The sequence below is a fragment of the Chlorocebus sabaeus genome, chromosome 11, assembly GCF_047675955.1.
Source record: "Chlorocebus sabaeus isolate Y175 chromosome 11, mChlSab1.0.hap1, whole genome shotgun sequence".
NCBI lineage: Eukaryota > Metazoa > Chordata > Mammalia > Primates > Cercopithecidae > Chlorocebus > Chlorocebus sabaeus.
The window spans coordinates 97,815,203-98,103,560 of NC_132914.1; the positions used below are offsets into that span (position 1 = coordinate 97,815,203).

Below are 288,358 nucleotides of genomic sequence, written 5' to 3' on the forward strand. Positions count from 1 at the left end.
TTGGATAAATATTGTTTCACGAAATCAATCTAGAGGGTCAGGATAAGTGTTTTTAAAAAATGAAAGTAAAATAAAATAGAAAATATCAAAATAGATGACACATAGAAAGTCTAAGTATTTTCTTATAAGCTTTCATTTCAGTTACATGTATACAAATGTGTGTGTCACTGTGCTATGATATGAAAGTTATTACTGTAAGTCATAGTCCAAATTCTTGAAAAACTCTGCTCTGTATGATATGCATCCAGAGAGTGAGGTTGTTAGAAATGTGATTTTTGGGAAAATGACTGACACCAGAACTTATAACCAAAGCAGATGAAATGAATGGTTTAATATTTATTCCAATCTTAGCTATTCAGGAGGCTGAAGTGGGAGGCTCTCTTGAAGCCATGTGTTCTAGGCTACAGTTAGCCATGATCATGGCACTGCACTCCAGCCTGGGTGACAGAGCAAGAACCTATCTCTAAAAAATAAAGTGAATAAAATAAATATTTATTTCAGAAAAGTCAAGATTTCATTATATATATATATTTTATATATATATATATAACATTATTGATGACACACTTGGGATATTTTCTTAAATCAAAGAAACTTTCAGACCATCCCAAGTAACTGTCTCAGTCACTTAAAACCATGGCTAATAGCCACTGTCTCTTTTGCCCTAAAGGGCACTAGCTGCTATTTAATGACAATTTACTATATGTAAGGCCCTGTTCTAAAGGCTTTATATACAGGATCTCTTAGTCCTTATGACAACTTTATGAGGCTAGTATTCATTCCCAGAGTTTAAGATGAAGACACTGGGAAGCAGGAAAGGTGACTGACTTGTCCAGCAGAAGGATTCAAACCTGATTGACATCCACATCCCCAAGTCTAATCTGGAGGGAGGGATAGTGATACCACATCTTCCCTGAGAATCTGTCCCTTTGGTGCTTAGCAACTTAGCTTTATTCTGACAGAGAGATTTTCTCTGGGTCTAATTTAAATTGCTTATGCTGCGTCGAAGCCCTTTCCCTCTTTGTTTCCTTTATGGCGGCCAAGAACAGCTGGTCACTGTCCCACTAACAACGATGCGTCGTCTAGTAGAGGACAGTAATTTTGCTCCTTCAGAACCAACAATCCCAGCTTCTTGAACTGCTTTTCCTTGGCCCTATTTTCTCCCAACCCTTCAATTACTTCTTTGTTTTTCGCCCAGTTCCTTGGGGATAGCTCCACAGCTTCGTTCCTTGTCAGCAATGGATGTGGGGGCAGGATGAGGTTTGGGCACTTCTGGTTTTTATTCCTCTGAATTTCCCTGGCTTCTAAACTCATTCAGCCACTGGGGGCCCTGACAGCCCCTCCTAGACCCTCTGCACACACAGATCTTTCTTGGTTTCCACGCATCCACTTGGAATTGTGCAGGGCGCGGGTGCCTCCAGGGCCCTTCACCTCATGTGTGGATCACTATTGTTAAAATTTGTCAGTCTGCCTAACTCAGCTTCTCCCCCTAGGATGCCCTCCCCAACCCTCCAAATATCCTTGAAATCCCCTACTCAAGTGCTCAGCAATTCCTCATGACCAGGAGCTTGGAATCTTGCCCACCCTTGGCTAGCTACATGCCTTTTCTATTTCCTTCTAAGCTCTTTTTATTTTCTGCCTCAGAATTTTTATGTATGTGTCACATCGTTCTTTTTTATGATCAATTTGTAGTTTAATTTTTAAGACAGGCAAAACTTTCACATGGTATAAAATTAAAAAGGTACAAAAGGCACACACAGCAAGCATTTTTTCCTAATAACTTGTTCCCCAGAGGCACGTGACTAGTGTTACCAGTTTTTTTGTATATCATTCCAGACATATCCCACTTACCTATTTTGTGATTTTACATATACATACACACATTTATATGTGATACATATCCAATTTTTGATAGATATACACATACATATGTACACATACACATATAAATGTTACCCACACATCAGATATCTACTGCACACAGTTTTCTGTGCTTTATTTTCAACTAGAAGTGTAGCTTGGTGAGTATTCCATCATGTTTATAAAGAGCTTCTCCATCTTCTTTATGGCTGTATAATACTCTGTTCCATGGATAAACCCTAATTTATTTCATCAATCCCTCCTGAAGGACTTTGATTTTAGGAACATAGACTTTGGAATCAGACTACCTTGATAGACTTCTGGCTTGATCACATATTAGCTATATGATCTTGGACAACTTACTTTACTTCTCTGTGCCTCAGTTTTCTCACTTGTAAATTGGCAATTACCATTGCACCTCCTCTTAGGGTTGCTGTGAGGATTAAATATGTTAATTAATGTCAAGTACTTAGAACAGTGAATGGCACATAGTAAACTCCAGTAAACATTAGCTATTGATTAGGTTATTTCTCAAGTTTTGCTATTGCGTTTTGTGCTGCAGTAAATAACCTTGAACATAGGAGTGATACCCAAATATTTAACAACTATTATGGCATGGGCACTGATGAATCAGAATGATGCTGGCCATAGTGCTGAAGCAGGGTTCCAGATGAACCATGTGGTCTCAGGCATTTACCTGTTGATTTGCTGGGTTGCAGCAAAGGCTAGGAGTTCTTGGGGAGGGATTGTATGGCAAGACAGCAGCATTTACTCGTCAATAAGTAAGCATTTTTTTTTTTTTTTTTTTTTTTTTGAGACAGAGTCTTTCTTTGTCACCCAAACTGGAGTGCAGTGGCACGATCTTGGTTCACTGCAACCTCCACCTCCCAGGTTCAAGTGATTCTCCTGCCTCGGCCTCCTGAATAGCTGGGATTACAGGTGCGCACCATCATGCCTCGCTAATTTTTGTATTTTTAGTAGAGACGGGGTTTCATCATGTTGTCCAGGCTGGTCTTGAACTCCTGACCTCAGGTGATTCACCCATCTCGGCCTCCCAAAGTGCTGGAATTACAGGCATGGCCCAAGCATTTCAATATTCAAATAACCAGCTCTGGAGCATACCAGAAAAGGTGCAGTTAGTTAGCTATGCGTTCACATATCACTTTATACATATGTGCATATATCTTTTAGGATAAATTCTGGGAAGTGGAATTGCTAAGTCAAAGGTTATGAACACTTGCAATTTGTCCTCCTTGGAGATTGTACCAATTTGCGTCATTTCCAGCAATATGTGTGGGTAGAACTTCTTTTTATCTTTGCCCATCTAATAGGTGAAAAATGATACCTCAGTGTGGTTTGCATTTCTCTTATTGTGATTGAGTTTGAATGTCTTTTAATTGACTTAACAGCCATTTAGGCTGGGCACAGTGGCTCACGCCAGTAGTCCCAGCACTTTGGGAGGCCAAGGCAGATAGATTACCTAAGACTGGGAGTTCCAGATCAGCCTGGCCAACATGGTGAAACCCTCTCTACTAAAAACACAAAAAAAGTTGCCAGGCGTGGTGGTGTGTGCCTGTAGTCCCAACTACTTGAGAGGCTGAGGTATGAGAATCACTTGAATCTGGGAAGCAGAGGTTGCAGTGAGCTGAGATCACACCACTGCACTCCAGCCTGGGCAAAAAAGCAAGACTGTCAAAAAAAAAAAAAAAAGAAAAAGAAAAAGAAAACAAAAAGATTTAATAGCCATTTATACATTTTCTTTTTTGTCTTTTATTACGGTTCATATTATGATTGAGTTTTAATGTCCTTTTATGTGTTTAACAGTCCTTTACACTTCCTTTTCTGTGTACTGCCTTCTCATATGCTTTACCCATTTCACTTTTGTGTTGTTGGCCTTTTTTATATTGATTTGTAAGAGCTCTTTATATATCATATGCCATTTGTTCTTTTACTTAACTGTACAAATTTATCAAGCACCTACAGCAGGCTTGGTGCTGTTCCAGGTCTAGGGATACAGAGATTAAAAAAAAACCAATAACACAGTACTTACCTTCAAGTAACTTCAAGGCTAGTGAAGGAGATAGGTAAAAAAATAAACATTCACAATAAAGAATAAAAAATAATTTGAGAGGGTGAGCATGGGGTGCTTTGAGAGCACAGAGGAGAGAGAAAACTGACATGAACCATGTCTGATTAGGGAATTCTGCAAAGGGTGTTCAAAGCCTTTGAGTGGAAGATGCTTGATAAATACTTGTTCTGTGTGTAAAGACTGATTGGCTCCTTTGGAAAAGTACCTGGTTGGCTCCTCTGTTTCAGACTCATTTCTAAGGAGGCCAGTATTCTTTCTGACTGTCATCATATCTGACTTTGCTCCGTAGTTACAACCTATTCCCAGCCCCTGAAGCACACAAAGAATAGTGTAAACGTGTCATTACAATCACTGCAAAAGCTCTAACTTCACACTTTTCTGATAAGTAGCTTTATCTCTGTTGAAGGAAGATAGTTTACCATTGAGCTATCAGCTAGATTTCACAAATAGATGGGGGCTTTTCCAAATATAAAACAGGCCATATCCCCAAATATGGTAATTTGTTCTACCTATTAATCATTTAGCAACCTTTGGGTTTTCAATGCTTGTTGGACATAATAAAGTACTCAGGCCCAACAGTGACCTTCATCTTTCTATTATATCTTTTATTGAGGACCTGCTGTGAATGTTTCACATCCAATTAACCCATATAGTAGCACATGCTATTAAGTGGGTAATCCTATTTTAAGACTTCTTTTTAATAGTTGAATGCAGTTTGGACAATCTATTCCAGCTGGGACTGAAACAATTGAACACAAGCCTTGGGCAGAACAAAAGTTCTAAACAGCTACAGATTGCCTTGTGTGTGGTCTAGTGCACAGCTGATTCCTTGCAATAGTGTATGTCATAAACCCTCAAAGCAGCTCCTACCTTATCCACCAAGGCTGAGAGTTCTTGCTTCAGCTCTCAGCATTGCCAAATAAATGAATTCCACTTTTCTGTCAGGAAGACGGCATGTTGTCTGAATTAATGGATAAGAATGGCTACATAATTTGTAGGGGCTCAGTGCAAAGTAAAAATATGGTACCTCTGGTTTAAAATTATTAATAATTTCAAATGATGACTGCAGAATATTAAACACAGCTAGGGAGAGGCAGAGGCAGATCGACAATCATAGATGTAATGTGGCTAAAATAACATGGAGAAGGGAGGTGCAGATTGTTTTCCATGCCCTGAAATGTATAATTTCCTCTATTATAAACCATAACTTATGGTATATATTTTTCAGTAGCTAATTTTGTGCGCCTTCCTTCCCCTTCAAATTAGGCCCAGAATCAAAGTCTTTTGGGCCCCAATTCAATGAACTTTTGACTCACCAGTACTTTTCAAACTTTCTAAACTGTGACCTTACAACAGTGTTACCTTGAAATCTAGATCTCATCAACACACACATATACAAGTAAATAAAAGCTCTATTAAAGGATGTTTTTACTCACAATGCAAATATTTGCTCTGCTGTTCTTTTACATACCATTTCACTGAACACAAACAAGTGCCAGTCATGACCCACTACATCGATTTTATGAACCGCTAATGGGACACATTACACAGTTCAACAAATACTGCTTGAATATCTATGTTGCTTATCTGCTGGGAGTGGTAGGTGAAGCCTGAGGGTATTTCACCAAAAACCTCCTCTAGAAAAAGAACCACCAAGGCCCATATGAGCTGCTACTAGGGCAAAAAATAGAAATATTTGAACTCTAATAGGGGAATCTAAATTGGGACAATCTTTCTAAAAGTAGTTTGTTAAGTTTACTGTACAGTCTTAAAAATGTGTTCACTCTGACTCAGTGATTCCACCTTTAAAAATCAGGCCAAGGAAATAATCATTGATGTAGGCAAAGACTTAGCTACCAAGGATGATCAATGCAATATCATTTATATAGTGGAGGAAAATTGGAAATAAATGGTCAACAGTTGAGAATTAAAGGAGGGCCTATATCTATGAACTGGATGTACTGCCATTAAGTCATATATGTAATGAAAGGTTTAGTGATAAAAATATTTATGATATGTTAATTGAGGAAAGCAGATACAAAACAGTATATACTGTCAGTATGAAAAAGATGAGGATTTATATAAATTTATATGCATTTAAGGCCAGCCACGGTGGCTCACACCTGTAATCCCAGCACTTTAGGAGGCCAAGGTGTGTGGATCACTTGAAGTCCGGAATTCGAGACCAGCGTGACCAACATGGTGAAACCCCACCTCTACTAAAAATATAAAAATTAGCTAAGTATGGTGGTGCATGCATGTATTCTCAGCTACTAGGGAGGCTGAGGTAGGATAATCACTTGAACCCAAGAGACAGAGGTTGCAGTGAGCTGAGACTGCACCACTGCTCTCCAGCTTAGGTAACAGAGTAATACTCTGTCTCACAAACAAACAAACAAACAAACTGTATTTAAACATTTAGAAGAAAACATATCAACTATTAACAGTATATTCTCTGAATCTATGGTGTATTAGTTTGCTAGGATGGCCATAACAAAATACCATAGACTGGGTGGTGGCTTAAACAGTAGACATTTATTTCTTACAGTTCTGGAGGCTGGAAGTCCAAGCTCAAGGTGTTGGTAGGTTTGTTTTCTCCTGGGGTTTCTCTCCTTGGCTTGAAGATGGCCACCTTCTTGCTGTGTCCTCAGATGGTCTTTCCTCTGTGCATGCATACTTCTGGTACGTCTTCCTCTTCTTATAAAGACACCAGTCCTGTTGGAGTAGGTCCAGTCCTTATGATCTAATTTAATCATAATTATCTCCTCAAAGGCCCTATCTCCAGTTATGATCACATTCGAGATTAGGGCTTCAACTTGTGAATTTTGAGGAGATTACAATTCAGTCCATAACACATGGGTTGTAAGATTATGGGGGAATTTTATTTTCTTCTTTTTGATTTTCTATATTTTCTACAGAAAACTTACAGACTCTACAGTAAACTTAACAAACACTTTTAGAAAGGTTGTCCCAACCTTTCTACACTGATCATTGTGTAATTTAAATTTAAATGACTTGTTTAATTAAAAAAATTGGCCGGGCATGGTGGCTCACACCTGTAATCCCAGCACTTTGGGAGGCCAAGGTGGGCAGATCACAAGGTCAGGAGATTGAGACCATCTTGGCTAACACAGTGAAACCCTGTCTCCACTAAAAATACAAAAATTAGCCGAGTGTGGTGGCAGGCGCCTGCAGTCCCAGCTATTCGGGAGGCTGTGGCAGGAGAATGGCGTGAAGCGAGAGGCGGAGCTTGCAGTGAGTCGAGATCATGCCACTGCACTCCAGCCTGGGCAACAGAGCGAGACTCTGTCTCCAAAAATAAAAAATAAAAATAAAAATAAATAAAATAACCAATATAGGCCTCCTAAAAAGAAGAGTGGGGCAGGGAAGATAATGAAAGCAACATGCATTTAATGTAGGATAAGTGAAGAAACTCATTTGAGACTGTACAATATAACTACAATATAGTTATATTATCTAACTACAATATAGTTATATTTTATCTCCTGGGTTACATAGTCAATAAAGCAGTTTGTGGATATTTTCTTTTTAAAGGGTTCTAATCATTAGCACTGGCTGTCCAAGCGCTGATGAAGCTTCAGCTTCATTCTTCATCCATCTGTAGAAGAGCTTCTCCACAACATGGACCCAGGGACTTCAGTGAGTCACTTAAAATAGCTTGATTTCAGTTACTTAAAATAGTGCGACGGCTCATGCCTGTAATCTCAGTGCTTTGGGAGCCTGAGGCAGGAAAATCTATTGAGGCCAGGAGTTCAAGACCAGCCTGGACAACAAAAAATTTAAAAATTATCAACAAGGGCCGGGCGTGGTGGCTCACGCCTGTAATCCCAGCACTTTGGGAGGCCAAGGTAGGCAAATCATGAGGTCAGGAGTTCGAGACCAGCCTGACCAACATGGTGAAATCCCATCTCTAATAAAAATACAAAAATTAGTCAGGTGTGGTGGTGCATGCCTGTAATCCCAACTACTCAAGAGGCTAAGGCAGGAGAATCGTTTGACCCTATGAGACGGAGGGAGGTTGCAGTGAGCTGAGATGGTGCCATTGCACTCCAGCCTGGGCGACAGAGGGAGACTCCATCTCAAAAAAAAAAAAAACAAAAAAAAAAACAAAAAAAAAAAACAACCAAAAAAAAAATTTAAAAAATAGCCAGTCATGGTGGCACAGGCCTGTAGTCACAGCTGCTACTTGGGAGGCTGAGGCAGGAGGATTGCTTGAGCCCAGGAGTTTGAGATTACAGTGAGCTATGATCATGCCACTGCACTCCAGCCTAGGTGACAGAGCAACACTGTCTCAAAAAAAAAAAAAAAAAAAAAAACCAGCTGACTGCAGGGGTGGATGGGGCTCCCATGTGGCTGCTAGCTTCTGGAAGATTTCATATCTAGTAGAGTATGCCATTTTCTTCTCTTCAATGTTTTTTACCACACACTTTCATGTGATATTTCAGGTTGATCCTTACAATAACCTTATGACATAGGAATTCATTCCCTACTATTATATATATTTTTTGTATGAAGAAACTAAGGTCCCAGAGATTGACTTGCCGAAGATCACATGATCAGACCCAGAGTTCAGACCCAGGCCCCTGACCCTAACATCCATGCTTTCAGTACCACCCCTACCATGTTGCCTTTAGGTCTTGGAAATTTTGTCTCCTTCTGAGAACTCAGCTGCTGGAGTGCTGTGGTGTCTAATAAGAAAAAAGAAGTGATTGAAGGCTGCAGCCACTAAGCACTTTCCAATAGATTGATTCTGTGTTGGGACAAAGACTCACACTCACAGCCAAGCCTGAGCCAGTGGGGAGAGAGGCCAGTTGGATTATCCATGCTCTTTCTCCTTCCCTTTCCTTGTCCATTTCAGTGTCCCCTTCGTGGCCACCCCTTGTGAAGCTGAATGCCCTGACACTGTACTCTGACTGTAGTACTCACTCAGGCCTCAGAGTCTGGCATAGACCCCTCCCTTGATATACTAATATCCAAGGTTTACCTGTTTTGTTTCCTATTTGTTTCAGAATCTTACAGTTCCTGACCTGTTGTGAACTAATTCACTGAGGGGGAGAGGTGAGGAGTGCAGATGTTTAATTGAAAAGAGAGAATCCTGGAAAGGATAAGGAAGTAAAAATATTAATAATAATAATAATAATTTCTATGGATGCAAATCTTTTTTGGCAGGATGGCCTTTCTGCTATATTTGTAATATTATACCAGAGTTGATCACTAACAATATGTTAATGACTTCTATCTCTATTCTATTCAGCAATTAATTAAAATGTCCCAGTACTGATAAGCATTTCACAGAATAAATATTTTGATCTCACTTTCCCTGGGTTGATAGTGGAGTACAGGATAGGAGAAAGTCTATCAGCTTTGGAGAAAACAAACCTGTATTTAAAGCCCCTGATTTGTCTCTTTTGCATAAGTCTTTGTCTCTTTGCCTGAATCTCTCAGGCTTAGTCTCCTCATTTGTTAAAGGAAGATAATACTGTCTGGCTTCTAACTTGTAAGGACTAAGTGAAAGAAGCTTTCATTCTCCCAGGGCTGCCCTGGAGCCCGCTTACCCTGGTTCATGAGAGTCCGTTGTTAAATTTTCAGGGCGTTCTGAGCTGGTTGTTGTTAAACATAGCCCTTATCAAAAATTAAATTATATAAACTTATAATTAAAGACATTAAAACAAACAAAAGTAACAAATACTCAAAACTGATCATGCCCTAATTATTTTGCTATTTTATGGTCGTCTATGCTCTTGTGGTTATTTATGCCTAGTGCATCTATGTGGTGGCATATAATGCTGTGCCAGTTTATTTTTTTATTTTTATTTTTTTTAAATTTATTTATTATTATTAAACTTCAAGTTGTAGGGTACATGTGCACAACGTGCAGGTTTGCTACATATGTATACTTGTGCCATGTTGGTGTGCTGCACCCATCAACTCGTCATTTACATCAGGTATAACTCCCAATGCAATCCCTCCCCCCTCCCCCCTCCCCATGATAGGCCCCGGTGTGTGATGTTCCCCTTCCCGAGTCCAAGTGATCTCATTGTTCAGTTCCCGCCTATGAGTGAGAACATGCGGTGTTTGGTTTTCTGTTCTTGTGATAGTTTGCTGAGAATGATGGTTTCCAGCTGCATCCATGTCCCTACAAAGGACACAAACTCATCCTTTTTTATGGCTGCATAGTATTCCATGGTGTATATGTGCCACATTTTCTTAATCCAATCTGTCACTGATGGACATTTGGGTTGATTCCAAGTCTTTGCTATTGTGAATAGTGCTGCAATAAACATATGTGTGCATGTGTCTTTATAGCAGCATAATTTATAATCCTTTGGGTATATACCTAGTAATGGGATGGCTGGGTCATATGGTACATCTAGTTCTAGATCCTTGAGGAATCGCCATACTGTTTTCCATAATGGTTGAACTAGTTTACAATCCCACCAACAGTGTAAAAGTGTTCCTATTTCTCCACATCCTCTCCAGCACCTGTTGTTTCCTGACTTTTGAATGATCGCCATTCTAACTGGTGTGAGATGGTATCTCATTGTGGTTTTGATTTGCATTTCTCTGATGGCCAGTGATGATGAGCATTTTTTCATGTGTCTGTTGGCTGTATGAATGTCTTCTTTTGAGAAATGTCTGTTCATATCCTTTGCCCACTTTTGGATGGGGTTGTTTGTTTTTTTCTTGTAAATTTGTTTGAGTTCTTTGTAGGTTCTGGATATTAGCCCTTTGTCAGATGAGTAGATTGCAAAAATTTTCTCCCATTCTGTAGGTTGCCTGTTCACTCTGATGGTAGTTTCTTTTGCTGTGCAGAAGCTCTTTAGTTTGATGAGATCCCATTTGTCAATTTTGGCTTTTGTTGCCGTTGCTTTTGGTGTTTTAGACATGAAGTCTTTGCCCATGCCTATGTCCTGAATGGTATTACCTAGGTTTTCCTCTAGGATTTTTATGGTATTAGGTCTAACATTTAAGTCTCTAATCCATCTTGAATTAATTTTCGTATAAGGAGTAAGGAAAGGATCCAGTTTCAGCTTTCTACTTATGGCTAGCCAATTTTCCCAGCACCATTTATTAAATAGGGAATCCTTTCCCCATTTCTTGTTTCTCTCAGGTTTGTCAAAGATCAGATGGCTGTAGATGTGTGGTATTATTACTGAGGACTCTGTTCTGTTCCATTGGTCTATATCTCTGTTTTGGTACCAGTACCATGCTGTTTTGGTTACTGTAGCCTTGTAGTATAGTTTGAAGTCAGGTAGCGTGATGCCTCCAGCTTTGTTCTTTTGACTTAGGATTGTCTTGGAGATGCGGGCTCTTTTTTGATCCTCCCCAAGTCCGTTGGTAGGTGACATTACATTGGTAGTTTGAAATTGGCCACGATTAGAATATTTGTGACATGAAAAAAATTTACAAATCAAGACCTGATTTATTGTATTGTCGATTTTCTAAGGCAGGCGTGTTCAACTTTGGTACTATTGATATTTGGGGCTGCATAATTCTTGGTTGCAGAGGGAGAAGCTGTGCATTGTAGGATGTTTAGCAGCATTCTGGTCTCTACTTACTAAATAACACTCCCTCCGAGTCGTGACAACCACAACTGTGTCCAGATATTGCCAAATATGCTCTGGGGAGCAGAATTGCTGTTTCTCTCCCTTGAGAGCTACTGGTCTAAGAAGTTGGCAAATTAAGGTCAGTGGGCAAAATTTGGCCCATGGATGTCTATATACAGCCCTCAAGCTAAGAAGTTCTACATTTTTAGAGGATTGTAAAACATAACAGAGACTAGGTGTGGTCTGCAAAGCCTAAGATATTTACTTTTTGGCCCTTTAAAGAAAATGTTTGTTGACCCTTAGTCTTAGTGATAAAGAAACTGTTAACAAAGAGATTAAACTTAAAAGTGCATGATGTTAGTAGCTGTTACATTGTGAAGAACACACACAATAACTGAAGAAATGTTCTCCCAGTATATGAAAACTGTTATTTGATTCAGCAAAGAAGCTACTCACATCACTCACGAACAAGTGAATTTCCAACATACGTAAAGTTGGAACTCAAAGAGGGTTCAGTTTAACAAAAATAATTTGTATGAAAATCATAGTTTAACAGTAGATCACATATAACATTTCAGAATGATGTTTATATTGGGGAAAGGATTAGTGGTCTGGAATGCGATTCCATTTGTCAAACCATGGTTGAAAGGCAACCGTAAGTTGGCTATCAATACAAGAGTTTGGCAAAGCTCAATGAAAACATTCCAGTTGACTCACTGGCTACATGGAATTTACAATATACAGAAATTGTATATTTATTATTATTTGTAAAACATGTATTACTTACCTGTTCTATCAGTAAAATTTAAAATAAATGTTTATATGTATATATTCACGCACCTCTCTGAGAGCTGGTTGTTCATCACTTACCAGCACTCCACTGCTCCCACCTCCTGTTCTACCCCTATTTCTTTGTTCCTCCCCCACATTCTTCCTTGAAAGGCATTATCCTCTTTATTTCATGGGATTCTCCAATCTCCCTCCTGTCTTAGAGCCTTTGCTGCTGTCTTTTCCTTACCCTGAAATGCTCTTTTATCTCCTCCTCAACGCCTTTCACTCCCCACACATCAGAGATCCTTCCATCTTAGCTAAAACATCACTTTCTTAGGGGAAGGCTTTTTAAACCCCTTTGACATGTTGGGGGCTCCCTGCTAAATACAATCACAGAACCCTGTACTTCTCCTTCATAACATGCTGTCACAAGAGAACTTACAAGATTATCTGTGTAGTTTTTATTAATTGTCTGTCTCCCACACCAGGCTGTAAATTGCATCACTGCAGGGACCACATCATTTTGTTCACTGCTGATTCACCAGTGCTTAACTGACTGTTTGGAAAATATTAACTGCTCAGTAAATGCTTATTCCTTTTCCCCTTCTTTCTTTCTGTGCTAGTTAGAATTAATCCCATGAATACAGAGCACATTTTCTGTTTGTTATGATTAATGGAGAGTATTGTATGACACCCTGAACTTTTCCATCTTATCACATAACACAAGTGAATGTTATTCATTCTTTATGGGATTTACTTTATTATTATTATTGCTGTTATTATTTTGCTGAGTCTCCCTCCTTCATGGGATGTTGAGCTTTCAGAGCTTGGGTTTTGGGCCTCTCCTACTCAGCACTAGCACATTGCCTGGGGCATCCAGTTATCAGGGACACAGTGGTGAACAAGATAGGTGTAGTCGTCTATTTATGTTCCATATAGTGAGAGAGACATGAAATATGTCCATGTATGCCAAGTGGTGCTCAGTGCTTAGTGCTACAGGGTAAAATAAAGCAAGGTAAGAATGAGAAGAGAGGCCAGGTGTGGTGGCTCACACCTGTAATACCAGCGCTTTGGGAGGCTGAGATGGGAAGATCGCTTGAGCTTAGGAGTTTGAGACAAGCTCAGGCAACATGGTGAAACCCCATCTCTACTAAATACAAAAAATTAGCTGGGTGTCATGGAACATGCCTGTAGTCTCAGCTACTCGGGGGACTGAGGCAGGAGAATCGCTTGAACCCGAAATGCTGAGGTTGCAGTGAGCCAAGATCACGCCACTGCTCTCCAGCCTAGACGATAGAGCCAGAGCCAGACTCTGTCTCCTAAAAAAAAAAAAAAAAAGAATGAGAGGAGATATCCTGGACTGAGGAGAAAAATGGCATTGTATTTGGTGTGTCCAGGAAAGGCCTCTCTGGTAAGATGAGTAGAAACCTGTAGCATGCAGTGGAAGGTCTCTGGGCAAAAATCAATCCAGGCAATGGAACAGAAAGTACAGGGGCCCTGGGGAGAGAATGTGCTTTATGAGTTCAGAGAACAACAAAGAGGCCTCATGACATGTCACATGTCACTCATGACAGGGTGAGTGATAGAGGAAGTTAGACCTATGGTGGGATGGGGTAGGATTCAGGGTCATTTAGATCCTTGGGATCACTGTAAGAAGTTTGGCCACTACTCTGAGAAAGATGAAAGCCAGTGGGGGTTTTGAGCAACAGAACAACATGATCCTTTGGTTTTGGTAGGATCACTCTGGTTGCAATGCTGGGAACAAATGACAGAGTGCAAGCATGGAAATAAGGAGGCCACTTAGGAGGCCATGGCACAAACCCAGGTGCAAGAAACCTGGCATGGACCAGAGAGATGACAGTGGAGGTGGTGGGAAGGTATCAGATTCAATACATATACTGTGAAGGTAAAACTTAAACATTTGCTAATGGATTGATTGTGTGGTGTAAAGAGAAGAAAAATAATTGTTGAAATTTTTGAATGGGCACTTATGTCATGCCCAGCACTACGTGCTACACCTTTGGAGATCCAAAAGGATGAGAGATACATGCCACCCTCAGGGAGTACCCAGTCCAGTGGGCAAATACGATTGTCAGTGTGAAGGCCCAGAAAAAATAACAACAGTTAACCCCTACACAGCACTTTCTGTGTGTCAGGTACCAGTACTTTGCATAGATTAATTCATTAAATCCTTACAATAACCTCATATGAAATACATAGTAATTATACCTTTATTTTACAGATGGGGAAACTGGGACAGATGTTAAGTAAAAGCCAAAGGTCTGAAGGTCACACAGCTTGTAAGTGGCAGAGCTGGGATTTGAACCCAGGCAGGCCAGTGCCAGAGTCTGTGTCTTCAGTCATTGTCTCCTTCTCTGCTGGAGAGAATGAAATCACAGTACAAACTCTTATCATCCAAGAAGAAATGGGCTTGGTGTCACACAGAAGTCACATAGGAGTCCCTCAGGCAGCCCATAGCTGCAGAGTGCAGTGAGTGTCAGTGCAAACTCTCTTCAAATGAAAATGTACAGGCCTGGGGTGCCCCTCTTCCTTGTGCCAAAGGGACTGGAGGATGCACCATAGTACATTGGGAACCCCCAGAAGTAGGTAGGAAGTGGGAGCCTGTAGGACCTACAAAAAGGCTATTTTATAAGAGAAGCAGAATATAACATTTCTAACAGGTTTGAATATAGATCTTCTACCAGCTGACCTTGTGATGGGAAACAAATGACACACATCACAGATGGGAAATGCACACATCACACACACACACACACACATACACACACACACACATGCATGTGCAGCCATGCTACTTTGCAAAGTTGGTTCTCAGCTCACTCACTGATTAACAGAAAGTTACACAATGCTTTTTCTGTGACAGGCACTGTGCTAAGCCAGGCAGTAGATACAAAGACAAGTCTACTACCATGCCTGGTTTTTGTAAAGGAGATAAAACAAGTAGAAAACTATAATATATAAGGTCAGAGGAGTTAAGGGACAGCAAGGAAACTATAAATGTTTGGTAGGGAGAGTAGGGGCAGGTGAAGAATGGGGCTGGCTTCAGGGAGCACTCTGCTTCTGTTTCATGCCTGGAAGATGTGTGGGTGTGCAAAGAAGGTAGCTGAGGTAGAAGGAAGAGTTTGTGCAAAGGAGTGGAGGCGGGAGAGCTTGGTACAGGTTGGCAGAGATTGGGATGTCTGGAGACAGAATGTGAGAAAATCCTAGAGACATTAGGGCTAGATCTTCAGGGGTGGAAGGGGTTCTAAATGTCATGCATTTTTGTGTTTGTTTGTTAGGCGTAGAGAGTGCATTGGGGATTTTTGATGAGGGGAGCACCTAGCAAGTTGCTGGGTACATAGTAGGCTGACAATCAATCAATGATGGTTCTACTAATGAAGGAAAGAAATAATAATGGCCACAAATTGTTGGGTGATTGCTATCTGCCACACTAGTTTATGAACATTTTAACTGCTCATATAATTCTCATCACAGCCCATGAGATGGTTTCTCCATATCCATTCTACAGATGAGGAAACTGAGACTCAGAGAGGATAAGGGTCTTGCTCAAGGCTGTGACTAAAAAGTTGGCATCTAACCAGAGTCCATGCTTCCACACTGCTGTGCAATTTGGAAAACAGAAGAAGGGGAGAGAAGAAAAAGGGGTTATGGGACCAATGTCATCCAGAAAGGAAGCTATGATAGGCCCAAATTAGGAGAAGAACAACGTGGGTTGGAAATAAGAGACATTCCAAAGATACAATCAACCCAAATCTATTATTGTTTGATATGAGTGGCTGGGCAGAGGGAAGGGTCAAAAAACCTCCCAGCTTTCAGTCCCTGGGAAGTGATAGAGCTATTCAAAGAAGTTGGAGTGAGAGAGAGGGAAGATGACAGTTTGGTTTTAGTTAATGTGCACAGAAATATGGGTGCCCAGGAGACCCCAAAATGGCCAGAGGAGAAGTGCTTTCAAAGGCAAGCTGCAGAGCTCTTGGGTTTGGTCACATTCCTCATTCTGGGACTCTGCGGGTTTGTCTTGGGAATCTCGAGGCTCTCCCAAGGTTCCTTTCTATGTTTACATCATTTAGCAGGGAAAGATTGTTAATGACTAATCTGTGTCCATGAGGCACAGAGCCAAGGAAGAGATGCTGCTGCTAGCCCGGAAGGCCGCCTGTGATCATGCACAGCACACTAGAACTCTCTCCTCCTCCTCACCTCATTGTCTCCCTGACTTATCCTAATGCGAAATTGGATTCTGAGCATTTGTAGCAAAATTGCTGGAATCTGGAGAGGAAGACTCGATTCAGAATCCTCCCAGGGCCTTGAAAGTCCATCTCTGACCCAAAACAATCCAAGTAAGTACCTAATTCCTTTGGGAGTGGGGTGTCTATCTCATGGCAACAGAGAAAAAATAGTCACTTAAAAGTTTCTCTTTGACATCAGTAATTTATGTCAATAAATGAATTCTAAGTTAGTAGAGTTTGATATAAAGTCCTGAAAATTAAAAAAAGAAAGAAACTCAAAAATGAAAAGAAACAGAAGTAGAAGTTAATGAGTCTTAACAGTTGCTTACCTATTGAAAACTTATTTAGAAATATTCTTTTAACATTGTGGTCACCTAAGTAAATCACTGGAGATAGTAAATTTCAGAAATGTTTCTGTTCTGATTCCATAAACAATTGACCTGTATAGCGTGCTATATTTTGGTGATTTATCAACTCTTGAAGTGAGTTTGGGAATATTGCTAATGTCAGATGACTTGCGAACTAAGAATAGGACATTTAACCTATGCTTAATTGAAATGAAATTTTTCCCTAAAAGAAGAGTAGGTGGAAAAATTCTTCTATCTTGACTTCAGTTGTAAATTCTTCTATTGCTTTGCACTTCCAATATTAATATCAAATGGAAATATTTTTAAAAGACAGAAATGTGAGTATAAGGAAGAACTTTAGTAACGAAATTGTCCAAGGACTAAATCTATAGATAAGATATCTCTTTGTCTCCTTACTGACAAAGTGAATGGGGCAACTGTGGAGCCTCACTTACTTCTTTTAATTGGGTTTGTATTTAGAAGGGAGGGGCAGGAGGGAATGACAAGTGACTCACCTTGAATTCTTCCTCTAAGAAACACCTGAGCTTTGAGCTTTAAAGAAATCTGATGCCGTTTCTGGTGCTGTTTTAGAACCACTTCAGGAGTATTGATAAGAGGGGTAGGGACCCTTAGAAATAATATTAGTGATAAATAAGAAGGTAGGAAGAAACTTTTGGAGGTGATGAATAGGTTTATGGTATAGATTGTGATGATGATTTAATGAGTGTATACCTATCCCCAGACTCATCGAAGTGTATACATGGAATACGTAAAGCTTTTATATGTCAGTCACACCTCAATAAAGTGGTTTATATATACATATTTTTTTTTCTGTTCCTAAAAAAAGGGAGAAGAGAGGGAAAGATGTACATGGAGCTACCATTTTGTTTCTAGTTGTGATTTTATAAAATGATAGATGCTTTTATCTTTGTGTTACCTTCCCACCCCCAGTCCTCCAAATTATGGATCTGTGCCATTTGTACCATGGACTTTTCTGTTTTCTGAGGATGTTGCAACAAATACTGATGCAATTGCTGGTTAACTGATGAAGTACTGGCCAGGGACAAAGCTGTCTTGACCCTTCCTCAAGATTTGCAGCAATTTCCCACCATGTACCTCTGCCCTCTCCCCGCAGCTGGAGAGGGAAAGTGATGGAATCCTTGTCCTTCCTCTCGTTTCCACCTCTCCGAGATTGGGCCAGTTGCAATGGAATATCCAGTGGTTGTGAGGCCCTTGTACTCTGTAAGGAAAAGAAAAGAAATGTGTGTATGCATGAGTGTGTGATGGAGCTAACTTTTCTTCAGTGCCTACTAACATGTCCTAGCCTTTACTTCACCTGCCTGTTTCTTTCTTACAACAACCCTGTATGGGACTTTTTTCTTTATTTTTCTTTTTTATTATTATTTTTTGAGACAAAGTCTCGCTCTGTCTCCCAGGCTGGAGTGCAGTGGCGCGATCTCCGCTTACTGCAACCTCTGCCTCCTGGGTTCAAGCGATTCTCCTGCCTCAGCCTCCTGAGTAGCTGGTACTACAGGTGCGCGCCACCATGCTGCTAATTTTTGTATTTTTAGTAGAGACAGGGTTTCACTATGTTAGCCGGGTTGCTCTCGAACTCCTGACCTCAGGTGATCCGCCCACCTCGGCTTCCCAGAGTGCTAGGATTACAGGCTTGAGCCACTGTGCCCAGTCAGGAGTTTTTCTTATACTCATTTTACAGATGAGAAAACAGACTCGAAAAGGACAAGTAACCAGTGCACAGGCAGATGGTTAGGAAGTCGCAGGACCTAAATTTGAGGGTGAGTCTTTCTGACTCCAAAGCCTCTTCCTGGCTACTCCGATATTGGCGGAGGCTGGGAAAACTTGAAATGAGGAATGATAGGGGAGCAGGGGGATCCTAGCCGTTAAGCATTCCAGCCTGACAGAGGTGATTTGTTAAACCCAGGAACAAGTTTGACATTTCCTGAAACCTCCTGCATAGGGCATTTTTGAGTGATTGCACCATGAGTAGGGAAACTGAAAAGTTTCGAGCACTATTTGTTTTCACCCAGAGACCAGTCTAGGATAGCTTTTTGGACATTTCATTTATCAGCATTTTAATTAAAGACCACAATGAACTCTCCATGCTGCTGTGATTAGGGACATCTTAGAGGAGCTCAGAACTGCTGTGGCTTACAGTCTCTGGATTATGAGTGCCATGAGAATGCATACCATGATGTGATAGAGTTTCAAAGGCTCACGTTGTCATTAGGTGGGTGCATAAAGGACAAAAAGTTCTTTTCTTCATAGAAAGAGATTTCCCTTCTCTTTACTCTCAGTCTCATCTTTATCTTAATCTGTAGCAACATAGATTATAAAGGGAAATTAAAAAATATAGGAACAAGCCAGACACAGTGATGCGTGCCTGCGATGCTAGCAGCTCGGGAGGCTGAGGTGGAAGGATTGCTTGAGCTCAGGAGTTCAAGGCTGCAGTGAGCTATGATCATGCCACTGTACTCTAGCCTGGGTAACATAGTGAGACACCACCTCAAATTTTTTTTAAAATAAGAAGTAGGAAAAATTTTCCTCCCATGTATTTTTTATTGTCACAGTCGTTTCTACCAGTGACGATGTAGTTAACAGGCATCACTATACGAGTGTCCTTAGTCACCAAGCTGTATGAGGAGGCAAAAATCATTATTACGTACAAATATCCATCCTTCTCTCTTTTCTCTCCCTTCTCTCACCCTGCTCTGGAATCCCCTAACCCCTTTGCTCTTCACAGTGAATTATTTTCTCCCTCAGTTTGCCCATTTCCAATTTTGGCCATAAAGGAACATCTACTATTCCTACTCTATCTGCTTTGTAAATTTGTGATAAAATGACACTAATATAATGCAACTTGATTGCAAAGTAAAATTGCAAATATTGCACAGGAAAAAAATAAGATTGGTTATTTGTTAGGATTAAGAAATATAACAGGGTTGTGGTGATTAAAATAAATATGTATAAATATAAAATAACTTTTTATTAATTTTCATTTTTTTTAAGATAAAATCCTAACAAAACTTTGAGATTTTGCTTCCCATTTTAAAGAGATTTAGATGTCCTTTTCCAGGTCTCAATGAACCTGAGATAATCTGGGTCTCTTACACTTTAATTAATGTTATGAATGTAAAGAAAAGGAGAAATGGTGTGGCTTTGCATTGTCAAGTCCTGTAGATATATTTAACACAGTTATCTGGAAAACATGGTAAATAATATAGCTGTGCATGGAGAAGACAGTCCTGCTGTGGGATGTTGCTGATTACAGAAAATAAAAACACTGCTCTGGGCTGAGACTGTTTCTAAGCAGAGAGCTATTTGCTGCCATGTCCTCGAGAGCTATGGAAGCTGCCAGTGTAGATGGCGAGTTGATACCAGCCTGGGGCTTAAGGAGCAAAAGCTGGTTGCCATCCAGAATTTGCAGGGCAGAGACGGGACAAAAAATTGTCATTCCAAAGTGGTCATGTAAAAGATTCTTGTTCTCCTGGAGTCCCGACTGAATGTGAGGCTATAATTGGGCTTCAGGGGGGCCAGGGTCACTTGAGACTACATTTAAAAATCTATGCATTTTACAGAGAATTTTCAGGGCAGTGAAATCATTCTACATGATATTACCAATGGTGGGCACGTGTTAGTATACACTTGTCAAAACCCATAGAATACACAACACCAAGACTGAGCCCTAATGTAAACTATAGTCTTTCGCTGATAAAGATGTGTCAGCGTAGGTTCATCGCTTGTAAAAAAAAAATGTGCCACTCTGGTGCTAGTTGTTGAAAGTAGAGGAGGCTGCGCATGTGTGGGGGGTTGGGGGAAAGAGGTATATGGAGGCTGTCCGTACATTTTGTTCAATTTTATAGTGAACATAAAACTTCTCTTAAACATGTATTAATTTAGAAAAATCTCTGTAGTTTGTATATGTCTTTCCTAGAGAGAGGTTTATAATTTTCACTGAAGCTCAAAAATACTGTACAGTCCTAAAATTGTTTTAAGAAAATGAAGCAAACCTTTCTCTTCTAGAGCATCTAAATATATCTGCTTATAGCACCTGATTATATAATTGGCAAAATTGAGGACAGGAAATGATGCCCGAGGAGACTGACATATCTTAATGTAGTCACTGTGTTAAAAGTTACAACATTATAACTAAGTCTAAAATATTTTTTGACCTTCCCCTAGCCCCATTCTCCTCTACTTCACTGTTTCAATGTTAATACAAACCAAAACACTTTAATCTTATTTAACCACTTCCTAATATTTGATACTACAGAGCATTGTTCATTTAGTCATTCAACTGTTGATGGTTTTTTAGGTGGTTGGTTCCCTTTCTGCATTAGAGGCAATGTTACAATGAACATCCTGGTGCACACTGGCAAATATTTCTCTAGGAAAGATACCTAGGAATTAAAATTGCACTTTATTTTAACATACACTGCTAAAGAGCCCTCCAAAAAGACTAAAATCTATGCCCCCACTAGCAATATGTGAGAATACATATTTTCATACACTTCGAATATTATCAAAGTTAAAAATTTTTGATAATCTGATAGGTGAGAATGGTATTTAGTTAGAGTAATTTCCATTTTTCTAATTATTATTAGTTTCAGATATTTTCTGTGTTCACTGGCCACTTGTGTTTCCACTTTGGTGAACTTCCTTTTCGTATCCTTTGCCAGTTTCTCTCTTGGATTGTTTATCCTTTCTGTTTTTATTTATAGGAATCATTTATATATTGTTTGTACTAATATTTTTGCTGTTATTTATGTTGTAAATATTTTCATCCATTTTAATATATTTAGCTTTGTTTATAATGCCTTAATCTCTGTCTTACACTTCAATGTTCTCAAATGTATTCTTTTCCTATTTACTTCTTATTTAATAAAGCCCTTCTCAATCCCCAAATCCACAAAGATCATAAATATATTTTCTCCCAATAATTTTATAATTTTCAAAGTCTTTAATCCATCTGAGATGTATTTTCCAAGAATGATGCATAAGGATATCTTCGTTTTTACCCTCAAAGCAGAGGCAATTTTCTTGCCACGATTTCTTGAATAGTCATCCATCTTCCACTGATTTGAGCTGAGTCCACTAGCTACAGCACAGACAACCATTTAGGGTTGTTCAGAACACAGCATGCTATTTTCCCTTCCTATAGCCATCCTGTTGCATGCCGTTTTCCTAGCCTAATGCCTGTTCCTTCAAGATTAGGTTCAGGAATCAACCCTCCACGCTCAGAAATATTTCCGTCATTCTCCTCCCTATACCCTTGTTTAAAACTCATCAATTACTTCCATTTAGAAGAACATCCAAACTTCTTACCATAGCCCACAGGCCATACAAGAGCTGCCTACTCTCAGACCTCATCTCCTATAGCACCTCCTTGGCTCACTCATTTCCAGCCTCGCTGGGCTTGTGTTGTTCTTCCAACACTCCAAGCCCAGGCCCTTAGCTTTTGCTGATCACTCTGCCTGAACTTATTTTCCCTTTGCATGACTTACTCATTCTTGTCCTTCACATCTCAGTTCGAATGTCCACTTTTCAGAGAGCTCTTCTCTGACTGCCCTCTCTAAAATAGTGTTCAACTACAACACTGTATCCTTCTCTTTTACTTCCTTATTATCCTCATTAGAAATCCTATTATTTGTTGACTTGTGTATTATTCACTTATAACTCTAGAATGTAAGCCCTCTGTCTTACCTACCACCGTATTTCTAAAACCTAGACCAAAACTTGGTATACTGTAGAGAATTAATGAATATTGGATGAATGAATGTCCCTGCTTGGGCTCCTGATGGCACCTGTGCTTAGCTCTGTTGTAGCAATCCTCACACTACTATAATTGGGTTTTTCTTGCCTGACTTTTCTACTAAGCTTTCTGAAAAGTCATTATTTTTTACTATGTCCAGTGCCTGTCAATAAATGTACACTGACTAAATAAATGAGTGAATGAATGGGAAATTGATGTTGAAATGCCATTTTTAAAGAGTAAGTACCTTACCACACATAGCTAAAGAGACCAACAGGCACATCCACCATGCTAGTGGGAAATCTTAGATCTATGAATTTATTAGAAACATTTCTATCTTCCAAGTTACCACAGGAGACAGTTTTACTGATAGTTTCATGATTATAAAAGGATCGCCACCTTCCCACCTCCTATGGGAATTTTCTTACTGCTCTTCCAGTTTCCACTAACGCATCTCCTCACTGCCCTTCTAGCCTCAGATCATCCCCCAATCCCAAAGCCCAGGCTATATATGTTAGGGGTTTTCTTAGACAGCATCTCACTTCTAGGTACTGATTTCTCTACCAGTTATTTGTTTCTTTGTAACAACCATCCCAAAGCTTAGTGGCATAAAACAGGAATGATCCATTAATTCTCATAGTTCTGTGGGGCAGCTGAGCAGCTTCTCTGCTGGTTATACCTGGGTTCACTCATGTTGCTCATTCAGATGTGAGATCAACTGGAATGAAAGGACCGAGATGGCCTCTCTCATGTCTGGGGTCTTGATGTGGCTGTCAGCTGTGACAGTTGGAAGAGCTGAACTTCTTTCTCCATGAGATTTTTAAATCTGGGATATCTGCAAACAGTATGGCAATCTCAGAGCAGCATTCTTAGATGTGAAAAACAGAAGCTGCAAGGTTTCTTAAGGCCTGGCTTGGAAGTCCCACAACCTCACTTCTACCACATTCTGTTGGTCAAGGAAGATATTAGACCAGTTCAGGTCCAAGGACTAGGGAAACAGACTTCGTGCATTGATGAGAGGAGTGGCAAACTCACACTGTAAGAGTGTGTGGAAAGGAAGCAGTTGTGGTGGCCATCTTTGCAAACAATTTACATGAGTAAGAGGCACAATATTTCAGAAGATCCAATGAAGTATTTGAAAAAGATGACAAGTTAGTCACGGAGAAAGCATTAAACAAATAGCTTCTTGACCATTTTGACTAATGTACATACATGAAAAAAGAAAAAACAAACTTTCCTGATTATGAAGAGCCAACATTTAGAAGACAATCACCACAACAAAACTATTCCTGGTAGTTCTAATGGAAGAGAAATTAACAACGGGAAATTTGGGAGATTAATTAAAACTATTCCGGCCCAGCATGGTGGCTCACTCCTGTAATCCCAGCACTTTTGGGAGGCTGAGGTGGGCAGATTGCTTGAGCTAAGGAGTTCTAAACCAGCCTGGGCAACATGGTGAAATCCTGTCTCTACAAAAAATTTAAAAAAATTAGCTGAGGCCAGGCACAGTGGCTCACACCTGTAATCCCAGCACCCGTCTCCACTAAAAATACAAAAAAATTAGCTGGGCATGGTTGAGGGCACCTGTAGTCCCAGCTACTCGGGAGGCTGAGGCAGGAGAATGGTGTGAACCCGGAGACGGAACCCGGGTTGCAGTGAGCCGAGATCACGCCACTGCACTCCAGCCTGGGCGACAGAGTGAGACTCCGTCTCAGAAAAAAAAAAAAAAAATTAGTTGGGCTGGTGGTGCATGCCTGTAGTCCCAGCTACTCGGGAGGTCGAGGCTGCAGTGAGCCAAGATGGCACCACTGCACTCCAGCCCAGGTGAAAGAGAGAGACCCTGTCTCAAAACAAACAAACAAAGAAAAAACAACAAAAACCCTGAAACAAAACAAAACAGTTCCTGGGGTGGTCGACTCATGTATAAAATGGTTCCCATGGGGAGACTGAAAAGCCTATTACTTAAGAGATTTCCAGCAAAAATAGTTACCGTTCACTAATTAGTCTACATTGTGGGGAAGCAGACTTAGTTGTTAGGTTTTTTTATGTGACAAAAAAAAAAAAAAATCCTTCTTCGGCTCTTGTGTGTATTGTGTTGTATGCCTCTATTCACTAATTTCTGTCCTATGGCCCAAACAAGACTGATTCTAAAGGTGGTTATCTAGTAGGGTATATTATTCATTCACTCATTTATGTATCAGTTACTTTATTTATTCATGCAACCATTTGCTCATTTACTCAATTAACAAGAATTTATTGTGCATCTAAGATGTACCTGGTTGGCATTGTGCTAGGCATTGGAGATCCAATGTAATCTCTCCCAGAGCTGCTGGTTTAATGGGAGAAACAGAAAACCAAATCCACAAAAACAAAGGTTGAATTACCGTCGTAACACCACTACAAGGAAGAGGTACCCAGGATTATGAAAGTCTCCTGGAGTTTGTGCTAGTCAAGCAGTTGAGAAGCAGGGCTAGACCTAGAGCTAGGCAAGTGAGGCACTGAGGGTGCAAAATTTAAGAAGACATTCACTTCTGGGTTCCTGGTCCTAGAGGCCTCAACTCCAGGTGCTTCTTCTACATCTAGTTGGAAATAAAGGTCAGCTGTTGTTTAGGCACCATTGTGTAAGCTCCAGAGAGCAGAGAAGCTTCGAAAGCTGTGGATATCTGGTTGATGCAGGTACTTTTATTTATTTATTTTTTTGTTTGCTTGTTTGTTTGAGATACATTCTCACTCTGTCACCAGGCTGGAGTGTAGTGGCACACTCTTGGCCCACTGCAACCTCCGCCTCCCAGGTTCAAGCGATTCTCCTGCCTCAGCCTCCCAAGTAGATGGGACTACAGGCGTGTGCCACCATGCCCGGCTAATTTTTGTATTTTTAGTAGAGATGGGGTTTCACCATGTTGGCCACAATGGTCTTGATCTCTTGACCTCATGATCTGCCTGCCTGGACCTCCCAAAGTGCTGGGATTACAGGCACGAGCCACCGCGCCCGGTCGATGCAGGTATTTTTGATGTATAAACCTGAAGGAAGTATGCCTTTCAATGGAGATTTTAGAAACAGCAAAAGAAGTTTGAGAAGAAACAAAATAATACTGTGGGTAAACCCTGTTCCAACTTACCTGATTGATTTGTGCATGTGAACAGCTAATGCTGAGTGCCTTAGCAGAAGTGACTTTACAGAACTGCCCAGTGACCTTCACTAAGGATTGCAGGTGGCTGGTGGTAGTCTCGGTGGGAGAGCTGCATGACAGCATGGATTGAGAGTTAGACACAGGTTACATCCCCACTTGCTTTTTACTAGTTACATGACCTGGGAAAGATTGCTTAGTCTCTCTAAACCTCAGTTTTCTCATCTGTAAAGTGTTTGTATTAGCCCTTACTTAGCTTATGATGGATTAAATCAGATAACATCACATGGAACCTGCCTACTCATTAAAGTTATTTTAATTTTAATTTTAAAAATTTAATCAAAATGTTAATTTAAATATTAAATTTTATTTTAATCTATCACCAAAAAATCTATGTAGTGGTTACTAAGATAGTAATAAAAATTGTTTGGTCCTTATAGAACACTGTTTTCAGAATGATGTGGTCCATTGGCCATATTGGCTCACAGCCATCCTTGTTGGCCATATATTGCGCTTGACGTGTCTCTGGATTTTTGGAAGTATCTATTTAATGTAAATCTGTATTTCTGTCCTGGAAAGAACTTCAGTTTGAGTGCTGCTTGAAGACCAAATGCTTGGAAAAATAAAATATTTTTTCTTTTCCTAGAGCTCTTTTCTCTTTTTCCTTAAGAACATATTTCCAGGCCAGGTGTGGTGGCTTATGCCTGTAATCCCAGCACTTCAAGAGGTCAAGGAGGACAGATCACTTGAGGTCAGGAGTTCGAGACCAGTCTGGCCAACATGGCGAAACCCTGTCTCTACTAAAAATACGAAAATTAGCTGGATATGGTAGCGCATGCCTGTAATCCCAGCTACTCGGGAGGCTGAGGCAGGAGAATCGATTGAACCCAGGAGATGAAGACTGCAGTGAGCTGAAGTTGCATCACTGCACTCCAGCCTGGGTGACAGAGCAAGACTCTGTCTCAAAAAAAAAAAAAAAAAAAAAAAAAAAGTATTTCCACCCTTTGGGCAGAATCTAAGACTTCCTCTGAGCATAAAAAGATGATGGTTAGAAAACCTTCATGTTTTTTCCTGCCCTTTAAAAATGGATTACATAGATATCCAACAAAGTGTATACTTGGCTATCAACAACTGAGTTCATCTGAGACAATGTCACCATGAATGATGGCTTGATGTGTAGAGTTCATAGTGAACTAATGCATGTAATCGGTTTTTATCTTCATCCTCCAAAAACTAAGATTCCTCTGTCGTCAGAGTCAAAGTTATTTAATTGCAGCAGTGTCTTTCCAAGGTCTCCGATTGCAAGTGGTTTATGCTAAATCAGAGGAGCTCCATACACCCTGAACTTCCCGTGACACACAATATCTAAATAAGTAAATATTGATAACCAGAAAGTGGGAGTCCAAGCTACCAGTAACTATGTGTCTTATCACAATAAAAACAAACAGTGCATACCATTTCTAAAATAATTCCTGAGTCCTTAAACGATGACTTAGGTTACAGCATTTTAGAAATAAACATTTTGTCCCTGCTTTCACCAATACCCAAGGCTGGAACTTTGCATCATCGGGCTGCTGCTTCTCCTTCCTCCTCCTTTTTGTATGGCGTACACAAGTTCCTTCCTTCCCACCTGTACTGACGCCACACAGGTTCCTTCCTTCCCACCTCTACTGACGCCACACAGGTTCCTTCCTTCCCACCTCTACTGAGGCCACACAGGTTCCTTCCTTCCCACCTCTACTGACGCCACACAGCTTCCTTCCTTCCCACCTCTACTGAGGCCACACAGGTTCCTTCCTTCCCACCTCTACTGACGCCACACAGCTTCCTTCCTTCCCACCTCTACTGAGGCCACACAAGTTCCTTCCTTCCCACCTCTACTGACGCCACGCTGCTATGCACTCCGGTCATAACACAACAACTTCCTGAATGTTTCTCCTTCTTTTACTGCTTCCCTCCCCCGCCCACCTTCTCACTAGAGTAATCGTAACTACTGATTTCATTGTGCCACTCAAAATTTCCAGTAGCTCCCCACTGACCACAGTTAGGCTCCCCAAACATTTTATGGGAAGGAATTACTTTTTCCTCAAAGCTTTAAGAATGGTGTGTAGCAAGGGCAAGAATGTGTGAGAAAGAGAGAAGCCCCGTATGAACTTACGTATTTTTACATAGGAAGCTTTCCATATATAATTTCATTCGATCTTTTCATTGTGAAATATTTTCAACATGCAACAAAATAGAGTAATATAATCAAATTCCTTGTATTTATTGCTCAACTTAGAAGGAGAGTATTACAGGTATTATAGATACTCCCCATGTACCTGCCCACTCACATTCTGCAGTTCTATTCCAAATATGAGGCTCATTACTTTCATTCATGTCTTTACAGTTAAGGCAAGGATCACAAGCGTTTTCTACAAAGGATAGACTGAATATCTTAGACTTTGCAGACCATATGGACTGTATTGTAACCACAGTAGTTAACTCTGTCACTGTAGCTTAGAAAGGAGCCATAGACAACAAGTAAACAAAAGGGCAAATCTGGTCTTTGGCAGGCTGGGTTGGGTCTGAGAGTCATAGTTTGCTGACCCCTGCAGTAGAGTAACAGTAGTAATATGTAGCACTGTTTTGCATATCTTTACATCAAAATGTGTGTATTATTCTGCAACCTGATTCTTTTGCTCAATATGATGTTGTCCCATTTATTCATATGAATACATCTAGTTCTAGTTCATTTTATTTTATTTTAGTTTTTAATGTTTTTGAGATGGAGTTTTGCTCTGTTGCCCAGGCTGGAGTGCAGTGGCGCGATCTCGGCTCACTGAAATCTCCGCTTCCTGGGTTCAAGCGATTCACCTGCCTCAGCCTCCCAAGTAGCTGGGATTACAGGTGTGTGTCACCACCCCCGGCTAATATTTTGTATTTGTAGTAGAGATGGGATTTCACCATGTTGACCAGGCTGATCTCAAACTCCTGACCTCAGGTGATCCACCCACCTCGACCTCCCAAAGTGCTGGGATTACAGGCGTGAGCCACTATGCCCAGCTGCTAGTTAATTTTATAGTCATTTATTTTAGTTCAGATTATAATTATTTTAATTGCTGTATAGTATTCAACTGTGAATGTGTAATTTATTTATTGTATCCATTCTCTTTTTGATGGACATTATGCTGTTTCCAATTTCTTACCATTGGAAACAATGTGGTGAACTTTTTTTATACATGTCACTGTATACATATATTTGAAAACCTATGAAAGGTTCACTTTTTAATCTTTACAGCAACCCTATTATTTCAATTTAACCCCCCAATCAGGGGAGCCTCTCGGTGGTAGTGTCGGGAGGAGGTGCTGAGTGAGCAGTTCCAGGTCACGTGTGAAGCTACGGAAGGTCAGAACTGGCACTCCACCCTTAATCTTCTCATGTCTCATCCCCAGTGATATTTATACTAGACCAAAGCTATTATTTCTGCATACGTAAAACATTGCTAGCCATGCAAAGAGAATACAAAATAAATATAAGCAATGCTTCCTCTCTTCTAGAAGTTTACAATCTGGTGATATAGTAAAGACAAAAGAGATGAAGTCAAAGCATTAATTACCGTATGAGGAGGAGGGAGAGAAAAACGACAAGGAAGCATCCATCAACAAACTGGGACATACAGGGGAAAAATTGATAAGACTGAGAGGTATAAGAGCACATTTGAGCAAATGGAGATATGCTGTGCCCTTGAAAGGCAAAATTAAATATCAGAAATGAGCAGATTTTCTCCCTAAATATCTACATTTGGTACCATCTCAAACTCCCAAAGAAACTTTCCTTTTTAAGAGTGTGATACAAGATGTGATAATTTTATCATAGAAAACAAGCGAGAGTATCTTAGGAAATGTTGAAAGAGAATGATCAATAATAGGAAGGGATGATATTGATACAAGAAGTAACTGCACAATCAATGGAAAACTAAAGTCTTAATCAAAGAAGCATTATAAACCAATGGGTAAGGGAAAATGTACTCAAGAAGCAATTCTGAAAAAAAAAATTCCACCTTGTACCATAAACTAAAAATAAGCAGCAATAAAAGTAACCTTTAAAAAATCTGATATATTTAACTACATACAATGCAAAACTTTTTAGGTAAAGGTAATTTAAAGGCATGTAGTAAATATAATAGAATGCTAATACACTCAACATACAAAGAACTCTGCCAAGTCAATAAAAAAAGAGAACACTTCAATAGAAAAATGGCAAAGGAAGTAAACTCAAAATGGAAACTGTCACAGATAGCCAATATAGATGTAAAGACATGTTTTTCAAACTTACTGCTAATCAGAGAAATGTAATTTAATGCAACAAGATAGAATTTGTCACCTAATAAATTAGAAAAAAATTGTTCAAAGTGAGAGTGGGTGATGCTCATAAAGGTATGACAAGAAAGGCACTCTTATTTACTGCTGGTGGGAGTGTAAATGGAAAAAAAATAGAATGCAACTTGACATTTTTTATGCTTTGCTGTATTGCCTCAATTTTCTGCAATGACCCTTTTATTTTAAAAATACTTTAGCTTAAAAAATAAATTTTAATAACTTTTCAGGAAAGCAGTGCATGAAGGAATTCTTCAAGTTGGGGTTTTATTAACCAACTATTAATTGAGACTGATTAAGCTAATAGAGGGGGCAGCTGGCTAATCCATCCTGCAACCACCCTATCCCTCTTCCAGGACAGGGGTGGGGAGTGGGGGAGTCAGGGGGAAGGTAGGCAAGTGAGCATGTTCAAATCAAATCTTTTTCTTTACCCGCTGATTTTTTTGTTTTGTTTTGTTTTTGAGACGGAGTCTTGCTCTGTTGCCCAGGCTGGAGTGCAATGACGCGATCTCGGGTCACTGCAACCTCTGCCTCCCAGGTTCAAGTGATTCTCCTGCCTCAGCCTCCTGAGTAGCTGGGATTACAGCAACCTGCCACCACACCCAGCTAATTTTTGTATTTTTAGAAAAGACGGGGTTTCACCATGTTGACCAGGCTGGTCTCAAACTCCTAACCTCAAGTGATCCACCTGTCTCGGCCTCTCAAAGTGTTGGGATTACAGGCGTGAACCACCACGTCTGGCCTTTCGCTGCATTTCTAAGGAGATTTGCTTCCTCTACTTCATGTGTTCTGCCAACTGTTGACCATGGCTATCACCTGACAGCGTTGTTTTCCTTTCTTTCTTTTCTTTTTGAGATAGAGTCTCACTCTGTTGCCCAGGTTGGAGTGCAGTAGTGCAATCTCGGGTCACTGCAACCTCTGCCTCCCAAGTTCAAGTGATTCTCCTGCCTCAGCCTCTTGAGTAGCTGGGATTACAGGCCTGCGCCACCATGGCCGGTTAATTTTTGTATTTTTTTTATTCTTATGTTGGCCAGGTTGGTCTGGAACTCCCAACCTCAAGTAATCCACCCACCTCAGCCTCCCAAAGTGCTGGGATTGCAAGTGTGAGCCACTGCTCCCGGCCATAATGTTGTTTTCCTTTCTGATCTGGTGTTCTCTCCTCTGCAATAGACTGCTTTCTCTACTTGTGCCTTTTGGCATGGAGAATGAGCTGCCTCATTTGTAGAGACAGTGTAATGGACAAGGCATAATTTTGATTAAATGGGTACTCATAATAGCTAGTCATAAAGTAAATCCTGAAAACTTAAAAGTTTAAAATCTTAAAGTCACTAGAAATGAAAAAAATTCAAGTTTATATACATATTTTAGTGGCAGAAAATATGATAAAATGTCCAATAACAGACTCTCACTGTAGACATATGCTACCTTAGGATAAAATTCTGTCGTGAAGTGAATGGAATGAAATATAAACTTGAGGAAGAACAGAAATGATTAAAAAGTTTCCAGCTGTTAAAGAATAACTTCATCTATTTCTTAAAAGGATAAGGGAGGGTATAAAGTTGCTGTGATATTGAGATTTAATCGAATTATTTAAAAGTAATGCAACAACATGTAAAAATGTCAATTTTTATAATATGTCAGAAATTATATTTCTTGCAACTATTTTATTTTTTAGTGAAAGACATTAGATGTCAACCCAAAAAGTGTGTTGAAGGAGCATATTGTTTTTCAAGGGTCTTTTAAAGGGTAAATGAGCTTATTCTCAACCTATAACATGACTCCTTTTATGGAAGGGAGGATTTGAAGGAAAAAAGAAAGACTTCAGAGCTAAAGTCAAGGGTCTCCTGGGAGTTCTTCTATTGCAGTTCCTTCCCCGACATGAAAGTGAAGAGTATTAGAGAAAGAAGGGCACCGAAGTAACCGTAATTAGACAAATAATGTATATGGAAGCTCTTGGCAAATAGGCTAAAGCTGCTAATCTCAGTAAGAAGCTGTTAAGTGGTAAAGAAAATCTGACTATTATGAGATGTATTTAATTAAGTGGGTTTATATCCCCAAGGTACTCTTTACATTTATTAATAGTTTACCTCTAATACTACTTTGATTGTTTGAATCCCTTCTGTTATTTGTTTAAGACAGGGATTAACATACTTTTTCTGTAAAAGGCTAGATAGTAAATATTTGTGGGTTTCTGAACTGTGCAGTCTTATGTTGCAACTACTGTACTCAACTCTGCTACTGTAGGGAGAAAAGAGCCATAGATATTCCATAAACAAGTGAGTGTGGCTGTGTACCATTAAACTATTTATAGGCACTGAATACGAATTTCATATAATTTCCATGTGTCACGAAATATTCTTCTTTCAGTTTTTTTTAACCATCTGAAAATGTAAAACCATTCTAAGCTCTCAGGCCACACAAAAGCAGGCAGCCGACCGGCTTTAGCCTGCAGGCAATAGTTTACAAACTCTAGTTTTCAATACAGTATTTAAAGGCCCTTTCATACTGAAGAGTGAGAATATTCTGGAAGGATACACAAGGAACTAGCCATTGTAACAGTATTTGGGTAAGGGAAATGGGTGTCTGAGCTGGGAAGACTTTTTTGAGTATACTATTTGAATTGTTTACCATGGTCTTGTGTTACCATTTCAAAAATTAGAGTTTTTTTTTAAAGCCCATTCAGGAATTGCAAACCCAATGAATCTGACCTGAGTGGACCCTGCTATCTGGATTCTAGAGAGTTCCGCTGTTAGCTAATCAGGGGCATTCACATGGTGGGTCTCCAATCAGGGATAATAACTTAAATGATGCAGAATTAGGGGAATTGGACTTTTCATTTGGAGAGCAAGTGATAAATTATGTCCTAAGCTTTTTTGCCAATAGGGCTTATACCATTTCTCCAGGAAGAGCAAGTCAAATGTCATAGAATTTGGCAGAACTAAGCAAGAAAAACAATAAATGCAGGAAATTTAATAGAGCCAACATTTCTTGAGGGCTGACTGTATGCCAGGCACTTGATTTGAAGGTGCCAAGTTTATATATGAATGTATTGAAGAAAATATATCACAGGAATCCAAAATGAAGATGAGTGTGCCTGGAAAATATTAAAAAGCTGTAATGTGCGGTGGAAGTATGGGGGAGCTTGCTGAACATGGCTCAAGGTTAAAAAAGACAGAGACAAGGAGAGCACAGAGGGAAACCTAAAGTCAGAGTCACAGAGCTGTGATATTCTATTTTTAAAGACCAGAGGAAATGGGTCTTAAGTTACAGAGTATAAGCTTGGGTTGAATATTAGGAAAACTTTCTGACCGTTCACATTGTGAGTTCCTGGAAAATATTATTATGGGAAATTGTGGAATTTCCTATTCCCAAAATAGGAGAAGCTCTAGAACAATAATTGCCTAAATTTTGATGCAGAGTGGGAGTGTTTAAGTCCATTTATCATACAATATACAGGCACGTATACACATGTAGTATCATGATTCATATATGTATTTATATATATGTATTTATATATGTATTTACATATATTCATATATGTATTTATATATATTATACAATTGATATGTACATACTGAAATTTGAATTTCCCTAGTCCTCAACTAGCTTGTGAGTATGAATGAGGTCCTGTTAATAACAACAACTCAACATTTTTTTTTTTTTTTTGAGACTTTAGCTCTGTCGTCCAGGCTGGAATGCGTAGCATGATCAGAGTTCACTGCAGCCTCAACCTCCTAGGCTCAAGTGATCCTCCTGCTTCAGCCTCCCAAGTAGTCTAGCTGGGACTACAGGTGTGCATCACCATACCCAGCTAATTTTTAAATTTTTAGTAGAGGTGAGGTTTTGTCATGTTGCTCAGGCTGGCTTCGAACTCTTGGGCTTGAGTGATTCTCCTGCCTTGGCCTTTCAAAGTGATGGGATTACAGGCAGTCGCCACTGTGCCTAGCCAGAAACTCAACTTTTACCGAGTTACTCTTCAGGACTTCCAGCTCCCTATCAGAGCCTCCCTCCCTGACAACTCTCCAGTTATTTCAGGAGTGCCTTGGGGTCTCTTCATGTTTATAACTAGGTCTGCTCTGGCTGCTCCTTCCACTCCATTTTGTGTCCATGGGGCAGAGCAGTGCCTAACCAGTAGTCATGATTCCCCTGCTGGGCACCCCTGTTGCCCAGCCCTCGTGGGTTCAAAGTTTCACTGTGACATATGGCAGAGTTGTTTGAGGATGAGGGTGAGGTTGAAATGAGCTCTCTCTCTTCTGCTTGTTGCATTGGAAGGATATTCCTTATACCTCAATGTTTCCAGACTTCATTTTTATTTACAACCCTTTTCTTCTCACCTCTGGGTGGTAGGAAGGTCTCCTGAATCTAGTCTGGGTTGGTCAAACACAGCTACACTGAAAATTACACATGTCTCTAAGGCTAAGGCTTTCCTTTGGGGTGAAGTTCATGGTCCTTAGCTCCCCATGAGTTTAGAATGGATTTTCTCCCACCAAGCCCCTTATATTAAAGGATAGTAGTTTGGCAGTAGGGCGTGGTGGAATTTGATAGGCTATACCACTGGTTTACCAGAGGGACCCAGATATGCTTGGAACCAACAGTGGACACAGTTTGTGTCTCTTCTCAGGAGACTCTCCCTCATTCTTGCTTCTTCAGCTGGTTCCCTTCTGGTGTTTTCCCATCAATGTAGATTGCTCTAGTATCACCTATCTTTAAAAATTGCCCTTGAAACTGCATCCTCCTTCAGCTACTTCTCTATCTCTTGACTCCCTATCTCTTCACATCCAAACCTCTCTGTTACAGCATCTGTTCATTGCCCTCATAAACAGCTTTCATGACAATATATAATCATCTGTGTATTTGTTTGATTATTTGTTTAATATTTATTCCTAATTAAGCTTGATGTCATGGATCATGAATGTTTATTTTCCTGTTGCCATTTTATCTTCAAATATCTAGCACAGAATTTAGTGCAGAATATATGCTTGCTGAATATTTGTTGCAAGCATGAATAAATGAATGAATGAAGCAAACAGTTTTCTGGTACACTACCTTCCCAGAAGCCAAGTGCATCTGAAACTCACTTCTGTTTGAGCTAGGACATTTGGTGAGTGAGAGAGAAAGAGAGACATGAACAGTGGGGAAATACTAATGAAATACATACATATCAAAAAAACCCACTATATTCTCTTCCTGGGCAGCAAATATAGATAGCTGTTTATTTGTAAATAAAGTCATGTCTTGGTGGAGACAGAAAAAAAAGGTTTGAAAATCATCGTCAGAAAACAGCTTGGGAAAAGAGATTCTGATAGCACACATTATCACTTTTAATTATTTATCCTTTCAAATTACTTCTTTAGGGAGGTAGAAAACATTGTGGAAGGAGTGAAAGAAGAAAAGAAGACCTAGAGACATAGCTCAAAGTGAACACTGCTTCTCTTGGGTTCCTGAATTTCTTCTGGACATTTCCTCAAGATGAAACGTCAGACACTTTGGTGAGATTTACCATTATTTTTCTTTTTACTGTATCTTTTAAAAAAGCCCCAGATCAATACATGACCAAGGTAGATCATGACAGTGAAAATGAAAGCCCCTGAAATGTCCTCTAAAAGGCAGATATAAGGAAGATCTCTGATTTTCTGATCTGCTGACATAATGCCTAGATAGTAAAAAAAATTCCAGTAGGAAGTGGCTTTAAATCACTATTAATGTTTATAAAAATCTATTCTACCTTAGAATAAAGTTTAAGATAATGAATCATGGATTCATCTGATTTTATTTTATTTATTTATTTATTTATTTTTTGAGATGGAGTATCACTCTGTCGCCCAGGCTGGAGTGCAGTGGCGCGATCTCGGTTCACTGCAAGCTCCACCTCCTAGGTTCATGCCATTCTCCTCCCTCAGCCTCCCGAGTAGCTGGGACCGATTCATGTCATTTTAAATCGAGGCCTTTTATATTTGTTTCTTTTTTCTAATAAAGACATAGTCAAAATGTCATCGTATCTTGCCCAAATCTCCCAAGGGCTGAAATTTGAATGAAAGCATATGATGTTTTTTTCAGATAAATTAGAGGGTATCTCTTATGAAAGCACATATCTTGGGCATTTTTAGGTCCAAATGAGGTATAAAAATGATAAATATTGAGAAAAGAGATATACAGAAAGGCTATAGTAAAATGCATTCAAAGGGATCCATTTGTACTCTTGTAAACGATCTCACTCTCTCCTTCCCTAGTTTTCCTAACCAACCTGTACCCACCCCCACAGTCACAAACTCTATGTATTTATTTCCCTTTCAGGAGTTTTTTTTGAAGGCCACCATAAAGAAAGTGCATCTCAACTGAAAAATTTGGATGGGATCAAAAATGAATCTCATTGAACACTCCCATTTGCCTACCACGGATGAATTTTCTTTTTCTGAAAATTTATTTGGTAAGTTGTCAAGTTCATTTGAATGTCACTAAGAACAAACTATGATTTGGGAATACATGAGGAAATGCCTAGATGATGAGTCCAACCCAGGGTCAAGAACATGTTTTTGTTCCTTCTAAGTACTCAATCAATGTTAGCTACTCTGCAAGGTTAGAGGTAGATCGGACCTTGGATTCATAGAACCTAATGGTCTTCATTTTTATAGATGAGGACTGCAAAAGCTTTGTGAATTGCTCAAGGCCGCGAGGCTAGATAATTAACAGAGCAGGGAGTAGAAAGCGATTCTTGCTCTAAGGCTAATTCCAATATTATTATAGCAGGTACTAAACTATGAAATCATGATTCTTATGGCTTAATATGATACCTATTAAAGGCTGAGTTTACTTAGGTTATAGCTGGGCAGATTTCCTTTTGCAGTTCCTCCAGTGCTGGGGGATCTACGGCATAGTGTCAGGATTAGTCATTTAAGCAGGATTGAGGACGACTTGTACTAAGTAGTTTTCAGTAGATCTGTAACTAGATGATACCATAAAATGATATATTGCTCCACTTTATGCATTTATGAAAAACATCTCATTATAAAGAGTTTCAACTGAGAACATTAACAAAGAGTCAGCCAAGGCAATATATTGGGTGGGGCAGGGAGCCTTTCTGCCAGTGTTAAAATAATTCCCTTCTGCATAATGGCCCTGCTGGGAGTCTAGGATGCTCCCAGTTTTCACCCTACGTTAATATATGGGCCATGATATATCATAATAGTGAAAATGCAAACACTAGAAGTTCCTCAAAGTTCAATGTATGAAGGCATGACTGCTTATTTGCTTGCTGATATTCCTAGGACCTGTTAATTAATAATTTGTGCTGTTACCTATTAGTCATTAACACTTTAGTGTGTGATAGTTGATTAGGCCATTTCCAAAAAGGGGTCATTATTTGTAATAATTATTTACATGTCTACCTGCCTCCATACAGTACAAATGCATTTAAGGGCAGTGACCATATTTCATTAATATTTTATTATTCAGTGCATATTTAGTAGGCACTTGATAAATAAGAGTCTAGTAATAAATAATAGAAAGGAAAGGAAAAAGAGGTTTAGGGAAAAAACAGATGTTGATCAGTAACTCTCAGAGAGACCAAAGGCAGCAGTAATTATTTATTAAATGCCAGTTCTCCCAAGTACTTGCTGCATCTTATTTCTTCCAGTTGGCTTATCTTCATCCTGTAGATGCAGTCAAGGGCAGTGGCAGGCCCTGCCTCCATGTCTAGCCACTTCACCATTTGCTTCTGTCCTGCCTCCCCTTCTATGGTTCCTCAGAACAAAATCAATGTATAGACATCTTAATGATTTTTTCTTCTAGCAATCAGAACTCACAGAATAATTAGGACTGTTGGCACATACTACAGATAAAGAAAAATTCCACTTAAGATTTTTTTTCAAATAAAAACTGCCATTTCCTGCTGGAAAATTTTATGACTGTAGGCTGAGATTTCTGAGCTTAGGCCTCATGATTCGTAAACCAATCTATTCAGCTCCAATTTGTACACACACACACACAAAATGTAGGGTTTTCCTTCCAAGCTAGCCCAATTTTTAGCCAGCACACAAGATTTCAGGGTGATTTCTGCAGCCATAAGGTGAAAAAGATGTCAGTAAATACGGAAAAAACCATGAAGATGCCATCAGGTTAGAAGCATCTCAAAATGATTGCTAAGGAAGCACTGTGCCTTCTGCTTTTATGGTGTGGTTCTCTCCTCTCTCTCTTTTGCTGGACCACATTCTTATTCCATTTCTTAACACTGCATTTAAGGTTTCTGAGAATATATAGCATGAGCTGCATGAGCTGCAATGCACAGCTATAATTCTTCGCTGGAGCAGTTTCCTCAACTCTTCATCTGGTCCCCTCTTCTGGTAAGCGAATCTGACCATGTGTGACCATTAGGACTCCTTTTCCTTTTCTCCACTAGGCTGTAGAGCCAAGTTTAACATTATTTTCAAATCTCTTTTCCCTAGGCCCTCAGTCTCACTCCACTTAGCATACCTGAGCTAGGCTGGGTGTGGTGGCTCACAACTGTAATTCCAGAACTTTGGGAGGCCCAGGTGGGCAGATCACAAGGTCAGGAAATCGAGACCATCCTGGCCAACAGGGTGAAACCCCATCTCTACTAAAAATACAAAAATTAGTTGGGCATGGTGGCGCATGCCTATAATCCCAGCTACTTGGGAGGCTGAGGCAGGAGAATCACTTGAACCAGGGAGTCGGAGGTTGCAGTGAGCCGAGATCGCACCACTGCACTCCAGCCTGGTAACAGAGCGAGACTTCATCTCAAGAAAAACAAAAACAAAATCATACCTGAGCTAAAGGTATGCCAAAGGGGAGGATGAAGAAAATTTTGATTCCTTTATTCCTCTTCCTCGTCTTCTTGTGTGTCATGATGACACTGATGGCTTCTATAGCCCCTTCATGTGTTTAGAGTGGAAGGCATCAGGGAAAAGACTGGCCCATGAATGAGTAGCCCACAGGCCTAACTCAGTACTCCTGGGTCTAAGCTATCCCAGGGGTTCAGAAGGGTTAATCCATGGGTTCAACTGCCCAGAAAGCTGGACTGTTTTCCAGTGGTTAACTGTGTATTCAAAACAGCAGTCATGTTGTTACAATAAGGGCAAACAAGGTTAATGGAATAGTCTACAGATAGCTGTCATTTCTTCTCTTCAAATATCGGGCACTGACAATATGCTGGGCTTTGGAATAAAGCAGGGAATAGGACAGGCAAGATCCTAGTACAGAACAAACTCACAATAAACTTGTAAATAAAGCAATAAACAAAATAATATCGTTTTTATATCTTATTTGGACCTAAAGATGCCCAAGGTAGCGATACATGCTATGAAAGCAACAAAATAGAGTGATGCCCTAGTGTCTGGAGGGATAGGCTGCTCTAAGTGGTATAGTCAGGAAAGGCCCCTGAGGAGTCCACAGTTGAGCTCAGCCTGAAGAGAAGGCAATACCAAGGGCAAAGGCCCAAAGTCTGGAATGGACTCAGAAAGGCCTTGTCTTCTACTTGTTTTTATTTAGGGGTAGACAACTGCTTTCCCATTAACCAGCTGTGCAACCTTGAACAACTCACTCAAGTTCAATTGGTAAAGGTAGATTATCAGGCTGAGAATTCTAGGACCCCATCTAGGTTAAACATTTGAGTCTACAAAAATGCTACCGTTGTCCATGTCAGGAAGTGGTGACTCAATGGTACTTACCTGGTACATGGCTCAACAAGTCCTTTTAAGGTGGTCCTGGGCATGGTTCCCTTCACTGCAGGTTATTATAAAGGCCGTAATTCAATGACATCTTTAAGGCATTTAGAAGGTGACCTGAAGACAAATACTGACAAGCACTCACTATTGGGTGCTGGAGACACTAATGACCTTTTCGGTGATAACCTGCAGCTTTTTCTAGAGGTGACCATGGGCCCCTCACTCTTCAAAGGCTTTGCTTAGAGTGAAGGGGAAATGTCTTCACCCCTGTAATGTTTATTCCAAAAAACAGAGCCCACATGAGGACTTGTGTGAAGGCAGTTTATGTGAGAGGTGATGGGGGAGCAGAGGCGAGGGAGTGGGTGATGTGACAGGGAAGGAGGGAAAACAAAAGAGGTCAGTTGTCAAGATCCCTGCTGTGGGTGAGGCCAGCTTGATGCCACTGGGAGTAGCACAGAGAACTGTTAGAAGAGGGGTCAGGGACTGGAGCATATATTAATATTAACTGGCCCCTGACTCCCGTTGGTTGAGCGTCACCCCAGGCGGCATTAACTCCCCGCACTTCTGGACTGTTTTTGAGCTCAGGCCAAGCTGTCTCCTGTGAGATTAGAGAAGTCCTGGGCAGAAAGCAAAGGGATGGGTGGCATGCTCTTGAAATGACAGGCGGTCAGCCTGCGGTCATCATCTGAGCTCGTGTATGATCAGTTGCCACAGATACGGCCCAGATCAGAGATGGGCTGAAGGGATGTGGCAGCACCACCAGAAAAAGAACAAAAGAAACTTGGACAGAATGGAATTAGAGAGACGGGGGTTGGAATCACCTCCGTGAAGTCCTTTAATTTATTCTGTTGCCAGACATCCCTGATAAATCCAGATGGGAATCTAGCCCGTCGGTAACTGAATCCACATAGAGGCCTGGGGGTGGAAGGACACAGTTACCACACAGAGATTCGTCTCTTTTCCTCTGGGAGATCCTGCAAGCCAGGAAGCTTGGTCAAAGATTAATTTAGTGGATAAAAAAGGCGTCTGTTGAATGAATAAGGCAAGGTTTTATGCAACTAGTGCATAATAAAAAGTAATAACGACAAAGTCCACAGCTACCCACCATTTGACAGAGTGAATACGATAGGAGATGGTATATTAACTAAAGTCTATATTTACTTTTAGCAAATTATGGTTTAAAAACTCAAAACTTACAAAAACTTAAAGACTAAATTAAGAGACAAACCATTCCAACAATAAGAGAAGAAGCAAGAGAAAGTACAGTCTTATCCTCCCACAACCAATGCTCCTGGTACAGTGGTTCCTGATTCACGTAGCACAGTGACACTGGGAATGGAAATAAGGAATAAAATAGAGGGAAATGAAATCTCAGAGGCAAGTGAGATTCTCTGAACTTGTTTTCGCTCCTGTAAAATAAGGATAATAATGTCACACTTCACAGGTTGTTGGGAGGAAGGAATGGGCTGTATGGGAAAGTGCTCTATAAGCTGCAAGGCATCCTAAACTGTTACAATTAATCCAGAGTTTGAAATGTAGTTGTTACATTTTAAATTGTTGATAAACACCATTCCACTCATTAAAAGAAGGAAGTACTGCTAATCTCAACATTGTGGAGTGCAAAGAACTTTCAAGGGGCCAGAGAGAATCAACAATATGTAAATAAGGCTGGGCTCTTTGGAAGGCCGAGGCAGGCAGATCACCAGAGGTCGGGAGTTTGAGACCAGCCTAGCTAACATGGTGAAACCCCATCTCTACTAAATATACAAAATGAGCTGGGTGTGTTGGCGCATGCCTATAATCCCAGCTACTTGGGAGGCTGAGGCAGGAGAATCGCTTGAACCCAGGAGGCGGAGGTTGCAATGAGATGGGATTGTGTCACTGCACTCCAGCCTAGGCGACAGAGTAAGACTCAGTCTCAAAAACCAAACAAACAAGCAAACAAAAACAAAACAAAAAAAAGCAAACAATATGTAAATAAATTTCTGGGTACCCTAAGGAGGGAACACATATTCTATCTCACGTTTGCATTATTACATTGTTAATAAGAGCTTTGGAATCCATGTCTTGTATTGCATTTAATATTGTATCTAAGAGTCTTTCCAGAACCCCATTCTGATTGAGGCCTAGCAAGTGTCAGGAGGTAGATCCTATACAATCCCTTTCACTGCTTTTGGCTATTTCTCATTGCCTTATGCTTCACTCAGCTGTGTATGTCCATTTTCTCAGGGTGCGCTTTATTTCTTTATTTTTATTTTTGTAGAGAAAGGGCCTTGCTGTGTCACCCAGGCTGGAGTGCAGTGGCATAATCAGAGCTCACTGCAGCCTTGAACTATTGGGGCCAAGCAATCCTCCCTCCTCAGCCTCCTCATGCTTTCTTTGTATCAGAATACACTCACTTTGAAATCTGCTTCTCTATGACTTATGCTTAAATTAAAAGAATCTTCCAGATGCTACAGAATCAGATGTTTTAAAATGCAATTAAAGGTTTTGAGATGCAGTTTTGTAGAATATTTCTGACATTTGATTTCAGGTATTTTTCCATCTCACTGAGTTCAACTCAAGTGAATGTAGTTCTGACTTCTTGGGTGAATTAAAGTTGAAAGTTTCCAAAAGATGGCGAGATACCATTATCTCAGATAAAATGAAGCTTTGCTTTAGCATACTTGAAATATTTTGTCACTGCTGTTTCTTCTCCACAGCTCTTCCATAGCTGTAAGCAATCTCTAAGGCATTTAATTTACTGTGACTTTGGTTTTTTCTTTCCCAAGGAATCTCAGATCTGGTTCTCTTGTTAGTGGAGTAAAGAAATGGGAGAAGGAAAGAAGTATTGAATGAGCCTTTTCTTATTACAAAATAGATTACTGCTTCTTTCAGTTAGGGCTTGCAGAGTTTGGAAAAGGTGTGCAGTGAGTCAGAGAGTTGGCCAGTTGGTGAGTGATTCCACTGCAGTTTAGGCCTTAGCTCTCAACCTTGCAGGCTAAGAAACAGATTCTTAAGGATGCAAGTTGAAAAGGATTGACTATAAAATCATATTACAAATATATTAACTTACAACAATAAAAATAACTGTAATGATAGCAGCTAGTATTTCTTGAGTGCTTTATAGAAACTCATGTGTCAGATATCAAGCTAAGTACATTTTAGATTTGTTAACAGATTTCCTGGGTTGATTTCAATCTCTGCCATCTACTACCCTGTGGTCTTGGACACATTCCTTAACTTTGTGCAAATTACTTGCCTTATTTAATAGGGTGATAAGAAGAATGCCTGACACATCACAAGTACTCTATTTGCCACTAAAATTCTCTCACAACACACCTATAAGGTAGGCACCATTACTATTCCCCTTTTATGGTGAGAAAAGGAATATTTAGTGATGTTAAATAATGTGCTAAACATTCCATAATTAGTAAATAGGCAACTGAAATATAATCAGGACAAGGAAACAAAATCAAATGTTTAAGTCTCAGGCTTAGAGAATACTTCTATTCACCTTCTCAACTGGGAAAGTCTTTCAATAAGATTATCTTCCTTTAAAGTCTGCTGACCATGTCTGTTCTGAGGGACAGTTCTCAGAAAAAAAGCATTGCCAACATTTACTCTGGGATCTCCCTTTTTTCATGCCTTCATAACTGATGCCCCACTCAGCATGAGGGATACAACATTCACAGTGCTCCCAAATATTGTGCCAAACAGTGCCATCAGATAGAACTTTCTGTGATGAAGGAAATGTTCTAGATCTACTTCATCCAATACAGTAGCCACTATTCACATGTGGTTATTGAACACTTAAAATGTGACTGGTGTGACTGAGGAACTGACTCTAATTTAATTTAATTTAATTTAATTTAATTTAATTTAAATAGCCTGATATGGTTTGGCTTTGTGTCCCCACCCAAATCTCATCTCAAATTATAATCCCCACATGTTGAGGGAGAGACCTGGTGGCAGGTGATTGGATCATGGGGGTGGTTTCCCCATGCTGTTCTCATGATAGTGAGTGAGTTCTCACGAGATCTGGTTGGTTTTTTTTTGTTATTGTTGAGACGGAGTCTCGCTCTGTGACCCAGGCTGGAGTGCAGTGGCCGGATCTCAGCTCACTGCAAGCTCCGCCTGCCGGGTTTACGCCATTCTCCTGCCTCAGCTTCCCAAGTAGCTGGGACTACAGGTGCCTGCCACCTCGCCCGGCTAGTTTTTTGTATTTTTTAGTAGAGACAGGGTTTCACTGCGTTAACCAGGATGGTCTCAATCTCCTGACCTCATGATCCGCCCATCTCGGCCTCCCAAAGTGCTGGGATTACAGGCTTGAGCCACCGTCCGCGGCCGATCTGGTTGTTTTATAAGTGTATGGTGCTTCTCCCTTCCTACTCTCTCTCCTGCCGCCTTTTGAGGACATGTTTTGCTGCCCCTTCACGTTCTGCCATAATTGTAGGTTTCCTGAGGCCTCCCCAGTCATGCAGAACTGAGAGTCAATTAAACCTTTTTTCTTCATAAATTACCCAGTCTTGGATAGTTCTTTATAGCAGTGCGAAAAGAGACTAATAAATAGCCATACATAGCTAGTGGTTACTGTTTCAGACAGCAGAGATATTCAGGAAAAAAATCAATTTTTAGGGAAAAAATAATATAAGGCAGTTGATCATCCCTAAGAGAAATACAAAGGGACCCAATCTGTCTTGTTATGAGAACATTCTGTGTGAATTTCACTTAGCAACAAGGGTTTCCTGGGTCAACTAAATAATCCTGCTCATTTCTTATCTAGTATAGATGTTTCTGAGGGCAACCGACAGGTCCGTTTATTTTGGCCCGTGAAAAACTCAGTGGAGAATTCTTGAAATGGAAAATTCTGATTCATTCGTCTGGCTTCATATCCTTTGGGTAGCTCTTTCACCTATGACCCTCTCAGGGCAAGGATAGCTCTGGGATTGTGAGGAGGGGAGAATGAGGTCAGAAGTAGTAAACTGAGGACTGAAAATGGCTTTGCAGATGGCGACCGTTGATCAAGCAATTCAAACTGAAATATACCTATAGACCACCATTCTTTTCCTCTTTCTTGGTAATTACAGCAAGTGTACCTTAGTTTTTCCACCATGGGATTTTGAGTCAAGACCTGGATTAAAGTCCCAGCTTCATACCTTACTAATGGGATGACTATAGACAAATCACTGAAAGACACTGAGTTTAAAATATATATATTCCTAAATATATATATATTTTATTAATTATATAAATTAAATATATATATTTAATTAGTTATAAATTAAATATATAATATATATTTAGAAATAGGCTTAAAGATAGTGGAAATTAGAAATAATACCTCCATCAAAGGGTGCAAGTGAAGATCTGATGAGATAATGCATATGGAACCATTTTGGAAACTTGTGAAGGCTATAGAAATGTCTTAGCAATGATTATTCCACTTGTATAGCTCACCTTTGCCTTTTAAAACTGCTTTCATATTTACTATCTCATTTTATCTTCAGAACAGGCCTAAGTAGGGCAAGAATTATTATCTGTGTTTTACCATCTATTGATGTGGACAAATGGGGCCCACAGAAGCTGAGAGACTCACGTAAGGTTACACAGTGCATCTGGCTACATTATGCCTGGGCTCCACCCTGGATCAACTGAGTCCCCTTCTAAAGCCCTCATTTTTAAAAAACAACCAGTAGACTTAAGCTTGATGTCCAAAAGTTATGCTGCAGAGTAAAAAATAGAATTATTCCTGTTCAATAAGCAACCCAAGGTACAACATGAGTCCAAAGCTGAGCAATCATAACATCAACATAGTGATGACGGGTAGCCACCTGTTGTGCTAAGCATTTTATAAATACTATTTTAGTTACTAATCACATATAATTCTTTGAGGTTATATAGTTATCAACCTCGTTTTACAACCAAGGAAATCAAGGCAGAAAATGGTTCAGGAATTTGTCCGTTGTCCACAGAGCCAATAAGTGCCAAGACAGCCTGGGTGTATTAGTTTGCTGGGGTTGCTGTAACAAAGTAACATGCACTGGGTAGCTTAAACCACAGGAATTATCTCATAGTTCTGGATGCTGGAAGTCCAAAATCAAATTGTCAGCAGGGTTGGCTCCTCCTGACGGCTGTGGGTGGAGGATCTGCTCCAGGGCTCTCTCCTTGGCCCACAGATGGTCGTCTCCTCTCGATGTGTTCACATCAACTTCGCTTTCTGTGTTTCTGTCTCTGTAACCAAATTTCCAATTTTTATAAGAATACAAGTCATATTGGATCTTAATTTTAATTTGATTTTCTCTTTAATGACCCTATCAACAAATAAGGTCGCATTCTGAGGTACTGGGGTTTAAGGCTTCAACATATATACATCCTCATCTTACAATGGTTCAACCTACTATTTTTAGACTTTACCATGGTGTGAAAGAGACACTTTCAGCATAGTTTTTGGTACATTACATGAGATATCCAGTTCTTTATTGTAAAGAGGCTTTGTGCTAGATAATTTTATCCAACTGTAGGCTAATGTAAGTGTTCTGAGCATATGTAAGGTAGGCTAGGCTAAGCTATGCTGTTTGGTAGGTTTGGTGCATTAAATGCATTTTACTTATGATATTTTCAACTTATGATGGGGTTACTGGGATGTAACTCCATCATAAGTCAAGGAGTATCTGTATTAAATTTGGGGGGTGGGAACAATTCAGGCCCTATAACACTATACAACAGTGGGCCAGGTCATCTGGCCTGCATGCGTCACGCTGTTAAGCATTGTATTAGTCCATTTTCACACTGCTGATGAAAACACACTTGAGGGCCTGGTGCAGTGGCTCATGCCTGTAATCCCAGCACTTTGGGAGGTCTAGGCGGGCGGATCATGAGGTCAGCAGTTCGAGACCATCTCGGCTAACATAGTGACATCCCGTCTCTACGAAAAATGCAGAAAAAATTAGCCGGGCGTGGTGATGGGCGCCTGTAGTCCCAGCTACTCGGGAGGCTGAGACAGGAGAAGGGCATGAACCCAAGAGCCAGAGCTTGCAGTGAGCCGAGATCCGGCCACTGCACTCCAGCCTGGGGGACAGAGTGAGACTCCATCTTAGAAAAAGGTTTAATGGATTCACAGTTCCACATGCCTCGGGAGACCTCACAATCATGGTGGAAGCTGAAAGGCATGTCTTTTTTTTTTTTTTTTGAGACGGAGTCTCGCGCTGTTGCCCAGGCTGGAGTGCAGTGGCCCAATCTCGGCTCACTGCAAGCTCCGCCTCCTGGGTTCACGCCATTCTCCTGCCTCAGCTTCCCGAGTAGCTGGGACTACAGGTGGCATGTCTTACATGGTGTCAGGCAAGAGAGAATGAGAGCCGAGCGAAAGGGGAAACCCCTTATAAAACCATCAGATCTTGTGAGACTTACTACCTGGAGAACAGTGTCGGGGAAACCAACTCCATGATTTGATTACCTCCTACCGGATCCCTCCGACAACACATGAGAATTATGGGAGCTACAATTCAAGATGAGATTTGGGTGGGGACGCAGCCAAATCACATCAAGCATTATGCTTTAAAATGCTTCCATTTTAAATCATACCATTCCATTTTAAATCATACCATTCTGCCACCTTTTGATGGGAACAAATGTCAGGACCTGGAGCATGGCACTTGACCTCCAAATCCAGTTTTAGAGCCACTGAACAGAAACCTACCCTCTAAAAGTTCTTAAACTGGAAAAGTGCTCCCCCAAAATGTTTATCTAAGAGACTGGTTTCCAGCTTACTAGGCAATTTGGCATTGAGGACTTTTCTCATAAACATTTACAAATATTCTGCTCCGTAATGAGGTTAATCAGTAAACCACACAACCTCTGTCCTCTCTCACTCCTTACCTAGTCTCATTTTCAGTTGCTGTGAATAAACTAAGAATGGTAATGCAGTTTCAGGAGTCAGAAAATCCAATTCAAATTAGTCCTCATTGCAGCTGTACACCGTCAGGATTTTTCACGGAAATGATGAGTATGAAGCCCGCAAAAGGTAGGACACTGTTCACAGGTGCTCTCAGGTCGAGCTCTTGCAACTGGACTGAGGAAATCTGGGGACTTTGGTTGGAGATGACAGTAACAGATGTCTGTCAAAGATGGTGGCTCAGTCAGACCCAGAAGACTGGGGTGGGAGTTTGGGTTGGAGTGATTTTTATTGGATTCTAAACAGACGAATATCTTATTGGGATGAAATCTAAGGATGCTTCCCTTAAAATTATTCATAGACTATTATGTCAAATTATCACTATTCTTCCAAACCAAACATTAGACAGTTCTAACATTGATATCAATGGATACTTGAAAAAACATTTTAATACACATTGTTTAATGCAGTGTTCCTAAAATGGCAAGTCTCAGTTCCCAGGAGATCACAAAATCTATTTAGTGTCTTCTGACCAGCATTAAAAACTGGATTAGAACATAATAGAATAGAAATACCAGAGTGTCCCTCAAGGAGTAAAGACAAGTGGTATTTCATAAATTTTGTTTCAGTTACATATGTATAAGTATGTACGGGGGATATGAGATAAAATGTATCTAAAACTGTAGGTCGTGGTAAAAAGAAATGAAGAGTTTGGGAAACACGAATTAATGAAGTAGTTTCACAACAGGTTTCTTCCAGCAGTCCATGAAAAATCAGATAAGCACAGAGTTGAGCTTTAGGCCCAGGCTCTTGGTTTTCTCTGAATTAAAACATAGATTATAATTAAAACAGTATAATGTAAATCATATTTTAATATTTTTAAAACAGAAATTCATCTTTTATATTTCCAGCAAGAAAAAACTCGAATCATTTTTATAAAAATGATCATTGTGAACATGTTTTTGCTCATAGACTTGGTAGCATACCATTTTGTTTAAATATGATGTTTAAAAGTGATCGACACCGTATTTAGAAATGGAAATGAGTTGGAAGGCCAGGGAAGCAAATTTCCCATTTACTTCAATTTAACCAACATTTAATAAACATTTACTCTGTGTCAGGCATTGAGTTAGATGCCAGGAATATAAAGAAGAGAATATAATCTAATATTTTCCATCAAAGAGTTCACAGACTAATCACAACAATCACAAAAGTATGCATGTTTATGTGGTGTCAGGCACTATGCAGTTTATATTCTTTGTCTTAGTTCATCTTTATTATAGCCTCTCATGCAGGCACTACATTATTTCAGCTTTGTAAAGGAAGGAACAGAAGCTTAAAGAAGTTCCATGTCTTTCCCAGGTTCATATACGTACAAGTTGTGGGTGAATTGAATCCAGATTTGTCTGCTCAGAGGGCACTCTTAGGCAGTATCTCATACCATCTCAAGTTCAGCATGGAAGATAAGCCTGTAAACAAAAGAAATGATTGTATATACTTCCAATACGTGCCATAATAGAAGTGTGTACAGAGGTAGGAGAGGTGAATTCCACCTGGGTGAACTGGGGCAGGCCTCCCGGTATAGGTGACCAGAAGTAGGTGATCAGCTGACAAGGCAGGGAGAGGCACTAACATCACAAAGGCCCAATGCCAGGAATAGCAAACAACTTTGCGGTAAAGCCCTGACGTTTAGTGAAGAAACCATGGATTAAGAAATAAAGTAAGGCAGAAAAAGCAACTTTTCTAGGCACTGCAGTTCAACAGAGACATTCATTAAACATTTACTATGGTCAGCATTCTGCCAGGGATGAAAAGCTGGATATAACCTGGACCCTTTCTCAGGAGCATCAGAAACTCACTGTGAGATTATGGGAGAGTGCCATGGTTTTTATGCAAACCTGATTTCCCATTTGAGGGTAGAGTTGTTCTGGTCCCAGACTCCTTAGAGCTGCACTGGCTAATATGCCACATGTGGCTGTTCAACTTTAAATTTTAACTTAGAATTAAATAAAATTTAACATTCAGACTCTAAGTATCACTTGCCACATTCCAAGGGTTCAATATCCCTATGTGGTTAGTGGCTACCGTATTGGTAGGCATAGAACCCTTCTATCACCTCAAAAATTTCCCTCAGATGACACTCCTTTAGAGAAGGTGTTGAAACCTGGAGACTGTCTATCTAGAAAAATTTTACTTTATTTTCAGGGCTTCTCAGACTCCCCTGGAGTCCATCCATGTGTTCTCATTTAAGAACTCTTTCCTAAACTTTCGTGGAGAACCATCACAAAGGAATCCTAATTCTCAACTCTTTGATAGACTAATTCCAAAATAAAAATTCCTAAATGTAAATTTTAATATGTATTTTCCCTTTTAAATTGTATCAAAACAGAAATAAATTTACCTTTTCAGAAAGCATACTCTAAATTAAAGTCAAACTGCCTCTACTCCCTCCACATCCTTATTTTCTGCCAGACAATGTTGTATTTGTTTACTTGTTTACTTATTTTTGTCCCAACCATTGACATCCCCACTTCCCAAAACACACAAACAAGAGAAAGGCTGGGCCTTCATATGTGTCTTTTCACTTTCATATCCTCAGACCCTAACACAGTGACTGCTGAATAGCAAGTGTTTATCACACACACACACACATATACACACATATACACACACACACACACACACAGAGACAGAGAGAGAGAGCATGAGCATATGTTTATAAATATATATTTGTAATGAAAGAACTATCCTAATACTTATATCATCAAGACAGACTGTTATTAATTACTTATTAACTATCAATTAACTATCATTAAAATCAGGATTTTGCTAGATTCTTTAGGAAACATGTCTTTTAATGACACTCGACTTACCAAAACTGGTTCTCAACAACCGTATTTTACACTCAGAACTATCTTCTGAGATAGCAACAGTCCCATTTTTACAGAAGAGATTGAAATAGGAAAAGCTTAGCCAGTTAAGATCTCACGGTCAGTTAATGGTGGAAGTTGTTCTAGTCCAACCATTTTGGAATATGTTGGCCATGCTGGTTCTTTGGTTCCTGTGTAATTACTTCTCTATTTGTGGAGATTTAGGGTGCACACTATGAAATGCTAGAAGTGAAGTGAATGGGCTTTGAGTATAGAAGGTTTTTTGTTGTTGTTGTTGTTGTTGTTTTGTTCCGGTTTTTTTTTTTTTTTGAGATGGAGTCTCACTCTGTCGCCCAGGCTGGAGTGCAATGGCGTGATCTTGGCTCACTGTACCCTCTACCTCCCAGGTTCAATTGATTCTCCTGCCTCAGCCTCCCGAATGGCCGGGTTACACACGCCTGCCACCATGTCTAGCTAATTTTTGTTTCTTTAGTAGAGACGGGGTTTCACCATGTTGGACAGGCTGGTCTCGAACTCCTAACCTCAGGTCATCCACTCACCTTGGCCTCCCAACGTATAGGGATTACAGGCATGAGCCAATGCATCTGGCCAAGAATAGAAGTATTATTTAATATTATTGTGTACTTTTCTCATATTTTTACTGATGTCCTACTGTTTTAGCATATTATCTATATCTTTGTGAAAACTTTCCATTTTGATCTAGATTATTCCAGAGAGTGATATGACAGTGATATCATTATTTGACTTGACTTGGGACTCCTTTATGTTTCTTGATTATGAAAATAATTGTTTTATTGAAATAATGCTTAAAGATTTTAGAATTGTCATATGAGGAGAAAAAAAAACTATACACATTTCCTTGGATGCTACAGAATCCAGATTCTATCAGTTTTTGATCTTGGACAAATTACTTATCCTTACTAGAGCTGTGGCAGAGAGAAACTGGGCTGAGGGAGGAAGGGGAGTTGAGGGAGGAAGGGGAGTTAAGGGAATAAGATAGATTAGAGGAGAAAATCTAAGTGTAAGTGAAACTAAATGCTTTTAATACATTTTAGTTTTTTTCAATTCCGTTCACTCCAGAAATTTTCATCGTATTTGGTGATGAAATAGATCAGGATTTTGCTTATTTTTATCTTTTTTTTGTGTAATAATTCCATATTTTTCCCCTTCCATTTTGTGGTGGTAAGACAAGGCACCATTTCTAAAATATTTTGTCCGTTAGGCATACTCTTTTTTGTTGTTGTTGTTTATTTTGTTTTGTTATTGTTTTTGAGACTGAGTCTTGCTCTGTTGCCAGGCTGGAGTGCAGTGTCATGATCTTGGTTCACTGCAACCTCCACATCCCAGGTTCAAGTGATTCTCCTGCCTCAGCCTCCCAAGTAGCTGGGACTACAGGTGCGCACCACCAAGCCCAGCTAATTTTTTTGTATTTTTAGTAGAGATGGGGTTTCACCATGTTGGCCAGGATGATATCAATCTCTTGACCTTGTGATCCACCCACCTCGGCCTTCCAAAGTGCTGGGATTACAGGCGTGAGCCACCGTACCTGGCCTGTGCTATTTTTATATGGATAAGTCAGACAGAGGGAAAGGAAATTGATTTTTGTACAGATACTGTATACAATGTGCTCTGTCAATCATTTCCTGGGTTAATGCAGAAAGCATTATTTTCAACATGTAATATGTATATTCTGAACTTTGCCAGTGTAGAAAAGCCCTGAATTCTAATGTTCATAAACTATTAGTCATATACTTATGGAGATTTTTAGATATAAAGAAGATTTAGAAGATCATCTAGGGTGGAGTCTTTTCTTTACAGATAAACAGAGGGAGCCCAGGTAGGGTAAGTAACGGTTTTTAAATGCCATATAACTAGATTCAGGAACATGACTCCCAGGGACCTGGAAATCTCTTCTGTTGGGAAAACTTCCCAAGAGAAGCAATACCTACAAGGAATTTAGAGATAAGTGGACATTAATGAGATGAAGCCCTGGGAGGGGTTGGCTGTGTTGAGAACCATTCCAGGCTCAGGAAGCAGCAGGTGGGAGAAATCCTGAGTCTGGAAGCAGCAAGGCACATTCAAGAAACAGAGACATCCAAACATGCAAAATGGCTGGAAAAGAAAGCAAGGGTAGGGTGATGCAGAAACCTGCAGGCCCGTTATATGCAAGCGGAGGCCGAGAAGGGGGTAACAAACGCAAGTAGGAGGATGCAGAGAGGGGCTTTGAATATCATGTTTTTAAGCATCACACACCTGAAATTACCCCCAGAGAGCAGCAATTCAGTGCATGGACTTTGAGATTAGACTCCTAGAGCTCAAATCGCATCTACTTAGGTAGGTAGCAATAAAGTTGCTTGACTTCTACGTGTCTCATGGTACTCATTTGTAAGTGGGGGATAATAATGTTACCTAACTCATAGGGTTTTGTGAGAAATAAATGAGAACATACAAGTGCCTGCCGCTACAAAGAACTCTATAAAAGTTTTCTGCAAAATATAGTGATAGTAATCATAATAATTATAGTAATCGTTTCAACTATCTTTTGAGCACAGCAAAGAGCATTGCCAATTCGAAATCCCCAAAGCCCCCAAAAACCACGTTTTTCTAAAAGTTTGGCACACACTTTTTTGGTGACAGAACTTGACCTGAATGAATGTGAAACTATTTATAGTCTTTACTTATTGCACTGACTGTGAATATTCATATATTTCACTGTGGAAAATATTGCTGTATTTGACTCTGGGTTCTGTTTCAGACTGTGCTGGGAGGGATATATAAATAGCACAGTATTCTGTTCTAAAATCCTGAAAATTCTGACTTCTAAAACACATATGACTGCAAGGGTTTCAGATAAGGAACTGTGAATCTGTATCATCTCATTCATTCCTCAACCTAACCCTTGATATCAATGTTATCATGCTGCCATGAAAACCGATGTTTATCAATAGTTTGAATAATTTGCTCAAAGTCCCACTGTTCATAAGAGATGGAATTGGAATTTGGTCTAAAATTGTCTGACAACATTTGGAAGAGTCAGACACATTTGTAAACTTTCCTATCTCTTATTTATGTCTATTTTTTCAGCATTTGCATAATTTAAATATTTTTATTTTCTGAAGAGCCATAGTTGATGTTTCCAGGAACTATAAGCATTTTCATAACCTGATGGTTTTCTATTACCTAGAGGTTTTGTAAATAAGGGGCTCCTTTAATAATGACGGTGGTAAGAATAATAATTATTTTTCCTATTTTAAGTCAACTATAATTTATCAAGCACTTCCTGTGTGCCAAACATTTAGCAAAGCACTTGGCACACATTATCTCATATAATCTTTATATCAACCCAGTGAGGTAGGTATTATTATTCTCTGTTTTATTAGGAGAAGACTACAACTTAAAGACATTAAGGAATTGCCAGCTGCACACAGATTGTAAGTAACAGAGCAGGAATTTGAATACAGTAGATAGATTGCAGGCACTGTATTCTTTTTTTAAAGCTCCTCCTTTGTTTTATAATGATTAAAATAACACATACGTATACACATGGCAAAAACTACAAACAGTAAAAAGAATTATGCAATCTTCTCTCCCAGAATATAATGTAAAAATATCACCTTTCACAATCACCACCACCTACTTTCTTCTGTATCACACAGAAATTTGCCTTTGCGCGCACGCACCTGCACACATACACACACACACATACACACCCCATTAGTGTTTAATACCCATGTGAATATACATATTGGTCTATAGCTTGCCTTTTTCATATAGCACCTTATTGTAGAAATTTTCCATGACAGCACATAGAAATCTAAATAATTGTTTTACATCTACTTAATATTTCAGTGTATGGATATAACAAATTTATTTAACCAGACTCATATGGATGAATATTTAGATTATTTTCCAATTTATGGCTCTTGCGAATTTGCTGCAAGTGAATATTTTTACAAAACACTTTTTCATAGAGGTTCAAGGATATTTCTAAAATAAATTTTCAAGCAGTGGAAAATTTATGCTGGGTTAAAAGGACATTGAAGTTTAAAAAACTGGAAAATATTCACAAATTTCCCCCAAAAAGTATTTGTTTCCCCAACAGTGTGTATAATCAAACTTTTTAAACTCTCACACATTTGAAGATGAAAACGGTAATGTTTTAGTTTCAATTTAAATTTAATTATTGGCAAAGGTGAGCACATTTTTTCTGTTTACAAAACACTTACGTTTATATTTCTAAAACTATTCCTTTCCTTTATTCCTTTTTCCATAGCTTCTCAAATGTTTTCATATTGGTTTTCAAGAGCTGTTTATACATTAATGAGATGACTCTGTCCTCTATGTTGCAGATATTTTTCTGAATTTTTAATTTGTCATTTAATTATATTATGTATATATACTCTTAAAAAGTTGTAAACTTTTATGTAGTTAAATGTTTCAATCTTTTCTTAGAGCCCACACTCCTAACCATTATGCCAAACTGCCTCTCTAATTTCCAGAATGATGACATTCATTCCAGTTTTGTTGTCACTTTTGTTCAGGTGTTTTAACAGAACAAGTGGCAGGTCCTCTGGGGCAGAACCTGGAAGTGGAACCATACTCTCAATACAGCAATGTTCAGTTTCCCCAAGTTCAACCACAGATTTCCTCATCATCCTATTATTCCAACCTGGGTTTCTACCCCCAGCAGCCTGAAGAGTGGTACTCTCCTGGAATATATGAACTCAGGCGAATGCCAGCTGAGTCTCTCTACCAGGGAGAGACTGAGGTAGCAGAGATGCCCGTAACAAAGAAGCCCCGCATGGGCGCGTCAGCAGGGAGGATCAAAGGGGATGAGCTGTGTGTTGTTTGTGGAGACAGAGCGTCTGGATACCACTATAATGCACTGACCTGTGAGGGGTGCAAAGGTAAGCATCTTTGATTGGCAGTTTTCTCTTTCAGATTTTACTGTATTGGTTGTTGAAATCCCTGAACTAGTTGCTTCCCTTTTCCCAGGCAACTTCCCATTTTCTCCTTCTCTGCTCCTACCTCCTCACCTTTGTTGTGCAGTCACAGATCTGTAGGAAAAGACTATTAGAGTTTTTAGCTTAATGTTTAAGACTGTTAGAGTATCTAGCTTAGTTGGAGTATTTAGCTTTTTTCCTTTTCACAACCTCACACATAGCTAAAGGGAACTTATGATTAAATTGAATTTGTTGTAGGTTTTGTTTGTTTTTGTTGTTTTATGGTATTTGTCTTTCTGTGCTTGGCTTATTTCACTTAATGTAATATCCTCCAGGCTCATCCATGTTATCACAAATGGCAGGATTTCATTCTTTTTTATGGCTGAATAGTATTCCATTATGTATACATACCACATTTTCTTGATCCAGTCATCCATTGATGAACACTTAGGTTGATCCCCTATCTTGGCTATTGTGAATAATGCTGCAATAAACATGGGAGTGCAGATATCTCTTTGACTTACTGATTTAATTTCCTTTGGAGATATACCCTGTGGTGGGATTCCTGGATCACATGGTAGTTACAGTTTTAATTTTGTGAGGAAACATCATACTGTTTTCCATTATGACTACACAGATTTACACTCCTACCAGCAGTAAGGGTTGACTTTTCTCTACATCCTTGCAAAAACTTGTCTTTTGATTTCTTGATAGTGATTCTAAATGGAGTGAGGTGCTACCTATTGTAGTTTTGGTTTACATTTTCCTGATGATTAGTGGTGTTGAGTGCCTTATGCCCATTTTATGGAAGTGGAAGCTGAAGCATAGACGTTAATCTACTTACCCAAGTTTTCATAGCTAATAAGAGCTTCAAAACTGTAGCTTATAATCTAATTCCAGAGCCTGTATGATTGACCACCAGGCTATGATGCCTTTTATTGGTTGTCTACTAAGTGATCATTCTGCTCTTCAGTTGTCTGCTCAAGGGTAATATTGACTAATTCAGTGGCGAGAGGAAGAAAACCAAACAGTCCGTTTAGGTGTTAAGGTATCAGTGTTATCTAAGCCAAGGGAATGAACCCCTGAAGTCACTAACCTTGGATGGCATCTCCTTAGGAGTGAATTTGTCTTTCTGTCTTGTGAACTGTGCTTATGACTAAGTGAAACTTGGTCCACCTGCAAAGAGTTCTGGGGCATGGCAGGGTAAATGGAGTGAGAACAGTGGGCCAAGGACAACCCTAGAAAACACTTACCTTAAAGGTGGTCAGGGGAAGAGAAACCCACAAAGGATATAGAATAGAAGTAATCAAGATAGAAGTCTACAAGGAAGTGCAGGATCACAGAAGAAAAGGAGACGAACAAAGTAGTCAGAAGAGAGCCAACCTTTGGGGAGATTTAGGAAGGAGAAGCTGGATTTGGACATAAGTATATTTTTAACAGCAGAGAAAGACAAAATTTTTCCATTGATTTTTATTTGAGACTTTGCCCCCATGGTGTCAGGAAAAGGACAAGCATGTAAGGGAGAGGAGGGGTTGGAGCCAGGCAGGGCCCATGTTCTATACCAGGAATTGGCACATTTTTTTCTGTAAACATCCAGACAGTAACAAGTTCAGGCTTCACACCACGGCAGCCTCTGTTGCAACTAATCAACTCTGCTACTGGAGTGCAAAGGCAGCCACATAGAAAATTAGCATAGCTATGTTTCAGTAAGCTTTACTTACAACAATAGGCAGGAAAATTAAAAACAAAAAACAAAAAACAAAAACGGCTGGCTGCAGTTTGCTGAACACTGTTCTTGACCAATGACTCTTTTTTTCTTTTGAGACGGACTCTTACTCTGTCACCCAGGCTGGAGTGCAGTGGCAATCTCGGCCCACAGCGACCTCCACCCCCTCAGTTCAAGTGATTCTCCTGCCTCAGCCTCCCAAATAGCTGGAATTACAGGCACCAGCCACCACGCCCAGCTAATTTTTGTATTTTTAGTACAGATAGGGTTTCACCATGTTGGTCAGGGTGGTCTCAAACTCCTGACCTCAAGTGATCCACCTCTCTCGGCCTTCCAAAGTGCTGCGATTGCAGGCATGAGCCACCACGCCTGGCCTTGACCCATGACTCTTAAGGGTTGGAGTACAAATTAACTGGAAACTGTGTAGTGAGTGAGCACAAGACTCAACTCACAGCCCATATGTGAGAGAAATGTAACTTTATTTTTTTTAATTGGATTTAATTCAGTCTCAAGCTCTGGTGGAAACTTTATTTCATTTTATTCAGGATCATTCCTTTCACCCCAGCCAAAATTCTTCTGGGGGTTTATCTAAGCACCAGGATTAAGGTAGGGTTGTGGAGGGATTGGGCAATGGGGAGTGGGGCTCTGGTCTCACAGCTGTGGGACTGGGTGGGGCTTGGTGCCACAGCTGTTAACACAGTCCGAGATCTGTTAGAGTGCTGTTCTATTTGGTCTTCAGACCCCGGTGGGAAAGGTCTCTGTGGCATCATCCTGGGGTCCTGAGTACACTCCTCCATCACGTCTGGCCCTGTCTGTCTCCTTCATTCAGCTCAGGTGGGTGGGTTCTGATGTTGCCTCAGTGCTGTGTTGGGATGCCTGGCTGCCCAGAGAAACCATGCCGCCATTTCATCTGCTCTATGTCATGCAGGGTGCAGAGAACCCTAGGGTTTGTTCCAGTTCTACCCAGGAAAGGGCACAAGAATCCTCGTCTTCTAGGATCCCAAATGACATAGAGTTTCTATCATCTCTCAATCCACCTATCCTAGAATTCTGTCTGGGGACAGGGAGTTGGGAGGGACAGAGCTCAGGACCTTCTCAGGTACCTAACATGTCTTAGCTCTTTGACTTCCTCTTTAGTTTTCTGCTTCCTCCCAACTTGAATAAGTTTTATCTGGACTTTAGGATTTGGGGGCTTAAGCTCTGGTGACTGAAAAGCCAAAAACAGGCTCCTTTATCTTCCTTATGTGTTCTCCTGTGAAAACAAATGAAATTATCCTAGCTTAGTGAATAGACGAATGAGGAAGGGCTGTGAGGAAACCAGAGGAGAAGAACAGAATAGGGTGGAGTGCACATCAGAGGACCAATGCCTCATGCCTGCAGGTCTTGTGAGAGCTGCTCAGTCAACCTGGTTTCCCCACTGACCCCGCCGCCCACTTCCCCCGTGCACATCTCTTGGATATCTGCACTCAGCAGATGCAAAGTGAATTTTACTCTGTAGCTTTCCATCAAAGGGAGCATGGGCTTTGGGGGCTGGCAAGCTCACATTGAATCTAGGCTCTGCACTTTTTGGCTGAATAAACAAGTTACTTAATATTTACTGGTTAGAGTTCAGCGAAGTAAAACAGAAACCAATAATTCAGGCAGAAAGGAATTAATACAGAAGTTGGAAGAGTCAGAGTAACAGGATCTATGCTGAGTTTCCAGGAGATGCTCAGAGCCACACTGCAGAACTGGCCTGCCGGTTGCTCTTCTGCCAAAAGCAAGAAGATGGGGACTCAGGAAGCCACCTCAGGATTGTTGGCTCCAGGAAGACACTGCCTCAGCTGCCATCTAGGGATCAGGAAGTTGCCTTCACTGGCAATCACTAGCTCCAGAGCCGGGGCTTGCCTGCCAAATGTGCAGCTATAAACGATAAATACCCTGCCCCTGCCTTTCAATACCCTCAAAGCTAGCGACTAGTAGCCAGGATGCTGCCACAGCAAAACTCCACCATCCCACTTACCAGTAGAAACAACAGAACAGCTTACTTCTACTTTCCAAATGTCTTACAAGGGCATCTCTGTGGGAGAGCTTAAATCATATCCACCATGTTAGCTGCAAAGGGAGTCTGGGCAAGTTCCTGCCTCTGGTAATAGGATGTGAACTAGACTAGATGGGAGGTGCAGTAGATATAGAGCTAGCTAATCCTTAAAGACTATACAACACTTACTTTCTCTGAGCCACAGATCTGCAAAATGGGGATATTATGTATTTTGCAGGCCATTTTTGTGGATTGTACAAGATTTATATTATATTATATATTAGAATTTACCAGCTCTCTTGCTTTAGGATTTCACTGGAGATTTGTCAGACCTGTGATACTTAAAACAAAGAAAACACAAGAGAATTAAAAAAAAAAAAGAAACCTTAGAAACAAAACAAAGATCAGGGTTAAATTTCCTTATTCCATTGGTCTCTTTATCTGGTTCCACTAAAAATATTTTAATTTGCTTTGGTGTTTTTATTTGTCATAAATATGTATGGCATCAATGAGAGAAATGATGGTTTTCAATTTTTTTAAGTAATAACTTTGGAACACAAGCATCGCGCACAGTGACAATGACTGCCACTTTCCCAACACTAGATTAAATCAAGAGCTTTCTTTTGCCCTTAGTTATCAGTGAGGCATATGGAAATGTGCTAATGTCTGAATGAGTTTTGATTCCAACCTCAAACTTCAACCAACAAAACCGATCAGCATCTGACTGAAAATTTCAAATGGCTGCATTTCCAAATAGGTCAGTGTCTGTCACATTCGTTTCAATGCCAAGAGAGTCTACACACATCAGAAAATGGTAGAATTCCTAAAAGATACTGTCTGAGTAAATGAGTGACCCTACTGCCTTTCTGAATATATTTTTGTATAAGATCATGAACCAGCATTAGACTTAGCTTTGAAGTTTTAAAAAAGCTTCCAAAATTATTGAAACTGTTCCAGTATAGAATAGATGTAGTGTTTCCAAAGGATCTTTTGTTTACGGACATTTGTGAAAGCTGAGGAGTGCTGACCTATATATAAACTTATTGACATTCTATTTAAGATCAAGTGAGGTCTGATTTTAAACAATTTAAAAATGATCCTAATGAATTCTAGAGGTCAAATTATCTTGGAGTATGGTGCAAGATGGGGTTCTAAACTATTTCACTGCATTGGAAGCCTTTTGTAGTAAGTGTTATGAAAATCGTGGGAAGAGTAGGACCCTGAGGGCAAACAACATGGGTCCCTATCCCAGCTGATTGTCTTCCCAGGTGTCCTAAATTACTTAACCTTTCCGAGCTTTAGACTCCTTACCTGTAAGATAAGGACAACAATGAAGATGATGATAAGGATGAGGAGATGATGATGATGATAATGATGATGGTGATGGTGATGATGGTGATGATAATGGTGATGATGGTGGTGATGGTGATGATGATGGTGATGATGGTAATGTTGGTGATGTGGTGATGATGATGATAGTAATAATCACGTTGATAGATAACCTATATCAAGTGATTACTATGTGCAGGAACTGTTCTGGGGGGCTTTATATGTACTAATTCATTTAATCTTCAGGACAGTCTTTTGTAGCAGGTATCTATAGATTGTCATGAGGATTAAATAAATTGATGTGTGTAAAGTACTTAACACAGTTCTTCCCAATGGAAAATCCTCAATCATTGCCTGCTATTATTACTATTATCATTGAGTTGTTGTGAATTTTTAAAAATGGATATTGTTTTTAAAATATCTTGCTCAGTACCTGGCACTCTTTTTAAAAAGTATTTTTTTTTCAATTTCAATAGCTTTTGGGGGCACAGTTGTACAAGTGGTGTTTTGTTACATGAATGAATTGCATAGTGATGAATTCTGAGATTTCGGTGTATGTGTCACCAGAGTAGTATACATTTTATCCAATATGTATTTTTTTTATCCCACACTTCTCTCCCCTCCTCCCTTCTGAGTCTCTGAAGTCTATTATACACTCTGTATACCTTCGCGTACTCATAGCTTATATGGCGTTTGGTTTTCCATTCCTGAGTTACTTCACTTAGAATAATGGCCTTCTGTTCCACCCAAGTTGCTGCAAAAGACATTATTTTATTCCTTTTTATGACTGAATAGTATTCCATGGTGTATATATACCACAGTTTCTTTATCCACTCATTGGTCGATGGGCACTTAGGTTGGTTCCATATCTTTGCAATTGTGAGTTGGGTTGCAATAAACATTTATATGCATGTGTCTTTTTATCTAACTACGTTTTTTCTTTTGGGTACTCACTAATGGGATTGCTGGATCGAATGGTAGGTCTACTTTTAGTTCTTTAAGAAATCTCCATATCATTTTCCATAGAGGTTGTACTGATTTACATTCCCACCAACAGTGAAAAGCATTCCCCTTTCACTACATCCACACCAACTTCTATTATTTTTTGACTTTTTAAAAATGGGCATTCTTGCAGAAGTAAGGTAGTATCTCATTGTCATTTTAATTTGCATTTCCCCGATGATTAGTGATACTGAATATGTTTTCATGTGTTTTTTGGCCATTCGTATGTCTTCGTTTGAGAAATGTCTATTCATGCCATTTGTCCCCTTTTAGATGAGATTACTTGTTTTTTCCTTTGCTGATTTGTTTGAGTTCCTTATAGATTCTGGATACTAGTACTTTGTCAGATGCGTAGTTTGCAAATATTTTCTTCCATTCTCTGGGTTGTCTGTTCACTCTGATAATTATTTCTTTTGCTGTGTAGAATCTTTTTAGTTTAATCAGGTCCCATTTATTTATTTGTTTGTTTTTGTTGCATTTGTTTTTGGGGTTTTGGTCATGATGTACCTGGCACTCTTACGTGCTCAATAATCATTAGATGCTATTTTGTTGATGAATTCTTATTTGGTGTTCCTCTGTTCATCCAGCCTCCCCAGTTGGGGTCATACACTGTTTTCAAAACTCTCCCTATTCCTATTAATTAACCCAATTCTTTATTCAGCAAGTATTATTAAGTACCAATTTGTATGCCAGGCTGTATTCTAAGCATAGGAGATGCCTTGGTGAGCAAACCAGACCAAATTGTTGCCTTCATAGTCACCATTCTAAAGCAAAAGCAGAAAAACAGTCTACATAACTGAGCTAAGGTAGACAAAAAGAGAAAACAGTCAAGCAAACAAAAAGATTAAGAAATATAAAATCAGTAAAAGAGTATCGAAAAGAAGATAGAGAAAAATGCAATGGTAACAAGACAATTTCCAGGGGATATGAACTGATACTCCATATAAACACATAGGTGATGAGGCAAGACAAATTAAGATGATAAAAACTAAATTTAAAAAAGAGAACATGTTTAAAGCAAACGTATAAACAATATGTATGAGTAGTGATTAAAAGAAACGTCCTAAAGCATAAATTACTAAATGAGAAAAGTTACAAATCTACACCCAAGAAAAAGTGGAAATAGGCATTTAAGCAGGAGTTTGGAGGTGAAAGGTTTAACCCCACAGAACAAACGAATTTACTTGGGCTCAGGCAGCTACAAGCAGCATCAGGCACCTCCCAGTGCTGGAATTCACCTATTAGGAACCCAGAACACCCCTAGGAACCCCAGGGAAGATGCTGGGAGCAGGTACTGGTCACTGTGGGCCACCAGCTTCTGGGAGTTTGCCTACCTGGCACTTTAAATAGTCGTTGAAGATATCCAAAACCAAGCGCCAGCAGAGCATCATAACCTCTGTCCTCATCCTCTCAGTAGACATCCAGTAGGTCTGATGGTGTCAGTGGGTTTTTGCTTTCTACTCCTTTAGACTCCTTCATCACTTAATAAGCATTTTGTCAAAGCAATGAGTGCACGTGATTCCAAAGTCAAATGGTAAGAAAGGCATATCATTAGGAAATAGCCCCAGCCCTACCCTCTTCACCTGCTCCTACAGGCAACCCCTAAGAACCACTTCAGTTTTCTTTGCTTTTTGTATTGTTTTTTCTTTCTTTCCTTTCTTTCCTCTTTCTCTTTTCCTTCCTTCCTTCCTTCCTTCTTTCCTTTCCTTCTTTCCTTTCTTTCTTTCTCTTTCCCTCCCTCCCTCCTTTCCTTCCTTCCTTCCTCTTCTTTCTTTCTTTTCTTTCTTTCTTTCTTTTTCTTTCTTTCTCTCTCTCTCTTTCTTTCCTTCCTTCTTTCCTTCTTTTTCCTGCCTTCCTGCCTTCCTGCCTTCTTGCCTCTTGCTTTCTTGCTTTCTTTTTTGACAGAATCTCGCTCTGTCGCCCAGGTTGGAGTGCAATGGCGCAATCTCAGCTCACTGCAAGCTCCGCCTCCCAGGTTCATGCCATTCTCCTGCCTCAGCCTCCTGAGTAGCTGGGGCCACAGGTGCCTGCCACCAAGCCCAGCTAATTTTTTGTACTTTTAGTAGAGACGGGGTTTCACGGCATTAGCCAGGATGGTCTCGATCTCCTGACCTCGTGATCCATCGGCCTCTGCCTCCCAAAGTGCTGGGATTAAGGCGTGAGCCACTGCACCCAGCCGTTGTGTGGATGGTCTTTATTTATTTCTGTAATACCATTTTCCCTCCCAACAAACATTGAAGAAAAAAAGAAGGGACTGGTGGGAAGAAATGCCCTGGAGGACACACCTCTCCAATCTTTGCAGTTTTGAAGAGGGAGTGTTGAGGTGGAAGGCTTGGGGATATGGGGAGGATGGCCAGCCCCTCCTCTTGTCTCCCAGGTGGCTCTTGGCAGCCTTATAAAGCTTAAACTCATCAGTTATTTTGGAGACAATGCTTTTAAAAGAGTTGGAAGTCTGGGATATATGCTTAAATGGAAACTGGTTGAGATATCTCCAAAGCAATTTGCACACCTCCATCTTCCACTGCACTGAGTTCTCTTGGTCCCACCGGGGCTGCATGCACAGCAGCATGCAGTTCTTGTACAGTCTCTGGAGTCTGAAGGAGTTCCATTTGATTTTATCAATGATCTGCACAGCTACCTCTTTCCTAGTTAGGGTGTGTCAGGCCAACTTCATGGTTGCCAAGTTACCCTGGTCGATGGTCTTGATGAGCCAGTAGTTTCCAGGAGGGGTATCCTCAGCAGAGATGCCTGAGAGGTCCTGCAGTATGTTGAATGATAGGGCTTGGAGTCAGGGTGTCCCAAGGTAGGCTCAAATTTGGGAAACGCTGATTAAAAGCTTGTTCCAGATCATCTCAAAAGAAGAAAACTTCCAAAGCCCACCTGATGACCTAATCTTTATAATAGAGTCAAAACACAATGCCAGAGAAAAATAAAAATAAACAAAAACAAATGCTAACACACTAAATTTAAAAAGCAAAATAAGAAAAAGAGATATGAATTTGTAGCTTTCCTTTCTTATAATGTCTTTGTATAGTTTTGGTATTAGGGTAATGCTGGCCTCATAAAATAAGTTAGAAAGTGTTCCCTCTGAATCCTCCCTAACTCATTTTATGAGGCCAACATCATCCTGATACCAAAGCCTGGCAGAGACACAACAAAAAAAGAGAATTTTAGACCAATATCCCTGATGAACATCGATGCAAAAATCCTCAATAAAATACTGGCAAACCGGATTCAGCAGCACATCAAAAAGCTTATCCACCATGATCAAGTGGGCTTCATCCCTGGGATGCAAGGCTGGTTCAACATTCGCAAATCAATAGACATAATCCAGCATATAAACAGAACCAAAGACAAGAACCACATCATTATCTCAATAGATGCAGAAAAGGCTTTTGACAAAATTCAACAGCCCTTCATGCTAAAAACGCTCAATAAATTCGGTATTGATGGAACGTACCTCAAAATCATAAGAGCTATTTATGACAAACCCACAGCCAATATCATACTGAATGGGCAAAAACTGGAAAAATTCCCTTTGAAAACTGGCACAAGACAGGGATGCCCTCTCTCACCACTCCTATTCAACATAGTGTTGGAAGTTCTGGCTAGGGCAATCAGGCAAGAGAAAGAAATCAAGGGGATTCAGTTAGGAAAAGAAGAAGTCAAATTGTCCCTGTTTGCAGACGACATGATTGTATATTTAGAAAACCCCATTGTCTCAGCCCAAAATCTCCTTAAGCTGATAAGCAACTTCAGCAAAGTCTCAGGATACAAAATTAATGTGCAAAAATCACAAGCATTCTTATACACCAGTGACAGTCAAACAGAGAGCCAAATCAGGAATGAACTTCCATTCACAATTGCTTCAAAGAGAATAAAATACCTAGGAATCCAACTTACAAGGGATGTAAAGGACCTCTTCAAGGAGAACTACAAACCACTGCTCAGTGAAATAAAAGAGGACACAAACAAATGGAAGAACATACCATGCTCATGGATAGGAAGAATCAATATCATGAAAATGGCCATACTGCCCAAGGTAATTTATAGATTCAATGCCATCCCCATCAAGCTACCAATGAGCTTCTTCACAGAATTGGAAAAAACTGCTTTAAAGTTCATATGGAACCAAAAAAGAGCCCGCATCTCCAAGACAATCCTAAATCAAAAGAACAAAGCTGGAGGCATCACGCTACCTGACTTCAAACTATACTACAAGGCTACAGTAACCAAAACAGCATGGTACTGGTACCAAAACAGAGATATAGACCAATGGAACAGAACAGAGTCCTCAGTAATAATACCACACATCTACAGCCATCTGATCTTTGACAAACCTGAGAGAAACAAGAAATGGGGAAAGGATTCCCTATTTAATAAATGGTGCTGGGAAAATTGGCTAGCCATAAGTAGAAAGCTGAAACTGGATCCTTTCCTTACTCCTTATACGAAAATTAATTCAAGATGGATTAGAGACTTAAATGTTAGACCTAATACCATAAAAATCCTAGAGGAAAACCTAGGTAGTACCTACCATTCAGGACATAGGCATGGGCAAAGACTTCATGTCTAAAACACCAAAAGCAACGGCAACAAAAGCCAAAATTGACAAATGGGATCTCATCAAACTAAAGAGCTTCTGCACAGCAAAAGAAACTACCATCAGAGTGAGCAGGCAACCTACAGAATGGGAGAAAATTTTTGCAATCTACTCATCTGACAAAGGGCTAATATCCAGAACCTACAAAGAACTCAAACAAATTTACAAGAAAAAAACAAACAACCCCATCCAAAAGTGGGCAAAGGATATGAACAGACATTTCTCAAAAGAAGACATTCATACAGCCAACAGACACATGAAAAAATGCTCATCATCACTGGCCATCAGAGAAATGCAAATCAAAACCACAATGAGATACCATCTCACACCAGTTAGAATGGCGATCATTCAAAAGTCAGGAAACAACAGGTGCTGGAGAGGATGTGGAGAAATAGGAACACTTTTACACTGTTGGTGGGATTGTAAACTAGTTCAACCATTATGGAAAACAGTATGGCGATTCCTCAAGGATCTAGAACTAGATGTACCATATGACCCAGCCATCCCATTACTGGGTATATACCCAAAGGATTATAAATTATGCTGCTATAAGGACACATGCACACGTATGTTTATTGCAGCACTATTCACAATAGCAAAGACTTGGAATCAACCCAAATGTCCATCAGTGACAGATTGGATTAAGAAAATGTGGCACATATACACCATGGAATACTATGCAGCCATAAAAAAGGATGAGTTTGTGTCCTTTGTAGGGACATGGATGCAGCTGGAAACCATCATTCTTAGCAAACTATCACAAGAACAGAAAACCAAACACCGCATGTTCTCACTCGTAGGTGGGAACTGAACAATGAGATCACTTGGACTCGGGAAGGGGAAGATCACACACCGGGGCCTATCATGGGGAGGGGGGAGGGGGGAGGGATTGCATTGGGAGTTATACCTGATGTAAATGACGAGTTGATGGGTGCAGCACACCAACATGGCACAAGTATACATATGTAGCAAACCTGCACGTTGTGCACATGTACCCTACAACTTGAAGTTTAATAATAATAAATAAATTAAAAAAATAAAATAAAATAAAATAAAATAAAATAAAAAAGAAAGTGTTCCCTCTGCTTCTGTTTTCTGGAAGAGATTGTACAGAATGGTATCATTTCTTCTTTAAATTCTTGACATTTAAATGCTTGACAGAATAAACCAGTGAAACCATCTGGGCCTGTTGCTTTATGTTTTAGGTTATTAATTATTGATTCAATTTCTTTAATAGTATAGGCCTATTTTGATGACCAATTTCTCCTTGTTGAGTTTCGGTAGGGTATATGTTTCCAGGAATTTCATCTAAGTTATCAGATTTGCAGGCTTAGAGTTATTCGTATTTCTTTATTTTCCTTTTAATGTCCATGGGATTAGTAATGATGGGCCTCTCCTTCATTTCGGATATTGGTAATTTGTGTCTTCTCTCTCTCTCTTTTCTTGGTTAGCCTTGCTGAGCTTGGTTAGCCTAGCCTTATTAATTTTATAGATCTATTTTATTGAATCTATTAATTTTTATTGATCTGTTTAAAGAACCAACTTTTGGTTTCAGTGATTTTTCTCTATCATTTTCTTACTTTCAATTTCATTGATCTCTGCTCTAAAGTTTACTTTTTTTCTTTTTTTGCTTATTTTGTATTTCATTTGTTCTTTTCTAGCTTCCTAAAGTGAAAGCTTAGATTATTGATTTTAGATCTTAATCAATATATGCATTTTAGTGCTATAAACTTCTCGTAAACACTGCTTTTGCTACATCCCTTAAATTTTGATAAATTGCGTTTTCATTTCCATTTAGTTCATTTTCACTTAGTTCTTTAAGTAGTCACCTCTATGTCTTCTATATGCATTATGTGTAACCTTTTAGAAACGCTTTGTGATGTAAGATGTGTTATATTCCTATATTTCTCTAAATCAAATTTAATCTCTTCTAAGCTCATAACTCTCCCGGCTGATGTGAAATTCATTTGGTCTGTGTTTGAGAATACTCCTTCCTCCAGGATCGTGCACAAACCTCAGGATCATGTTCAAATTTTAATTGGTCCCTTGAATGTGAACAACTCAGCCACAGTCCAGCATGGACATCTTACCTCAGGGTTTTCAAGGCCATGGTTCTTAGTATCTTCCTGTCCTCATCTCAGAACTACATCACTGGAGATCTGTCACTCCTCTAGAAGCTCTTTATTAGTGCTGGTTCAATACTCACAGAACCTCCCAGACTCATCCCATTCCCAATTCTACAAGCAGTGACCTCCACCTTCAACATCTTTGAGATGATCCAATATAACCGTTTCAATGAGAGGTTGAAAACAAAAATCGTATGTGAGAGTTATCTTTATTTAGAGACAGAAACATTGCAGCTTTTGTGCCAGCAAGTGAAGAAGAGTTTCTGCCCTCTTGGGATGGAAAAGAAAATGAAAAAGCAATAGAAGCAAGAACAAAGCCCACATAAATACCTTGATCAGTTATCCGTTCATCTTAATGTTCCTACAATTATTGCAAAACAATCTTTTATGAACTCAAATTGGGGAAGGTAACAAGTTTGTTATGGGCTGGGCACTTGCCATGCTGTGTAAAACTTGGGTAGATTCATGTCTCAAGATAATTTTTAAAAATGTAAACTTCCTACTAAAAGGACAGCATAAGGCAGTGGTTAAGAGCACAGAGTCAGCTGGGCACAGTGGCTCATGCCTGTAATCCCAACACTTTGGGAGGTTGAGGCAGGAGGATTGCTTGAGTCCAGGAGTTTGAGACCAGCCTAGAAAACATAGCTAGACTCAGTCTCTACACAAAATTTAAAAATTATTAATAGCTGGGCATAGTGGGGTGCACCTGTAGTCCCAGCTACTCAGGAGGCTGAAGTGAGAGGATCGCTCGAGCCCAGGAGTTTGAGACTTCAGTGAGCTATGATTGCACTGTGCGCTCCACCCTGGGTGACAGAGCAAGACCTTGTCTAAAAAAATAAAAAATAAAAAGAGTGCAGAGGGTGAGCTTATCAAGGTTCACATCTGAACTCTACCATTTGTTCTCTGCAGGACCTTGAGCAAATTAACCTCTTTGTAACTCAGTCTCCTCTTTGGTAAGAAAGCGATAATAATAGTATCTGCCTCATTGGATTGTTATGAATAGGAAATGAATTGCCATTTACCATTTTAGAACAGTGCCTGGCACAAAATAAGTGCTGTATATGTAGAGACAGATCTAGAAACTGTCTCCATTTAGGTCATCTTGAATGGAAAGATATCTAATTACTCACCTCTGTGTGTTTGCTGCTATTTTAAAAGCTTGTAGACCCTTAAAGTTTTACAACATCAACCAATATTTTATTGCTTGCAAAGTAGTGGGTGGCCTACTACCAGTGGCTACCAGTATCAGTCACTGGAGTCTGGTACGTGCATGTGTATGTACACATATGTGTGTATGACTTGAGAATAGGGTGTGGTTGTGGCTTCCACCAGTATAAAGCAGCACGAGAATTGCTTAAACCCGGGAAGCAGAGGTTGCAGTGAGCTGAGATCATGCCACTGCACTTCAGCCTGGGCCACAGAGCAAGGCTCCATCTCGGAAAAGAAAAAAAAAAAATAGAGGTAGAAAAGCAGTGTGCAATATTCTGCAGAATTGAGGAATCCATATAAAAGTACCATCCTCTAGCTGTTTGCTTGCTACCCCAGGGATCCCACTGGTGCTACACATTCCCCAGATGGCAATGCCAACTCTGTCTACTCATCCTGTATTACTAGCAAGGCTCTGTTCCTCAGTGAATTTCCTTTCCATTCATTTTCAAATGACTTTTCTGATATGAGCATTGTTGAATATGCACAAGAAAGAGCAAGACAGAGGCAGAGTTATGTGTATGGATAGATTTGCATAAGTATAAATACAGTATATGTACCCATATTTAAATGATATAATGATAATATTGTGTTGCTATCTCAGAGTGAAAGCTAATTAATTCAACTATTGAGATGATAATGATTTCTTTTTCAGTTAATACCAGAGTCAAAAAACCCTGCAGAATGATTCCACGCACTGTTCCTTTGGCTCATCTTGGAAGAAAGAGTTTTATTCTGTTAACTATTAAGCTGTCTATCAGTATCTATGTCAGTTTTAAAGGAAATCATTCCTGGGAGGGGCAGAAGATTATTAGTAGGAAGGCTGACTCATGTAGGCTCAAGAGGACATTGAGGTCATGATTTGGTACCAGGAAAGAAAAAGTCCTCTTTTTGCTTTTAGTCTCTTAAAATGCATGCTTTGGTATTTGCACTCTCAATATCAACACTGATCTGCAGCACAAAGTCTTTTTTTAGACTTTGTTTGGTTGGATTTGACATTTAGGAAAATGTTAAGATCTCTCCTACTGAAATTTACACCATCTGAAAAATTCACAAGCAGGTCCGTGACTTTCTTAACCTTGACATCTCTAACTTTTCCTTCAGCCTCTGTTTTCATATTTCACGAGTTACCAAAGCCTGATATTCTCTCTGTTTCCTCTTTTCTATTCTGTCCCACTTTAGTTCAGACATTGGTAGCCTCTCAGTTGTATTATGGCAATAGTCTCCTGTCTCTAGTCTCCAATACCCGTTTCACCTTTCTTTACCTTGCTCCAAGGAGCTTCCCAACATACCGGTTAGGTCATACTCTCCCCTGTCAAAGCCTTTAATGGCTTTCCTCTTTCAACATGGTAAAGACTCAACTCCTTTGCTTGGTATTCAAGGACACTTCATCAGATTCTGTTCCTACTACAACTGCTTACCCGTCTCCCACTAATTCTCTCCATACTCTACCCTACTGCCACCAAGACGGAGTATCCACCCTTTCTTGGAATTTTCATAACACCCTGTTTGTTCATTTTTCTGAATGTCTTTCCTCCCTCATGGTCCATGTTTCTAAAACCTTACTTATTCTTCAAGGCCCAAATCAAATTCTATTTCCTTCACGGACCTCTCCCTGATTCTGGCTACTCTTAATTAATCAGGATCACTCCCAGTCTATACAATGCCTTTTCTTCGAGGCACTTGACTTCTAGCAGTTAGGAAATCGTCATATTATACTTACCTTGTTAGAACAATTTTTAAGTGCCTTCTCCTGGAAAATTGTCATAAGAAATATGCAGCTCTACATGGGTGCAATGTAATTGCTGCCTCTCCTCCTTAAATGTGGCACAATCTTTACAAGCATATGGTGTGGACCTGCGTCTACATTTCAATAATTTATTCCTTGTTTAGCTATCTTATTACTCATATTTTGTATTATGCTGTAAATTTACTTCTGTTTATTCCAACTAAGTATGCAACTCTGAAGACAAGGAATGTCTTATTCATCTTGGTATTTCCCAGGTCAGAGAATGCAACTTTCAGACAGTTTTTACTTAATAGTAAATTATTTTACTCTCTTGTGACCCAAGGGTGGTAATTGCAAGACAGTGGTTAAGAGTACAGGCTTTAGTGCATGACTGCCTGGGTTTGAACCTTCCTAGCCAACTACTAACCATGTGATCATGTGATCATGGCCAAGGTACTTAAACTCTCTGTACCTTTTTTCTTCATCTATGATATGGGGACAAATAATACTATCTTCATCACAAAATTGATATGACAATTAAATCAGTAAATGGAGGTAAAGTTGTTCAAACAATAGCTACTAAGTGCCTAATAAATGTTAGATATTATTCCAACAGTCTGTTAAAATAAGAAGGACTCCTCTCAGTTTTGATAGAGACATGAAGACACTAGATGCTACATTCCAAGGTGAGCCCATCTGGCAGAAATTTCACAGTGGATATTCAAGAACCAGTTAAACATGTCACTTATTTTGAGAGAATGAAGAGATCAGGAGTTGGAAATTACAGAGAGGTTTTGTAAAGATTTTGGAGCATGTGACTAGTGTGCTGTGTGAATCTTACATCCCTACTACAAAGGAGAATGTTGGAAGTGGGAGTGTCTGTCCCTCGGGCCACCACTGGAACATGTAGTAACTTTTTGAGGATTGGAAAATGGTATCCCCTTGTGTCCCCAAAATGTATACTGAAGAGATCCTATTGCTCCAAGCCCAATGAAAGAGTCTTCAAGATGATTACTTGAGTAGGTTGACACGTATCCCCTGAAGCTGATAGACATGGGGACTTTGTGTCTCACTTTCACCTGAGAAGTTGAAAGGCAGGAAGCCGGGTGGCTGACTGCTCCTGGATAAGTGGGAGAGATTTCTCTGCTCCACAGAGATTGCTAGATCAGAGAAAGCCATTATGGGGTTATCTTAGGTCCATGTCAAGAGAACCACAAGGAGTGACCTCAGTGTAAAAATCGTGGAGTGAATCGCCAAATTCCTAGATGTTGAAGGAGACACATACCATGGGCTAGAATAGAGATGTATTTGCCCTCATCAAAAAAGTTCAGATGAGGCTGGGTGTGGTGGCTCATGCCTGTAATCCCAGCACTTTGGGAGGCTGAGGCGGGCAGATCACTTGAGGTCAGGAGTTTGAGACCAGCCTGGCAAACATGGTGAAACCCCATCTCTACTAAAAATACAAAAATTAGTCGGGCGTGTTGGGTGGCACTTTTCATCCCAGCTGCTCCAGAGGGTGAGACAGGAGAATCGCTTGAATCCAGAAGGCAGAGGCTGCATGAGCCGAGATTGTGCCACTGCACTCTAGCCTGGGTGACAGAGTGAGACTCTGTCTCAAAAAAACAAAAAACAAAAAACAAAGTTCAGATGAAAATATCCCGAAGATGAGAAGTCTCTAAAGAACCCAACACAATGGAGAGTCAACTTTGAAAACTTGCTACGCACAAACCGGCTTACAGCCACACTAGTCCAGTAACTGCCTTCCTGTCATTTCTTCTCTTACCTCTCTCACAGTCCTCTCCCTATTCAACACTGCCTCCTTGACTCTGAAAGTGTCAGGAACTATGGTTAGTTAGATGGAGGAGAAAGCAGAAAGTGGGGAAATGGAGCAGCAGAGTTGAAGCCAGTTACCTCCCTTTTTCACTCTAGGCATCTTACCTGTTAATAGGCTGCAGCTGTGCTATGCCTTCTCGGGGGGAGATGTTTGCTTTTAGCTCAAGGTTGGCATTTTTATTATTATGCCACGCTGGCATATAAAGTGCTGAATTGAAACCTTGAATGCCATTTTCTCCCTGAATGCCTGGTTAACAGCAACTCACTTTCCAAAACTTAGCTCAATGCTCACATCCTATCCTGACCTCTTTATCCCAAACTGAGGAGTCTGTGTGTTTGCTCTGCCACCATGCAGTTTTTAGAGCCCAGACAGCATGTAATTCCACTTGTTTTGTTGTTTGTGTGTCTTTGTCCTCAGCCAGCCTTTAAACTCTCAGAGCCCAGCGGTGAATTTTTTGCCTTTGTACCCTCGGCACTTAGTGCTCACTGGCATAGAATTGTCCCCCAATAAAGATCTATGAAAGTAATTTATCTTAGAAAACAAATTCACATTTTTCCTAAGAGAGGCTATGATTCAAACTTGTCTTTATTTCTGAAAGATAAATTAAAAACAACAGCCTTCTCGACAACACAATGTCATATAAAGTATTTGTCACTGGTGTGCTCAAGGGTGGCCTGGGTGCTCTTTAGCAGTTTGTGAGAAAATGTCCTGGCATCTCTCAATCCATACCTGTGTTTTTCCTGAGAAGCTGTAAGAGGACTTTTTACACTTTTCAGTGTTTCTCCCACAGGTTTCTTCAGGAGAAGCATTACCAAAAACGCCGTGTACAAGTGTAAAAACGGGGGCAACTGTGTGATGGATATGTACATGAGAAGAAAGTGTCAAGAGTGTCGACTAAGGAAATGCAAAGAGATGGGAATGTTGGCTGAATGTATGTATACAGGTATTCACTTCAAGCAATTACATTTCACTAAAAATCTCTTGAGGCAGATGTCAGGTAACTCATCACAACAGTGCTACTTCACATATTAAAGAAGGAACCTACTAAGTCATCTAAGTTCTTGAAAAGGTTAATTAACCACTGAAATTGTCCAAACTGTCAACTAAAGAGCATTTTAGTCACCCAAAAGAAATGCGTTTTTTTTTTTGTTGTTGTTGTTGTTCTTTGTCGCAGTGAACTATACATGGAGCCCAGTGGCATTAGCATACCATTCAAGTAACGTGCTTTAATGAGCTACGAATGACAGTCTAAAAGTTTCCTCTAAATTTGATTTTAATATACTTATTATGTATTGCTTAATTAGCATACAAATTCACTATTGTGGAAAAAAATAAGAGTGCTTTATAAGGTATAAGTACCTCTGAATTGTCTAAATAGAGTTTTAAACGAAGTCATTTTATTAAGAATCTGTCTTCTCTTAGTGCAGCTTTGAACCAATTTGTATAGGTTTACACCGGAAATTAACTACTCCCAGTTTTAATATAATTTTGTCCTTCTATCTGATAAGGATACACTGTATGAAACTGCTGGCTTTGTGAGGAACTATAATCTTCATCAAAAATTGGAATGCATGCTAGTATATAACATAATTAATTTTTCATTCTGCAAATTCTACAGACCACTCAGATTCTGCGATATGTCCTGTTTCTCCTCAAAACACAAATAGACAAACAAATGTCACCAAGGGGATGATAGCATTCAGGCAGGGAATGCCACATGAAATAAAAGCCTTCAGAAGGTGACTCCAGTTCTATTGTTACCAAACTGTACAGGCAACTGGGATGGACCCAGGGAAATAATGCATGCAGGTTGGGGGAAAATAGGTCTGTGTAAATAATCCAGCTCTGGGTGGATGAAAGTTTTATAGTAGCTGATCACAATCTCATCTTAGCATACATGAAACGAGAGCCTGCAATAGGGGCTGCTGCTGGAATCCAATCTCACAATGGAAACACTTACTCTGACACTGCGCAGCTCATATTGCTCATCACTTAAATATGAACTTGTTCCAGCTGGAGCTCTGAGGACATTTTGCATGAAGCCACATATAGCAATCTATAATATTTACGAATACAAACTCGTCCAGTAACAGATGCAGATATTTCATGGTTCTATAAAATAAATTCCCTGTACAAAGAAATTCCTGGAACTTTGTTTTATTGGCATTGAGAGAAGAGTAAGGACGTTCAATGGGATGAAGGGAAGATTGTTTTACATTATTTTTAATAGCTCCCTTTAAGTGTAAATCAATGAGGTTGATTGATCATTCAAAGACATTTTTAAAGTCACCTTGTATTATTTTTATTTTTAACTATATTCTCGGGAATTGGCACTGTTCTCAAAATTAACAGGATTTTAAAAATTTCCCTAAAGGATGCTAACATTTGTTTTTCTCAATAAGTTCATATATGTTTAATGTGAAATTCAATATCCTTCTTCTGGTACAATAAGTAAACATGGCTGAAAATAATATTAATGGCATGTTTTAAAACACCAATTTTCATGGTCCCCTAGAGCAGGAACAGGGAGAGTGTCATTCACCTTTTCATTGACTGAATCCCTTGCATTTGTACAATGCTTTCGTATCACAAGTTCTTTATATAAAGCCCATTTTAAAATGATCTGATTCCTTTTAATCTACACAAAACTCTATAAGGTAGATATTATTCCCATTTTACAAATGAGGAAACTGAGATTCACAGAGGTTAAACTACTTGTTCAAGGTTAAGTCTCAAACCTTGGCCTTCCCTTTTTAAAACGCATAAAGGGCTAGCATTAGTTCTGTGTCATTGCATAGGGGATCTTCTGGGCCAGGTACATATCAGTGGTTTCATGACCACACACCCAACAGTACTTTCTGTGATTGGTGAAGTCTCTATGCTTATTTGTTTTAGGCTTGTTAACCGAAATTCAGTGTAAATCTAAGCGACTGAGAAAAAATGTGAAGCAGCATGCAGATCAGACCATGAATGAAGACAGTCAAGGTCGTGACTTGCGACAAGTGACCTCGACAACCAAGTCATGCAGGGTAATAATATGCAATGGTGTCTGCCAAGACTGGCAGGAACTGAGTTTCTAGGTACATAGTGAGCTGGCCAGGAGGCTTTCAAATTAAAGCCACAGGCACAGCTGAATTTCTAGTCCAATTGTTCATTAAAATGGATTCCTAATACATACTTTGATGTAAACATTCAAATAATAGCAGTGCATAAACTAAAAAGTGAAAGTTTTCCTTCTCTCTGACTCCATTCCAGTCCTACTACCTAGTGTTTGCCAGCAGGAATGATTTGGTGTATAAAATGGATTTTTTCCCACTGAGCATTGACCATTTTTTCCCTTTTTTTGAGAAGAAAGGCTCAAACTGGGAAGAATGTGGTCTCAATAGAGGCTATGGATTAATCCTTATAAACGAGTAAAACAGGGTGAATACACATGTGTGGACCCATAGAGAAAAGTTCTACACACTGAGGTCACAAATTTCTCAAGAAATCCATTGAGCAACTCAGGACAAAATAGGGGAACATCATCCAAGATGTTTAGACAAACACATTGTGAGAATGCACAGGACATTTGATGGAATTTTATTTTGCCATTAGCTGAAAAACCAACAAGCTATGATTGTCCAAACCATACCCTTCTCAATATTTATTCATTGTTGACAAAACTTTATCCACATTTAGTTTTATAAATACATAATTTTATATTTATTTAAGAAAAATTATTTTATATGAAAGCATTGTTTTGCCATAGTGCTTTGTCAGTAACACTTTGGTATAAGAAAGCAAAGAGTTGACATAATTATTCACACTCTTCAAAAGATGCTGTAGAGGGAGAAAGAGATGTTTGGGGTCTGAATTGTCCAGATTATTGACTCTCTATTTTAGAGGTTGACAAACTTTTTTCTTTAAAGAGCTTTGCCCACATAGTATCTACAACAACTACTCAACTCTACCATTTTAGTGCAAAAGTAGCATAGACAACACATAAACAAATGAGTGTGGCTGTGTTACAATCCAATGGATTTGGTCCATGGACCACAGTTTGTTGATCCCTCCTCCACATGAATACTCTTAGATGATTTCTCCAAGTGGAATTCATGTTGAATACCATATGAATGTAGTATTCATAGTAGTCATACTATGTGAGAACTTTTCATTAGTTATAATTAAAGCTTGAACTTTCAGTGACCTTCAATATGAATGGGCTGAATAGTCTTCATATCCAGACTACCATTTATTCCTAAGAAATACACAAGTGGAATATTTTGTTATTCATATTTTATAGATGGGAAAATACAGTGAAATGTGATATGGCCTGCCCGAGGACCCAGAGAAAGAAATTATACACTCTATTAGAGCTCATAATTCCTGCTGTATTTATGGCTTTTTTAAAAAAATAATTTCTGCTATTAATTCCCTCCAGATGAATGCACATATAGAAAGAAGGCTTTATACACACCTTCCCTAACACCTTTTATTTTCTTGCCAGTGTAGGAGAAAACTGAACTCACCCCAGATCAACAGAATCTTCTACATTATATTATGGATTCATATAGCAAACAGAAGATGCCTCAGGAAATAACAAATAAAATTGTATGTATAATATCTGAAAATATGTGGGTTTAATGTTAATATTTCCTGGAGATTTTACTGCCTTGAAGGTATAATTTATATGTGAATATGTTACTTTGAAATGATTACAGCTGAGAATTCCAGTTAGACTTTTAAACTCTTAGCAACATTAAACAATTCAAGAGTAAGAAGTCTCCCATCTATCTTGATAATTGCCCTCCAAAGATCTGAGAAACAGTAAGATGGGTTTTCAAATTTTGTCATCTAAATCTAGTTTTTCTTTAGTCTAATGGTTTTATATTATTGTTTTCTTATCTACTTATTAATCTTTTTTTTTTCTTAAAATTTAGTTAAAAGAAGAATTCAGTGCAGAAGAAAATTTTCTCATTTTAACGGAAATGGCAACCAATCATGTACAGGTTCTTGTAGAATTCACAAAAAAGCTACCAGGTATTTTTTAAATAATCAAAGTTAATATTTATTGAGAGTTTAAATATGCGCCCACAGATTAGATTACCTGTTTTACACACGGTGTTTTATTTTTCAAAACATTCCTGTCAGATCAACTCTATTTTCAGTATTACTTTGCCAAGTATTTTCACATGTACTTATTTCACTGCTATTCTCTGCAATAGTCTTGTGACATTGAGAAAGGCAGGTCTGTTCTTTGTAAAATGAAAATCATCTAATATCTGATTTAAACTAACAAGTCTAACTACTATAGACATAAGATATTAGAACTAGAAAGGATATTTAAAATACTGTATAATAACTCTTCGAAATCAGTAGATTAAAAATGGAAACTTTGCAAAGTTGTCATTCACCCATTTATTCCTTCAGGAAGCAGTTGTTGATACCTACTCTATACTAAGTGCCTGACTATTACCTTCAGGGAGAGTGGTCAAAGGTGATAATAATAATAATAATAAATACACATACATACACATACATACAAAGTGCTGTTTGAACAGAGAGGAACTGGTTGCTAATTGTGTCTAGGAAAGATGGAGAGACTTCAGGGAGGATCATATTTGAGTTGAGTCTAAAAGAAAAAGAAGTTTTCCAGTTGGCATGGAGAAGAAGCGGCATTCCAAGATGAGAGATCTGCTTGTTTTTTTGTTTTTGTTTTGTTTTGAGACGGAGTCTCGCTCTGTTGCCCAGGCTGGAGTGCAATGGCATGATCTTGGCTCACCGCAACCCCTGCTTCCCTAGTTGAAGCAATTCTCCTGCCTCAGTCTCCTGAGTAGCTGGGACTACAAGCACATGCCACCACGCCCAGCTAATTTTTGTATTTTTAGTAGAGATGGGATTTCACCATACTGGACAGGCTGGATTCGAACTCCTGACCTCAAGTGACCTGCCTGCCTTGACCAAAGTGCTGGGATTACAGGAGTGAGCCACCGTGCCTGGCCGAGAGATCTGCTTGTTAAAAGGCACTGAGGCATGAACAAGAATAGGATTATTTGAGATGGGAGAGAAAATTCAGTGTGGTAATAGCATAGTGTCTGTGGTGGGCTCCTAGGTTAGACAATAAGGTAAGTTGGTACCAGACTGATGAAGGCCTAACTAAGGAATTTAATCTGTATCCCCTGGATAGTAAAGAGATTTGGGTGGTTTTTGTAACGGAGGCAAATGATGAAGTTTTTGTTATATAGAAATGACTTAATCAGGTTCATGTAAGATGAATTTGAATGGAAACAGCCTGGGGGCAGGGAAGATCAGGTAGTATGCTACTACATAAGTCCAGGCAACAGGGCTTGAAATAAAGCAATAGCAGTGGGGAAGAGAAGAAGAAACAAAAAGAAGACAGATTCAAAAACTGATAGGGCTTGAGGAACAGTTGTATGTGTAAGGTGAGGGAGAGGGACTTAACTTATCCACACTCATTCTGATGGTGGCAGTATAGAAACTAGAATGTTGGAGTCTTCTTATATCCTAGCCTCAAATTCTTTTTGCCACATGATCAATACTATCCAAGCTAATGGATTTTAGTTGTTTCAATGTTTATGAAAATATTGGTGTATCGAAATCCCATGGTCTGGAAGAGTATAATAAATACCTTGTATAGCAGCATAATACTATAATATTAAATTACAGAAGATAACTTCTGATATAGGATGTTAATTAAACATGTTAATTTGCCTTCTTTTTGCCATCATTATGCTATTATTTTATTAAATGTGTCACAGATAGACATAAGCCTACATAAAACTCACAAAGTGTGAGGAGAAATTTCTTACTATCATTGAAACACTAATATGCTGTCATTTCTTTATTAACAATGAAAGAGGAACTTAATTTACTATATGCTAATTAAACGGAAGACAGTATCAATAAAAAACTGGATGACATAAGAGTAAAAACTGTGGGGGAAAGAACTGGACAAGGGAGATGTTTTTGGTTATTTATGGGAAGAGATTTTGTAAGTTCACATGGTCAGTTGGTCTTGAATCAAGAAATAATTAAAGACAAATAAAAACCTTATTCATAAGAAGGTAGCTTATCTGAAAGCAATAGTAACATCTTAGCATCTCTTAATTCCCAGTGCCTAGCCTAATTCCTGAGGGAGTGAGTACAATTAGTGTGTGTTCAATGAGTAAAGCAGAAGGAAAAAATTTAAAATATGGAAGGAAATAAAAGGCAAAAGACCCTTGAGAAGGAAAAAAAATGGACAATAATGACAGAGATAGCATTATTACAAGTAGTAATAGTAGGGATATAGTACCAATACTGAAGGGATATTTTGTGAAAAACTGAACTGAAATACTGGAATGAATATTCAGTATTCATTGAGCACACCCTGTGCCAGGCACTGTCCAGGGTGCTGGAGTCCCTGAAAGCAGTAAGGCACGGCCCCTTTCCTCAAAGAAGCTCTTAGATTCTCTAGGATGGTGGCTCAGTCTTTAGCGTTGTTCTCTTCTCTATACTCCCTTTGCTGTTTAGTTCTTCCTAAGCCATTTAGACCCTGATGGTGTTATCTCCATTCATGTGAGTATATGTGCCAGCATGCACATGAGCTTGTGTTTTGTTTCTCATTCATTCATTCATTCAATCCGTCAATTATCAAACAAATAATTCTTAGGTACCTGTTATGTGCCAGGAAACAGGGATACAAAAGAAAATAAACACAAAGCCTCTACCTCCAAGAAATCTACACTCCAGTAGAGGTGGCAGATAATTAACAAATAAGCAAATCAATCTATAATATCATGTCAGGTGGTGATAAGTTCTATGAACTAAAATAAAGAAGGGAGATACTAGTAGTGGTGGGGAGTGTATTTTAGATTGGGGAATGCTGGAGCAAAGGCTTGACTGCAGGAGGGAGCGGGGCATGGGGCTTGGAGATATCTGGGAAGAACATTCATCTCTGAGGCAAAAAGAGGCTTGTGTGCTCACAGCAGGGCCAGGGGGCCAGTGTGGCTGGAACACAAAAAGTAGGGGGAATAAGGAGTAGAAAATGAGTGCAGAGAAGCTGTTGGGACTGTACCATATAAGCCCGGATAACAACTTTGAATTTTCCAGGCAGTGTTATATTTCATCAGGTTGGCAATTCTTGCCGTATTTTTCTGACTTTTCCCTACCCTGTGTGTTGCAGTACTGAGTTCAGAGCAGATACACCAATTTGACTTTGATTGGCTTCTTTTGGGAAATACTACCCATTCTTTAGCTTCACTAAAGACTCATGAGTTAGCTAAATATTCTGGGTGCATATAAAGTTTTTTTCTGGCTTGTAGATGCTTCCAATCTGCAGAGTTGACCCTGTCACATCAGGTGTGACTAACATAATGGCTCAAAGAAAATCTGCCGGAATCTAGTTTCTGAGGGTTTCTTCATCTGAATCAGTGTATCTATGCCATAATATATGTATCTGCTTGGACTTGACATCTCCCTTTGCCCAGCTTGTTCAATAAATTCTGCTCAATGAAGATAACAGCCTCTATTTTGTTGGCGAGTACAAATGGACTCAACTAGACTACCCAATTGTAAAACAACTACAAAATCACTTGATGAAAATGTTTTATCAATGGCAATGATGGTTATCATAAAATATTGTTACTCCTTGATACTAATTTGATTATCATCATTACCTAGGATTTCAAACTTTGGACCATGAAGACCAGATTGCTTTGCTGAAAGGGTCTGCGGTTGAAGCTATGTTCCTTCGTTCAGCTGAGATTTTCAATAAGAAACTTCCGTCTGGTCATTCTGACCTATTGGAAGAAAGAATTCGAAATAGTGGTAAGTGATTTGGCTAATGGTAAAAGAGTTTGTTTCTATGAGTAAAATTGGTGTGCTCCATGAAGGCGGGGCTCTTGCCCATCTTACGCAATGTTATATGCTTGTTGTGCCTAGCATGAAGAATGACTCTAAAAAGATACATGTTAAATAGATAAGACTTCTAGAGGCTTGGTTCAAATATCTCTGTTGTAATAGCAAAGTAGCAAAACTACCCCTTTACCGCACTAAGATGAAGAGCCAAAGGAAGACTTTTGTAAAGATTGGAAAATTCATCTGATTTTTAAAAACTAGCACAAAGGAGCTGGGGTTCTTCAGCCAAAAAAAAAAAAAAAAAAAAAGATTATTTATTTAAAATCTTCAGGTATGTAAGACTAAGTATCCAGCTATTTTATATCTGTATCAAAATAAAATAAGAAGACATTTTAATAGTAACATTTATATGTCATTTACTAGGTTTCAGACACTTTTCTTTTTCATTCTTTCTCTTTTCTTTTCTTTTTTCTTTTTTTTTTTTTTTGACAGTCTTGCTCTTTGCCCAGGCCGGAGTGTAGTGGTGTGACCTGAGCTCACTGCAGCCTCTGTTTCCCAGGTTCAAGCAATTCTTGTGCCTCAGCCTCCCGAGTAGCTGGGATTATAGGTATGTACCACCACACCCAGCTAATTTTGGTATTTTTAGTAGAGACAGGTTTTCTCCATGTTTCCCAAGTTGGTCTCAAACTCCTGGTCTCAAACGATCAGCCTTACTTGGCCTTCCAAAATGCTGAGATTACAGGTGTGAGCTACCATGCCCGACCAAAGTTTACTTTTTTTTTTTTTTTTTTTCCTGGAGACAGAATCTTGCTCTGTTGCTTAGGCTGGAATGCAGTGGCATGATCTTGGCTCACCACAATTTCCCCTTCCTGGGTTCAAGTGATTTTTTTGTGCCTCAGCTTCCCAAGTAGCTGGGACTACAGGTGCACGCCATCACACCCAGCTAATTTTTGTATTTTTAGTAGAGACAGGGTTTCACCATGTTGGCCAGGCCGGTCTTGGACTCCTGGCCTCAAGTGATCCACCTACCTCAGCCTCCCAAAGTGTTAGGATTAAAGGCATGAGCCACCACACATGGTCGGTTTCAGACACTTTTTTAAATACATATATGATTTCATCTAATCTTCTCAAATATTCTATGAATAAATACTATTATCATTCCCATTTTGCAGATGAAAAAGCTGAGACAGAGAAAGGTTAAATAACTTTCCCAATGACAGAGAGGAAGTCTGACTTCAGAAGCTTTGTGTCAGATGGGCACAGTGGCTCATGCCTATAATCTCAGAACTTTGGGAATCAGAGGTGGGTGGATCACTTGAGATCAGGAGTTCAAGACCAGCCTAGCCAACATAGTGAAACCCCGTCTCTACTAAAAATACAAAAAATTAGCTGGGCGTGGTAGCACTGTAATCCCTGTTACTCAGGAGGCTGAGGCAGGAGAATTGCTTGAACCTGGGAGATGGAGGTTGCAGTGAGTCAAGATCGCACCACCGCACTCCAGCCTGGGCAACAGAGTGAGACTCGGTCTCAAAAAAAGGAAGTTTTGTGTCTTAACCACTATGCTATACTAACTCTCAAGAGTTGAGATAATAGCACAAGTTACTCAGTGTTTAACTTATTGTGGAGTAACACTGTGACAGGGAAGCTCAAGAGACATTGAGATGAATTACCAGGAATTCTGTGCAATTTATCTTAGGAGATCCTTAAGATAGGATGAGTTCTTATTTTCCCGAGAGATTTCATATATGGGTTGGGAGTGGAGAATGAATGAGATGACTTCTCAAGATCATTTCTTTCTAAGGTATTATCGTCTTATTATTAACCAAAGCAAATTTAAAGACTTTTAAAACCAATATTTTAGGATAGAGATTAGAGGGAAAGTTTTCAGGCAGTTCTGCATCTGTAATATAAGTGAAGTAATTTTTTAAATGGAAAATTATTTTTAATTTTAATGACATATTTCCATAGTCATTATGTTTTTTCCTAGTTAAAAACAAAAAGTGTAACTAGCATCATTGGTAGATTTTAAAACCACACACTTTAAAAAGATGCATTATTCTTAATATATTCATTAATTTACTAGTCTATCAAATATTTAAGGGCAAGGCACTACGGTGGCAGTGAAGAGAGAAATCAAGCATGTTCTTTCCCCTAAGAAGCTTACAGTCTAATGGGAAGAGATTAACTGTCCATGATTATGATAAAATATGGACGAGAAAAACAGAGATGATGACTCCTAGTTGACAGAGCTCCTAAAAAGTTTTATTAGCATTTGAGTTGGGACTTGAATGAGATTTGATTTGGATACCCAAGGTGCAGGAGAGAAGGACCAGAAGGAGCAAAGGGAAAGAGGCAAGAAAGCTCAGGGAATGCACACAAAGGAGGGTGAGTAGCTGAGCTGACTGGATTAAGAGTTACATTAAAGGGAAATAGAAAGGAAAAAAAGATAGAATCAGATGATTGAGGGCCTTGGATGCCGGGATAATTATTTTGTCATTTCCCAAGTAATAGGAGACATGGAAGATTTTTGAGCAGAGGAGGGAAAATGTCAAAATCAAGCTTTACAAATTTTCTAGCAGTGTTAGGGTAAGCCAGTGCAGAAGTCACCTCTTAGGAGGCAAGATGTCTCAAAGATGTGACGCTTGCTGTCAGGAGAAATGGAGAGAAGAGAAAGGATCTGGGAGATATATCTTTGCAGCTTATCAACTTTCGAAAGACATTATGTTGTCAAGAAACATGGATTTTGGTCCTGGACTGTTGTGTGTGTGTGTGTCTCTCTCTCTCTCTCTCTCTCTCTCTCTCTCTGTGTGTGTGTGTGTGTGTGTGTGTGTATGTGTGTGTGTGTGTGTCCAGGCTAAGGGGAAAAGGTTGAATCAGGTAACCTGCAAGGCACCATTCAGTTCTACAAGTCTTACTGCTTTTCTTCTCTTAACTAATTCAATTTTCCTGATGGGTGGTTTAGCTAGTCACTAGGCCAGCTACTGAAGTATCCTGATTTTAAAGCCACAATCAGTAACTGACAGTTCAACTTAGGAAAGAATTAAAGAACAGGCTGAATTTTCACATGTATGGATATAATTGTTGTTTTAGACTATTGAACATACACCGGTGGTTCTCTTTATGCAGAAAATTATAGTGGCTTCAACCTGTGATGGGCAAGGCCTCAGCAGCTTAGCTTTGTCATTTATTTGATTCTGGCTTCCATGGACTGTGCCAGTGCTCTCTTTAAGAAAATCCCAGTCAGCCGAGCAGGGTGGCTCACGCCTGTAATCTCAGCACTTTGGGAGGCCAAGGCGGGTGGATCACGAGGTCAGGAGATTGAAACCATCCTGGCTAAAACAGTGAAACCCCATCTCTACTAAAAATACAAAAAATTAGCTGGGCGTGGTGGCGGGCCCTGTAGTCCCAGCTACTCAGGAGGCTGAGGCAGGAGAATGGCGTGAACCTGGGAGGTGGAGCTTACAGTGAGCCGAGATTGCACCATGGTACTCCAGCCTGGGGGACAGAGCAAGACTCCGTCTCAAAAACAAAAAAGAAAAAAGAAAAAAAGAAAAAGAAAAGAAAAGAAAATCCATCAGTAAAATCTAATTCTTACAAAACTAATAAAATAAAAAGGAATGATGACTCATGACAAAATTTATGCATTTTACTGACAGGTCTCTACTCTCTCTACTCTAGCAAATGTGTGTTTGGTTTATTCATCGAGAGAGTGATGATTAAGGATACTGACTATGGAACCTGGATTGAATATGGGCTCCGCTACCTATTAGCTGCATGCCCCATTTTTTTAAAACTGTTGAAATAGACCTCATAACCAATTTGATCTCTTTGAAATCATGTTTAACTTTAATATTTATTCTGCAGTCTTGCCTGAAGTTTGATAATAAAAACTTAATAAGACAGGGTTTTCTTCTTTTTGAGTCAGTATTTTATCCCAGGCACCTAGCACATGCCTGGCTCAGAGTGGGTGCCCAACAGAATTCTGTGGAACAAATGAAAAAAATGAATGAAGGTGTGTTCAGAGCTATAAAACTGGTCTGTTTATTTACTTTCCAGATGGTTGTTTCCCTGAATATCAGAGTTGTTAATGTCCAAAGCTGACAAGTAACCAACAAAAAGTTGGTTAAACATTCTTCTAAACCTTGCCTATTGTAGTTAATTTGGGGAACAGATATCTCTTTTGCATTTGAGTGTAAGAAAAGGAAAAAGACAGTTTGGATATGGAAATTCTGTTGTGTTCTCTCTCCTCCTCCTCCTCAAAGATGAGTCATTTAAAGTTGATTCAGTTGCCAGACAATGAAAAAGAGAGGTGCAATGTCTGCCATATGAATGGAAATGTTTTAATGAGAGGGCATCTGCAGGAGAATTATCCAGTGGTTGTTACTATCTTTCTTTCCCTGTCTCTTTTTCTCTCCTGAATGCTCAGCTTCCTTAAAAAAAAAAAAAAAAAATCTTCGTCTGGCTCCATCAGATCTCCTGGGTCCTGAGCCAAGTCAGATGCTGCCATTTCCATGATGGCTACGGGGTTAGTACCAGATTCCTTCCCCAGCCTGAGGTAGGGAAAATCCCTTCCACTGTGGGTCAGCTAAAAGGGGAAAAATAGTTTTCCAAAAAGTTGACAAGACTACTAAGAGGAAAATTATGCTTATAGAAAGGCATGTATAAGGCTGAGCATGCTGGCTCACACCTATAATCCCAGCACTTCAGGAGGCCAAGGCAGGAAGATTGCTTGAGCTCAGGAATTTGAGACCAGCCTGGGCCACAGAGCGACACCCCAATTTTACAAAAAATTTTAAAAATTAGCTGGGCATGGTGGCACGGGTCTGTAATCCCAGCGAGTTGAGAGGCTGAGGTGGGAGGGTCGCTGGAGCCCAGGAGGTGGAGGTTGCAGTGAGCTGAGATTGTGCCACTGTACTCCAGCCTGGGTGACAGAGTAAGACCTTGTCAAAAAAAAAAAAAAAAAAAAGGCGAAGGGCATATATGCATAATGTTTGGATCTATTAATTATAGCACCAGAAAGGTAACAATTATTCAGCACCTACTGTGTGTCTGGCTGTATTCTCAGTGTTTGTGTGAGCTTTGGGTCCTACAGGAAGCAGATATCAACATGGGACTAAATGTGTCAGAAGTTAATTGGGGGAAATGCCTCTGAAGAATAAAGGGGGAGGAAGCAGGTGGAGTCCAGGAGACTCTACACCACCATGCTGATCTGACAGCTGTGAAGGGGGAGCAGGAAGGCATGATTGGGCATGAAGAGCATCAGATCAGATCACAGCACAGTCCTGAGAAAGTCTCAGCTAGGCCATTGAAGAGGGACCTAGTCTGAGCTGCCCACTGAATGGGCCAGCACTAACACCCCCACTATGCTCAGTCACCAGTTGAGACAAGACTGGTCAAAGTGTGTCCTCAGCACTCACAGGATGGCATCTGAAGGCTATCAGCCAGCCATACTGCTTACTGTGGGCTGTCTTTAAGGGTGATCTGAGTGGGCCATCTCCATGGCTGACATTCTGCTACACGAAAAATATTGTTTGCTCGTTGTAGCACTTTGAGGTAGATATTACCAATTCTATGCCAGACCTAGACCCTGTTAATCCCAGTAACAAAATATCAGTCCCAAGTATCCGTTCCCTCTGATATTACCCTCTAACTTTCCAGCTTGCCACCTTCCGGTACCCTGACGCTAGGGATTCTTTGTTCCAAAACAATGTCCATTGCTGGGTGCGGTGGCTCACACTTGTAATCCCAGCACTTTGGGAGGCTGAGGTGGGTGGATCACGAGGTCAGGAGTTCAAGACCAGCTTGGCCAACATAGTGAAACCCTGTCTCTATTAAAAATACAAAATATTAGCCTGGCGTGGTGGCAGGCGCCTGTAATCCTAGCTACTTGGGAGGCTGAGGCAGGAGAATTGCTTGAACCCAGGAGGTGAAAGCAGCAGTGAGCCAAGATCGTGCCACTGCACTCTAGCCTGGGTGACAGAGTGAGACTCTGTCTCAAAAAACAAACAAACAAACAAAAAATAAAAATCCATTTGTTGACCTTGCATCCACTAACCCTCCAGCCATTGACTCTACTCCCTTTTGCCTGACCACATTTTCCTCAGTACTTGTCTTAGGGTTCGTGGTTCATCAATATGATCATTTCCTTGGATCATTCACCAGATATCCTCAACTCTTTGTCTTTCTTTCACCTAAGAAAACCCTCTGGCTGATGAGTACAACTCTTTACCTACTCTGTGCTTGAGCCTGAGAACTGAAACAGTATGACTGGCTTACCCAAAGTTAGTGATCAAACACTTCAAGTGGACTTCAGTACTTTCCATGTATCCCTTTTCCCTAGTCAATTCACTCTTATTCCTATGGAAAATTGTCTTGTACCTTCTCTCTCTTCAAATTTCCAACACTTCTTCCTACTCGTTCTCGACGATAACTTTGTTGAGAAAATGTATCTTTCAAGAACATGCCATAGGAGTTGGGGCTCAAGGATATGTGGTCAAACCCCAGCTTCAAGGAAATGTGATCAAGCTTAGAGAAAGATGAACTCCCCAAGCTTAGTCAATATGTCAAGACAGGGATTGTCACAAGAAACAAAGCCAGAGCCAAGTTCCTAGAATTAGGTGCACACAGAGCTCCCCAGGGTTTTCTGAGAGTTGACTTCATCCACATGATCCAATGTGACTCCCTACCATTTTGGTAACATTCCAGCAAGTGGGGAGGGCAAAGGGGAAAAAGAGTGGTACACCCTCCCTTTAAAGGAATAATCCTGAAGTGGTATGCACAACTTCACAGAGTTCCTCAAAGTTTTCTGAGTCAGGGCCAGAATTGAACCTGTTGAGGCAAGTGGTGTGGTTCTAGCCATGAAGACACAAAAGCTTCAAAAACCAAAGTCAGGCAGGTTACACCTTGGGGCTCCCATGATTTCTGGCTACCACATATTGCTGGAGCCTCTCTGCCACAAATCAGCTACCTCCGGCAGAAACAATTGTCTTATTCCTCTTTTTATTTTATTTTATTTATTTATTTATTTTGAGACAGAGTCTCACTCTGTCGCCCAGACTGGAGTGCAGTGACTGCGATGTCGGCTCACTGCAAACTCCACCTCCCAGTTTCAAGTGATTCTCCTGCCTCAGCCTCCCGAGTAGCTGGGACTACAGGCCTCCCCACCGCCCACCCACGCCTGGCTAATTTTTTGTATTTTTAGTAGAGACAGGGTTTCACCGTGTTAGCCAGGATGGTCTCGATCTCCTGGCATCGTGATCCGCCTGCCTTGGCCTCCCAAAGTTCTGGGATTACAGGTGTGAGCCACCGAGCCCGGCCCTATTCCTTTTTATTAAATTAAGCACTTTATAAACACTTGTTTTTTGCCTGAAGAATATTTCTGATGGGCCGGGCACGGTGGCTCACACCTGTAATCCCAGCACTTTGGGAAGCTGAGGCGGGCGAATCACGAGGTCAGAAGATCGAGACCATCCTGGCTAACACGGTGAAACCCCATCTCTACTAAAAATACAAAAAAAAAAAAAAAAAAATAGCCAGACGTGGTGGCGGGTGCCTGTAGTCCCAGCTACCTGGGAGGCCGAGGCAGGAGAACCGCGTAAACCCCGGAGGCGGAGCTTGCAGTGAGCCAAGATCGCACCACTGCACTCCAGCCTGGGCGACAGAGTGAGACTCCTTCTGAAAAAAAAGCAAAAAAGATAAAAAGAAAAAAGAAAAGAAAAGAAAAAAAAGAAAAGAAAAAGAACAAAAAACCCTCTGATGATCAATTGTAAAGATGATTTACATCCCCTAAACCTTCAGAACAGGCAAGCCTTTCTGAGTCATGTCATCTCTCATCACAATATCTTCTCATATTTCTCAGTGTGGTGGCTCATTAGCCACCCCCTCTCACTTGATGAGATCCTTAGTCAGCTTTGAATCTTATCATTTTCATTTGACTCTACCACTAGGGCAACTGTCCAGTAGCAATGGAAGATCATTTCTACTAGGACCTGTATCTGTTTACTTATTTTTTTTTTTAACAAGCCTTTACTGAGTACTTCTATGGGATAAGTACACTGGTGGTACAAAGATGAATAAGATGAAGTCATAATCCTCAAGGATTTCATCTTCTAGGGGTAATATATATGAAAAGAATTAATCACAATAGATTTCATGCATAATTTAAGTTAGAGGTTTGGCTGCTGTAACAGAGACAAAAAATAAAGAGGGCTTAAACAACATGGAAATGTATTTTTAATCTTATAATAGTCTGGGCATGAGGAGAATGGGACTGATAGGGAATCTTCATAGTGTCCCTCTGTCATAGTTCTATCCATACAGATGGATGTCATGCTCATCCGTCCACAGAGAGCTGACTTCATCTGCATGGTCCAATATGGCTCCCCACCATTTTCGTAAAAACACATTCCAAGCCAGGCATGGTGGCTCACGCCTGTAATCCCAGCACTTTGGGAGGCCAAGGTGGGTGGATCACGAGGTCACAAAATTGAGACCATCCTGGCTAACACAGCGAAACCTCATCCCTACTAAAAATACAAAAAATTAGCCGGGTGTGGTGGCATGTGCCTGTAGTCCCAGCTACTCCGAAGGCTGAGGCAGGAGAATCGGTTGAACCTGGGAGGCAGAGGTTGTAATGAGCAGAGATAGCGCCACTGCACTCCAGCCTGGGCAACAGAGTGAGACTCCGTCTCAAAAACAAGCAAACAAATAAACAAACAAAAACACATTCCAGCAAGTAGGGAGAGCAAAAGGGAAAAAGAATGGCACACCCTCCCTGTAAGTGAATAATCCTGAAGTGTTACACGTAACTTCTACTGGCATTCCATTGGCAAGAACTCAACTTCTTCATCACACCTCGAGACAAGAGACCTGTAAAGAGAACTACTAATGCAATAACTAGGTAAGACATGATGAGGGTCTTGCTGGTTAGAATACATATAATCAAAAAGAAAAAACCTTGCTTGTAATTTCATAAGTTTCAGAACTTGTGATACTTCAAGTTTCAGAAAAGCTCAAGAATGAAGTTTTCCAGAATATGATCTGTGTAAATAAATATGCATGTTTCTAGTTTATAATAAGATACTTTCTCCAAATATCAACCGTATATTGTGACAATAAAAAGCATCCAAACTCACATGCTGCTGAATATTTTATTATGTATAATGTTTTAATTTATTAATATTTATGAATTTCCTTCTCCCAGTGGATTTTCAGAACATTGCCTCTTCCACACGACACATAAAAACCTGATCTTGCAAGATGACCTTTCAGACTAACTTCTTATTATGCTAATACAATTCATTCTTATTTCTATTGTACATTTAATTCCAAAGTAACATAACGACTCAAAGTTACTCTGTTTATGCCTACGGAACTCTTTAAAGAATATGATGTGAAATTTCTTTTCTTGTTCTTCAAATTCATACTCTTTTGTTTGCTATTATTAAATTCCAATCATATACACAAAGATAACTGTCTCTGAGATGCTTTTAATGAGAGTTAGAGTGTTTATTTATGTTAATTGAGGCTTTAGAACATATCTGATATAATTTGTGCTTGAGTCGTTTCTATACAATTCTAGTGCATCATTGATTTTATTGCTAATGTACCATTACTTACAAACTAGGTGTTTAAGTTGGAATTGTTAATAAAAATAAGAATAATCATAGTATATAAAATATTGTAGGACTGAAATAGGTTTTCTAACACTGAATGAGGTTATATTTTGTTTTGTTTTTTTTTTGAGACAAAATTTTGTTCTTATCGCCCAGGTTGGAGTGCAATGGCACGATCTGGGCTCACTGCAACCGCCGCCTCCTGGGTTCAGGCAATTCTCCAGCCTCAGCCTCCTGAGAAGCTGGGATTACAGGCGACGGCCAACATGTCCGGTTGATTTTTTTGTATTTTTAGTAGAGATGGGTTTCACCATGTTGGCCAGGCTGGTCTTAAACTCCTAAGCTCAGGTGATCTTTCCGCCTCGGCCTACCAAAGTGCTGGGATTACAGGTGTGAGCCACCGCACCTGGGGCAAGTTTACATTTTTAACATTAAGGAAATTAGCAATAACCTCTCAGAAATCAAAGCAATTTGTTCTGTTCACTTCAAATATAAATAACCCCTGACATTTATAGTAGTTTTGGGCCTTTTTCCATCCCCACAAGAGACATAAATAAAATATTCAATTCCGTAAGAATTTACCAGTATGACAATATATCTCATGTTTTGCAATGTTTTGTTTTCACATGCATCATCCTGTTAGTGCTGCTCCCAATGACCCTTACTAGGTGAGTGTTACACTCCTATTTTATAGATGCAGAAATGGGCTTAGAGAGGCAAGATGACCTGCCCAAGGTCATACAACTAATCAAAAGCATGTGAGGAAATGAAGGCGGGTGTTCTAACTCACAGCCCAGCTCTCTTTCTATATGTGGCATCTGTCACTCACCAAGGCCTAATATTTGCCCAGTTTTCTGCTAGCAGGGAACATAAAGTAAAACATGGCTTCTGCCCTTTGGTTGAGGGATAAAGTATAAGTAGCAGTTAGCAATTTCAAATTGCTTTAAGTCAGTGATCAAATGAATAGACAATGAAGTCAGAGAAAGGAGATAATCTTGTTAGAGTGATGAAGTTGTAGCCCTTAGTAGTACCATACTAAAGTATACTGTGCTTATTTTTGTGATATGATTTCACTGCTTTAGCCTTTTCGGCTTACACAAAATGAAAACAGTTACCAGAACTGCATTTTCCAAAGATGCAAATCTAAGCTGATTATCAGTTCAGATACTGTCTTTGAGAAGGGTTGGAAATGTAAAGAAACAAATGATAGAATATTTATAAGAAGGATAAATGCTTAAGTTAAAATTTAGAAATCTTAACACCTCTACTTTTGCTTTTGAAAGTGGTCACATGATAACTTTTGCATGGGCAAATTTAGGACTCAAATTATAGGAAGAAACCTTCCTTGGATTAAGAGGAAACATTAAAGAAATACAAGTGAGGATATTTCCATTGCCCCTGGGCAGAATCCATTGTTCCTCAGCTGTATTTCCCAAGCTTTTTGTACTTGCTCAGTTTTAGATATTATGTATTTATTTATATCAAGTGGCCCCTTGATATCCACGGAGGACTGATTCCAAGATCTCTCTTGGATACCAGTTAATGGCTGCTCAAGTCCCTGATATAAAACCTTTGTATATAACCTATGTACATCCTGTTGTATACTCTAAATCACCTCCAGATTACTTATAATACCAAAAACAATGTAAACGGTATGTAAATAACTGTTTCACTGTATTGTTTAGGGAATAATGACAAGAAAAAAAGTCTGTACATGTTCATTACAGTTGCAATACTTTTCCCAAATATTTTTGATCTGTGGTTGGTTGAATCCATGGATACAGAACCCACAAAGAGCTGACTGTGTCTACTTCTTCCATTAACCTGTTAACTGCCTGAGGACTTCATATTCCCAGATTCCCAGCACTAATATGGTGCCTGACACATAGCAGGAATATAAATATTGGTGAATTTTGTTGAGTTGAATCTGGAACTCGACAGTCCAAACTCTGGTAACTCCTAAGCCCTGGTGAGACCTAATTAGGCTGGATAGTTTTTAGCCACTAGGACTAATGGGAAGTATATCATTTATTATATATTTTAAATTAAATATTTTATGTTTAAAGTAATTCTTTTTTGAATGGCTAGTTTAATGGCAGCTCTTTACTTAGGGCCAAAAGTATGGCACAAATGACTCCCTGGGGGAAAGTTTAGCAGTTGAAATAGAGGACATAGTCCAATCTCTTAGCACCACAAGAATATGTCCATTGTCTTAATGGCATCCCTTGTCCCCATCATATCTCACAACTATGTCACCTTCATCGTAAAGGACTACCAAAACATACTACTGCCTGATTTAATATGCATTTATTAATCTTCTAGTATGTCTTCAGAAGGATGCTAATTATTAGAGATGCAGACATGAATAAGAAATATCTGGCCAGTCACAATTACTCACTCCCATAATCCCAACATTTAAGGAGGCCGAGGTGGGAGGATTGCTTGAGACCAGGAGTTCAAGACCAGACTGGAAAACATAGCAAGTCCCTGTCTCTACAAAAAATAAAATATCTGGATGTGGTGGTGCACACCTGTAGTCCTAGCTACTCGAGACTGAGGCAGGAGAATTGCTTGAGCTACGCAGGAGAATTGCTTGAGCTCCCCAGGAGTCTGAGCCTGCAGTGGGCTATGATTGTGCCACTGCACTCCAGCCTGGTAACAGAGTCAGAGTCTGTCATAAAAAAAACAAAACATCTATGAAGCACCCTTTATGAGTCAGGCAGCATGGCAGGCACTGGAGATATAGTAACTGATTCCCACTCTTATAAAATGTGTATAGTATTTCACACTCCAGTGAAAAGGAGAGATGCGAATTGTGATAAGTTGCAATAGAATTGAAACTAGACAAGAAAGTAACGAGTTCTGCTTCTCTGTGACAGGGAAAGCTCCATAGAGGAAGCAAAATTTGAACTTGGCCTTGAAACATGGATGGGGTGCCTTAGTCTAACAAGGATCCTGCCTTGTATTTCAGGAAAAAGCATGAAGACGTAAAAAGTGTATCTCACTTGTTAGGGGAGCTGTCAGAATGCTCTTGGCTGATAGCTACAGAAAATAAACCCATCATGGCCTAAAAAAGTAAGAAAATGTCTTAACTCAAACAAGAAACCCAGAGAAAGAGTGACAGCAGAATTGGTTAATTTAGGAGCAGAACCCACCATTGGAAACACAGATCCTTCTCATCTTTCTGCTTCACTGTCCTTGGCGTATTGGCCTTCCCCACAGGCTGGTTCTCCTCCTGGTCATCTAACGGCCAAAGCAGTTCCAGGCACTATGTCCAGGCACACCACCAGTCAAAGGAAAAAGAAATGCTCTCTTCCTCAGTATGGAAATCTTTCTTAGGAACTTCCCAGTAGACTCCCCTTTAGCCTCATCGGCCCAAATTTCACTGCTATTCCTAACTACACCAACCTCTGATGTGGGAAATGAGACCAACAGTGGCTGGATCTTGGGCTGGAGCTGGGATTTGCCTCTACCATAGCGTATGGCCATGGGGCAGGGAGGGGGAAGGGAGCCTGTGTAGGCAGCAAGCTGAGTCAGCTTTAGGAGCCTTAGATGAATCTGTGTCATTAGTTCCTAGGGAAACTATTGGGCTGCTGGGAGATTAGTTTGAAAGGAAAGCAGAAGGCAGATGTAGCCTTGTGTGCCATGCCAGCGGTTTATACCTTGACCTCTGTGCTATGGGGTGATGTCATTTCTAGAAAAGTTTCAAGTTGCATGGTTTTAAGGAATTAGTATCATTTTTAACCAGATGCTTAGTCCATCTTGAGGACGTCATCAGAATAAATCATATAGAGGTATTTAAGATGCCAGGATATATGTCTTGTGTAATACGCATACTTGTAAATAACACACACACACACACACACACCCCCACACACACACACCTGCTTAGTTTTTGTTCCCAATTACGACTAGAAAGCTAATTAGGAAATAAAAGACTTTTAACATTTAAAATACCTAAAGCAGTATAGTGTTAATTCTATCATACGGTTATTCTCTCAAAGCATATTTCTGATTATTGAACATAATTTATTAATCACAGACCTCTTTTAACAAAAAGGGAAAACAAATAAGAAACAGGAGCAGAAACATGAAATTATTTTTGCATTTTCAGACTTTTCCATGGCAAAGTCTTTCACGGTTAAGTTAGAAAATAGCCCCACCTTGTGACCAAAAATCAGCTAATTGGTCTTTCAAGCAAAAATGAAGCAAATTTTAAACAGTTCTCCAGGAAGAAGAAGGAAGCAGGAAAACAGGAAAAGGCTGTCCCCTTCAGGATGATGTTAGTGTTACATCTCTCATGTTAGAAATTGCTGGTTTACACGCCCTTTGTTTATGTTGGCATGGTTAACTCTGACTGTTGACTCTAATTCCAAAAGTAGATTTATATTTATCTATCCTGTAGGAAAATTATTTTTTAACTCTCCCATTATTTCTTTTCTACATTTTCTCTATATTCACTCTTGGCTTTTACAACATGCACAAGATGAAATAATCATTTTAAAAGTTTAACCTTATTTTCCCCACATATTATCAATTGTAATTAGATAGCTAATGGAGGCAACATCTCTGGAGGGTGTGTGGGGATTTAGAAAGGCAAATGAAATAGGAAATTTGGTAATCAAAGCAATTTTTAAAAATTTTAATATTTTCAAATCAGCTGTCTTGAATATCATCCCCAAATCTTCATGTACTATTTAATTTAATGGCATAGTCATAGATTACTATTTTAGGTAACCACAACTGATGAGTGTAGCCTCTGAATGCTGAAGAAAGCATAAAGATTGACATTTTTTTGAAGATGATAAAGAACAACCTTACCAAGAAAATAGAGAACTTAGTGTAGCTTTAATACCTGGAAAAATACTGAGGCAAATCACCGATCAGCCAGTTTGTATTTATCCCCAGTAATTTGCAGAATTTGTTGGTTTTTAAAAACCAACATGGCTTTGTAAAGACAAAAGTTCACACGTTTAATCTAAGACTAAGATGAACTGAGATTAAGATGGACTAATGTGTTGATTCAGTTCTCTTGAATAATGATAATAATAGCTACTATTATAATTATCTACTTGACATTTTTTGAGGATTTACTATGAACCTGGCATTGTGCTAAGCACTCTCTATATATCTCATGTAACACTACTGTTATATGGAGTACACATTATATTACATGTGACAACACTTCACAGATGAGAAAATGAAGGCTTAAGGAGTTAAAGTAATGTCCCAAGACCAAGTCGTGGAGTTTGGTTTCAAACTCAGAGCTGGCTTATGACCTCTTAACCACTAGGTTTGCTGGAAGCCAGGACTGGTATTCTCCAGGCTCACATTCTCCAATCCTCTGCACTTTAAGTTGTATCTAGTTGGGTCATGGGTATTTAGTTCATTCTGTAACAGCTGGATAAAGGGCAATGTCCCACATGATGTAATCCCCAAACTGCTCAACAAAGACATTGTTGTTAATAGAGTCCACTGGGGTCAATTAAAGAATCAAAGTCAAAGGGGAGAAGAGGGTGGTGTTTTGACCAGAGAGGAAAAGGGCAAGGATTTAATTTGGGAAGACTGTTTTTTAAAAAATATTTAAACATTTATTGTGCTCAAAAATTAAATAAATCCAAAAAATTAAATAAATCATGTAATTCTCTTTATAGGATGGGCACGGTGGCTCATGCCTGTAATCCCAGCACTTTGAGAGGCTGATGCGGGTGGATCACATGAGGTTGGGAGTTTGAGACCAGCCTGACTAACATGGAGAAACCCTGTCTCTACTAAAAATACAAAATTAGCTGGGCGTGGTGGTGCATGCCTGTAATCCCAACTACTTGGGAGGGTGAGGCAGGAGAATCGCTTGAACCCGGGAGGTGGAGGTTGCAGTGAACTGAGATCACACCATTGCACTCCAGCCTGGGCAACAAGAGCAAAACTCCATCTCAAAAACAAACAAACAAACAAACAAACAAAAACACCTCTCTTTTAAAGTACAAAATAATTCATCACCTTCCTTTATTATTTGCCCGTTATTTCATCTGAATGTTTATAGCTAAGATTTTCTTAAAGTAGGTTACCTATGATTACAGCTGCCTGAGAGACCTGTCTCATGGCATGTATATGTGTTTCATCAAAGGTAGTTTGGGAATGTGTGCGGGATCAAGATTCAGAAAATGTAGACTTGGGTTTTCCATTTATTATGCTAGTAAACTTAGCTTACCTCTCTGAACCTTACTTTCTCAAGTCCGAAATAGGGATAGTAATACTGGCTTATCAGTACTTCCCGCACAGGATTCTTGTACAGAATCAAATTTGTTTACGTATTTGAAAAATATGAAATACTGTATCCACGGAAAGGATGGGTGTAATTATTGAAAAGAAGAAATCCTAGCGTACTTCGGGATCTTTTACTACCATTTGCATCACTGTAAGATAGAGAAAATGAGAGCTGTGTCCATGCATGTTAGAAGTAATTTTTTTTCTTTTTGTATTCATTTTATTTTGATTTATTTTAATTTTACTTTAGATTCAGGAGGTGCATGTGCAGGTTTGTTCCATGGTGCATTAATCTGTTTTGCATTGCTATAAAGGAATACCTGAGACTGGGTAATTTACAAAGGAAAGAGACTTATTTGGTTCATGGTCCTGCAGGCTGTGCAAGCATGACACTAGCATCTGCTCAGCTTCTGGGTAGGCCCCAGGGAACTTTTACTCATGATGGAAGGTGAAAGGGGAGCAGGCATGTCACATGGTGAGACAGGGAGAAAGAGAGATACTAGGCTCTTTTAAACATTCATATTTCACAGTAACTAATAAAGTAAGAACTCATTCATTACCATGCGGAGGGCACTAAACCACTCATGAGGGGTCTGCTCCAGTGATCCAAACACCTTCCACTAGGGCCCCACCTCCAACACTGGGGATTACATTTCAATATGAGATTTAGAGGTGACAAGCATCCAAACTATTTCACATGGATATATTGTGTAACGATGTGATTTGGACTTCTGGTGAATGCATCCATCATCCAAATCGTGAACATTGTACCCAATAGGTAATCTTTCAACCCTCACCTTCCTCTCACCCTCCCGCCTTTTGGAGTTGCCAGTGTCTGTTATTTCCATTTGTATGTCCATGTGTACCCCTTTTTTAGTGAGAACATGTGGTATTTGATTTTCTGTTTCTGAGTTATTTCACTTATGACACTCTTCTAAAAGTGAGAATTTAGGCTTTCTGGTAAGTATACCATTAGATGATAATTGTACTCTTTAGCGTCTGGAATCAAAGTTTATTCTGATTTGCTCAGCCAAAACTCTTTAACTCTGGATCTGGTTTGGAAGAAATGGAGCAGTCTATTCTCATCTGGACCAATCCTGGGAAACATCCTCATCTCAATTAATCCATAAGTCACATCACAGGTTTCTTTGTTTTGTTTTGTTTTTCTGTCACCATGATTCTCCATCCAATGGCTCTTGTGGAATAAAGCAATGCACAGAACAGGCACCAAGGTAATACTTATTGAATGCAGGAAGTGGCACTAATAGTCTTTTTTTTTTTTTTTTTTTTTTTTTTTGAGACAGCATCTTCGGCTGGGTGTGGTGGCTCACACCTGTAATCCCAGCACTTTGGGATGCTGAGGCGGGTAGATCACAAGGTTAGAGGTTAAAGATCAGCCTGGCCAATATAGTGAAACCCTGTCTCTACCAAAAATACAAAAAAAAAAAAAAAAAAAAGCTAGCCGGGCATGGTGGCACACGCCTGTAGTCCCAGCTACTCAGGAGACTGAGGCAGGAGAATCACTTGAACCCAGGGTGCGGAGGTTGCAGTGAGCCAAGATCACGCCACTGCACTCCAGTCTGGGCAACAAGAGCGAGACTCCGTCTCAAAAAAAAAAAAAAAAAGAGACAGCATCTCACTCTGTCACACAGACTGGAGTGTAGTAGCACAATCACAGTTTACTGCAGCCTCAACCTCCAGGCTCAAGTGATCCTCCCACCTCAGCCTCCTGAGTAGCTGGGACCATTGGCATGTGCCACTGCACCCAGCTAACTTTTAGTTTTTGTAGAGACGGGGTTTTGCCATGTTGCCCAGGCAAGTATCAAACTCCTGAGCTCAAGCAATCTTCCAGCCTTGGCCTCCCTAAGTGTTGGGATTATAGGTGTAAGCCACTGCACCTGGTTAGAAGTCTTAACTGACAAAGAGGAGTGAGCTAGATGAAAGAGAAAAGGGATATTTCAAGTAGAGAGCACAACATGTACAAAAACTGGGCAATGTGAATTGTTTAGGGAACTACAAGTGGCTGAGGGTGGCTAGAGGAAATGCAGTGTGATGGAGTGCAGCTTAGTCTTGCCACTGTCAGGACTTTGGAGCCTGCCAGCTTTGGTTTGAATCCTAGTTCCACCTCTCTCAGCCGAGTGTCTTTGGGCTAGTTATATAACCTCTCTGTATCTACCTCATAGGGTTTACAACTATTAAATGAATTATGGTATATTAAATGCTTAAAATATTGTGCAATACATAATGACTACTCCTACTATTAATCTTCTTATTGTGAATAGTGAGATAGGCAGGGTACAGGTCCTAGAGGCTCCTACGTTAAAAGGAAGAAAATTAAAACTATATGTCTAAAGCCATGGGGAGGTTTAGATGGTTTTTGTAAGAAGTAGGGAGAAAGTGTGTGATTTGATTTTTAGAAAGGTCATTCCAGTACCTGGATAGAGGATGGATCAAAGGGAATCAAACTAAAGACAGAAAGGCCAGTGAGGAGGCAACTGCGGTAATCCAGATGAAGAGAGTTGGAAGCTTAAATTAAGTAAATGCCAGGTGCAATAAAGAGGAGAGGGAGCATCAGGTGAGAGTGAGCAGGAGCAGTCACAGGCCTGGGTCCCTGAATCTCAGTTGTCAGGCCTGGGGAGTTGGGTGGTGTGGATACCACTCACCAAGAATGGGAACGCCAGGAAAGAAGTGGATTTGGAGAAACATGGGGGAGCTTAGTTCTGTAGTACATGGTGTCTTTGATTTTGGACATACTGGGTTTGAAGAGAACAGCCAAGTACTGAGGCTTGGTAGGTAATGGCTTGGTGCTTCAGGAAGAGATCAGAACCCTTTGATAAAAGCACTGGCCCATTTAGAAATGAAGCTGTTTATACTTATGGACTGAAGAACCACCATTTTTTGTTAGTTGTTTAAGATGTGATCTCTGCCTTAATTATTGATAGTCATATTCAAAAGATTCACTAAATCCCATCTGGAAAATGATGTTTTTGAAATTCTTTTGGCAATTCAGCAGCATTATCATTGATTATTCAGTAGTGACTGAAACAAAGACACTGCCAAAATTAGACATACACTCATTGCTTTGGCTGTGTTCTGAGAATTTTGTCAACTGATTGTCTTTGCAATGTCCTTCCTTTGGACATATAATAAAAATAATAAATATACAGTCATTATTTGAATGTGTGCATATAGTTGCAAAATTAGCATGTGTTTATATGGATAATGTGTTTCTAGTTTTACACTGTTTCGTCACTCAAAAATTTTATTATGACTGCAACTTTCCCCCATAGGTATCTCTGATGAATATATAACACCTATGTTTAGTTTTTACAAAAGTATTGGGGAACTGAAAATGACTCAAGAAGAGTATGCTCTGCTTACAGCGATTGTTATCCTCTCTCCAGGTAATTTCAATGTTACATTTTAATTTTTATGCCATTTTTTTCAGTATACTAGTAATAACATTTATTGAAAAAAATCTGGAAGACACAGAAATATAAAGAAAAAGTAAAGTGGCCTATAATTCTACCATCCAAATAGAACCATTATTAACCTTTCAGTACACTTCTTCTCAGTCTTTTTTAAAAAATCACACTTAATCATTTAATAAATGTATATTGAACACCTACTGTGTACTAACCATGGTGCTAAACCCTGGGGATGCAATAAAACACAGCTCCCATGCAACCTGCATTCTGGTAGGATGAGAAAGATGATAAATGAAGAAACAATAATATTTTTTCAGAAGGTGGTAAATGCTACAAAAAATGTAATGAGAATATAAAGAAAGAGAGTGGCACAAAAATGGTGTTTTAATTCGTGGTCACGGGAGGCTTTTCTAAGTGGGTGGCATTGGAGCAGGGATCTAAATGAAATTACATACTTTTTAACATAATAGGGAACTTTTTTCTGAGTTTATATTTCTTCAAAAGTCATTTCCCAAGTCATTAAAAATTTACATTGGTAAAGTTGTAATATGTGCTACGTATTCCATTGTATGCATATACAATCATTTACTTAATCTTTACAACATGTTTGTATATTCAGGATATTTCCAGTTTTTTGTTGTTGAAAATATTTTTTTCAGCAGTTTTTTTGTTGTTGAAATGAATACCTCTTTCCATATTTTTTTTCTATATTTTTAGGTTACTTTAATAATTTGGGAGTCGAATGATGCCATGTTCATGATTTGTAAAGCATAAAAACAACGCTAGCCTTAGACCATTTTTATACACTATATTGAGGCAGAAGCTAGTTGTTATTTTGCTTTACCATAAAAATTATGACTTGGGACTAAAAAGCTATTCAGCAGAACCTACTAAAGTGGTGCATGGATATGTCCTATGACCCAGTCATTACACTTCTGAGAATATACTCAACAGAAAGGATGCTGATGTCCACCCTACAGGTTATCTTTAGGGGTTTCGATTGGAAGGGGAATTAGGGAGGCTTCTGGGAAGCATTACGCGTGTTGTATCTTGATCTCATTATAATTATGTGTGTGTGTGCATACAAATTCATCAGGTTGAACACTGAATTTTTACATTTTGTGTACAACATTTAACTTACACTTCGAAATAGTTAACATTGCTATAATTATGCTGAATTAATGCTTTTCCACTTTTTAATTTTGTCATTTTATTTTAAACTTCAAAACAGATAGACAATACATAAAGGATAGAGAGGCAGTAGAGAAGCTTCAGGAGCCACTTCTTGATGTGCTACAAAAGTTGTGTAAGATTCACCAACCTGAAAACCCTCAACACTTTGCCTGTCTCCTGGGTCGCCTGACTGAATTACGGACATTCAATCATCACCATGCTGAGATGCTGATGTCATGGAGAGTAAACGATCACAAGTTTACCCCTCTTCTCTGTGAAATCTGGGACGTGCAGTGATGGGGATCACAGGGGAGGGGTCTAGCTCCTTTTTCTGTCTTATGATAGTAATCTGAAGTATAACTTTCCTTTATTTCCCTTGTACCCAGTTTCACTCAAGAAATCTTGATATTTATGTTGTAATTACATGTATAACTTCCACAACTGTAAATATTGGGCTAGATAGAACGACTTTCTCTACATTGTGTTTTAAAAGGCTCCAGGGAATCCTGCATTCTAACTGGCAAGCCCTGTTTGCCCAATCAAATTGATGGTTACTTCAATTCTATCTGTTGAACTAGGGAAAATCTCATTTTGCTCTTCATCTTACCATATTACTTATATTTTATTAAAGAGTTGTATTCAATTTTGGCAATAAAGCAAACATAATGGCAACAGGCTTTTCTTTGGGAACAAAATTTGATAAATATACAAACTCATTTCTTTAAATGTTGAAAGACATCCTATTGAATCTGAGGGGGTAATTTACAGAAAGATACTGTCTCTCATTACGTCAATGGAACTTTTGTCATCCCTGAAAAAGTCCTGGTGAATTTGTAACAGCCCTCTGATCATTTCCTTTTCTTTGAAGTTCAAAGAGAATAGCAAACAGAAAAGTTAACAATTTTCACATAAAATATTCCCTCGAGTAATCCTTTCTCCCATAGTTAGTCTTGAGGCAGGATCCACAAATTCAGAGTATGCAGCTAACTGCAGTGATGGGACCTTCCCTTTCCTCTCTTAAAAGTGCTCCATTGGCTTCATTGTATCCAATCATCTTTCTGTTTTGTTTTGCTTTTGAAAACATTCCTACAGCTGGGTGCACAGCTGCTGTATACTTCCCCCAAAGCAGGAATTACTTCATTTCCTTCCTTCATTGTTACACTGTTGCATTCTTCTCCCCCATTATCCTTTGGTGAATACAATAAAACACCTTCTATAAGTAATGGGCTTATATCTCCCTTTCTCCTAAAATTAGCCAACGTGGAACATGATTAGCAAGCAGTTTTTTTTGTATCAAAATACTAGGACAACCCCGGAATTCTAAAAATAACCAGTCAGTGGAAAACTGTGTTGAGGCTAGAATCAATTGGATTCTGATACAACGAAAATGTCTTGAGTTCCCAGTAAGTACAAGATTCATTTGCTAAACTCCATGGAGGATACAGAAATGATTAAGACCCAGTAACAAGAGCTGAGCGCAATGGCTCACACCTGTAATCCCAGCACTTTGGCAGCCTGAGGCTGGAGGATTGCTTGAGCCCAGGAGTTTGAGACCAGCTTGGGCAACATAGGGGAAACCCTGTCTCTACAAAAAATAGAATAAAATCAGCCAGGGGCTGTGCTGGTCCCAGCAACTTGGGAGACTGAAGCAAGAGGATTGCTTGAGCCCCGGAGTTGGAGGCTGCATTGAGTCATGATCGCACCATTGCACTCCAGCCTGGGCAACAGAGCGACACCCTGTCTTCAAAAAAAGAAAAAGAACAAAACCCAGTAACTGCCCGGAGGGAGTTACAAAGGCTGCAGCGGAACTTGCCGTAGGCTTACCCTGGAACTTGGGAAAGTTTCGTAGAGGAGATGGTACTTCTGCTGGACTTCAAGGGATAGCCCTGAATCAGTGGGTCCAGGTAGGAGGGAAGGGGTTCAAGGTGAAAGGGGTGGCAGGAGCAAAAGGAGGAAGGTGGTGAGTTGTACAGATGTTAAAAGACCATACGTAATCTGGGAAGGGAGGGAGGATGCACAGTCTCTTTCTAAATTTCAGTTTCACCATTGTGAAATGCAGAGATCAGCACTTACTGCATAAGGGAATTTGGCTTATTAATGAAGAGTAAGTGGGAAGCAGCAGGCCCACCAGGGAGAGGGTTGGTGAGCAAAGGACATTGAAGAAAGAAGTAAATTTCTGAATGCCTGAAAAGGTAGACCTAGTTTGGGGGAGCTGAGTACAGTTTGGTGTCTCTGGATCTCATGCCACCTGTGCAGACAGCAGTGAGAAATGAGGCCGGAACTGGTGGGGCACTGGAGACAGAGCAAGAAGCTTAATCCTATAGGTCTGGATTTATTCAAGTGGTTAAGACCTTGTAACAGTAAACAATAATGCTCATCACATGGAAAACTAATTGTGATGCTATAAGGAATACATACTGTTTTTGTTCCTGGTTTCTGACAGCTTCTAAGAGCCTTGGGATTTCCTGAGTGATAGGGGTAATAGGAGCATCTCCTGGTGAAAATAAAATACAAATTATAAGTGCTATGAAAGAGAAGTATGTCCCTTGCTCTGATATGCACTTTTATGGGTCATTTTCCACACTAGTAGAGTGATTTTTTTTTCAAAATGCAAATCTGGTTACATGTTCCCCATCCCACTTGATGACTTCCCATTGACTTGAGCAGAGACCCAGAGCTCCTTGGGAGAGCAGCTGGCTATGGAGACCTCCCCCCCGCCCCACTATATGAACCTACCGGTTTTGTCTCCTGCCCTACCTATATTCTAGGCTTCCAAATAAAATGCACTCCCCAGAGGTCTATATTCTCTTACACCAAATGAGAAAGAAAGTATAGAGACGGGGGAAAGAAAGGGGTTTGCTTGTTTTCTCCCTTTTCCCTTCCACCCCAGGTCCCAAGTAGGGGTGATTTTGTGTCACAGAGGGACATTTGGCAATGTCTGGAGACACTTTTGGTTTTCATAACTTGCAGGTAGAGGTGCTACTGGCCTCTAGTGGGTAGGAGCTAGTGATGATGCTAAGCTTCCTACAATGCACAGAATAGCCTCCCTCAGCAATTATCTGGCCCAAAATGTTAACAGTGCTGAGGTTTAGAAACCCTGCTCTCTCCCATCCGGTCTTAGTTCATTCAGGCTGCTGTAAAAATATACCATAAACTGGGTAGCTTAGAAACAACAGGAATTGATTCCTTACAGCTCCAGGAAGTCCAAGATGAAGGCACTGGCAGATTCAATGTCTGGTGAGGACTTCCTGGTTCCTAGGTGGCATCTTCTAGATGTGCCCTGAGATGGTGGAAGGCATTAGCTAGCTCTCTTGGGTCTTTTTTATAAGGGCACTAATCCCAGTCATGAGGCTTCACCTTCATGGCCTAATCACCTCTCAAAGGCCCTACCTCCTAATACTATCAATTTAGGGGTTAGGATTTCAACATATGAATTTTGGGGGGACACAAATATTCAGACCATAGCATATCCCAAGAAAATATGACTCCTACAGAGTACTCTCTCTTGACCTGATCTAGCATCTAGCTTCAACATAATTCTCATGGTGGTGGTTTTCTAGTTCATAACAACATTGTGGACAGTCATTTTTTTTAGTGAATCCAAATACTGGATATGAGTAACTGTTTTTGAAATTTTATTTTCTTTGTTTGTTGTTCAGAATGAGAAACTGATTTCACTCATTGATCCTATAGCAGCAGAATTTTACTTTTCTCCAGATTTTTACAAAATTATAATTTATTCTTTTTTCCTTATGTAAAATAATAAATTTAGTACACTATCACATATCACATTTGGGTATTAGCTGACTTATTTTTTGGACACTCAGAATCCACTGCCTTTACTTCTGTAAGAGTACTCTGATTTCCACAGGGGAACCACCCTCTTCCTTCTCTTAGTCCATATGTTGTAAGTGGAGTTGATTCCACCCCCAGCTCCCAAGTTGGAAATGTGACTCAAGCATAGCTAATCAGAATATCACACATCTTAGGTCACAGTCATTGGTTTAGAATTGGGCAGGTGACTTGTTTAAAGAAAATGAGATATATTGCTGGAAGTATTTTTAGGAGGAAGGCAGTGTCAGTTACATGCATGTGTGTGTGTGTGTGTGTGTGTGTCTGTGTGTGTGTGTATTAATTGTTCCAAATTCTTCACTCTCTCCCTGTAGTAGAATTATCTGGTCAGGTTATTTGACTTGTGAATTTGCAGTGCCTCTCGCAGGAGTAGGCAGAACATACTTCCCCACCCACTGATGTTGAGCTTGTCCTTGTGGCTTGCTTTTGGCAATGGAATGTGGGTGGAAGTGAGAGTGTCAGTTTCGAGCTACGGCCTTAAGAGACATCCTATGTTTCTGCTGCTGCTCTTACACCTCCGCTATCTTCCATGAAAAGGGAATGCCCTGGATAGTTGCAAGTCTCAGAATGAGAGACAGAAGGAGCACACCTAAATCCAACTTACAGCTTGAAGCAGCATCCCTCCTCTCAACCATGAGCTAACATGCAGATCGACAAACAAGAAAAATCAATGTTTATTACTGTAAGCCACTGAAGTTGGGAGTTGTTTGTTATACAGCATTATCACAGCAACAGTCTAGCTAATATATCCTATTTGTGTTCAGATCTGTTCCCTTCCTTCCCTTCTCTGTTCATCTAGGGAGGGAGGGCTAACCCCTGACAGGCTGCATTTTATAGGTTTCTCTGTTAACTGGCTTTGGCCAGGTTCAATCAATGGAAAGTATTGATGGGAGACTGGAGGATGAGAAGGGAAAAGCCAGGATATTTCTCCCTCACTCTCTTTGCCTCAGATTGCATCTCTGGTAAAGATTGCATCTCCTACATGGTTCCCAGTCCCACTGGGAAACTCCCCCCACCCCAGTGCTGATGGCCCTGGTTTCTAAACTCATCTTTTGAACTCTAAACCCTAGAATTGCAGTGGCTTCCTACTATTGCTAATCTCTGGGTTGTCTTACCTGCTCCTGTTTACCTTCTCAACTGTTTTGCAAAACCAAGTCTGTGTTAAGTTCCTGCTTTTTGATGCACCTATAATGGTTTGTGTCTTCTGACTTGAGAACTGTGTCGAATGACTCACTTTTTTTTAGTTAGACTCAAACCTAAGAGAATGAAGAACTAGAACTTCTGGAAACCATCATATAACCAGGAGGAACCTGAGAATAAAGTCAACATGAAAACCAAAGCCAGTAGAGACTGGATTTTGGTGACATTATCTAAAATCTTAGATCAAGCTGTACCTAAACTTAGAGAGTTCTATCCTGGGATTTTAATTACGTGAGGTATTAACCTGCCCTTTTTTTCTTAAGTGAATTTGAGGATTTTTTTTTGTTTTGCTATCAAATATAACTAAATGTGATAGAAACTTGATGATACTTGAACAGTAAGCCATTTAGAAATAACATGTGCTCTTTAAGAGCCTGGCGTGGCTACAGTGCTAATATTTGTGAAGATGTCTTATAGATGAACTGTGGGAGAGGGAGTGTAGCTCAATGTAATCATTCTTGCTAGGCTGTTAGATTTTTACATCTCTCTCCAGATATAGATTGTATTCATTTCTTAGGGGTACTCTTAACAAATTGCCACAAATTTGAAAGCTGAAAACAATAGACATTTATATTATTTCAAGTTTCTGGAGGCCAGAAGTACAAAATCAAGGTGTCAGCAGACCAAACTCCCTCCAAAGGCTCTAGGAGAGAATCGTTCCTTGCCTCTTCTGGCTTCTGATGGCTCCTAGCATTGCTTGACTTGTGCAGCAAAGCCCTAAGCTCTGCCTCTGTCTTCATATGGACTTTCTCTCTCTGTCCTTTTCTGTCTCTTGTAAAAACACTCTCATTGGATTTGGAACCCACTCTAGTCCAATATGATCTCATTTCAATCCTTACCTTAATTATACCTGCAAAGACTGTATTTCCAAATAAGGTCACATTCTGAGGTTCTGGACGAACATGAATTTTGGGTGGCACTATTCAATTCACTATATAAATTTAACACACCATTTTAGTATTAACTGTAACTTGTTATAAAATTTCATATAATTGAATCATTTATACATATTATTTGTTAACACAAATCAGTAACATTCTTCTAAGATAGAGCTTAGTATTTTTAGAATAGTTGGCTCTCAACAGATTATCTGCTGAACAGATAGTTTAATTAATCGTGAATAAATCAATACCTCTATTGCCCAAATATTTCATCCAGTACTTTACACAAGGCACAATCCATAGATTGTCATTCAATAATGTCAGAATTAAAAACATTTCTAAAAAACAAAATGCAGGACAAAACAACTAATAAACCAATCAAAATTTTTAAAAAGTCTTCAGTGTATTTAAATTACAGTGTATTTTAAGCAATAGAAGCATTCTTGCATGGCTGTGAAAAGGCCAAATCACAGTTCAATACCCAATGGTTATTTGGTTATCACAGACCCTTCTGTATTCTGTACACCTTTATGGCAGATGAATGATTATTCCTAATGTGATACCTTTTAAAATTTAGATTTCCAAACATGGTGCTTTCTTTAAAAGTGGGGCACATCTCCACAATTGGAAAGTCAAACTGGTGAGTCTTGTTTTACATTCTACAATTATGCCAATTTCATGTAAAGATACAACCTCTAAAACATGGTTATTAACCTAACCACCTATTAGAAAGCCTACACTTGAAAGTAGATTGCAGCTCATTAGATGAAACCCTTAATTACTAATTACAGTTTTTAAATCAAGATAGGTAAATGGTAAGTGTACTTAGATAGTTGGGTACCAGCTGGGAATTAATGTAAACGTAAGGAGATAGATAGATACACACACACACACACACACACACACACACACACACACTATACAGAGGAGAAAAGAAACAAGAATTAAAATAATTTAGAGGCAAGGCCAGGCACGGTGGCTCACGCCTGTAATCCCAGCACTTTGGGAGGCCAAGGCAGGCAGATCACAAGGTCAGGAGATCGAGACCACCCTGGCTAACATGGCGAACTCCTGCCTCTATTAAAAATACAAAAAAAAAAAAAAAAAATTTAGCCGGGCTTGATGGCAGGCGCCTGTAGTCCCAGCTACTCCGGAGGCTGAGGCGGGAGAATGGTGTGAACCCGGGAGGTGGAGCTTGCAGTGAGCCAAGATCGCGCCACTGCACTCCAGCCTGGGCAACAGAGGGAGACTGTCTCAAAATAATAATAATAATAACAATAATAATAATAATAATAATAATTTGGAGGGAAGCTCCTCCCCTAATCCCCACACTTAACCAGTGAAGGATGTGGCCTTAGAGAAAAGTGTTTTGCACAGATTTCCTGACTCAGGATTCACTTGCGACTACTCTGTCCTTATAGTTTTATAAGGTAGAGAAGTTACAAAGACAAAATAGAATAAAAAGCAAGTTATCATAAAAATGCACTGCTGACAAGATTTTAGTAAAGGGTTTAGAAATATTAAGTAGTGTGTGTTTATGTGTGTGTGTGTATGAGGCAGAGAATTTGTGTACATATCATGTAGCATAGTTTCAAGTTTTAATAAATGCTATTCAAATATTTAGATACATAGTATGCACATAATAAAAATAAAAAGTTGACAGCTAACGACTCATTAAACAAGATCTGTATAACACATTTTTTCCTTAAGTTTCTGTAGAGCAATGCCCATATTTTGATGTTGGGGTTCAAGAAATCCAATGTAATACTTTAATTCAACTCAAAATTTGGTTGAATGAGGTGGTATACAAACTGCCCTTTTGTTTTAAACAGAAACACTATGAAACATAGATTTGAAAAATAGGTCCTGTAAATATCTATCTGTTTTGGTGATGTGAGCAGCAAAGTGTTGTGGGATTGATTTTAATATTAAAAGTGTTACTGAAACACCAGGAGTTTGGTCTAGGTCCTGCTGCTTGCAGCACAGAAAGCCAATGACTGAGACGATAAGTACTGCCAAGGAAGAAGGTTTTAATCAGGTGCTGCAGCTGAAAAGATGGGAGATCAGTCTCAAATCCATCTTCCTGACCACTAAAATTAGGCCCTTATATAGCAGGGAAGAAATGTAGCAATGTGTGAGAAAAAAGGAACTAGAGAGGGGTCAGGAAGCAATCAGGATGAATGAGGGGCCAGGCTTTCATTGTCTGGCTGAGATGATCTGTTGAGTTTCAGTTCTTTGATACATTTTGAGAGGTCTAGGGATCCTTTCCTAAGGAAGGAACTCAGATAAAACAAATGTAAGTTTTAAGTTTTAAGAACAGAAGGGTCAATTTCTATGGTTGGGACTATTGAGTCAATTTCAAAATGGGCAACCACTATCTGGTTTCAGGTTCATTTACCACTTAAATGTCAACTCCTAGTTACCATCTTCACTCGCCCCTCTACCCCCGAATGTAAGCTCCATGACAGTAGGATTCCTTGTGCTTAGAATAGAGCCTGACACAGAAGATGTGTAAAATAATATTTGTTGAATTTACTTCTCAAATCTATATCTCCTACACAGATCAATGTAAACAGTGTCAGGTCTAATTTTCCAACAATATTCTGAACATCTCCACTTGCACACTCCTCTCACACTTCAAACTGAACACACTCCAAACCAAAATGCATTATTTTCCCCCACAGCCTGTTTTCCTTGTATTCTTTAGATTGGTACCATCATCAATCACATAATAACTAAGTCCAGATGAGTCAGCTTCTTAGGTATCACCAGATACCTCTTCCTCACCATCCCTTCTAAATTAGGTAACCGTCATATTTTAATTTAAGAGATTGCTACCTGTCTTACTACCATCTTCAAACATCTTTGAAAAAAAATTTTTTTCCCCTAAAACACAAATCTGTTCCTACCAGTCCTTCCTTATAATCATCCCAATTGCCTGTGGGAAAGAAACTTAATTCCTCAGCATCTACCAGGCCTTTCATCTGTGCCTACTTCTCCCACCTGATCTGTCTCCCAATCTGCAGACTTTAGTCATTCAAAATGAGTATTCCCAGAACATTTCATGTGCTCTCACATCTCTGGAACCTTGTCTTTGTTGCTCTCTCTGCCTGGAAATTAATTCTTATTCCCAATTACCCCTCCCTCCTGGCAGAGTCTTAATTCATCTTTCAAAATTTAGCTCCTTTCAAACCTCTGCCATCATCACCCTCCAAGACTGTTAGGGGTTCCTTCTCTCACAGACCTCCACAGACTTCCATTTGGCCTTTACCACGCTGCTGAGCACTTTGAAGCCTAAGGCTGTTTTCATTTCAGTTTCTTTAGCAAGCAACAGTACATCTCATTGTTTTGTCGAGTGAAGGAAGGAATAAATGCTAGAGAGAGGTGTCATTCCAGTTCAGTGCCCACCCTTCACAGATGGAGACCTGAGGCCCAGAGAGGAGACGTGATTTGAGGAAGGTTAAAAGAGTGAATAGGGCCAGGTGCGGTGGCTCACGCCTGTAATCCCAGCACTTTGAGAGGCCAAAGTGGGAGGATCACTGGAGCTCAGGAGTTCAAGACCGGTCTGGGTAACATGGCAAAAACCCATTTCTACAAAAAACACAAGAATTAGCCCGGTGTGGTGGCACATGCCTGTAATCCCGGCTACTCTGGAAGCTGAGGTGGGAGGATCGCTTGAGTCCGTGAGATCAAGGCTGCAGTGAGCCGAGATCCTGCCACCGTACTCCTGCCTGGGTGACAGGGCAAGACCCTGTCTCAAAAAAAAAAAAAAAAAAAAAAAAAAAAAAAAAAGAAGAGCCTGGATTGCATTGCAACACAGGCCTCGGGGACAAAGCCAGTGATTTTTTTTTAAAATTTATTTATTTTTGCTATGAAACAAGTCACATTTACAGATATAACCTACTTGGGATTGTTACGTTGTTAGGTTGATATCTAGTCTCGGCTTTATTTCTTTTTCTTTTTTTTTTTTTTTTTTTTTGAGATGGAGTCTCGCTCTGTTGCCCAGGCTGGAGTGCAGTGGCCGGATCTCAGCTCACTGCAAGCTCCACCTCCCGGGTTTACGCCATTCTCCTGCCTCAGCCTCCCGAGCAGCTGGGACTGCAGGCGCCCGCCACCTCGCCCGGCTAGTTTTTTGTAGTTTTTTTTTTGGAAGAGACGGGGTTTCACCGTGTTAGCCAGGATGGTCTCGATTTCCTGACCTCGTGATCCGCCCGTCTCGGCCTCCCAAAGAGCTGGGATTACAGGCTTGAGCCACCGCGCCCGGCCGTCTCGGCTTTATTTCAACCCTGGGAGCTAGTAAACATCCCTGACGTTGAAGTTGTTTTTTGTTTTTGTTTTTTTTTTCAGGCTCCCGTGTTTGCTGAAGAGCCAACATCCTCCTTTTGTGACTCGGGGCTACAGGATTCCTCCTTATCCCTCCACACCTGAGAAGAGGGGCCTCTCTCTGAAAGATTTCTGCTGAGGACCCCCATTCCTGCTGGGTTCCAGGCTGTGTCTCTGGAAACCGTGGCGCCAGGCCAGCCAGCTCCCGAGTGGATGTGGGTTTGGGAGCGGCTCTTAACAGATCAGGATAAAACTCAGGGAAGCGCCTTCAGCTGCACCGCAACATTCCAGGACGCTCAGAAGCAATTTTTAGAGGCGAGGTTCATTCACCTCTCAGGCCTGTGGAAACAACGGGAGGGGCTGTGCCTTTCGATCTGGCTGTCGCTGAGGGGCCAGATCGGAGAACCTGCTCGGACTGAACCCCTTCGCCTTTCAGTGGACAGAGGGACTTGGCTACAGGAGCTCCGAGACGCCCAGAGGCGCAGCGCTGGAGGCGCTGACAGGCGAGCGCTCACCGGTCGCGTGCTTTCCTGCGGCCCGGGGGCGGGGACTCAGACCACGCCCCCCGCCTTATGATTGGTCCCTTCGAAACAGGCGGCGGCGAGCGGCTACTGACCCGGAGGCCCAGGCAGCTGCGGCGGCGGCAGCGGTTGGTTAGGGGCGTGTCGGCCCCGCACGGATTGAGCCGAGTTGTTGCCCTAGTGGGAGAAGTGACCCTCCTGCGCCTAGTGAGTACTTCCCTGTTTGCCTTCTCTTTTCCTCGCGAACTTTTACTCGCTATCTCGGGGCCTCCGCGCCTCAGCCTGAGGATTCCAGGAGCCCCCAGCGCTCTGAGGCCCCGAAGCGGAGGTTTGTTGGGTCTCCGGACTGCGGGAGCCAGGACGCTCTGCGACTGCCTGGCTGCGGCAGTCGCGTGCTCTGATTGGCCCCTGGGGCCGTCAAGGTGAAGTTGCGCTTGCCTTCACCTGTCCACCCAAGTGCGGAGAGAGGGGCGACAGGTGTGCGGGGCGGTTGGGGCTGCTGGTGTGGGCGAACTCGGCTGGGAAGGAGGGATCCAGCCACTACCCGCCCTGCTTTAAATCCAGAGCGGTATCAGAGCCTGAAGCTACTGTAGGGTGTCCAGGGGCACCCTTATCCCTAAGCGCCTTGCACTTAGAGGGTCGCTTTTTTTCAGCTCATCACCCTCGAAAAGAATTGATGAACTCTCTGGCCCTGCAAAGAGAGAGAGATAGTTATTCTTGCCCTCTAGCAAGGTTTATAGGCTCTTCCCTATTTTTTCTCCCAGTCCATGCGGGGTCTAGAACGCCCACATGTGCGGAACTGGGGAATAGAGCTGGAGACCCTGCACGATGCCTTCCGCCCACAACCCTCAGTTTGGAGGACTGCCCGGGGAGAGGCTGGCAAAAGAAAGGGAAGGCTTGTAGAGTGCCTTGGAAGTCAGAGGAAAGTTATGGAGGGCGTGCTCCTCTATGCAGTCACCCCTGGTTCCTTTCCTAATCTTTTCACATCGAGGGATTGAATGTTGTAAATTTAGAGTGCTTTGTGGCATGGCGTGGTGAAATAGCTGATCCCCAGTCGTTACTAAGAGATAATTTTTTGCAAACCCAGTCTAGGTCAGAGCCTGGGTTTTGCTTCGCTTGTGTGGAGAGCAAAAAAACAAAAAACAACAAAACAAAACAAAAAAACCGCTTTGTGAATCGCTATCTGATCACCTATCTTGGCACTTAAATGATTAGAAATTGAAATTCTCACCACCTCAGATCCCCTTTGGGAACAGATTGGAATTGTTTCAAATGACAGAAGTGGAAACTCTGCTGATCTGGTGTAGATCCTGATACCTGTTGTCTGACTCATCTGTTTCAAAATCTCATTAGAAACCAACTGTCATTGAACAGTAGGTGTTTGCTATATGACATTATTGAATTATAATTAGTAATTTTTTTTTTTTTTAGTGTGACAGAGTTGCTAAGCATGGGGGCTCTGAAATCAGACTTTATTGGATATCTAACCTTAGACACCTTATTTAATCCGTCTAAGCCTAAATTTCCTAGTCAGTGAAATAAAGTTAATAATAGTTCCTACTTTATTAATGAGAGGGTTGTTGTAAGGATTAAATGAAATTCCACGTAACTAATTTAGCACAGTGCGTGATACATAGTTGTTATTATTTCTCTGCTGTTTAACTTGGATAAAAAGTTTTGAGTTGTCCCCAAAGGGTGGGGAGAGGTAGAAGGTGAAGGCAGTACCAGAGAGAGGGATAATTATTGTTCGTTGACTAAATTATACATGTATAGCATTTAAAACAGTATCTGACACATAAACACGTGGATTACTATTTATCAAACACATCATTGTATACCAGGTATTGTGTTCTTTACTTATTGTTAAACCTCTTAGTAATCCTAAAATGTAGTTCATGTTATATCTTTTTTTTTTTTTTTTTTTTTTTTTTTGCTTTGTCGCCCAGGCTGGAGTGCAGTGGCGATCTCGGCTCACTGCGACCTCTGCCTCCCGGGGTCAAGCAATTCTCCTGCCTCAGCCTCCCTAGTAGTTGGACTACAGGCGTGTGCCACTACGCCTAGCTAATTTTTGTATTTTGGTAGACACGGGGTTTCACCGTATTGGCCAGGATGGTCTCTATATCTTGACCTCGTGCTCCGCCCGGCTCGGCCTCCCAAAGCGCTGGGATTACAGGCGTGAGTCACCGCGCCCGGCCGTTATCTCTATTTTATAGGGGACAAAACTGAAGCTCAAAGAAGGAAAATCACTTACTAGGGTTCACCTGGAATTAAGTGCAGGCTTTCTTCTGTGTTACACACCTTTATATTCCTGACATTAAGTAACTTTCCTGCACTGGATCGTCAGTGTGACCGAGATTAATTTCTGCTGTGGGTATGGGTTTATTTTGAATATATTATGGATTTTAAAATAACGAGAAATAACTTGTGATGGTAAATCAAAATGTGATAAAAGAATAGTGTCAACAAAATGCATGCTATTAGTAAAAAACCAGTGATATTTTGAAGTTTTGATGTTTGGAGAATGGCCACTTCAGAAGTGATGTTCCTAATTTATATTTGATAAATAGAAATGATGTTTGGAGAATTGGTCATTTCAAAAGTAGTATCTCTTCATTTATATTTCTCATTTAATTTTTGTTTATTCACTATGTTTTTACTAAGCTACTCTTCCTTTTTTTTGCTATCAATTTAAGTTTGTAAATAATAGGAAAGGTTCAGTTATTTGGGTAGATTACTGAAGAGCTTGCTGTTGATGATGAGGAAAGTAAGAGATTAAACTTAATATGTATTCTTATGTTTTACTTTCTTACAGCAATGTGTGTATTTTACTTATTGTTGCTTTTCATACTTTGACATTAGATATACCACTACATATCTAATGAGTCATGCAATGGACATAGAATTATATTAGATATATCTTTACATATCTAATGAATCATGCAGTGGACATAGAATCTGAGAGAATAGGAAACTTGAGTCTGTTGGCCAATTTGTCTCACATTGAGTTTCTTCATTTTTAATTAGAGTTTAGTTGTCATAGAAAAATGCTTCAGAAGTAATGTTTATGAGATACAGACCATAATTATAACTGTATTTCTTTAGTGTTTCTCCTAAAAACTCAAAGTGTTTTAATTTGATTACTTTGTTACAGAGTAGGTAGGGTGTTTTTGTTAACAGAAAGCCACCATGTATTTCATAAGTGTGTTACAAATTTCCAAAAAACTAGAATGTAATAAAATGTAGCAGATTACTAAATGTAATGTCATCTTTGCCTCTGTAAGCATCCTAGAATTTATAGTATTATGACCATTAGTCATGTGCTGGGTATTGCTGAAGTGGTGACTCATAGAGACTTCTGCCTACTGTCATACAACATAAATATTTCTCTAAGAAAGTATAATATTAGCTATGGTGAAGGGCTCACTTTATATAGATAGTTAGCTGTTGAAAAAAATGTTTTATGTTCAGCATGTCTTCTTTGTTACACACACACACATAATTTTGAAAAGCTCTGTGATCCCAGTAACATTACATATACTGTTATACAGGTTGCTTTTGTTCACACAACAAAGTAGACATCTTTTCATATCAGTACCTATAGCTCTATCTTATTCTTTGAAGTGGTTAAATTAGTCTACTGTATGAATGTCCCATGAGTTATTTGAGCAGTTCCCTGTTAATGGATAATTAGATATTGTTCTTAGTTTTTAATTTTTTATGTTAGTGTTTATGTATGTTCCCATACATTCTTTTAATCTATCATGTGTAAAGGCAAACTGATTTTAAGTTCATTAAAAAAAACTGTATACCACAAAATTTTTGACAAACTAAAAATTATGTCTAATATAAAATTAAGTTATTTGGGTTGAATCTCTGCCAAACATTTCAAAAGGAAAATTTCAAATAAAAAAAGATTCTCAACAAAGTCTATATTTTTCAAATAACATGTAATGTTTTATTAAACTGTAAACTTATTTTTCTCTTAAAGAAGCATCTGTTGCATTTAGGAGTAATTCTAGTACTAATTTTAACTCTGATTGCTATAGTGACATAGAATAAATGAAGACTGTTAACCACCTTAAGGATCTTATTTTTAAAAGTATAGAGTGCAGCAAAATAGAAGCATGTAATATTGCTATATCCCTAAATTGGGGTGATGATTCAGGGAAGACTTTGGAGGAATAGAATCTGGACAGGTAAGGATGAGTCTGGAAAAGAGGTGCAAGAAGAGCATAGATGGATCAGCAAGTGCGAAGACCTAGAGGTGAAAGCATGGTGCTCAGAAGGATCTTTAAAAAGTTCACTAAGGCTGAAGTGTAAGAGTCAAGAGACAGGGCTGGTGGGGATCCTACAAACCTTTGTTAGCTTGGTTGAGGAGTTTGGTCTTTATCCTGAAAACACTGGACAACCATTGAGGGTTTTAAGCAGGGTAGTAGTAAAATGCCCTTGGATCAGAGTTGTGAAAAATCACTCTGGCTGTGGTTCATGAAGAACAGGGTTGCAAGGCTGGAGAAAAGGTGACTGTTTCAGTAAACCTGGAGAAAGATGATGGTGGCTTGAACTAGAGGAGTGGCTGTAGGTATTGAGAAAATTTAGAGGTAGAAGCAACGATATGGTCACTATTCTGGCTGAGAAAAGATGGAGCAGGTGGAGGTATGAGAGAGGAGGGAATTAAGAATGTCCTGGTAACTTAGTGAATATTAATGGTGTTCCCTGAGATGGTAAACACAGGCAGCCTCTGTAAACATATAAATGAATGAATGGATGGATGAATGATAGATGTACAAAGGCAGGACTATTTGATGAGGAGGAGGATGATAGTAAATACAAAGCACTTGCAGGAGGTTTAACCTATCAGTTTTTTTTTTTCTTTTGTATGCTTTATATAGCTGGTGCTCTTCATTATTTCAACAGATGAGGTTTGCCGCATCTTCTAATTGTATATCATATTTTGGATACATATTACTTTCTCTAGGTCAAATGTCCTGACAGACACTCTTGGCAAATCTTCCTTTCTTCACTTAAGATGTGTATTAGTGGCAGCCGCGGGAGGTCTGGACACAGGTGGCCATGGAACTCGCTGGTAATAGAGGACACATCTCTTAACTGGGTTACTCTAAGAACTGATGCCTAAACCATCTCAGCATGGCATATAAAGGAGAAAGTGGGCATGGCCAGCCTCCCTCAGCTACACTCTCTCGGGTTAGCCCTGGAAGTCTTTACCCACGTAGAACCCGTACCCATAATATATGTATGGCATCTGACTTTTTCTACCCAAATATGGGAGGTGTGGAAAGCCACATTTACCAGCTCTGTCAGTGCCCGATTGGAAGAGGGCATAAGGTTATAAATCTTATGGAAATCGAAAAGGCATCAGTTACCTTACTAATGACCTCAAAGTCTATTACTTGCCTCTGAAAGTCATGTATAACCAGTCTATGGCCATGACCCTCTTTCACAGTCTGCCATTGCTCAAGTACATATTTGTTCAGGAGAGAGTCACAATAGTCCATTCACATAGTTCATTTTCTGCCATGACCCATGATGTTCTCTTCCATGTGAAGACAGTGGGATCAAACAGTCTTCACAGACCATTCCCTTTCTGGATTTGCTAAGGTCAGCTCAGTGCTTACAAACAAACTTCTGTGTCTCTTTGTGACATAAGCCGTATCATTTGCGTTTCTTATACTAGTAAGGAAAATACCATACTATGAGCAGCACCGATTCCTGAAATAGTGTCTGTCATTCCTAGTGCTGTAGATCCTACTGACTTCACTCCAGACCCATTTAGAAGGCATGATAGTGTAACTGTTGTTGTCAGCAGACTTGTTTACAGAAAAGGAACCAATTTGCTTAGTGTTATAATACCCAAACTCTGTCAGAAATGTTCAGATTTAAATTTCATAATTAGAGGAGAGGGACCAAGGAGAATCATTTTGCAAGAAGTTCCAGAAAGATACCAGTTGCACGACAGGGTGCATCTTTTGGGAGCTTTAGAACACGAGAATGTTAGCAATGTCTTGGTTCAAGGACATATTTTTCTTAATACCTCCCTTACTGAAGCATTCTGCATGGCGATTGTGGAAGCAGCCAGTTGTGGTTTACAGGTTGTAAGTACCAGGGTTGGTGGAATTCCTGAGGTGCTTCCAGAAAATCTTACCATTTTATAAGAAACTTCAGTAAAATCTTTGTGTGAGGGATTGGAAAAAGCTATTTTTCCAACTGAAGTCAGGGGCATTACTGGCTCCAGAAAATATCCATAACATAGTAAAGACTTTCTACACCTGGAGGAATGTTGTGGAGAGAACTGAGAAAGTGTATGACCGAGTATCGGTGGAATCTGTGTTGCCAATGGACAAACAACTGAACAGACTTACTTTTCACTATGGACCAGTAACAGGCTACATCTTTGCTTTATAGGCTGTTTTCAACTTCCTCTTCCTTATTTTCTTGAGATGGATGACTACAGATTCTATCATTGATACTGGAATAGATGCCACTGTGCCATGGGGTGCGTGGACTCATACATGTTCTCACAGTAAAAGAGGGGATGAGAATATTAAGATATCTAAAACCAGGTAGAAGAGAGCCTACATTCTAAGATTTTAAACATTTGTAATAGTTGTATTAAGACTATGGAAAATAACCTTGCTTTGGGGGGGCTTTTGTTTTTTATTAGTTTTTTGTAAGTTAATTTAGTAAGTTATTCTACTTCTGTGTCATTCAATGTTTTCTTTTGAGGAAAGATAAAAACTTAGGCAATTCCTGAGTATAGAAGCCTTGCACTTATTTAAAATGTAGCAGAGAACATTTAAACTATTCAGGTATGAAATTTTTCAGACTACTGAAATCCCTGTAGCAGAGATGTTTTTTGTGTTTTGTGTTTTGTGTTTTTTTTTTTTTTTTTGACACAGATTCTTGCTCTGTCGCCCAGGCTGGAGTGCAGTGGCATGATCTCAGCTCACTGCAAGCTCCGCCTCCCAGGTTCCAGCCATTCTCCTGCCTCAGCCTCCGGAGTAGCTGGAACTAAAGGCACACGCCACCATGCTGGGCTAACTTTTTGTAATTTTAGTAGAGATGGGGTTTCACTGTGTTAGCTAGGATGGTGTCTATCTCCTGACCTCGTGATCTGCCTGCCTCAGCCTCCCAAAGTGCTGGGATTACAGGCGTGTGCCACCGCCCCTGGCCAGCAGAGATGTTTTAATGTTATATTTTGAGAGCTTTGGGTGCTGAAGGGCCAAACGTTCCCTGGGGATTATTTGGGGCCAGTTTTTAATGTTATACCATTAGTTAGACACTCATTAGATGTTTTCAAGTTTTCTTTAGGGAAGTACAACTATATGAACTATGTTAAGTCACGTTTATATACATTTATTAGAAATCTAAGTCATGCCTTTAAACATTTATTAGGTTCACTCAGTAGTTGTTAACATATAATTAACAGATTCCTTGAGTAAGATACCATCAGTTACCAGCACATTTAGAGCACCTGCTGTGTATGGAATGTTGAACTAGATGCTTCCTGCCGTTAAGGACCAGAAGCGCGTTCACTCTTCATCATTCAAATGGCTTGCTTCATCCTAGTTATGGTTGATATAAGATAAATATCCAACATGCCAAAAATGCTCATGCCAGTTAATGCCAGGAAAAAAATCACCGACACACCACTAGTACTTCTTTGGTTCTGTTCTATGCATTCTTCTAGGTAGAGCCTTCATCTTCAGTTGTGTTTATGAAGATATTTTTTGCTTTTTAAATACTAGGGACTGATATCACTGTTGATAGTGCAGAGAAACCCTCCATAATTAAGTTTTCTGTAAAAGCCTTCGTGTTTTCTGAGCAGAATGTACGAGGTGTGCCATCCCAAAACCAGCTGCTACCCTGTCCTTTTAATGCAAGTCACTCTCCTTTGCTGTGGCCTTGCTGATGTCTGATAAGTGTTGTCAGTGTGCAAAAGACTTTATTTCATAATGTTTTATTTACAGCAAACCAAGTCTGAAAGTTTTAAGAACACAGTCTTTGTGGGTGGATATTATTAACTGTAATTGTTGTTGCCCAGAGCCATGGGTTTTTTAACCCCAGACTGTCCACATGGTGTGTATTATTCTTTGAACTTTTAAGGTTTTTGTGAGAAAAGGACTGTGAAATCAAAACAAGGAGGCACTTGTGGGTGCACTAGATAGATTCCGTCAGTATTGTTGTTCTGTGTAGGATTTTAAAAAATGGCAAATTCACAAAACTTACTACTTTTTAAAAAGTAACATGTCTATTAACTGGTTGTACTGATATAAAATGAAATATATTTGTGTTTTGTTTGCAGTAAAATGCAAAAGCAAGAGTGCAGTTTTTAATATCTAGAAGTTAAGGAGTTCTTTTGTTGGAGAAAAATAGACTGATCTAAATCATTCAGTCTTACTGAGATTTTTATGCATAGGAACTCACATATAAACATGAAATAACACTCCTAATATTCATGGTAAAGTGAGAAACTATAACATTTGGCTTTTATTTATTCTACTCAACAGGTTTTAAAGGCACACCACCATTTTTTCCTTATTTTTTGCTTAATTTTAAAAAATTGTCATTTAATTCTTAAATTGTCATTTATTTGAGATGGAAATGAGATTTAAAGTTAGCTGCCTTTGCATGTAAAATATATAACTTGCAAATTAAAATCTTTTTCTTTTTTTTAAAAGAAAACAAATGGAAGTAAATTTGTTTTACATAATCTTAATTTTCAACTTTCCTAGATACTGTCACGCGTGTCCATGTGAAGAGACCACCAAACAGGCTTTGTGTAAGCAGTAAACCTTTTTAATCATTGGGTGCAGGCTGACTGAGTCTGAAAAAGGAGTCAGCAAAAGGAGATAAGGGTGGGGCAGTTTTGTCGGATTTGGGTAGGTAGTGGAAAATTACAGTCAAAGGCGGTTTTTCCCTTGTGGGCAGGGGCGGGGGTTACAAGGTGCTCGGTGGGGAACTTCTGAGACTCATTGTCCAGAAGGAATGTCACAAGGTCAATTGATCAGTTAGGGTGGGGCAGGAACAAATCACAATGGTGGAATGTCATCAGTTAAGGCAGGAACTGCCTATTTTCACTTCTTTTGTGGTTCTTCAGTTGCTTCAGGCCATCTGGATGTGTAAGTGCAGGTCACAGGGGATATGTAATGGCTTAGCTTAGGCTCCGAGGCCTGACAGATACCTTAATTGTAACTCAAGTGTTACACTGGTCAGTATCTGGAAACACATTGTTCTACCCTGCTACTTACATTGATTTGAAAGTTAATTTACACTGACAAGGAATTTATGAAAAATATATTTCTTTTGATGTTTCAAAGGTTGCCCATGACAAACTAATTTGTTAAAACATGCTACATGTCCAAAAATAAAGACCAGAATGACAAAACAAAAACAAAAACAAAAAAAACCAAAAAAAAAAAACAGATGTGTATCAGCTTCTAGTTACGGCTATAACAAATTACTACAAATTTAGTGGTTTAAGACAACACAAATTCATTATCTTATGGTTTAGCAGTCAGAACTCAGGGTCTTTCAGCGCTAAAAGGTGCTGACAGGGTTGTGCTGGGTTTGAAGCCTCCAAGGGAGAGTTCCTTTCCCAGTTTCCACTGACACCTGCATATTCCTTGGCTCCCTCCTCCATCTTCACAGCATGTAGCGTAGCACCTCAGATCTCTCTCTGATGCTCTTCCATCGTGACTTCTCCTCCTATCTCTCTGCAGCTGGCCTCACATCACCTTCAGTGAGTCTGATCTTTGTGCATCCCTCTTGTTTTTCTTTACCCCCAAGAGAGGGTTCTTGGATCTCATGCAAGAAAGAATTTGGGACAAGTCCATAGAGGAAAGCAAAAGAAAATTTATTAAGAAAGTAAAGGAATAAAGAATGACTACTCCATAGGCAGAGCAGCGCTGCATCCCTCTTACAGGAACTACTGGACTGCAGTGGGTCCACCAGGAAAATCTCCCATCTCAAGATCCTTAATTAATCTAAAAGGCCCCATTTGCCTTGTACGGTCACATATTCACAGGTTCTGAGGATTAGGATATAGATATCTTTGAGAGCCATCATTCTGTCTACCACACATGGAGTTGGTTTAAGATGTAAAAATGTTTATGTCCACTGGGGCGGTTGTATGAATTTCTGAGTAGCTTATTTATCAGAATCCTTGCCCCTTGGCAGAGCTGTTGTCCTGTTAACTTGGAACCTCTGCCTACACAGCAACCTTAGTCATTTATTTATTTATTTATTTATTTATTTATTTATTTATTTGAAACAGAGTCTCACTCTGTCACCCAGGCTGGTGTGACCTCGGCTCACTGCAACCTCGGCCTCCTGGGTTCAAGCGATTCTCCTATCTCAGCCTCCCTAGTAGCTGGGACTACAGGTGTGTGCCACCATGCCGACTAATTTTTTTTTGTATTTTTAGCAGAGATGGGGCTTCACTGTGTTAGCCAGGATAGTCTTGATCTCCTGATCTCATGATCCACCTGCCTTGGCCTCTCAAAGTGCTGGGATTACAGACGTAAGCCACCGCGCCCAGCTGTCATTTTTTTTTCCTAGTAATTCCTCTGGTATATCAGGCAGCTCACTTGGCCTGCTGGTACCTTGACCATAATCACTGTACGTATTTTACCTGGAACATGTTGGGTGAGAGGCAAAATTATGTATCAATGCAGGTCATATAAATAATACTAAGAAATAATAAATGATATCAAAAAGGTCCCCAGCAGATGCCATTCACTATGTGGCTGCTTCTAAACTTTACTGTCATATTTCATCTATAGCAGAAACATTGTGGAGAAGGGAAACAATCAGTTTTTCTAGGGATTTTCACATTTCTCCTACTTTTGTAGGAGAAATGTTTCCTAAACTCCAGAAATGTTTCCTAAACTCCAGGCTTGAATACTTCTATCAACACTATTTCCAATAGCAATCCAGGAAAACTTACGCTTGGCTAAGCAGTATACAGGAATAGCTCAAAATAGTAAAAGGCACCACATAGGCAAGTAATAGGGAGAAATGTGAATTCAAGGGCTAAAGATATAATCAGAATTAATTCAGGCCAATCAGGAAGGGCTACTAGAAAGAGATGAATCAAAAAAGTTATAAAGCCTAGATTAGTTAAGATCATGAAGCAGTTCTCCCAACTGTTTATTCTGTCTCCTTTGCCGACTCCTTCGAAGTGTAAATGTTGGATTTTCACAGGTCTTGTTCTTAGTCCCTTGTCACTTCCTTCTCCATGTCCCTCAGATGATTTCATTATTTCCAATGGCTTTAACTCCCAAGTACTTGCTGACAATTTTTATCTCCTCCTGAATTTTTTTCTTAGTTCTAGATTCATATTTCCAACTGCCTACCCGACATTCCTATTTGAATGTCTTTTTTTTTTTAGACAGAGTCTCATTCTATCACCCAGGCTGGATTGCAGTGGTATAATCTCGGTTCACTGCAACTTCTGCCTCCCAGGTTCAAGCAATTCTTCTGCCTCAGCCTCCCGAGGAGCTGGGACTACGGGTGCCGCAGCTGCGCCCAGCTAAATTTTGTATTTTTAGTAGAGACAGGGTTTCATCATGTTGGCCAGGATGGTCTTGATTTCTTGACTTGGTGATCTGCCTGCCTTGACCTCCCAAAGTGCTGGGATTACAGGCATAAGCCACTGTGCCTGGCCCCTACTTGAATGGTTTTTTTTTCCTTTCTTTTTTTTTTTTTTTTTTTGAGAGGGAGTCTCCCTCTGTCGCCCGGGCTGGAATGCAGTGGCTCAGTCTTGGCTCACTGCAAGCTCCACCTCCTGGGTTCACGCCATTCTCCTGCCTCAGCCTCCCAAGTAGCTGGGACTACAGGCAACTGCCACCATGCCTGCCTAATTTTTTTGGGTATTTTTAGTAGAGACGGGGTTTCACTGTGTTAGATAGGATGGTCTCAATCTCCTGAGCTTGTGATCCGCCTGATTCAGCCTCCCAAAGTGCTGGGATTACAGGTGTGAGCCACTGCAGCTGGCGCTACTTGAATGTTTTTAAAGGCTTCCTGAAACAAACATAACCAAAACATAGCACTCTTTTTTTTTTGCCCCCCAAGATGGAGTCTTGAGTCTTGCTCTGTCACCCAGGTTGGAGTCCAGTGGAGCAGTCTTGGCTCACTGCAGCCTCTACCTCCTGGGTTCAAGCAGTTCTCCTACCCCAGCCTCCCAAGTAGCTGGGATTGCAGGTGCCCACCACCACGTCTGGCTAATTTTTGTATTTTTAGTAGAGATGGGGTTTCACCATGTTGGCTAGGTTGGTCTTGGACTCCTGACCTCATGATCCACCCACCTCAGCCTCCCAAAGTGCTGGGATTACAGGCATGAGCCACTGCTCCCAGCCAACACAGCACTCTTGACCCATGTATGCTGTGTGTCCTGCTTCACTTCACTCTCATCTCAGTAAATGCTGCCTCTGTCTCTGATCAAATTCCCTAAACCTGAAACTTAGGAGTTGTTCTTGACACTTTGCTGTTATGTTCCTCTCCTTTATCACATCATCTCTGACAACTGCCAAATCTGTTTGTTCCTAACTCCAAATATATGTCAGATTCATCTCCTTCTTTCCAGTGGAGACTGTTAGATTCTAACTCAGTCACCATTGTTTGTCACTGAACTACTGCAGTGGACTCTTCCCTCTTCCACACTACTCTCCCATCTCATTTCTTATACAGTGTTTCTTTGGCTCTCACCTTTTCTATCCCTACTTGTTTCTCCTTTTCTCACTGTTTCCCCTAGTTCTTTTTCCTACATCTTCATCCACTTTTCTCCCCTTTTCTCTGTTAAACACGTCACTGTTTCACTCCGCTATTTCTCTCTCTTCCTCAGATTTCTTTTAAAACTGTGAATTAGATCACGTCACTACTCTCGTAGTTAAAATTCATTCGTGGCTTCCATTGCATTTAGGATAATACCTAGTGAGGGACTTCAATAAACCACTGACAGCACTAGACAGGTCATCAAGACAGAAAACCAAGAAACAATGGATTTAAAGTATACCTTGGGACAAATGGACTTAACAAATATATACAGAACATTTCATCCAACAACAGCAGACAGAATACACATTCTGTTCAACAGTGCATGGAGCTTTCTCCAAGATAGACCATATAGTAGGGCATAAAACGAGCCTCAATAAATTTAAGAAAATTGAAATTATATCAAGCACTCTGTCAGACCACAGTGGAATAAAACTAGAAATCAACTCCAAAAGGAACCTTCAAAACTATGTAAACACATGGAAACTCAATAGCCTACTGCTGAATGAGCATTGGGTCAAAAACAAATCAAGATGGAAATTTAAATGTTATTTGAACTGAACAACAGTAGTGACACAACCTATCAAAACCTTTGGGATACAGCAAAGGTGGTGCTAAGAGGAAAATTCATAGCCCTAAACGTGTATATCAAAAAGACTGAAAGAGCACAAGCTAATACTCTAAGGTCACACCTCAAGGAACTAGAGAAACAAGAACAAACCAAACCCAAACCCAGCAGAAGAAAGAAAATAACCAAGATCGTAGCAGAACCAAATGAAATTGAAACAAAAAATTACAAAAGATAAATGAAACAAAAAGCTGGTTCTTTGAAAAGATAAATAAATAAAATTGATAGACCATTAGCAAGATTAATCAAGAAAAGAGAAAAAATCCAAATAACCTCACTAAGAAACAAAACAGGAGATATTACAACTGGCAACACTGAAGTACAAAAGATCATTCAAGGCTACTGTGAACACTTTTTTGCACATAAACTAAAAAACCTAGAAGAGATGGATACATTACTGGAAAAATACAATCCTCCTAGCTTAAAACAAAGAATTAGATACCCTGAACAGACCAGTAACAGTGAGATTTAAATGGTAATTAAGAAATTACCAACAAAAAAGAAGTCCAGGTCCAGATGGATTCACAGCAGAACTCTACCAGACATTCAAAGAAGAATTGGTACCAATCCTTTTGACAGAATTCCACAAGATAGAGAAGGAAGGAACCCTTCCCAACTCATTCTATGAAGCCAGCATCACCCTAATACCAAATCCAGGAAAGGACATAACCAAAAAAGAAAACTACAGACCGATATCCTTGACAAACATAGACACTAAAATCCTTGACAAAATACTGGCTAACTGAATCCAACAACATATCAAAAAGATAAACCACCATGATCAAGTGGGTTTCATACCAGGGACACAGGGATGGTTTAACATATGCAAGTCAGTAAATGTGATACAACACATAAACAGAATTAAAAGCAAAAATCACATGATCATTTCAGTAGATGGAGGAGAAAAAGCATTAGCAAAATCCAGCATCCCTTTATGATTAAAACTCTCAGCAAAATCTTCATACAAGGGGCATACCTTAATATAATAAAAGCCATCTATGACAAACCCACATCCAATGTGATGCTGAATGGGGAAAAGTTGAAAGCATTCCCTCTGAGAACTAGAACAAGACAAGGATGCCCACTCTGACCACTTCTCTTCAACGTAGCACTGGAAGTCCTATCCAGAGCAATGAGACAAGAGAAAGAAATAAAGGGCATCCAGGCTGAGCATGGTGGCTCATGCCTGTAATCCCAGCATTTTGGGAGGCCAAGGCTGGTGGATCATGAGGTCAGGAGATCAAGACCATCCTGGCTAACATGGTGAAAACCCATCTCTACTAAAAATACAAAAAACTAGCCGGGTGTGGTGGTGGGCACCTGTAGTCCCAGCTACTCGGGAGGCTGAGGCAGGAGAATGGCTGGAACCCAGGAAGCGGAGCTTGCAGTGAGCTGAGCTCGTACCACTGCACTCCAGCCTGGGCAACAGAGCAAGGCTCCGTCTCAAAAAAAAAAAAAAAAAAAAAAAGAAAGAGCATTCAAATCAGTAAAGAGGAAGTCAAACTGTTACTGATTGCTGATATGATTGTTTACCTTGAAAACCCTAAGGATTCCTCCAGAAAGCTCCTAGAACAGATAAAATATTGGGGGAACCCGCCCGCCCCAATATTTCAAGGTAGATTCTATTTTACATAAGTGTTGGCCGGCTGAGAAGTAAAGAGAGTACAAAGAGAAGAATTTTACAGCTGGGCTGCCGGGGGTGACATCACTTATCGGTAGGACCATGATGCCCGCCTGAGTCTCAGATCAGCAAGTTTTTATTAAGGGTTTCAAAAGGGGAGGGAGTATAAGAACAGAGAGTAGGTACAAAGATCACATGCTTCAAAGGGCAAAAAGCAGAACTACTAATAAGGGTCTAACAAAGATCACATGCTTCTGAGGGAACAGGACAAAGGGGAAAAGCAGAACTACTGATAAGGGTCTATGTTCAGTGGTGCACGTATTGTCTTGATAAACATCTTAAACAACAGAAAACAGGGTTCGAGAGCAGAGAACCGGTCTGACCACAAATTTACCAGGGCGGAGTTTTTCCCCACCCTAGTAAGCCTGAGGGTTCTGCAGGAGACCAGGGCATATCTCAGTCCTTATCTCAAGCGCGTAAGACAGACATTCCCAGAGCAGCCATTTATAGACCTCCCCCTTGGAGTGCATTCGTTTTCCAGGGTATTAATATTAATATTCCTTGCTAGGAAAATAATTTAGCGATATCTTTCCTACTTCCACATCCGTTTATAGGCTCTCTGCAAGAAGAAAAATATGGCTGTTTTTGCCTGACCCCATGGGCAGTTAGACCTTATGGTTGTCTTCCCTTGTTCCATAAAAATTGCCATTATTCTGTTCTTTTTCAAGGTGCACTGATTTCATATTGTTCAAACACACGTTTTACAATCAGTTTGTACAGTTAACACAATTATCATAGTGGTCCTGAGGTGATGTACATCCTCAGCTTATGAAGATAACAGGATTAAGAGATTAAAGTAAAGACAGGCATAAGGAATTATAAAAGTATTATTTGGGAACTGATAAATGTCCATATTAACATGAAATATTCACAATTTATGTTCCTCTGCCACAGCTCCAGCCGGTCCCTCCATTTGGGGTCCCTGACTTCCCACAACATTAAAAAAATTCAGCAAGGTTTCTGGATACTAGCTTAATGTACACAAATCAGTAGCTTTTCTATACACCAGCAGCAACCAAGCAGAGAATAAAATCAAGAACTCAACCCCTTTTATAATAGCTGAAAAAAAAAAAAAAGAATATACCTAACCAAGGAGTCAAGGACTTCTACAAGGAAAACTACAAAACACTGTTGAAACAAATCATAGACAACACGAACAAATGGAAATAAATCCCATGCTCATGGATGGGTAGACTCAATATTGTGAAAATGACCATACTGCCAAAAGCAATCTACAAATTCCCCATTGAAATACCACCATCATTCTTCACAGAATTAGAAAAAACAGTTCTTTTTTTTTTGAGATGGAGTCTTGCTCTGTCATCCAGGCTGGAGTGCAGTGGCATGATCTCGGCTCACTGCAAGCTCCGCCTCCTGGGTTCATGCCATTCTCCTGCCTCAGCCTCCCGAGTAGCTGGGACTACAGGCGCCTGCAACCACACCTGGCTAGTTTTTTGTATTTTTGGTAGAGACGGGGTTTCAGTGTGTTAGCCAGGATGGTCTCGATCTCCTGACCTTGTGATCCGTCTGCCTCGGCCTCCTAAAGTGCAGGGATTATACAGGCATGAGCCACCACACCCGGCCTAGAAAAAATAATTCTAAAATTCATTTGGAACCAAAAAAGAGCCTGCATAGCCAAAGCAAGAGTAAGCAACAAAACAAAAAACAAAACAAATGTGGAGGCATCACACTACCTGATTTCAAACTATACTATGAGGCCATAGTCACCAAAACAGCATGGTACAGCTACAAAAATAGGCACATAGGTAATGGGACAGAATAGAGAACCCAGAAATAAACCCAAATACTTCCAGCCAAATGATCTTTGACAAAGCAAAGAAAAACAAAGTGGGGGAAAGGACACCCTTTTCAACAAATGGTGCTGGGACAATTGACTAGCTACATGTAGGATTCTCATCTCTCACCTTATACAAAAATCAACTCCAGATGGATTAAGGATTTAAACGTAAGACCTGAAACTATAAAAATTCTAGAATATAACATTGGAAAAACCCTTCTAGACATGGGCTTAGGCAAGGATTTAATGAACAGGAACCCAAAAGCAAATGCAATAAAACAAAGATAAATAGCTGGAACCTAATTAAACTAAGGAGCTTTTAGTTTGCATGGCAAAAGGAACGGTCAGCAGAGTAAACAAACAACCCACAGAGTGAGAGAAAATTTTCATAATCTGTACATCTGACAAAGGACTAATATCCAGAATCTACAATGAACTCAAATCAGTAAGAAAAACAATCCCATCAAAAAGTGGGCTAAGGACATGAATAGACAATTCTCAAAAGAAGATAAAAAATGACCAACAAAAATAAAAAATGCTCAACATCACTAATGATCAGGGAAATGAAAATTATCAAAACCACAATGCAATACCACCCCACTCCTGCCAGAATGGCCATAATCGAAAAATCAAAAAACAGTAGATGTTGGCATGGATGCAGTGAACAAGGAACACTTCTACACTGCTCGTGGGAATGTAAACTAGTACAGATGCTATGGCAAACAGTGTGGAGATTCCTTAAAGAACTAAAAGTAGAACTACCTTTTGATCCAGCAGTCCCAGAGGAAAAGAAGTCATTAGTCGAAAAAGATACTTGCACACGCATGTTTATAGCAGCACGATTCACAATTGCAAAATCATGGAAACAACCCAAATACCCATCAATCAATGAGTAAAGAAACTACGTGTGCTCCCCCTCATATATATAATATATCTATCATAGAATACTATGCAGACATAAAAAGGAATGAATTAACAGCATTTGCAGTGACCTGGATGAGATTGAAGACTATTATTCTAAGTGAAGTAACTCACGAATGGAAAACCAGACATTGTGTGTTCTCACTGATATGTGGGAGCTATGCTATGAGGACACAAATGCATAAGAATGATGCGATGGACTTTGGGGACTTGGGGGGAAGAGTGGGAGGGGGGCGAGGGATAGAAGACTACAAATATATATGGTGCAGTGTATACTGCTCGGGTAATGGATGCACCAAAATCTCACAAATCACCACTAAAGAACTTACTCATGTGACCAAATACCACCTGTACCCTAATAACTTGTAGAAAAATATAAAACTAAAAAAATTATGTATTCATTTAGGTATTTGCTATTTTCAGTCTTCTCAACTGGTGTATTAGCTCCACAAGGGCAGTAACACGTCTTTTACGTTCATCACTGTGTCTCTTGCCTGTGATGTCTAGTTCAGTAAAGGAGGTGAATAAATAAATAAGTGTATACCACATGAAAAAAGATTATAGTGCAAACAGTTAAATAGCCCCAGAAATAAGTATAACTGATAGAGAGGACATTGAGGAGACAGGTTGAAGGGAATGAAGGGTCTATGTTAAATAAATTCCTAAATATTTATTCTAGCAAAGTGAGTTGTCAATCACAAATTTTTATCTGAGTATCCTGTCAATTATGATGTGTTTATTTTAAAGCTTTTACTCACATTTATAACTATATTTATTTTTGTGTTAGTAAAAGAAGCTTTCCAAATTATGCTTAATGATATCTGAGTATTACTAGCTTTGTTTTCTTATCTCTTTTTAATTAGGTAAATTATATCAAATGAACTACAATTATGTCTCATCACCATATTTGTAATTCATTTGTTAAATGCTAACTATGTATCTGGTACTTTATAGGTATCATCTCATTTAATTTTTACAGCAGCCATAAGAAGGAAATGGTCATATCACATTTTACAGATCAGAACACTGAGGCTCAGAGAAGTTAACTACTCCAAAGTCATATAGCCAGTATTTTCTGGAGCTGGAATTCAAATCAGATGTGTTCAATACCTTCTACTACCCCATTGCTGTCTTTATGGTGAGTTATTTTAGTACACATTAAGAAATACATGAAATATGATTGGTATAGATATAGTATTTCTATTTTCTTTATTAGGCAGTTAGGAAACATTTAACTCAGAATTTTAAAGCTAAGAAACTTTTTTCTGAGTAAATCAGAAAGGATGTATTCTTCAACTATTTTTTTAAATGAAGCATTAGAAAAGGATGAAATATTTTGACATACAGAAAGGCATACAGACTAGTATAATCACATCTTTGTTCTTACCATTTATCTTGAAATAAAATCTTACTGGTACAGTTGAAAGGCCCTTGTGCATTCCTCCCCAGGGTCATTTTCCTCTCTCTTCCTCGGTAGTAACTGTGATCTCAACTTGATCCTACCCTTGCAGCTTATGTATCTTGGCGATAATCTGGTGGCTGAGTGCTGAATGGATATGTGGCACAATGGCAATTAATGTTATTCTTTTTCCTGAAGAAACTTACCTTATTTCTTTGCTTTTTTTTTGTTTGCTACTCTTCCTGGTTGACTTCAGATTTGTAACAGATTGGAGCCAGGACACTTTGAATTCTCCCCATCATACCGTATACCGTGAGAAAGGATTGAAAATATATAAGTTTCAGAGCCTATATCTTTGGGATGAAAGATCGGTTTAGTAGTTGGTGTTTTTAATCCCATTATAATCTGAAGTCAAATTAGAATGAAGAGCCTTAATACAAATAATCTTGAGTACCTCATGACTTTTAAAAAATTTTTAAAGATGAGTGGGTTAGGCTCAAATTCTGATCAAATTTCAGATGGATGAGCACATTCTGTGTTTCCAACATTTTCCTCAGATTTTAAAAGTTAAGTATAGTATTCCTAACTTTGTATGATCTATGCATAAGAGTGTCTTGTGAAAGATTCCCAACAGGTTTAGAGTGTAGTTTAGACTTGGTTACATGAGAGGTCTTCCTTCACACTCGCCAAATCTAAGGGAAAAGGCTTCCTTAAGTTGGCAAAGAATTGAAATGGACTTCTTCAAAAAGACAGACAAAAACAAAAAATAAGGACAATATGTTGCTAATTAAGATGCAAAATGAAGTGTTACTGGTTCAGTGTAATTGATTTATATGAAACAGATTTTTTAGGGAATGATAGAAAAGAGGAAAACAGGTAATAAAATGAAGGAGAAGCAAGAATTGTGATTGTGATACAGATTGGGGACTGGGGCTAAGAAGCTACTCTTGGGAATAAATGCCTGAGACACAAAAATATCTTGGAAAGATGATAGTGAATGACTAGAAAATGCCAAAGACTGGTTTTTAGTATCTGTTACATAGTGAGTACTCATTACTTAATTGATGATTGACTGATAAAATCTCATCAATGAAAAGCATATGTTCATGTATGAAGATACATAATAACTTGTCTGCATACTATTTTATTAAAGAATTTATTTTTTGAAGTTAATCCAGATGGTTATATTTTTGTCATCTTAAAAGTATTTTTTTCTGTTATGCAAGAAGAATGATTTTAAAAATGTATGTGAAGACTCTTGCTAAAGTTCAAGTGACCAAATATTGTGCATAAATTATTTCTTTCATAAAACTAATTTTGTTGAATTTTCCATAAAAAGTGCAACGACTAAACATTCTTGTGATAGCTTCTTTGTGAATGTGTCACTGTTCTTGATTTGCACACGCCTTATAATTTAGGCTTTCTTTTGTTTTGGGCTGGCAGCTCCAACTGTTAAAGCTCTTGTCTGATTATGTGGAACTCCATTTTAATAGGAGCAGCTTCTTTGCTGCATTTTTAAAAAATGGTCTTGGAAGCTTCTTACTTCCGAGAAGTGGATCTTTGTTGCGGACAAAGGATTATTTATGCTAAAGGAAAATGTATTCCCCACTGAATTAGCTCGTGGGAAGCATAACAAGCTCATTAGGAATGCTCACTTGTACTTTGGCCTTTTGCTGTGGTGGAGAGAAGGGAAAATGACATCAAAAAGGACATTCTGTTGTCTTTTGCCTTCCTGCAAAGAAAATGTATTATAATGTTAGGCTTTTCAGTATGGTTTAGCTCAGGTTCAACTCTGGTACTAGAAGAATGTTCCTGAAAGGAAAGTGGTATGTATAGTTGACACTGTGCATGAGGTATGTCTGATATAACTTAGAGGAAAAAATAACTTTTTCTTGGAAAGTAATAGCATTAGCTTTGTAATTATTGTATATTTTTTCTTAAAATATTTTAAAGGTGGTTTGTAATACAAATAGACTAGCTTATTATGCTGCTATGAGCAATAAAAAATCCTAGGTTTTTATAGTCTATGCTGTTGGATGTTTTTAAACTCTTCACTTTTATCCCTTTGAAAATATAGGAAAGAATTGTATTTACCTAATTCAATGAATTAAAGTATTTTTTTCCATGTAGATTTCAAGAATACTACTTTGGAGCTAAAATTGCTGTTTCTTTTTTCTCTTTGGAAAATTATTATGGGGAGGCTTTGAGCATTTTCGTTCACAGTTAAAATTGATGTTTATCTTTATTAGCAGAATAAGCTTATAGTCAAGTTTGTGAATTTATGCAAAGTCCATATGACCTGTTAGGATTTTGATGACAATCAGATAAAAGACAATTTCAATATCAGTTGTTGTAACATTTATATTTACATTATGTTCACAGGGGAAAATAAAATTCTGGGAGATTTTTATATGAGCTAAGTTTTGTTGTTGATTTTTTTTCAAAACTGTCCAGATGGTTCAAGAATTACTTTGATGCTAATGCCAGAAAATACATATTATATTAAAGTCTGTTTCAGGTTTTCCTTTTTCAAATGAGTAGTCCTTTATGAAGTAAAAAGGAGTGATACGAATTCTCTTATAGTCAGACTATTCTAACTAGAAGAGAAAGTTTTGTATTTGCAGTCGAGTAAACACATTCCTAAATCTTGTAATTTGGGGGTTTGGGGGAGTAGCAAAACTGCCACTGTTAACTGTATGTTAATATTTTGTTCTTTTTTCAGAAAAGAAATTTCATTTCAACATAGGTGACTATGCAGCCTGCAATTCAAGTAAGTTTTTTTCTTGGAAAAATATTTAAATTATGAGATTAATATAATTGAACTGTAATAATTAGCAAACATAAAATTATCACAAAGTGTTCTTACTGTGCTAGTTTTTTTAAGCATCACATTTTAATAACAGATACTAAATTTTAACTTTCTAGTTCTCAAAAACTTCTAAGCTTTTGTTTATACTGAATATTTGTAAAATTCAAAAATACCTTAGGGTTATCTCTTCTTGGCCTTTTGGCTAAGAACAAGTGTAAAAATACCTTAGGGTTGGTAGGTCTGTGTTATTTATACCACTGTGGGAAAAGAGGTGGAGTATTTTGTGGTTTCCTCCTCATTACAATTTAGTATGTATTTACAGTTAAAAGAGCTTTCAGTGAAAACAAATATATGTTTTTGAATTTCAGATAGTTGTTCATGTGCCCTATAAATGCCTGTATAGGACTGGCCATTAAAGTTTTAAAGAATGGTTTTTTTTGTTTTGTTTTTTGTTTTTTGTTTTTGTGAAGGGGTGCAAGCTGGGTGGTGTAATGAGACAACCAGAATTGCCTTATATTTGAATGATTTCCAGAGTTGGTGTTTGCTATATTATTCTTATTTTTTAGGTTTTCTTTATTTTGTATAAATAGAACATGATTGAATATTAACTTAAAAATAAAAGTCACATTGAAGGTCTGCCTGGAAAGAAGCAAGCAACTGATAATAAAATTTCCTTTGGGAAGTAAAACTTGGCATCAGTTAGATTTCAGTTCTGATCCTAGTTCTGCCCCCTTGATTCCAAGATTCTGGCAAGTTATCTTACTTCCGAGTCTCTTCTTCCTTACCTCTATGGTGAGGATAATAGTGATTAATTTGCAGGGTAGTTGTGAGGAATCAATGAGATAACATGTGCAAAGGGACTGTTAGAATATATATTGCCTGTAAGCATGTCAGAAGTTTGGTTGTATCCTTGGTATGATACAATTTTCCAGATATAAACCTGGAGATAGTACCTGTGTTATAAAAGTCAGTTAGTCTTTCCTCCTCCTCCTCTTTCTTCTCTTCTCTCCTTTCCTTTCTCTTGTCAATATAACAGTGGATGACAGCCTAGAGAATAGAATTTATCAAATGGTGAAGAACAGCCCTGCATGTGACCCTGTTGTCCACCTTCCTATGCTCTGCAGCTATAATCTCCTACTCTGCTAATAGAGTTCCATCATACTTTTCCTTCTGGGACTGGGGAGTCCATGACTGTCTCTCAAAACGTCTTATTCTTCCCCTTTGGGTGGGTCCTCTCACATCCACTGGCATATGCTCAGAACTCTGTTATTACTCAAAATCATTTGTGAGCTGATTACTTCTGTTCATCCCCTTTTTATCCAAGTCTCAGGAATGTCATTAGTTTCTTATCATTTATTTTCTTGATTCCTTATAGAGTATTTTTATTGCTGCCACATTGCCCATGTTTTTCCTTATTCCTACACTAATGGACATTTATATTTTGTTAACATGGTAGATTCTTTCATAGTTTGTGTAATAGTTTCATAAAATCTTCTCTGATCCAGATTACAAGATCTGTCTTTATTGATTTTTTTTTTCCCAAGACTGTCCTCCCTTCACATGTCTCATAGAGGTTCTTGCTGCTGAATGTAAGGACTTCCCAGGATTTCCACCTCTTTCTCTGCCAATTATGTTAGACAGTTACTTGGTTATTAAGTGTCTTACAGAGAGGAGACATCCAGTGAATAGTTGTTATTAATTGACGTCTTACTAATTTCATAGTTTAAGATATTTCTTGCCATTCATCTGTGTCCTGCATTCTGATTAATAAATAAACATTAATAAATAAACATATAGTATAAATATAAACATATAGTATAAAAGCCAATGGACAATAGTATATGACCTCTCTGGGGTCATAGTCCCATTTGAAAATCTGACAAAGGCTATGAAATCACTCTCTGTGAAAAGGCCCATTTGTACATAGGCATAAAATTTTGCCTAAATGTAAGCAAGTGCAAGTACCTAAGTTAATCTGTAGAGTACCCATGAATTAAATATCTCTTAATGACAATATGGCAGCTTTCAGCATGCTTGAGAACAATCTTCATACATGCAGTTTTTGTTAATGTCTAACTTTTAATAGTAATTTCTACTGACTAACCCAGGTTATAACTAAAGTCGTCTGCTTGCAATAATAGGAAAATCCAACATGTACTCTTCTCTCTAATGTGACAAGAAGTAAAAATGACTTTTTAAAAAATGTTAGTGTCTCCATTTTCATACATGATTTAAAAAACCACCCTCTTAATTTATGCTCTTCTTTCCTTGACAAACATTTACATCTGCTCTGCTTTTTTTCAGCTCAACCAGATGGTTAATGGACAAATAACATATTCTATTGACTGTCAAATACAATTGATTGTAAGATACATTTTGATTTTGATGGTACAAAGAGTCATTTGCTAATATCTGTTCCTCAATTATTGAACAAATATGTTTGAATACTATGTGCTAAGCATTACACTGAGTCCGAGGATTATAATAGAAATAAGATATGCTTATAAAGGGAAGAATTAGTAAAGCGTTACTGTACTTCCTTGGAAATAATTTTAAGAGAATTCAGGGAAATAAATAGCATCGTTTTCCTATTCATAGGATCCTCATATATTTAGGAATTCATTTCCCAATCCCTACCCTAATTCCTGAAGTAAATATCCCTTAAATAACTTACATTTCTTTTTTGTCTTTGATAGGGTTTTAAAATTTACTTTTATTTTATTTTTTATTTTTTATTAGATTTCCCTACCACTGCATGCCTCTTGAGTTTATTCACTTTCTTTGTTTGCCTTGGGGTTTAAAAAAAAAAAATCTTCTTTATTTCTCATCATAGGAGATAGGAAGTAGTTTCCCCCGTTCCCCACCACCAATTTGTGTGCATTACCTATGGAATTGCTATGACTTTTGATCTGATATAGTAAGACTTGTCTTAAATGAACCTCAATACGCTTAATACATTTTAAGGGGAAAGTGGTCTACATTTAAAAATCAAGAAAGGACTAGATTCACTTGGTATTCCTTTTACTTACAGTTCTTTTTTAAAAGTTTGGTTTAAAAAAAAAATTAAAGCCATCACAGACTACAGAGTAGTTAAGTGTAGTACAGAGAAATTTGTTTGCCTGAGCCATTTGAGAGGAAGTGACGACTCTAATGCTCTATTACCTCTGAATATTTTAGTGTGTATTTCTCAAAAACAAGGACATCTTCCTACACAACCACGATGAAATAATCAGAATCAGGATATTAATGCTGCTGCAGTACTACCATTTAATACGCAGGCCACTTTCAAGTGTTACCGGTTGTCTCAGTAATAACCAGTTCAGAATTATGTGTTGCATTTAGTTTTCATGTCTCTTTAGTCTTCATTAGTCTGGATCAGTATCTCAGTCTTTGCTTGTCTTTAATTACTTTGATAATTTTGAATATTCCAGACCACTTATTGTGTAGAGTGTCCCTCAATTTGGATTTGCTTGATGTTTTTTCATGACTAAACTCAGGTTATGCATCTTGGGCAGGAATTTTTCTTACTACGTCCTATCAGGTGGCATACGGTTTTGATTTGTCCCGTGATTGATGAAGTTCACCTCCATCATTTGGTTCTGCTGCTGTCTGTCAGGTTTCTGAACTGTAAAATTACTTTTTCCCTTTGTAGTATTTTGTGTGCAGGTACTTTGAGACTATGTAAAAATCCCATTCTTGTCAAAATTTCAGTGTATTCATTTATATCTGTGTTAACTCATAGTTTCCTATTTTATTCAGTGTGGTATAATCCATTTCTGTTACTTATCTCAATGCTCAAATTGCCCTCAGTTCAGCCAGTAGAAGTCCCTTCCTGCTGGCTTAAGTGTCCTTTTGAGAGTTTCTTTGCTTTCAGATAAGAGATATTTGAATTCAACACCAAAGGATTCATTCTTGCTTCTCTCATTCCATATTTGCACCTGTCTTCAGTGAGAAGATTGGCTCCCATTTGACAAATTCTCATGTGTGTTACTGTTCTCTCATTATTGCTGCCACCCACACCCTGGGTAGATGCTTAGCTCACTTGGACTCTGACACTCTGTATTGGGACATTCCCTCTTTGCACCTGTTAGATGCCCTCTTTATCCAACTCAGGGTCTGACATCTTGCACAGGGCTGTCCCCATACCTGATGCCCACTCACCTCACTCAAGCTCTGACTCTCCATTCCAAGCCACCCTACTCTTGGAATCTCCTATGCATTTCACTTAGGCTCTAATAATATTCCTTTCTAAGTTGTTCAGTAAGGAGAAGGACAAGAGATATTTATATCTGTTTTAAAAAGTGACTTCATAATGACTTGATTACTTCTTTTACAATCTGAAGAATTGATACAGCCTTTTCTATAATCTTACATTAAAGAATCTCTAATTGTATTTCAAAATTTTGCAAGTATTTATTATAACATCTATAAAATTACAAAATTTACAGAGTGTCAGTTTTTATTCTAAATTGTGAATTGGCCAGGTAGTATTTCATGCTCTGTGGGCCAGTAGGCAAAATTGAGATATTATGCAGTTACTTATATAACAGCCATTTTAAAATGTAAAAACTATTCTTAGCTTCTGGGCTTACAAAATCAGGTGAGACAAGATTTGCCCCATGGACTACAGTTTGCTACCCACTTGTTTTAAACTAAACTACTTAGATGTTTTTTAAAAAGATAACACTGTTATTATGATTTGAAGCTTACAAAATGCCATTTATGTTTCATTCATTCATTTATTCATTCATTCAACAAATGTTTATTGAGTCTCTGCTATCTGCTAGGCCCAATGCCAGACGCTACAAAGGTGTATTTTATAAGGCAGGAATCAGTAACCCATCTTACAACTAAGATATTAAGACTCTGGTCAAGTAACTTGTTAAACTTACTCAAGCTAACAAGTGAAGGCAAAATATTATTTGTTGAATTGTACCCTCTTGCTTCAATAGTAGAATCCATTCATTAATTTGGGGTTTTATTACATTGACCACAATATTGAACATTGAAAATGTCTTGGCTGGGCGCAGTGGCTCGTGCCTGTAATCCCAGCACTTTGGGGAGTCTGAAGCGGAAGGATCGCTTGAGCCCAGGAGTTCAAGACCAGCCTGGGCAACATAGGACAACCACATCTCTGCAATACATAAAATTGAAAACTTAGCTGGGTGTGGTGGCCTGTGCCTGTGTTCTCAGCTACTTGGGAGGCTGAGGTGGGAGGATTGCTTGAGCCTGGGATTCGAGGCTGCAGTAAACCATGATCGCATCACTGCACTGTAGCCTGGGCAGCAGAACAGGACTAACACGTTGCTTCTAATTTATATATTTGCTGTGAGCTACAGCAGCTTTTTATATGTGTCCATTATGTATGATTTATGCTTCATCATTTAAATATTGATGTGGATTATGATGACTTTTAGCAAAGGTTTTATTCATTCAGTTGATTGATTTTTTTTTTCTTTAGGTATGGTTTGGAGAAGATCTGCCTCTAAGTCCTCGGAGTCCTCTGACCCCCAGACATGGACCAGGATTGGCTAATGTTTGTCAGTATGATGAGTGGATAGCTGTGAGGCATGAAGCCACTCTGTTGCCCATGCAAGAAGATCTATCAATCTGGTTATCTGGTTTATTAGGTGATGCTTGAAACAATACCCCAAATTGTATTATCTTATTCAGTATGCATTTATTGAGAGCCTTACTCTTTGTTAAGGAGTGATTGTTACAGATGCTGGGGATACTCTAGTGAATGAAGTATTCAGTGCCCTTGCTTTCACCAAAGTTACATTTCAGCTGGGGAAATACTCTGATTCACCCTGTACCTTGGGTCTTGAATAGTAGGAAATTTGAGATTTAACCGAAGAGGTCAATAAACTTGGAATAATGAACATTTTCATTGTTAATATTAAAATCAGCTTTAAAAAGTGTATTGATCTAACTTTTTTTTTTTTTAACTGATTCACCCCCCTCACCCCCGACCCGCCTTAGTCTTGTATAAGCCATGAACTTTGAGTGAAACATATACTGTAGATAAAATGATTACAATTTCTGAGGCATTGAAGGATAGAGGCGTATGAAACCTAGGAAGAAGTGTCAGGTTGGAGAATGTCTGGCATCATATTTTTTACGCTATTAGAGAATATGATGAATGCTTTAAACTTTCTCCCCAGAAAAATTTTACTTTAAATAATTTTATGTGGAATTCTTAAGTTTTCATGAAAAAGAATCTTAAACGATATAGCCCTTCCAAGATAATAAAATACCAAATATCCACTGTATTTGTCTATTATCAGTTTGATGGATAATGTTTAGAGTTTATTATGTAATAATAATGTTTTTAAAGAAGATAATCTAGAAGTAAAACGTTAGTATTCCCTGGGTATTTGTTATGGTATTGTCTTTAATTTTAAAATTGGAACCAAGTCCATCTTATTTATAAAATCGATGTCAGTTTTCTATATTTTTTCTGTACTTCTACATTACAGATATTTTTGTTTCAGTATCATTAAGTTAACTTGCCATTATTTGCTATTTTAACTGTACCTTCTAAGAGTATTTAAGAGTCTGATCTGATATTTTTCTAGTGTTTTGCTGTAATCTGATTCTATTTAATTTTAACCATATTGTTTGAATTTATGTTTCTAGAAGAATCTTAACTTTGAAATATGTTTTTAGGTATTAAAGTTAAGGCAGAAAAATTATTGGAAGAACTTGATAATGGAGTACTACTATGTCAACTGATTGATGTTCTTCAAAACATGGTGAAAACATGCAACTCTGAAGAATCAGGGGTAAGTAAATGTTTGACAGTGTTGATTTTATGTCTTGGTACCTATTAATTTATGTACATTTCTTATCTCTAGAAGGTTGTAGACTTCCATGCCAACTGGCTATGAGATGTTGAATAATTTACTTAACCCTTTTCAAGATCTGGAAAAATGTTCCCTTTCATAAAATATCTTAGGATTTATTTGTGAGAGTTCAGTCAAATTAAATGAGTGAATGTACAGATGGTGTCTAACATAGCGCTTGATGCATAGTCAATCCAGCTCTTCTTGAGAACATTAACATAACTTCCTTTTAGAATTGTTGTGAGGGTTAAATGGGAAAAGAGCTTGTGATGGTTCCTAGCACACGAGTAGCAGCTGCTATTATTATTTTCTTCTTTATATATTTTCCATATATTGTGTTGGTGGTAAATTCTATAAATATTGATTGGATAAATAATAAATATTTTTAGACAGTTTTCATTCGTTAGCCCTGAAGTCATGATTTGAAGTCGGTAAGGTTTCCTCTCTTTTCATCAAATGTAGGTATTCTCAAGAGTTTGGAGTCTGCAAATTTACACACAGTTGGTGGAAATATAAGGGAGTATCATCATTCTAGGGGACAGTGGATGATATGTGTATGTGTATATATATATCACTGAAAATAAGGTATATCTTGTAAAAATATTTTGTGGGTACATACTAGGTGTGTATATTTATGGGGTACATGAGATACTTTGATACAGGCATGCAATAAGTAATAATCATCGTGGAAAATAGGATATCCATTCCCTCAAGCATTTATTCTTTGTGTTACAAGCAATCCAATTGTACTCTTTTAGTTATTTTTAAATGTACAATTAAATTATTATTGACTGTAGTCACCCTGTTGTACTATCAAATACTAGGTATTATTAATTCTTTCTAACTATATTTTTTGCACCCTTAAACATCTCCACTTCCCCCACCTCCCACAATCCTTCCCAGCCTCTGCTAAGCGTCCTTCTACTATCTCCATGAGTTCAGTTGTTGATTTTTAGCACCCACAGATAATTGAGAACATGTGATGTTTGTCTTTCTGTGCCTGTTGTATTTCAATTAACATAATGACCTCCAGTTCTATCCTGTTACAAAGGATCTCAGTCTTTTTTATAGCTCTATGGTACTCCATTGTATATATGTGCCACATTTTCTTTACCTGTTCATCTGTTGATGGACATTTAGGTTGATTCCAAATCTTGGCTATTGAGAATAGTGCTTCAGCAAACATAGAGTGCAGATAATCTCTTTAATATACTGATTTCCTTTCTGTTGGGTATATACCCAGTGGGTTGTTGGGTCATATGGTAGCCTTATTTTCAGTTTTTTGAGGAACCTCCAAACTGTTCTCCATAGTGGCTGTAGTAATTTATATTACCACCGGCAGTGTATGAGGGTTCCCTTTTCTCCACATCTTTGCCAGCATTTGTTATTGCTTGTCTTTTGGATGAAAGCCATTTTAATTGGGGTGAGATGATATCTCATTGTATTTTTGATTTGCATTTCTTTGATATCAGTGATGTTGAGCACCTTTTCATATATCTGTTTGCCCTTTGTGTGTCTTTTGAGAAATGTCTATTCAAATCTTTTGCCCATTTTTAAGTTGGATTATTAGATTTTATCCTACAGAGTTGTTTGAGCTCCTTATATATTCTACTTAATAATCCCTTGTCAGATGGATTGTTTGCAGATATTTTCTCCCATTCTATGGGTTGCTCTTCAATGTGTTGTTTCCTTTACTGTGCAGAAGCTTTTTAACTTGATGTGATCCTATTTATTTTTTATTTGGTTGCTTCTGCTTGTGGGGTATTACTTACGAAGTTTTTGCCCAGACCAGTGTCATGGAGAATTTTCCCAGTGTTTTCTTGTAACAATTGCATAGTACGAGCTCTTAGATTTAAGTCTTTAATCCATTTTTATTTCATTTTTATATATGGTGAGAGACAGGGGTCAAGTTTCATTCTTCTGCATGTGAATACCCAGTTTTCCCAGCAGATTTTATTGAAGAGACTGTCCTTTCTCCAATCTCTGTTCCTAGCACCTTTGTTATAAGTGAGTACACTACAGTTATCTAGATTTATTTCTGAGTTTTCTTTTCTGTTCCATTGGTCTGTGTCTCTTTATGCGAGTACCATACTGTTTTGGTTGAAGTCAGGTAATGTGATTCCTCCAAGTTTGTTGTTTTTGCTCAGGATAGCTTTGACTATTCTCAGTCTTTTGTGATTCCATATAAATTTTAGGATCTTTTTTGCATTTCTATGAAGAACGCCATTGTTATTTTGATAAGGATTGCATTGAGTCTGTAGATTGCTTTGAGTAGTATGGCCATTGTAACAATATTGATTCTTCCAATCCATGCACATGGAATATTTTACCATTTTTTGGTGTCCTCTTCAATTTTTCATTAGTGTTTTATTGTAGAGATATTTCACTTCTTAGTTTAATTCCTAGGTATTTAATTTTATTTGTGACTGTTGTAAATGGGATTACTTTTTATTTCTTTTTCAGATTGTTGGCATAAAAATGCTACAGATTTTTGTATGTTGATTTTGTGTCCTGAAACTTTACTGAATTTGTTTATCAGTTCTAATAGTCTTTTTGTGTGCAGGGGGGTCTTTAGGTTTTCCTAAATATAAGATCATATCATCTGCAAACAAGAATATTTGACATCCTCCTTTCCAGTTTGGATGCCAAATCTTTCTTTCTCTTGTCTGATTACTCTAGCTAGGACTTCCAGAATTGTGTTGAATAACAGTGATGAAAATGGGCATCCTTGTTGTGGTCCAGACCTTAGAGGAAAGGCTTTCAGTTTTTCCCCATTTGGTATGATACTAGCTGTGGGTCTGTCATCATATGGCTTTTATTATGCTGAGGTGTGTTCCTTCTATACTCAGTTTCTTTAGGGTTTTTATCACAAAGGGATTTAAATTTTATCAAATGCTTTTTCAACATCAATTGAAATGATATATATGGTTTTTATACTTCATTTCGTTGATAGATGTATCACACTGATTGATTTGCACATGTTGAAACATCTTCGCATCCCTGGGATAAATCCCAGTTGGTCATGATGAATAATTTTTTAAATGTATTGTTGAATTCAGTTTGCTAGTATTTTGTTGAGGATTTTTGCATCAATATTCATCAGAGATATTGGTCTGTTGTCTTCATTTTTTAATATGTCTTTGTCTGGTTTTGGTATAATACTGGCCTCATAGAATGAGTTTGGAAGTAATCCCTCCTCTTCTGTTTTTCAGAATAGTTTGAGTAGGACTGCTATTAGTTCTTCTTTAAATGTTTGGTAGAATTCAGCAGTGAAGCACTCGGGTCCCAGGCTTTTCTTTACTGGGAGCCTTTTTATTACAGCTTTGATCTTGTTACTTTTTACTGGTCTGTTCAGGTTTTGTTGTCTTACAGTTGCTCAGTATAATCCTTTAAATTTCCGTGGTATCAGTTGTAATGTCTCCTTTTTCATCTCTGATTTTATTTGGGTCTTCTCTCTTTTTTCTTAGTCTGACTTAAGGTCGGTCAATTTTATTTATCCTTTCAAAAAACCAACTTTAAGTTTTGTTTATCTTTTGCTATTGTTTTTGTCATTTCAATTTCATTTATTTCTGTTCTGATCTTCATTATTTCTTTTCTTGTACTAATTTCGAGTTGATTTGCACTTGTCTTTTTAGTTCTTTAAGATGCATTGTTAGGTTATTTATTTTAAGTTTTTCTTCTTTTTTGATGTGGACACTTACAGCTATAAATTTACCTCTTAATACTGCTTTCACTGTATCCCATAGGTTTTGGTATTTGTGTTTTCATTATTTTTTTCAAGAAAATTTTTCAATTTTCTTCTTAATTTCCTCATTGACCCACTGGTGTCAGTCATTCAGGAGCATATTGTTTAATTTCCATGTGTTTATATTGTTTCCGAAATTACTCTTGTTATGGATTTCTAGTTTTATTCCATTATGGTCAGAGAAGATGCTTTATATTATTTCAGGTTTTAAAAAATATTTTAGGAGTTGTTTTGTAACCTAACATATGATCTATGCTTGAGAATGATCCACCTGCTAAGGAGATTAAAGCAGCTGCTGAATGAGATGTTCTGTAAATATCTGTTAGGTCTATTTGTTCTATAGTGAAGATTAAGTCTGATGTGTCTTTTCTGATTTTCTATCTGGAAGATCTGAGCAATGCCGAAAGTAGGGTTTTGAAGTCTCCATCTATTACTGTATTGGAGTCTCTCTCTCTCTTTAGCTGTAATAATATTTGCTTTATTTATCTGAGTGCTCTAGCATTGGGTCCATATATATTTACAATTTTTATATCCTCTTGCTGAATTGACCTCTTTATCATTATATAATGACCTTCTTTGTCTCTTCTTATGGGTTTTGTCTTAGAATTCATTTTGTCTGATATAAATATAGCTACTCCTGTTTTTCAGGTTTCCCATTGGCATGGAGTATCTTTTTCCATCCCTTTATTTTCAGTCTGTATGTGTTTTTATGGGTGAAGAGTGTTTCCTGGAGACAACAGAAAATTGGGTCTTGCTTTTTCATCCATTCAGCTACTTTGTGTCTTTTGATTGGAGAATTTAATCTATTTACATTCAGTGTTAAAATTGATAAATAAGGACTTACTCCTGCCATTTTGTTGTTTTCTGGTTGTTTTTTGGTCGGCTCCTTCTTTCCTTCCTTCCTGTCTTTTAGTGAAGCTGATTTTCTCTGGTGGAATGCTTTAATTTCTTACTTTCTATTTTTCATGTATCTGTTGTATGTTTTTTGATTTGAGGTTACCATGAGGCTTGCAAATAATATCTTATAACCCATTATTTTAAACTGATTGCATAAGCAAAAGAACTATTAATAGCAAGGGATATTGTCACAGAACTTCCCAAACCTAGAGAAAGATATCAATATTCAAGCACAAGAAAGTTATAAAACACTAGCAGATTTAACCCAAAGAACACTACCTCAAGGCATTTAATAAACTCTTAAAGGTCAAGGATAAAGAACTCACTTTAGCATTTCTTGTAGGATGGTCTGGTGTGGATGAAATCCCTCAGCTTTTGTTGTCTGGGAAAGTCTTTATTTCTCCTTCATGCTTAAAGGATCCTAAAAGCAGCAAGAGAAAAGAAACAAATAATATACAATGGAGTCATGTTCCCCCAGGCCCTGGTTGGGTCCAGAGATGCTGTCTGGGAGCCAGAGATTGAAGTCTTAAACCTTAGAAATTTACCTGATATTACTGTTTTACTGCAGCTAAGCCAGCACTCAAACCACAAGTCAAAGTCCTTCCCACTCTTTCTTCCTCTTTTTATGGGCAGAGGAGCCTCTCCCTGTGGCTACTACCACCACTGGCCCCTGTGGGTTTCTGCCAGGCCACTGCCAATAGAACCCAAGGGCTCTTTAGTCAGCTTGTGGTGAATGCTGCCAGGCCTGGGACTCACTCTTCAAGGCAGTGGCCTCCCCTCTGGCCCAGGCCAGGTCCAGAAATGCTGACCAAGAGCCGAGGCCTAAAGCTGGGGACTCCTCAGAGCTTGCTTGGTGCTCTACCCCACTGTGTCTGAGTTGGTCCCTAAGGCACAAGACAGAGTCAGCTTTACTTTTCCCCTTGCCTTTCTCAAACAGGAGGAGTCTTTCATTGTAGCCACCAAAACTGGGAATGTATTCAGTCCCACCTGAAGCTCGTATGTCTGATAGCCCAACGCCCATGGCGTATTACCTGGGTATCACTGCTGGTTATTCAGGGCCCAAGGGTTCTTTACTCAGCAGGTGATGAATCCTGATAGGTCACCATTGTGACAAGGCAGCACTGAGTTCAGTGTAAAGTCCTCCAGTTGCTGTGCTGTCTGTCTTCCAAGTGCACAGCTTTCTCTGCACCTTGTGGCTGCTGCCAGGGGTTGGGGGAGGTGGTGCAAGCACACGCTTAGCCTGGTTGATGTCTCAGTAGGTCATATGCTCCTCCCCTCTGGTCCACTGGCTCTGAGTCCAGCTCAGCACTGGGCTTGCCTAGGACTTGCAATTCTTGTGGCCTAGACTGTCTCTCAAGTTCACTTAGGTCCCCAGAGCACTCCAGTTTATGGTAACGAGGCTTGTCTGAACTCAAGCTCTTATTACTGTAATGGGTGAGTCCCCTCTAGCTGGGGTTGGTCCAAATGCTTTCTCCATGGGCAGACGTCAGCTACTAAAGCCTGGTTCTGCCTTCTGCTGTGTAAGGACAGCAGTGAGTTCAATGTAAAGCCTCAAAATCACTGTACTCTCCCTCTCCCAGATACACAGATTCTCTGTGCCATGTGGTTGCTGCTGGGAAGATGGAGGGAGGGGTGGGCAATTTAAGACTGTCTTTCCTTCCCTCTTCAATGTCTCTCTCAGCGATATGAAATTAAAACCAGATTTCTGGTCTGATTTTTGATTCTTGTAATGGTGCTTCTTGTGTGTAGTTAGTTGTTAAAATTTGATGTTCCTGTGGGCAAGACAAATGTTGTAGGTTTGTATGGGGCTGTCTCGCTCTGCCCCCTAAAGCACATCTTTTGATACATAGTTCTACTTGTAGGAATTTATTCTGAGAAAATAATCAGAAGTTTGTGAAAATGATAGTACAGAAATTAGGAACAACCTAAATGTTCATCAATAGAGAAATTGTTAAAAATTAATTATGGTAACCAGACACATTGGAATATTATACATTCATTAGAAACAATTTTTTAAATATGTTGTTTTGAACCCCACATGATGTCTACACCCTGTCATTTAGTGTATATGCACAAATGCACACACAAATGAAATTGAAGAATGGCTTATGTGACGTTTTGTAGATACAAATATGTGTATAGCTGTGCATAGAGATGTGTTGCCGAAATGTGGGTGAGAGGATTTCAGTTGATACTTTGTGGTTTGCTGTTCGTTTGATTTTTTTTTTTTTCAATGATTGTATATTCTGTATTCAATCAGGGAAAAAAAAACTCCTAAGGTTATTTTAGTTTTGGAAATAAATAGTAACAGGAAGGATATACAAGGAACTAGTAATAGTGGTTAACTCTAGGGAGAGAGAGGAACTGGGAGTAGGTGAGAGAAAGGCGTAATATCCTACCATACCTATTGCATTAACAAAAATCATATTCATGGATTGCTTATTCAAGTAAAAATTTAAACTGAACCAAAACAAAAAAATCTCTTAGCCTCAGCAGAATTATCCAAATAATCTTGGAGCAGATAGTAAAAAAAATTAAGATTCTGTGAAACTTAGATCATCAGTTTTCAAACAACTTTAAGAAGGAACAACTACTTCCTTATTTGATAGTCTCCTCAAGAAATTCAGAACCATCTTTATGAATCTACATGGAAGGAAGTAAGCAAAAATGGGTGTCTGTGATTTTTTTTTTTTTTTTTTTTTTTGAGAAAGAGTCTTGCTCTGTTGCCCAGGCTGGAGTACAGTGGCATGATCATAGCTTACTGCATCCTGGAACTGCTGGGCTCAAGTGATGCTCTCACCTCAGCCTCCTGAGCAGTGGGACTTTAGCTACGTGCCACCATACCTGCCTAATATTTAAAAAAATATTTTGTAGAAATGAGATCATACTATGTTGCCCAGGCTGGTCTTGAGCTCCTAGCCTCAAGCAATCCTGCTTCAGCTTCCCAAAGTGATGGGATTACAAGTGAGTCATCATACCCATCTCTTAACTTTTAACATAGCAATAATTTGAGGTTTATATTGAACTATGTGTAGAGAGACATACTGTTGAGAGTGCTTTGCAATTATTAGGCTGTCAGTTTTTATTTTAATTTAAGATTCTTACGTCATTTTAAAAAGAAAGAGGTGAGAGATGCTTGATCCTACTGCTAATTTTGACCAAATTGTTCTTCTAGGAATCATTTTTCTAGAATATATTTTAAAGCAACAGTCCCCAATCTTTTTGGCACCAGGGACCAGTTTAATGGAAGACAGTGTTTCCACAGATTTGGGGCTGGGGGAGTTTTGAGATGAAACTGCTCAACCTCAGATCATCAGGCATTAGATTCTCATAAGGAGCAAGCAGCCTAGATCCCTCGCATGCACAGTTCACAATAGGGTTCGAGCTTCTGGGAGAATCTAATGCTGCCGCTGATCTGATAGGAGGCAGAGTTCAGGTGATAATGCTTGCTTACCCACTGCTCACCTCCTGCTGTGCGGCCTGGTTCCTAACAGGCCACGGACCGGTACCAGTCTGTGGCCCAGGGTTTGGGGACCTCTGCTTTAAAGTAAAATAAAATAGTTTTCAAAAGTATCTTTTTTCTCTAAAGTTGTGTACTTTTTGGTTACAGGTGATGGATTGAACATTTATTTAGTAATATCAAAATGACTGTTTAATGAAACTATCCTTGATACATTTTTGAAATTATTCTTTTATCTTTTCCAGAATTTTCCAGTGAGAAAAGTGCCCTGTAAGAAAGATGCTGCATCAGGTTCATTCTTTGCTCGGGACAATACCGCAAACTTCCTTCATTGGTGTAGGGACATTGGGGTTGATGAAACTTACCTCTTTGAATCTGAAGGTTTAGGTAAGTGATGTTGTTGACATTCTTGTTTTTAATGCTTATTAGGAGGTTTTAATATCCTTAACCTCTAATTTTTCTTTCCAGATAAGGACTCAAATGCCTCATCTCATTTTCCTAGAAAAATGTATACTTTGAATATATGTTAAACTATTGGAGAATCAGGGCCGGGTGTGGTGGCTCATGCCTGTAATCCCAGCACTTTGGGAGGCGGATCATGAGGTCAGGAGATCGAAACCATCCTGGCTAACATGGTGAAACCCCGTCTACTAAAAAAAAAAAATTAGCTGGGCGTGGTGGCAGGCGCCTGTAGTCCCAGCTACTTGGGAGGCTGAGGCAGGAGAATGGCGTGAACCTGGGAGGTGGAGCTTGCCGTGAGCCGAGATCACACCACTGCACTCCAGCCTGGGTGACAGAGTGAGACTCCGTCTCAGAAAAAAAAAGAATGAGATACTAAATCAAATATATTAACCTTTTCACTTATAGTTAAAGATTTTATGTGTCTAGAATGCCCTAAAATTCTAAATTCCTAAATGAGTTGGCTACATTAAGAATTACTCTACCAAGCCTAAAAAGTAGTAACTTCCCCTTAACCATATAATTACGGAAATGACAGAAGGCCTAATAATGTATAATCATGGTGTTTAGCTTTACCTTATAACAACAGCTGCACATTCTAATGGATCAATATTTTTGACAATTCATTTTGAGAAGTCATGCTCTGTTGAAGAATTATTGACGTATTTTCTCATTTCCTTTAAGTCAGCAGAAGCATCTGTGTAGTGACTAAAGTGGTAGCTATTTAAGTTTTATACTATATTTGAAAGCATTTATGTATGTGTACATACACACCCATACCCACCCCCCTACCCTCACACACTGAATTCATAATGTGATAAGCACAGCAGTGTACCAAGGGCAGGGCTGTGGGATTTGTCTGCCCTGGGAGAAGTTTTGTCACTGACATTGTTTAGGATTGCTGGTTTGTGATGATAGTAAAAAGCAAACTGACTTTTAGTTGGTGCATTATTGTTTTAAAATTCTCGACTGACAGTGCACACCCTTATTGCCTGCACACAGGGTAAGTTGCCTCCCGTTTACTCTGCATCTGGGCACCTGTATCCAGTGCAGAGCAAGCATGGGATGCTATTTTATCCCTCTGTTTACACCTTGCTTTAGATCTAGGTGGGCTGATCTTTATTGACAATGTAGTTGATGTAATGGCATATCTACTTTCTAGAGATCAAAAGAAAGTGGAAATGCTTTGAATTCTCTAGTTTCTGGTTTATAGTTTCTGAAAGGACATAAGATGGTTGTATATTTCTCATTTTCAGTAGAAGGCATCTTCTCACTCTCCTGAAGAAGTAAAGAGCTGTCAATAGCAGTAATTCATTTTGAGGCATTGAACCAATAAGCTAATGTTTTTACTCTCCAGAGGTCTCAAAGATGAGCCTCTTAATTTTTCACACTTTGCTAGCAACTCATAGCTATTTTATGAAACAAATATACTATTTTAAGAAACTTAGAAAGTATTTAGAAAAACAAGTTTAATAAAAATTTTAGGATAAATTCCTCTGTTGGTATGAATTTTAAACTCAAATGTAGGCTTTTTATTGCTTTGAAAGAGTATACTTTGTGCTTGGGGTGTATAATAGATGCTATGCTATTCATAAGTCAAAGAACAATTACCATTTTTATTGAGAGAATCAGGGCAAATGCAGTTCATGCACATATTGCACATGATTAGATTAGGATTCAGAAATTTCCTAGACTTTCTAACTTTAAGGACTGGAACAGAAAGGTAGATGATCCATAACTACTACTATATCATTGCATTTAGCGTATGTTCCATGATCAGGCCTTTTTAAAAAATATTTTAAAGATCCCTGTTTACCTTTATATTGCATTTCCTTTTAAATTTATTTTTATTTTTAGTATTGTATTAAAATGCACATAAAATTTACTATCTTAGGCTGGGCATGGTGGCTCACGCCTGTAATCCCAGCACTTTGGGAGGCTGAGGCAGGCAGATCACCTGAGGTCAGGGGTTCGAGACCAGCCTGGGCAACATGGTGAAACCCCGTCTCTACAAAAATACAAAAATCAGCTGGGCATGGTGGTGCATGCCTATAGTCCCAGCTACTCAGGAGGCTGAGGCGGGAGAATTGCTTGAACCTGGGAGTGCAGTGAGCCAAGATCACGCCACTGCACTCCAGACTGGGTGAAAGTGAGACTCAAAAAAAAAAAAAAATTACTATCTTAACCATTTAACCATTTTTAAGTGTATTAGTTTCTTTTGTAGTAGCATAAAAATTGAGATATGCTGTGTACATAATGTAAAATTTATAATTTTAAAATGTACATTTCAGTGGTTTTTAGTATATTCACTATGTTGTACAATCATTACTACTATCTAATTTTGGAACATTTCTAGAAAGTCTATACCTGTTAGCAATTAGTCCGTTATTCTCTTCCCCCATGCCAAGGCAAACCCTGTTCTCTGTCTCTATGGATTTGCATATTCTTGATGTTTCATATAAATGGAATCATACAATATGTGGCCTTTTGTGTCTGTTTCTTCTACTTAGCACAGTGGTTCATTTATGTTGTAGCATGTAACAGTACTTCATTCCTTTTTATGGTAGACTAATATTCCATTGTATAGCTATGCCATATTTTTTTAATCCATTAATCAGCTAGTGGGCATTTGGATTGTTTCCACTCTTTGGCTATTGTGAATAATGTTGCTCTGAACATTTGTGTACAAATTTTGACGTAAACATTCTTTTTTTTGAGACAGAGTCTTGCTCTGTCACCCAGGCTGGAGTGCAGTGGCACAATCTCGACTCACTGCAAGCTCTGCCTCCCGGGTTCGTGCCATTCTCCTGCCGCAGCCTCCCAAGTAGCTGTGACTACAGGCGCCCGCTACCATGCCCAGCTAATTTTTTGTATTTTTTAGTAGAGACGAGGTTTTACCGCGTTAGCTGGGATCGTCTCGATCTCCTGACCTTATGATCCGCCCATCTCGATCTTCCAAAGTGCTAGGATTACAGGCGTGAGCCACTGCGCCCGGCTGTAAACATATTTTTTAATTCTTTCAGATATATGCCTAGGATTGGAATTTCTAGGTCATATGGTAACTCTGTCTATCTTTTTGAGGAGCTATTTTCAAAGTGGCTGGACCATTTTACATTTCCACCAGCAGTGCCCATGTGTTCCAATTTCTCCACATCTTTGTCAATACTTGTTATTGCCTGTTTTTGTTTTTATTATAACCATGCTAGTGGGTGTGAAGCAGTATTTTGTTGTGGTTTTGATTTGCATTTCCCTAAGGACATTGAACATCTTTTTATATGCTTGTTAACCACTTGTATAACTTCTTTGGAGACTGTCTATTCAAATCCTTTGCCTATTTAAACAATTGGGTCATTTACCCTTTTTGTCAGCTTGTAAGAATTCTTTATATATTCTAGATACTAGGCCATATTAGATAGGATTTGTAAATATTTTCTCCTAGCTTTTGGGTTATTTTTTTACTTTCTTGATAGTGTCCTTTGATATATGCAAATTTTAAATTTTGGTGACGTTTATCTATTTTTTTTTTTTTTTTTTGCTTATTCATACTTTTGGTCATCTAAAAATCCATTGCCTAATTAAAGTCATACATATTTTTAACCTATATTTTCTTCTATAAATGTTACAGTTGGTGCCTCTTAGTTTTAGGTCATTGATCTATTTTGAGTTAGTTTTTGTATATGGTGGGAGGTAGGGGTTCAAATTCATTCTTTTGCATATAGATGTCCAGTTGTGCCAACACAGTTTGTTGAAAAACCTGTTCTCTCCTTATTGAATTGTCTTAGCATCTTGTTGAAATTAATTGTACATAAATGTATGGGTTTATTTCTGGACACTCATTTCCATTCCATTGATCTGTACATTTATCCCTATGCCAGTGATACACTGTCTTGATTACTGTAGCTTATAGTAAGTTTTGAAATTGGGAGGTGTGAGTCTCCAACTTTGTTCTTTTTCTAGATTGGTTAGGCTTTTCTGTGCCTTTGGAGTCCCATATTAATTGGATCATCAGCTTTTCCATTTCTGGAAAAAAAAAAAAAAGGGCTGTTGTAATTTTGATAAGGATTACACTGAATCTGCAGGTCGATTGGGGGAATGTTGCTGTCTTAACAAATTGTCTTCCAATCCATGAACATGAGATGTCTTTATTTATAATCTTAAAATTTCATTCAACAGTGTTTTGTAGTTTTCAGTGTACAAGTGTTACAATTCTGTGATTAGGTTTACTTCCAAGTACTTTGTTCTTTTTGAAGCCATTTTAAGTGGAATTATTTTCATTTCATTTTCATACTGTTCATTTCTAGTGTATGCAACTAATTTTTGTGTGTTGACGTTATCTCCCACAACTTTGCTGAACTTGCTTATTAGCTCTAACAGTTATTTTGTAGATTCTTCAGGGTTTTCTTCTATACATAGGATTATGTTACCTGTTTTTTGTTTTTTTGTTTAGTTTTTGTTGCTTTGTTTTTTGAGACAGGGTCTCACTCGGTCACCCAGGACTGGAGTATAAGTGGCATGATAATAGCTCACTGTAGTCTTGAACTCATGGATTCAATTCATCCTCCTGCCTCGGCCTCTTGAGTATCTGGGATTACAAGTGTGAGCCACTATGCCTGGCTAATTAAAAAAAAAAAAAAAATTGTAGAGACAGAGTCTCACTTTGTTGCCCAGGCTGATCTCAAACTCCTCCTAGCCTCAAGCAATCTTCCCGCCTCAGTCTCCCAAAGTGCTAGTAGTATTATAGGTGTGAGCCACCATGTCTGGCCTATGTTATCTGTTAATAGATGTAGTTTTCCTTCTTCCTTTCTAGTCCAGATATGATTTATTTATTTTTCTTGCATAAATGTCATGGCTACAACCTCCAATACAATGCTGAATAGAAATAATAAAAGTGGATGTCCTTGTCTTTTCCTGGTCTTGAGAGGGAGACTTACAGTTTTTTACCTTTAAGAAAGATAATGGCTGTGGGTTTTTCCTAGATGCCCTTTATCAGATTGAGAAACTTTCCTTTTTTTCCTGTTCAGTCTTTTTTTTTTTTTTTTTTTAAATCATGAAATGGTTGGATTTTGTGAAGTGGTTCTTTGTCTCTTGAGATAAGATAATTGTGTGTGTTTTTTCTTTACTCTGCTAATAGTATATTGCATTGGTTGATTTTCTTATATTGACCTATTTCTGGCATAAATGACACTTGCATGGTATATAATCCTTTAATATGCTGCTGGATTTGGTTTGCCAGTATTTCTTTGAGGATATTTGTATCTATATTCATAAGACATACTGGGTTTTCGTTTTCTTATGATGTCTTCATCTGGCTGGCTACCTTTGGTATCAGGGTAATGCTGTCATCCTAGAATGAGTTAGGAAATACTTACTCTCCTCTGTAAGAGTTTGCGAAAGGTATTAACACATAATTCAATGCTAAAGATAGCTTAAAATAAAATCAAGGTATTATATATCTTTTAGTGGTATCTCTTGTTGAAAGATCTGAAACATAAGCAATGTTACTAAGCCCTCAATTTTTTAGACTTTAAATACTGTGCAAATAAAGGTCCATGGTAATTTTTCATTCTGTTCTTGTTAGCTGGTTTTTTTTAAACTAATTTGTCGAAGATAATAAGTAGAAAAAATAAAAGTGCCTTTTCTTTATTTTTTCTGAACTAGTAAACCCACTGTCTTCATTATTTTTTTTTAATTTAACTCTCTTCTTCCATGCTAGAAATATGTTTCCATACTTAATTTTGCTGTATAAAATAAGTGGTTTTATTTTCCACAGTTTTGCACAAAGATCCAAGACAGGTGTATCTTTGTCTTCTTGAAATTGGTCGAATTGTGTCAAGGTATGTATTTCACCATATTTCAGAATTTCAATGTTATAAACATTTTAAATCTTCTGAATTTTAGAACTATTTTCTATAAATCAAAAAATTGCTTTAAATTAATTTGCTATTTTTTGTTTCTTTATCAACTTTGTTCTGTTTGCATGAGCATATGTAAACATCTGAGTTCTCAATATAGCTTGTCTTCATTTACTGTTAAACTGCATTTACTGTTCAATTTTTTAGATTAAGGATAGGGTAAGAGCATGTAGTCTAAGGCAGTTGAAGTCAAAGCAAGTCCTCTGAACACAGAGAGGATCTGGCAGAAGGTCAAGGCGCGGTGTCCCCCATAGCTACTTCAGTTCTGTCTTTACTCACCAGGTGATTTGAAAGCCATCTTTCAGGATCCCAGGTAGAATATTGGGAGCATCCTGCAACCCAAATATGTGCTATGATGTGAGGATTGTAATATAGATATTTTGCAATCTATGAGACATTAAACAGCATTTTCAAATATCCTAGTGAAACAATTGGTAGAAAAGGAGCATATCGACTTTACTTCAGAAAGAAAATCTATCTTGATGTGCAGGCAAGTACCTGGGTCAAGTTTGCTTGACTAATCAGATCTCCTGGTTGGTTTTCAGATATGGGGTTGAGCCACCAGTGTTAGTAAAACTTGAGAAAGAAATTGAGTTAGAAGAGACCTTGCTTAATACTTCTGGGCCTGAAGATTCCATCACCATTCCAAAATCGTGCTGTCAGCATGAAGAGCTACATGAAGCTGTAAGTAGTTGCCACACTTTCTTTTGACCATGATACCTTGAAGTCTCATAGTTTTAAGCACTTCTAGTTTGCTACAGGTGATACTATTTTTAAAAGCAAGTATTTCTTATTCAGAATATAAACTAGTACTATTCTCCATTCTCTGATGAATTCAGGGCATTATATTTTAAAGGTGATTTGTTATTGCGTGCGTATGATGAGGAATAAATGTGTAGTTGAGGAGTGGTGGGGCAAATTGATTGGAACTCATCATGAAGAGCTCTATAGGCCACAAGAATTCATTGATTCTTTTTTCAGTCTGGTAGTATTGTAATCTGATTTGCAAATTATAAGGAATATTCTCATGGTCATGTAGAGGTTATGTTGGTTTTATGGTAATAATCCAGGCATAAGATGAGAGCTTGAATTTGAGCAGCAGTAATGGGGATGAAGCAAAAGGAACAAATATAAGACATATTTAGGAGGAATTGTTAGAAGAATTGACAGGAATTAGTGACTGATTGTGTGAGAAAGAGAGAATCTAGGGTGATTTCTAAGGTTTCTCTAAGTAGATGGAGAATACAGGAGGAGGGAAAGTTGTGAGGGAATATTGATGGGCTTTTTTTTTTTTTGAGAATTCTCTCCTCCAGAATATATCCAAACTTGTTAGATGATAGTTTACAACTGGATAGTCTTCTTAACTTTATCTGTTCATTAGGCAGAAGTTAATAGAATTGCTCTTCCTTGGATTGTGGGTCTTCTACAGTGACTACAATGTGAACAATGAAGGTGAACTGAGCATGAACATTTTCTGCTTAGACTGTTGTTTGGACTGTAGCATTTTATGAAAGTGTGAAATACACAAAATTAAGAAATAATGAATAAATCATTACTAATAAACATTTTTAAAGTATTGCCTTGATTGTTTTGTTTAATGTAAGAAAAGTCTATAGTAAAACTATCAGATAACCTTGCAAGACAGATTAAGATCATGTCAGAATGAACAACTCTTTTATCCGGCCAAAGTATCTACCTACATTATGCTATTGATGTGTGTGTGTGTGTGTGTGTATATATTATATATGTAAAATATATATAATAATTGTCAATATCAATATAGGAAGCAGAAAGAATGCAGTAGGTAGAAAATAAAATTTAAAACTCATGTAACCTTAAAGAATGATAATTAAATAAAAAGGAAATATTGGAAAAATATTTGTATCAAGTGGAAAATACAGTGTTTTCATTTCCCTATTATAAAGACTTTACACAGTTTGATAAGAAAATCATTGCAGTAAATAAGTGGGCAAGGTCTGTGTTCACACAGGAAGATAGCGCAGTGTCGAAACTTGCTGATAATCGAGGAAATCAGATTATAACAGCTATGAAATACCATTTGCCATTTGCCCCATTAGCAAGATTTTTTTAAATTATGAAGCCTGGTGCTTTTAAATTCTAGTAAACTGTATTTAGGGTTTACTATTGGCAATGGAAAATGACGTAAACTTTTGAAAAAGAAATGGACAAATATTAAGAGCTACAAAAATATTACTTTTTCATTTTTACTGTAGTTGAAGAGGGAGAAAGTAGCATAAATGAAAGTGTTTATTGCATTAGGACCTAGAATGGTAAAAAATTGAAAGCAATGTAAAGACCCTCAAATAGGGCAATGGTTTGGCAAATTAGGATTCATAATCTTAACAGAATAATCATTGTGATCATTATGAAGAATATGTAGCAACAAGAAACATTTATTTTGTGTAAAATATGTATATACAGACAAACTGTACAGAAATGAGAATGAAAATAATAGTAATATAGTACCTTTGTAGATTATTTTTATTTTCTTAGCTATTTCCTTCAGTATTATGATGTAAATTATGTAATAAAATCAGAAGAAATCATTTCTTACCTAGAGCTCTTATTTCTTTTAGGCTCATGCCTTGTTCTGATTGTGGGTTAGTGCTGATTTGTACTGCTCAATATAAGTGAGCTTCAGGTATCTTAAACAAGGAAAAGATATGCCTTATATCTACATTCTTGTTATGAAAACTAAAAAGAAACATTTCTCTAAATATATATGTGCTATATGAATACATTCAATGTCTACCTGTAAATATGTGATCTACAGATATCTTTGTTGAAAATAAGGAACAATTATTATCTGATTCATGATTTAGGGTCCTGTTACAAAATATACAACTGCAACTCTGTATACTTAGGAAATTTTTACAGACAGAAAGTGGTGACTAAAAGATATATCTCCTTTCAGATTACTTTGGTTAACTAATGTATCAACATGGTTCTAATAACTGTAAGCCCTTTCCCAGAGTTCAGTTTATTTTTCACCATTTTATGCGCATGATGTGTGTGTCTGTATGAATGTAGATGCACATGTGCACGTGTGCATGTGAACAAGATAAACTTGATTGGGTGACTTATGAAAATCAGTTCTATTTGTTTATAAGCACATTATTTTGTTAAATACATGATACAGGAAAATAAATTCTGGACCTTTCTTATCAGGCTCTAGTGAATCCACAAGTGTTCATTTGATTTAGGTAGATATTTAAGACAATCATATAAATTTCTATTGGTGCTCAGCTAAATTAGGCATATCTAAAGAGACTCTCTTTAATATCATGCCTAAGTTTAGTTATATGAATTCGTTTTGATAAATTGTGTGTGGCAGTAATTGAAAAAAACATTCATGACCTCCCTTTTTCAAAAACATAATTTTAGGAAAAGCCAAATATTTTCCACAGTGGCTGATGTGTGACTTTTTTCAGTCATAGATATTTCAACAAATATCTTTACTTAATATATTTATATTTCCATGTTTTGAATATATAATTCTTAAATTTGTTTTTATATTTACTGCAGTTCTACTATTTAAACATATTTATAATAATAAAAAATTCTGTAAGCTTCTTGACTGGCTGAAGTAGAGTTCCCCCATGCCAACTCCTATTTCCTTAGCAAGCTATTGAAACAGAGCACTTTTAGAGAAATGCACCTTGAATTGAAAATTTTAAGAATTTTACCCAGTCTTGAGAGAATAGATGTGAATATGTTTCTGCCAATTTTAATAATAAATTTGAGCAAATCTAGATCTTTCCCCCACAATATTAGTTTAGTACACTGTTAGGGACAAGTGAAAATTCCTATTTAGCCTTTATCTGACTGGCCTGTCTTTGATTTGACATGTATTATTAACTCAGGGCTTAAAACAAAGTCAAGCGTAGTAACGAACTCATATGTTTCCCAAAACTCAACAAATGTGTTAATTGACCTCACTGTGTTATGTGTTCGAAGATGAAGGGTGGGTGGGAGGGAGGGAGGGAGAGAGAGAAAAATAAAAGAGAGAGAGAGACAGACACTGAGAGAGAGAAAGAGACAGAGAGACACCAGCTAGGCTGTTTGGATCTGAAACCTGGCTCCGCTACTTACTAGCTGTATGATCTCAGGCAAGTTTAACCTCTTTGGTAAAACTGGGGAAAATAAGAATTTCTTTACCACAAAGTCATGCTGGGAAGATTGTGGCTTTTATGTTAGATTAGCAATGTCTAATCTCAATATTTGTTAACAAGCACAGGAGAAGCAATTAAATTGTTGAACCTAGAATTTTTATTTTTAGGTTTGGTTTTCCTTGGCTATCAAATAATATTGCACTTTAAACAAAATGCTTTTTGTAACAAGCACTAAATTTTATTTATTCATCATCTTAGGTTAAACATATTGCTGAGGATCCTCCTTGTAGTTGTTCTCATCGATTTTCTATTGAGTATTTATCTGAAGGACGGTACCGACTAGGGGATAAAATACTCTTTATAAGAGTAAGTCCATTATTTACATTTTATTTACACATAAATACTGTTTTGAAATTGGATTTATTGTTTCACTAACCTTTTGCTCCCCTTTTACTTTTAAAAACATTGGAAAAGATGCTATTAATGGAAGGATTTCACTGTACAAGGAAAATGGAGTAATTTCTTTCATGAGTATATAATGAATTTAGGTAAACACTCATCACACAGCAAACAACTAACTTCAGGATAGCTAAGATTATTTAGACAGTGAATATAATAGGGGAAAAATCCTTGTATACCTCAAGGAACTTATTTCTCAAATTTTCTTAGAAAAAGGAATTTTCCATCATAAGAAGAAAAAACAAAGCATCTAATAAGATTGAGTATCCATAGTAAAAAAAAAAAAAAAAAAAAAAAAGAACTGTACAGTTTATAATAATACAAGCCTTGGACATTAAACAGAAAATATTTTTCTCATTGACACAGAATCAGTATGTATACGAGTATGCTGATACATATTTTCATTTCCTTCCTTTGTCCTATCTACAGTTGATTAATTGTTCCTTTTGCTGGTGAGGAGATTGAAATTTCACCTGTTCATCATCCTTTCCACTTCTCATACAGAAGCTGTCTTATTTCCAATTTAGGAAAATAATATAAAAGTATTTAAAAATATAATTTCACCATCCATATTTTCTTCTATTTCACGTATTATTATTACCTCCTCAGCCCCACCTAGCTTATACAGAAACATTTACATGCATTTTCTTTTAATTAGCTTTCTGTTTTAAGGCAGTATGATGTGGTAGTACACAGAGCATAGGACTTAGAGTTAAAATTTGTGGGTAATCTCATACAGGTGTGCAGATTTGCCTGCTGAATGGACAGGGCCCTAAAACCCAACTTGAGATATATTGGCAGAGCCAGGATATCTTATTTTTAGGATGCAAGTTATATGTAAATACCTTTCTTACAAATAGGAAGTTTTTTTTTTTTTTTTTTTGAGAGAGAGTCTCGCTCTGTCGCCCAGGCTGGAGTGCAGTGGCGCCATCTCGGCTCACTGCAAGCTCCCCCTCCCGGATTCACGCCATTCTCCTGCCTCAGCCTCCCAAGTAGCTGGGACTACAGGCGCCCACCACCACGCTCGGCTAATTTTTTGTATTTTTAGTAGAGACGGGGTTTCACCTTGTTAGCCAGGATCGTCTCGATCTCCTGACCTTATGATCCGTCCTCCTCGGCCTCCCAAAGTGCTGGGATTACAGGCGTGAGCCACTGCGCACGGCCCACAAATAGGAAGATTTTGTATCGTTAGTTGCATAATTTGATGTGAGTTAAATTTATTATATGAATAACAAGAAAGAAACTGTCAATTTGTAGTGAGGCTGTTGGCAAATGCTCTGAATTTCATAGATCTCAGACATCACATATTGTAACTGCTAATGAATTGTAACTGTAAATCTCACAGTATTACAGCTTTACTTTTTATTTTCCTTTTGGGGGCAGATGCTTCATGGAAAACATGTCATGGTTCGTGTTGGTGGAGGCTGGGATACTCTTCAAGGATTTTTGCTTAAATATGACCCCTGTCGAATATTACAGTTTGCCACACTAGAACAAAAAATTTTAGCCTTTCAAAAAGGAGTTTCTAATGAGAGTGTACCTGATTCGCCCGCCAGAACGCCGCAGCCTCCTGAAATGAATCCTTTGTCAGCAGTTCACATGTTTCAGAAACAAAATTCAAAACCCAGCATGCCAAAAAGCAAAGAAAAACAGGGACGTCCACCAGGTGCATTGGTGCCACCATCTTCACTGAAAGGAGGTAATCTGGGCCCTATGTCAGTCCGTTCTAAATTGCCAAATTCTCCCGCAGCATCGTCTCATCCCAAGCTCAAGTCTTCAAGAGGCATAACAAAGAAACCGCAGCCTCCTTCCAACAATGCATCATCTTCACTTGCTTCATTAAATCCAGTAGGTAAAAATATTTCTTCACCAGCTTTACCAAGAACTACACCTTGTATATCTGAGTCACCAAGAAAATGTATTGCATCCCCCAGTACCCCTAAGGCCAAGGTTATTCCAGCCCAGAATTCAACAGATCTGCCTGAGTCCACACTTTTGCCAAATAAGTGTTCTGGAAAAACTCAACCTAAGTATTTGAAACATAATCATATTTCTTCCAGAGATAGTGCAGTATTTCACTTAGCTGCACATTCAAATTCATCCTCAAAGTGTCCTAAGCTACCTAAAGCAAATACACCTGTAAGACCTAAACCTTCTTTCCAGTCCTCTGCAAAAATGACAAAATCCAGTTCCAAAAACATAGCCACGGGTCTAGGAACACAGTCTCAACCATCCGATGGTGCCCCACAAGCAAGGCCAGTCCCAGCACAGAAACTTCAATCGGCCTTGAATTTAAATCAGCCAGTTTCTGTGTCCTCAGTTTCTCCTGGAAAAGCTACACAGAAATCAAAAGATAAGAATATAGTTCCAGTTACCAAAAAGCAGCCTCAGAATAAAAGTACTTTTCAGAAGACAGAACCCAGCTCCTCGAAGTCTCCTGGCCGAACCCCACTGTCCATCGTGAGCCTTCCCCAGTCTTCTACCAAAACACAAACTGCGCCGAAGGTAGTACAGACTGTCGCTAAGGGCCAGCATTCAACTAAAGGGCCTCCCAAAAGTGGCAAAACCCCAGCTTCAACCAGGAAACCACCCTTACCTGTTAAGGATGCAGATAGTGGAGATAAAAAACCTACTGCAAAGAAAAAGGAAGATGATGACCATTATTTCGTCATGACCGGAAGTAAGAAACCTAGAAAATAAATACATAGTCATTATAAAAAAAGAGAAAAAGAAGAGTGAATGTGTTAGCTTCACATCTTAAAAGTTTCTCCTGTTTGTGTCTGTCTAAATAGGTGCAGACACTAAGGATAGTGAGGATGGAGGTTGGGATGAGGAAAGGGTTCATCAGAATTCACATACCTGAATTCAGAAGGAGCCCTTCTGAAGCAAACAGTTGTAAAATCACTGCAAGGTTTTTATTAATAAGAGACATGTATATGATTTTCAGTCTATAGCATCTTTGTTAACATCTGCCTGTTGCAGGAAATGTAAAAGTTACTTAACACTACAAGAATTTTAACAATAGTTGCTCTATTTTTGAATATGTATTAAATATGGAGTTCATATACCTGCTAATATCAACGATGGTGCTCTTACTATTAGGTCATTGCATTTTGGTTTAAAACAAAAACAAAAAAAAAACAACGGTTTGGCACTTGTCCCACAAAAGGCATCTAATTCAATGTTCTGATCAGAATTGCCTGATCCAACAGTACTAAGTCATGACTGCTGCTGACTAGCTTGGCATTACTCTGTGTTAGGTAGAATTCTTATTATTTATTTTTTTTAAGCTTTCCAAATCGGAAGGAACTGATTGCTTCATGTGGCTTATATTTACATTGGTAATATTTTGTCAGCAATATTTTTGGTAAAAAAAGAAAAAAAACCAGCAAATTAACTTACTGAAGTATAAACAAACGTTAACAATTTTTTATATTATCTATAAAAACTTAGACACCTTATATTTCACATGTTGTGCAATGTGACGGGAAACTGGTTTAGTAGCTTTTAGCATATTAAAAATAATTTTTATAATGTAATTTCCTATAAGTGCAGATCTGACATTTTACATTACAATAATGTGAAACATCAGAATTATGTTTTAACAACTTTAAAATTAAGATGATACTGAAATAATTTAGTTATGCTATGTAAAAATTCTATCATGAAATTCTACCATGAAAAATTCTTTAAAAAATTAAATTTTTCTCTAGATAGCATAATACCAATTTTAATTAATTTCTTCCAATTAGGTTAATTTTCTTTAATAAAGTTATGCTGCCTTCAGTTTTCCAATGGCAAGTAGACAAGATATGTTCAAGGTTTTCTGCACTGTAGGCACACACCCTCAAGAGGCATATCCCGATCATGTAATGACTGCATAAACTCCATCGACCTAAGGTGACACTTGTAAATAATTTATTTTTAAGGGATGGTGACTATTTAAAAATTGTTAATGTACTTTCAGAAGTTTTAAGAGTGTTTTTAATAACTTTACAGTATTGTCAATTATAGGTTATTCAGTATTCAGGTTTGTGTTTCTCTGTTTTAAACTAAAATGTGTTTTCTAAAGAAAAATATAATAGTTTACACAAATGTACAATCATAGAATAAGCATTTTAAGCTGGCTACTAATGTTCTATAGATTACAAAGCAAGAAAACTTTCCATAAAGATAAGTTATCTTTTGCCTGAAGAGTACAGATAAAAAACAAAGATGTGTGCAGGCAAAGATGAGTGCAAGGGAGAACTGATGCTTCTCTTCTTTAAAGAGACAGTCACCAAATACTTGGTTTAGCTCGACTGTTGACTTGGGCATTGAGAGAGATGATAGATACATCTTTGGAAAGTGAAGTCAATGTTCAAGAGGTGCTAGAAGCTTTACTTTTTAGTGATCAGAAATATTTAATGCATCTTTTCAGACAGGAAGAATTCTATCAAGTATTCCCTTATAAAACCACGTAACACTTCTTCATCAGTAACTTTTAGAACTTAAAGCAAAATGTAAATGGAATTGTAGTCAACCTATGAATCCTAGTAGATTTTACAATATGTAATTTATGTTGTTTACAGTATATAAACACTAAGGTTTGTGTTGAATGTGATCAGGAATAAAAGTATCCCACAGGCATCTGACAAAAATTCCAGAATTAACCAAAGAATTATTTATTTGAGGTCGGGCAATCCCAGCATTTTGGGAAGCCAAGGTGGGTGGATCACGAAGTCAAGAGTTCGAAACCAGCCTGACCAACATGGTGAAGCCTCTTCTCTACTAAAAATACAAAATTAGCCAGGCATGGTGGCACATGCCTGTAATCCCAGCTACTCAGGAGGCTGAGGCAGGAGAATCGCTTGAACCCGGGAGGCGGAGGTTGCAGTGAGCTGAGATTGCACCACTGCACTCCAGCCTGGGCGACAGAGTGAGACTCCATCTCAAAAAAAAAAAAAAAAAAAAAAAAAGGTTTATTTGAATAATTGGAAGTCAGTTTATACATTACTATTACTATTTTTCAACAGTAGGGAATTTCTCCAATTACATTCATGTTGAATGAATTTTTATTTATACATAGCTTACCCTTCCAAAATAAAAGTGGGTTTTGTTTTGTTTTGGTGTTGTTTTGTTTTGTTTTGTTTTTTGAAATGGAGTTTCGCTCTTGTTGCCCAGACTGGAGTACAGTGGCACAATCTCAGCTCAGTGCAACCTCTGCCTCCTGGGTTCAAGCGATTCTCCTGCCTTAGCCTCCTGAGTGGTTGGGGTTACAGGCATCCACCACCAGGCCCAGGTAATTTTTTTTGTATTTTCAGTAGAGATGGAGTTTCACCATGTCGGTCAGGCTGATCTTGAACTGCTGACTGCAGGTGATCCACCTGCCTGGGCCTCCCAAAGTGCTGGGATTACAGGCATGAGCCATCACGCCTGTCGAAAAGTTTTGTTTGAATAAACAATATCCGAAAGACAATTAGTTTCTTCAGATATATTTTGAAATTCTAGAGAGCTAGTGTTTCTAATAATTTTCACAATTTAAAAACAGCTTTTACACTGTTGAAGTTGGGAGAACTTGCCATCTCTTCTTAATAGTGCAAGATATTGTAAATTCTTTTCTGTGTTTAATGTTTAATGAAATGAGTATTAAACTTAAATTACTGAAGTACCTGGGAGAAGTAATGATGTGTACTTTCAAAAAAATGGAAAATGTTTTTATTTTTATTTGCTATAATTTGTTAACATGACTGATACGTAAAATTAAACTTGAGCACAATGAAATGCCGCTTATTTTTACCTTGTTTGGGCTTAAAGTAGGTATTTAACGTTTATGTCTTCAAAATGCCTTGATAAATTAGATAACCTCTGACTTTACTGTCCATATGGAGTTTGCCATTCTTTATGGATAAGAGAATTTAAGGAAAAATTACTGTTCTTTCTTCAGTCTTTTTATATCTATCTGTTTTAAAATCTGTTACTTTATTAAAAGGCTTCAACAGGTTGTTAGGATGTATTCTTACATCCTAACAACCTGTTAGGTTCACATAATGACCCCATTTGAATCCAAATTTGTGTATATTCTTTTCTTATGCCAGCAGTATTTGTATACTGTTTTAACTTACGTTTGTTCTCTTGAGTATTAAAATTTAAACATATATACCAAGGTCTCAGTTTCTTTTTTGGAGTATTCTGAATACACTCTGATCACTTAATTCATGTTGGAAATTGCATATAGGAAGCATTCATAATTTGAGAAGAATACTATTTAAAATGCTTTCTTTATATTTGTGGAATTTATTTCACTGCACCCAGGAGATTATAAGGCTTTGCCATTAATCAACAGTATTTCTTCCCCAAGTTGCTGTATATGCTGGATGTTTGTTCCAGAAAGACCAGACTCAACGTTTAATAATCTTTGAGATAATAGAGATAATTTGTTGGTTATCAAGGTAGAATTCTATAGATCATACAAGCATCGTGTTCACCAAAGATGACTGACAGTAGGAATTTCCAATTTTCAATTCCTGTAATCCTGTTTTAATTTCACACTTTGATACAGTGAATATATTCTTGCATACTCATCTTTGTCCTATATTCATGACCAGAGCAATTATAAAAAGCAGTTAATTCCATATATATTTCCTGTGACGTTTCCAAAAAAGGAAAGAAAAACAGCTTAGACAAAATTTTAGTTATATTTTCCTAACCCTTTGTGAATGTAAAATTTTATAACCTAAAATTCATTTTATGAAATTTTGGGTAACATTGGGAAAGTTATTTATTTATTTATTTATTTATTTATTTATTTATTTTTATTGAGACGGAGTCTAGCTCTGTCACCCAGGCTGGAGTGCGATGGCACAATCTCGGCTCACTGCAACCTCCACTTCCCAGGTTCAAGTGATTCTCCTGTCTCAGCCTCCCCAGTAGCTGGGGTTAGAGGTGTGTGCCATCACGCCTGGCTAATTTTTTGTGTTTTAGTAGAGATGGGGTTTCACCATGTTGCCCAGGCTGGTCTCGAACTCCTGAGCTCAAGCAATCCACCCACCTCAGCCTCCCAAAGTGCTAGGATTACAGGCGTGAGCCACCGTGCCCAGCCTGGGAAAATATTTAAAATGTGCCAGTAAGTCTGAAAATATAAAGGCACACATTTTATTAAATTTAAGCTGTTTTCATACACTGTTTTGTTCTTGTAGAAAAACACAGTAAGACTTGAGGAAATAGTACATGCAATGATTTGGTTATAAGGATGTTAATTATAGAATATTAATATTGGTATAGCCATAAAATAACAGTCATTAAAAACATTGTAGACGATGACTTATCTTAAAAGTAGTACATATGGTGATGAAGTGGTCTGTTTTGAGAGACTGCAGTGATAAAACATTATGTAATATTTCTTCTGCATTCAGCCAGGAATAGCACAGTACTTGTTACATCGTATATGGGCTCAATAAAGGTTATCTATTAACCTCTTGTGGGCAGTCTTTTAGTGTTTCATATCATACATTAATATGATTTTCTTAAATTACTTTAGGTAAATTATTATTGGAATGAACAAATAGAATGAATTAGAGTTGCGTATGACTTGAGGACTTCTAGTAGTGAAATGTGGCAGTGTTAAAACTCTAGTTAAACCATCATTTTTATTAATACCTACTGATTTCTATTCTGAAAGAGGAATAAGTCATATTCAAGAACCTTGGATTTATATAGCACTTTGCAAGTCACAAAATACTTGTAATTACATAATACGCAATCTTTCCAACAATTCCATGAGATGGGTATTATCATTAGAATGTAAGCACCAGGAAGGTAAGAATTACATCTGTTTTGTTTACCACTGTGCTCCCAAAGCCCAAACCAGTCCCTGGCACTTGGTAGGCATTCAGTAACTCTTTGTTAATAAGTGAATGAACTCCATTTTTACAGATGAGGAAACTAAGGCTCAAGAAAGTTGTTAGTCAATATAAAAATACCTACTGGGATAGATTAATTGGATTTTATTTAAAGGATGATTTTTTTAAAGCTATTTATACTTTTCCACAAAGTTGTTGAGTTGTTCTCCATGTTAATATCCAGAAATAGGACTTATGTAGCATATTTAAAAAACATCTGGAATATCACCTCTCGCTTTTTATTTCTTGGAAAAATCTTTGTTTTTGAATTACCCTATATTAAATATTGTAAACTTGAAGATTTAGAGATTAGCATATTCTTATATTTTCTAGTTTAATATTTATAAATCACTGTGTACAAAGCATTGTTCTTGGAACAGTGAAATATTGCATTCAGTCCCAGGACAATACAATAAAGGTGCTCTGTAAATATTTGGTGGATAAATGAACGAGAAAAAAGTTAAATCTAGCACAAAATGCTTATGTGATATTGGCAATTAAAATAAATTTTCTGACAGTGCAATGGAAATAGACATTGATCAAAGTTACTGTAAGTAACCCTAGAACCTCCTTTAAAAAAAAAAAAAAAAAAGTTTAAAAATAAATGATTGTCCTCTGAGCAGGTTTCATATGCTTCGCCCAAAAGAAAAAAAAATGTAAATTTCTCTCACATAGCCTTGAAGATGTGATACAAAGTTATATTATGTAGATCCCTTTAATAATTCATTGCACCATGTTAGACATGCCGGAGTCTAATAACTAATGGTTGAATAATAGGTTCACCTGTGGTGTGTATTGGAAGGGGAGTGAAATGTGACATTTTAAATTTTTTTTTTTTTTGAGACAGAGTCTCGCTCTGTCGCCCAGGTTGGAGTGCAGTGGCCAGATCTCTGCTCACTGCAAGCTCCGCCTCCCGGGTTTACGCCATTCTCCTGCCTCAGCCTCCCGAGTAACTGAGACTACAGGCGCCCACCACCTCGCCCGGCTAGTTTTTTGTATTTTTTAGTAGAGACGGGGTTTCACGGTGTTAGCCAGGATGGTCTTGATCTCCTGACCTCGTGATCCGCCCGCCTCGGCCTCCCAAAGTGCTGGGATTACAGGCTTGAGCCACCGCGCCCGGCCTAAAATTTTTATTTGAATCCCAAGCACTGAAATTAAATGAAGGCAAGCGTCTTCAAACAGCAATTTGCAGTAGTTTCTGTTTACCCTAAGCATCAGAAAAAGTATCTTTTGAAGTGTGAGTGCATGAAGCCCCAGGACTCCTTACAGGTAAGGGGGAAAAAAAAATCAACCCTACTGAGAATTACAGCCTTTGAAATCTATGAGGCTCAATGGGGAAGTTAAGTGAGAATAGTTTGGAATCCTAAGTATGCCAGCAGATAGGAGCCAGGCATTGTTCCTTTGACTTTACCCATTATTTTCCCCCATCCCAACTCTTCACCTGGCACAGTTATCCTTCATGTCTCAGCTTAAATATCACTTACTCAGAAGCCTCCAGACCCTCCAAGTTTGGGTTGGGTGCCTCCAACCTTATATTTTTTTCATCATTGCATTGCATCTAACACTAATTTCCCATTTACTTATCTAAATCTCTCACCAAACCTAGAATGGGAACTGTCTCACTTGTTCACAGTTGCACCTCCTGTGTTTAGCACAATGCCCAGATGTTTGTGGAAGGAAGGAAGGAAATTTACTGATAAGAAATAAGCCATCAATATGTGTAAAGAGAACCTCTAGCTTGATTTTGTTGACCCACCTACAGTGCAGGGAGTTTCCCTGAGAAAATGGCATGGTGGAGTTTGAAGAGGCCAGCAGACATAACCTGTTTTACTTTTAGAGAGGAGAGGAGGGAGGAGGAAAAGAGGGCCGTTATGAGAGGCTTTAAAGTTACGGATTTCTTTTGTTGCATTAACATCTAGAGATTGTAGTATTTTTACAGAAGAAAGATGTTGGAAACGTCCCAATTTATTGTCTAGGTTTTTTAAATTTTAAAATATTTATTTTCAGGGTCGTGAGAGGCTACTCAGAGCATAACACTGACATAGACTAGCAAGGGTCCTGCCACCACCCAAGTTAATCCTCACAGGGAACAGAGAAGGAAACTCAATCTGTTAGTTTTATTTCTTTAAAACCAATCTCTGAGCAGCAGAATAAAGTCAAAATAATCGAGGTAGTCATCCCAGGGCGTGATGGGAGTCATCCCAGGTGCTAGCCCCTTCAACAGGTCCTCGATGTACTGAGTCTAGCACAGTAGATTCCTTTTATTATCTGTATTTATGATTGGTTCTAAAGCAGTCTACTTGGCCACAATGCAGTAAGACATCATTCATTTGCTCATTTAGCAAACAAGCTCTCTGAGAACCTACTCTGATATCAAGTGTCTACTCAGACACTAAGTTAGGTGCTAGGGATATTGCGATAAGCCCAATTACTGCTCTTAAAGTGATTACAATCTTCATTCCAGTGTTGCCTTTTTTTTTTTTTTTTTTTTTTAATGTGATGTTCTTTTTGACTGTAGCCTACTCACTTCTTTCTTTGTGATATATTTCACTCATGGGATAAAATACCTCCATAAGAACAGCTTGTGTTTTCCCATATTGCTTCAGATTGGGAGCCCATAAAAATTAAAAATGAAAAAAGAAACTGATATTTGTGTCTCTGCCTCAAGAACAAGAGTCATTTACTGCTAAGAGTTGTTACTCAGAAAATACAATAGTGAGAATCAAGTCCTAAACAAGTGACTGAAAACACGAAATCTGAGCTTTCTCTGGGTAAGCTATTAGTTTAAAAATAAACTCACATCTCTAATACAAGAATGCTTTTCTAACTCTCTAAAATATTTCCTGTGCCACTAGGGACTGATTCCACCCTGCTCCCTCCACTAAGCTCTACCTTGGTCTTAACAAATAAACCATGATAACAGAGATGAAATCTCAAACCAGCTTCCTGTGTGATGGCTGGTCTCCCTACAGCCATTTCAATTACATAAGAGGACCACAGTTTTGAGCAGGTGCTCCCTGTGATTCAACGTTTGTGTCTTGTCCCGCTGCTCCAGCAGATGACAGAGGAAACTTGTTCTGTAAAATACATTGCTATGAATCACAGAACACCTTCCAGACCTTTGCATCCTCCTGGTTGGCCTCTAGCCCAAGAGACCCAAAGACATTCTAGAAAGATCTAGTGTGTTTATTTCAGCTCTTATGGTTGCAAGAAGCAGAGAGTCACTTTAGCTTTCTTGAATAGTGTGTTGGTTTATGAATACATGCAACCAAAAGGATAACAAGAATCCAGTAGCAACCCAGAAATATGTGTGCACTGAGTCTTACAGAAGCTGGAATTAGAATCATTCAGAAGTCTAGGACTCTAGAGACAAGTAATCTTGTAGCAGGACAAGCTGCAGACAAAACCCCTCAGACACCAACTTAAAGAAGGAAAAGCTTTATTCGGCTGGGAGCTTTAGCAAGACTCGTCTCCAACAACCGAGCTCCCCGAGTGAGCAATTCCTTCCCTTTTAAGGGCTCACAACTCTAAGGGGATCCACATGAGAGGGTCGTAGTCGATTGAGCAAGCAGCGGGTACATGACTGGGAGCTGCATGCACTGGTAATTAGAACGGAATAGAACAGGACAGGGATCTCCACAGTGCTTTTCCTGTGCAAATAACCGATTAGGTCAGGGGTCGATCTTTAACTACCAGGCCCAGGGTGTGGTGCTGGGCTGTCTGCTTGTGAATTTCATTTCTGCCTTTTAGTTTTCATTTCTTCTTTCTTTGGAGGCAGAAATTGGGCATAAGACAATATGAGGGGTGGTCTCCTCCCTTAATCTCATCTCCCTTCCTATAGCCTGAGTTCCCAACTCTTTGCTCTGGTGCTCTGTCATGAATATACTGTTGCCAATGTCCCAGTTTCTGCTCTGCTTTCTGTGTTTTCTTGCATCTTCACAAAAACAAAACAAAACAAAAAAAACCCTGTTGATACCATTTGCCAGTCTAAGGTCTTAATAGAGAATCTGATTGTCTTAATCACCATTGTGTCTTTTGGGGAGAGCATTTTGCTCTAGCCACTGCCTAGGTCACCAGTCAGCCAATGAACTGACTACCTTTAGATCACAGACTTTGACCAATTCGTGTGTGAATGGTCACATGGTCTGGAGCATGGCTACCTGAGCACAAGGGTGAGAATAGCTTGGCTGACTTGTCTTAGCAGAAGCTGCAGCCCAGCAGTTTTCCCTAAAAATCCGGGCATGATTGATTTGTGTAGTCCTCTTGGAAAACAAGTCCAGAATTCAGTTGAATTTTGTCTGAGCTACCTAGGAAGGTCATTTATATTAAGGAACCATCAGTTTCCAGCATTGACCTTTTAGGTCATTGAGACCACTGTGGTGGAGATGTGTCCCCTGGACCCTCTCAAGTTCAAACCTGTATTTTGGTGGCTAGAAATGTTTAAATATATGAATTTTTCTGAGGATGAGCATCTATAATGTCCAAATCAGCAAAACTGTGGTTTTTTCTTGGATTCTTGAGAATCACCTCCCTAAATGGACTCACAATGGGACTTTCCAAAGCCCTTTTTCTGAGTAGGAGATAAAAATGTTCCAGAAGTTCACTTCTCAGTTTCAAGAGGTGCTATCTCAACGCTTACACTGCATTGTCAAAACAAGCTACAGCAATGTTATCAGTTCCTTAATACTAGCAGTCAAACCAGTGCTTGGGAATCATGTAAATAAAACAATGGATTGTTTAACTTTTTCTATTGGTGGTTTTAGTATTTTGTAGACACGGTCTGAGGTGCTCACAGTTTATTTTATGAGACACAATTATTTCTATCCATGAAATTCTGTCTCAACATGACTTCCAATGACTCCTTGAAACAGCTTTTACCTGTCTTGACTGTTTTTCCCTCCTAAGAAATTTCTGTTAGATGAAAGGGCACAACTGTGTAAGTTAAAGATGATTTTTATTTAACCCCTAAGCTGTGAAACCGGTAGAGATGTTAAATATATTCACTGCTTACCATGCCCATTTGCTTCCTAGCACAGCAGGACTTTGCTTTTCCTTGCAATTCTTCCTTGTTTAAATAACTGCAAAAAGAAGCCATTTGCAGATTTTACCCCCATATTTAGAGCTTCTTTCTAAACCCTGAAGGGGTTCTGAGATTGCACTTAATTAGAACCCACTTTGTGCCAGACACTGTACTAAGTTCTTTACATGTAGTAACTGATTTAATTTTTACCAATCTGTAAGGTACTATTATTATAATCCCCATTTTATGGATGAGGAAACAGGCGTTGAGAAACTTTTTCCATTCCTCTGCTTTTTGAAGAAGATCTGACGCTAAGTCATCTCAAACAAATACTTGATCATGAGCTATTTAGCTTTCTCCAGAAGTGATGCCACTGGTCAAAAGAATATGCTGGTGATGCTGGTCACGAATGACTCAGGTGTGTTGGCCATGTCCCCAGGGTGCCTGGTTTGTGCCATGCCGGCGTACACAGAGATACACACAGCCCTTGGCCTCTCCCAGAGCAAGGCCAACCAACTATACCCTCTCTCACATCTTCAGTTTCTCTCTTCCCAGCTTTTCCTTAGTCCTAAAAACATGCTGAAGTCTTCACTTGCTTGCTTTCTTCTTTTTCTCCCTGCTCCCTCACGCGCAAGTTACTGCCATGTATTGGTCAGGCTGGGCTAGGCTTTTGCAGAAACGATAAACGATCTTTGTGCCTTGTGGCAGTAAAGGTTACGTCTCGCTCATGCTAGATGTCCATCAGGGTCACCTGGGGCTCTGCACATCATAGTTGCTCAGAGACCCAGGCTGATGGAAACTTTGTCTTGACAAGTGCTTTGGCAATTGATTACCATGACAGGGAGAAGTGGGGGATGCGAACAGTCAACCCCTTCTTTTTGACACTCCTTTCTTGCTCCTCCTGCCATAGTTTTTCTGATTCTTTTCATGATTCTCTGATCCCTAACTCCTGTTTTCTGACTTTTCTTCCTCCTCTGCCCTTTCCATGTAGCTCTTTCTTAAGAACTATCTCTTGGTCCTCTTCTCTCCTAATAGATATCCTCTCTTGTCATGTCTTCTAAACTGTGGTTTCCAGTAAGATTTCTGTGTGAATAATTTCCAGATCTTTATTTTCATCTCTATTTCCCTGAGCCCCAATTTCACTGTCAACAGCCATCAGTCTTCAAATCTATCTAAAATGGAATTTTCATCTCTACCAAATCTATATTTCCTCCTGGCTTTCCTAGTTCTGTTGACTCCTCTCCTCTCCCGAGATTGAAACTCAAACTATTTTAGAATGTGTCTCAAATCCGTCCCCTTCTCTGTTACTGACCATGTTCATGGCCTTCTCACCTCTCTCCTGGAAGACAATAGCTTCCTAATAGCTCTTTGACCACACTTTCAACTTTTCTAAATGGCTCAAGGCTGCACACTGTACAATGCCAGGAAGCACCATTCACAATGTATTCTAGGGTAATGGTGCCCCCTGGAGTTGTGCAGTGGAGTAGCTCTGCAGACCCCACCCAACTGACCTTACATAGCTCAAGTTGAATCCTGATGCTCCACTGCTCAAAAACTTCCTTGGTTTCCCATTCCAACCTGAATGAAGGCCACATGCCTTGGCTCTGTCCCCTACAGGTCACGATGGAAGTCACCCTCCCTCTTCTGAAATTCTACATCTCTCCTACACCAAGTAGCACTTCCTATTCTGCATTTTAATGATTTAAGAATACTCTTACCTCCTCGATGTGTGAAAATTTACTTCTTACTTGAGGAGTTAAATTAATAAAGATTCATTTGTTGCAAATGATAGGAAAACACAAGAGAAATGGCTTACCTTTAAAAAGATAATGTATTGGCTCACATCAATGAGCCTTGCAGAGAGTACATCCTACTGCTTGAGGCATAGCTGGATGTGGACTTACCCAACATCCTCGGGATTCTCCCCTTCTCTTTCCATTTGAGGAAGCTGAAACCACAACAGGCCTGTCTGGGACAGCTGGAGCCAAGGCTGCCACAGTAATGAGAGCAGAAGGAGCACACTCTCACTTCTCCCTTTTCCTCTCCTCCAGTGGCCCACTGGTGCCTTCCACTGGCTGACCCTAGAGTCTGGGACATGCAGCTGTGCGACTCAGAGCAGAGCAGATCAGGGGTAACGAAAGGAGTGGGTTTGAGGGCAAACAAGCAACCACAAGCACGAATACCTTTCTCAAAGTCTCACAGCAGTAAGTGGTGGAGCCTGGCCTTGAACCCACAGCTGGGGCTTTGAATCCTCCCCCTCCATGCAGCAAGGAGGCATGAAAGTACATTTCAGCCTGAGGCATCTGAGTGAGCTAAGGCCAGCTGGGAAACTCTGGAAGGTGTATGGAAATAGCAGAGAGTTTCTTTGGGCTGCCGTGTTAAGGTGCTTACAGAAGAACAGTGGCAAATAGAAGTCCACATTGCATAAAGCCTACAGGACTGGGCTGGAGTTTGGTTTTCGTTCAGGATGCAAAAGGGAAGTTATCAAAAGAAAAGTTAAGGTAAGTTATAGTTATAAAAGTGTCAGAAACAGGAAAAAAAATACTTGGACTCACCTCAAATAAAATCAAGATACAAAATGAAATAATTCTAAAGAGCAAAAACTACAATACCATATAGAGTTGATTTGTTTCCTGATTTTTGTATGGTTGCCATCTTGGATACTGATAACAGAAATTAGGAATGAACATTCCTTTATTCCTTCAAGTGAAAACTTACTATGAGCTGGGGACTGTGCTGGAGTTTTAGAGGATGTCAACCTGAACCATTTGTTGGGTTTTTCTGATATTTCCCTTGTCTTTTGAAGTGCAGGGGAGTGCCCCATGTCATGATCTTTTGTCTGAAAAGAGATCTGAGGCATACAAAAAGTACAGTGAAAGGTTGTTCACTTTGTATTCTATGTGTGGTTTTAAATCTCAAGGTTATATGCTCTGGCTGGCTTTGTCTGAAGTTAAATGGCCTGACTTGCAAATAATATTGATGGAATGTGCATAAAAAAAGAAGTGACCGCAAGGACAGAAAATGTCTCTGAGTGAGGGCGGTAAGCTGGGAGATTTTTACATGTTTCTTAGGGTAAGACTGACTAGTTACTAAGCCCCTTGATGCTTTTATTTTTAAAATCACGAACTGATAATACTTGCCACTTAATCATAAGTATATCATTCACATCTTCTACAATTCAGATGCTTTAACTAAATGTCTGATTCTGAATCATACAGTAGGCATATCACAAAGGAACACTGTATGTTATATAAACTGGACATCTGCAGATGGCTAACTTTATCATTTTGAATCAACAAGCAGCGAGTTAGCATATACGTATCCCTAGGTAGTTGAAAAATTTAGTCCAACCTCCCCCATAACCTAAAACTTAGATAACCCATTTATTTATTTATTTATTTATTTATTTATTTATTTAACATTTATTTAGCACCTGCTATCTTCCATGAATTTAACAGAGATTTATTAATTGCCTATATGTGTTCAGCTATGCCTGATGGTGAGCAAAATAAAAATGGGTTGACCCCTCATGGAGCTTACGCTGTAATGGAAGTGGCATCTACACCTGTGGTTTGGTGCAGATTGTGCTGTGAAAAACCTCACTGTTTAGCAGAGAAGACAGACTTACAGTCAGCACAGCTGCAAACACAATGTGATGAGTGCATGAAAGTGTGCTTTGGGAATGAGTGGTGATCTCTCTGAGTGCCCAGGCAAGGCTTTCCCAAGAAGCGAATGCAATAGCTGGACCAGGAAAGAAGAAAAGGAGCTTCTGGACATTTGGAGAAATGCATTTTAAGTTGAAGGAGTGACAGGATGCTGAGATATGGAAACGGGAAACAGCATTCCGTTTGGAATGTGTGCTCTGAGGGTGTGGGAACAGTGGTCAAAGCTAAGTCATGCGGAGCCTTGTGGGCCACGTGATGGAGTTTGGGTTTTATTGGGAGGCATATGGAGGTAATTGATGAATGTGAAACAGAGGAATGACATGAATGGGTGTGCCCTTTAAGAAACCATCTACCAGCACTAAGACTCCAGGAACTGCAATCAGTGTAACTTGGCCATTCTCTGTGGGCGTTGGGGGGTGTTGTATGTGTATGAGGGAGGAGTCTAGGAGGCTCTCACACTTCTGTCTGTTTGCAGCAGCCTCTATTTGACCTCCACACTCCAGACTTTTCATACTAAACACATTATGCAGGCCACAACCAGGTCTATCTTCTTTGAACAGATCTTTGCCATGTAGCATCTTCACTCCAAAATTTTGAGTTTTTTTTTTCCCCAAGATGGAGTCTCGCCCTGTCGCCCAGGCTGGAGTGCAGTGGTGCAATCTCAGCTCACTGCAACCTCCCTCTCCCTGGTTCAAGTGACTCTCCTGCCTCAGCCTGCCAAGTAGCTGGGACTGCAGGTGCGGGCCACCACACCCAGCTAATTTTTGTATTTTTAGTAGAGACAGGGTTTCACTGTGTTAGCCAGGATAGTCTCGATCTCCTGACCTCATGATCCACCCTCCTCAGCCTCTCAAAGTGCTGGGATTATAGGCATGAGCTACCGCACCTGACCAATTTTGAGTGTTTCTTACACCGCAAATGTGAATTTTTGAACTTCCTTTGAAAGATCTTCATTGAGTCTTAAAATCCCCTACTCACCCGAACACTCCTTTTACTCACTGTTAAACAAACATTCTGTCCTCTTCCATCTCAGTGCCCTTGCTATCTTCTTGCTAGGTATCCTAAGTGCACCATCCTCCAAGACTAGTTTAAGCCTCATCACCTTTATGCAGTCTTCTGACCACTTCATGCCTACCTGATCCACTGTATCCTCATCTACTGTAGCTTGGAGCTAAGTGCCTGACACTAGACTATAATAAGCTTCTCCAGGCAAAGAATTTTTGTCTATTTTGTCCACTGCTATATTCACACACTAAGAATAGTGCTTGGAAGATAGTAGGTATTTGACAAACATTTGCTGAATGAATGACTATGAAGTCCTTTATAAAAATGTAACAAATAAAACACTATCAAGAATAAAACACTTAATGTATCTGATCATGCATTGAGTCAACAAGCATGTACTGAGTGAATGCTATGTGACAAGCATTGTGATAGCTTCTGGGTATTCAAAAAATAATTAGACTTGGAGTTCATCCTCAAAAAGTTCATAGTGAGAACAAAATCATTGTCCTACAGAATCAAATTCTGGTGAATATTTACATTTTCACACACATTAAAAATCAGTAGGGAACAATATAACCAGTACATTTTTGTCAAAAAGAAAACAAGAATTTCATGTCCTTTAGATTTCAACATTTTAAAAGTCTGATAATACCAAAACTTGGTGAAGATGGGTAGCAACAACAACCCTCAAACATGGCTAGTAGGAAGGAAAATTAGATGCTTTCTAATTTTGGAATGCTTTCTTAGTTATTTAGTAAAGGTGAAGATGTGTGTACAAGACAATCCAGCAATTTCGGTCCTACATAGAGAAACTCTCAGATGTGTGCACATGGAGACATTACAATCATGCTAATTACAGCACTGTTTAAAATGAACAGCTAGAAACAACCGAGATGTCCCATCAATAGCAAAAGGGATAAGTAAATTACGGTTGTATCCAAACAATTGAATCTTCTGGAAGCGAAAATAAATAAACTTGAGCTACAATTATTCACATAACTCAATCTCATAAATATATTGAATAAAAAAACAAATTGTAGAATGATAATTTAGCAAGATCCTAATTCTGCAAAGCGTAAACATAGAAAATAATACAATATGTTATTTGTGGCTTGATATATATGTAATAAAAGTAAGAAATATGCCTGATAGGGTGCCTAACTATCCGGGTTTGCCTAGGACCTTCCCTGTTTTAGCACAGAAATTCCTGTATCTTGGGAAACTCCTCAGTCCCAGACAAACCAGGACAGTTGGTCACCTTACCTGAAAAAGATAAACACTAAGCCTAGAATGGTGGCTACTTCTTGGGGAAGTGAAGGAAATGGGACTGAACAAGGTTATACTGGGTATAGTTCAGCTGAATTTGTAATGTTCTATTTCTTAAGTTGGATTATGAGTATGTAAGTGAGACAATTCAATGCAGTCAGATTGGGAACACAGATCCAATAGAGTAAAAATAAATTAGAAAAAAAAGGGTGTCTCAAAGCAGTTATTTATCCATGAACTTAACAGGTTATGGAGAAAGGACGATCATTTCATCTTTGACCATAACCTAAAAACTGCCAAGAGTAAGAGCCACCTCATCTGAGATGTTTCTTTGAGTATTTCTCCCTCCCCTCTCACCACCATCCCCTCTCAGTCCTTTCACCTATATAAGGATTGCAGAGCTTCTTCTGGAAATACACACACAGACACAGACACACAGACACACAGACACACACACACACACACAACGCACGCACTATGCACTCAGAGCCAACATTCATACAGTAGTTTCCTGAACTGCTTGTAAATATCTCTTGTCTCTCTTGTCTTTCTTAACCAAGTTCCCTGAGGGCAGGCTCTGCTTGACACTACCTTCACATTCTGCTGGCAGGAAGGGGAGTGCTCCAGAGCCAGGGCCCTGGAAATACTTTACGTCGTGATTTCACCACTCACTAACTCTGTGACCTTGGGAAATTAACCACACTTCAATGTCCTCAACTATAACATGAGGATAGCACTCCTTATAAGGCAGATATGAGGACCAAGTAAGAAAATGCTTCTAAAACATTGAGTGTGATGCTTGGGAAATACGCTGAGCCTAATATGGTTGATTGGTAAAATTTTAAATAATTAAAAACAGTAATTCTAAGGTATAGGAACAAAATATATTAAATACATATTTCAATACCATGCAAATTATTTTAAACTGTGATATAGGATTAAAATAAATCTAGTGAGGAAAGGCAGGAGGAATAAGCTTCACATTCTCACCCAACCATCTGTAGAAATATTAAAATTAGAACATTTTTATGACAGAGAATTGTCATGTTCGTTGAACTGAATTGTGAAAAAAAATGGTCAGGTTCTGTTTAAGGTAACGATTCCTATGAGACTAATTAAAGTCTGAAACTCTGTTTCTTTTTTTGGAAGCCATGTCTGCTTAAAATGAGCTCTAATTGTCCCTATTTACACGCTGACTGCAGAGTGCCCACCCTGCAGCAGACAACTCTGTAATTAGCTCCATTCAAGAACAAAGCAGTGACCATCTTTCAGCTGCTTTCTGGCTTTTGAGCTTAGGAAGCAAAGAAGAGTTTTTTTGGCTCCCTTGCAAAATGGAATTTAAATCTGCCACAAGCAATCAGTTGCAAGAATGATAATTGCACAGTTTGTTACAATTGATTTATACAGGCCCCAGGAAAGAATGAAGATCTCCTGACTAAAATTGTCAAATGAATAATTAATGATATGTGAAATTTTCCTTCCTTGGGATTTTACTGGCTGCATCTAGAATAAACCGGTAATGCTGACCTATTACTCATGCACTGTATAAACCAGCTGATATTTTGGGACTGTCAATCACTCTCATAGATATCATCCTCCTGAATAGTCGCCATGATCTGCTTCATATTCAACATTCTGCACTTTTCAGATGAAGAACTTTCAATGAAAAAAATTAATTGAATTACAACTTGTAAAAGAACAAATGCAAAGGTTAAATTTTTGCTACTGAGTCCACAAAACTTTTAAGCATCACCTAAATCTTTTACAAAGGAGCATGTGAACCAGATTAGTGCCCCTGCTCCCCCACAACACACACACGTGCACATGCACATTCAGCTCAGAGGAAATGGAATGATTCCACTTGGGTGTGTCATATACAACTATCTATTTTGCTTGTTTAACCCCATCTATAAGTCTTTTTTTATTATGTGAATTTAACCCATCTACATTTATTGTGATTACTGATGTATTTGAAGTATCTGCCATCTTACTCTGTTTCTATTTTGTTTGTCTTTTGCTTCTTTTTTCTTCTTGCTTTCTGTTTTCTTCTTTCTCCTTTTTCTTTTCAACAGTTTGCAAACATTCCATTTCTATCATTTCAATGCTTACATTAAAAAGGTTAATACACATACAAAATGCAACTCTTAAATGAAACAAGAAACTTAGCATGCTTGTTTTCTCTTTCAATGCCACCCACTACCATCTTTTCATATTATTATTATCTAGAATGTCAGGTCCCTCTTGTCTTTAAATAAGAAAAAATAATTATTCCTATTTTTTGCAGCCCATAATTATTTCTATTTTATAGTCAGTAATTGTATCCTTCCCCTTTTTCAAGGATTTATTTATCTTCCTTTAGTAATTCTGTGGGAGAAGATCTTTGGATAATAAACTAGGTTAGTCTTTGCATGAAGATGTCCATTTCATCCTCACTTTAAAAAAATATGCTTGCCTTTGTGAATAGGAAATCTCATCACATGATACAAAATTCAAGTAAGCTAAATGTTGTCTCAGTTGGATATAGAATTCTAGATTGAATACTGCTTTCTTGAGGCATGAATATCACTCTGTTTTTTCTGGCATCCACTTTTACTGATTAGAAATTTTCCATCAGCCTGATTGTCACTTATTGTGGTTTTTCTCTGATGGCTTTTAAGAATCTTCTCATTCTTCTTGATGTTCTGGTTATTGTATTCTACAAGGTGCTTAGAGTGGAAATTTTTTAAAAAGTTGTCCTGCTTGGCACTTGATGTACCTTTTTACCCTGAAGACTCAGGTCAGACTATAACAATCAGTCTTTCATGTCTCTAAACTTCATTTTCATATTTTCTGCCACTTTATTTCTCTGGCTGTTTTGGGTGATGGCCCGACTTTCAATCATTAATTCTTTCTTTAACTGAATCCAGTCAACTGCATTCAGACTTTCCAGGATTTTTTTTTATTGGTACCTTTTTATAACTCATTGTTCTCCATTATAACCTCCATTGTTGGATATTCTGTCTTTTAAGATTTTAAACATAGTTCAAAGTCCTTTGGGGATTCCTGTATTTCTATTTCTTTGGCTATAAAATGTCCTCTATTTGTTGGGTTTGTTGGATCTCTTTCACAGATTTGGATTAACTCATGAATTGTTAAACCTGTGGCCTCAGTCCTCACTTATTACTTGGAGGACTCTTTAAAATCATGACTATAGATTTTTAAATGCAAAAGTATATAAGCTATTATTTTGATGTATCTGGGCTAGAAAAAAGTTCCATGTGCTCTTATTTCTTCATTGTGACTGGAAATTAGCTACTTTGATTTAAAAAGTAAAAGTCTGAAAGAAAAAAATAAAGCAGAAAAATATATCAAATATGTTTGGATAAAGTTAAATAGAACACAATGAAAAAATTCACGTATAGATTATAGTTCTAGGACATTTTTATATAAACTTGAGTTTCTCTCTTTGGTTGGATGAGATGAATTTAAATGCAGTGTTTCTCTGAAGATAATTAATTGTGAATTATGAAATCACTCACTTTTTTTTTAATTCAACAAACATTTATTCAATGCCTCTGCACAGAACTGTACTAAGTATAGTTATACAAAGACCAGCAGGCCCTAGTTTTTTCATCTGTAAAATGGTGTTAGGATATTCCATGCAAGGTGGTTGTAAAGAGCAGATATGAAGACTATAAATTGCCTAGCAGAATTCTTTGCACATTGTAGGCATCTAATAAATGCAATAGTTATTCTCTTTGTCATTATGGATATTGTGTGAGTTTTGAACATAAACAGGTTAACAGATATTCAAACACACAAACACTTTTAAGACACAATGAAGGGACTGATCAACTGTGCTTGTGATGGCTGGGAAGTCTCTGTATAGTAGAAGACATTTGAACTGGGTCCTGAAGATTGAGTAGGAGTTTGCTAAATGGAAAGTTTAGGGAAAGTGGAAAACCATATTCAAAGACATGGACACTTGACAGTTGTATTGTATTCCGGGAATTGAAATTGTATTGTATTTCGGGAATTGAAAATACTCAGGATGTGTGGAAGATGTGGGGTGAGTAGAAGCAGGGAAAATGTGTTTGAAGAGGGTAGGCAGAGTTCAAGAAAAGAGGGAGGGGCATTTCAGTTAGATGCTGCAACAGTTTGGAGGAGAGAAGATGAGGGATGCAAGTCAACAAAGATTGTAGGAGTGAAGAGGTGGGAGAAGACTTCAAAACAGTTGGAAGATAAAATATACAGTACTTGACATGATAGAATGTGGAAGTTTGAATGCCAATAAAACCACAGCTGTTGGATTTGAGCAAGTGACTTAACCTCTCTGAGCATTTACTTCCTCAATTGTAAACTGGAAATAAAAATAGGACGTACTTCGTGGGGTTAGAGTAACGATTAAGAAAGACAAGATCTGTACAGCATTTTTAAAAGCACCTAACTCATAGAAAGTTTCAATAAATAACTATGTGAGATGTGGAGGGTGCTGGAGGAGTTAGCAGTGAAGCCCAGGTTTCTAGCTTAGCAACTGAGAGGTGGCTGCTGCTGCTACTCATGGAGACAGGGACCTCAGAGGAGGAACAAGTTTGCCTCCGAGCTCCTGCCTATCAATTAGGAAGAATCAAGCTATTGTTAAGGGTCAGCTGGAACAGGCCTCCAAGGAGCTAGGCATCTCCTTCCTTAGACAAACCAGTTCAGAGCTTTCATCTGTACCATGGCTGTGCGCAAGCCGAATACACAATACAGGGAGCGAAATGTAGGGCCTAAGACGGAAGTGTCCAGGAGGTCCTCAGGGAATCTCTGGTCACCTTACAGCTGTAATGAGAACTGTACAGAAGGTGGCTGAAAAAAAAATAGGAGCATTTTAGGAAGCAAGACTAAAAATAGCTATGCTCTGTTTGGAAGCTGAGAGGAAGAAACCATCCACTAAAGGATCAAACTCCTGATCTTATGATTTTCATTTAGGGTTTGTGTAAGTTTCCATTTGCTAATATCATGCCCTCATGTTCAACAGTTTTTTAGGCCATAATATTTCATGTCACCCTGTAATGAAATAATACAGCCTTGTATTATTCTTGTATTATTATTAATACAAGAATTAATGAATTAATAATAATACAAAAATGATTATCTTATATTATTATTCTTGATGGACAAGAAGAGATATTATTATCTCCATTTTACAGATGAGAAAACTGAGGCTCAGGGAGATATTATTTGCTGAAGTCCTTATAGCCAGAAAATAAGGCAGAATGAGGACAAGTGACAAATATTTTGATTTCTGGTTCCTTTCTCTTTCCCTTTCTTGTTATTGCTTCTTGATGTGCATCTTATTCGTGGGGAACCCTTCTTCCCATCTCATGATGTCTCTTTCCTATGAAGAACAGTCAGTCAGTTTCATTCCTGGCCCCTTTCCCTCTTCTCAGTCCATCTCAGGGAGGTAGTAACTTCCTTGATTGGTAAACTTTGGAAGAATTTCACACTTTTTTCCCTCACGGAAGGAGATTGACCAGAGAGAAATTCTACTCTGCTCTTCAATTCTAAAAGGTAAGGGGCTAGGAGAGCTTTTCTGATTCATTGCTGCCTGGAATTTGGTGCTTAAGTCTCCTAATCTTGTCAGCAGGCTCATTCGGTTAGTACCCTAAACTTTGCCCTTCCACCTAGCTTCTGTAATGAATAACATTGTTATTTTGGTTTCTATCTTTAGTCATTAGTTTATTTCCCAACTTGCTCAGAACCTGGACAGACAAGGGGCCTATTTATTGGGGGTTCCCTTGGAGACCTCCTACATATCTGCAATACTCTAGAGAGTTTAGAAACAAGAATGAAGTATGAGTTCAAACAATCATGGCCAGATATGACAATAACCACAGGAAATGTTACATGACTCAGAAAATATGTTAGACATGGGAAAGGAAAATATCTTGGGCCCCCAAAATCACTAAGCTAAAGAGAGAATTCAAGCTGGGAACTGCTTAGGGCACCTGCCTCCCATTCTATTGAAAGTTTTCCCTGTGCGCACTGAGATAAACGCATGTCTGATTGCTTCCTTTGGAAAGGCTAATCAGAAACTCAAAAGAATGCAGCAGTTTGTCTCTCACCTATCTGTGACCTGGAAGCCCCCTCCTAGCTTCCTCACGTTTCCTGCCTTTGCTTTGAGTTTTCCCACTTTTCCAGACTGAACCAATATACTTCTGACATATACTGATTGGTATCTCAGGTCTCCCTAAAATGTATAAAACCAAGCTGTGCCCCAACTCCTTAGGCACAAGTGTCAGGACTTCTGGAGGCTGTGTCGCGGGTGCACATCCTCAACCTTGGCAAAGTAAACTTTCTAAATTAACTGAGACCTGTCTCAGATTTTCTGGGTCCACAGACATTAACATAAGTTAGCTTGGGGAAGCCACTTATGGTATAAGTAGCAATTAATAGATGAAAATGCTGAAAAAGAAACCCATTCTCTTAGGAGAAGAATCAATGGACTAGATAACAAATTAACCTCTATTCACTGCTTAGGTCTCTAGGAGAAAAATAAAATAAATATAAAACAAGTATGCAGTAGTTGTAAGAAATAGCATCATAAGGCTGGGTGCGGTTGCTCACGCCTGTAGTCTTAGCACTTTGGGAGGCTGAGGCGGGCGAATCCCGAGGTCAGGAGTTCAAGACCAGCCTGACCAACATGAGGAAACCCGTCTCTACTAAAAATACAAAAAAATTAGCCAGGCGTGGTGGCACACACCTGTTATCCCAGCTACTCGGAAGGCTGGGACAGGAGAATCGCTTGAATCCGGGACGCAGAGGTTGCAATGAGCCGAGATTGCACCACTGCACTCCAGGCTGAGTGACAGAGCAAGACTCTGTCTCAAAAAAAAAAAAAAAAGAAAAGAAAAGAAAAGAAATAGCGTCATAAATAAAAGCTAAGATGAGGCATAAGTTTTGAGGAAAAACCAGTTTCTATGAAATAATCTTAGACATGAGCTTCTTTCCTTAAAAAGCATCTTGGCCGGGCATGGTGGCTCATGCCTGTAATCCCAGCACTTTGGGAGGACGAGGTGGGCAGATCATGAGGTCAGGAGATGGAGACCATCCTGGCTAACACAGTGAAATCCCATCTCTACTAAAAATACAAAAACAAAATTAGCGGGACATGGTGGTGGGAGCCTGTAGTCCCAGCTACTCAGGAGGCTGAGGCAAGAGAATGGCGTGAACCCAGGAGGCAGAGCTTGCAGTAAGCCGAGATTATGGCACTGCACTCCAGCTTGGGGGACAAAGCGAGACTCCATCTCAATTAGAAAAAAACAAAAAACAAACAAAAAAAAGCATCTTAAGATGCAGCCTGCCCAGATTAACTTTATCCAACTGTTTTTTGTGTGTGTGCTTACTTTATGCCAGACTTTATATATAAAAACCTACACAAACACACACATGAGAACAGAATGTGGTTCCTCAAGGAAGAAAAAAGTTTAACAAATTTCTCAACTGAGAATAAAGATGATTTTGCAGTCGGACCCTTCACTTTGGACCAGGGCTAGAGAGCCCAGGAAGGTGTAGATGCAGATCTTAGGGATGGCTGGTTCAAATGTTAACATGCCAGACTCACTCTTGTTCAGGTCAGAATAGCTACCACATAATGAATCCCAGAGGTAGAGAAGCAGCTTGCTGTCTTTCTGGATCTTTCCAGCTCTCCTTCTTCTCCCCTAGAACTGTTGATATGTCTGGTTAATGGTTTATCCCTTGCTCACTGTGTCTGAGCCTCTGACAAGGATGTTCACCTTGGGGATGCTTATTTGCAAAGAATCTCTACTGAGTTTCTGTCACTTTTTCATCTACTAATGAAGTAACTTGAGACTAGCAATATATCTCATTCTAGAAACTTGCGTTGAAGATGGTGTGACGTACATACAGGACCTATTTCAAAATAGAAATGTCACAAAGCATCTGGTACTTTGAAGAGTGACTTTTGTTTTCTACTTTGGATTTTTGCTTGGATGCTCCTAAACATGACATATAAACTCTTCTCCCAGGGTCTGAGCTTCCTGGAGGCAGGAGTTGTATCTTATAAATCTATGTACCTCTTCCAGTGGTATGCGTACAAATTGTGCTCAAAAAATACTTACTAGATGAAAGACTGGTCACATTATTAAGAGAAGAAAGAACTCTAAGCCACCCTGAGATGTGCCAGTTAGTCTAATTTATCATCAGGCTTATAATCATCCACAAATGCATTCACAGGCAGAAGAAAGATGATGTCCTGGAGGGAAAAATACTTTCAGCAACAGGGATGTTAAAAGTTTGCAGGTCAACTTTAAAGCATGTCCTTTTGGCTGCAAACAAAAGAATCCTTTAGTGCAACTAATCGAAAAATATTTCTATTTGTCAGAAATACCTTAATTTTATTAGGATTACTGGTCAATGTTAAAGAATGTTTTTATAGTTCTCTGTAAATATCACTAACTTCTATTAAATGTCTTCCCTTCCTCCCTTCCTTCCTTCCTTCCTTCATTCATTCTTTCTTTCTTTTTCTTTCTTTCTTTCTTCCTCTCTTCTCCCTGTCTCCCTCTCCTTCCTTCCTTCCTTCTTTTCTTTCTTTCTCTTTCTTTCTTTCTTTTCTTTTCTTTTCTTTCTATCTCTCTTTCCTCCCTCCCTCCCTCCCTCCCTCCCTCCCTCCTTTCCTTCCTTCCTTCCTTCCTTCCTTCCTTCCTTCCTTCCTTCCTTCCTTCCTTCCTTCCTTCCTTCCTTCCTTCCTTCCTTCCTTCCTTCCTTCCTTCTTTATTTTTTGAGACAGGGTCTCACTCTTGCCCAGGCTGGAGTATAGTGGTGTGATCTTGGCTCACTGCAACCTCAGTGCCTCAGTCTCCAGAGTAGCTGGGATTATAGGCATGTGCCACTATGCCCAGCTTTTTTTTTCTTCTTCTTCTTTTTTGAGACAGAGTCTTGTTTTGTTACCCGGGCTGGAGTGCAGTGGCGCAATCTCGGCTCACTGCAACCTCCACCTCCCAGGTTCAAGTAATTCTCCTGCCTCAGTCTCCCTAGTAGCTGGGATTACGGGTGTGTGCCACTGCATCCGGCTAATTTTTGTATTTTTAGTGTTTTTGCATTTTTCACCATGTTGGCCAGGCTGGTCTTGAACTCCTGACTTCAGGTGATCCATCTACCTCAGCCTCCCAAAGTGCTGGGATTACAGGTGTAAGCCACCTCGCCCAGATGCCCAGCTAATTTTTTTTTTTTTTTTTAGTAGAGACAGGATTTCACCATGTTGACCAGGTGGGTCTCGAACTCCTGGCTTCAAGTGATCTGCCTGCCTCAGCCTCCCAAAGTGCTGGGAGACAGGAGTGAGCCTCCATGCCCAGACTCAAATGTCTTTTCTTGATTTCCAATGCCACCAGTAGAGTTAAGAACTTGTCTTTCCTAGTACCTCTCCCCTTCTTCAATTCTGGGTAGTCCCTGTAGTAAAATATACATATTTAACTAAAAAATAAAAAATGCTATTTTGTTGTTCTTTTTATTCTCATTTCCTAGACTACTACTGTGGCTGACAAGTTCTATTCATGTCCTTTGCTCGTTTTTATTCCTACCAGTCTTATTGGTCCTTTTTCTAATTGGCATAATCGTTATTACATAAAGGTAAAATATGTTAACCCTTGCCTTTGTCCTTGTTGCGTATATATTTCCCAGTCTATCTTGCGTGTGTGTGTGTGTGTGTGTGTGTGTGTATATGTATGTTTTGTTTGTTTGTTTTGAGACAATCTCACTCTGTCACCTAGGCTGGAGTGCAGTGCCATCACAGCTCATTGCAGCCTCAACCTCCTGGGCTTATGTGATCCTCCTACGTCAGCCTCCTGACTAACTGGGACTACAGGGCATCGTGCCCCACTAACTTTAGTATTTTCTGTAGAGATAGGGTTTCCCCATGTTGTCCAGGCTAGTCTCCAACTCCTGAGCTCAAGCGATCCTCCCACCTCGGCCTCTGAAAGTGCTGGGATTACAGGCGTGAGCCACCATGCCCGGCCTATCTTTTGCTTGGTTATGTATTTTTATATGAAGGTGTTTTAAATTGTGTGCAGTGAAATCTCTTAACTCTTGCAACTTCTTCAATTACTCCCAAGTTTGAAAAGTTATGCTGCCCCTAGAAGTCTGACAAATATTTATTTTATTTTGTCTTACTTTTTTAGGGTTTGATTTTTAAATATAAAGTCTTCATCCATTTGAAATGCATTGGGATGAATGTGTGACATGAAGATCCAGATAACCACTTTTCTGCCAAATGGCTAACCAAGTATTCTAACGATATTGATTGAATTATTCTTCTCTTCCACATTATTTTGTGGTGCCCTTTTGAAAAAATAGACATGAAATTCTTATATATAACACAGTCTATATCTCTTATAGACCCTACTGTGATCTGTCTGTTCTTGGAAGACGATTACACCGTATCAGTTATTGCTTTGGAATTTTCTACAATGTGGGACTCTTCACCATCATTTCTCCACCCTGCCAACAACACATATCCTGACTTTTTAAAGTTAATTGCTATTCATCTTTGGTCATATAAACTTTAAAACATTTCCTTTTTTCCCCATTGGAATTTTGTTTGGGAGCCATTAATCTATGAGTGAATTTGTGAAGAATTGACATCTTAAGACGTTTCTTAAGTTTTCCAGTCTGGCATGCCCTCCCATTAATGAAAGGATTGATTAATGGAACTCAATTTTAACTGTCTCAGTAAAGTTTTGGGTTTTCTTTATAGAGGTCGCACACATTTCTCATAAAAAATTACTCCCAGGTACTTTGCTACTTTATCTTTTTCTTGCTGTTGCAGCTGGAATCTCCTTCTCATTATATTTCCTAATTGCTTCTCAGTGGTATGTAGAAATGCTACTGATTTGCACAAAATGCATTTAGCTCTTATTTAGCCTTTTAATTTAAATTTTTATTTTTTGTTTACTCTGTGTCCTATCTTTTGTCAAGGGGAAGCATTCACGAGAAGAATGTTTCTGTATCATTTACAAAATTCATCGTTGCCATGTTACTATGCCCTTCGATGAAAGATAAACACAGATTTCTTTAATGATGCAAAGAGTTATATCAGTGTCCTCTGTATCCCTGGTCCTTTGAAGCCCTGCTTTCCTTCCCACCTCAAGGTCGGCCCTGCAGTTCCAGCTGCTGCCCACAGCTGTCACTCAGGAGTGATCTTTCCTGACCCCCACTGCTGCTCCTTGCTTGTGTCCTTAGTGGTCTGGTTCTTGCCTTTGGCCCTGGGCTTGGCCAACCCATTCTGAGTGCTGTTCATGGCCTATGGAGTTTGGTCTCTTACCCAGGTCTTCATGAAGCCACTCTCTGGTTCTGGTGTCACCGGATGCTGCTACTGAGAGACTCCTTGGCTCCAATTGTCCTGCTCTCCTGGGAATCCTTCCAGCCAGAATAAACTCTAGCTGTCCTTTGGAGGTGAGGATCTAGAAGCAAGAGCTCATTTTGTTTCCCCCCGAAATTTAAAGCTAAAATTGTGACTATTTAGCTTACCTCATGTTCATCTCTCTTTTATGGTTTTTCATCTTAATTTGTTTTCATTGCCTTGTTTTATTTATTGATTTATTGATGGATTTTTTTGAGATGGAGTCTCACCCAGGCTGGAGTGCAGTGGCAAGATCTCACTGCAACCTCCACCTCCCGGGTTCAGGCGATTAACCTCTGCCTCCTGGGTTCAAGCGATTCTTCTTCCTCAGCTTCCCAAGTAGCTGGGACTAAATGCGGGCGCCACCACGCCTGGCTAATTTTTATATTTTTAGTGGAGACAGGGCTTCACTATATTGGCCAGGCTGGTCTTGAACTCTTGACCTTGTGATCCACCCACCTTGGCCTCCCAAAGAGCTGGGATTACAAGCGTGAGCCACCATGCCCGGCTCTATTGCCTTGTTTTATATATGATTATCACAAACCACCTCAAATCTTTTCTTAAAATAGGCAAGATATAAGTTGTCATACCATAAGCAAATGGTACTATTAAATAAATCATACCATAAACACTATCTGGATTAATAAGATTTTAAAAAAGAATAAAACAGTAGGGAAAGGACACCTAAAAGTGGTATCATATGACCAATTTTCCATTCGGAAAACAGACTGGAATACCTTTTGGTGTTTATATGTGTATGTACATATGTGTATATATGTATGCATATATATATAGTGGTGTCTGTACAGGTTGGTATTCAAAACATACTTGGCTGGGCTTGGTGGCTCATGCCTGTAATATCAGCACTTTGAGAGGCCGGGGCTGGCAGATCACTTGAGGTCAGGAGTTTCAGACCAGCCAGGCCAACATGATGAAACCCCGTCTCTACTAAAAATACAAAAAATTAGCCAGGCATGGTGGTGCACGCCTGTAGTCCCAGCTACTCAGGAGGCTGAGGCATGAGAAGCCCTTGAACCTGGGAGGCAGAGGTTGCAGTGAGATAACGCCATTGCACTCCAGCCTGGGTGACAGAGCAAGACTCCATCTCAGACAAAAACAAAAACAAAACTTACCTTCATGCACAGGTGATAATAAAATAGTTTAAAACAATATGGTAATTCACACACTGGGGCCTGTTGTGGGATGGGGGGAGCGGGGAGGGATAGCATTAGGAGATATACCTAATGTAAATAACGAGTTAATGGGTATAGCACACCAACATGGCACATGTATACATATGTAACAAACCTGCACATTGTGCATATGTACCCTAGAACTTAAAGTATTTTTTAAAATATGGTAATTGAAATTAATCTATGGGCTGGGTGCAACGTATTGAAATTGAAATTAACCTATGGCCAGCACTTTGGGAGGCTGAGGGCAGGCAGATCACTAGTTCGAGACCGGTCTGGCCAACATGGTGAAACCCCATCTCTACTAAAAAAAAAATACAAAAATTAGCCAGGCGTGGTGGTGTGCGCCTATAGTCCCAGCTACTCACTACTCAGGAGGCCGAGGCAGGAGAATCACCTGAACCCAGGAGGCGGAGTGTACAGTGAGCCAGCCAAGATCGTGCCACTGCACTCCAGCCTGGGCAACAGAGCGACAGAGTGAGACTCCGTCTCAAAAAAAAAAAAAAAAAAAAAAAAAAAAAAAAGAGAAAGAAATTATAAGAAAAGTAAAAATAAAAATTTGAAAGACATTCCCTTTTATCGTAACAAAACTGTTTTAAATGATGTAAGTTGGAGTGCAAACAATGTATCAAATAATTTTAATAGTCTCTCAATTGTTTGTTGACTTTTAGAAATTATTAGTGTGATCTTTCTTCTGACCTTGCTGCACTGACTAAATGATGTTCCCTTCTGAGCCACTATGATTTGACACTGGTAACTGCATCAAACTCTTCCAAGCACTTCCTCATTGAACTAGTGGTCATTAGGTTTCCATAGCCAGAGACTTTGTTGCAGGCAGACCGGCAGAGCCTGCTGTCTGCTGTCACAGCGGGCACTGGATGCCAGCATTTCCCACGTGGACTAGACCCAGAGTGTTTCACCTCGACCCCTGCCCACGACCTGCAACCCTGCTTAGAAAGCAAGAAACAAGAGGGTGGGTCTCCTTGTTGTCGGAATAATCCTGGGCAAGCTCCCGGATCTGATCAAGGAAAGGGGTGCTACCACCTGCAGATTCCTGGCATCACTACTAACAGGACCCAGAACAATCCCCAGCCTTCAGCGGATAACTGCCACCAGGTGGCGCCAACCGCAGCGGACCTGGACAGATTGGGCTCCTGCAACCCTGGCTGTTACATCCTCAGTCGTTTAATTAACCCGGCACTAAATGACTCGCATTTACACGATTGAATTTTTTGGACTTTACTTTCTGTGTTATGGGTGGGGGAGTTACATTTGAGATTGTTATGAGGCTGTAACTTAATTTTTTCTTTTCTCGTCAATGTATTTGGAAAAATTTGAAATCCAGAGAAGATTTACAAGAATAGTACAATATTATAATGAACACCCATATACTTTTCACCTGGATTCATCAATTCTGAATATTTTGCTATAGTTTCTATTTTCTCTCCTTATATCTGTGTGTATATATTTTTTTTCTGAGCCATTTGAGAATTAGTTGCATCATCCGTCGATACTTCAGCATGTGCCCCTTAAGAACAAGGACATTCTTCTACAAAACCACAGTCTCACTCAGGAAATGTGACATTAATGAAATATCATTATCTAACCTAGAGATACTAAGATTGAAGAATTGTCACAATAATGCCTTTTTAACATACATTTTAAATCCAGGATCTAATAAAAAACATCACAGACTGTGTTTAGTTGTCATGGTTCTTGAGTCTCCTTAATCTGGTGTGGTTCCTCAGCCTTTTTTTTTTTTTTTTACCTTTTATGAAATGACCATTTTTGGAGTGTCCAGGCCAGTTTTATTCTAGAAAGAAAACAACTAGTCATTTGCTCTAAAATTAATTTAACACACACACAAACCTGGTTGGGACTTCCTGGTTTGTTCTTCTGATCCAATTTTAACAAGTATATCCCATAACAAAAAGAAATTAATACCATGAAAACTGGCAGACCCAAATTCATAAGGGACTCCATCTAAGTTAAGTTCCAATTAGTTCTATTAAATTGCTTCTAATGGGCATCTGGGTTTTGTCCAGTAATCTTCCTTTCACAGAGACACCACTTCACTCTTCATGTGATCTCGGTGGGCTGTCAGTCATGGGACTCAACTCCCCACTGTGGTGCCTGGTTAAAGGATAGATGCAATGTGACCCGAATGGAGCCAGCATCTCCCCTGAGAGATTACACATGGATTCTGGAAAAGAAAGGCTCTCTCTTCCTCTGGGATCATGAGATAAATGATAATGTTGGCTGGAACTATTTGTGTTCAGCTTCCCAATTGTATAAGGGAATTGTATAAGAGCTTCTACTCTACGGCAGAAGACAATAAAATTTACACCACACACAGAATAAAGCTCTGGCAAACTGAGAGAAAAAGATCAATGAGGACAGATGCAGTTAGTGCATGTGACATGGTTAAATCCATGGATCTAGCCATGCCTGAAGTTAGATGGTGCCTACATTGAGCTGGGTTTCTGTCTCTTGCAACTGAGTCTTGACCACAGGTGCTAATGATTTAAGGACTTCGTCAGAATCCCTTAGGGATATTTTTCTTTGCCATTGTGGAAGCCTAGATAAGTTACTAGGGTTCTTTGGCATCATAATACTCACTTCAGAGGTAACTGTTGTGTAGATTAAGGAGGTAACTAAGTAACCACTTCACAGTGCCTGGAGCATACTATGGAATCCACGAATGTTAGAAACAGGTACAAAAATCTGCCATGCTTCTGCCATTTGCCCTGTGCCCTTGAATTTTCCCGCATTCTCCCCAGACGAAAACCAGACTTTGCTGAGAATAGTGCTTTGTCAGATAGTAATCATCACTCACTGTCAACATCTTGGTTATAGTCATTCCATTTGTCCTATAAACAACATGAACAGAGCATTAATATACCTGGAGGATCTTCAGCATTTGACTAGTTATTATTTCTCCAGGTGAGAGAGAAGCCACTGATGAGGCTAAGCCGAATTTAACTGCACTGACATTTTTGGCAGCAGGCATTCCCAATCCAAGCTGAAGTACAAGCATAGGGAGGAAGTGGCAGGGAGAAAGAGACACTGGGGTTGGTATGTTGATTTTTTCTACCCGTTTGTACTCATTTTGGCCTCCTTTGTCCTCTTTCTACAACGATTTCCAGAAGGAAATCTGTTCTGTCAGAACCCACAATATCCTTATGTTTGCTGCTGTCAAAGGGGCTAGTGGCAAATATTCTTTGGGAAAAGCAAAATTCCCAGAAAAGAGATAATGAGGTTTATGTTTGCACTTTCACAACTCAAGCATGTAACAGAGTTTCCAGAATTGCAAAGAGTCTCACAATTGCTTCATTTTTCTTGACTCCTGCTCTAAGGACCTTAGCAAAATTAGGAAGTAGCCACCCCAGGTGGGAGCTGACGTATATCCTGACTTGCTCAGGTCCAGGAGATCAGTGGAGGTGACATAGAGTTGCTGGCTGGAGCAGGCTATCCCATGGCTGGGTTTTCAGCTGGCCTGGACTTTCTGCCAACTCCTTGGTGGGTTTGGAATGGGAGTAAGGGTGCAGCTGTGACCTCTCATGTCTGAAAAATCTGCCTCAAGTAGGGAGAAAGTGCTGGGCTTGCTTCGTGGAGGCCAATCATCCTTTATGTTTTGGAGTTGAGGGCTGGAAGCAGGTGATTTCACTGTACTGCAATTCCAAGGGTCTTAGTTGCAGAGTAATCTCTTCCCCTGCTGGGATTCACTTGCATAGGGCAGGGACTGGTGGGTGGGCCTAGCAGGAGCCTCTTTGCTTAAAGAGCCATTAGATTCTCCTGGAAGAGAGTTCATCCTAAGGACAGAGATCCAGGCACACAATTCAGTCCAACAGCAAGGCCCAGGCAGTCGGAGGCAGGAGTAGTTTGTGTATAGTGCAGCCTTCCTCCCATCCTCCCAGGCACTCCCACCAGAAGCTTAGAGGCCGTGCTACAAGTAAAAACTAACAGCTGCTCTCGCACATCTCACATCTGTGAGTATCTGAACACAAGTCAGCTTTCCTTTGGGCTACACCTGGTGTGGGGCCGGGGCTAAAAGGCACAGAAAGAACCTTTCCTCCTCCTAGCAGAGAAGCTACAGGGTGGGACTTTGAAGGGAGCAATAGGGAGGTGGCCGCAGTGGTGGCCACAGGGAGGGCCCTGGGCGCAGCTCTGGTGGCACCCATAACCTCCATGGGAGCCAGTGCCCTCTGGTGGACACCAGCGGGAGTACCGTGCTGGTGCAGCTTGGTGAGGCTGAGACCTCCCGAAAGACCTCCATGGTGGCTATCAGATGATAGCACAGGAGCTTGAACTGGTGAGTCCGTGAGCTCCCCAACCCCGGTTTCCCAGAAATAATTGGGAGAAATGTTAAGATGGACTCATGACCCTGTAGCAATGAGGGGATGGTGGGAGAGAGCTAAAGGAAATACGTTTTGCTACTGTCAATGTAAGCCCGTTGTCACTGTTTTACTCCCAAGAACTGTGCCCTGGGGTAGAGGGAGAAAGGGGGGCATGGGTGCCATCTGTAATTTCAAGTCCACTTATTCAGATGATAAACGGCTTGTGCCACAGAAGAGGGGAAATGAAAAATGACACAGGGCTGTTTCGCTTAATTGACAGAGAAGGAGAATTTGGAGGAAGCCTGTTTTAATGCCATGGTGCCCTGGACCAGCATCCAGGAATCATAAAGGGACTTCTGAAGGTCAACTCTTAGCTATACTTTAATTCCCCCTGAGGACCAAGAATCTAGAGTTAGCTTTAGAAATGTCTTGGGATTTGTAAGCAAAGATTCTGGTTTGAGCTGAAATATTAACAAGAGGAAGGACCACACCTAAATTCACAAACGGTTTCAAGGTATTCACCTGCTCACTTCTATCAATAGAAGGTCAATTCCATGATTGGCAACAAAGTGAAGTAAATGGGAGGAAATAATACCCAGGTAGCTCCAATGCAGGCTTTTTGGAAATACCACTTGCAGAAATATTGATTATGCTTATTGTCCATGTTAAATGTATTTTACTCTAGTAAGACTAATTTGTACACAGAAATGTAAATCTCTAATGTGATTGCTGAAGCCATAAGTTTCAGTTTTTTTTCTGGTTTGATTCTGGGGTGGCACACTACAAAAGACACTTACTCTGTAATCATAGCCTGGTATGCTCTGCTTTTTACTAGCTTGTGTGGCCTTAGGAGATCATACCTCTCAGCTTCAGTTCTCTTACAGGTAAAATGTGGCTAATAACATATTGCTGAGTTCCTGTTACTGCGTACAAGAAAGACGCATCTCTAAGTTTCAGTATGGGTTAATACAGTACAATATTTGTCATGACCTGATTTCAACAAAGTCTGTATAAGCAAAAATAGCTCGAATAATTACATATTGCAAATTAAGCTGATCACTGAAACTATAATGGCAGGTGCTGGCATTTAGAGCCTCAGGTTGTGTCAGCACTGTTTGCTCCCACTTTTCTACTGGGGATACAGCTTTTGAGGATGCTGAATATAGAGCTCAGCAACTCAAATCTGAATTACAGCAATTAGAGTTTTAAATTGTTTGAACTTTGATCTACCTACCGAGGTGAGATGGTATCGTATCCTAGAGAAATAAAACCCAAATACTTGGATGAAGCACAAAGCAATATAGGACCGTGATGATGCTTCATCAAGCATTTCAGAAAAAACAAAACCTGAAGAGGAAATGCAGGTTAAGTTCTAGTTACCCCAGGTTTCTACCCTTGGTTACCCTTTAAGTCGTTCTCAGTGACTGTACTTCATGCCTCAGGCCCACAAAACATAGAGCCACCCTGGCTAGGATAGGCAGCGTACCATGAGAGTGCAGAGATAAGACACTAGGACAGGCTAGGAGGTGAAACTTAAAAATGAGACTTGATGTATGATAAGGAGATTAGCTCCATCAATAAAAAGAGAGCAGTATAACATTCCAGGCAAAAGGAACAGTCTGTGTGAGTGAATGAGTAGATAGATAGATAGATAGATAGATAGATAGATAGATAGATAGATAGATATTCTTTGCCTAGAAATAAATGTGTCTCCTAAATCTGGCTAGAGTTTATGTTAGTTAATGAATAATACTGACCCTTCTCCCACTAGAAGTAGCGCAGTGGCTAAGGGCAGTCATTTTACTATGGATTGGCTAGATACTGGTGTGTATCCTGGCTCTTCTGGTTAGTAGTTACCTAGGTGATCTAAAAGTAGTTTTCTTCCTGTACCTTTTTAGTCCTCAGGTATTTCAGTTAAATAAAAATGAGGACATGAATATTTACCTCATAGGGTTGTTGCAAGAAGTAAACGAAAATTTGTAAAGCTCTTAGCACATCCTTGGCATGGAAGTAAGTCCATGTAGCTTTAACCATCATCCATCATCATCAGCAGAAGATTTCTATCCAAAAAAGGCAGTGACTGAATGTTACAGCCACTTGAACAACATTTAACAAACACCAAGGTGAGCTAGGTAAACTCAGAAAAAGAGGGCACAGGGGCATCATCTGAAGATCTTTATTGGTCCAAACACATGCCTCAGCCTGTCTGGTTGGGAATGTTGGCTTCTGAAGTGGCACAGAGAATTGGGTTTTATGCAGGCAATACAAAGAAGCAGAATGGTTCATCTAGAAGGAAATTCAAGGGGTTGCTGTCCTTGGTAAGAAACGACACTGCAGACTGTAATGTTTCCCCTACAGAGAGAGGGGTGGCATGCCCACAAGAGGCGAGTTAGAATACTGTCTCTAGGCTGGGCGCAGTGGCTCGCGTCTGTAATTCCAGCACTTTAGGAGGCCGAGGTGGGTGGATCATTTGAGGTCAGGAGTTTGAGACCAGCGTGGCCAATGTAGTGAAACCCCATCTCTACTAAAAATAAAAATAAAAAGTAGCTGGGCATGGTGGTATATACCTGTAATCCCAGCTACTTGGGAGGCTGAGGCAGGAGAATTGCTTGAACCCAGGAGGTGGAGGTTGCAGTGAGCTGAGATCATGCCACTGCACTCCAGCCTGGGTGACAGAGTGAGACTCCATCTCCAAAAAAAACAACAACAACAAAAAAAAACAACAAAAAAAACCACTGCCTCTAGAACTTACTGACTCTGTAACCTTGCATAAGTTATTTAATAGCTTCGGTGTTTCTTCACATTTGAAATGGAGACACTCTACCACCTCCCAGGGTTGTTGTGGGCATTAGACAAATGACTGAAAGCAACGGACAGAGTTGCTATGATTGATGGCGGCAGTGTTACCCACAAACATCCAATTCTTAGATAACTTGTTTTTCTCAGACAGCAGAATGCCTGTAATAAATATTTCAGGGAAGATGAATTATTCATTTATTATATACTTAGATTTACAAGGAAGGAAGTTGGTCCCTTTAAAACAATAACATTGATTCGCTTAAATAGCAGAAACAGCACTCTCCCATCCTTATTTACAGACCCTGGACTCAGTTCAAGCACACAATGGCACATTAGAGATGTACATTCTGACCTGCTGACAAAATATGAGGGTCAAAGGACTAATTAAGTCATCTTAACTCATCCATGGCAGGGAAAATATTTCAGCTAAAACATGGATCTTGATTCTGAAATGTAAGATAGCTGAGCTAAATCAGTTCCTGTATTCATAGAAAACAGCATCATTTCCTGGCTTGTTGCCCAGCCTCAGGAGGATGTGACTGATGAAAGGCAGGCAGAACCCCATGGTGGGAAAAGAGGAGAAACAAATATTTGTTAAGCACTTACTCTGGCCAGGAGGCCTACCTGGCCATTTCACACAAGTGGGTCACTTCATGTCTTTTAATCTCCAGAAACCTACAATTATTGCATGGAATGGAAAAGGTAGGATCAGAGGCCAATTTACTGTCATTCTTCAGCCTCAGGACTCCTCGTTTACATGTGTCCCTTCTAAATAAATACTCACTTTTATACCTAAATTTGTAATTTATTATTTTTCTTAAAGCTGCCCCCAAATTGTACAAGCTTCTGGACCCACCAAGCCGGGATTCAGCCTTTAGCAGGACAGAGGGAGTACCCTGGTCATGGAGATAGAATTACTACACCCAGGAAGACTTCCAGGAGGTGTGTTCAAAATGAGATTTAAGCAAGAGAAGAATTTTTACTAGACAGAGAAGTGGAAGGCCAGGGAGAGGGTGGGCAAAGAGATTAGGCTATGAGAAGACTGGGGTTGGAGTGGTTTAAAATGTCCCCATGTGACATGGGTTGGCTGTGTCCCCACCCAAATCTCATCTTGAACTGTAGTTCCCATAATTCCCACATGTCATGGGAGGGACCCAGTGGGAGGCAATTGAATCATGGGGGTGCTTACCCTCAGGCTGTTTTCATGCTAGTGAGTGAGTTCTCACGAGATCTGATGGTTTCATAAAGGGCTTTTCCCCCTTTTGCTTGGCACTTCTCCTTGTGGCTGCCATGTGAAGAAGGACTTGTTTGCTTCCTCTTCCACCATGATTGTAAGTTTCCGGAGGCTCCCCAGCCCTGTGGAACTGTGAGTCAATTAAACTTCTTTCCTTTATAAATTACCCAGTCTTGGGTATGTCTTTATTAGCAGTGAACAAACTAATATACCATGCATTCAGGAAGCGTGAATGCCAGAGAGCTGCATGGTTGTTGAGAAAGGTATGCTGGCTGGCAGGGGCAGCGGGAAGGGGATGGTGCAGTGAGGGAGGTGCAGGAGAGATGCTTGAGCCAGAATAGAAAGGGATGTTTGCACTGAGCTCTTCAGAATGTTGACTTTTATCCTGCATGCTAGAAGGAACCACTGAAAGTTTTTCAGGAGCCATTGTTTTTTACGATTACATTTGAGAAGCATCTCTCTGACAGGAAGATGGAGGACTACCTGCAATTAGGGTGACCAACTGTCTGGTTTACCCAGGACTATCTTGGTTTTAGCCTTGAAAGTTCTGTATCCTGGCAAACCCATCAGTCGCAGGGAAACTTTGATAGTTGCTCATAACTACCCGGAGTAGGGTGGTCCCAGTGCCAAGAGGACTACTTTGGAGATCGTCTCAGCGATCTCCCCTGAACTCCAGACTGTATGTCAACAACTACCCACGTAACAGCTCCATTATGATCTCTAACTGGTATCTCAAAGTCAATGTGTTTAAAACCTCAGGACCTTTGCACGTGCTATTCTCTCTGCTGGAAATGCTGTTCCCCAAGATAGCTACATGGTTCACCACTTCACCTCCTTCAGGTCTTTACTTCAATCCTACCTCCTTGGTGAGGGCTTTTTTGAAACCCTCTTTATAATCACAACCCCTATCCCTGATGTTTCCTAATCTTATCCTTGTGTTGTTTTTTTTCTTAGCACTTACCACCACTCAGCATACTTAAAGTTTGTTATTTCTGTGTGTTCTGTTTTCCCCACTAGAGAGAAACTGTGAGGGCACGATTTTCGTTTGTTTCATTAACTGTGTCTGGGACAGTGCCTGGCATGTGGTACATATCATTTTACTGAATACATTAAGTCATTCCTTTTTTTTTTTTTTTTGAGACGGAGTCTTGCTCTGTCGCCCAGGCTGGAGTGCAATGGCGCAATCTTGGCTCACTGCAAGCTCCGCCTCCTGGGTTCATGCCATTCTCCTGCCTCAGCTTCCCGAGTAGCTGGGACTACAGGTGCCTGCCACCACGCCCAGCTAATTTTTTGTATTATTAGTAGAGACAGGGTTTCACCGTGTTAGCCAGGATGGCCTCGATCTCCTGACCTTGTGATCTGCCCGCCTTGGCCTCCCAAAGTGCTGGGATTACAGGCATGAGCCACCGCACCCAGCCACATTAAATCATTCTTGATTCCTGTCAATTCTCGTACACCCCAGAGACAATTTATCAGCAAATTCTGTTGGATGTATGTTCAAAATAGATCCAGAACACATCTGGCTCCTACCACCTCCACCATTTCCACCCTGGTGCAAACCACATCATCGCTAGCCTGAATTACAGTAAGAGCATCCCTACCCGGGCTTCCTGCTTCCACCTTTGCTTCCTGTTAGTCTGTTCTCAAAACAGCCAGGGGGATCCTGTTAAAGTGTAAAAGTCAGATCACGTCACTCTTCTGCTGATTATCCTGCTCCTGACTTCCTATCTCATGTGCAGCAAAAGCGCCACGTCTTTAAAAGTTGCTCCTGGTCTGCCCTCTGCCCTTCCCTCTCTGCCCCAGACGTTCACCTCAGCCTCTCCACGGTCATCTTCAGTTACCTCCAGGCTCCCACTTGCTCTCTCACTCCAACTGCGCAGGCTTTCCTCTTGAGCTTCAAATACACCAAGTGCTTTCCTGCCCCAGGCTTTTGTGCTTGCCATTTCCCTCTGCTTGTAATACTCTTCTCCGGGTACCCGCACGATTGCCTCCCTCACTTCCTTCAGGTCTCAAATGTCTCCCTATCAGAGAACCTTCTCTCCCAAAGGTGAGACCCACCTTCACATGGCTGCGCGCCCCCGGTTTGCTCTCCAGCGCTTGACACATCCTGAGTCACGCATACTGAACTGTCTATCATCTATCTTCTCCTCTCCCCACCCAGCCCTCTCTCCCACCCATGCCCACACGTTCTTGGTTGTAAACTCCATCAGAGCAGGGACTTTGTTGGGGATGACCCTCAGTGCCAAGAACAGCAGCTGGCACAATAGAGGTCTGCAATAAATATTAGTGAAGTGGATAAACGTTGAATGAAGCGTCTATGCCAGGAGTGAGGAGGATCTGAACTAAGGAGGGAGCAGATGTAAGACCTACTAAGGAGGTGTGAGCTGCAGAGCTTGTTGGAAACAAAAGAAATCGTGCTCAGGCCCATTACAAGTAAATTAACAAAGTAAATTAATTTAAAGTTAATAAAAGAGCTTTCATTTCATTTCTTTTATTTAAACTAGAACTAATGCCTTATGACCCAATTTCCCTTCCCTCATCTTTAGAAATGTCAGAAGCCTGTGAGGTTGCTGTGTTGCAAGAGCTGATTATCCTCATTAGTCGAGACAGCGAGGAAGAGCAACAAACAGCTCGAAAAGCAGTCCTTTCTCTTCTCTCCTCTTTCCTCCCACTGTATTTACCAACCTTCAGGGCATGGAGAATTTTGCTGCTCAAACCTTCTTCCTGACTCCATAGTAAAAAAATAGTTGCTTAGCTGGGCGTGGTGGTGAGCACCTGTAGTTCCAGTTGCTTGGGGGGCTGAGGTGGGAGAATGGTGTGAACCCTGGGAGGGGGAGCTTGCAGTGAGCTGAGATCGAGCCACTGCACTCCAGTCGAGGTGACAGAGAGAGACTCTATATCAAAAAAAAAAAAAAAGTTGCTTTGCTTAAGTTTTTTATAGGCAGGCTGTTTGCTGCTGGAATGTGTTGAAGGACATTTCTCCTTTCTCGAGGTCTGTTTTGTGTTTTTAACTCGTAAAACTTATTTTATTTTTTTCTGGCCGCATGTGGTGACTCATGTCTGTAATCCCAGCACTTTGGAAGGTGGAGGCAGAAGGATCCCTTGAGGCCCAGAGTTGAAGACCAACCTGGGCAACATAGGAAGACCCTGTCTCTTAAAAAACAACAACAAAGACAATAACAACAAAAAAACAAAATTAGCTGGGCATGGTGGCGTACCTGTAATCCTAGCTACTCGGGAGGCTGAGGAAGGATGATCACTTGAGCCCAGTAGGTTGAGTCTGCGGTGAGCTGTGATTGCACCACTGCAGTCCAGCCTGGGGGACAGAGTGAGACCCTGTCTCAAAAAAAAAAGTTACTATTTATTTTTTACAACTTACCGCTTCCCACTTCTCCCTACTCACCCCTCCAGGGCTTTCTACATGCTTCTCTTTTTGTGTCTTTCATAATGCTCATATTTACTGAACTCTAGCTATGCAGTGCATATGTCTCATTTAATCTTCATAACTACCCCATGTGGTGCTATTATTATTCCCATTTTACAAAATGGGGAAACTGATGCTTTCAGAGCTAAGTAGTATAGTGGATACTGTCAGTGCCTCTCCCCAGTCCCTCAGGGCCTCCCCATTTCAACGGGACAATGGCTGACTTCCTGTTGCCAAGATCTGTCTCTCTGCCTAAGGGCCTTCTCTGGCCACCAGAGCAGGCTAGAAGTGCTGGGAAATTAATGCCCACTTCCCACCCTGGCACATACCTCAGCAGACTTTAGGCAATGACTAATGGGAGTTGGTGTATAAATACCCCAGCTCCCGTGCTACTTGGGTGAGAAAGTACTGAGATCCATTTCCCACACTGGCTTCTGGAAGTTCCTAATGAGATTATGCTTCAGTGGTCCACATATAACTGTCTTGATAATGAACCTTCTATTGGTTGCCTTCACTTCCCTGTCTCACATTCCCCACTGGGGTTTCCTGGGATCACCTCCTAAATATATACTTGCACTGGAATCCTCATGTCAGCACCTGCTTCTAGATGCTGACCCCACTAAGATAAGTGTTTGCCTAAGACTATATAGCTACCACGTGGCAGAGCTGAGCTACAGATGCAAACTGCCTGATTCCAGAACCTGTGAACTTCATCATGACGTTCTAATTCTTTCCATCTCTTTAGTAATTTATTTTTTTCTTTATTCTGTATCTTGTAGTAGTGATCAACTTTTTCTTAATGTGTCAAATCATAGAAAAAAAAGTTACTTTGCTTAAAAATTTAAAACAAAAACTATCCTGACAACCCAATACATAACTCTAGCAATTTCTTCAGACTGAAAATTAAGTTTATAATGAAAAATTTATTATAGTTGTGAAAGGACATGTTCCCATAAGTCTATGGACTCGCATTTAATGGGGATACCATATGATGTAAGTCATGACAGGAAGAGGGGTCAAGGTGGATTTACAATGTTAGGGCCTCTCTGTTAAGTTAAAAATGAATTTACTGGAAGGCGTTTGTCAGATTATGAAATTGAGAGGAAAGCTGGACAGGCGAGTCCCAGAAAGAACAGAAACCACAGCAGCTTTGCAGAACCAGGGACCAGAAACGAACACGCAATCTTTTCAGGTTTCTATAGTCAGGCTGATTCAGCTTCAATCCTTCTCCATCCTGGTGAGTCTCATTCCAGGGACAGAGATAATCTGATTGGCTGAGCTGCAATGCAGGAAGGAGAACTTAGATTGACACAAGCAACAGAGGAGATACTTTTCCCAAAACCAAGTCACCTTGCTGCTTCTACAAGAGATGGGATTCTGGGCAGTTAAAAGTAACAAATAGTGTTGAGAAAGAGAAAGAAAAATGTCTGCTGAGTAAGGAAAAGGCAAGGGAAGGAGAAAACAGCAGCACACAGAGGAGACAGGGCATTCTGCAAAGAAAAAGAATGATGGATCTTCCCAGCTGCCTTCAGGGACCATGCAGTCTGCTACCTTCTGACTTAATCCCCTACTACCCTCCCTTTTGTCCATTCTGCCCCAGACACACTGGTTTCCTTGTCATCCCCTATCCTACCAGGTACATAAGGATCTCTCCATCCTGGTGAGTCATTTGCACTTGTTGTTCCCATTTCTGGAGTAGTCTCCCTTCCGATAACAGCAAAACTGTTCCCTTATCTCCTTTTGGTCTTTCTTCAATTTCACCTTCCCAATAGATCCCTTTCCAGTTCCTCCACTTCCTACCCCCTTCTCTGCTTTATCTCCAAGCAGATATTCCATAACTGCAGTTTCTAGAATCATTCCTGACACACAGGACGTGCTTGATAAACATTTGAATAAACATTATGTGGTTTCTCTTCTCTTTTTTCTATTATATTAAGGCTTTGGACATCAGATTTAAGCCACAGGCAGATTGGGATTCCCACTAGGAATGGAATTCCAGTTTCTATATGCCATTTCCTGCATCCATGTTTTCTGTAAGTTAAAGTTTAGTTTTATAACCATGTGCTTATGGTAATAACAATATTTATATAAAATAATATAGAATAATAATCCAAGAGGAGCAGTCAGTATGATTACCTGTTATTTCCTATAGTCCTAGGGGTTCTAGGAAAGTGAAAAGAGTAGGCCAGCAAGAGCATAAAATTAATTAACTGAGAAACTCACAGAAGAATGAACTGACCTCAGTCTTACTCAAATGAAAAATAATCCTCACCAAGCTTAAAGATCCACTTCCTGTGTGATTTTTGTGAGCCATTTTTCTCATAGTGTTTCAAAATACAGTTTGATTTATGTATTTTATTTTGCAAGTCATCAGGCAGTAGTATTAAGCTGTCTTGGGGGTCTGCTGATTTGGGTACAAGTTGCAAAATAATGTTTTTGAATTAAATGCATTGCAAAGTCTTATTCTAATTTTCTGAGATTAAGTAGCATGAATTAGCTGAAGTTTGAGACATAATAAAAGATAAATATGCATTATCAAAAATTGACTTAATAACCACTAAGACATAATAGCTAACATTTCTCGAGTACTTAAAATGTACCAGGCACTATGCCATGTGGGTATGTTCAACACAAATTTACATACATTTACACAAACTTACATTTCAACTTCAGATCCATAAACATTTATCAGGCCCTTGTGCTAGGCAATGGATCAACAAAGATAAATAAATCACAATTTATGTCTTCAACTTTTTTGTGTTAAATTTTTTTATTGAAATATGAATGAAATAACATGGAAAAAATCTCCATCCAATTTGAAGATGTGTGCCCTCATTATCTTCACCTGGGCACACAAAGGCCTTCATACTGGGTTCATACTGGCTGCATACTTGCCCATCTTCCCTGTCTCATTGCCTGTTTTCTCCACAAATCATATCCTAACCTAAGTCACATGTTCTTAATAGCTTGTGGTCTTTCTTCAGGTTCTTCCCTTTGTTTGAATTCTCTGATCTGTCAGCTGAATTCCAAATGCCCTTCAAAACTTGTTCTAAACATCAACTCCTCCATGGGATCTTCCTCGAAACCCCATTCGCCACTTCATCCCCTAGGACTGATGAGCTGATCTACAGTTGTAGATTTTTTTGTTTTTGCCTTTCCAGTGTTTAACTGCCCTTCTTATGGTAATAGTGCCCTACTTTTCACTGATGAAACCACTTATCCCACTTTTAGTTCATAAGGTTTGGGTGAGACTGATCCTGCCTCCAGCTCCACAAGGTGGGTGCTTGATTTTAAAGTCTCAGTTCAGAGTCCCAGTGCGTGGCTCATGGATGGACACAAGACTCATCCAGACCAATGAAAACCAGCTCCAGGACTTTTACTACAGCTGTTGAGAAAGGGGCTTCCCATTTCAGATGAGGTTGGTAGACCAGCAGACCAATCTAGTGGTCACCTTTGGTCCACATGCAGAAAACCTGTCTGAGAATAAACCAACACAGACGAAAGAAGAGCAAAGAGGGAGAGAGAGAGGCAGATTTCTAAAGATGTGGATCCAGCTTTGAAACTCTTGAAAAGTTTACCTGGAGACAGCTCAGCTGTTTCTTTTTGAATAAATGAATCAACAAATGAGCCAATATATTCTCCATTTCCTTTAAACGAGTCTAAGTTGGATTTCAATCATTTGCAACAGGGAGCATTCTGTTAAATATACCCTTCCTCACTGTGAGATAGATAGATAGATGATAGCTAGATAGATATATAGAGATCAATGTTATAGACAATACTCAGCACTATTTTCACTATACTAGGTGTCTTCTCTCCCACAAAATTGTGAGGTTCTTAAGGAAGGAACATGTCCTGTGCTTCAGTATCTCTTTAGTACTGAGCAAAGTATTTGTTGAATGAGCAAAAGGATAAGTCATTCCTTTCTCTACATAAGGACATAGTAGAATGCTATAGAACCTGAAATGAACATAGATAATCCCAGGAAATTTCCAAGGCATATTTAATGCATTTATGTCATATTGATGATGATGGCATTTACAGGATTAACCTTCATAACCTCCTAGGAGAAAATATGAGGATGATTACACGTACCATTTTGACACCATTCTGTTTATAAGAAATAAAGATCTCTACCTTTAGGAGAGTATGGTACTATGTGATATGGGCCAGAATTAATCCTAATAACAACAAAATCCATATGCACTTACTATGTGTCAGGCTGTGTTTCAAGTGCTTTGCATGTATTCGCTAATTTAATCTTCACAACAACTTTTCGAGCTAGATACTATTGTTACCTCCTTTTTCATCCAGGGAAAGAGGCACAGAGAGTTTTGCCACTTGCTCAAGTTCACAAAGGTAGCACATGGCAAACCCTTCCTTCAGTAAAGGATACAGTCTAGGATGGTGGAGGCTAAGTCAAGAAAGACTTTTAAATCATGTCTTAGCTAAATAAAAGGAGAAGAAAATAAGGGAAAACTTCAGCTTATGGAATAGAAAGCAAAGGTCCAGATTCTATTTTATTTAAAAGTTCAGGGCCAGCTTTATGAAAACTAAGAAATTAGAAGGAGTTTGTAATTAGCATATACCCCCCACTTTCAATATCCAGCCTCTGTGGTCTTTGCCCTCCCAGGTACTCTCATTCCTCCCCTTCACCATTTATGGACAATGTCTACCCCAATTGGACAATGTCTACCCCAATCCACAACTGTAATCTCCCACTTGATTAAAATGCCTAAGTTCCTTCTCTGCTTCCTATGGAGACTTTTACACACAAGGGTATTTAGTTTGTTCTCACACTGCTATAAAGAACTGCCTGAGACTGAGTAACTTATAAAGGAAAGAGGCTTAATTGACTCACAGTTCAGTATGGTTGAGGAAGCCTCAGGAAACTTACAATCATGGCAGAAGGGGAATCAAACACATCCTTCTTCACATGGCAGCAGGAGAAAGAAGTGGTGAACAAAGGGGGAAAAGTCCCTTATAAAACCATCAGATCACATGAGAACTCATTCACTATCACGAGAACAGCATGGGGGTAACCACTCCCATGATTCAATTACCTCCCACTGGGTCCCTCCCACAACATGTGGGGATTATGGAAACTACAATTCAAGATGAGATTTAGGTGGTGACATAGTCAAATCATATCATTCCACCCCAGCTCCTCCCACCTCTCATGTTCTCAAATTTCAAAACACAATCATGCCTTTCAACAGTTCCCCAAAGTCTTAACTCATTCCAGCATTAACCCAAAAGTCCAAATCCTCTGTCTCAGCTGAGACTTTGCCTTTAAGTCCCTTCTGTCTATGAACCTGTAAAATCAAAATTAAATTTAGTTACTTTCTAGATACAACAGGGGTACAGGCATTGGGTAAATACACCCATTCCAAATGGGAGAAATTGGCCAAAACAAAGGGGTTACAGGCCCCATGCAAGTCTGAAATCCAATATGGCAGTCATTAAACCTTAAAATTTCAAAATGATCTCCTTTGACTCAATATCTCACATCCAGGTCATGCTGATGCAAGAGGTGGGCTCCCACGGCCTTGGGCAGCTCTACCCCTATGGCTTTGCAGGGCACAGCTCCCCCCCCCCGGTTGCTTTTACAGGCTGGCATTGAGTGTCTGTGACTTTTCCAAGTGCAAACTGTCCATGAATCTACCATTGTAGGGTCTGGAGGATGGTGGCTCTCTTCTCACAGCTCCACTAGGCAGTGTCTCAGTGGGGACTCTGTGTTGGGGCTCCAACTCCACATTTCCCTTCCTCACTGCCCTAGCAGAGGTTCTCCATGAGGGCTCCACCCCTGCAGCACACTTCTACTGGGACATCCAGGAGTTTCCATACATCCTCTGAAATCTAGGTGGAGGTTCCCAAACCTCAATTCTTGACCTCCATCTACCTGCAGGCTCAACACCACGTGGGAGCTGCCAAGGATTCGGGGTTTACACCCTGAGCTGTACCTTGGCCCCTTTTAGCTACAGCTGAATCTGAAGCAGCTTAGATGCAGGGCATCATGTCCTGAGGCTGTGCAGAGCAGGGGGGCCCTGGGCCTGGACCATGAAACCCATTTCTCCCTCCTAGGCCTCCTGGCCTGTGATGGGAGGGGCTGCTGCAAAGGTCTCTGACATGCCCTGGAGACATTTTCCCCATTGTCTTGGTGATTAACATTTGGCTCCTTGTTACTTATGCAAATTTCTGCAGCAGGCTTGAATTTCTCCCCAGAAAATGGGTTTCTTTTTTATTGCATTGTCAGGCTGCAAATTTCCCCAACTGTTATGCTATGCTTCCTCTTGAACACTTTTCCACTTAGAAATTTCTTCCACCAGATACCCTAAATCATCTCTCTCACGTTCAAAATTCCACAGATCTCTACGGCAGGGGCAAAATGCTGTCAGTCTCTTTGCTAAAGCAAGAATAACTTTTATTCCAGTTCCCTACAAGTTCCTCATTTCCATCTGAGACCACCTCAGCCTGGACTTAGTCCATATCACTATCAGCGATTTGGTCAAAGCCATTCAGCAAGTCTCTAGGAAGTTCCAAACTTTCCCACGTGTTTCTGTCTTCTGAGCCCTCCAAGTCTCTAGGAAGTTCCAAACTTTTTCACATTTTTCTGTCTTCTTTTGAGCCCTCCAAACTGTTCCAACCTCTGTCTGTTACCCAGTTCCAAAGTTACTTCCGCATTTTCATGTATCCTCAAAGCAGCACCACACTCTCTGCAGTACCAGTTTACTATACTAGTCTGTTCCCATGCTGATATCAAGAATTGCCTGAGACTGGGTAATTTATAAAGGAAAGAGGTTTCACTGATTCACAGTTCTGCATGTCTGGGGAGGCCTCAGGAAACTTACAATCCTGGTGGAAGGGGAAGCAAATATGTCCTTCTTTACATAGCAGCAGGAGAGAGAAGTGCCAAGAAAAGGGGAAAAAGCCCCTTATAAAAGCATCAGATCTCATGAGAACTCACTGACTATCACAAGAACAGCACAGGGGTAACCACCTCCATGATTTAATCACCTCCCACTAGGTCCCTCCCATGACACATGGGGATTATGGGAACTAAAATTCAAGATGAGATTTGGGTGGGGACATAGCCAAACCATATCAAATGCTAATACATTAAACACTTCTCTCTTTCAGGGTATTGGCCCTTCTAAGGGGTGTTTGAATTTTAAACACCGGACTCTAGAAAATAGTAACAAAAATCTTTAGCCAAAGGAAGATTTTGGCTTTGAAGATTCCACATAATTATAGTCATGGAGGTACAGAGTAACTTGGATGCTTTTGATAAAAAAAAAACTATGGGTGATATTAATTGAATGCTTACTATGAGCAAAGCTCTGTGTCTAATGTTTAAGTGATGTGTCAGAGATTATTAATTTCCCCCATTTTCCATTATTCAATGAATTTCTTCGATATTAAAAGAAATCCTCATTTTCAGTTGGGCATGTGGCTCACTAGAATAAAAACATTTCTAGCTTCCCTTTCAGTTTGAGTGGCCATATGCTTAAGTTCTGGCCAGTGGGATATAAACACAAGTGTCATGTGTAATGTTTGGGAAGTGTACTTAAAGAAAAGTGGCATGCACTTCTTTGTGCCTTCCTCCTTCCTGCTGGTTGTCCTGTATACATGACAGGAATGCTTAAGCAACTATCTTGGACCATGAGGTGTGATGCCATGTGCTGGGATGGTAGTCGCCCATGCTGAGCTCTTCTAAATTCGTCAGTCATGTAAGTCACTCCTTATTCTTTGGGATCACAGAAAATTCCTGAGTTCTACCATAATGGAAGTTCCACAAATGGAAGTATGAGAAATGGGAAATCAGTGTTATCCAATAATAGGATTTTTTTCTCTAATTTAATATTACTGGTAATTTTTATTTTTTAAATGTCACTTTTATTTTTGGAAACTAAAGTTGAGTAATATAATAAGTGTACAGCTAGGACTTTCATTCAAATCATCCTGGCTGTAAAATCATATGCATAATCACTATGCTATGGTGCACTAAGTTCCCATTACTAATAATAGTGTGCTGGTGAATATGTAACTGGCAGGGATTGGGAGGAAAAGCTCTGAATTTTAGTGTTTGCCAATACATATTTCCACCAGGCTGATTTCAAGCTACCAACATTTCAGCAATAGGCTTGCAAAACTGAAAATTTAGTAGTCTCTTCTTGTGAGCTTATATGCGCTAGTTCCAGGACACCTGTGAAATATACTCGACTGAGTCTAAGAGACATTCCAGACAACCTGCAGGATGTCTCGGACTGTCTTTCCCATCACCCAGCTTTTATGGATTTGGCTCCACCTAGGATGACACCATGTCAAAGCAAGCAGAACACCTAGTGCACCCACATGATGTTGGTCATGAAGTGATTAAAGAGTAACAACTTGACCAATGGCTTCTGGGGAACCTTAATGGAGCTACATAGGAAGTGTCATCACTTTCCTGCTCCTTTTTAATGGACGATCTATTTTCAGAGAGATCGCAAGTAGTAAATAACTCTTCTGGCCAAAGAGAGTTTCAAATGCTCCTCCTGCTGACAAAACACAGAGAATGCCATCACTGGAGCTGAGGAAATACCATTCTGCCAAGAGAATTAGGGCTGGAGCATAGAGAGAAAGTGCTGTTGTTGTAAATCCATAGTCAACACTTAACAGTCATGTTGAAGGAACTCAGTGCTTCTTATGGGGAATCAATGGATAAAGGCCCAATTCAATGAGAGCTGTAATTTGAGCAAGTGTTGGAGGAAAAATTAAGACCTTTAATAAGGGGTCTGTGGTGATGAGGGCAATGTGGGATGCACAGATAAGGATATGGACAAAACCTGCCTTGAGAAAGCTCTCTTACCACATCCTTAGGAATAAGGGTAGAAACTCTTAACGGAACCCACTGTGCATCCTTTGTAGTGTGTGGATGGTGGGTATGTGCTAGAACTAAAATAGCTCTTCTGACATATTAGGTTCAGTTTCTCTCAATAAGTCATCTCGTTGACTACAAACATTCTTGAGCTAAAGAAGGTCTTCAGATTTGTTGAATACAGATTCTCAATCTGGAGGACTCTGTGAGAGGATGAGAATCAAAGACAGGACCATCAGCTCCAGCCCAGAATTTGATTTCACCTGAGTCCAATCCTGTCTGTCTGCATCATGTAAGCAGGGCATTTTGACCTTGCTTTCTGTTCTCCTTCACATGTCTCTGCTCCCTAAGAGAATCAGTTCCAAGGTCCTAGTGTTTTTGATCCAGCTCACTTTTCTTTGAATTTGTTTGCAAAACACACACTCTGTGCAGATTCTTTTTGTTTTTTTTTCCTTGTAGTAGCACAGTGCTGTTCCTATGCAGAGCTGTAGATGTCTTATATGGAAATATTGGAGGATGATGGTGTAATATTCACCTCTTAGTTCACAGATAAGCTTCTAAGGGTTCATAAACTCCTAGCTTGAGTGGATCATGTCACTGTGTTCAGTTTTCTGGATAGTGGGCCTATTAGATTCTAAATGGACTCTGTGACACCACTCCCCCACCCACCACAACTTGAATATTAAGATCTGCTGAAATTATCCCTATCTTTTGGAAATTTTAAGCGTTTGACTTCAAAGTATGCCCTTCTTTTGTCGTCCCGCCCCCAGTGGCAACTTACACTTGGAAATGTGGATGTGACATCTTTTCTTCCATATTCTCTCAACATGATCTTCTTATCATTTATCATTATTATTATTTTTTAAATTCTGTACTGTTGAGAGAAGACTTTGGAAAATAGGTAAATGGATAAATGGGTAGTGTTGAAACTAATATTTCTTTTTCTTTTTTTTTTTTTTGAGACAGAGTCTTGCTCTGTTGCCCAGGCTGGAGTGCAGTGGTACAATCTCGGCTCATTGCAACCTCCACCTCCTGGGTTCATGCCATTCTCCTGCCTGAGTAGCTGGAACTACAGGGGCCTGCCACCATGCCTGGCTAATTTTTTTGTACTTTTAGTAGAGACAGGGTTTTACCGTGTTAGCAAGGATGGCCTCGATCTCTTGACCTCGTGATCTGCCCACCTTGGCCTCCCAAAGTGCTGGGATTACAGGTGTGAGCCACCGCACCTGGCCGAAACTAATATTTCTAATCTGGGTCTAAGGTATTTCATGGAAAAATATTTAACTGTTAATGAGAAACTACCAAAATGAATTTTATTAGTAAAAATATATGAAACCAGTGAATCCAAAAAAATCAATATGTAGATAGGAGAGAGTCATTTTTAGCAGAGAAAGCATATAATGTGCTTAAGGATAAATTAGAGAACAGCAATGGAGCAAGAAAGCTTCTCTAATTCCTGGCCACTGAAAGTGTATCCATGGATCAGCATCTTAGATATCACCTGGGAACATGTTGGAAATGAAGTCTCGGGCCCCACCCCCGACCTGTGGAATCAGAATCTGCATTTTAGCAAGACGATCTCCAGGTGATTTGTATGTAACTCAAATTTGAGGAGCACTGCTCCCCATGCAAATGCAAGGCCATGCAAAAACATCACGCTCTGAAAATCAGAGCTAGTATGTGTGAGTGGTGACTATATGCTGGAAATCAGGTTACAAACCTGATGTGGATTATCTCACTAATCCATATGACAATCCTCTGAGGTAGGTACTATTATTAACCTCATTTTATAGTTGAGGAAATGGAAGCTTAGGGAGTGAGAGTAACTTGCACAGATCTCCAGCCTGGATTCGACTCCAAAGCTCAAGCATTTAACCACAGCCTTAGATGAGAAGTTCTTCTGTATTTAAAGAGGATCCCCTTTCCTTTTGTAAACTTAGACTGAAAGGGTATGGATTCTGTTGCAGGCAGGATTTTTTAACTTGTTAACATTTTATTTTGAAATACTTCAAACTACAGAAAAGTTGAGCACCCACATATCCTTTATCTAAATTCACCAGTTAGCATTCTGACACACTTGCCCTCTTACTCAATACAGATAGATATTTTCTAAATCACATGAAAATAAGTAGTAAACATTAAATTCACCAATTGTCAGCATTTTGCCACATTTGTTCCCTTTCTCTAAACAGATCGATGGGTATTTTCTTTTAAAAAAATTTTTGTAGATACACAGTAGGTGTATATATTTATGGGTTACATGAGATATTTTGATATAGGCACACAATGTGTAATAATCATATCAGGGTAAATGGGGTATTCATCATGTCAAGCATTTATCATTTGTATTACAAACAATCTGGTTATACTCTTAGTTATTAAAAATGTAGAATTAATTATTAAAATTTTTTATTTCTAATTTTTGTGGGTACATAGTAAGTGTATATATTCAAATAATCATGTGATGGAAAATTGGTGTCCATCCCTTCAAGCATTTATCTTGTGTTACAAATGATCCATTTATACTCTATTTTTAAGTGCACAATTAAATTATTATTGACTATAGTTCCCCTGTTGTGCTAGCAAGTACTAGGCCTTATTCATTGTTTCTAGTTTTTGTACCCATTAACCATTACCACTTCCCTCACCCCCCACCTTCCTACTACCTTTCCCAGCCTCTGGTAACCATCCTTCCACTCTCTATCTCCATGAGTTCTATTGTTTTGATTTTTAGCTCCCACAAATAAGTGAGAACATGTGAAGTTTGTTTTCTGTGCCTGGCTTATTTCATTTAACATGACTGTCAGTTCCATCCATATTGTTGCAAATGACTGGATCTCATTCTTTTTTTATGGCTGAATATTACTCCATTGTGTATATGTACCACATTTTCTTTATCTATTCATCTGCTAATGGCCACTTAGGTTGCTTCCAAATCTTGGCTATTATAAATAGTGTTGCAATAGACATAGAAGTGCAGATATCTCTTTGAGGTACTAATTTGCTTTGTTTTGGTATATACCCAGCAGTGGGATTGTTGGATCATATGGTAGCTCAATTTTTAGTTTTTTAAGGAACCTCCAAACTGTTCTCCATAGTGGTTGTTCTAATTTCCATTCCCACCAACAGTGTATGAGGGTTCCGTCTTCTTCACATCCTCACCAGCATTTGTTATTACCTGTCTTTTGGATAAAAGCCATTTTAACTGGGATAAGATAATACCTCATTGTAGTTTTGATTTGCATTTCTCTGATGATCAATTATGTTGATCACCTTTTCATACACCCATTTGCCATTTGTATGCCTTCTTTTGAGATATGTCTATTCAGGTCTTTTGCCCATTTTTAAACAGATTCTTAGATTTTTTTTCCTACAGAATTATTTGAGCTCCTTGCACGTTCTAGTTATGAATCTCTTGTCAGATAGGTACTTTGAAAATATTTTCTGACGTTCTTTGGGTTATCTCTTCACTTTGTTTGTTGTTTCCTTTGCTGTGCATAAACTTTTTAACTTGATTTGATCCCACTTGTCCATTTTTTTTTTTTTTTGGTCACTGATAGAGTTTGGAAATTTGTCCCCCCCGATATGGCTTGTCTCTGTGTTCCCATCCAAATTTCACTTCAAATTGTAATTGCCAGTGTTGGAGGAGGGGCTTGGTGGGAGGTGATTGAATCATCTGGGCAGACTTCCCCCATGCTGTTCCCAAGATAGAGTTCTCACCAGACCTGGATGTATGAAAGTGTGTAGCACCCCCCACTTCTCTCTCTCTCTTCCTCCTGCTGGCCATGTAAGACTTACCTGCTTCCACTCCACCTTCTGCCACCATTGTAAGTTTCTTGACGCCTCCTTCTCAGCCATGCTTCCTGTATAGCCTGTGGAATTATGAATCAATTAAACCTCTTTTTAAAATAAATTACCCAGTCTCAGGTAGTTCTTTATAGCAATGTGAGAACAAACTAATACACCACCCAAATCTCATGTCGAATTCTATTCCCCAGTGCTGGAGCTGAGGCCTGGTGGGAGATGTTTGGATCATGGAGGCAGATTCCTCATGGCTTGGTGCTGTCCTTGGTGATAGCGAGTTCGTGTCAGATCTGGTCATTTACAAGTGTGTGGCACCTCCCCATCCACCCCCTCTCTTTCTTGCTCCTGTTTTCTCCATGTGAAGTGCCTGCTCCCACTTTGCTTTCCGCCATGGTTGGAAGCTTTCTGAGGCCTTCCTAGAAGCAGATGCCGGTCCTATGCTTCCGTACAGCCTGCAGAATCATGAGTCGATTAAACCCCTTTTTAAATAAATTACCCTGTCTCAGGTATTTCTTCATAGAAAGGCAAGAATGGCCTAATACGGCTGCCTGTGCCTGTGTGGTATTATTCAAGAAATTTTTGCCTAGTCCAGTGTCCTGGAGAATTTATACAATGTTTTCTTGTAGTAGTTTCATAGTTTGAGGTCTTACATTTAAGTCTTTAATCCATTTTGATTTGATTTTTGTATGTGGTGAGAGATAGGAGTCTAGTTTCATTCTCTTGCATACGGATATCCAGTTTTCCCAGCACCATTTGTTGAAGAGACTGTCCTTTCCTCAATTTATGTTCTTGGCAGAAAGATAGATATTTCCTAAATCATATGAAAATAAGTTGCAGATGTTATGACATTTCACTCAACTGAACTTGCGTTTCCTAAGAAAAAGGACATTCTCCTACATTTGCAGCACTACTATCGCAGGAATGAAAATGAACAATTCTCAGATATATTCCAATGTGAAATCTGTATTTAAATTTCCCCATTTTTGCCTAAGAATGTCTGTTATTCCTGCGTTCATTTCTTTTTCTTTCTTTGTTTTTCTTTTCTTTTTTGTTTTTCTTTTCTTTTTTTTTTTTTTTTTTTTTTTTTTTTTTGAGATGGAGTCTCTCTCTATTGCCCAGGCTGGAGTACACTGGTGTGATCTCAGCTCACTGCAACCTCCACCTCCCGGATTCAAGGGGTTCTTCTGCCTCAGCCTCCCAAGTAGCTGGAATTACAGGCATGCTCCACCACGCCTGGCTAATTTTTTGTATTTTTAGTAGAGACAGGGTTTCACCATGTTGGTCAGCCTGGTCTCGAACTCCTGACCTCATGATCCGCCCGCCTCAGCCTCCCAAGTGCTGGGATTACAGGGCGTGAGCCACCACTCCCAGCCCTTTTTTTCATTTTTTATTTTTTATTTTTAACCCAGGATCCAATCAATGTTTACACATTACATTTCCTTATTATGTCTCTTTGGTCTGTTTCAAATCAGAAAAAAACTTCTACTTTTTTTTCCCTCATGACATTGACATTTTGAAAGGGTCTGGGCCAGTTGTCTTGTAGAATGTCCCACATTCTGGATTTGTCTTCTTGTTTCTAATGATTGGATTCTGTCTCCAGAATTTTGTCTGGAATACACCATAAGTGATGTTTTATTGCGTCACATCAGGAGGCATATGATGTGAGGTTGTTGCACTACTGGTGATGCAGTTTGTTAACATGATGACCACAGATGGAATTTTTATTTAATTTTATATTTTGAATATATAAAATATTTATATGGCTTAAAAGTTAAAACCATAAATTAGTTCTAATCAGGAAAGCCTTACTTGTATCTCTTTTCCCTATATCCCATCCACCAACCTCCTGTTGACAGCTATATTCATTAGTTTATTTTTATTTTTATTATTTTTTTGAAACAAGGTCTCATTCTGTCACCCAGGCTGGAGTGTAGTCATGCAATCACAGCTCACTGCAGCCTCAACTTCTTGGGCTCAAGTGATCCTCCTACCTAAGCCTCCCAAGTAGCTGGGACTACAGATGCACACCACCATGCTTGGTGAATGTGTATATGTGTAATATAATATATGATATATTTATCATATATGATAATATATTTATAATATTTAAATAATGAAAAAATATTTATATATGTTTGCTGGGCATGGTGAATATATATGTATATAAGCCATTCCTTGCTAAGAACCTTCCATTTAGTAGACCAAACCACCAAATGCAGGAGGGGTCTTTATTTGGGAAATCAATACCACTTTCCTCAGATGGGATATATATTTATTTATCTATAAATATCTATAAGTCTATCTATCTATCTATCTATCTATCTAGATATAGACATAGATATTTGTAGAGACGAGGTCTCACTATATTGCCTAGACTGATCTCAAACTCCTGGACTCAAGAGATCCTCCCACCTCAGCCTCCCAAAGTGCTGGGATTACAGGAATGAGCCACTGTGCCTGACTTAGTTTTTAATTTATCCTTCCTGACCTTCTTTATGAAAAATAAGGAAATATTTACAAATTTGTATTTATTTCTCTGTCTTTCTTACCCAAAAGAACATATTGTGAACACTCTTTTGCACTTTGCTTTTTCTCACTTGGCTGCCTGCTACTCCCTATCATTCATGGAGATTTCCCTCATTCTTTTTGATGACTGTATAATGCTCCATTGTATAGAGAAACCATAATTTGTTCACATCCTGTGGATGGGCATTTGAGTTGTTACTAAAATTTTTTTGTTACAAATAATGTAGTGAATAACTTACAATTTTTTTTGTATTTGTGAAGGTATATTTTTAGGGTAAATTTCTAGTGGTGACATTGTAGGATCAAAGGCTTAATATATATGTAATTTCGCTAGAAAATGCCAAATTCCTGTCCATGTGGCTGTATTCCTTTGCTCTCCCACCAGTAACATGTGAGAATATATTTTTTTTTCCATAGCCTTGCCACAGAGTGCATTGTCAAACTTTTGGCTTTTTTTGGCCAACTGGATAGTTGAGAGATGGCATCTCACTCAGTGTTATTTTAATTTGCATTTCTTTTATTACGAGCAAAATAGAGCATGATTTACATATTTGAACGCCATTTGTGTATCTTTTTGTGCGACCTGCCTGCTCTTATCTTTTATTATTGGGTAGTTTTTTAATGCATATACCAAAAATCACCAAATTCTCTTTATAACTTTGGCATTTACAAAAGACTTTCACAAGTCATCTTATTTGATCCTAACAGATCTTGAAAGCCTCAGGAAGAGTAAGGACATGACTGTTGAAATGGAACAGTTTGAAAGACAGTCATATTAACCTGGAAAATATGGGAGTACCTGCAATTACACACATGAAGTGTCTTGTCAGATGCTGTTAGAAACCTCGAACAGAATGTTTCAGGTAGAACGCTATCAATACTGGCTGAGAGGAGCTTGTACCATCTTTATAAGCATTTAATAAACACTCTAAGAAGTCCAAAATTGTCACATAAAACTTGAATTGCTTTCTGCTTACACTTTGCCTAGGAAGAATATTGGGATGAAGATGGGGGCTGGCAAAGTAGGAATGACACGTGGAAACATTACAGTCTGATGGGTCTGTTCACTTAGCTAGTTCTTTTTAATCTTTGCTTTTCTTTTTCTTTTTATCCAGAATGTAAGTTGAACTCTCCTCAGTTTCTGTAACAGTTTTTTCTTTTTTCAAAGTCAATGTTTCTTTGTCCTTTTGACATAGCTCCATTAATCTATGAACATTTGCTTGATGTTTGACACAAGAACAGCAATTTTCCATAAGCAGTTCCCTGCTAAGAACCTTCCATTTAGTAAACCAAAATACCAAATGCAAGAGGGGTCTGTATTTGGGAAGTCAAGACCATTTTCTTCAGATGGTATGAACTGCTCTGCAAGGAATCAGATTGGCCCTCTGTCAGCATGATTTTCTGAAGTAAAAAGTAAAAGATGAATGTGCTTTGTCCACAAATGAAGTTAGCCAAGCAAGCTGGGGGAAAAATAGCTTACCAGCTTCCCTATTGATCTGAAAATCACCTTCTCGAAGAAGTAAGGTGAGAGAGTGCACGCATCTCTAGTCCACAAACCACTGTCACTCATTGGCAGGAACAAAGAGTATGGAGTCTCTATTAGGCTTAGAGCTATCCTTAGAAATCATGTTAAAAATGCACACAGGGTTGGAAATGGAGGGGAATGGATGACTCAGGATTTCTCATGATGGATACAAAAGAGCTACCCTCTGGGGCATGCCCTTGACTAAAGCAGAGGTCAGAAAAAACTAAACATGGATACCATCTGAAGGTAAGTACTGACTATAGGCAATCAAGCATTCAGGGTATCAGTATTTCTACAGAATAGTGTTGAAAATTACAGGTAGGTGGGACAAGGTGGCTCACGCCTGTAATCCCAGCACTTTGGGAGGCTGAGGCAGGCAGATAACTTGAGGTCAGAAGTTTGAGACCAGCCTGGCCAACATCGTGAAACCCCGTCTCTACTAAAAATACACAAAAATTAGCCAGGTGTGGTGGCGAGTGCCTGTAATCCAAGCTACTCAGGAGGCTGAGGCAGGAGAATCGCTTGAACCCAGGAGGCAGAGGTGGCAGTGAGCTGAGATAGAGCCATTGCACTCCAGCCTGGGCGACAGAGTGAGACCCTCTTACAAAACAAAACAAAACAAACAACAACAACAAAAAAAGAAAACTAGAGGGAAAGTCTTTGCTGCATACTAAGATGCTCATGCTTAGAATGAAAGTTCACAAAGTCAGGCAAAGAGAAGTCAAGAAATAACAGGCAAATGTAGTTAGTAGATAAATGGAGAGCAAGAGAAATGAGAGCACATAGAAAAAGCTATTTGCATCTGCAGACCAGAGCCCCTTTCAACACACAACCACAGAAACTAGGAAAGGGGAAGAGAGTTGAGAGCTAGTTCAGCAGCTGGTATCAGGGCAGCTCTTCAGAGGGTGGTGGACAAAGCCCTGAGGCAGGAGGGAAAAACGCCTTTGCTGGTTCCATTCCCTCTGTACTCCATTCTTCTATATTCTGTTGTCTCCTGATTAAATGTAAAACAGATATCATCCTCATTATACCTAGTGCATGGTTTTTTTTTTTTAATTATTGAAATATAATTTGCATAATGCAAAATCCACCCTTTCAAAGTGTACAATTCAGTAATTTTAGTACAATCAGAAAATTATGCAAACATCACCATTATCTAATTCCAGAACATTTCCATCACCCCCGAAGACACCCCATATTAGCAGTCATTCCCTGCCAACACTCTCCACTTTCTGTCTCAATAGATTTACCTATTCTGGGCATTTCATGTAAGTGGAATTATACATGTGACCCTTTGTGTCTGACTTATTTCACTTAGATTCATATTTTAATTAATGAACTTTACTTTTTAGAGCAGTTTTGAGTTTTAGGTTTGCAGAAAAATTAAGCAGAAAGTACAGGTGTCCCTTACCCCTCTGGCACCCCTAACATACACTTCTCCATTATCATTATTATTATTTTTAAGGCAGAGAGTAGAGGAGGTCTTCAAGCCAAAGAGAAAAAGTCATGCCCTCCCTGGAACTAAGAGCTCATAGTCTTTAATAAAACTCTCCTTTCTCATTATCACACAGTACCCCCAGAGACAGCCCAGCTTAAGCTCTGCTGGCTTCCCTTTGCCTTTCAGGAAGCTCAGTGAAAGACCCGAGATGAGCTCTTGGGAGCAGCGGTGACTCTCCAAGAATATGCACGTTCCTCCTTGACCTTGGCGGTGCAGCATTGATTTGTTCTCTTTCACTTTAGTAAATATTTTAAGGCATTGAGTTGGATTTTTAACACCAGAGGCTTGTTTTTATTCTCGTAAAACAACTGAATTAATATTGAAAGCACAAAATAATTCAATTCTAAATACAGATGCTTCTCAACTTATGATGGGATTACATCCTGATAGACCCATCCTAAATGGAAAATAATCATAAGTGGAATATCATTTAAATTGGAGACAGTCTGTACTTGTTGAATAAATCTTCCTAAAATGAAATTGTTTATTTATAATACATTTGTCTCTTCTGAGCACAGAGGCCATTTGATTCATAATAATTGGAATATTGATACTTTTCTGAAACATTAAAGATTTTTGCAAACACGGGGGGGTAATTTAGGAATAATTCCCATAGAATTGGATTGCTTTTCAATAAGAAAAATGCAGAGGACACATTGGGTAGGAAGTAGGAGGACTTGATAAGATGCTGTCTTCATCTTTAGTTCACCTATATCTAGTAGGAAAAAACTAGAAAAAATATTGCATTGGAAATAATAATTGCTACCAATTGTGGAGTAGTAAGTGTGTTCCAGGTACTGTGCTAATCATTTTTACGTGTATTTTCTCTTTTAAAACTCACAACAGTATTATGAGTTAGATACTATTATCATTCTAATATTAGGAGCACAATGAGGCTAAGAGAAATTAAATAACTTGTCCAAGGTCTGACATTTTGTAGGTGAATTTAACCCTAAAGTCTTTAAGTACTTACTACCATGAGAGTTGGAGCAGGTAAATTCTCATCTTGATTATGTGGCTTAACATAATTGGACCTTATTTTCCTCATCTGTAAAATGGGGGTATTGGACTATATCCACCATTCCTAATCTGTGGCTGCCTTGGAAACATGCTACTCCATCTCCTAACCTCCTGTAGGGAGCACAGTTGACTGACAGCTCCCAGCTATTGGCCCCATCAACCTGAGGCCACACTTACACCAGGCTGCTCCTAGCCAGTGACTGGGCATGGCAGGGGTCCTGGTGTTGACTCAATGGCAATTCCCCTAATGAGCAGTTTTGGCTGGAGGACTCCTCATCAACAGCCAAGGCCTTCTCAGAACCATGCTCCAGGCTGAGGCTTTTCCTACACAATCCCGCCTTCCCTCTCTCTTTCTCTGGTATTGGACCTATGTCGTGATCTGAAAGCTCTCCCAGCCTACTCTCTTGAGCTTCTCTTGAGCTTCTAAATCTCTTGAATTCTAATCTTATCTTGGCTTCTGCTGCTTAGAGAACCAGAACTGACACAAAGTCCATCTTAGGGAGGTTGAGAAAATATTTCCAAGGGTTCAGAAATTTCCCATGTTCAACAAGCAGTGTCCAAAAGACAGTCTTCTTTATTCTATGCTTTCTATGAATCCTAGGTCTCACATTTACATGAACTGCTACTTTCCCAGTGAATATGGTTTATAAATATAGTGCAGTCATTTCAGAGCCTGTTGAATTTATAGCTACTTGTATTACTATGTGTGTGTTCAACTGGTGAATTTTATAAGAATGATTGATAAGTCTTCATGCTTGAAAATATTGGGAGTCACTGGGGTAGATGCTCACTCAGACCTTAGGTCTGGCATCCTTTGATCCACAATAGAGGCAGTACAGGTCAGTAGTTACAGAACAGTGCTCAGAGCCTGGGCTCTGCCATCAGATGGATGTGGGTTTGAGTCCTTACGCTGCTTCTTGCTGCATATGCTCAGGCATGTTGAACATAACATAACCTCTTCAAATCTTTGTTTCATCACCTAAAAAATGGAGACACTCATAATGAGCTTTTTTTTTTTTTTTTTTTTTTTTTTGAGATGGAGTTTCGCTCTTGTTGCCCAGCCTGGAGTGCAATGTGATCTCAGCTCTCCGCAACCTCTGCCTCCTGGGTTCAAGCGGTTTTCCTGCCTCAGCCTCCCAAGTAGCTAGGATTACAGGAATGCGCCACCACATCTGGCTAATTTTGTATTTTTAGTAGAGACGGGGTTTCTCCCTGTTGGTCAGGCTGGTCTCGAACTCCCGACCTCAGGTGATTCGCTTGCCTCGGCCTCCCAAAGTGCTGGGATTTCAGGCATGAGCAACTGCGCCCCGTCAAAATGACTTTTTTTTTTTTTTCGAGACGAAGTCTTACTTAGTTGCCCAGGCTGGAGTGCAGTGGCGCGATCTTGGTGCACTGCAACCTCCGCTTCCTGGGTTCAAGTGATTCTCCTGCCTCAGCCTCCCAAGTCGCTGGGATTACAGGCCGGTGCCACCACGCCTGGCCAATTTTTGTATTTTTGGTAGACACAGGGTTTCACCATGTTAGTCAGGCTGGTCTCGAATTCCTGACCTCGTGATCTCCTGCCTCGGCCTCCCAAAGTGCTGGGATTACAGGCATGAGCCACTGTGCCCAGCCCGTAAGGACTTCTTTATAGGGTAATTGTGAAGATTAAATGAGAAAAATTAATTTAAAGTACTTAGCCTGGCTCAGATCAAGTGCTAAATGGAAGTTGGTTGGAATCATTATCATTACTCTTTTTTTTGTTTTGTTTTTCTTTTTGAGATGCAGTCTCACTCTGTCACCCAGCCTGCAGTGCAGTCGCGCGATCTCGGCTCACTGCAATGTCTGCCTCCTGAGCTCAAGCAATTCTTCCACCTTAGCCTCCAGAGTAGCTGGTATTACAGGTGCCCGCCACCACACTCAGCTAATTTTTGTAATTTTAGTAGAGACAGAGTTTCGGCATGTTGGCCAGGCTGGTCTCAAACTCCTGACCTCAGAAGATCTGCGTGCCTTAGCGTCCCAAAGTGCTGGGATTACAGGTGTGAGCCACCATGCCAGCTATCGTTAGTTATTCTTACTTTCATCTTGTGTATTCATCTTTGATTCTAACCAAAAGACTGTTTATAGTGTATTTCATGTCCTTGACTCTTACATTATCAGGAAGAGAGATAGTATTTCTCCTTTTCCTAAATTATATGGTTTGTCTTTCTATAAAAATTGCATCCTATGTTTAATATACACCTGCTTCTTTGAGCTTAGACCTTTGTAACCAACTGAGCTTTCATTTATTTGTCTAGATTAATCTTGTCCTTAGTGTGTCTCCCCTGTGTAATATCCTTTCACAGCCAATTTGTCTTTAATTCTCAGACTAGGGTCATAACAGCAACATGAAGAATTGAAGAAATCCATTATTTACCCAACCCCATCTCAAATCAATGACTATTTCAGGCAGATTTAGGGGTTTGAGGTTTTGGGTTAGAGCGGTTTTTGGAATCGTGGAAATTATTTATTGGAGCACTGATTTTACAGTTGACAGCAAGTCTTATGGGGTGCTTCATTAATGGGACAGGTGCAAGGGCAGCTGTTTTAATTAATGTGTCAGGAATCCCCATTCTTGATTTCTATTATGGATTAAGGAAAAGCTACGGTATCTACCTGATTGCATGAAAAGATGGGACTGAGGAGGGGTAACTGTTAGGACCATTGTTAGTTGAAGGCAATAAAGTCCCATGCCTTCAGTGGCTAACACAGGAGCTTATTTCTCTCATATAAAATGGAGTCAGCAAACAGACAGTTGCTGTTTTTGGTTTATCACTTAACGGTGTCTACCTTTATGTCCCAGAGATTGTTTTGGCCTTTCTTTCACAGTCCCAGAATGGCTACAGGAATTCCAATGATCATATCCAAAGTTAAGTTGAGAAGGAGGAGAAAGGAGTAAGGGAAAGGCAGAACTAGCAGATCCCAAGCATTGGATTGAACTGTGCCATGTGGCCCCCACCTAGCTGCAAAGGAAGCTGAGAAATTACGTGGTTAGCTGGGCATCTTGCACTCCTGGACACAGACAGGATTCTGTTAGTAAAGAAAAGTAGAGAAAATATATTGGGAAGGCAATCAACACTGTGTGTTCTCAGAGGCAAGCCTAGGAATGTAACTCATGTTTATGACTTGGATCTACTTTCTTTTTCATCATGGGAAGAATGAGAGGAGTAAGGAATGCTGTAGTAAATATATTGGCAATCATAATGCATCACAACAAACTTACAAGAGGTGTCCACAGTGCTCTATTTAAGTTTCCACTATACTGAGAAATATTTGTGGTAAAACTTAGAAATCATATTTTTAGTCATGAAGAAATTTTTGGTATAACAATGTCCTGGCAATATGATTTACCTGCAATTATAGAATTACAGAATATAACAGAGATTCTTATTAAATTCTCTGATTTCTCTGAAACAATGGGTTATATTTAGGGGAAAGTACATGCTGGAATCTGTTTGAAAGGCAGTTGTAATTCACTGAAATTTATTGTCCTCAAATTCACAAAGTTTTAGAAAAGATTCAAACTACATCAGGAGCTTACTCAAAATATAAATAGATCTTATAGTCCTGAGGTGTGCAATATAAAATAGGCCATGCCTCAGGAGTTTCTTATGAAGATGCCTGCAACATGAACTTTTGGACCCTGATTCTGCAAAAAATATCCATCTTCACAACAAGATAAGATTGTGGAAGTTGAGTGAGTATCTGTCTGAGCTTTTTCTCACATGTATGGTATTTAACTACTTTTGTCAGAAATTACAGTTTAAATCTGTAGCTTTCATTTCATTTATATTTTTAAAATACTACTAAAAATTAATCATGGGTAAAATGAATAGAACTATTTGTCTAGTATCATACATTTATATTATATAATTTCCCCCTTCCTTCATACCTTTACTTCAAATCTTTAAATTGTTTAGGCTTTATCCTTTCCTTTTAAAAAGTTAGTGAAAATTTCAGGTTATGTTCTTTATGGAAAATTTGAAAATACAGAAAAGTGAAAAAGAAAACTTCATATTATTTAAGATACATTTATAAGTGTTTATTTGTTTCAACCCTAATGACCATTTGGTGTGGCATTCAAGATGGATCTATACACACATATACAGTGATGAATGTGCCTGGAACATACTAGCACCTTCCTAAATCTTGGGACAAATAAAACTATGTTCCAATCTCAACTGATGCATTTGGTGAGAGCAGTCAATTTATAGGCCAATTTGAAAATGGGAATGAGGTCAGGGAGGGCAGACAAGTAGAAGAAAAAGCCAGAAGAGGCAGCTATGAGAGGCATTTTGATCATTATAGACCTGGTGTGCCTTTAGCTTTAAAATATATGTAAACACATATTATAACCAGAAGAGTTAAGTGATACAACCAAGAACACAGAGATGGTCACCAAATCAGAACTAGAAGTTGAGTTTTCTTATCCTTACCCTAATGAGTTCTCCCACTAAAACTGGATGTCCAGATCATGTAAGTGAACTACAAACACATTCATCTAAAACAACCTCCTTTTTATATTTTGTATTTTTATATTTTGTGTATATTTGCCTGAGGATAGGTTGAGGAGATGAGCTATTTTAAAATAATGCCCTTATTTATAACTTTTCTTTTCTTTTTTTATTTCCTAACTTCTTCTCTTCCTCCCTTCCTCTCTCCCTTCCCTCCTTCCCTCTTTCTTTTCTGAGGATGGGAGGCAAATAGTTTCAATGCATGGACTTGAGAATTAGACAGACCCCGATTTGAATCCTGGGTCTGTCCCTCGCTAGATATGGGACTCTATTCACTTGTTTACATTTTCTATGCTGCAGTTTCTTCATCTATAAAACTGAAGTAAATACATTTGCCTTACAGTATGATTTAGGGCATAATGGTCAGTTAGGCTTGATTATACTGCAGTAACAAATACACTGCAGTAACAAAAATTTCCATGACCTCTGTAACACAAGTCCATGTGTCACTCATGGAAAGTCAGCCATGAGTCTGGATGACTCCCCAGGGCTCAGCATTTAATTTCATGGCACCTGCGTATTAACATGTTCTTGTGTGATCACCATGGCAACTAAGTAGTGACACATATCTTGTGACTTAGAAGTGACACATACACTTCTGCTTACCTTTTTCTTAAACGAATAAACAGCTCCATGGAAATGCCTAACTTCAACAAGCTGGAACAATGCAATGCTCCTGTGTTTCCAGAATGGAAGTCCTGGTAAGTAGCACTAATACCTACTCCTGTCTGCTTTCCTCATCACTTTTCAACGTGCTCTCTTTCCTGCAGACAGAATCCATTTTTGCCTTCTCCAAGGAGACAATCCAATAGCTCCATTTCACCGCCACCTCACACTCAGAGTCCAGGATGAAGCATACTTTGGATCCAAATTTGGCTTTTCTTGATCCAGAGTCATATGACACAAGGTTCATAAAGTTCTTACTGCCTGGCAAAAAGCAAATTAATGATGACTAGCAGTGAGTGATAGGAGGTTAACAACAGCGGCGACAGTAGCATCTTACCAATCATCTTATCACATCAACCATATCTTCTTTGCCAGGACATTTTTATAGCTCAGGACATCCATTGTTTTGAGAGTTCAGGATCCAGTCCCCCCTCTTGGGGAATTTACCTCTTCTTATCTCAGTCCATATGATTTATAGGGGATTTCTCCCATCCTTCAACCACTAAGGAAAGACATATGATGAAGGCCTTAACAATCAATTCATTCTATTTTACCAGTCACAGAGGTAAGTTCAGGGATGGGTACATTACTTAAGTTGGTCCAGGAAGACTCAGTCTTAGGACTTGCACTGAAAAGGGGCAAAAACCCACTTCTTTTTCTCTGTTAAGGTTGCTGAGAGATAAGATGAAAAATCCACATCTGCTGAAGGTCAGCATATGACCAAAGTGAGCACCTTTCAGGAATGCATACATTGCAGGAAAGCCCAGCAGTGGTGAGAATGAGATAGAGCTTTGCTGATAGCATTTGAGACCCTGGATTTAGCCACCGGTAGATCCCTGGAATTTTCAATAACCCGAACCATAATTTCTTCTTTTGCTTAACCCAGGTTGATCTGGGATGTGTTACTTGTAGTGGAAGATTTCAAAAATAGCCACTAGATTTTCCCCTCCATGTATTCATATCCACTTGCTGTACAACTTTGAGGGCCTTTCCACTCAGACTCTGGACCTATTTATATGATTTGTTTTGGACAAAGAGGTGCCCACAACATGACACAGAAGGGTCTTGAAAAGTATGTGCACAGTGGGGCTTGCTCTCTCTTGACACTCTTTGGACCCCTCAGCACTGTTGCCATGTGAAGAAGCCCAGGTCACCTTGCTGGATAATGCGAGATAAAATGCAAAGGAGAATTGTTCCAGATGAGCCATCCTGGATTAGTCAGCTCCAGCCAATTGACTAATTGACCATACATATATGAAAAAGCCCGGTAGAGATCAGCCAAACCTTGTTCAGACCAGGAATACATCCCAGCAGTATCATGAGACAAATAAATGATTGCTGTTTTAAATCAGTAAGATTTGAGGTTGTTTGTTATATAGCAAAAGCTAATGGATACACTTGCCAACAAGAGCGGGCTACCAGTTACAACCATGCTACGGTAGTTCTCCTTTTATACCTTCTCTAGCTCTCTTTAAAACATACTAATTTTGTGATAGTTTAATGTGCCTATCAGTAGGTACTCAATGTGTGTTTCTCAAATGCTTGAAATGAATAGGGGGACTTGAAAGACACTGTCTTTAGACCCCAGAATTGAGTCCAATGCTGAATAGTGTAGGCATCAGGGAAGAGTTAGGAAGAAGGTGAGCATCTTTTCATGTACTTATTGACCATTTGCAATTTTCTTTTGGAAAAAGTCTGTTCAAATATTTTGCCCATTTGGTGAGGGATGGGGAATTATTTGCCTTGTTATTGAGTTGTGACAATTCTTTATATATACAAGTCCTCAGTAGATATGTGTTCTGAATATTTACTTTCTTGCAGTCTGGGGTTGCTTTTTCATTTCCTAAATAGTGTCTTTTGAATAGCAAATTTTATGATTTTGATAAAGTCTAATTTATCAATATTTTAAATGGTTCATAATTTGTATGTTTAATTTTAGAAATTTTTATCAAACCCAAGATCAAAAAGATTTTCTCCTGTGCTGTTTACCAGAGATGTTCCGGTTTTAGCTCTTACATTTAAGGCTGTGATCCATTTCAAATTAAATTTTGTATATAGTATGTATAAAGGTAAGCTGCTCCTTCCCTTTCTTCCTTTCTTCCCTCCCTCCCTTCCTCCCTCCTTCTCTCCTTCCTTCTTTCATTCCTCCCTCCCTCCCTTCCTCCCTTCCTCTCTCCTTCCCTCCTTACTTTCTTTCCTTTTGTTCTTTCATTCTTTTTTTCTCCATATGGGTGTCCAACTGTTCCAACAACACTTATTGACAAGACAATCCCTTCCCAGCTGAATTGCCTTGCCGTCTTTGCTGAAAATCAATTGAATGTATAAGTGTGGGCCTATTTCTGGATATTCTATTATGTCCCATTGATCTATATGTTTAAGCTTATGCCAATACCACACTCTTGATTCTGTAGCTTTAGCATCTTCAATCAGGTAGTGTAAATCTTCCAAGATGGGTTTTGTCTTGTAAAATTGTTTTGGTTATTCTGGGTCCTTTGCATTTCTATATACATTTTAGGATTAGCTTGTTAATTTCTACACAAAGGCCTGCTGGATTTTCATATGTAATTGTGGATTACATAAATCTACAATTCAATCTGGGGATAATTGACATGTCAACAATACTGAGTCTATCCACAGTCTATCCTTCCATTTAAGTCTTCTTTAGTTTCTTTCAGCAGTGTTTTCTAGTTTTTAAGAATACATACTTGACACAACTTTCATTAAATGCAATTTAAGTATTTATACTATTACAGATGGAACTTTAAAAAATTATTGTTGATACATAAAAATAGAATTAATTTTTGTTTAGTTTCAGTAATTTGTGTCTCTGAAGGAATTTGTCCATTTCATTTATGTTGTCAAATTTATTGGTATGAAGTTATAATGTCCCTTTAATTATCCTTTTAATATCTGTAAGATGTATAATAATGTTCTTCTTTCATTCCTAATATTGGTAATTGTTTTCTTCCATTTCTTCTTGATCAGTTTAGCTACATATTTTCAGTTGTTTTAATCTTTTCCAAGAAATCGGTTTTGGTTTTATTGATTGTCTTTATTGCTTTTGTAGTTTCTATTTCTTTGGTTTCTACTGTTATCTTTGTTTCCTCCCTTTTACTTGCTATGGGATTAATTTATTCTTATATTTGTGGTATCTTACGGTGGAAACTTAGAGCATTGATTTGAGATCTTTCTTATTTTCTAATATAAGTAATTAAACCTATAAATTTCCCTCCAAGTGTTGATTTAGCTACACTATACACATTTTGATACAATGTTTTTAAAATTTTTATTGTGTTCAAAATATTTTCTAATTTTTTGTATTTGTTCTATGATTCACAAGCTATTTAGAAGTATTGTATTAGTCCATTTTTATGCTGCTGATAAAGACATACCCAAGACTGGGCAATTTGCAAAAGAAAGAGGCTTAATGAACTTACAGTTCTACATGGCTGGGGAAGCCTCATAATCATGGCAGAAAGCAAGGAGGAGCAAGTCATGTCTTACATGGATGGCAGCAGGCAAAAAGAGAGAGAACATGTGCAGGGGAACTCCTCTTTATAAAACCATCAGATCTTGTGAGACTTATTCACTGTCATGAGAACAGCAGGGAAAGACTTCCCCCCATGATTCAATTACCACCCACCGGGTTTCTCCCACAACACATGGGAATTCAAGATGAGATTTGCCATTGCAACACCCAGAATTTGAGGATGAGATACAAGTGTCTGTTCTCAGGAAAAAAAAAAAAACATATATTGTTTACAAAACATAATACAATAAAGCACATCTAATATGGTAAATAAGATTGGATCTTATAACAAATTTTCTCCATATTAATGCATGAGACTCAATGCAAGACATGTTCCTCAAAAGCAAATTCTACTGTATCTACTTTAAATTCCATTTTAGGTCTTTGAGGAATTGCCACACTGTCTTCCACAATGGTTGAATTAATTTACACTCCTGCCAACTATGTGAAAGTGTTCCTTTTTCTCTGCAACCTCACCAGCATCTGTTGAAATACCATTTAACCCAGCAATCCCATTACTGGTTATATACCCAAAGGAATATACATCATTCTGTTATAAAGATACGTGTACTCATGTGTTCATTGCAGCACTATTCACAATAGCAAAAATGTGGAATCAACCTAAATACGTCTTCACGATAGACTGGATAAAGAAAATGTGGTACATATACACCATGGAATACCGTGCAGCCATAAAAAGGAGTGAGATCATGTCCTTTGCAGGGACATGGATGGAGTTGGAAGCCATTGTCCTCAGCAAACTAACACAGGGACAGAAAAACCAACACTGCATGCTGTCACTTATAAGTGGTGGGAGGTGAATGATGAGAACACATGGACACATGGTGGGGAAAAACACACACTGGGGCCTGTTGGTCTGGGATGGGGAGGGAGAGCATCAGGAAGAATAGCTAATGGATGCTGGGCTTACTTAACACTTGGGTGATAGGTTGGTCTGTGCAGCAAACTACCATGGCACATGTTTACCTATGTTACAAACCTGCACCTCCTGCACATGTACTCCTGAACTTAAAATAAAAGTTGAAGGAAAAAAAAATTCCATTTTAAATTTGGTTAAATTATCATGAGTATAATTAGTGTTATAAAAGGCTTTTCATACAAGGACAGAATTCATGAATTAGTCTCCAAATCCATCTCACAAAGTAAAAGTGTTTTCTGTTGTAAATTGAAGAGAGATTTTCATGACACTTGAGAAATGGAGACCAAGAAGCCAGAATAATCCGTTCTCTTCCTTGAGGTAAGAACTCGCTCTTCATGTTTACTTCTTCTGCAGTTTGTTTCAACTGGTTGACCCTGATGTACTTGGGATTATCTTATTTAGCCTTTTCTTTACCATTGCACTTTACTTCCTTTCAGTACAATTTATCTGTTTTTTTTTTTTTTTTTTTTTTTTTTTTTCTGAGACAGAGTCTCACTCTGTCGCCCAGGCTGGAGTGCAGCGGCGTGGTCTTGGCTCACTGCAACCTCCGCCTCTTGGGTTCAAGCAATTCTCCTGCCTCAGCCTCCTGAGTAGCTGGGATTACAGGTGCCTGCCACCACACCCAGCTAATTTCTGTATTTTTAGTAGAGACAGGGTTTCATCATGTTGGTCAGACTGGTTTTGAACTCCTGACCTCAGGTGATCTGCCTGCCTTGGTCTCCCAAAGTGCTAGGATTATAGGTATGAGGCAATAGGCCTGGCCTACCTCTTCATTTTTAAAGAAAATTGTCTAAACTGATATTTTAAATAAAAGGAAGATTTAGAAGGCAAAACAATCAGATGGTTTATATATACTCAACAAGACTAGGAAGCATGGGCCATGGAGTCCAGTTACAAATCCTGGATCTATCCATTACTAGTGGTTAATTAACCACACCATCCCTCAGTTTTCATGTCTGCCAATATTGGTAACAATAGTGTTAATTTCATTAGTGTGTGTATTTATGAAATAGGTACGTAATGAAAGCATATATATATATGAGACTGTTCTAAGTTTTATATTGTATACAATAAACTGTAGTTACTTTCATTGTTATAAATCTGGGAAATTTGATGAGAATATGTTACAAAACCACTTAAAGTCTCAAAATATAAACTTGATGTATCTGCTTCTTTGACATCTTATTTTTTTAAATAGAGAAATAGTTTAAGGATTTTAGAACATTTCCATTTTGAGAACTCTGAGAGGGGCTAACTGCTTCATATAATTTAAATTCATTTAACTTTGGGATTTTCAAAAGCAAAGGTTGTGATTTTATTTTATCTTTATTTTCTTCAGATATAGCAAATTATAGCATGGACCCAAGGGGGCTATTATTGTTACAATGGAAGGATATAATATTTAGCTATAACACTCCATTATTATAATTAGTTTTCCTTACTGGTACATTTCAGATGCAAAATACTTGCTAACTCATTATATTTTTTATCTCTATTGGGTCAGGCTTACTACTAAAAATCTGCTGAAAACTATGTATATTAGTCAAAGTTTTCCAGAGAAACAGCACCAATAGAATATTTATATATATAACATAGCCAGTGGGATATGTGTGTGTATATAATATATCTCTTTGTGTGAGATTCTGTGTGTGCATTTATGTATATATGTATATATATTTTGTGTGTGTGCATGTCTACCTGTATATATAGCTATATACATATATACGTATATAGCTAATGGGTGCTGGATATATATACATGCACACACACAAAATCTCACACAAAGAGATTTATTATAATATATTGGCTCATGTGATTATGGAAGCCAAGAAGTTCCATAATCTGCCATCTGCAAGCTGGAGACCCAGGAAAGCCAGTGTAGTTTGAGGGCCTGAGAGTCACTGGGCCAATGTTATAGATTCCAGTAAAAGTCTGAAGGACTGAGTACCAGGAGCATCGAGGGCTTCAGGAAAAGATCCATGTCCCAGCTCAACAGTCAGAGAGAGAGGGGCGGGGAGGGGAGAATTCAATCTTCCTCTGCCTTTTTGTTCTATGAGGCCCTCAACAGATGGGATGATGTCCACCCACATTGGAGAAAGCCATCTACTTTACTCAGTCTGCCAATTCAAATGCTCATCTCTTTTGGAAACACCCTTAAAGATGCACTCAGAAATAATGTTTAATCAGATATCTGGGAATCCCACAGCCCAGTCAAGTTGACACAGAAACTAGCCATCACACTATGAATCCTTTACTCAGAAAAAAATTACATATATATATTCCATTTTAAATTGGGTTAAATTGTCATGAGTATAATTATTGTTACAAAAGGCTTTTCATGCAAGGACAGCATTCATGAATCAGTCTCCAAACCCATCTTACAGGTAAAAGTGTTTTCCGTTGTAAATTAGAGAGAGATTTTCACAACACTTGAGAAATGGAGACCAAGAAGCCAGAATAATCCGTTCTCTTCCTTGAGGTAAGAACTTGCCATTCATGTTTACTTCTTCTGCAGTTTGTTCCAACTGGCTGGCCCTGATGCACTTGGGACAACCAAAACAGGTGTGTATATATAGATGTTTTGATAGATGTATATATATCTGCATATATATGCCTATTTTGAATGTAATTTTCAGTTGACTTATGAACCTCAGGAAGCCCATTCATGGGCCCTCTCCCCAACCCTCTAGTTCAGGGAGAGTTTCATGGATCAGGATAAGAGTTTTCAGGATAAGAACGCCTTTTTTGATGTTTTATCAGAGTAGACATTACAATTCTGACATAGTCTCTGGCCTATTCCATGCAATAGTCTTCCCTTAGTGAGGAAGATGCTTTTATTCTACAGAATAAAACTCACCCCAATTCAAGCTTCCTAAGTAATGATCCCTTCCTAACCCCTATAATAAAAATTTTTTTTCCTCCCATACATTGCTTCATTCAATTAATATTTTATAGAGTATCCAAGATGGGCTAAGTACTGTGCTAGGTATTGGGATACCCTGAAATATAAGACATGGTTCCTACTTTCCGGGGTGGGGGATAAATGAATAAACAAATTACAATATAACGTGATAAGTGTTATAATAAACATATTAAAACTTATGGGAATATAGAGTCCAACAGCAGCAATATTTTAAAATGTTCAAGTAAACTTTCAATAATGGATCAAATTCTACATCAAGTTGACTGTGGGCAATTGGAAACTAAAATACTTTTCAGATATATTTAAAAATCAGTATTTGTAGAATAATTACTAAGCCACAAAATTGAAACGAATTATTAAAAATGTTAACTGCAGAGAGTCAGCCTCTTCTACCATCAAATACAGGGCAATGTTTAAGGCAGTTAATAAAAGTCAGTTTAAGTTCAGAACATGCTGAAAAGAGAAGGAGAACTAGTTTCTCTCAATCTATCATCTGAAAAAAAGCGTTTTCTTGGAAAGATTTAGAACACAGCTTTCATCAAAGTTGTGGCAGTTCATATTTTACTCCTGAAAACATGGAGAATGAATAAAACATAAGGAAATTTGAATGACAAGCTTTCTTTATGAAATTTTATTGGCAAAAAACACAAATCCTGGACCTCATCTTTCAAATGTCACTGCCTTAGTTAAGTCATGTGTGAATCCTGCTAAGACAGAACCACTTGTTCCCCCTGGAGTTTCTGTAACAGCCTGTGTTTCATCACTGGTGTCATAATTCTTCCTTAGCCTTTGTCCCCCTCAAGAATGTGAGGTAGGCTGAGACCACCTCCTCCCACTGCAGACCAGGACGCAGGTAGCAGCTTAAAGATCTCATTACCACCTGACAATACAGATGCTGAGAACCACTGGAAGGCTCTTAAACCCATGAAGGCAGGAGATTGATTTGTCCGCCAATTCCTCCCAAAGAGGCCAGGTCCCCTCAGACTTAATTCTGCTGAGGGCACTGAATATCTCAAGGACTTGGAATGGTGTTATGTGGGGAGAAGTTCAGGTAGCTTTAAGAGAGGTTAATTAATTAAATGTTACTTTTTGGTTCCTGCTAATTAGAAAGAACTGACAAGAAGAATTAAAGTGCAATTTGTAACTCATTATGATGGCCTTTCCTCATGCTTCCATCTGAGCGGCAGCGATGGTCAATGGAGGAGAAAGCATGGACGTCAGAAGATGAGTTACAAACGGCCTTGGGGCCCAGCGCAGACATACAGGAGACTGGGGAAGCAGCTCCAGGCTTAGGAAGGGGCACTAGAGGTGGAAAAGACTAAGACGAATGCCCAGACAGGGCTCCTGAGGTGTGGGGATGGTGAAGGGAGAACAGAGGCCCTGCCCAGGTTTGGAGGAGGCTTGGAGCACTTGGGGAAGGCAAGCCTGGCCTGCGTCCGCCCCCAGGCTAGGTGAGAGCAGGAGCTGAGAGCAGGTTTCCCAGTCACTTTAGACTCCAGGGTGGGCGGTTGCAATTTCAGCCAGGGGTTGGTTGGGTAGAGTGTGAAATTGAAAAAACCTGCAGGAGAGGCCGATGGGGCCCTCAAGGGGCAAGGTCAAGGCAGGGAGCAGTCACCAGGACAGCCTCAGTTCTGATAGTGTCCCTGTCCCACCAGATCCCTGCAACCGCCCTGAGAGGTGGGCACCGCCGCAATGGTTAGCTCCACTTTACAGATGGGGAAATGGAACCTTCGAGACGGTGTCTTAACCAAGGGTCACCCGGCTGCTGGCTGGCTGACCGAGGGCCAATAAAGGACCACATCCCGCGCTCCCACTATCCCGGGCGGATCTGGCCTTCCTCAGGGGCTGGCTCCTCCGCTCTCAGCCTTGCGCTCACATGGGGGTAATTGTGGGCCCCGACATTACATCCTAGAGCCTTGTCCACCGCTCACCCGCCGCCACATGACTGCCCTCACTGAAGAGTGGGAAGGCAGGCGGACGCGGAGGTTGGAAGCGCCCAAGTCTGACGGCTGGAGAGCTGGAGCGCGCGGGAAGCTTCCCAAACAAACGCCCGGTTTTGTCTCCACCAGATTTATTTGCCCTCGGTACCTCCACCCGAGTAGGTGCAACCCCAAATGCAGTTAATGCCTTGACAGCATCGCCCCCCAATTCCTCCCGCGCGGGCATTTTACAAGGCCTGGTGACCACGACCTTCAGCCCTGAGCCAGGAGGCCTCTGGGCCGCCCTTTTGGTGTGGTCTCAACTATACACTTGGGAATGGCAAAGCCCCGGGGCTGGCGACGGGGTCGGGGTTGCACCTGACCCGAGGAGGCATTGGGCGGCTTTCCTTTTTCCCCTGCTTCATTCCGTAAAGGGTGCCACCGACTTCTCGGGTCTCGATCTCCCTCTCCCACTCCTTTCCCCGCCTCAGCCAGCTGATTCCAAACGGAGATCCAGCACAATAGGGAAGCGGGGCTGAGACCAGTTCGGACATTCCATCACTCAATCTTATGTGAACTCGCGCCCTCATCAGATGCGGGTCAGGAATAGGACACCGGTGAGCGCCTCGTGGGAAGACAGAAGCACAAATAGAGGTGATAAGATGATGTACTGGGACAAGATTGAACTGTTGGGGTCCGAGTTCGGTACTTAGCAGTTACCGACTTCATTAATGGTTGCTACTCTCCCCTGGGCTTTGGTCTCACAGGCAAAGCCTTCTCCAGACTGCCCCCTGGGCTGGGAATTACGTCCAGAGTCACAGGCCGCCAGACCCACCCCATGTGTCCCCATGCACACTCTCCAGTGGAACTTCCCTAGGAAAGGAGACCGTCCCGAGAGGCTGTGGTGCGCCTGGGACTCCCCGACCCCTGCCACAACATCCCTGCCGCCCCTTTGGCGTGAACCCAGCGGGGATCCCGCCCGACGCCGACCGCACTGGGCCAAATCCGCGGCGCGCCTCTGCCGGGCACCTCCCACCGCCAGCTTCGCCCCTCCTCTCTCCCGGCCGCGAGTCCTCCGCGGCTGGTTCAATCCCCGCGGGGATCCGGAGCGCGGCTGCCGGTCTGCGCCCTCTCTCCCGCCGCTCTCGAAGCGCAGCCCGGCCGGGGGCCTCCGCGCGCCGGCAGCTCTAGGGGGAGCGCGGCGCGCTGACTGGGCGTGCTCAGCCGCGGAGCGCCGGGGCGCCGCTGGAGCTAGGCGCATGCACTCGCCGGGCCGGGCCGTCCAGGGGCGCAGCGCCCAGGGGGCCGCTCTCGCCGACGCCCTGGCCAGTCTGGGCAGGACGCGGGCCAGGATGGCCTCCCTCACCGCATACGGTAACAGGGGCCGTCGCGGGTTCCCGGGGCGGCTGGGCGGAAGGGAGGGGCCCAGGGAGCCGTCGAAACACCCGGGGAAACTTCGGGGTTCGCCTCCGCGGGGAGGTCTGGAAGGGAGAGAGTCGGAGGCCGCTCGCCCAGCTCCTGGGGCTGTGGGGCCGGCACTCCGCGGGGTTTCGGGCTGCGGGTAACCCGGGAACCGGGTGTCTGTGGAAAAACGCCTCAAATTTGGGAGGCTCTGGGAGCTTCGGGACTCCAGAAACATTCCCCTCTCTTCCGACCACTCAGGGGAAGGGACGCGGGTGTTAAGTCCTCCTCTAGCGGGATGAGGCTTGCAGTTGGGAGATGTGCGTTCAGCCAGCGCTTATCTTGTCCCTGACTGACCTTGGACAAGTTATTTAAACTTTTCTGCCCCTGCATTTCTCCGTCTGTAAATGAGAGATGAGAACATCTCTCTGACAGATGCTGTGGAGTTAAAATAATACGCACTGTAACATGTTTTTAATGCAAAAAAGAATTCAGTTTGGAAAAAAAGTTTATGAAAAAGGAAGGCATTCATCGTTCCCCTGCCCATTGTTTTGTTAAATAAATATATTTGAATAGACATATACATATATACATGTATGGTATTGCACGGTTCTGAAGGAAAACAAAATCACTGTGTGAAGGTTTCAGGCCCAGCTAGAAATCCCAGAGCGCTGGGGAAGCCAGCAAGGCTTCTTATCAACGTTCTTGCTTGTGTAGATAAAGCAGTTCTCTTTAGTCCTTTATCAGAAATACTGCTGAGACTTGGTTATAGGAAGCAGAAACTCAAGTAGACCTCCCTCCCTTCCTCTTGCTTGCAGTCAGTTGCTGCGATAAGATCTAGATTTGGCATTTTAAACGGGAAGGCTGTGAGCAATTGATGGGGAATGTTCTGCAGGAACATCTCAAAGCCCGGGATGGGTGGGACGGAAATTGCTATTCTTTGGTGTGGAATCTTCATTCTCTAGGCCAGTGATGTCCCCTGCTCATTTTACCAAGGTTAACAGGGTCAGTCTCTTTCTCTGGATTTAAATTGTTTAAAATGATCATTCAGGTGGCTCAGGGGGTTTGCAATTGATGCCTGGGAACCAGTAACAAATTGTGAGCAGATTACAAATTTCAGTCTAGTGGCCTATTTTTTCTTTCTTCCAACCTCCCTCACCCGCGCCCAGAACATTTTTACTGGGATATAAGTTGTTCTTACCTGCACGCACATTTAACACTCAACATTGTGGTTCCTGGGTTACCATCTGGGGATAATTCAATATGCTGATGGCATTTTAGGCATATTCATTGGCAAGACATCTATTTTTACACCTTTTCCTATCAGAGGGATCTGGCTTCTGTTTCTTTACATCATTTTAGATTTTGTATGCTGCCCCATGGGTATTGTCAGTAAGAGGTTTACATAGTGATCAGTTCTGTACATTTCTAGAAGCTTTAAAAGCTTAATTGAGCACCCAGGTGGAGAAAATGAAGTCAGAATAAGTGAAATCATTTTGAAAAGAAGTATATTTCAGTAATTAAAGGAAAAAGGTGGCAGATCTTTTTTTGTTTTTGGTGATTAAGAATTACACAGGTTTCTCATTAAACCCTTAAAGAGAACTGAAGCAGATTTAAATAAAGATATCAATTAGAATTTCTGCTTGACCCATTCTCCTCCTGCATCCATCCCTAAAATGATGCATATACTTGGCCACAAAATCCACATTGATTCTTAGATCTATAGCAGTGTGATCTAAATGATGACATAATAAATTAGTCCATCAGGGTGTTCAACCTAGTGAACAAGTTAAGGAAAAAAGCATTGAGCACATTTAATACATTTTTAACCCACTGGATACTGTTGAGATCATTATCTGATGAGAGCTTGGCCCAGCACTGGAACCCTCCACAAATCTTCTCTCTGACAATTGAATTCCTTGTAAAAAATGTCCCCTGCCAATTCTATTGTAGTTGGGTTTAGGTATCATGATGGGAGATGATCTAAACTTTTTGCCTGGAATTTACAGGGTTCAATTTTTATATTTAATTAACTGATTTAATAAATGCTTTATTCTTATCTTTAGCACAGGGGCTGCCAAGAGAATGAACAGTTACACTGTAGACCATGACCATGTGTTTTAGGTTCATAAGGTGAGAGAGAAATTTGGCTTATGTAGGCATTTCATTAGCAGCAGCCTCCAGTAATCCTCATTAACTTCCCTTCTAATATGCATTTCTGATCCTGTTCTTTCTGCATTTTGATCCTGCTCTTTTTGTATTTTGAGCTTGCTCTTTCCACATTTTAGTATGAATTTTTACTTTCAGGCTGCCATGTAGGCTCACATTCTAGAAATGAGAAATGAGATTAGGGTAATCAATAACTGTATTGCCCTCCATTAAAAATATGTTCAGTGAATGATGTGATTTTTATAATTCTGGGTTTTTAAGGCTTCAACCCTTTATACTCACCACTGACATTTCTTTTCTTGTCCTTTAAATGGTTTAGGTTCTTAACCACTTTAACTCATTATATAGCCATGCGCATGAGACTAAGGATGGGAGACAAGTATCTTTTAGAGAGAAATGATTGGGACTTTAATTGTTCTTGGCCATATAAAGGAAGGCACAGAGGCTGTGTCCCCACCTGAACCAGGAAAGGTGTTGTGGTTAGACCCACAGGCCTGGCATGGACCTGTCAGCCCTGATGAGGCTTAATAAGGAGCTCAAAGAGCTGATAGAGCATAGTGATGGCTGTTTCAGATAGGGAAGGCCTCTCTGAGGAGTTACTTGAGCAGAGAACTAAATGAAGAAAAGGAATGAGGCATTCCATTATATGGGGAAAGAAGATTCTTGGCATAGTGAACAGTAAGTGCAAAGGCCCTGAGGCAGGAATGAGCTTGTCACATTCAAGGCTAGCTAGAAGGTCATTGTGGCTAGAGTAGAGAGAGCAAGAAGAAGACAGGAAAACAGTGCGGTCTGAGCCGGTGTTGTTATATAACTCCTCTCATTTTCCTCCTACCTCTTGATTATGTGTATGTGGACTCCTTCTGCTAATGCTGATGTTTGCCTGGATTCTCTCAACCTTTTAAATAATTTGACTCTCAACCATTTGGATGACATTGATTAGATACCTCCCAGATGCTAAACAATGGCCCCATGTGCAGAGTCAGTCTCGTAGTTGGAGACCTATAAACTAGAGCAACAAAGTTTTCAGAGCGGTAAGTAGAAGTGTGGGGTGTGCCTGGACATGAAGATAATAGTAATAGCACTTTATGTGAATTAGCTCAGTTAATCTTCACAACAACCTTTAAGACATTGATCCAAAGTAAGCCCTATATTCATTTGAAGAAGTTGAGGCACAGATAGGTTAGGGAACTTACTTAGAGAGTGTAATGACAGCTAAGCCTAACTGTGGAATGTGGGAATCAAATGGGGCGAGAAAACATGAGAGACTAGGACATCATTTCCTCTCCCAGGACTTCATCTTTATGCAGGTGACTCCCACATAGCAGTGACCAATTAGAACTTCTTTCTTGCATGTGCTATGCTTGTATAGCTTGCTGTCTGCCAGACTACTCGTATGCTCTTCTCTCTTTGTGTTAGCATTCACAAACTCGGTGTGTCCAAAACAACTCCCATCTTCCTCTCCTGTCCCTGTTTCCTATAAAGTATCTTCAACTACTGAGCTCCAACTATGTGCCAGGCTCTAGCCTGAACCCAGGGTTACCAGAACGAACAAGATCCCCCGCTATTTCTCTCACAGATGGCAGAGTCAGCTGGAGGAGACAGACTCCTAAGTGGAGAATTACAATGCAGTGTTGTAGGGGAAGGGCTGGGTAGGGTGAGGGATGGGCCAAAACAGTTTCCTGGAGGAGGAGATTGGGAGAAGGCCAACTGGAGAAGGAAGGCATTCCAGGGAGCAACAGCAACGTGAACGAAGATGAAGGGGAGAAATGTCAGGGGTGTGAAGGCAGCCGCTAGTAGCATGGTGCTGGTAGATGGAACATGGCATCTGAGACAGAGTGGCTAGAGGTTGAAAGGGGCCAGCATGCTCTCCCCAGTCACCCTGGAATCCGGGAAGTCATTGTGGAGTCCTCCCTTACCAGCACATACTAACAGTGACCTTGAGTAAATTTTTGTTTGTTTTTTGAGACACGGTCTTGCTCTGTTGCCCAGGCTAGAGTGCAGTGGCATGATCCTGGCTCATTGCAGCCTCCACCTGCCTTGCTCAAGCGATCTTCCTTCATCAGCCTCCAGAGTAGCTGGGACCACGGCTGTGGGGCACCATGCCAGGCTAATTAAAAAATTTTTTTTTTTTGAGTAGAGACAGGTTCTTGATATGTTTCCTAGGCTGGTCTTGAATTCCTGGGCTAAAGTGATCCTCCTGCCTTGGCCTCTCAAATCCCTGCTGGGACTACAGGTGTGAACCACCACTCCTGGCCTGACCTTGAGCAAATTAATTCACCTTCTGTGCCTCAGTTTTCTCTTCTGTAAAATGGGATCACTGTGAAGTTTAAACGCAATAGTACTGTCAAGTGCGCGGGAGCAGTACATAGTACTCAGTAAGCATTAGGTATTATTATCAACTCCGTCTCCTAGCCAGTATACTCTCAATCACCAAGTCCTGTTGGTCCTTTTTCCTTAACATCTTTCAACTTTGCTTTCTCCTTGCCCTGCCCACTGCTCTTATGCTAGTCCAGGCCACCATCATTGCCCCCTTTGGCTGCAATAGTGGCCTCCCAACTGGTTCCTTTGCCTCTAGTCCTGGCTCCTTTGGATTACACTTGCAAATCTGATCCTGTTGTTCCTTGTTTAAAATTCTTCAATGGCTCTTCTCTGTGTAGGGGTAAAAATCTAACTTCCTGCCCTTCTCTCTTGTTGCCTTTGACCCTAGCATCCCACCCTCTGGCAGAGACATTGTTTGAGGCCTTCTCAGGTTTCTGGACCTTGGTGCATGCTTTGAACACACTCCCTCCTTCTTTACAAGGCCCCCTCCTCCTTTCCCCTTGACATTCTCTATCTTGGTGCTTCTCCTGGGACTTCTTAGGGCAAGTCCTTTCTGTAGCAGGTTCTGATTTTGTATTGCAATGAGTACTCCCCTATGTGGGTTGTAAAACTCAGATGGCAAGGACCAGCTATTTTATCTTTGTGTTCCTTGTGCCTTGCACAGTGCCTGGCACATAGTAGGTGACCAGTACTTGGGTGTGTTACTGACTGAGGGAATGAATGGAGTATAGCAGGGGGCAGTACACCATGCAGAAGTTTTAAAAACTCCTTTTTCCTATTGCAAATAATAAGCAAAATAACTTTTACCCTTCAGAAAAGACAAACAAGCAAAAGAACAAAAGCGTCCAGACTACATGGTGAGATCAGGTGCATGCTAGCCAGCTGGGACTTATGCTTTAGCTACTGGATAAATCCAAGTAGCTCTTTGATGACTTCTCTTGTTTTTGCCCTACATCACCTGACGTGCTTGTTATTATGCAGCCAAGACACTCATGGTCAACATTGATTAGGATCCTTTTGATTAAGAAGCTGCAGCAAAGCATGTACAGATTATTCTTTGACCTTCAACCCTTCATATTTTGTAAATTTCTCTGTGGGGTAAAATTAAATTAATATTTTATTCTGAGAAGCAGTATTTTAATTCTTTCCTTTAAAACGTTATTATTATTATTATTTTTTGTAATAGTGTCATAGTCTGCTCTGGGCTACTACATAACAAAATACCAAAGTCTGGGTGGGTTAAACAACAGACATTTATTTCTCATAGTTCTGGAGGCTAGAAGTCCATGATCGAGGTGCTGGCAGATTTGATGTATGGTAAGGGCCTGTTTCCTGGCTTGTAGATAGTCATCTTCTTGCTGGATGCCCACGTGGCCTTTCCTTTGTGTGTGCTCAGGGACAGAGTGGGATCTCTGTCTCTTATAAGGGGACTAATCCCATCACCAGGGGCCCATCCTCATGAACAAGAAGATAGATGAGATAGAGATTACCCAGCTAGGAGGAAAGAATAGGTCTTGAATATTAACTTTTTTGATAAACCTATAAAATACACAGGAAACGTGGACTAAATCAGCACATTGATATTTCTGAGGAACACACACATGTATACATGTACATACACAAGTAAACTACATTTTTTTCTTACTAGTCAGTTCTCTAGAACATTTATAAACAATTTAGAGTGCTTTTTAAAAAATCTAAAATCTAAACCCAATTATGTTCCAAATGCCCCATCCCCAAATACCATCACACTGGGGGTTAGTGAGGACCTTAACATATGAATTTTGGGAGGACACATTCAGCTCACAACAAATAGCAATGTGGCTTTTTCTACTAGAATGTAGTCCTAGACACGGAGTCCACAGCTCCCAAGGAAGTTTCTAGAACAAACAATTTAACCTAGGCTTTGTGAGTGCTTACTGTGTGTCAGGCACTGTTGTAGGTTCAGGAAGCAAAACAAAAACAAACAAAAAACAAACAAACAAAAAACCCCCCCAAAAAACCTGTCTGTTTCATGGATCTTATGATGTAATAATAAGGCACGAATCTTTACCTCTTGAAGATAATGAAAATAGAATATAAGATTTTCAACACTGAACCAAGTAGGTGTAAATAGGAAAGGAAAGGCTTTTCTCTAATTAGGGTTCATGAAAGGGCTTTTGTCACAGTGCCTGCTGCTAGAAGTGGAATCAAAGGGAAGCCGGGATAATGAGCATCAGACACGGTATTTAAAATGCAGGAAAGGTGATTCAAGTATTTGAAAGCTTACTGAAGGCTTTGGCAAACATTTCTTGTGCCTTCTACGCATTAGGCCGAGGGCAGGGTTTGAGGGTGCAAGATGAGTAAAAGATGACTTTGCCCTCTGGGAGTCTGGGTCTCACTCAGGTCTCATGCAGGTTGCAGAGGAGGATACTACTAGAACTATTACTGCTTCAACTAATATCTCTCCTGCCTGTCTTCTAGTGAAGTGGCACATAATAAATGAAAAAACATTGTGAAGACGGCAATACTGTCTTTATTTTATAATAGTAATAAAGAGATCTGTTTGTACAGGAAAAGCTCTTTCCAGTGGAAACACACTTTATACCCTCTGACTGATTTTTCAGCACCTTAGGGTGAGACTTCCCAAGCCACCACTTTCTACCTGGGACCAGCCTGTGTCTACTATATGGTTTTTGAATGGATGAATTTCAGTCACAACAAAAAGAAAGTCCAGGTCCAGGGAGGTTAGGTGAGGAGATAGAGATTACCCAGCTAGGGGGAAAGAATATGTCTTGAATCAGCAAACAAGGACTAAATCAACACATTGATATTTCTGAGGAACACACACATGTATACATGTACATACACAAGTAAACTACATTTTTTTCTTACTAGTCGGTTCTTTAGAACCTTTTATAAACAATTTAGATTGCTTTTTAAAAAATCAGATGCAGTATTATAACTCACTCTATACAATAAACATATATTTTGTAAATTAAATAGTATTTCTAGTGCACCAGTGTAGGTAGTTATTAAAGGAATCAGATGGTGAATATTTTTGCAAAGTCAGTAGTTATGCATCATTCTTCTGTTTGGTAAGTTCTTGGGTTTCATCTGTCCATGTATATAAGCAGGCTTGTAATATGTTTTGAAAGGTTTAATGAAAACCTTTTCTTTGTAAAATTTCTCCTTACTTTCTTGTGAGTGAGATGTTTGCTCAGGCTTTGTGGATTGTGGATTCCAGGAGAAGGCTTTACCTCAGCTTCTAGACCCTGTGTCTTTGTCAGGGAAATTGGTATCTTAACTGTCAACCTGGCCTATGCCTAAAATAAGGACTTTGGAGCTTCATAGTTTATAAACAATAATCAAGCAATTATAAGAATTAACGAAATTTCCCCCAAATCAAAGTGAAATTGATGACATGAAGATGAATAACTTAAAACAGTTGCTTCAGTAAATGCTGCTTACTTTTTGGGCTAGACTCATGTCAAGATATCAGTTCTGGTTCTCCCACTTTCTAGTTGTGTGACGAAGAGCAAATGACTTAACCCTCCAGGTATCATTGCCTCAATAGAAAAGAAAGGGGAGGAGCCAATCATTCTTGTATTATTTCTTTTCTTTTTTTTTTTTTGTACTTTAGGTTCTAGGGTACATGTGCACAATGTGCAGATGTGCAGGTTTGTTATATATGTATACATGTGCCATGTTGGTGTGCTGTACCCATTAATTCGACATTTAAATTAGGTATATCTCCTAGTGCTATCCCTCCCCACTTCCTCCACCCCACAACAGGCTCCGGTGTGTGATGTTTCCCTTCCTGTGTCCAAGTGTTCTCATTGTTCGGTTCCCATCTATGAGTGAGAACATGCGTTGTTTGGTTTTTTGTCCTTGCGATATAGTTCGCTGAGAATGATGGTTTCCAGCTTCATCCATGTCCCTATATAGGACATGAACTCATCCTTTTTTATGGCTGCATAGTATTCCATGGTGTATATGTGCCACATTTTCTTAATCCGGTCTATCATTGATGGACATTTGGGTTGGTTCCAAGTCTTTGCTATTGTGAATATTGCCACAATAAACATACGTGTGCATGTGTATTTATAGCAGAATGATTTGTAATCCTTTGGATATATACCCAGTAATGGGATGGCTGGGTCAAGTGGTATTTCTACTTCTAGATCCTTGAGGAATCGCCACCCTGTCTTCCACAATGGTTGAACTAGTTTACAGTCTCATTAACAGTGTAAAAGTGTTTCTATTTCTCCATATCCTCTCCAGCACCTGTTGTTTCCTGACTTTTTAATCTTTGCCATTCTAACTGGTGTGAGATGATATCTCATTGTGGTTTTGATTTGCATTTCTCTGATGACCAGTGATGATGAGCATTTTTTCATGTGTCGGCTGCATAAATGTATTCTTTTGAGAAGTGCCTGCTCATGTCCTTTGTCCACTTTTTGATGGAGTTGTTTGTTTTTTTCTTGTAAATTTGTTTGAGTTCTTTGTGGATTCTGGGTATTAGCCCTTTGTCAGATGAGTAGATGGCAAAAATTTTCTCCCATTCTGTAGGTTGCCTGTTCACTCAGATGATAGTTTATTTTGCTGTGCAGAAGCTCTTTAGTTTAATTAGATCCCACTTGTCAGTTTTGGCTTTTGTTGTCATTACTTTTGGTGTTTTAGACATGAAGTCCTTACCCATGCCTATGTCCTGAATGGTATTGCCTAGGTTTTCTTCTAGAGTTTTTATGGTTTTAGGTCTAACATTTCAGTCTTTAACCCATTTTGAATTAATTTTTGTATAAGGTGTAAGGAAGGGATCCAGTTTCAGCTTTCTACATATGGCTAGTCAGTTTTCCCAGCACCATTTATTAAATAGGGAGTCCTTTCCCCATTTCTTGTTTTGGTCAGGCTTGTCAAAGACAAGATGGTTGTAGATGTGTGGTATTATTTCTGAGGGCTCTGTTCTGTTCCATTGGTCTATATCTCTGTTTTGGTACCAGTACCATGCTGTTTTGGTTACTGCAGCCTTGTAGTATAGTTTGAAGTCAGGTAACGTGATGCCTCCAGCTTTGTTCTTTTGGCTTAGGATTGTCTTGGCAATTTGGGCTCTTTTTTGGTTCCATATGAACTTTAAAGTAGTTTTTCTCAATTCTATGAAGAAAGTCATTGGTAGCTTGATGGGGATGGCATTGAATCTATAAATAACCTTGGGCAGTATGGCCATTTTCACGATATTGATTCTTCCTATCCATGAGCCTGGAATGCTCTTCCATTTGTTTGTGTCCTCTTTTATTTTGTTGAGCAGTGGTTTGTAGTTCTCCTTGAAGAGGTCCTTCACATCCCTTGTAAGGACAGACCCACAGCCAATATCATACCGAATGGGCAAAAACTGGAAAAATTCCCTTTGAAAACTGGCACAAGACAGGGATGCCCTCTCTCACCACTGCTTTTCAACATAGTGTTGAAAGTTCTGGCCAGGGCAATCAGGCAGGAGAAAGAAATAAAGGGTATTCAATTAGGAAAAGAGGAAGTCAAATTGTCCCTGTTTGCAGATGACATGACTGTATATTTAGAAAACCCCATCATCTCAGCCCAAAATCTCCTTAAGCTGATAAGCAACTTCAGCAAAGTCTCAGGATACAAAATCAATGTGCAAAAATCACAAGCATTTTTATACACCAATAACAGACAAACAGAGAGCCAAATCATGAGTGAACTCCCATTCACAATTGCTTCGAAGAGAATAAAATGCCTAGGGATCCATTCTTGTATTTCTAACAATCTGAGTGGTCACCCTTCAGAACCCGCGTAGTTTTGGCTGCCAGTCTAACTTGTCATTTACCTCGTGATGTGAAAGCCTCTCCGCATTTCCTTATGATTCTCATGTAATTCTTTCAAGTAATATCCTCTCACCTGAAATTAGTTGGAGATGGACTTCTCCTCATGGTAGTTACATAATATGTTCATTTTGTGATAATTTTCATTGAGTTGTGCACTTGGGATTTGGGTATTTTATTGTATCTGTGTTAAACTTCAATAAAAAAAAATGTCCTTTCTTTTTATTTTTAAGGCCTTTCTGCCTTGGGGCAGGTCTTTCTTAAAAAGAAACTCTTTGAATCACACAATGCTTGCCATTTCTCTCCTCAGCTTCAGTCTATGCATATTCTGAACTAATATATTTCTTGTGTGTCTCCCTTCCTGATTATACTCTTAATTCTCCCATTCCTAGCACAGGGCAGATCAAACAGGTCCTTAAAAAGTCTTTGGTTGATTCCTAAGGCCTTAAGAGTTTTGCTTGTGGGCCTTAAAGTTAAGCTGTAGATCAGTCCTTCTCAGTTTAATGGGACTGCAAATCATTTGGACATCTTTTGAAACTGAAAATACTGATTTAGTAGCTCTGGGGTGATCCTGGACTACTAAAGAGTCCATTTCTAATGGACTCTCAGGTGGTGTAGCTGCTGCTGTTCAAGAGACTGCACTCGGAGGAGCAGGGTGATAGAGAATAGTAGTTAGTGCTCATATAGCGAATGCTACCATGACTTGTGCATGTGAACTGTATAAAGTGACCCTGGTTAAAGGAACTAGACTTGGAATTATATTCTTTTAATTTAGACGTTTTTGATTGTGTTTTGCTTGATAGAAATCTGCTATATTCTCTATTTTGTTTGGCCAGTAGTGCAACATTAAAAAAAACTTTGAAAAAAATTGGTAATTTATACACACCCACACACACACAGAAAAGTGTACAGATAATAATATTTAATAATTGCCCCAGGAACCCCCCATTCACTGAAAAAGGACTTTTACTCTGATTTTTATCATCATAGATTAGGGTTGAAAAACATGGCTTGTAATGATATTGATTTATTTTTTAATTGTTGAGATTTGCTTTATGGTCTAATGTATGGTCAAGTTTTATAATACTTCACCGTGGGCTTAAGAAGAATATATATTCTCTGTCAGATGAAGCATTCAGTAACTGTCCATTAAATTGAGATTAATTGTACTGTTCAGATTTTCAGTGTTTTTACTAAAATTTTGCTTGCCTATGCAATCAGTTATTAAGTATGTTAAAATCATTCTTGTCTGTTATTCTCTGTAGTTCTGTTAATTTTTGCTTCATAGGTTTCAGATTATTTTATTCTGGCCGTATAGATTTAACATTTCTTTATATCTTCTTGGAGAATTGAACTTTGAACCTTTTATCATTATTACTCACCACCTTTATCTTTAATAATGCTTTTCGTCTTAAAGCCTTTTTCATCTAAAACTAACATAGGTACCCTGGCTTTATTTTGGTTAGTATCTGCTTGCTGCATCTTTATAAATATTTTACTTTCAACATTTGTGTCCTTGTGTTTTAGATGTTTCTCTTACAAACAGCATTTAGGTTTTTGTTTTTTTTTTTTTGAAATCCATCTCATAGTCTCTTAAATAGCAAATTTAGACCATTTACATGTATTGTTATTACTACTATATTTGAACTTATTTTTAACCATTTTACTTTGTACTTTCTCAGTATTTTTCCTATGATTTTTCCCCTTCATTTATTTCCTTTTTCAAAGTTGAACTTTTTTGTTATATTCCTTCTCCCACCGTTCCTCACCACCCTACCCCATCCCTACCCCTTTGAACACAATGAACTGGTTTGGAAATTTAGTCTATTTCTACTGTTTTAATAATTGCCCTTGCACTTTTACTTCAATCTTACTTAACAAATTCTATACTTATTCATTATATTTTGTTTAACTAACTCCAAATTTAATATGTTAACCTCTCCTCTGAACAATACTTTGACTTTGAGCACCCATCTCCTGGCTTGTAGATTATTACTGTTTAGTATTTAACTTTTGTTCTTTTTAAAACTTTCCTACATTAGACATTAAAATTATTATTTTATATTGACAGTAGAGTTACCCACATATTTACAAGAATTCCATATTCTGTGGAAAGACATATATAGGCACTGTGCTTTCTTTTTCGTGGTGGTTAGGATGAAAGGTAAGATAGTTTGAGTGTTGAGATGGGCCTTATTTTCTTTTGTTATAAGATTATATTGTTTATGAGTATGCCCCCAAATAATTTGAGATAAATAAAATGTGTGTTAGTTTTGTCCACACTTTTTTGTTGAGCAGCCCTCTGAAAACAGAGTAGATCCTGTTCTGTATGAGCCTGTGCTTAGTAAATCAGATAACTGACTGTCAAAGATGTAACACTAGATACAGGAGGAACCTGCCTAAACCAACTTGTGATATTAATCTGTCCTCCTTCTGTCTTTGCCTCTGCTCTCAATTACTTTTCTGGTGTAAGACAAACCTGGATTCTGATTCCAGCTTTGTAAGTTCCTGTGAGTGTGACTCTGGGCAAGTTCTTTAATTTTTTGAGCCCCTAATTCCTCATCTGCATAATAGAGTTACCTTACTTCAAAGGAGTTGTTTTGAAGCTTAAATAATAGGTATAAATGAAATAATTAATGTTCAGCATAGTGCCTGACAAAGAATGGGTGCTCAGTAACCGATGGTGTCTAATTCCATGACCTTTTCTTTTTCCTAGATAATTTTACAGAATTTATATTCTAGGTTTGCCCTGCCATAATCTCTGCACCTCTTTATTTCTTTTAAAAAGTTATAGTGAACTATAATATACATGTAGACAAGTGAGGAAGAAAAATGTATAATGTAATATATAATTATAAAATGAATACCATGTAGCCACCACCTTGGTTAAGAAACAGAACACTTCCAGCATCACTGAACCCACCCCCGCCGTATACTCTTTCATAACACAAACTCACTTCTTCCGCATCAGTGGAACCACCATGCTGACCTTTGTGCTAATTATTTTGTTGCTTTTCTTTACAGTTTTACCATCCATTATGCATTAATAAACAATATAATTTAGTTATGTTTGTTGTTGAAGCTTTTATAAGTAGAATCACAGATATTTTCGGTTTGCTTCTTTCATTCCATATTTTGCTTGTGAGATTCATAATATTTTTGTGGCTTCTCTTTATTAATTTTCTTTGCTATATGGGATTCCATCTTATGGATATCTTGTTTCTTATAAGTATGAAATAAAAATATAGCTGGAGGTTACAGTGAACTGAAATCCCGCAATTGCACTCCAGCCTGGGCAGCAAGAGCGAGGGCAAAACTCTGTCTCAAAAAAACCAAAAAGCTAACACTAATTGAATAGGTTCTATGTGGTAGGTCCTGTTATATAAAGACTTTCTCATGTATTACATAATCAAATGCTTATATAATATTATAATATAAGTGCCTTTATCATTCCTATTTTACATATGAGGAAACAGAGCCACATAGAGAAGAAATAATGGGTCCAGGGGTTGGAACAGACTGTTTAATCTGGATACTGACTCTAGAACCCACAATTTTCATTAATCTAATTCATAGTCTCAAGTTTTCCCATGAGTTACATGATTTTATCATTTAACTCTAGGTGGTTCTTAAAGGATTAAATGGATATTCAGGCTCTTCTGTAAAATCTAGCCTTTTTGTTTTAATTCCAGTAGTAAGAACACTTTCCTTCATGTCATCACTTTGCACTTGCAATTACCACAGCTCTTCGTACTTTTGCTCTTGGAGTCTTTTCAAAATATTGCCACCAAAATTATTGCCCTGGTTTTACCATTCAGACTTGATTCAAATTGGCATAGTTTTACTGTTCATAGCCTCTTCCTAGGCATTCATTTCCTAATTCAAGCACTCTGCTTCTTTGTTGATTACTAATTTCTCATTAAGCTTTTCTTCTTCATTCGTTTTCTCTTCCCCATTCATAGTCATTTCTGTGCTTGTAAATCTCTCTCTCTGATTGTATACATTTTTTGATGCCATTGACCTGTCCTGTGAAAGTCTTCTTCCTTCCAAAATCTTGTAAGGATAAATCCCTAGAGAAGAGTTTAAAAAGAATGAGGAATGACAACTTTAGAGTACTTAGTTTGATATGTTTTAAGTCTGAATTTTATTGATTCAGCAGATTCCACAAATATATATAGAATTATTTGCTAACTATGCATTTTATGTAGCTGATTTATTTTTTTTAAACCATACTTCCTCCCCTGCCCCCCAAAAGTGAGATAAGTACTATTGTCACCATTTGCAGGTGGAGGAACCAGTATTTAAGGAAATTAAACAACTTGGCCATGTTCAAAGAGTTATGTGTAGCAAAGCTAGGCTTCCAACTTAGGTCTTCTGACTCTCAGCCCAGTGCTTTCTCCTTGATCGCAGCAACCTCTCTGAAATTAATAGGAAGGAGAATTAGTCATTTGTTTGTTCCTTCTTTAATTTCATTCTTTCCTTTTTTAAAACCAACGAACATTCATTGAGCATTTACCTTATGCCAGCCACAGCACTAAACTCTGGAAATTACAAATCAGATAACATTTGGGTCTTCCCTGGACCAGCTCATGGTTGAGGAGATGTGTAAACCAGTGCGATCTTGCATGCCCAGTGCTATTATTGGAGGTGTGGCTGGCTGTTCAGTAAGCATTCCAGAGGTTGGAGATGGTTTGGAGATGTTTCTTAGGGAAGGAGTTGGCCACATACACTTGCTAGAATTAGTTTTCCTGTATTAAAAATAGTTTTAAAACATATTTCCTAGCATTTACATTTCTGCTTGTGAATGTGCAGTGGCCTCTGAGAGCCACCACTGTTTCTCTGTCCTCTGGCTTGCCGCCTGCTTTTGTCAATACTTCCCAACTGCTTTCAAACCAAGGGCACCTATAGAAAACCGCTTAAAGATGACTCCTATTCCTGGCTTCTCTGTCCAAGTATCTGCTGTTCTTTCCTCCTAAGAACATTCACCTACAAAGCCATCTTCTCTGTCAATCCACATTGTGTTCCCATTAAAGTCTGAATTGATATGTTTCTAGGCAACTTTTCTCTTTGGATGCATTTGACTGAATCCTAATAACTATTTATTTCTCTCGGATCTATACTTTTCACCATTATAGATCAGAATTTTCTTATTGCCACATAATGTTCAAATGTTGCCTTTAGGCCAGTGTTGCAACTATTTAATATGACTCTTCTAACCTGTAGTGGCTTATATTAGACAACATGTATTTATTGTAATATTTTAAAATCACTTACACGCTATGTTAAGAGGTAATTTTTTTTAGAGCAGTTTTAGGTTCATAACAAAATTAAAAGGAAGTTACAGAAGAGTTCCCAAACACCTCCCGTTCCCACATATACTCCCCTGTTATCAATATCTCCCGCTGGAGTGATGCATTTGTTACAATCGATGAACCTGCATCAACACATCATAATCACCCAAAGTCCATAGTCTATATTAGGGCTCACTCTTGGTGGTTGTATGTCCTATTGGTTTGGGTAATTTAATAATGACTTGTATCCACCATTATAGTATCATATAGACTAATTTCATTGCCCTAATAATCCTATGTGCTCTTCCTGTTTATTCCTTCCCTCCGCTCTGACCCCTGGCAACCACTGATCTTTTTATTGTCTCCATTGTTTTGCCTTTTCCAGAATGTCACATAGTTGGAATCATAAAGAATTTGCCCTTTTCAGATTGGTTTCTTTAACTTAGTATTATGCATTTAAGGTTCCTCCATGTCTTTTCATGGCTTGATAGTTCATTTCATTTTAGTGCTAAATAATATTCCATTGTCTGGATATACTACAGTTTTATCTTCTATTCTTCTACGGAAAGTCATCTTGGTTGCTTCCAAATTATGGCAACTATGAATAAAGCTGCTAGGATATGCCACGGTTTTATTTTCCATTCCTCTACGGAAGGACATCTTGGTTACTTCCAGGTTACGGCAATTATGAATAAAGCTGCTATAAACATCTATATGTAGGTTTTTGGGTGGACATAAGTTTTCAGCTTCTTTGGGCAAATACCAAGGGGTGTGATTGCTGGATGGTATGGTAAGAGTATGTTTAGTTTTGTAAGAAATTGCCAAACTGTCTTCTAGAGTGACTGTACCATTTTATATTCTCACCAGCAATGAATAAGAGGTCCTGTTGCCAGCATTTGGTCTTGCCAGTGTTCCAGATTTTGGCCATTCTAATAAATGTGTAGTGGTATTTTATGTTTGTTTTAATTTGCATTTCTCTGGTGTCTGACGTGGAGCATCTTTTCATGTGTATATTTGCCATCTGTATATCATCTTTGGTGATGTGTCTGTAAAAGTGGCCCATTTTTTTTAAGTCAGCTTATTTGTTTTCTTATTGTTGAGTTTTAAGAGTTCTTTGTATATTTTGTCTAACAATCCTTTATCAGGTATGTGTTTTACAAATGTTTTCTCCCAGTCTGTGGCCTGTCTTCTCATTGCTTGTATTATCTTTCATAGAGTAGCAGTTTTTAATCCAGTGTATATCCATTATTTTTTCCATGGGTCTTGTCTTTGGCGTTATATCTAAAACATCACTGCTGTCTAGATTTTTTTGCTATGTTATCTTCTAGGAGTTTTTAAATTTTGTGTTCCTGCAATGTTTCATAAACAATTTCAAGTACTCCTGATCCAGATTTGAGCTCTCTTCTGCTATGTGCTGTCAGTGTGACCTTGGGCACGGCGCTCAGTCACCTGGATTCTCAGCCTTTCCATCAGAGATGTGAGGGTGGCGCCTACCTCGTGCATGAAATGTTGTGGGTGAAAATGCTGATACACAATGCACCTGTGAGGCTTTGATTTCTTTTTGCCCCCCTCTGCCTAGAATGTTTTCTGTTCACAGTAATGAGGAAATAGATGCCTGTGCTGCACTTTTAGCTTTTGAGGGCATTGCATCCACCCCTCTCTGTCTCCACTGCCACTCCTCCCATGGTTTGACCAACACTATTTCTCATCAGAATACTGCAGCAACCTCACAAATGTCTTTCTACTCTCATCTCACTGTCCTCCAGTCTGTCCTGGAAACTGCCACAAAGTAATCTTTCTAAAACAAAAATAGGATCTTGCTTTCTAGGCAGAAGCCAAACTCGTTAACTTGGTTTGCAAGACCCTTTGCAACCTGGCTGCTGCTCATGTCTCCTTTCCTTACTGCATTCAGCTGCTAACCCATGAAGCTGGCTGTGGCCTCTCAGCCTCCAGAGGATGGAGGACGGAGATGATAGCTCCCCTGCCTGCATCATTTCCCTCAATTCATCCGCTTCTTGCCCAATCAGATAGTACTCACCTTTTAGGTTTTCATTAGGATATTAAATTTCCTCCTGGAAACCTTAACTGATACTCTTTAGTCTATAGTCTGGATCAGGCACCCTCTCTCCTGTCTAAGCCCCTGCCCCCAAATGCCCAAGCACCCTTCACTCTCCCATCGTAATAATGGCGACATGAAACTGAAATTGCCTGTGTGTGGCTGTCTGGGTTGTTTATTGAAATGTTCAAAGTGCCCATCCCAGGGTCCGGCACCTGGCTCTCCCTAAGCATTGATACCAATAAATGAATATGGGACTACCGGTGTCATAGACATAGATAGCTGATTTATTTACCACCAGTCATATATTTACATTGTGGTCATGGTGTCTACTAGGTTATAATTAACCTTCTTGTCTTTTATTTTCTTAACAGACAAAGATGTGAGCAGTGGAAGTTATAACCTTTCCTCTGCAACAACGGGCAGCTACTACAGTTGTGTCAGCCAGATCACCATAGGTGAGCACTAGTGTCATTTTGATTTTTTTAAAGAGTATTATTGCCTGGAAAAGCTGGAGGTTGAGGGGGCGGCTGGGGAAGGAGAGAGAAGAAAATGTAAATGCATAGACATTTATTTTCAGAATCAGAGCAATTGCTTGTGGACTCACCTTTCTGGATCGCCCTCTTGTGGATTTTTACTGCTTTTGCATGGAATTAGATGGAGGAAATGTCCAGGGAGATAAGTCATCTCTTGTTCCTAGATCTTCATCATTTGATTTAACCCTTTCGTTTATGTAGCACCTGTACTATTATGCACTTGATAGTACAATCGAGTTGCTTTTTAAAGATTTATATTAATATATTTTTAAAAGAAATTAGTGCAAATTGAATATGCATGGTAAAGTCTGCTCTTTGCTGTTTGGAGAACATGCTAAGCAAGTGTTAGAGTGATGCTGAAAATCAAAGTGAGACTTTCTCCTTGTTAATAAGCTCACTCAACCTTAAACACCAGTTACTTTGGTCGCAAGTAGAAGAGTGAACTGCACCATTTTTCTTTTGGATGAATCCTTCTCCTTTCCATTTCCTTTCAAAACTTTCTTGATTCTAGAATGTTGGGCAGTGACTTAGAGATCAGAAAAGAAAAATGAAGATAATAGTTACAGCTTATGCTTATTTTGCACTTATTGCCTGCCAGCTGCTCGTGACTCCCTGCATACATTATTTTACTTAATCAGCAGTCTATGAGCAAGGTACTGTTATTTCTCCATTTTACAGATGAGGAAACTTGAGCTTTGCCACCCAGCTAGAAATTAATTACCCAAGATTTCATTCTAGGTCTGTTTGACACTAAAGCCCATACTCTTAAACACTATGCCATGGTTTCTTAAACTCCAGCAATGTGGATGCCTATACAAAGCACTAATGATGAACCTCTAAAATGGTTTTAAATTATTTTTATTATGAGGTTACTTAAGTATGTTCAAACATAGAACTATATATAGACACCTTGTATTCCAAATAGCCATTAAACTTGATTTTGCAAATCAGATTTAAAATTCTGTAACTCAAATAAAAATACAAATTTACCACACTAATTTAATATGATGTATGTTGTTATTTTGCTGAAGTGCAGTCACTGCTTGTAATGCAATGGGGTACTGGCTGCAGTGATGTTGGTTCTTTGAGTGTAGTACAGTTTTACTGCTAGGTACTTTGTGGTGACTCTGCATTGCTGCCGACTTTCTAAGTTCAACCCCCTGTGAAATATCTGTTAATGCTCACTGATGTGAGGTTATTGGATCTTTATTTGCCATGAATGTACCTTGGCATATCCATCTTTCCCCTTTTCTCATTCATTGTACCAGTTGGTGCCAAACCTGATGGAAACACAAAAGTAAACCCAGACATTAAAATTAACTGGCAGGACTTGGTCCAGAATATACTTGTATTAATTTTTAAATGATTAACTTTTAAATGAAAAACAAAGACAGTTTAAGAATTCTTGTGAAGAGCTCACAAACCCTGGTTGGAAAACACTGAGTAACCTAAAATGCCATTCCCAGAGACATTAGTGAGACATTAAGCATTAGTTAAGTAGTAGGAGGTCATTTAGGGTTCAAAGTAGGGGGATGACAAGACAAACGTATAGATGAGAGAAGATTATTCTGGTGGTACACAGGATGGAGTTCATGTGGGAGAATCTGGTATTGTAACAGAGTTAGTGGCTGTGACTGTGGTCTTGACATGAGACAGAAATCAACTAGGGAGGTGGGATGAAGAGGCGGGTCTTGGGGGAGAGGGATGGAATTGCTGGCAGAACTGGTCATTGGCTGGGTATGGGGATAGTAAGTGTTCCCTGAGATTTTACATCAGGGTGACACAGTCTGAGCTGTTCCCAGGAACGTGGAAGTCGGGAAGAAGATGTGATGCTTATAGGTTAGATGTGTTGATTTGATATGCCCGTGAGACTTCTTACCTCAGAATGCCTCATGGAAAATTAGAAATATGGAGAACATGTTCATGAGATGAAAATATTGGCACTATCTGCACAGAGAGTTCAGTTAAATCTTTGGAAGAAGATGAGATAATAAGAGTGAGAATTAGTACGTTGTGTGTGTGTGCAGGACCAAGGACCAATCTTTGGGGGAAGCGTGGTAAGGATAGAAATAATAACAGAGGTAGGAGAACCAGGCAAACACCTTTCTTGGAAAGCCCAGAGAATTTCTAGAAGGATAGACTGAAGAAGTTGAAAATTAAAGTCTGCCTAGGTGACATCCTGAGAGCCACATGAGTGGGTGGTGGGATGGGAGCCACGTTGCAGAGCTCTGAATACGGAGGGAAGGGCTGTGAGTAGAAACTTCTCTTTTAAGGTACTTTTTTCAATGAAAATGGAGGGGTAGATAGTGTGAGGATGATACAGTAGCTAACAGATACTTTTGGGGAGCTTTTTGCCAAGCACTGTGTTTTAACTACTTTTTCTGTATTTACTCATTTAATCCTCAGAAAGATCCTGAGGTTAAACAGTGTTATTTTCCCCCATTTTATAAATGAGGAGATGGAGTTCCTGAGAGGGTAAAGAGTTGCCTAAGGACACATGAGAGTAAGAGCTGCGATTTGAGCCCAGGTCATCAGGCTCCTATTGGATGACACTCTTGTTACCTGACATCTTGCAGACTTGGGCCAAGTGTGGCCTTCCCTGATCCAGTCAGGTTTAGCTACCATGTCAGGGTGTTGGGTTGAAATTTTCCCCCCAAAAGGTACTTTGAAATTCGAATCCCCAGTACCTGTGATTGTGACCGTATTTGGAAATAGGGTATTTGCAGGTGTAATTAAGTTAAGATGAGGTCATCTGGACTAGGGTTGGCCCTACTCCAATGTGACTAGTGTCCTTATAAGAAGGGAAGAGACACAGAGACCATACAAGGAGAGCTCTGTGATAGTAGAGGCAGAGGTATGAATGATACATCTCCAAGCCAAGGAATACCCTGGGATTTCTGGCAACATCAGAAGCCTGGAGAGAGACCTGGAACAGATTCTTCTCTAGAGCCTTCAGAGATAGCACAGCCCTGCTGACACCTTATTTTGGACTCGTAGCCCCCAGAACTGTGAGAAAATAAATTTATGTTGTTTTAAGCCACCGAGTTTGTGGTACTTTGTCACAGCAGCCCTAGAAAACTAACCTCTGAAGGGGAGGTAGGTATGACAGATGCTTAATCTTCCCAGAAGGTGCCAGCATAACCAGAAGGCTCTTGATTACTGCTTCAGTTCCCTGGCTCAAATGGGCTGAAATGATAGGAAATTTATTATTTCACATAACAGGGACACCAGAGGCAGGCCTGTCTTTAGGATAGGTTGATTAAGCTGCTCAGTGACATTGTAAAAGGCCTTCTCCCCTATGCCTTCCTCTCTCAATTTATCTTCATGGTGGCAACCACATGGCTGTAGGGTTTCAGGAACTGCATTCAGACATGACAATGATCAGAGGGAAAGAAGCTTTGGTGCCCTCCTCAGGCCTTCGCTTGAGGAGCTGAGAAACTTTCCCCTGTAGCTCCTTGGTAGACTCCTCCTATCTCACTGGGCAGGGCTTATCCCACGACCATCCTTGAGCCAATCATTGACAAGGGAGATGGCATTGTTTTTAGCCCTATCAGGCTCACCTGAGGCTTTGGACAGGGATGAGGATGGGAAGGAGCCTTGTGTCCTGGGTCACAAGGCTGTGTGGGGTGGGACAGATTCCCAAATGAAGTCGTGGCTGTGTTGGGAGGCAGGAGGGGAATGATTCTGCACAGGCAACGGGCTATATCCACTGCTCACAGTCTGTCCAGTGCGAAGCACTTTTGCAATATTTATAGTAAGAACAAAAATAATTTACAACTTTAGACTCAAAGTACTAGAGGGAGGACAGATGTATGGATCATCCAAGAGTTCTTTTCTAAAATCTCCTTTGTTTTCTTTCATTTCTTGTACTTCATTCCTTCTCTTACAAAACAGTCATCTCACACAGAAGTGTCACATTTGTGAGGGTGTTCCATTTAGGAAAATAGCATATGTGTGGGTTTCCTAGTAACGTGGTTCCTAGACGAACCTATGTCTTGTCGAAAGCAGTGGGGTGAAAAAATCTAGAGAACAGAAGAAGGACTCCTAAAACTATTCTATTTATTCATGAGATACTTGATTAGCCCCTTATTTTCTAGGTAAATTCCCATTTTAGCCATCGTATGAGAGATTTAAGAACCACATAGTTAACATTATTTTTTCTCAGGGCAGCTTACAATTTGGGGTGTTCTTTCCATCTCTTTCTTCACAGTCTTGGGTCCAGTGGGAATTGAGACCCCTGTTCCTGCTTCCCTCCCCAAGAGGGGACATGATGGTGGGTGAGGGAGGATGGGCAGGCTATCAGCGCTGCCAACGTGACATTCCTATTCTTTGCCCCTTGGGTATCAGCTGTTCCCTGGATGGTTGTCTCTTCAAAATACTGTGGTTTCATTGTTGCTTTTAAATTGAGACTCATCTATTTATATTTCATCATAATTATGCAGATCTTGTCATAGCTCATTTATATCAATAATGTGGATTAAAATATTTGCTAATGAATTCCATTTTCAGAGTAAATGATGTAGAAATTTCCTAAATAAAAAAAGACTTGTTAGCTGTGTGAACTATATTTTTTCAAAATTAAATATATGCTATAAATTAGCTATAATTTTATAAAAGAAATGCTAAAATCTGAAATCTTAGAGAGTCCAAAGTTCCTTAGAGACTTTTTATTTTTTTTGAAAAAGAACATATATTTATTTATTAAGTGTTTATGATGAATCAGATATATATTGATATATTTAACCGCATATATTTAAGGTGCACAACATAATGTCTTGGTATACATAGTGAAATGATTACTGTAGTCAAGCAACTTGACATGACCATCATCTCACAGTTACCATTTTTAACGTGTGTGTGGTAAGAGCACCTAAAATCTACTGTTAGCAAATTTCCAGTTCACACAATATGAAGTTATTAACTCTGGTTCTCATGCTGTATATGAAATCTCTAGACTTATTCACGTTACATAACTTAATTACAACTTGGTACTTTTTTACCTCTGTCTTCTGATCCTCCCTGCTCCTGGTAATCACCAGTCTACTCTTTGTTTTTATATATATATAAATCTTGATATATATATGTATATATGTAATTTATAAAGTTTATATATAAAAATCTTTATAATTTACATTATAATTTAATTTAAATTAATCTTTACAATTTATATATTTTTTTAATTCCATAATTTATATAAATTTATATATATATAAATTTTTATATATACATATATATAAAGATTTTGTGTATAAGTGAGATCATACAGTCATTTTCTGTTATTTCACTTAGTATAATATTCCCTAGGTTCATCCAAATTCATGCTACCTTCCCCATATCCCAGACTCTATACCTAGAAAGGCTCTTTCCCCCGAACTCCAGAGGAGCACTTTCTGATCTACTTTAAAATGGCTTCTTTCATCTTGCTTTGTACTGTAGTTAGTTGTAGTTTATGGGAAAGAACATAGATTTTGGAGTCAAATCTGTGCTTAAGTTCTGCCTCTGGAACTTTATGTGGGCCAGGTTGAGATCCAGTTTTCTCATCTGTAAGACTGAAATTGTAATAGTCCCCTCGTACAATTGCTGTGAGGATTCTAGATCAGTTCTGCAAAGTTTCTAGCTTATAGTAGGCCTTAAATAATTTTTTTATTATGAACACAGGTCTTATCTCCTTTCTTGATTGGACTCTGAGCTCCTTGAAGGCAGAGTGGGCACTTAGCATGTACTTAATAAACATAAGTTGATTAAGTGAACAAGATCCATCAAGAGGGATGATGCCTGCCTGTTTATTGTGAACATACATTCTTAGCCCAAGTGGCATTTGGTTTGACTAACAGCTAAGATTTTGGGGAAGTATGAAAATAATGAAAATAAGCACACTATATGGCTTTGATTGCTGCCACTCACCTAATATGTTTATCTCACCAGGTTATGACGTTGCTGGGCCTGTGGCAATTGGGCTCACGCACTGGAAAAATCCATACGTACAAGGCAGACCCACCCTCCCATCAGATCTGCCTCTCTTCGTCTCCAGAGATGCAGGCATCCCTGTGTACCACCGATCTTTCACCCGCAAGACTGACCAGGCCACACCTTTGTCCTGTCCAGCCTCACTGTCTATCACTCCAGTGCCTTCTTACAGCAGTAGTAGCCAGGAAACCCTGAGTCAAGACACGACAGGTAAGTGTTGACTTCCTGTTGGAGATTCAGGGCTGGGTGTATATAAGATTCCTTCACACATTTGCCTGCTGAATAAATTGCATCTGTATTTCTGCTTGTGTGATGTGATGGACCCCGACAATACCTCTATGTTCATACTGGCTTTTCTTTTCAATGAGATGGGGTCTCACTATGTTGTCCAGGCTGATCTCGAACTCCTAGCCTCGAGCAATCCCTCCCACCTCAGCCTCCTGAATAGCTGGGACTACAGGCATGCACACCACCATGCCCAGCTCTCACTGGCCTTTAATAGCTTTGCTATACCAGAAGGAAGGTTGAATGTGTATAGAAATATTTGACCTAAGTGCTAGTTCTGTTTGGTAAAATATTATCTAGAAATCAACTCTGAATCAAAATTCCAAGATCTGTCATATGGCTTTAAGTTATTTAATGCTGTATTTAGTGACAAGATACCTATCTTGGACTAAATTCATGTATTCAAAAAAGTCATCATCAGAAAGTCATCTTTGAATACTGTAGTTAATACCAATTCATGTTGCTCCACCAAATTGACCTATCTCAAGGGTCTGCAAACTACTGCCAAATCTGGCTGGCTACCTGTTTTTGTACAGCCCAAGAACTAAGAATAGCTTTTACGTTTTTAAATGGTTGGAAAAAAAAGTTTTTAAATAATATTTTGATACACATGAAAGTTATATAAAATTCACACTTCAGTATTTATATATAAGGTTTTCCTGGGACACAGCCACACTGATTGATTTCTGTATTGTCTATGGCTGTTTTCAAATGACAGTGGCAGAGTTGAGTAATTGTGACAGAGACTGTACGTCTCGCAAACCCTGAAATATTTATTATCTGGTCCTTTATAGAAAATGTTTGTTGACTGCTGATCTATGTGATCCTTGGAAGTCATGAGTTAAACAGTCAGGGCGAGAAGAATGCTTACAACATCCTGCCTTGAAATTTATCACTTACATCACCCTGGAAATAGCTGCAGAAATGGCCATGCAAGGATGGCCAATTAATTGTTTTTATTTCTAAAATCTGAGTTGGAGGTTTAAATTATGCAAAATCTATCCTGCCATGTTTTCCTTCTATAGATACAGCACTTAGAGATAATGGTTTAGTCAGCCAAATCCAATGTGTAATTCTGGTTCTGGAAATAAATCTTTGAATGTTGGGATACCGCGACACTCAACATTTCATAGATGCTGCCACCTAGAGGTAAGATGCTGAAGTTGCAGAAGTTCCAGATTACCAAAACTAATCTTCAAAGCAGTAGATTGCAGACATCACTAAATGTTGAGAATCAGCATTGCACTTGTTAAAGATGAAGATTCCTGGGTCTTACCCCAGGGGATGCTGTGTCCATGGCACAGGGTGAGCTTCAGCAATCTGCATTTGGCAGGCTTTCCTTCCTGGGATTTTGTTTCCTGCGGTTCCCATACATAGCTTTAGGACCCCCTCCAAAGGCTCTTTAGTCAAATGACTGAATTGAAATAGCAGGGATTGGTATTGAAGAGCACTGGGGAACATTTGCATACCACCAGTTCTGCACATGGCAAAATAACCATCTTTCTGACTGTCCTTGTTGAAGGTCAGTTTGACAGCGGAAAAAATCACTATCTGGGACTTGAAAATGTTTCTGTACAGTAAGTTTAAAATCTTCTGGGTTTTGCTTTTATTGTGAAGGAAAGCTGACTCTGCTTGCTTTAGTTTAATAAAATCAGAAGTTAATATATAAAGTACCTCCTTTGCCCAGGGTAGCTGAAAGGTTATGGCATTTTGTGGCAAAAAGGGGTGTGAAATGGCAGCTGCCAGATTAACATTTTATCATGGTTCCCTTAGTTGACTTTTTTCCTCCTCTATAGAGCACTATACTCAGAGTTGATCTGATTTTTGGAAGAGGTTTTTATGTTTAACTTGCGGGTTTTCACAAACAAAAGCCTATAATTCTCTTCATTCCTGGGAACTTTCCATTAGCAATAAAATATGATTTTTTCCAGGCAACTGCTTATTATTATTCTTACTATTTGTAGCCTAACAAAGTAAGCCTGGATATTCAAATATATACTACACAAGCATGCGATAATCATTTTATCATAGAAAGTTATAGATGCTGGTATAGCTTCTGTAAGTCTCAACAATTATGTATAGGCCAATTATTACATTTATTTGATTTCTTTCAACAATTTGTTGATTTTAATACGTATTTTTGTGTGAAAACTTCTAGTTTTCTTTTTGTGTTTTAAAGAATAAAGTTTAATTTTATTTTGTTTTAAAAATACAGTTAATTTTATTACCCATTTATACTTAATTTTTTGCTTCTGTGGCTAGTTAGAAGAAAACTCTGAGGTGAGATAAGTCAGTTCAACTATACTAGGATACCCTACAAATTCCAGACTTTGCCAGACATCCCTTCATAATTCTCAGCTATCTCTCTTCTCTATAAACTTTGGGATTGATATAGAGGAGCTGACGAGTTTTAGGCACAATATAACTGTACAATTATTTATGGATTGTGAGAATTTTCTTGTTTATGAATTTCCCAAATACATTTTAAAATCATTTTTCTATTTTATAAATCCCACCATTCTGTAATCCTAGAAAGAATGATTAGTAGCAGAATACTAACTAAATGACTAGAGCTTCTTGAGCTCTCATTTTATTTATCTGTGTTAACTGTTGTCACCATCCTATTCCATCATCCTCTCCCTTCATTGTGTGACTAACTTCTATAGTAGATTCTCTTCTGTTAGACTTTACTTAACCCTACTTGTCACCTTGTGCAGTGAACAACTTGTGAAACTGCATAGTGGTCCTGAATGTAGTTCTTCCTTATGACAGAAAAACTGTCTCCCGTGTCTGGCTTGCTCCATCCATCCATCCATCCATCCATCCATCCATCCATCCATCCATCCAATATATAGTAAGTTACCACTCCATGTTATGTATTGTGATAAGTCCTTGGGAGAGAAAGTTAAGTAAGGCATCACGCCTGTCTCAGGAGCTGAGAGTCTAGTGGAGGAGGCAGACAAGTAAGCCAGGCATTCTAATTCAGTGTGGTGTTAAGATAGATGATTTCACAAGATGTGATTACACATACATTTTTGTTTTAAATTATTTAATTAATATGTTATTAAAACGCTAATAATATTAAAATATTTTAAATATTTAACTAAAATATTAGTAAAAATACATTGAATGCAGAATATATTATTAAATTATTTCTTCAATTAAAAGAAGATACATTTGAGAGAACCATAGGAGGAAAGCTTGGAAATGATCTTTATCTCAGATACTTTTAGTAGGTTTGACATACAATTTTTTAAGAAGTAAATGATGATAGTATTTAATTGATATTAAATTTGTTACAAATAATTTATAAGTTTTGGTTTAAGAGAAAAATAATTAGAAACTTTACACTTCAAAAAGTTGCTACTAGATACTGGACTTTGGGATATACTATAAGAATTCTGGTTAAATCAAGAAATATTTTGAGGACAAAAATAAGGCATGAAAGGTATTTTAAAAATTAAAATGGAAATAACTCCTTCATGCTTAGTGTCACATAAAAAGAGTAAAACTATGTTTTCACTTTATTTCCTTCCAATTTTTATTTTAGGTTTGGGGGTATACGTGCAGGTTTGCTACATGGCCAAATTGCATTTCATTTGGGTTTGTTATATAAATTATTTAATCACCTAGGTAGTGAGCATAGTACCTCATAGGTGGTTTTTCAATCCTCACCCTCCTCCCAACCTCCACTCTCAAGTAGGCCTTGGTGTCTATTGTTCCCTTCTGTGTGTTCATGTTAACATGCAATTTTTGATAACCAAGATGTGTAACTTCCATTACCGCTACCACCTCCACCTTCCAACTTCTCTTTCTAGTCATTCCTGTATCCCCAGCTGATCCTCAATCACTCTCTTCCTTTCTATCTAATCCCCGGCTGCATACTGATGCCCCCAAAGTCATATTTTCATGTCTGATTTCTCTGACAAGTTTTACCTGTGTATGTATACATATACTGCCTGCTGGAACTTTCAACCTGGATATATCCCAGACTATCAAAACTTATATACCCCAAATGGAACTTCCTTCTGGTAGCCCTCAAAGTTGAATTTATTATTCTATTTAATGCTGGCATAGTCTCATTGTGTTAGTTTGGACTGCCATAACAAATATACAATTGGGTGGCTTAAACAACAAATGTTTATTTCTCATGGAAAAGAAAAAAAAGAGGCTAGGAAGTCCAAGATTAGGTTACTGACAGATTTGGCGTCTGGTGAGGGCTGTCTTCCTGGTTTCTAGCTGGCTGGTCTTCTCACTATACCCTCACAGGTTAGAATGAGAGTGAGCTGGCCCTCTGGCTTCTTCTTATAAGGACACTAAGCCCATTCATGAGGGCTCCACCCTCATAACCTAATCACCTCCCAAAGTCCCTACCTTCAAATTCCATCATGCTGGAATTAGAATTCCAACATATGAATATTGGAGAGACACAAACATTCAGTTAATTGCATCATCCACAGTACTAATCCAGTTTTTTGGATTAACCCCTTCATGCTTAACCTTCTGCTGGCCATCAGCCTCCACAGCCAGCTGGCTAACATATTCATTACGTCTATTTTAGAAATATTGGTACTTCAGAGCTTCCTCTCCATCCCTGCTGACGTTTCAGCTCAAACTCTCACCATCTCTGCCTAGACTAGTGCTGCCAGCAGTCTTGTTACAAGTCTCCCTACGTCTGAATTCTTCCATGACCATAGTTTAGCTTTCCCAATTCATCTCTGTCCCTTCTTCTTCCCTCACTCCCTCGCACTTTCTCTCTCTCCCCTCCTGTCTCTCTCCTTCTCTCTTTTCCTCTTTCTCTCTCCCTCCCTCTCCCACCTTTTCTTCCTCCTTTTCCACCTCCTCCTGCCCTCCACTTGAAAATCTCTGTTGCTTCTCCATTGACAATAGAATAAAGTCTAAACACTTCGTACATGGTACAGGTGCATGAGGGCCTTCCTAACTCACTTTAGCTGACTCTCCAGCATCTCTCACCACTCTGTACAGATGCATCGGCACAGTACTTACACTTGATTCTTTACTGTTTCCTAAAAACTCATGATTTTGCACATCTGTGTCATCTACTTTGATACCTTTCCTTACATTCTCCTCCTAGAACATTCTTATTCTTCAAACTCAGTTAAGAGTTTCCTCTGTGAATTCTTTCCCTTTTTGCCTCAGCGTATTTTGTTCTTTCTGTTTCCATTGGCAATTCTTATGCACATATTGAATTTTGCTCTTACTGTACTTCAATACAGTTTTTTCATATGGCTACCACAATAGATGTAAATAAAGTTCTTGAGTTAGGAATTAATAGTTTGATCATGTACTTGTTTGCTCAGTGCAGAGCTTGGCATGTAGGAAGTATGTTTTCTATGACCGTTGAAACTGCATATTAGACACAGTTGAAGAGAGAATTAGGCCTGGAAGATAGATCTGAAGAAATTACCCCATTATCAGTACAAAGATATACGAGATACAAAAACAAGAAGGAAGAGGTTGAAATGTAGAAAGCAGAATGAAAAAGCTCAACATCCATTTAATAGAAATTCTGTTCTGCATTAAAAGAATAGAACATATATATATGAGGAATGTTTAAAAAGGCAATGGCTGGAAGTTTCCCCATAATTGATGAGGAGACACAAATTCTTTGATGTAAGAAGCGTGATGAGTGCCAAATAGAATAAATAAAAATATATCCATATGTAAATATATGGTGAGTCAGCAAAAATCAGAAACATCTTATAAATAACTTGAGAGAAAAGACAGATTACCTGCAAGTGAGAAACAAATTGATTACCTGCAAAGTGAGAAACAAGTAGTAATGACAGGCTGGAAAACAGCAGCTTGATATCTTCAAAGTGCTGAAGGAAATGAAGGAAATGAATTCAGAATTCCAGATGGAGCTAAGTGATCACTGGAGAGGGAGGTCAGCATAAGAAAATTTTTGGAAAAAGACTGGGAAAATGTATTCTATGTAGACCACCTGAAAGAATGACTAAACAACCTAGTTTAGAAAAGAAGGGTCTTGGCTGGGCATGGTGGTTCACGCCTATAATCTCAGCATTTTGGGAGGCTGAGGCAGGCAGATCATCTGAGGTCAGGAGTTCAAGACCAGCCTGGCCAACATGGCAAAACCCCATCTCTACTAAAATACAAAAATTAGCCGGATGTGATGTTGTGCACCTGTAATCCTAGCTCTTTGGGAAGCTAAGCTATGAGATTGCTTGAACCTGGTAGGCGGAGGCTGCGGTGAGCTGAGATGGTGCCACTGCACCCCAGCCTGAGCAACAGAGCGAGACTCTGTCTCAAAAAAAAAAAAAAAGATCTTGAATCTAGAAGAAACGATGAAATAATAAGAAAAATATGTATATAAAAATTCAAAAGATCCCGCTTAGAAGAATGATTTTTCAAGCAGGGATGATGTTGTTTCACAGGGGACATTTGGCAATGTCTGGGGATATTTTTGGTTGACACAACTGGGCAGGAAGTATCACAGGCATCTAGTGGGTGGACACCAGGGATACTGCTAAACATCCTACATGCAGAAGACGTGGTCCCTAACTCATTGTCCCATGTTCATTGTCAATTCTTAACTCTCCTTCCTCCCTGGGAGTTTCTTGTCCTGTGTGTAGTACCTTGCCCTTGCAATAGGTCCCCTCCTTTAGGGCATTCCCAGGGTTCTTGTTTCTCTCTTAGGGCTGTCCTTGGTGAAGTATGATTAGCACCTTTGATTTCCCCTTTCTCAGGTTTCTGTGTTCTTTAGCTGTCTGTAAATTGTATCTCATGCTGCACTTAGGCCTTTCTTTTTAACTAATACCAGTTTCTTAACCCTGGTACGGTGGACATTTTGGGCTGAATAATTCTTAGCTGTGGGGTTTGTCCTGTGCATTGTAGGATGTTTAGCAGCATCCCTGGCCTGCACCCAACAGATGTCAGTTGTGACGGCCAAAAAAAGTTTTCAGACATTGCCATATGTATGCTTGCAGGCGAAATCACCCCTAGTTGAGAACCACTGACTTACACCAAAGTCTGATCCTGTTCTCTGAAGCTCTGCTTAGTGGCAGTAGTCTGGTACCTTAAGTATTGATAATGGGTTCATGGGTTTTAATGCATTTGATTCTATTTTAGCAAGGGCCTTTTGCAAACCATACCCTAATCAAAAACATGGGGGGAATTTTTTTCCAAAGAGGAAGATTTTTTTCCCCTTGAGACTATCGGTAACACCTGTGTCCTCTGTATGTGTTCAAGACCATTGGTAATCTCCCTGCATTTCCATAGGCAGGAATCATTGAGAACTCTTCCCTTTGCCTTGTGCCCTCCTTCCCTGGCTTCACCATCTTCCCTTTAGTGGTCTTCTGGTGGGATTGTGTTTTAAAAAAAGAATGCTAGGCTAGGCACAGTGGCTCATGCCTGAAATCCCAGCACTTTGGGAGGCTGAGGTGGGTGGATCACAAGGTCAGGAGTTTGAGACAAGCCTGGCCAAGATGGTGAAACCCTGTCTCTACTAAAAATACAAACATTAGCTGGGTATGGTGGCATGCTCCTGTAGTCCCAGCTACCCGGGAGGCTGAGGCAGGAGAATCGCTTGAACCCAGGAGGCAAAGCTTGCAGTGAGTCAAGATTGTACCACTGCATTCCAGCCTGGGCAAAAAAAGCATAACTCTGTCTTAAAAACAAACAAACAAACAAACAAACAAACAAAACACTAATGAATTCCAAACATTCCTTATGGACTTTACACACATGTTCCTCATTTGTGAAAAGGAGAGGAGTTGAGAAATGACTATCTTCTGTTCCAGATCACTTCCCAGGAGCCTAGCTTTTGCCTGTGCACCTAAAGTCTGAGCAGAGCATCGTGTCTTGTCTTGAGGGGAAGGGTGTTCACTCACCTTTTCTGGTGACCTTACCGAGCTTACTGGTACTCCATATATGCAAGCTCTGAAAACTTAGGTACCCAATGTTATGTTGCTGTGAATTTGCCTGGGGTATAGAGTACCTTAGAAGAGGTGCCCATTTGATAGCATGAATTCAATGTCTTTCAACAAATTGTGACCAGATATTTTCAGAACTGATTCCAACGGAAACAGAGGTTTGATTTCAGAGATAGAGTGCTGCAAAGAGTGACCCTGCAACCTGAGCGACTGATGTGACCACGAGATGCAGAGTAATTGGACCTCACCAGGAGACTCGTGTGTTCCCTTATAGAGAAGCCCAGAGACACTCCTTGACCTGTCCCTGCTTGCACACCATGTGCCCAGCCAGCCTGAGCCTTTCTGCTAGAGTGTTAGTTCAGCTAAATCCGTGTCACAGAGTAATGGAAGACCAGGTACCCTCTACAAAAACCAGAGAAATATAAATTAGAAAGTCTCTAAACCATTATATTTAAAGTGGGTTTCTTCTAGAGAACACAGAGTTGGGTCTAGTGTTTGTATCCATTCTGACAATTTCTTTTAATTGATGTCGTTAGACCATTCACAAGTAAAGTGATGACTGGCATAGTTGAATTAGTATCTACCATGTTTGTAACCATTTTCTGTTATTGCATTTGTTCGTTTCTCTTTTTCCTACTTTTTCTCTTGCCTTTTCTGATTTTAATTGAGCATTGTATATGATTTTTTAAAAATGGAATGTCATCTTCCTACTGCCCTCTCTGCCTTTAAAAATTTCCCTTTTGTCAAAGTAGCCCTGAAGGGGTATTTAGATTTTAATCATATGTTATGGAATAAATTTCCTGGTTTGGTTTACATGGAGTGTGAATACGAGGGTTAACTTAAGATATTGTAACAAGTAGGGCATTTTTATGCGTTTTGAAAGGTGATTTGTGGTTTCCTAAGATGCTGGCTGGGTAGAAGATGTCACAGTGGAAGGGAAGGCGAATTTCAGCTGAGGCTATTCAGGTGAGGGACCAGCGTTCCAAGCAGCAGGACAGCGTGCAAAGGCTGATTCCAGAAGACCTGGGGGTAAATGTCTCCTTCACATTGAGGTTGAGTGCTGAATGTGTCACCAATAGAGGTATTGCCGCACAGGGTGGCTGGGTTCTCTGGGGCTGTTACTCTGGTCTTCCATGGTACATTCCATGTGTTAATGGACATTTATGAGCAAGCCCAGAATTTTAACCTCTATGTATACCACTTCTCAATGAAAAACTAAGTTGGGAACTGCCTGTACTTTAGAACTAAGAGAATCTTTGGAAACGTTTATTTTGACAAGAGCATTGGCTAAGAGAAATACATTGCTGAGCTTTCTTCAAATTTCCTGTTTTCCTAAGCTTGCCTATACTATTCTTTCCAGAATTCAAGAACGTTTCCTGTTGTTTAATTACTGATTCCAGCAGTCCTGTTAATTCTTTCTCCATGCGTGCTCGTTATTTAGTTTTACAAGATTGAAAACACCCATGAATCAGAGAATGATTGGTGACAAAGAAATGATGAAGACAAAGTCAATTTAATGATGTAGCTATTAAGTTACCTGGGGATTTCTAATATAAGAGACTGAAGAACTTGAATAAAAGCTGTGTTGAATCTGATTTGCAAATAATTATATATTTTAAAATCAGATGGCTTTAAGATGCTCCAATAAAGTCATCCATCTTCCAGTCATCTAAACTCTTGCCACTCAAAGTGTGGTCCACAAGAGCTAAGAGAGCCTGAGTTTGGATTTAACAATATTGTCCAAAAGGGATAATGCAAGGGACATTTTAGAGATAGCTTCAATAGCACTCCGTAATTAATGGGATGTGATATATGACTGAATGGATATCCCATATATTTTCAATAAGGTTAAAATGTGATACTGAAACTTCGTAGTTTAGGCCAGTGATTCTCAAACTTTAACGTTAATGTAAGCCCACTGGACTTCTTGTTAAACTGCAGATCCTCATCCAGTAGGTCTGGGCAAGGGGTGGTGAGATTCTGCATTTTTTTTTTCTTTTTTCTTTCTTTCTTTTTTTTGAGACAGTCTCACTCCATCACCCAGGCTGTAGTGCAGTGGCATGATCTCAGCTTGCTGCAACTTCTGCCTCCTGGATTCAAGCACTTCTTGTGCCTCAGCGTTCCAAGTAGCTGGAATAACAGGCATGTGCCACCGCACCTGGCTAATTTTTTTTTTTTTTTGTACTTTTAATAGAGACAGGGTTTCATCATGTTGTTCAGGCTAGTCTTGAACTCCTGACCTCAAGTTATTAGCCTGCCTCGGCCTCTCAAAGTGCTAGGATTACATGCATGAGCCACCGTGCGTGGCCTAGATTCTGCATTTCCAAGTGAAGCCCATGCTGTCAGTCATGGAGCTTGGAATTTAGTACAGGAATTTAGTACATGGAATTTAGTACAAGAATTTAGTACATGGAGCTTGGAATTTAGTACAGGACACAGGTAACAAAAAATATTATACCAAATAATATTATTATATAATAATATTATTTTTAATATTATTAAATTTATATATTTAAATTTAATTTATATTTTAAAATTTATATATTTAATTTATATATTTTATCATTTAATTTATATATTAAATTTATAAATTTATATATATTTATATAATATTATTATATATTATAATATTATTTATATATTATATTAAATTCATATATATTATTTATATATTATATGATAATATTATTTTTAATAATATTATTAAATAATATTATTAAAAAATATTATACCAAATTTATGGTCACTAATAGGCAGGTGCTTTGAAAGACAGGAATAATCCTCTTCTTAAAGATTCTTGGCAATTTTTTTTTTATGTTGAAAAGATATATATATATATTTAGAATTAGGCAGCTGGACTCAGTTTAGATGATCCCAATTTTGTTGGCAACATCCAAAGCGTCGTAATCAGGAGCCAGTCGAACATATGCCTTTTTCTCTCCATCAGGCCGAATCAGGGTGTTGACCTTAGCCACATCAATGTCATAGAGCTTCTTCATAGCCTGTTTAATCTGGTGCTTGTTGGCTTTAACATCCACAATGAACACAAGTGTGTCGTTGTCTTCTATCTTCTTCATGGCAGACTCAGTGGTCAGCGGAAACTTGATGATAGCATAATGGTCAAGCTTGTTTCTCCTGGGGGCGCTCTTCCGAGGATATTTGAGCTGCCTCTGGAGTCGCAGTGTCTTGGGCCGCCGGAAGGTGGGTGACGTGTGGATCTTCTTTTTTCTGTGGCTGTGGACACCTTTCAACACTGCCTTCTTGGCCTTTAAAGCCTTCGCTTTGGCTTCGGCTTTAGGAGGGGCAGGAGCTTCCTTCCTCGCTTTCGGCGCCATCTTGTGAAAAGGGCAATATTGTTTTTATATTGTTTTTATCAAAACACACCTCTGAGTTCCCAAAACAGCACTCCATAAAGAACATTTTCTTTACTACCAGTTGTAAGTGGGAAGTCTGCTTATGCTCTGTTACAGGAATATTATTTGTCTGTGATGTGTAAGTGTCTTAATGTTTCCATAGACATTATTTTGATATTAAAAACCAAATGAAAATCCCAACAACCATGGTACTGACTCAAGAGGGAGCTTAACTGTCTTAGTTCTGGTTCTTTGGGAAATAGATTTTGAACCAGAGATGTGCACACAAGAAGTTTCTTGGGGAGAGTCATTGGGATCAGTGTGTATGGTGTGGTGTGTGTGTGGTGGATGGAGGGAAGGAAGCATAACCAGGCAGAGGGAAGATATAAACTGTGGTGATGCACAAACACAGCCTCAGCCCTCACACAGGGACACCTGGAGCTGGAACAATCCTTCAACATTGTCCCACAACAAAGCTATTGTACCCTGCCATCATTGCCTGGATGCAAGCTGCCACAAGGAATGAATGTGACCCTGGGGAATTCTCTTTGCGGGCAGTTTCCTAAGAAAGATTCAGCTGAGAGCCATCAGCAGCTGGGGGAGTACCATGGGGCCCACAGCATCCATGACATCAGCTGAAGGAAGTGAAGTGGCTAGGAAGATGTACACGGGAAAGCAAGTCAGAGAGCATGATGGAATTCTCAGTTCGACCACAAGCATGGAAAATCTCCACCGACCTTTGCTGAGAGGGGGAGATGACTGGCAACCTGTATGGTGTCAAGGTGCTGAGCCGAAGTAGGCCAGGGTTTTGGAATGCTGGCTCATAACAGTTCATCTACCAGCTTTGTAGACACCAGTGGACTTGTGGACCATTCTGCTAGCTAAGGGCAAGTCTCATGGCTCTGAGGTCTAGGGAGAAAAAGGCCCAGAATCTGAGCAGGCTTTCCAACCCCCAGGAACTGCTGAGTACCTGGATTCTGGTTCAGTTTGTAGTTCTCTCCAGCAAAGAGGCACCAAACAGATTGGGTAACACCCTCTGGTCACTATTCCTTCTAGTTATGCGGGTACATGTTTTGGAAACTACAGTTTTTGTCTTTTTCAGGAAAATAAGGATATAACTACTTTGTGGTTGTAATTGGAGAATGGAAGAGTTGGCCCACTTTCCTTGTCCCAGGTCGTGTAACTCATATTCATTTATTCAGCAGCTATTTATTGAGTGCCTACTTTGTGCCCAGTACTATGTTCGGTGCTGGGTGTCCTGGAGTGACCCAAGCCAACAAGGCTCCTTTATTATGGAATGACAGTGGGATAGGCTAGTAGAAGAGAGAGAGGTGAAATAATCATCCAAATAAGGAAATTTCATTAGCTCAGTGAAGGCAAAGGACACTATTAGGGGGTGTATAAAGAGGGCATTTAATATGGATTTTGAAGATGGGGAAAGACTGAGGATGTGGTAGTAATTTGAGAGAGATCTCAAGAATGTGTTGGAGCTGGCGAAGATATAGTTGGAATGTGGAATAGGAGACAAAGACCTGGCTTGTCTTCTCAGCTTTGTGACTTATCGTGTTCCTTTCACACTAAAGACTTAACTTCTTTGAGCCTCAGTTTCTTCATCTGTAAAATGGTGCAGTTATAAGACTCAAATGAGATAAAATAGGCAAAAGTGTTTTTCAAATCCTAAAATGTTAGTGAAAGCAACTTTTCCTATTAATTATTCTAGCCCATGGATTCCTTTTCTCCCTTCTCTTAACTGTCTCCTCCTCATATTTCCTGTGCTGGGCTTCGATGCTGAAGTTTAGTTAGTAGTAAAATGCTATGTAGTTACCTTCTTTTAGCCTGTGGCTTTCAACATTTTTGAGCAATACCTAAAGTAAGAAATATTTATGTATTTTGACCTACTACTACTATGACTACTACTACTTCTCCTTCCCTTCCTTCCTCCCTCTCCCTCTTACACACACACACAAACCTGAAAAAAATATTTAAGGAAATAATTCTTATTATTTGTTACATACTCTGATATTTTTCATTCCATTCCATTCTGTCCCCCAAAAAGTACAAGTCAAGATCCATTAAATGGATGTCACTGCTTACGAATGAATTGCAACTCATAATTTGAACATCGATTTAGATAATATAACACCTCAAATCCTTTGGAAACCTTATGGGGTCACACAATTTTTTTTTTAAATGTGGGTGTGTGTGAGGTCTGTTGTATAAGGAAATTACTTCTCTTTGAGACTGATTATTATTAATGTTCATTTCAAAACATCTATGGTGCCTATGGCAATGAGACTGTCTCCCAGAGTTGGCAAAGATGTGATCCCTCAAAAGGTCTCTGTATTCCCTATAGTTCTGACATCTCTGAGTCAGCAAAGAACTGTGGCAAAGGATCTATATCCATTAACCATTACTATGATGATACTGCATACCAACAACCCCAAAACCTCGGTGGCATACAGGATTAAAATGTACTTATTTATCTAGAATCCGCTGGGGCTTGGCCAGAGCTCTGCTGATCTTGGCTGGGCTCACTCAGTATCTTGGAGTTGGCTGGCCCTTGACTAATCTAGGTTGTTCTCAGTGGGAGCAGCTGGGATGACTCAGCTGTGCTCCATAAGTCTCTCCTCTTCCAGTAGGCATAGGAATGTGCTTTCTGGCACATTCTCATGACAGTGGTGGAGGTACCAGAGAAGGGGCCAGTCCAATCATGCAAGCACTTCAAGCTTCTGATGGCAGTGTATTTGCTAGTAGTTCATCAGCCAAAGCCATGCCACATGGTTGAGCCCAAAATTAAGGATGGGGCAGAATGTCTTATTCTCAGTGGAGCAACACTGCTAAGTCACATGATGAAAGGCTGTGGAATTAGGGAACTGTGAATAATTGGGGCCAAGGACACAATCTGTCACAGCCTCTCTATCTCATGTACATGATCTCTTTCACCCCAAAGAGGCCATTTTTTCAAGTGGGCTCAGATCTGAGTCCTTTGCACTGGGCCAGGAATATTTATCTGAAAGAGACATCATGCTTTCCTCCTCATACCCTGGGTAGATTGTCCTCCTTTTACCTATTCCAACCTGAAGTTGCCTATAAGGTCCTCTCTTCCCCAGTGTACATCACTTTAGGAAGGCAGACATTTGCAGGCAGCCTGCTCTGCCAACATCTGAGATGTGCCTGGTCTACCTACAGCCTAGCTACAGGCAAAATTTATATTAAGCCATAACCCACACTATATTTTTTACTCCTGTTTTTCAGTTCTTCCTAGGAAAAGATTTATAGCATTGTATTATAGTAGTTTTAGTTGATTCATGAAATTAGATATCTAAATGAGATATTTTAATGCATAAAACTATCAATAGTACAGTACATGTCAAAAATGGCCTTTTATTCCAACCTTTCCCTGAATATTTAGCTCTGAATTTCTGGTTGTCTATTGGACGTGTTCCCACGTGTTCCCACAAGCACCTGTCCAAACCACTTCTGTGTTCCCTGTTTCAACAAGCTGCGTCATCATCCATCCTGCTTCTGAAACACAGAGCAGAGTCATCTTTAACCAACCACTCATTCAAAGTCATCATCCCTCAGTTCTTTTGCTCTTGTGAATAATGGCTGGCATCATTATTCAACCAGACACTGAAATTGTTCTTTGTTCCTTTACTGGGCCAGGTTCTGTGCTAAGAACTGGGGATGTGAGGGTGACTAAGACATGACTCTCTCTTTTAGAAGCTCAGTATCTAGCAAAGGAGGTGAACTGTGAACATATAACTCACAATATAATGTGCACCTATGAACACAGTGTTCTCTTCACCCTTCCCACATCTAATTGCTCATCAATTCTTGCTCATTCTGCCTCACAAATGTCCCTCAAGTCTATGCTCTTTTCTTTAGTTTTGTGGTCATTGCCATGGATCAAGTCTTTCTACTTTCCTGCCTGTGCAGGGGCAGTAGTTTCCTGGCTGGCCTTCCTATCTTCACTCTTTTCCCGGTCTATTCCAACCCCCAGCCCCATGTGTTGTCATTGCCTAAAACACTGATCTGAATCTGTGATTCCTTGGCTTATAAACCATCATGGACTTGGTGGTCCTCAGTAAGTTAAACATAGAATTACCATATGACCCAACTATTCCACTCATGGGTATATATCCAAAATAATTGAAAACGGGTATTCAAACAAAAATTTGTAACAAATGTTCATAGCAGCGCTAGTCATAATAGCCAAAAGGTAAAAACAGCCCAAATGTCCATCCATGGATGAATGGATAAACAAAATGTGGTATAATGTATTCGTACAATGGAATATTATTCAGCCATAAAAGGAATTAGGTACTGATACATTCTACAACATGGATGAACCTTGAAAAGATTGTACTAAGTGAAATCAGCCAAGCACAAAATACATCTTGTATGATTCCATTTATATGAAATGGAGTATTCAAATTCATAGAGACAGAAAGCATATTAGTGGTTGCCAGGGGAGGGGAGAATGAGGAATGACTGCTTAATGTGTACAGGGTTTCCTTTTGGGGTGATGAAAATGTTTTGGAACTGGATAGTGACGATGGTTGCACATTATGAATGTAATGAATGTCACTAATGGTAAATTTGATGTTATGTGCATTTTATCACAATAAAATAAATGTATGTCCTTCTATGCCCACAAAACCCATCAATGATCCCTGACAACCTGTAGTTTGAGTCCAGATTTCATAGTGTGGGGTTCATGCCCCTTATGGTCTAAACCGGCCTATCTTTTTAGCTTTGTTGCTCCCAAGCATCCTGCTTTCCAGTTCTTCCTAGTGTTTTGTTAACATTTTTGCTTATGCTGATCCCTCACCTGGAGTGCCTTGTTCCCCTTCTCTCTTGCTTGGTGAAATCCAAAGTCTGGTTCAGATACCAATTCCTCCTCAAGGACTTCCGCATACCCCATACTTCTTCCTGTGTGATCCCATAGCACCTTGTTCAGATGATTAGCCACCATGAATCATAGTTGAGGGTATATCTCTGCCTTGCCAGATGGTGGGCACCATGCAGAGAAAATGTCTGAATTGAATTTGGATCCCTCTAGCCATGTGTGTGATGCATAATAGTTGATCAATATTTATTGAATTAAATGACTTGATTATTTAAGTCTAGGTTCTATCCTAAAGCTAATGCTGTGTCCCTAATCCTTAATTTTAAATGCTGTAACGATCACTATACCTGTACTTTGATTACAATCATTTTTGTTTATCTTCATCTAATTACCATTAATTGTCTTAGCTAATAAGAAATTTCTTCCTAGTTTGCTTGCACCTGCTCAACCCAAATATTTGTTTTCTTGGCAGTTTGAGCACTCACTTTGCTTTCACCTGTTTTCAAGTTTGCCAACAGTGCGGCTAATGTTCTCTCCTCTCCCTTTCCTATGCAAAGTCCCTTGAAACTTTAACATTTAACCACTTTCCCTGTGCTAGAGGAAATGTGACAGAGGACGAGTCTTCTACTGTTTTATTGGAGGATCTTTGGGTCTTAGGATGACATAGTTTGCAAAGAGATTCTGAGTAGTTATCACTAGGAGAAATAAAGTAGTTTTCCTTATTTAATCTCAAGTCAGGGAGTCTTCACGTGTTGTTATTTTAATTGCCTTTATTATTTTTTCAAGTGTCAGATATATTTTTCTTATTAATTAAAATGCAATTACAACATTTTAAAAGTTATATTGAAGTGCTTTTAAATGCTTTATATTATTCATCTATGCTGCTAGTATCAAATTTCAATATAGTCAGGGCTGTTAAAATGTTTTTGAAAGCCTTAAAAGGGTCAATATTTTAATATTGTGTGTCCTGAAATACCACTTTACTTTGGAGCCTTCCTACATAGTAAGCAGATTAGTGAAGATTCAGGAAGAAATTGAAGGTACCATTTTAAATGTATGTATAGAACATTTTTTATTTTTATTTTTGAGGTGTAGTCTTGCTCTGTTGCCCAGGCTGGAGTGCAGCGGTGTGATCTTGGCTGACTGCAACCTCTGCCTCCCAGATTCAAGTGATTCTCCTGCCTCAGCCTACTGAGTAGCTGAGACTACAGGTGCCCATCACCACGTCCGGCTAATTTTTGTATTTTTAGTAGAGATGGGGTTTCACTATGTTGGCCAGGCTGGCCTCAAACTCCTGACCTTGTGATCTACCTGCCTTGGCCTCCCAAAGTGCTAGGATTACAAGTGTGAGCCACTGCACCCAGCTTAGAACATTATTTTATAATGCGATTGAGTGATGGAACAAGTATTGACCAGAAAGTCAAAGGCTTAACAAGGAGCAGGAAGACAAGAAATTAATGCCTCTTTTCTTTCCACCCCATCCAACATTTGAGCGTTTTTTTTCTTTCTAAATCTGCTTCACATCTTGAGAGACAAATTGCTGCGTAAGTTCAGTTGTACTATTTAATGAGAAATGCTTTTATCCTTTGTCTAAAATTCAGAATAGTAAGCTAGAAAAATCTGAGTTTTCAACTTTTTTTTTCACTTGTTTTCTCTGATTCTTTGGTGGATATTTCAACTGTTGGGAGATCTCCTCCTTGAACCTCTTCAGACATGGGTTCTGTCCCTCTTCTCTGTTCTACTTCTTCTTTTCTTTCCCTAATCTTTCTTCATGTCACTTAAATGTCAGTGTGTCTCAAATGCTTGTCCTTGGCTCCCCTCTCTTGCTCTGTCTGCTTTTCCTGGTCTTGTTCACTACCCCTATTTCACCTGCAATCTGTATTCTGTACTTTTGTCTCAGACCTCCAACCTGAACTTCTTTGACTTCCTTCTAGACATTTCCATCTGGGATGTCCTGCAGGCACTCTGACTCAGATTAACCAAAAATCATCCTGTTGCCTCAGTTTATTTTTAAAAAATCTGTCCCTTCTGGGAAATGTGGAACTGTTAATCTGACAGTTTTTAAAATCTGTCCCATCTGCATTTTCCAGAAGGGGCAGATAAAAATTGGTGAATGTACTCAGTTGACCAAGACAGAATCCTAGAAGAATCATAGGCTGTCCTCTGCCCTGCCTGTCACATCCAGGTAGTAAGCCTGTCGATTCTATCTCCTTCCATCCCCAATCTCCCTGCCTTGGTTCAAAGCCTCGTCACCTTTGACTGGACGATTACTTTGTCACTTGTCTTCCTTGGAGTCCCTCTGATTTTCCATACGGCTATTGGCTTAATCTCTCTAAAGCGCAAATCTGGTATGTCACTTCCTTTTGTAAAACTTTTTAGTGGTTCCCAATTGTACTGTCTAGAGAACAAAGTTTATTCTCTATAGTGCTTCATGATTGGGCCTCTGCCTACTTGTTTTCAATATTTTCTTTGATTACTCCTACATACTCTTCTTTCTCTCTCGTAACTACAAAGGTAGGCCTGATTGTGAAGGCCTTGGATGCTGTACACCATGAACTTGACTTTATGGAGGGTAGAGCCACTGCTAACTTTGCATTCAAGGAGAGTGAATTTCAAAATTGGAAAAAGCCTTTGAAGGCCACTGAGTCCACTTGCTCCATTAATTCCTGATAAGTGGATGTCCAGTCTCTGAACATAGACTGCCAACCTGCCCGCTGTTCTTTGTTCTTCTTTATAAAATGAAAACCATACCAACTTTCCCACAAGCGTATTGTAAAGTCTAAAGTGCCGTTAAATTCATCAAGGGCGATTGTCCCACCTTTCTCTTGGATTCCTTTGCTTTTATGGTTTCTGTAGGAGTTTTTCCACCTCTGTGGGTCTTCATCCATCTATGTCTATTTTACTCTTTTTGCCCATCTGCTATGATCAATTTGTATCTATTCTTCACTCCTTCAAGGACTGTGAATTTTAATATAAAGAAATAAAATTCAACACACAAAACTTCCTTTAAAAAGAAAAAGGCAGAAAAGATCGTGAGGATCACACCATACCCCCAAAATATCCTAAACAGGCTCTTTGGATCAGAGATTGGCAGTTGAGGGCCATGTGCTGGGTTCTTCCTTCTTCAGCCTCCAGCTTGTCTACCTGCAATGCTCTGATTCAGAATTGCACTGTTCGTGGAAAGATTTTGGCCCCAGAGTCACCTGCCTGTGGTCTTGGCTCATTCAGAATTGGAGTAAGGCTGACATTGAACTGTACTTGGATGTGAGTTGTTAGTGCAGATGGTGGCCTTGGTGTGTAATGCTTGCCATGTGACTGGTGCCTGGGAGCAGATGCCTTCTTTCTGCACCAGATGACACTCCAATCTTCCTCAAAGGCACAAGTGCAAGTGGAGAGAGGCAGTCTGGAGCCAGCAAGGCAAGGGGAGGCATAACCTTAAAGCTAGTCACCAGCATTCTATCCTCTCTGGAAAGAATTTCTGGGGATGTATCCTTAGGTGCAAGTCTGGGATTTGGTTCCTGAGAGGATTTATTCTTTTCAATGTTTTGATCTCATAATGATAGCTGTCAGTTATATCACTCTAAAGTATTGACAGTGGGGTGGGCATGGTGGCTCATGCCTGTAATCCCAGCACTTTGGGAGGCCGAGATGGGTGGATCATGAGGTCAGGAGATCGAGACTATCCTGGCTAACACAGTGAAACCCTGTCTCTACTGAAAATACAAAAAATTAGCTAGGCATGGTGGCAGGTGCCTATAGTCCCAGCTACTCGGGAGGCTGAGGCAGGAGAATGGCGTGAACCCGGGAGGCGGAGCTTGCAGTGAGCTGAGACCGCGCCACTGCACTCCAGCCTGCGCGACAGAGCGAGATTCCGTCTCAAAAAAAAAAAAAAAAAAACAAAACCATAGAATTGACAGTGTGCTTTCCCACACATGATCCTGTTTGATGTTCATACTGACCCTGTAAAGGAAGGGTGTTAGTTTCTTAGGACCACCACAACAGATGACCACAAGCTGGATGACCTAAAACAACAGAAATCTGTTCCTTCACAGTTCTGGAGGCCAGAAGTTTGAAATCAAAATGTCAGCAGGCTCTGCTCTCTCTGAAGATTCTAAGGCAAAATCCTTTCTATCCTGTTCCAACTTCTGGTGGACTACTGGAATTCTTTGGTTTGTGACAACATTACTCCAGTTTCTACCTCTGTCTACACATGGCCTTCTCTTTGTGTCTGTCTTCCCTTTTTCTGTCTCTTATATGAACACCTGTCATTGGACTTAAAATCCATCCTAATTCAGGATGATCGAGAACCTTAATCTTAACTATATGTACAAAGACCGTTGTTCAAAATAAAGTCACTTTCTGAGGGTCCAGATGGGCATATATTTTGGGAGGCACTATTTAACCCACCACACATAGGTATTAGTATCCTCATTTGAGGATATGGAAACCTAGAGAGGTTAGATGCTTTGCACAGAGACACATTGGACCATGTACTCTAACTCAAGTTTTTGGACACCAAATCTTACATGCTTTCCACTACATCATATTAGTCTCTCAGTATGTGGGTGTTTTTGTGTGGTGAGAATGTTACTTTCCTTTCATGTATTTATTTAGCACCTACTACACGCCTTATGAAATGTATATATTTTTGTTCAACTAAGAACAGACTGAAAAATTGGAGCTTTCTTATCTTCCTGGCTGAGACTAGAATCAGGAGAAAGCAAATCAATAATGAATTCTTATCTTGGCTCAGTCATTTCTTTCTCCTTGTGCTTCTCTTTCCCACATCTTCAGGGATATCAAGAGGGACTGGACAAAGCTTAACTTCTAGGGTTATGTGGTCGGTGTGATTGAGCTGACTTGGTAAGACCTGAGACCCCTCCCGCATGCCTGCTAAACGGGAGCTATGCTGCTTCCTTCATTCCTTGGACAGAAGGTACCTACATGCCAAGCCTAAAGCTTGAAAGGAAGTGTAAATATGAACAACTTTTTCAGTTTCTTAGCACATTTCTTAGGAGGGCCAGGTGAAACTGTGCTAGAGGTCAAGGTTGTGACGTACCATTTTGAGCCCGTTTCCCCATGGAACACCCTGTGTCTGTTACTGACCCTTCCCTGGGCCTCCCCCCGGGGTAGTTTTCCATGCTCCCTAGGTTTTCCTTTCTTCTTCCCCCCATGTAAAGACTTTATAGTCTCATGTGCTACTTTGTCAAACATTTGTTTCTTTTAATTTATGTAAACATTTTATGAAAGATTTCAGACATGTGAAAGGGCATAAAAACAATATGATAAGAACACACATAGCCAGCACTCACCTGCAGACATCAGACATGACTGATAGATTTGAGGGCCCCATGTACCCCTCCCCTCCCCCTCAGAGGTAACTGCTGTTCTGACTTTGGAGTTTGCCATTCTCATGCATTTCTTTACACTGTTACTTCATTGCCTCTATTCTTGTGTGACACAGTCTTGATCCCAAAGGAACACTGGACTTCAGCAGGCTTTGAAGAAGGTCATTTGGAGTGATGTTTAGGAGAGAGATCTGGGGCTAATATTCATTGAATACCTACTATGTATTGCCTTCTGCATTTTCCATGAGCTTTCACTGACAGCAGCCATCTCTGTTTGGAGTAATTATCCTTGTTTGACAACCAAGAAATAGAAAGCAGAGATGGTGAATAACCTCCCCAAAGTCTAACAGTTAATGCCTATTTGACTTCATCATGTGTTTCTTCTGAAATTGAAGTTCCTTTCCCTCTCAATGAGAGGTGAAGAGGGTGCTGGTCAGGAGTACTGGCTATACTGGCTGTGTGACTTAGACTGAGTGCCCAACGTCTCTGATCTTTCCTCTTCTCTAAAATGAGGAGTATTGAGTCCATCCCTAAGGCTTTTCCTGTTTTAAAATTCTACGCATCTCTTACAAATCTGTGATTATAAATGTTTTATGCTGTGGAGTCTCATTTCAGGCCCTTCCCCTCTAGTCTTGTAAGATGTTCAGGTAGATATCACTTTATCACTCAGAACTTCCTTTTGGTTACACCTACATCAGTTTGCAGCTCCTCTTCTGTTCTGCAGCATGGAGGAAGATTTCTATGCATCATCATGGGCCAGCCAAACAGGTGAGAAATGCCAAATACTCAAGCTGGCTTGCCCATCTTCTCCTTGCCATCTGTACCTTCTGGGCTTGTTTGGGTAGTGAGCCAAGGTGGAGAAACTCATCAAGGTGGAACATGGTCCTTTCTGGGTAAAGAGAGATTCAGGCTAAGTTTGAAGTAGGCACTCTCCTGCTTCTCATCCTACATAACTTTCTTCCTTCTTTCTCTGGGAGAGTTCTTTCTCTTGCTGCTTTGGTTACCAGGGACTTCCTTAATGCCTCTGGCCACTAACGGCAAAGCCTATCTTTATGGTGCCTTTTGCTCCATCCCTCCTTTTCTTTTTCTGTTTTTCCAACTCCTAACTCTGTTTTCCCCTACTCTAAGCAAAACCCCAATTCTCCCTAGATCCTCAGTGGTGGAGGAAGGAAGGCCTCTCTCTAGAAGGCATGAACAAGTTTTGGCTGCTTAAGCCCCAGGCCTTATGTCTCATCTCTTGGGCTTATTTCCAGTGGATCCTCAGCATTAGGGGTCCCCAAGACCACTTCCAGGTTTGGTGATTTGCTAGGAAGACTCACAAGGCTCAGCACGTAGTCCTACTCACAGCTAAGATTTATCATAGCAAAAGAATACAAAACAAAGGCAGCCAAGTTTCCAGAAAAGGTGAATGGAGCAAAGTCTGGAGGAAATCAGGAACAAGCTTTTGAAAGTTTTCCCAGAGTGGAGTCACACAGGATGAACTTAATTCCTCCAGCATTGAATTGTGACAACATGTGTGAAGTGTCTTCCAGTGAAGCTCCTTAAAGACTTAGCACCCAGGGATTTTATTGGCCATGTAGCTACCTCTGCTTAGCACGTACCAAAATCCCAGGCAAGCAGGTGTTCAGCATAAACCACATTGCCTGCACAAACTGTTTAGGCACAGTGAGCCATTCTTATCAGTTAGAGATTTGAGAAAACCCTCCTGAAATCTAAGTTCTTAGATGCCAGTCATGTGCCAACCCTGTAAGCAAGCCTCCCTAAGGAAAGGAATCACAGGCCTGTTAGGTTGACTTTTCTGCACAATCCTGGTCTTCTTTCCCTACCTAGGTCCTAGTTTCTCAGCTATTCTCTGAATCTCTCCCCACCCACCCCTACCCATGGCTCCAAGGCTGCCCTTCTTTGCTTCTGGGCTTCCTTTCTGGAGCTCATAGTGGAAGAAGCTATGACCTCCTGCCCTCCAGTGTACTTGCCTCTCCTTCACTGAGCACACAGAGGCTTTATTATTAATCAGTAGGGGGAAAGGGGCTGTAACAAAAGTAATAGAAACCTTGCAAAGTTCCCTTAATTGTGAGCATATCCTGCTTCCATTTCTTACTATTAAAAAGTCACTTTTATAAGGTGCTGGAGGCTTTCCAGATGATTCTAGATGCTGGGATTTTCAGGACTCGGTAAACTAACCCACCAGAGTTTGGAACTAGTTGAGAAGCAGGTACAGATGCTCCGCATATGGAGATGAAAATATCACCTTTTTTCCTGATAGAGCTGTTGGGAGAGTGTGGCCCAAATTGGATAATGCTTTCCTCTGCACTTTCCATCCAGGCCCTAGAACTACCCACCTCAGGCACAATTTGAGCCAATAGAGCAGCCACCAATATGTGCTGGTCCCAGTGGAGAGGGAAGAAAGGAGACCAAAATCTCTAGTGCTTTTGACTTTTGACTAGATTACCTTTTCCCAATTGAAAAGCAAGGCTCCCCTGGCAAGGGCAGGAGACCAGAAGGGTCAGTTATTCTAGAAAGTTCTCCACATGAAAACCCAGAGACGTGAGGACAAGTGCTCACTTCCCCGGGGACAAGTGCTCATCTTCAACGCTAGATGATACTGTAGTCAAAGGAAAGTGCAGGTGGGCTCTCTGCTGGGCTGGCGGAGGTCTCAGGCCCTCCCAGAACCTGCTCAATTTCTCTCTGGATTAGGCCTTAGAAAAACAAGGAGAAGTTCTAATATTGGCATGTCCTGAACACACACTCTGTGCCATGCCTCATCTGTGGACATGCATTAATCCACTAGAATGCAGTTTACCTGTGGGCAGGGAGTTCTTCCTGTTTTGTTCACTGCTGAGTCCTCAGCACTAAAATAGTGCCCAAAACATAGTAGGCGCCCAGTGGATATTTGTTGAATGAGTCAGTTATTCCACTGAGTCTTCAGAACAGCCTTTTGAAGTACTAGATGAGATATTGGTTTCATTGTATGGAT

The 288,358-nt window shown here is 39.5% G+C and overlaps 3 protein-coding genes and 2 pseudogenes across 16 annotated transcripts in view; 4 read left to right on the forward strand and 1 right to left on the reverse strand.

Moving 5' to 3' along the window:
• The first annotated feature begins 16,412 nt into the window (after positions 1 to 16,412).
• Positions 16,413 to 103,644, forward strand: NR1H4 (nuclear receptor subfamily 1 group H member 4). 6 transcript variants are annotated; one of them, XM_037996651.2, is made up of 12 exons: positions 16,413 to 16,643; positions 35,491 to 35,625; positions 36,431 to 36,563; positions 53,961 to 54,011; positions 55,122 to 55,487; positions 73,889 to 74,041; positions 75,994 to 76,127; positions 77,593 to 77,691; positions 78,021 to 78,120; positions 81,763 to 81,909; positions 101,111 to 101,224; positions 102,480 to 103,644. In XM_037996651.2, exons 3-12 carry the CDS (start codon positions 36,485 to 36,487, stop codon positions 102,716 to 102,718), a joined length of 1,482 nt encoding a protein of 493 aa, XP_037852579.1. In that variant the 5' UTR covers positions 16,413 to 16,643; positions 35,491 to 35,625; positions 36,431 to 36,484; the 3' UTR covers positions 102,719 to 103,644. The 6 variants fall into 6 exon arrangements, with proteins under 6 accessions (XP_037852579.1, XP_037852580.1, XP_008002564.1 ...); XM_037996652.2 differs by having other exon boundaries at positions 73,889 to 74,029; XM_008004373.3 differs by lacking the exon at positions 53,961 to 54,011 and having other exon boundaries at positions 16,418 to 16,643.
• A 9,640-nt stretch (positions 103,645 to 113,284) lies between these two features.
• GAS2L3 (growth arrest specific 2 like 3) lies at positions 113,285 to 167,274 on the forward strand. 5 transcript variants are annotated; one of them, XM_037996648.2, is made up of 11 exons: positions 113,285 to 113,405; positions 121,949 to 121,995; positions 131,970 to 132,153; positions 135,137 to 135,184; positions 140,685 to 140,853; positions 141,893 to 142,008; positions 150,416 to 150,557; positions 156,400 to 156,463; positions 157,087 to 157,225; positions 160,933 to 161,040; positions 162,517 to 167,274. In XM_037996648.2, exons 4-11 carry the CDS (start codon positions 135,167 to 135,169, stop codon positions 163,831 to 163,833), a joined length of 2,073 nt encoding a protein of 690 aa, XP_037852576.1. In that variant the 5' UTR covers positions 113,285 to 113,405; positions 121,949 to 121,995; positions 131,970 to 132,153; positions 135,137 to 135,166; the 3' UTR covers positions 163,834 to 167,274. The 5 variants fall into 5 exon arrangements, with proteins under 5 accessions (XP_037852576.1, XP_037852577.1, XP_037852578.1 ...); XM_037996649.2 differs by having other exon boundaries at positions 131,995 to 132,153; XM_037996650.2 differs by having other exon boundaries at positions 132,033 to 132,153.
• LOC103238938 (phosphatidylinositol N-acetylglucosaminyltransferase subunit A pseudogene) lies at positions 116,560 to 120,030 on the forward strand (annotated as a pseudogene).
• Positions 167,275 to 239,201: 71,927 nt separating the features above from the next.
• ANO4 (anoctamin 4) overlaps positions 239,202 to 288,358 on the forward strand; it is a 417,600-nt gene continuing 368,443 nt past the window's right edge. For 3 of the 5 annotated variants that reach the window (XM_008004386.3, XM_008004385.3, XM_037996641.2), the window contains exons 1-3: positions 239,202 to 239,449; positions 257,505 to 257,588; positions 263,592 to 263,843. In XM_008004386.3, the coding sequence (XP_008002577.3) occupies positions 239,335 to 239,449; positions 257,505 to 257,588; positions 263,592 to 263,843 (451 nt within the window). In that variant the 5' untranslated portion in view covers positions 239,202 to 239,334. The remainder of the gene's footprint in view (positions 239,450 to 257,504; positions 257,589 to 263,591; positions 263,844 to 288,358) is intronic. The other 2 variants (XM_008004387.3, XM_008004388.3) reach the window with 1 other exon arrangement.
• Positions 274,642 to 275,181, reverse strand: LOC119623839 (large ribosomal subunit protein uL23 pseudogene; annotated as a pseudogene).

Excerpts from the sequence above, each read along its gene's own strand:
- NR1H4 (XM_037996651.2), top strand. The coding sequence starts at position 36,485 with ATGGGATCAAAAATGAATCTCATTGAACACTCCCATTTGCCTACCACG. Across the intron at positions 78,121-81,762 it reads ATTCACAAAAAAGCTACCAG|GATTTCAAACTTTGGACCAT; the intron begins GTATTTTTTAAA and ends ATCATTACCTAG. Across the intron at positions 101,225-102,479 it reads GATTGTTATCCTCTCTCCAG|ATAGACAATACATAAAGGAT; the intron begins GTAATTTCAATG and ends ACTTCAAAACAG.
- GAS2L3 (XM_037996648.2), top strand. Across the intron at positions 140,854-141,892 it reads CTGGTTATCTGGTTTATTAG|GTATTAAAGTTAAGGCAGAA; the intron begins GTGATGCTTGAA and ends ATATGTTTTTAG. Across the intron at positions 156,464-157,086 it reads ATTGGTCGAATTGTGTCAAG|ATATGGGGTTGAGCCACCAG; the intron begins GTATGTATTTCA and ends GTTGGTTTTCAG.